We start from the raw sequence: 269,303 nt of genomic DNA on the forward strand, positions 1-269,303 counted from the left end.
CGTTTCTTGATTTAGGTCTTTCGTTCAACATCCCCAAAATTATAATATTTGTCCTAGCTCAAAAGCATTACGAAATTCTCACTTTCGTAGATGGTCCTTTGACGAAACATGGTATTTATTTTTTCCTCGAAGTCGTCTGTTTTTCAGGAAGCAATAAGAACTAAAATCTTTTTACAAGCTGTGTGTTGCCAGTCGTATTATGGTATATGTCGGTCGTTCTCTTGTTCTTGATATTTAAAAATGAAAACTTGCAAGATGCAGGAGAGTAGAATAATGTTTTTGCTTTTACAAAAATGATCCCGCAAAGGATATGCAGGTTAATACGTTGTCCTTTCTGAAAAAAAGAAAGAAAGAAAGAAACGATTGCACCTAAATAGAAAAGCCGTTTTATTAGCTTCTGTTACAGCAGTATACAAAATATTAATCTTCACATACCGTAAGAAATGTAGACATTTTTGAAGCTGATCATATGCTTTGCTAACATTTTGGCGGCTTCGAGGATGTAGCAGAATAACTAAAGCGTGATACCAGTAAGCATCGTTAAAGTCACGCGGGTTCTAATATCCTTTCTGAAAATATCAGCTGGAGCGACATGGCACAATGGCTCCTTGATTAGTGCGCTCCAGTGCTGAACCCAAGGACGCGTGTTCAACTCCACCAGCGATGGCTGCCTTTGAATGAAAGCGAATAGCTAGGCGCCTGTGTAATGTGCAATGACAGTGCACGTTAAAAAAGCCCAGGTGGTCAAAATTTCCAGAGTCTCTCAGCAAGGCATCTCCTATCGCAGGAGTCCATTTGGGGCGGTAAACCCTACAAACAAAATCGAACCAAATAGGACAGGTTTCAAAATTGAGGTGACTACGTGCTACCATATTTTAGGCGAGGTAGTCGTCCATCTCGAGTTGATAACCGTGCTATACCTTATCTGACAAAGAAAGAAAAGGGGATCGACACAACCGCTGACTAATAAATATTCAGCGCTGTGTCTTGTCTTTCCGTCCTTCATCCGCTGTGGCTTTGCTCTGGTTTCTACTCCACATTTGCAACTTTGAGATATTATGAAAACCTGTTATGAGCATTTTGAATGGAATGATGTAAGCTTTTGATGTGTGGCAAACATTTGTTTTAAAGTATTTCCTGTGTTCACAGTTAAAACTGCCATAGAAAAGCATACACTGCATTTTTGATAAGAATTGCGGGGCAACCGCGGAATTTATGTCTATCAACATGTCGATAAAAAATGTCCCAAGCATCCTAAGTATTTCCTGTGCTCAAAACAATAAATAATGGCATTAAATTCAATGTGGGACATTTTTAAGTAATAATTAGAAAACTGAAGTCTTTTTGTGAGGTACTTTTATGAGCGTGTTGATAAAAATAGTCTGGTATGTCAAAAACGTTTAGTCCTCAAATTCGTCCTCGGCTAACAGTGAGAAATTAAAACCGCTGCGGAACAGAAATGTTTTCTGTGGCAGTTTGCGATAGAGAGTGAGAATTAGTAAGTGGCTAGGAGAACGTATACTTAAGGCAGATCTTGACCGCTGGTCCGGATAGCGAAGGTGAAATAATGTTTCTTATGATAGGTAGACGAGACACACATGCTGAACTAGATACGGGTACAGGAGCAGGCGTTCACAAAATCAAGCAGAGAAGTACACAGAGAACCCTCTTCTATCATCCGTGATGAAACTTATATATTGGAAATATTTCGAAATCAACAGTAGAGGGGAGCATCTGGCTGATGCTCCCAGATTATGAATAACTATTAATAATAATAATTGATTCATAGGAAAGAAAATAAGCAATGTCACACTTCTTATGTGGATACCTGTTCGTTCCGTATGGAAAGGGAGGAAGGGAGAGTGAAAGCAGAAAGATCATGAATGGCTGAGTTATATTATCTCTCAAAAGCGAATAATGTACCAGTTATCATGACAGCTATAACTTTCAAATGCAGATATGAGATAAGGCAGATTGCAAGGGTAACATAGCCATAGCAGGCACAACACCAGGTTAAGTGAAGCCACACAGAAGAGGAACTTAGCATGCACTGGATGTAGCCAGGCTGATAATGGCGAGAACAACTACAGTGTTACAAATTATGCCTACACATTTTGAGCTGGTGTGTTTAAAAGGGGTTTTCGAGAAGTCCTTTACTTCTATCGCCATGCACATCTCGAACATTATCGGTTGTTTACAGTTGCTCTTAGGAGATCAGAAAAGGCAACATCGGCTACGCGCGGTCGTTTAGTATTCGTAAGTGCCTCTGAATGGCTAGATTTTAACAGCGTTGGCTAACGCCATCTTTTCGAGGTCACTCCACCCTCTCGTTCGTAATCAATTCGTCTTAAAAAGCGGTTATGTGTATGCCTGAGGGCAGTTGAGGATTAGCGGTGATGGATGTTTGATACATCACACTATGTCGTATTATTTCGCTTGACCAATACGACGCGGTTGTTTCATTTCTGTCATAAGTGAAATGGGTTAGATTTCAGTTCAAGATATCGCCGAGTAATTGACGAGAACTAGCCAGGTGAATGAAGACATAAATGAAACATTTTCTTCCACTCGCGTAGTATTTGCGACTGCGAAGCTCACATACAGTCGCATCAAGTCTTTGCAAAAGCGCAAAAGATTGAAAGAAGAACTGCGTGTCACGGACAAACATGTTTAGGCTAAATTCGTGCCGTATCGAATCTGATATATGATATCATCTAGCTTTGATTTCATTTAATGGCCTTAGAATATGAGGTATGCCTCTTAGTTTGAGATTGTTTCCACTTTTAAATAAGAGCCAGGAAACTGGTTGACTAAAGCTCTAAGATGACTACTAGGACACCGCATGGCGACTTTGTTAGCAGCGGAGTAGAAGTTGCGACGTTTTTTAGTTTCACGCTTACACCCAGATCGCATAAGCCTGTCTTCAGCCCTTCGGTTCTTCGGGGCATTTCATAATAGGAGCGCGAAAGTGGGGATGCGTGAAACAACTAATAAATAACGACCTCTGTCGACTATATGGTAATCAATAAGCCAAATGAGCATTTTCTCGGTGCCTTTCTGTCAAGTTTTTCAAAGGTGAAAGATAGAAAAAAAAGGTATGCACATTAGAATATAGCACCAATAGCGCGAAAATTTAATGTTCACAAAAGCACACTCTTTATGACTGCAAATAAAAAAAAAACAGAGTAACTGGACTTTTTGCATAGTATAGGTCGTCTTCGTTGTTTACTTTTATATGACGAGACCAGTAGTGACAGCCATATTTGCACAAAAGCTGTCTCAGCGACGTCGTCACGTACCATAAGATTACGCTGCGCTATTTCCGACAGAGCCAAGCTCGTTTGTCAGCGCAAACTGGGGGAGGAGAGCTGCAAGCAAAGAATGACATCCGCCACCAGCCGTGCGGGCCCATTACTGGCGCGCCAGCCGGTGGAGGATGCCTCTTGTTTCGCTGCGCCCTGGCTCCCACGCCCGAATCAATAGAAGGCGTCTTCCGTTGCTGACTGCGTAATTTTTTCCCACAGTGATGACGTAGAAAATCAATCAGTGCGATGGCTGCGCGACGGGGTATTCCGGTGCCCCCGTCGCGACCCGACGTCTGGTGTTCAGCTGACTCATATGAAAGCTTTGCTGCCGCCTGTAAAGCTTGCTTTTTTGTTGACAACACTGCTATGCAACAGAGCAAATAAGCAAAATTGAAGGAGCAGGGAGACATTGTTACCTATTGTCAGGAGGCGATACGCTCAGCGCAGATAACGTTTAACAATATGACTGACTGCTCTTGTTGGTTAATATATGCAAAAATGCCAAAAACGTTGCAATAATATAGTGGCGTGCATTGCACCATCAGAAGAAGGCAGGGTGATGGAAGGTGATTTCTCGTCGGATTAGGGAAAGGATACGAAGAACAAAATGGGGCCTAAGATAATGAATGACAGTTCAAAATTTAATCATGGCTGCAAGATAAACCTACTTTTTTGCCCATGGCTGCGCCTTCAGGTGATACCAGTATGGTAAAAATGTAGACATAAGTTGGCGAAAATATTGCTGCCTGGACGGAAAATAACTTGCACCGGATAAGTAATTTGTACGTATAATTAGGCTTAAAGCAACTGTCTAAAAACATAGAAAACTGTGTGCTGACCTAAGTACCCGACAAAGCACACGAGTGCCGTTAAGCTTGTACGGAATTAGCAAGTGGCATGTTCTGGAATGCACAGATGTAATATTCATAATGAAGACTCCAACTGATTTCAGCATTATGCACAGCATATGTCTGTAAGTCGTTCCCCTGCACTGTCATTTCAGCTCATGCTTTCTGCCTGTTCTTCTGTCTAAAGCCAGGCCGCTTTTAGGGGAAGGGGAGGGGGGGGGGGGGGGGGGAGAGAAGCGGATGCGTGACACTTTATCCCTTAAAGTAACACCACGCTTCAGAACTCCGAATATTACAGCTTATTCGTTTGTGCCCATATCCCAAATATGTCCCCAAATCTTCTTCTTGTACCTGTAGACAGAGCTGCTGCTTTCTTCTAAGAGTTTGCATTGCGTAAGCTTCATGCGCATCCTCACATATCCTGATCGAAATACTGGTCAGGCTATCGTTTCTTTCCATCCAGCAAAAATAGCGGAAAAGCTTCGATCTCGCTTAGCCGTGCATCTGGGGGCATCCTGCCGCGATGCACTCTTTGATGCTCTGATTACTTCTCGGGAAAGATTTGGTAGTACGGTAGGAGCCGTGGTGCTGCGATTGCTTAGCCGAAGGATGTTGCCAGCGAACGCAGCCTCGCCACGTGTTCCAGACGACGGGGCTTGACTGCAGAGGCCCGCAGATTGCTTCCGCGAGTGGAACGCTTCGGCTCTGGGTACGGGGCGTATTTCATCAGAGGCAGTTTGCGCTCGCTCGCAGCAGTGACATGTGTGTTGTACGAAAGTGCATGCCATAAGGAGAAAAAAGAAAACAACCATCTGCTATAGCTTAATGGATTTGGCAGTTGAAGTGGAAGGGTATAATAAACGAGAAAAATGCTACTAAATTTGTCACGGCAAGCCACACCCATATAAAGACTAGTGTGTTAAAATACCCAAAAATGATACATCCGGAATTCCGCTTGGCTTGAACAGAGTCAAGTTTTTTTTTTTTTCTATTCGCCATCGTCTTTCCAAGAGAGATGCAGTTAAGGGCATAACCTACGTTCCTAAACTATACTGTGCACATTTATGTATATTTTACTCATGTGCATAAAATTATACTGAAGACTCATTATCAGTCATCCTAAACAGTCTTTGGAAAAAAAGCAAACAAAGAGAACAGGTTTGCTTCTGAGTCGGGTGGCAGAGCCTTTGACGTACTACCTCAAAACGTTAAAGAAGGTTAAAAACACCTAAGACAGATGATTGTCCCACGCATGCAAATGATTTAGAGCATGAAAGTTCCAACAAATGCTACACTTTAAACTATTATGCAAACTGTGGAGCTTGGTTGATTTTGCCAAATATGGCACGATTACAGAAAAGCTTTCGGAGTATGGATAAATTCGAATTGTGTGATGAAATGTGATAATAAAATTTTTGTAACAATTAAATAAATAATTTAACTTGGTGCCAGCAATGATTTAACTTGGTGCCAGCATAGGCAAATGACGAGCACACAGAAGAGGTAGACGGGACAAATAAATGGCTGAATAATCTATTGGGCGGGACATATGAATACAACGATCGATATAGCAGAACAATAAGAAGCTGCCGGAAGGTTATACTGCGAGTAAACTTTGCTGAAGTCAAACAAAAAATTTTAGTCTGGATTGTGGCGGACGATAAGGCTCAAACTGCAAAAAAAAAAAAAAAAAAAAAATAAATAAATAAATAAATAAAAAGAACAGACAAGAAGGAGAGAAAATACAGCACGCCGACAGTCCTAATAAATATCTTGAATATTGCAAATAACTTTAACCCAACGATAGCAGTTACTACGCACAACTTTGGGAATAAATTATTACTTACGTTTTCTCTTCACACTTGAGCTCTCATACACGATCTGAAAGCAAACCCGTTCATTTAACTCCATAAGCGATGAATTGATTGGAGCCAACTGTTGAGAAACAACATTATTTCATCGGTAATTAAATTGGCTGAAAAGGAGGGCGATAAAAGGCGGGACTATGGGTCGCATTTCATTTGCCCTACATGATCACTATTGTATGGAACGTGTAATCACGTCAATCACAAATTAGTGATAACATTGGCTTTATCAGTTGGCATTCTACTGTAAGTTCTGATCAATCCTATCACTCAACTGAACCAAGAAAACGAAAAATCCTGCTCCCTGAAGCCCTACTAGTTGCACACAGTAATTATGCGCGAATGTAAGCATAACTGTTCATTAATTACAGTTCTCAGAAACTTCTTTCAACACGAACTAGATGCGCAAAATGAGCAACTGTTCCTTTATTGATGTACGTCAGAGAAATACAACATTTATCATTGATTTGTTTTTTCTATGTACCATAAGCCTAGCCAGATGATTTGCGTACAAAACCCTCGAAGCTCTGCACACGCTCCTTCTTGTTGCGTGCCCAATCTACCGGCATTCATCAACAGCTAAATCTACGAATCATTTTTTTCTACCGGGTGGAAAAAGCAGCAAAGAGCGCCAAGCACAAAAACTAAATCCGGGACATCCGTCGTCGTTGCCGGTAAACACTGTGTAAACTAAAAACGGTAGAGGCAGCTTTCCGAGCCAGCTTTGGGTTGCCATGGTAGCACCGCTTTGAGCTAGACCATGCGAGCGTCTTTCCGCAGCGCTCCTCTCCACAAAATAGCGCAGTCTGGAAACGCCAAACCACGCGCGAAAACCGCGGACGCAGCAGTGAGAAAGCAGATGGGCGCGTGTACAACGCGAAAATTAAATACAACAAAACGACACGAGAAACTCTCATTATCGAATACACCCGGGGGCCCGCTCTTCGGGAAAAACCCGGCGTCCCCCAATGCGTGCCACTTCATGCAGACGAGAGCGCATTTCCAGCGCCTTTTTCATGCTGTTGGCGCGGAGGCGGCAGCGAGGTTTTGGTTACTTGCGTGCTTCCTTCAGGCTTTTTGCCAGTCAGATGAAGAGCTTAAGCACGCTAGCTTTGAAGCAAATATTTGCTCAACCTCCGTTTCGATTAATACTACGCAGATATAGGCCTGGAGATTAGAATGCATCTTCACAAATTTGCTTCCCAACGCTACTTGCCGCCGCTGTTACTCGAGCTGTTATTGTATTGCAGGCTTAACACACTGTGTTTTTCATTTATTTCAGGTTTCTAATAACGTAATAAAGTGTGTTGAAATTTCAGTCAGAGTTTATCTAATGTTTCAGACAACTGCTGCAATAAACGTTCACCTGCGTGAGAACAAATACTTGGCAGGTGTTTCCCCCTTCCCCTCCCAAGTCTTGCCACACTCTGACATTCATAAAAAAAAAAAAAAACATTATTGTCACTTGATCACCACGAACAGTGCAGGCGCCGCGCCTGTGTAAATAGCTCGGAAGTGTTCGTGCCAAGAACTAGAGGTTTGGTTTGGGCTTGTTGGCCTGACGGCATAGCCAGGGGGAACAATATGTACTACAAGATGAGGATGAAACGCAAAGCAGATAGCATCAGAACCATCTGCATTTGTGTTGCGTCGTCATCTTTCCGCGATGCCTACCATCGCTTTGTCAATATTATGCTCGCATGCGCCGCTCGTTTTATTCATTCATCATACTCCATCTAGTCGAAACTTTTATGATATCATGATATCAGCTCATGACTCCTATGATATCAGCGTTTCCTCCTTAAAAGCAGCATCTGTATTATCATCCTCATCGCTCCACCGTCATGTTGGTAGCCTATCATTATTTAACTTTTTTTTTTTCACAGCCCCATGCGCATCGCTCCTTACAATCTTCCTTCCACGCGCATATCTCATTGCATCAGCCATCAAATAAATGTTACCCGTCCACGCTCGCGGACCGTCACGTTCTCAAGTTCTTTTCTTTAGTCGCACAGCTGCAGACTAGAACGGCCTTGCAGACCACAATGCTTCCATCATTTGCTCAGATCAGTTCATTGAAAATGTATTAACTTTCCAGTTATTGTGAATATGTACTTTTCAATTTCACCACTCATTTTGTAACGCCCCTTTTAGGGGCCTTTAAGGTAATAAAATGAAATGAAATTCGCTAAAACAGATCTTAGCTTTGTCATGTCTCCAAAAATATTTATGGAAGAAAGCTTACAGAGTGGTGAGAAATATGTGACGCCCTGTTAGTACTACCTTGTAAGCTTTTTATTATCGACATTAAGATCCACCATAGCTCGCAGCTATCAGCACTGCAATTGAGCTGCATCTATTCTTTGAAGGTAAGTATCTGGTTACGTTTCATTCATTTATGCTTTCAATAATTAAGTCCGTACTTGAATTTCTAACCCTGTTGAGACTCAGCGCTGTTTGAAGATTATTGCTTCAAACAGCCAAAGGGCGAAGGAATGCCGGGATAATGAAGCATAAGGCATTTGGGGATACAATAGGTATGAGGTTTTGAGGGGTACTTGGAAAGGAATTATGGGAAATGCGGTTTTGTGCCTAAAATCAGAGGTACAGTCGACATTAGAAATAAATCAGAGATCCGTTGGATGATTAGCACTAGGTGCCCACGTCCAAACTACAAATGAGGCGGTACAGGGATATATGGGCTGGGCATCTTTCGAAGTACGGGAAGCTCAGAGTAAAATATTATATGAGGAACGCCTGAGGAAATTGGACAGTAACAGATGGGCAGCTAAAGTATTTAAATACCTATACTTAAAAAGCGTGGACTCACAATGGAGAAAAAGAACTAGGAAGCTAACTAGTAAGTATGCTAGTCACAAGGACGGAGAAATAAAGAGCATTAAGCAACAGGCGAAAAACACAGAAGGTGAAAATTGGATAAATTCGACGGAAAAGAAAGAGATTGTGGAATTATACCGTAAGTGGAAAATGCAGATCAGGAAGGAAGATTTCTTTGATAACTCAAGAGGCAGTGCCCTACTTTTCGAAGCTAGATCAGGGTGCCTTAGAACACGCAGCTACAAAAAGAAATTTAACAATGGAGATGACGCATGTGCTATATGTGGAAACTCCAGTGAAACGATTGACCATATTATACTCGAATGTAATAGTATCTATCCGGAAGTTGATGCAGGCGCAATCACTGTTCCTGAAGCTCTGGGGTTTAGAGATACCAGTGGCCGGGTGAATAAACCGGCGTTGGAAACTAGCAAAAAACGACTGGAAGATTTTTGGCTTAAAAGCAGAGAAGTGACATAATGTTAGTAATGTAGGAACAAAAATTTAATAAATAGAATAATGGTTTAGTTAACCATTCTAAATCAATAATTAAGATATATGGAGAAAAATGAGCATGATAGCTACTGCTACCACCCCGTTTCAAAGGGGACGCTCCTATATTCCATCCATCCATCCATCCATCCATGCTGAATGGCACGCCGTCACAGACAAGTAACGTGCAACTATAGATAAGTAAGCCTCTACATAGATGTAATGGTGCAGTTTGAGTGCGAACAATATCTGTAACCTTGTCAGGCCAATCCCAAAACTGCCTGTCTATTTCGAACTTTAACATTTGTAATAAAAGAAAATTGTACAAGTTCCAAAAAATATAGTTTATTTTATCTGCGGTGAGAAACTTGTACCTTGTTTTCGACTTCAAAGCTGAGCGGCTTTCGAGAAATTCGCAGAACGAACTACAGTAGAGAATATTAAATTTTGTTAATTAATTTGCGTTAACAACGTATGCAAAAGATACTATTTTTCTTACGATATACTATGGGTGCGCTCTACTTCTTGTTTTTCCATTCAGATATGAGTTACTGCTGCGAATCTTGGGGTCAAAAATATAAAACATATTTCTCGCCTTTACATTCTCTTCAAAAGCGGGCATTGAATGCAATAACTGCTAGTAATTTTGATCAATCCAGCAACAACATTTTTGATGCCAACAAAGTACTATCGTACCTAACCTTGCGCAACTGTAAAGTTTGGCTTGTGGTCAACAATATAATCAGCACGAACTAACGTCTTCCAATAAGCCTATTTCTCCAGCCTTCGCGTAATAGTAGGCAAGCATCAAACTGTAATTTTAACCTCCCCAAATGTAGGAATGTGTATGTTGAGCTACTGATGGGGTTCAATGGTGTTAAAATATGGAATGAAAGGCCGATCGAGGTAAAGGCTGCTGGAACTTTTAAATAGACATGTAAACTGTATTACCATTCTAACCAAATTCTGCCTGAATTTCTTGCTTAGTGAAATTCACAATTGTTACCTAGTTTTTGAAACATACTTTACACCGCTATTTATTATATTTATTATTACATGCGCGCAATATTTTCTGAGTATCCTATATTTCGCTTGCACTTTATTGTACTTTGTAACCACTTCTTTCTTGCAGTCTTGGTTTCTTCGTGGTAGTACTATTATGCTTATCGATTTTATTTGGTACTCAAAATTAAGTGGGAAATTAAATCACTTGAACTTTGTTTTGTAATTTTGCAGACGTTTGAAATTATTACAGTAATGTTGTGCTTTATAAAATCATTGTTTGTTTCAACCTTTCATCCTCTGTGGCTGAACCGGAGAGTAATACTTGTATTTGAACGGGCCACTAGCCTTCTGAGCTATCGGTCCAAACAATGTTGATACATAATATTTGGTTCTGTGAATAAAGTTCCTCGATAAAAAAAGAGAATCATTATTCTCGTTGCGACATGAAACATTGCTGTGACCGGACGGAATATTTTATACATAATTTTTTTTTAGTCTTTCCGTAAATGGCATGGTAGTGGATACTTAGAAAGGGCAGTAATCGTACTTCTAAACCAAAACAAATTCGCTGCTGTAGTTTTTGCGGCGTAAGATAAATGTGTAGTACTTAGACCTCTCAAGTATTACTGTGAGGATTTTGTCTTCGATGAACCGAGTCTCCGTGCACACTGACATCGTATATCTCAACCAACACAAGGATGTACCTGAGAATTTAGGTCTGACTTCGCGCCGGAATTTCACGAGTGGTGGAGTTCCGTGCTTCGGCGCGACCCGACAGTCTGCGCACTGGATATGAACTGAGATTGAGAGTCTACGATGTGCGAAAGTAGGGCTTCTAGAGGTAGTTTTTGGTTCGAATATTTAACATTTAGCACTAATTATTTCCAGTGGCAAGAGTAACGCTAACAGCCTTATGTCCGCACCTCCCTGCTCATCCTCGGTACTGACCCTGGAGACTTGATCGAGGCTCCGATATCCCTGCCTGAAAAAGCTGCTCCGATGTTCGCAATTGTGGTTGGCGGCACACAGGCCAAGCTACAGCCTTTTGTCCTCTTCGTAAACGAGAACACAACTTTAAACGCAGAATGCGAAAGTTCGAGGATTCTGTAGAGCTATTCAGTCAAACGCGGAAGCGAACTCTAACAGGCTGCATTAAGCACATTTAGGAAGGCTTGTAGCTCTGCATTTCTAATTCACTTGACGGAACAGGAGATTATGCAGTAATGACCAGTAAGCAGCACAACATTGTCGCGGCAAATATATTTCGATAGAATTTAATAGCTACTGTCGTTTCAATTTGCTTATTTTTCGTTAAGAGTGTATCGGATGAATTTTTTTTTTTCAGTCCCGTAACGTTAGGGTGCCGGCTTAATATCGTAGCCTGCCTATATTCAAGTAAATGCGGCACAACATCTTGTGAAGAGAAAGAGCATCCACCAAAGGGCGTCATTATATCGCCATAAATAACACGTATGCCTTGGGCTTCAACGCCAAGTAGGCGCGGGACGGATCGAACCAGCCGCGGTCTTAACATTAAGAGATCGAGTACTTGCATGCAGATGTGAGAATGATTCCACTATCACATCCGCACCTCGACAGGCCTAATAAACTGTGGAAGCATTGTTTCCTGTGCATTAAACCTAGATAAAGTAGATTAAGAAGTTTTGGCCGAAAACACTTTCAGTTTAATAACATAAAAACAAACAGGTGCAAATAAGCGCTCTGTCATGTACTGTCATCCTGTCTCCCTACCCCTCTACAACTACCCGTTCAACACGCATCGTCTAGCTCAACAAAGCAGCATCCAGAGAATAAATTTCTATTCCCAACTAACTCTAATTAGTTATGATTACAACAGAAAAACGAATCGCTTAGCGGCGACTCTATATCTGGCATTTAGTTCAAGTTACAAGGACTACAGACGATTCTTGTAAACTAGGCTAGAAACCAGATAGTTACTGAAAACTTCTAATCGTTCTCTTCCAGGGAATGTGAAACAAGCGTCAGCTGAGACAGCCCCGTAAAATGTACAGCCACGGACTGAAAGCTCGCTTCACCGCGCGCACCTCTGCGCACTGTGGCCACGTCGGCTGGGTTTCTTCATTTCGGCGTCGCGTTTTCTGAAACGCGTCTCGTTTCTGTCACCATCCTTAACGAACTGTCTGTGGCTCAGTAATCAAATAAAGAGACATGGGGCCGAACGACGCAAAACGTTTATGCGCCGTGATGTTCTCGGAGGGCACTATACACGCCATTTTAAGTTTTCGCATTTCTTTCTCGTCTTCTCTTTTAAAACGGTTGGCCGCGAACAGCGGTTTCGACACTAACGAACGAAACAAATTAGATTCTGCTCCACGTAATTCAGAAATACGTGTCCATTATCAAACTAGAGCGGAAGTTCGCTGTTGCAAACCTAGCGCCTTCATGTACAGCTTGGCCTGGGGGTCTTTAATTGAAATTGGTTTCGATCACTGAACATATAAAAGCAGTGCTGTTGCAGGCAGACGCAACGCAGGATTGCAAATAATTGACGTCACGCGTGGCTGCCAAAGTTATTAGTAAGTTTCTTTGTACCAGTACCCTAATTATAGAAGAATGACGCAAAATTTAAGGACAAAAAAAAAAGAAGAATAACTCGAATTTACTGATGCTAACGAGGCCACGTCATATAACGCTAATATAATAATTTTCAGTTTTACAATTAAGGCTTCTAGCAGCTGCAAATTTAATCAAAGACCAAAATTATCCATATGTACGCACTGTCGTGCTTGGGAGGGCAGCGTGAGAGCATGTCGGTGTGTATACGTCACGAATTGATTGACTAATCTATAGTTTTATGCTCGTTCTGCGTTGTGACCTGTTAGTAATATTGTAGTCGTTCGCAAAATTAGGTTATGCATGACTTTACCGCATTTGAACGCAGTATTTAGCCAATACGTACTTAGCTATTGCGCCAAATAGAGATCGCTCTAAACGTCGGTTCCTATTTTGACTTCGTATTAAGATAGCACACTGGTGCCATACAGCTAACCTAATACGCGTGCATAATTGCAGATGGGGAATACGAACTTTAAAATGTGATTAGCTTATTAAACGAAGCATTTAGAGAAAAGGTATATTGACTGCAGCATATATAGGAAAAGTTCTGTCCTTGATGAACGAAGCACGTATATTGCTCGCGTGGAGTCATCCAAAACCAAAGGCTCCTATCTCAGGACAACCCATATTTAGAGAATATATGCGCCATGTAGAACATTAGTATGCTGCAGGTCAAGAACAATGTGCGATCCTACAAACGAATCACAATGTTTGTAGCACGCAATTTGAATTTTTAAACTACGCATTTACATAGTGCTAATGAGTTTTGGTTCAAATTCGTTTCCCTTGCTTATGTAGACTTGCGAAACTAAGTTTGTCATGACAGTTTTTTAGACACGACAGCGTTTTTAACACCGCTTTTTCATTCCGCGGATTCGTAATTTTTTTAAAATTTCAAGTAGGTTCTTCTGGGAGAAGCAAGACGCTGTATCTCACTCTTTGGTAAAACACTACGCTTAATTTGTAAATGGGTTTACAGCAAACTAACTTCGCGGTGTCTCTCAAAGCTCTTGGTGGACACCTGAACTTCTCAAAGTTCTTGGTGGACACCTCAACTTTCGGCATAAGGAAAGCAACACAGCCTGAACTGCAGGTCTCCATTGTATTGCGAAGACAATTCTTGGCTAATGAATGGCGTGGACAGAGCCTGTCATCAAAGCACGTTCGCTTGAATTGAAACTTAAGAAATCGTGTCACCGCCAGGTAGCGAATCCCCATCTGAACAGATTATGTTTCTTGGCTCAGGCACAAGAGCACTATATATACTATCGTCGCAACCAATCCCACCTCGTGTAAAACTGCAATGCACTCTAGCACTGTTTAGTGAACATAACTGTCTTATGAAGTTCCACCTGCACAGCTCCTTAGTTTAACCTAGGCAAATGATGAAGATGATGATGATGTTGGCTAGTCCCTTTGCACATACGCCAACTGGCCAAGTACTACCAAGGTCCGCCAGCGTAGTGCCGACGAATCGACAAGGCGACGTGACACAACTCTCAATGCTTTTCCTTTATCCTCTTTATGTAATATCTCTTTATTCAGGCCAGGACACATCGCATGTTCGCCCGCTGTAACAGAGATGGCCACCACTAAATCCTGGCCATCATAGTGCTTTCGCATAACTGCACCTAATCAGGCTTAAGTGCATGCCTGAAAATGTTTCTACTACAAGCACTTCCGGAAAAAAAAAAAAAAAAAAGAACACCCGACGTGAAACTAGAGTACGGCGACCGCTTTTCGACCGAAAGACCTGTATACGGTCTCGGGCAAAAAATACCTCAATAAAAATGGTAGGATTTTAGTGAACTTAAACCGGATAGGCCGCGCGCAAGGTTTTGCGCACAGATCGAAATTGAAGATGACGACGGCGTGCAATGCACAAGGAAGAGGGGAGCCATGAGCCACTCCTTCATTTGGGTTTTATTAGTTTTTAGTTAAAGACTGACACACCGCAGTTTCACAGCTTATCCTTAGTAGTTTATCAAGCCTGTAATTCTAGCGGAGCTTCACCGCTAGGCCCAGAGCACCTGCTAAAGGATGAAGCTGGGGCTCCGACGCCGTTTGCACTCGCGAAAAAAACTGTTTCGGGTCATTCATGGACCTTGGCGCACCACTACAGCCTATAGTGATCTGCTGACGGCTGCCGATGAAAAGAGCGTGGGCTTCGAAAGGACGGGAAAATAGGAGCAGGAGGAGTCGGCTGAAGAGGAGGAGGTCTGAAAGCGTCACGGTTCACACCCGTTGTGTGCCAGAACTAATCTGTCGTCCCATTCAGTTCTCTGAATGGGCGCTAGTTACGAAACGCAATTACACCGGGTGAGGACCCCCCGTTGGCATCCGCCGAAACTGCATGCCTCTCCGCCGCCGGACTGAACGGTACGGATTCTCCTAGGGTAAAAGTGAATCAGGAGCGCGTGAGCACTCGAAAATGCGGGCCTCGGACGTGAACGAAAAACTGCGCTATAAATAGAGAGAACATATGACAGGGTGCGTGACAGATGCCATTAGATAACAATGCGCAGTGCTCTGGCGTTCACAAGTGGAGCTGCACGTTGGATAGGCACGCTGGTTTTTAGAGAGGTGACAAAAGTGAGGAGTGTAGGGGCAAGAGTGTATTTAAAATAAAAAGTAATATTAAAACCGACTTATAAGATCAAAATAATTATATCTGAAGGAAAAATGCCGCGCATGGCGGCCACCATCTTGTTTCAAAGGAGACGCTTCTGTCATTCATCCATACATCCCGTCCCAGCCCATCCATCTGCATGATCACGAAGATAGAGACAATGACATTGATTGCTTGGCTCTCTAAACGCGGAAATATTGTATGGTTGACTACAAAAAGAGCTGGTAATGTCTGTGCCCGAAATATGGTCATAAATATCTCGCAGATGTCAAGAAAAGTAATGGCGCTATCAAGTACCCGTATGTAACCCACGCAGGAAGTTGACTATGAAACATTCATCACTGGACGAATTCTGACCCTTCCAAACGCAGCCACCGCAGCTGCACACGGTACTATGCACGTCGGTCGTCTTTCTGTCTCAATATATATATATATATATATATATATATATATATATATATATAGAGAGAGAGAGAGAGAGAGAGAGAGAAAGAGAGAGAGAGAGAGAGAAATATTTTTCTCTTACCGACTCCCAAGTTCCGCCAGTTTTTTCTCAATATCCGAAAAATATATTACACAACCTTTTGTTGCACAGTGCTCCAGGTGGTGTCATATGAACTTGCCTTGTATATAGATAGCATAGCAATGCTAGTCAATTTGGGTGCTAACTGCTGACGAAGCTTCTAACCAACAACAAGGGTTCCTCGACCTGCATGATTTGAAAGAGGGGCTACGGAAAATACGGCTCCCAGAAGCCGTGTAAAACATGACAGTCTACGTGGAATACACATGCGCATGCATCGAATACAATACTAGCAGAAAGAACTTTACCACATGGCGAAAAGTTCACTTGAGGTTTCATCAGCGGTACAATTTTTTTTTTTTTTCACATTCATACACCCAAGTAGTCTTACGGGCCTATACCGAGTTTTTTATTTTTTTTTTCCCTGGAGTAAAAAGGTCTAGTTTTCCTTAGGCCGAAAATACCATATTCTAATTTACTGCGCGGTATTATGAGAATTTCGGCGACAAGGCATGACGTCATGTTGTATGGAGACTTGAGCTGCGGTCTTAGCGAGCGGGATGCACCTTCTCAAGTGTTTTCCTTTGCTGTGAAAACTTAACATCTCTTCGGAAGCTTTATTCGCCAGTACAGTCATTGATGAGATGCAAGCATTACATGAATTGCAGAAAATGCATACTGTATTCAATGACCAGTTATAGATGGTGCTTGCCATACTCGATTGACGTAGCCCCACTTTCAGCTCCTTTTCTCCTCAAAGGTTTTCAAAGCGACAGCCAGCGCGATTGGCAACCTTCACTGTATACATTTGGTGTGCGGCGCTCCCCGATACCAGTGCCTGCCTACGAAGAAGAGCTAGCATCAGTGCACTGTTTTCCAGAAAATATATATTTATCTTAGGGCCACCAGGAGAATTAACGGTGGTAACTTGCAGTTCTTACGAACAGGTTTGAGGTTAGCACGACGAATGCAAAGCAGTGCGCGAGAGGTTACGGCTGTGGCTGAGTAAGGTATGGTGGGGGGAATAGAAGCTGATCCCGTTTTGCGGCCTTTGGTTCTAACGACTTTCGCGGCGCAACCCTTTTTTTCTTTCTTCAGGATGCCATTAGGATAGGAAGTATGGAAATATTTCAGACGCGTTCGCTCTCATTTTCGGCTTGAGGATACCTCAGTGCACGCCGTAATTTACCGACAGTGCTTAAACGTGGTGGCGCCAGGAATTCTAGCCAAGCGTTCGTGCCACATGCGTGGATGCTGGTGTCCATGCTAAAAGTCTTACCGGTGTGCGATGCAGAACAACAACACATTGAGTGCAAAACCACCGGGCACAAAGCTGTCTCCAAGTCCGTAAGGCTAACACTGCCTGTAGATAACCATACAACCTCAATTTTCGGACTAGTACTACTTGCAACCTATGAAAATCATATATTTGAGCACTGTGACGCAGAAAATTGGAATATTTTGTAGAGAAAGCTACACTGCGCTAGGTTTTCAAGCCGTCGGCGTGGCACCGTGCCACGTGACCGTTACCTAGCAACTGGCACGTGGTATAGAGCAAGAGCTGGGCCAGCAGTTGGAGGAGGAAACAAGAATAAGAGAAGAAGAAGTAGAAGAGAAAGACGAAGAACAAAAGGAAAAAGGAAAAAAACGAGGGAGAAGAAGAAGAAGAAGAAAAGAAAGAGCAGAAAAATAGAAGAAGAGGAAGAGAAAGAAGAAGAAAAAGTGACAATAGCGAGTCGCTTGGAGAGAAGGTTTGTTCGAACGCTGTGACGGCGGCACATTAAATCCAGGTATCCGCAGAAAAATTGGCTACAACGCTCACAGCTTTTGCTTATCCCTAGGTTCAAGCCATGCTTAAATCCCCACGCTTTTTTTTTTTTGTTGAAGTATGATTTGATTAATCGATTGATTCATTGCTTGATTAACAGACCGGTCGATCAATCGACCAATTCCCTGACCGATTAACCGATCAATCTGATTAAAAACAGCGCAAATTCCACATTTGCAGCTCGCATCTTCGTAAGAAAACATATTTTTGTGAAAACACCAAGTGCTGAGCAATATATAGTTGAAATTATAGGCAACGGGGCATAGTGTGCTGTTCTTAACAAAATAATAAAAAACGCTGTAGAATGCACTCGCGGGTGAGTGAACATTATAGGTGGTTGCTGTATTTTTAAAGTTATTTAATTTCAAGTTCCTGAATCTTACGCACTAACCACGAAATTGCAGCTCATCAATTCTGCTACGGAAGGGTGCAGGGGGGGGGGGGGGGGAGTTAATGTCCCGAAGCGTCAGAGGACAGACAATTAGGGAAATCGCTGTGGATGCTTTAAGAAATTTCGATCATGGTGTTTCGATGGGATGTTTTAACGTGCACTGTCAAAGCACAGTACACAGGTTTCTTGATCTTTACCACGATTGAAAAGCCCCCGCCGTGGCAGAAATCGAGCCCGCATCGTCGGGTTCAGCAGTCTAGCCCCCTAACCACTAAGCCATAGCGGCGGGTCCTAGTTCTGTCATGCTTGACGAGGATAAAATAGCTTCAGACAAGCTTATCTGCTAGAAGATAAATGCATGAAAACAGCCATATATAGAAAACAACAAGAGGTAAGCGCTGAACTAGAGGTAAAAATGTCTCAGATGACCAAAATCAAACTTTTGGGGTCGCTAAGCACCGATTTTAGAGGTATTGTTTCAGCAGTGTGAATGAAAGTTGCGTGTGACTCATCCTAAGGAACCTTGTTCAAATACAGTGTCCCCTCACCCGCACGCAATTTGTAACCCATTAATTTTAGTGCCTCTCTAATCTCACATAATCATTTGCATACAAATGTAAGCTGTCATATTATGTGAAATACCACCCCGTATAGATATAAAACCATGCTTTAACGAAGCCTTAAAAAAAGTACTTGCTAGGACTAGGTGTCCAGGAGAGTTCTATTCTCATCCCGATGTCAAATGAGCTTGCAGTTAGCAGCTTCTGTCAGCTCGGCCATGTCAAATGCCAATTGTCACCTTCATGCTGCAGAGGCAAGATCGTGATGTTTCCGTGTCAAGCCGCCTCTAACACCGACAATGCGTTTTTTTTTTTTTTATCCAAAGAGGATTTTCACACTCTCTTGATAAAAAATGAAGAGACCCAGCAATGAACATTGCAGAACAAAGTGTCGAGGTACGCAACAAGTTCCGGGCTCGACGAAGACAGCTCACTTCCCAATGCCGTATAAACTTGATGCAATAGTTTGACACCTGAATATATCGAAAGATGAAGACTAAGGCCCATTTGAAAACGTTGAGAGTGTTGAACATCAAACAGGCTGTAATCGATTCCCAATATCGGTCGACGGGATAAGTTTTCTTTCTGTAGGTACATTTTGTGGAGCGGACTACGGTGGCGCCCTCGCCCAGCGTGTAAATGTTCGGCCATCTGCGCATGCGTGCGTATAGTCTCTTGCCAGGCCATCTGTGGTGAGTGCTCGTGACACAGGGACTTTATTTGGGCATTATAATGGCAAGAACAACGAAAAAAAAAAAAAAGCCTCTCTGCAGCCCTGTAGCTAGCATGGCTTCACAATTCATTGACCTAAACTAGAACCGACCTGCGCGTCGAGCATATTGTTCTTTTTTTAATACCTTCTGTCGACATGCTAGAAAACAGGCTGAAATTCCTCTCGGTGTTTGAACCTCAGCCTGCCTTTGATAAATTTTCTACAGTCGTCATGGCAAACACAGTCATACAAGAAAAGAAGCATCAGTTCACACATCCGTGACAGGCCTATGCCTACAAGGACCTTTCATATTACTTTATAGTATCTGAAATTGCTGCATAAAAATCCTGGTTAGATATGGCGTCACAGCGTATTACTGTCTTTTTTGATGCGCCCACAGTGCTTGCATAACAGAACTGTGAAGATATAACGTATTGCACAGTGTGGCTTGACTATGATGGCAATAGAGCTTGCTTCCAAAGGTAACTGAGTTAACCACGCTTAGTGGCTGCCTGTTAGAGACGTCGTACTGGGACGATTACATAAGAAAAAGACCCGAAAAGGCAGTGGCATCAAAAGTCGAGTATATTGGCGTCCTCCATTGTACCTCTACAGCACTGAAACAAGAGAGTGAAGAAAGCAATTCCATCTTCGAAGTGACACAGAAGCACTCCCTATGCGCTGTCGTTTCAAATTCACTAGACGATCTCTCACGACACACGCTCCTTCTGTTTGATGTGGCGAATTTTGTCCGTGCTTTCTTTTATTTGGTAGTAAGGCGAAATCGATTTCGCGTGTTTTCCTCCGCACTAGGGTATTTGCTTCGATCACCTGAACCAGTGTCCAGCACGACTGCGGCTTCTCCTAGAACTTCTGCTCAGATATGTCTCCGCAAATTACCATTGCAGATACTGTCACATTGTTTGCAAAAGCACAGGACCTGATCACCTTATATGTTCGTGTTTCAACTAAATTTATTCATATTCTACTGCTAATCTGTGCACGGTAGCTATGTCATGAAAGAAACAATTAATGCCCCCAGAATCGGCAAGTGAGGTATCCCAGATTTCGAGCTCCATCTTTTGTTAAAATGAGGCAGTAGATCATACTGCTCGTGCGTATTGGCTATCGTTGATACTTGCATGTGTTTCATAAGTTTTTTTTTTATGTTTATTACGCATGTCCTAACTCAAGGCTGCCTACAAAAGCACGTGAATGTGTCCCACCCCTCCTCTCCCTCGAACTGCATTAAAATTGACTTAGAATGAACTGCTGCAGCAAAAATTTCTAAATAATGAGCTAGAAATAGTAAATATTAATTAGGGTCATACTGAACATTTAGAAAATCCATTTCAAACATTCATTGCAACCTGGCCCGAATCTTCCTTCCTTGAAATAATTCTCCGCCACTTAATTTTCTTTTGTGCTTTATAGGGTCACGATGATATCAGTTTCGTCGAACCAGCATGTCGTCTTTTTTATCATCACAGTTTTCCTTTCTCAAGAGTTGCTCACTACTCAACAAAAAGCTTGACATAATCTCATGGTTCCTACATGTGCCTCTTTGCTCCGTATTCAAGCAGCGAAGTGCGTTCGGAAGAACTAAAATCACGAAAACGTTTCCCAATCTCCATCGCTTTCAGGTATTACGGCGTTTGCTTGCCTTATTTCTTTAAACACGTCACATAGGAGTTCAGTGCAGCACGAATGTTTCTTGGCATCAGCTGAGGCTGTTACGCTGCGTCGCAGCAAATTCCAGTGTATGCGTGTTGTGGCTGTAACGCGCAAAACCGATTAGTTGACAGAGTCATGACGTTAAAGCCACATGACCTCACGGTAGAATTTCAAACACCTTAACGGGCTCGTGAAACGTGTCGTCACTCGCGGAATGAAAGTTATTAAACAGGACATCTAATGCGAATTAAATACCGCCGCCTCTCTAAAGTGCTCAACATTATAAAGGAATTGATTTCGCAAAAATAAAAAAAAACTTCAATAATTGTAATTTCAAGCAGGACTCAAGCCCACGAATCTTGGGTTGCGCGCCGGAACGTAATCGAGCGGGTAACGCAAGACACGCTTGTACCTCTGCTTGTTCGCAATGTGTATACACCTTGCGAACAAGCAAAGGTTTTTATGTACATCAGGAGGTCTTTCACGCACAGTACAGTAGTATCATAGTACTGTATGTGAATGAGTATGTATATAAGACAACCACCAGCCGCTGTCGAGTCATACCCATAAGGTGGGACTTAAGTTCCCCTTTATTTCTTTTTAAGTTTGAGAACATGAAGCATGTTCTCCGAAACACCTAAACAGCGTAATTTGTATCGAGATCAACCTAGTAAAATTTTGTTAGGGTGTCTCCCAAGCCACAAAAACATGTCAATGTTCAGCAATGCATTTTTTATTTGCCAGTGGATACGTGCATGTTCTTCTGCGAAAGTATAAAAAAAAACAAGAAAACAATCTACTCAGAAAGTGATTTTCTTTTAAATTTTTCCCCCACGCCAGCCTTGTGGCTACTTTGGCAGGGATAGGTAATTGCTAGATGTTACCCACGAATATTTGTTTATTTCTTGGAAAGAAAAAGATACTAACGTTATAGCGAGGAATTTGATGGGTTTTGATATAAAAGCCTTGAAGTGGGCAGCATAAAGCGCATTTGATTCGATTCGCGGCGACTATACGTTGGTTATTCCAAACGTTGCCTCAGTGAAGCCACATATTTCACACACTTCACTGAAGCGCTCATTATTTTACCAGACGCGTACTCATGAGCGGACAACCTTTCCCCATCTCTTCTTTACTTGCTCCCGAAACTAGACTATAGAACCCTTCCCCTCTCTTTAATTTTCTTGACAGTACTCTTGTCATACAGGCATCGCTTCCTTTCAGCCCTCTTCTCTTCGCACCTAATAAAAGAAAATACTTTGGGTCCCTTCCTCAATTATTAGCTACGTAGATGCATTGTAGCAACACTTTTCCACGCTGCCACTTGCCCAAGCTTAGCAATGTTTAAAGAGGCAACAAAAATATCACGCAGCAGCATGTAAAATCCTTCAGAACTTCGGTCGTCTATACATATGGCCTCTTCTGAAATAAACTGCTTCATAGTTTCTGCTTTAGTATTGAATAAAAGGAGTAGCACCTCCAAACTTGCTCTTGTAATGTTCTATTTTTGTTTTGTTCTATGGAGTGGAATTTAACGTACAGTCAGGGACAAAAGTTTGTGGGACGCGGATTTGTGGAAAAGCATTTATTTCTTCATTGCCTTGCTTGTTTTTCCTCTGATATTTTTTCTCTGATTGCAGCATGTATGACCCCTCATAATTCAGCATATTTTATTTACCACGTTTGCCCTGTCACACAGAAACAAATATTTTTCCACAAACTCCTGTCCCGCAAACTTTTGTCCCTAACTGTACATTCGTAAGCACACTGACAAATTGTAACTCTGACAATATCACGTATATTACACAAGCAAGCAAAGCATTCAAATTCTGTCACACTGTCACTATTAATTTATTAAACAAAAGAAAGTGCAAAACTTGAGTGCCGGCAGTATGCTACAGGTTTAAGGCATTTTTGTTTCGCTGATTTTTTTTACTATGGGAACAGGGATTGTTAAAAGCACTGCACATAAATTGAGACATTGTTGACGTCTGGCAAAACATAGACGAGATCCCCTGCACAAAGACGGCGACCTGCTGTATCAAACCTTAAATGCGAACAGGTAATTTATTCAGAGCTAAAAAGAAAATAATGGGGAGGGGAGCAGTGTCTGGAAGGAATAAAATGCGTGTCTTTTTTCCGCAGTCGCATGGTCTACCGTCGCCCTTGACACGGGAATTTTCGCGACCCTAGCCGCGACGTCGCGAGCCAAACAAAGCCAGAGGGGAGGACTCACCGTCGTCCTTGAGTGCTGTGGGGAAGCCCCGCTTGTGCTGATCACTGCGCTTTCGTAAGCCCCTACGGACGAGCGTTGCCGCGGGGGGGAAGAAAGAGGCTCCACAGGTTTCCGCTCCTTCCACGCCGGCCTTTGCCCAAGGGCGCAGTTGCTCGCACCGTCACTTTCGCACTGTCATCTTCGGTCCGTCTGCGTTGCAATCACTCACGCTCGAAGTGCGCATACGGTCCCCTTATTTGTCGACTCCCACTTTCTCGCCCACACCGGTTTGAAACGACGGTGTCTTTAGCTGTTACGAATAGCCAGTAACAAGGTACCCTCGAGATGTCGGGAAGCTAGGACAGTGAGAAGAAAGTCAGCCGAGATCCTCGTTCAAGAGTGTAGGAAGAGCATTACCCGATGCCGAACGCTCCCATACTGCCTCTGCCACCTGTTGATAACCGCTGCCGCTTGCTGACTTTTGGTACCTGGTTTTACGTCGGTCGCTCCCTTTTGCGCTCAGCGTCTCAAAGTCTGGATGACCGATGGATGGCAATGACTTCTTTCACACAAAACGACACACGACAAGACGTATAGCAGTCCACCGTTGTGAGTGTCGCTCGACTAGTCGACGACGACAAAAAGCCGGTGTCTCGGGACACAGAAGCAGCGGCGACGATGGATAGGCGGGCGCTAAAACTCCCAAACTTTTTGCCTTCCGCACTGGTGAACAAGAAGCCACAAGTGCTTCAGCAGCGCAGAGCCTTCGGGTGCGAAGCACGGAGCGAAAGGGGAAACAAAAAAAATACCAGCGGCGCAATCGACTCCTCGCCCCAGACGGAGGTGCGCGCGCGCGCAGTGCGGGGCGCTCAGGCCGGAGTCTGGAATGGACTGTTTTAATTCCAGCCGCGGCCGCATCCGTGGTGGCAAATGGTGGCGCTTCGGTCCCGCTGTTTGTCCAGGTCGTTGCCAGGAGCAACCATCGCCGCCTTGTGCTGCGCATGCGTCCGACGCACTCGCTCCCGATCCGCAGGTCTCGTCCTCTTTTGTCTTTCGTTCATTTGTTTGTTTGCCTTCGCCTCTTCGTTTCGCTTTGGGACGGTTTTTATTCACTCCGTATCGGGGGAAGGTAGGAAGTACAGAAGAAAAGAGGCCCTGGGAAGTGAAGAGCGCGAGGACAGGTGAAGGGAGCGAGGAATAGGGAAGTCGGGAGGAGGCAGAGAGAAGAAATAGGGAAGTGACGCAGCGTCTGTGCTGCACGCTTGCGTGCTGGGGAGGGGGTCAAGCCAGTGGGCGCGAGGACGATTGGTAGGCGAGTTCTCTCGGCCGACTCTCGTGCCTAGACATTTATTGGCATTAGCGCTTGGACACGGCGGGGCCCGCTCCCCTAGTGCGAACTCACGAGAGCTGTGGCTTCATTTGATTTATACCGAGCTGATACGTGAGCTGTCTGCCTTTGTGTAGGCGCCTGTGGCCGCCTCGCTGCTATCTATTATGTATTTTTTCCTCGTCTTCGCGCTTGGCGTGGAGTGAATACGTCGACAGGGACGTGTTTACTACATGCAAAGCGAGGAAACCCGTTTGGTAAAGGGAATGAAAGGCCGCGTAGCGTAATAAGAAAATCTTGAATGCGAATGCTCAATATTATGCTTCTTTGCCGCCGCCTATTGGCTCCAAAATAAACTGATCAAATATACAGTAAACAGGAGTGTTCTGAAAGCGCGTGTAATACTGTAAGCGTACCAGGCTATTCAAAGCGAGCCCCACTGCCACATCCTTATACTAGGTCACTATTTATGTTTCGTCTAGAAATAACTTGCGCTCAACCCTCCTTCAGCGCGGCACGTTTACCGCCTGCAGAAGAAAGAACCAGACCTGTATTAATTATCTAGTTATGTATTAACGCGATCTAATGCGTTAATTTTCTTTACCAACTCTGAGCTATTTTCCAGATTCCTGTCTTAGCGCAACTTTTCTTTAGGCCACACATTTATTCCAGAAGCCTGCTATGCTGGCGCCTTTGCATATAAAATAGAGGCACTTCAGAGGAGAGCAAGCTAAGCTCTCTCAGCCAAAGCAATGTTTAATTTGTGGCTATCAGTCGACTTCAAATTTCTAATTCTCGTCGTGTTGAAGACCCAACTTGACTAGCATTGCTATGCTATATGCAAGGCAAGTTCGTATGACACCACATGGAACACTGTGCAACGAAAGGTTGTGTAATATGTTTTTCGGATATTAGGAAAAAGCTGGCGCAAGTTAAGAGTCGGTCAGGGGAAACAACAGTCTCTCTCTCCCTCTCTGTCTGTATATATATATATATATATATATATATATATATATATATATATATATATATATATATATATATATATATATATATATATATATATATATATATATATATATATATATATATATATATACTTAAAGGAGCTGACAGTCAACGAGTCTAAGGTAAACGTTGGGGATTCTTTTCTTTTTTTTTTTAGTTTGATTGTTGGTATCTGACAAGAATTTGTGTCAGGTACTGAGGTACGGCCGACGTAGCTCAGTTGGAAGAGCATTGGACGCGACATTCGGTGGTCGTGGGTCGACTCCCACCATCGGCGTGTTGTTTTTCCTTCCGCTTGTCGTTTAATATTCTTTATCCTGATCATCACCATAAGAGAAATTCTTGTCAGATACCAACAATCAAATTAAAAAACAAATCCTCAACGTTTGCTTTAGACTCGTTAACTGTCAGCTCCTTTAGCTCTGTAATAACGAGCACCTAATTTCCCTTACAATTATCTGTGTAATAGCTTTCGAGGGTCTCGGTTCTGGCAGTCTGGAGGTCTAGAAAGGTAGCGTAAGTGGGTTTTCGCACAGCTGCCGCCCTCCCTAATAATCACGTGCTACGTGACGCTCGCGGTATAAGATGTGCCGCATCCGCCGCTTGGGACACAGCTAGGGAAACGCTCACAGGTTTCGGTTAGTCAACATAAATTCCCAAGCAAGCGAACGGTTGCACAGCCGCCGACGTCGCTCAGTTCGAAGAGCACTGGACGTGACATTCGGAGGTCGTGGGTTCGACTCCCACCATCGGCGTGCTGTGTTTCCTTCCGCTTGTCGTTCAATATTCTTTATCCCGATAATCACCATGAGACAAATTCTTGTCTAGTACCAACAACCAATCATACAAAAAAAAATCCCCAGCGTTTGCCTTAGACTTGTTGACTGTCAGCTTATTTACCTCTGTAATAACGAGCCCCTCATTGCCCTTACAAATACCTGCGTATATTTGTATGTATATTTCTAGCACTGTCCGTAAGAATTACAGTTCATACATAATGAGAACAAACACTCAACTTAGTTGGTGACCAACGTTAGATAAACAAACAGATGGCTTAGCCTTCTATCGTGCGTGGTACTCAGTAAGGTGCGCCATGCAGTAAATTCCATGCCTCCCGTTGATCCAGTTTGCCTAGCGCGTTAAATTGTTTCACGGTAGAACTGTTTACCTTGAAAATGAAATTAACTCACCCATGAAAGCATGAAACTCCCTAGCTGGCACATTAAAACTTTCGATGAATAGATTTCTTGGCGTAGTGCTGGGATTAAACTTAGCAGGAAAACCTCAATCTGAAGAAATATTGAGCCATGCGTAAGCTTCACCAAAACTTGCAAGCAGGGCATACAGTCGAAGTACGATTGGGAATTTCCTGCCGCGAGTGGCCCACTGAGGCGTCACCACCGAGATTCTAACAAGGCCTTTGCATCACCTTCTCTCCCATCAGCGAACGTCACGACAAGCGGATGAGCGATAAGGTGTCAGCCACTGAATCTGCGAGTACAGGCTTGGGTAAAGGGGCGAGATGACATCATGTGACTAGACTCAGATTCGCGCTCGCACCTTCATTTGCTGGTACTTTATCGCCATCCGCCTGTCGTGACGTAGGCTGCTGGGGTGCGCAGGCCTTGTCAAGATCTCGGTGGTGTCGACTGAGGCCTAGTTTACAGGCTGCCAAAATAGATTATATTGCCGCGAAACCTTCAACAGTGTATTTGCTGATTTTTTTTTTTTTTTTTTTTTTTACCGCCGCCGGCATACAGGCTTATCACTTTGATTCTGGACCGCGTATCAGTTCCGTAATCTTTGTTTGTTAATGCTCGATGTCGCGAGTCACACCTTTATCAGTTTCGTTGTAGCGCAAGATGCACCGAGATCTGTCTCGAAGGTTCCGGCCACTCGGGTGTCTTTCCACAATGTTCCAGTCCGTGCTGGTAGCTGTTTGCGGCGTTATCTAGATTGTTCTGTGCAGCCTTTAAATTGAGCGTTGCCGAGTGTGACGAGCATTCTTTGTTCGACGATCGACGAGCACGTTTGTTTCTATCGCCGCCGCCGAGTTGCTTAGTTCTTTTGCGGGCGCAAGTCAGCCCAAATAAAGAGTTTCTTTAGTGCACTCATCGACCCTTCATTTGTGTCGTCGACCTCGTCACCACTACGTGACATCTGGTGGAGGTGCTGCCTTTGATCCTTCAAGCGAAGACCCAAGCCGTGTTCTTGTCGCCCTGGAAGACCAGCCTACAGGTCACCGAGCCAGCCGCCGACTTCAAGGCCTACAACCCGAACATGGTCTGCTGCCTGACCCCATTCGATCTCGGAAGGCATCGACGCTGACAATGGCCCAGCCTACAGCACCGGTTGTTTTAGTCCAACCCCCTGCTTCCATGGACGACCGGATGAAGATGCTGGAGACTGCATGGACCTTTTCGACCGTGTGGCAGAATTCAACGGCTGGAACGACGCTGCGAAACTCAGGCAGGTCTACTTTGTTCTTCAAGGATATGCCCGAGTTTGGTTCGAAAATCATGAGTCAGCTATGAAGGATTGGGACATTTTCAAGGAAGCGTTTTTGACTGCCTTTTCAAGCGTCGTCCGAAAGGAAAGAGCCCAGGCCCTCCTTCAGTCAAGACTTCAACTTCCTAACGAGCCTGTCCTGGCGTACGTTGAAGAGATGAAGCGCCTCTTTCGCCGCGCCGACCATAACATGACTGAAGGTGAGAGAGTCAAATTTTTAATGCGAGGCGTCAAAGAATCGCTTTTTACAAGTCTTGTCCGAAATCCGCCAAAAACCGTGGCGGAATTTGAAACGGAGGCGTCTACTATCGAGAAGACGTTGGCCACCCGGATGCGCCACTACGAGCGACCACTTCAGCCGGACTTCTCAACCCACTACCCCAAAGCATCTGCAAGCGGAGAGAACCTTGGGGACCGCATCCGGGAGATCGTGCGAGAAGAGCTCCACCGAATGCTACCATCATCGCAACAACCCCAGGTGGCGATGCTCGCGGACGTCGTCCGTGAAGAAGTTCAGCAGGCGCTCGGCGTTCCTAAAGCGACGACTCCGACGGCTCCAGAGCATGAATCAGCAGCAATGGACTATGCAGCTGCATTATGTCGTCCTGCACCCCGACGCGACCTCCCAAGCCGGCGACCTCCCAAGCCCTCGTCGCTACCATCCTGCTTCCGAAAGCCGCCCCTTGGTCCCCGCCCGCCAAGCCTACCAACGACCCCCAAGCCCCAGAGAGTGCGACGCCTGGAGGACAGCAAACAACCGACCGCTCTGCTTCCATTGTGGGGAGGCAGGACACATCCTCCGTCACTGCCCGTACAGGCGGATCGGCCTCCGTGGTTTTGCTGTGGACGCCCCACGACCCCGTCCTGGCGAGCGACCACAGGAAATAAACGACTTCCTGTGCAGCTGAGAGCACTCGTCGCCAAGGCGTCTGTCACGCTCCCCATCACCGTACAGTGCCCGATTTGCGTCGCAGGGCCGCGATTACGTGCAAGGACGGTCTCCTAGCCCCCGTAGGGGAAACTAAAGGCAGCAGCCTTTGGAGGTGAGGTTGCTCAACGGGGAAAAGACGAATATCCTCCGCCGCCGACGACCACTTACGACGACAGAGTCATTTCACCGCCACTCCACACGACATCGACGACAACCCGACCAGAGTGCAAGTTCGTTCGCGTTAAGCAATGACCTCCTCATGAAGAATTTCGCACCCACCAGGACTGCGCAACTTCTTGTAGTGCCTAAAAACCTCCGGCTGGAAATTCTGCAGGCGTTGCACGATGAGCCCACAGCAGGCCATCTCGGATTTGCGCGCACGTTGCGTCGAATCCACAACGCAAGGTACTAATCACTATACGATCACTATACGATCAGTTCATCCCCCAAGTTGCTAAGCAAGGCAATGTAATCCGCAAATCGCAGATTACTGAGGTATTCTCCATCTAACCTTATCCCTATCTGCTCCCATTCCAAGTCTCTGAATACTTCCTCTAAGCAAGCTATGAATAGTACTGGGGAGATTGTGTCTCCTTGCCTAACACCTTTCTTTATGGGAATTTTGTTACTTTCCTTATGCAGAACTATGGTTGCTGTGCAGCCACTATATATATCTTCCAGCACTTTCACGTACGGCTCGTCTACGCCCTGATTTCGCAACGCCTGCATCACCACCGAGGTTTCAACTGAGTCAAATGCTTTTTCGTAGTCAATGAATGCTATGTATAAAGGCTGGTTATATTCCGAGCATTTTTCTATCACCTGATTGATGGTATGGATATGATCGATAGTAGAGTACCGTTTCCAAAACCCTGCTTGATCCTTTGCTTGATTGCAGTCTAAGGTTGTCCTAATTCTATTAGCGATTACCTTAGCAAATACCTTATACGTAACAGACAGTAAGCTGATTGGTCTGTAATTTTTAGGGTCCTTAGAGTCCCCTTTCTTATGAATGAGGATAATGTTTGCATTCTTCCATGGTTTCGGTACCGTCGATGACACCAGGCACTGCGTATACAGGGTAGCCAGTTTCTAGCACGATTCCCCCCCCCCCCCCCCCCGTCCTTCAGCAAATCTGTAGTTATCTGATCCTCTCCAGCTGATTTCCCCCTTTTCATAGTTTCTAGTGCTTTCTTGACCTCGTCCTTCATCACTGGTGGAACGTCTGACTGTTTTTCTCCACCGCCAATCTCATTACGGTCCTGACTACTTTGGCTACTGTAAAGATCGGTATAGACCTCCTCGGCTACTTTGACTATCTTGTCCATATTCGTGATGACGTTGCCCGCTTTGTCCCTTATCGCATACATCTGGATTTTGCTTATGCCCAATTTATTCTTTACCGCTTTAAGGCTTCCCCCGTTCTTCACAGCATGCTCAATTTTCTCCATGGTATACTTCCTTATATCGGCCACCTTGCGCTTATTGATTTGCTTTGATATCTCGGCCAATTCGATCTGGTCTGTTGGATTGGAAGCTTTCATACTCTGGCGTTTCTTAATCAAATCTTTCGTCTCCTTAGACAGCTTACCGGTATCCTCTCTAACTATCCTACCGCCTACTTCTACCGCGCACTCAGTAATGATATCTCTGAAATTATTGTTCCTTGCTTCTAGGGTAATGTCGCCATCCTCGGTTAGAGCTGAATACCTATTCTGTAGCGAGATCCTGAACTCTTTTGCCCTCCCCCTCACCGCTAATTCGTTGATGAGTTTCTTTCTTACTAATCTGTTGCGTTCCTTCTTCAGATTTAGGCTAATTCGGGACCTCACCATTCTGTGGTCACTGCATCGCACTTTCCCGATTACCTCTACATCTTGCATAATGGCGGGGGTTGAACACATTATGAAGTCGATTTCATTTTTAGTCTCCCCGTTAGGACTTTTCCATGTCCATTTCCGGTTCTTCCGTTTGCTGAAGAAGGTATTCGTGATTCGTAAGTTATTGCGCTCTGCAAACTCAACTAGTAACTCCCCCCTGCTATTCCTAGAACCAATGCCATAGTCACCTACTGCCTTGTCTCCTGCCTGCTTTTTCCCTACCTTGGCATTGAAGTCGCGAATTAGTACAGTATACTGCGTCTTTACCTTTCGCATTGCCGATTCCACATCTTCGTAGAAGCTTTCAACTGCCTGGTCATCATAACTACATGTAGGTGCATAGGCCTGTACAACCTTCAGTTTATACCGCTTATTAAGCCTAATTACGATGCCTGCCACCCTCTCATTAATACTATAGAATTCATCTATATTACCCGCTATATGTATACTTATTGACAAGGAGACCTACTCCTAGTTGTCGCACCTCTGGTAAACCTCGATAACACAGTACATGCCCATCCGTATACAGTATATGCCTCATTCGGCCTCCTAACCTCACTAAGCCCTATGACATCCCACTTCATACCCTCTAGTTCCTCTAACAGCACTGCTAAACTAGCTTCACTAGCTAGGGTTCTAGCATTAAACGTTGCCAGGGTCAGTTTCCAATGGCGGCCTGTCCAGCGGAGCCAGGCATTCTTGGCACCCCCTGCTGCATCACAGGTCTGACCGCCGCCGTGGTCAGTTGTTCTGCAGCCGCTGGTGACTGAAGGCCGGGGTTTTGTGGAGTTTATCATGAGAGGTTGCGGCCAATTATTGCACCAGGGTGGCCAAATCCTGTTCTGGTGAAGGAGTGCGTTGCCGGAGGTGTTCACCGGCATCAGGTCGCACCCCAAACTTGTTTATGCAATTCCATCGACACGCGGATTGTTGTTATTATTTTTTTAATCCGGTGGAGTATTGCGCGGCACCGGGATTTGAACCCCGGTCCTGCACTGCATATATATATATATATATATATATATATATATATATATATATATATATATATATATGAAGGAAAGAAGCCAACAGTCGGCGAGGCCAAGGAAAGCGTTGGGGATGGTATGTTTATGTCATTTTTTTTTTTAATGTTTACTTCGATAACCACAGAAATTAGTAATGTAATCTGTTTAGGGGAAAGATAATTAGACACAAAGTGGTAGAGCACCGGACGCGTTATTCGGAGGTCGTGGGTTCGGATCCCACCATCGGCACGTTGTTTTTTCTTCTACTTTGTGTCTAATTATCTTTCCCCTAAACAGATTACATTACTAATTTCTGTGGTTATCGAAGTAAACATTAAAAAAAAAAAAATGACATAAACATACCATCCCCAACGCTTTCCTTGGCCTCGCCGACTGTTGGCTTCTTTCCTTCATGTATTATAACGAGCACCCTCATTTCCCCTTGATTGATCTGCTTATATATATATATATATATATATATATATATATATATATATATATATATATATATATATATATATATATATATATATATATATATATATATTACTTTAACAATTGGTATGAGCAATCTATGAGGCATTCATCTTCATACTTCAGTCACGCTGATCTCTGCATAGAGCGTTGCTCTGATTTGCTGCTCTATTTGACTTATTGCACCGGAATCGATGTCTAAAATTTCATTTCCCGTCTTGAGCTTACTTCCAACACGAAGGGGCGGCGAGGCTCGCCAAGTAGTGGTATAACACTGCTTTTTATTGCGAAAGCAATACTACTTCCATTTGCAGCCCTTCGCGTAGCCACGGTCGGTAGGCACGTGATGGCTGTGACGTCATATCATCTACGAGAGATGGGCTACCAAGTCGAGTCGTCGGGTGGCGGCGGAAATCGGTGGTCACAGCGCGCCGGGGATGAGATAATGACGTCACTGTGACGTCATACCAGCTGCTAGAGATGGGCTATTAAGTCGAGTCGTCGAGTGGTGGCGGCAGTCGGTAGACAGGGCGCGCTGCAACTGGAGCCGCGCTGCTACCGAGTGGAGGCGCTGCTGTCACCTCTTCTCTCAAAGTTGAGAGGAAGAGGAGGAGAGCGACAGTGTAATGGACGCTTTGAACAGTGAAGACTCTTTGTCGACGTGTTCACGAAGCAGTCAAGAACGTTGGAATGCAACAAGACGGCAACGACGCGTTCAGGAAAAAAGAAGAACGGCAACAGCGGCTTAAAAAGGAGCGTGTTGGTCGGGCTGGCACGACAAGTAAATATAACGAGACCTGGAGGAAACGGCGTGCAGAAAAGACGTCGCAAGAACGAGCTGTACGTTTGAAAAAGAGACGGGAAGCGTCACTTGTGAAGGCTGATTTCACTGTGTCAACGGGGGACTTGTAAGAGCAACGACGTTCAGAGTATGCGAGAAGAGTTAGTAAATTTGACTCGGCTACGCGTGAATTTCATATACGATTCACGAATAACCCCTTCGTAAGTGTGTTCTCGGTGTGTGATCGCCTATGGCATAAAAACTGCTTGACTCCGGTGAGCGAGCTGATGACCATTCATTATAATGTGCGTCCTGTATTAATCGTACGGTCAACATGGTACACCACAATTGGCTACACTATGAGCTGAACTATAGCGTAGCCATGCTACTATTGCTTTCGCAACCTACCGTGCTTACCTAAAGCTAAGCCCCACCTAATTTTTTCTTGCTGTCCTCAGTTTTTTGTATTGCTCCACAAACTGTAATAAGGAAATGAAATGAAATGAAAAGGACAAAATCTAATCCAATCGGTAGGATTAGCTAGCTGGACTAAAGTATAGACTGTAGGTAAACTTGACTCTACTGTATATCCAATAGTGGGTTGCTGAACAGTCTCTGGTTGCCTTAACATTTCGCTTCGCCTCCCTCCTTTGAGTCTGCCATTCTCGCCTTTTAAATCATATTTTAGTGTATAAATGAATTCCACCTGAAAAAATCTTCCACTTAAAGCCTTGCTCATTTTATTCATTACTCACTCAATCAATCAATCTATCGATCAATCAATCAATTAATCACTTTGAAACTTTACTGTAGATAATAACTTTATTACTCAGGTACAAAGAGTTCGCATTCTACGTCTCCTAGTTCTTCATAAATCTTGGGCAAGACTTCATTCCTGGCAGATATCAGTAAATCAGCTCTAACCACGCTCGGTCTTGTTAGCCCCATAGCTATGCGCTCTCGTTCTGTCACAGGTCATGAAACCATGAACTGTGAGGCTAAGAACGTCACAGGTCATATTATTCGTTTTGAATGCATACCTGTGCTTCTGGAATACGCTCAACGTTATTTACTCAGTAAACTTATCGATCAGAATGAGGAAAACATACCACATAAACTCTAACTTCAACTCCATCGCGTTAATACTGTGAACTTATTCGCAATCGCTCCATTGTTCCCCGCCGGTAGCAGCCGCGCATCTACCTCAAGCTTGTATAATGTATCCCGATTCACAGCGCAGATTTACCACGCTATTTCGCTGGATGTTCTGGAAATAGAACATCGCAACATACTGGCACTGTTTCCTTTCCGCACATTCCTACATTCCCCGTAATTCATCCCTGCAAATACGATGTCGGTATCTTTAAACAGCTCACCGTAGTTCGTCATATATTACAAATTACACAACCTATCCATCAGTTCTGCACAAATTCGCCATCTCTTCGTGCATACACTGCGTTTGCGCGATGTTCATGATACCTATAACTTCCTTGTAGATTATATCGCCCACCTCGGCAAATCAGACGGCGCACAACTTTCTGCACCACACTCCGCACCCCTCTCCCCTTTTCTATTCTTGTCCCATATGTCCTGATTAAATCTCTGTGCTAGCGAACACGAATTCTTATTCCTCCGTGTGTGCACACTCTCATCCGCAGTCTTAATGGGGAGGAGGGGGTATCCGGGATCCATTATTCGTCAGGGCGGCTTTGCCTCCTTCTGTATGCCATCGATAGCGTGGCAAACTACTGCGAGCGTCTGAAAAGTGCCTCCGCCTTGGCGCCTCACGGTGGAACCTGTGTTAGGTGGAACACTTGTGGGCCATGCTGCGGCGTCGGTGCGGAAACAATTCCCAGGGGATATGGGCAGGCGGTGGAACCGAGAATGTAGCTAAACAAAGTTGACCATGGATAAATCGCTATACCGGCGACCTTTGCGGCTATCTGAGTAAATCTTAATGCCAAATTTCTTTATTTCTCGCTGTACGCGTGACACACGTTTCTAATACCAATAATTATAAGCAGTACAGAAACTTAACTCAGCTACAGACGAAGTACCTGATTTTGCGTTCCCGCAGTGTGGAAGTTAAATGATAAATGTAAGGCTTGCATTCAAGCTTGCATTCAAAAACTGTAAATATACATCGAGGAGATGCAACTTCTTTTTCATTTTTGCTCGCGAGAAGAGCAGACGAAACTTTGTTTCTATTTAGATCACGAAAACGTGCGAGAATTTTCTTTTAAAATAAAGTTTCTTTCACCTACAATCTAAACCCACGACTATCAAGGCCCACTCCCTTCCAGTGCTCATTAAAAATCTCCTTTTCATGCAGGACAATAATTTCACACGCGCTTATCCATAGTAATTCAGCAGGCTATTCATACTAGTGCCCTGTACTCCAGCCTGTCTGGGTAAAGCCTTGGTTCGAGATTTTTTATTAGTGCGGCTCAAAAAAAAAAAAAAAAAAAAAAAAAAACGGATGAAGACGCACGCAAGCTGTATGAGTTAATTTCAATCTGGCTAAATTGCGTTTTCGACGAGAGGCACCCTACGTTATAAAGTTTAGTCCTGTTAGCTTGTATGTGGGTTTCAAAATAGTCGGTACACACTCCAGTATAAGTCGGTTAAATAAAGCCTCGTACTCGGTGACTGAGGATACCAAGGAGAGATTTAATGACAGGGGGTTAGCCCAGACACAACGGCAAAAGACCATCTGCTGTACAAAGTCAGTGCACGCAAAAATAACCCTAGTTGTTTGAAATTTACCGAGCCCTCCACAAAGGCGTCTCTCATAAATTTAGTCGATTTGGGACGTTAAACCCCACAAACCAAGTCAAACCAGCCAGAACAAACACAGACGCACAAGCGCGAGCGAAACTGCGTCTTCCATCCCTCTTCAGCGATGCGTCACCTGGAAATGCTACCTGGCAATGGAGAAAATGAAGAATGCGGGGAAAACAGTACGAAAAACAAGAGAGCGGTCACAGCGGCGCCCGTACGCTAGCGTTGATAGTACGGCTTAAGCCGCACAATGTGCACACGTCGGAACTGGGCTTTCGAGGACTTTAGATGTTTTTGTTGTGCGGCGCCATCTGGAATCACTAGCCGACGTCACTGACACGACGTAACACTGTACGACCCGAAGCAGCGGGAAAGGAGTTTCTCGGAAAAGCCTTGGCGGCGGACAGGTGTCCACACCAAGACTTAGTCACCAGGTTTATAGTCACGTTGTCGGTGGCGGAGGTTGTTGCCGCGCGCGTCGGAGGTCTGCTGCCGTCCGATGTGCGTGCGGGCAAGCTGGCGCGGCTTCCTCAGCGCGAAGGGCATACTGCTGGCTGGGCATGTGGTGCCGCATTCCGAGTTTGCGTCGTTATTGAAAGTGTCGCTATCTCCCCGACCTCCAGTCATCTTATTAGTGGAAACGCCGGAACCGGAAGCGATAATGACATCCCGTTCCGGCCTTTCCACCAATCATATAACTCGAGGTACGGGAGATAGCGGCCCTTTCAATAACGACGCAAACTCAGAATACGGTTGCTGGGGCAAGCTGGTCATCTTGTCGACATGACAGCATGACATCAAGTATTCTCTGCACTTCGCGTCCGTACAAAAGTGGAAATGGCATTAAGCACGTTTTTTTCTGTAGGAAGGTAAAGTACGCAAAGGTTACCCAATTTGTATCCATCCCAATTTGGTCGAACGGAATACTCGGGGCTCTAATGGGCTGGAGAAATTCAGCAGGCGTAAAGGGCGGTGTCTTACGGCGGTGGCATTCATGTCAGCTTCTTACATAGCGTTTCACAGCGGCAGAGTATCCTGGCCAGTAACACATGTTGGGCACTCGAGCGAGCGTCAGTGAGAAACCCAAATGGCCAGACGTTAGTTCGTCGTTGCATCTGAGGAGACTATCCGCATGGAGCCCGCCATAGAACTACCAGAAGGTAACCTCTTTCTTGGCACTAGGTATTCTCACACAAGATACCTTGCCGCATACAGAGGAAGCAAGGCGTCCAGATAGGCGTCGAGTGAGGGTCGTATCACGCTCTTCCAGATAATCGGTGAATAGGAGGATGGCTTAATCAGCTCTTTGCCGGTCCCTAAGCACAGATGCACTTAAGGCACCCAGGAAGCTGCTTTCGTCCTCGGCTGCAGCATCGCCAGTGGGAACGGGTGCACGTAGCTTTTTCATGTTTGCGGCCGGACTTATAAACAAGTTACGTCAAACTCCTGAAGGCGTATAGGGTTCAGCGTGCAAGTCGTTCAGATGGGTCTCGCAGGTTTGCCAACCAGCACAAACAGCGATGGTCAGTGACGATTTTAAATGGTCGGCCGTAAAGAGAGGGGCAAAACTTCATAGTCGTCCACATGACAGCTAGGCATATCTTTTCCGGAGTGGAGAAATTCGTTTCGACATGAGAAAGAATGCGGATACCATAGGCTATTACTCTTTAAATCCTATCTTGATATTAAACAAGGACCGCGCAAAAACCTACACCACTGGCGTCGATGCGTATTCACTGTTACCTCTTTGTCGATGCGCGCCACAACGGGTAATGTTTGATGGCGCTCGCGAAGTAAAGAGAAATCTGTTTGCTTCTCAAGATTTCATACAAAGGAGGTGTCTTCTCTCGTGAGGCGCCTCAGAGTTTCCACAATCTGAGAATAGTCAGCTATGAACCTCTGATACACACAGAGACCTAGAAAACGCTGGGGTTCGAGCTTGAGGTCAGCCGAACGGAGGGCTTTCAAGATAGCTAGAAGGCGTTGGAGGTGTGGTTTAAATGTATCTGAAAAAACGACGACGTCATCAAGGTGTACAAGACAACACTGCCACTTGAGACCCATGAGGACGGTGTCCATAATCCGTTAGAATGCAGTAAGGGCAGATCACAAGCCAAATGTAAGCACTTAAATTCACGTAGATCATCAGAGTAACAAAGGCGGTTTTTTTCGCGCCTTCAATTTGCCAATAGCAGACCTCCAAATCAATACATGAAAAGTACTTATCACGTCACAGTCTCAGTGAGGGATCGACGTGCAGCAAAGGGTGCACGTCTCTTTTTGTCACATTATTTCATTTCCGATAGTCGACAAAAAATCGGAAGTTGACTCCTTTATCTTGACAAGGACAACTAGTGAAGAGCACGGACTTTAGAAAGGCTGCACAACATCATCATCAAGCATATCCTGAACTTGCGTTTGGATCACTTTCTGTTAATTGTTTGGCGGACAGACGATAAGGCTGCTGTCTTATAGGGCGAGTTTCGTCATCAGTAATGATGCGATGTTGCGCAATTGGCGTTTGATGAACCTGCGACGAAGAAGTAAAACAGTGCTTGAAATTCAGCAGCAGTTGCCCTAAGGCCGGCTGTTTCGCTTTGGATAAGTGGCAGTTAACGTCAAGTTGTCAAGAGATGGTTCTTCAGTTTCGACTACCGCGGGTGCAAAACAGACAGGATCGTGTGCAACATGGTCGGCGAAAGCGATAGCAGTTCCCGAAAACCAGTACCGATGCTCATTATAAAATTGATGACACGAGACGGGCTATTGTGAAGCGACAGCAAACTCTGAGCAGTGCAGATGCCTTGAACTAGCAGGAGTGAATGGTTCGCTCCCGCTACAGCGTCACCGCCACTGATGTCGTCGTACGTAACTTCAACCAGAACGCTGGTTCGTGGCGGCTCTGGAGGGAAACACGAAGGACTGCACTGCGAGGACTTCTTCTGTACTTTTAGGCAGTTTGCTCCATCGAAAACGTAACGAATATATTCCACAGGTCCATACCAGTGCCGTACTCTCGCAGAAAGTCACTGCCGAGGATAAGGTCATGGGAGCAGTCACTCAAGACGACGCAACGTGGATCCGTTAATATTGCTACGAAGACGACGAAGCGGGCAGTGGCGCGGGGCGGAGTGCTCGCGCTAGGCCCGCTGGCCATTAAGGCATACTTCATCGTCATGTGATCACGTCGTTCTGATTCTGTTGTGTCGCCGTGTTTCATCTCTTGTCACGCCACCACGCAACATTTGGTTGGAGGTGCGGGTCATCCCCATTCTCGCAATGGAGCCTCGACGCCATCTGTAAGCCGGGACCGTCGGCCGAAAACCCGTGGAGATCGCCGCACAGCTCCGCCCAAGCCCTTTCTGCTCAGACCAGACCAGCCACTCTTCCTAGCCCGGTCCCCAGCCCTGACCACAGGACACGATGACCAGGAGAGCCCAAAGTCGACACTACCGACTCCACGACGAAGCGACCTCACGACCACTCGAGCGAAGACAGCACCCCTGCCCAAGCCGTCTGGCGTGTCAAGGGGCCTTGGCCTCCGGCAAACGGTGAACATTAGACCTGATTCTCCGAGGCAAGCATTCATCCCATCTCATTGTGGTGGCAAGCATTTCACCCCCGAGTCCTCCGCCTGTGTTCATTTGTCACATCATGAATCGGATTACAAGCAATTGATCGGGACGATCGCTCGGTGGCCCCGGGTCATGCTACGAAGACGACGAAGCGGGCAGTGGCGCTGGGCGGAGTGCTCGCGCTAGGCCCGCTGGCCATTAAGGCATATTTCATCGTCATGTCATCACGTCGTTCTGATTCTGTTGTGTCGCCGTGTTTCATCTCTAGTCATGCCACCACGTAACAATATCAACGCGAGCCGTGCACATCCCTTTAGGAGTAACTAGATGACCTCCGGCTGTTCGAAGGTGCACACCTTGCCAAGCAGTAACAACATTTCTCAAAACAGTGGCTATGCGGGCACCCAAAGTCGCATAGTTCACACCGGTGTCCACTAATGCATGGACGGCAGTACGACCGTCTTAAATAACAGGAATGTACAATAAACATTAATGTGAGAAGCTGAGCTAGTTTGGTAAGTATTCATGATAAACGAGCTCAAAACGACGAACGCAGTAGAGAAGATACCACGACATAGCGCTTCTGTTGTGCTGTCTTCTCTTCTGAGTTCGTCTTTTCGCGCTCGTTTATCATGAATGTTCAAAGAAACACTTTTGGCTTTCCTAGGCGACGGTACCAGCAGCTCTCGGTCGGATCGAAGCGGCGACGACAGACGGTGTTCAACGCAGCGACTACCAGCGTCCTCGCCCCCGAAGCTGGCTGGTTTCAGTTTTCACTACGAGGGTTAGGGGAGAGGCCTCGCTCCTATCACGAGGAACGGTGAGTGCCTTGGTGATGGAGAGCGGTACTGATGCTGCGAATTGGGTAAAGAACGTTACTACGCCAAATATTCTTCAATAACTAGAGGTCGTTGACCAAGGTGAAGGGAAGGCGAGTCGATGCGGAAGCCGTGAAGACCGATGCGTCGATACGAACAAGCACGGTAGAGATGGTCTGGTTCTCCGCGGTGGAAACAGAGCTGACGGCGGTAAGGCGTACGCCAAGTATTGACTTTTCGTCGTGGCAGAGAACGATCGTCGAAATACTGCACTGGTTGTGCCTAGGGCAGCGAAACTGTTGACGGCGCGAAAATAGGTGGCAGTGAAGGGGGAGCCTGACGCTTCAGAGCTTCTGCATATGTGGGATGGGTGGCGGTTCCCGGCAGCGATGGTGGGCGCATATCGACAGTCCTGTCAATACTTGCCCACCTCCTGTCGCACCTCTTTACACACAATAGCAGAAACGGAAGCTGGCGCCGGCTGCAAAGGGTTGCAGAACTTGCTCAGTTCTTCGCGCACGGTCCTCAGTTTTTTGTGTGATCTTCACTTAAACAATACACGCAATCTGAGTAACATGTCATGACAGCTGTTAATTGTTTCTTGCGTTTTTTTTTTTCACCTTTGTTAGCGTTTAGCATAAGCACAATATTTCTGCCAATTGTGTTGTTTCGTCAGCAGCTTTATAGGTGCAAACTAACAGAAGTATTTCAGAATCAGACACTTTAAGAAGCACCACACATCATATATTGTCGGCTCATTGATTAACATCTGTCGTGACACGAAGCGCAAGAAACCATGAGAGACGCCGTAGTGGAGTACTCCGGAAATTTCGACCACCTGGGGTTCTTTAACGTCCGATGTCAGTGCACGTTAAAGAACCCCAGGTGGTCGAAATTTCCGGAGTCCTCCACAAACCAAACCAGACCAAACCCAACCAAACCAATTCTTTCTTTAGTGCATGTAAACAATTCGATTGCGAGGCATAAACCTTTTGTAGCTTTACATGCCTCCGAAAGGTTTCCTCAGTAATATTTTCCTCAGCCACATATAGTCACCATACAAATCACGTACGACTTTCGTATGTTTCCATCGGTTTATTTATCGGCGGCCGGTCTCAAACTAGTAATTTTTCGATCGCATCCTTACATTATAACCAGAGTATTGCTTGTGCGCGCAGCACTGATTTGTGGCTGATTCCAATTTGCCGGATAAATTAGAACTATAGTCTGTGAAATATAAAAACCGTTAATTTTCAACAAATATGAACAATTTACGAGCAACCCTTGCCAATTGCGCAATAGTTTTTTAGACTTTGTTGATTAATATTTAATTTAGGTTATACCGCGTTCTCATTGTTATGATAATTTGATTGTAGGAATGCACAATCTTCGTGCATGTTTACTTTTGATAACATTGCCTACCTTGGTGGCGCGTTATTTATTTTCTTTATTTAATTTCAAATTATCTGCTATCTATATTTTACTGTAAACGTGTATGCATATTCTTGTTGTAATGAATTTTTATATGTTTACATTTCTGCTATGAATTTATGTATTTTTTGTTGTACTCCATAGTTACTTGAACTACCTTGTAAGGCATGCCCTGCCTTGTTGTGTATCGGACTGTGAACCTCGTAAAGCTGACATGACAGCTTTTAGCCCAAATGACCGATATCTTTTTAAAAACAAGGAAATTGGAAATCGCAATGAGATCATTGCTGTTGTTTGTGGCTATAAGAGCGTAATGTCGCAGGCATTGTTGTCATCCGAGAGCTGTCCTACTGGTACATTTCATCTCAATTTTGCCTAAGTATAGACGTCCTTTTCTGTCTGCTTTCTTTGCTGGAGGCTTACTGTCTGAGAGGTGGTTAGTTATAAGTCTTGCTGCTTTTGGGTGATTTACCGAAACGTAAATGTGGCACTATTTGAGCTCGTTGCAGTTGCGCAACACGTTTGGTATTCTACACAGGGTATTTACTTGAGAATTATAAAATGAATAGGACTACTTATTGCACTCCGTCCTGCGAACCCTCTCAACAGTAGACACTTAAACACTTAAACACTTAAATATAATAGAACACGTTTTTGTACGTAGTGTCCAATGGCGATTCTTGTGTTTAGTCTGCAACTTCATAACGCTAAATAAACACCAACATTATTTCGTCCGGTATTTTTTGTATACCACTCAGGTTCTTCGCTAGAGCTTTACTTTGCTCATCCTAAGCTCTCGCATTGTTCCTAGATTATCAGAAACTGCTGAGAGCTTCGAGGTGATATGAGGGCCTTAAAACATTAGGGGTTCGCTCAATCTTCTTCTTGTGGGTAGAAACAATCTTCCCTTTAACACCGCCTTTTCATTCCACAAAGTTTTCACATATTTTTCTTTGTTTAAGTTGCTTTTGGGGGAAATAAAGACGCACTATCTGTCTGACGTCTCGGTGGGCACCTGCACTTAAAATTAACGACATAAAATTAGAGGTGCATATGTCGTCGATTCAAATCCATATCGCAAGCCAACCTCCGACTAGATTAGCATGCTAAATGAGAATCGGAATGGTGCGACATCACTCTGTTAGGAATTGACGTGATTATTTTTTCAGCAAAGTTTTCCAAAGGTTTTTACGCGATGTCTCAACGCTGGAGCACGGCGAAGGCTGTTAGCCCGAACAAGCCCAGTATGCTACCGTGTAAAAGAATATAGTAAACACGGCTAGCAGTGGTCCATGTTAAAACTATAGTGGCTCGGAATGCATCCTTCAGGTCCCTTCGATCTCGAGTTGGAATGCTGCCCCTAGGCGACGTAGGCACTTAAGTACGCCCTGGTTAGAGCTGCGCTCCATCTCTATGTCTGGTGGTCGTTCATATATTGTGACAGCTTACGACTGTAAGTCAGTGAGTGCGCATGGGATAATAGAGGCACAAACTAAAAGAATAACGATTAAGTCTTTAGCGAAGCGTATGTTCGCGAAGCAATGATTGCATGAGGAGCCGTAAAGTAAACAGGATGGAGCTTAAGGTGGAGCATCTTTTTCATTTGGACGACACTGCACTCCTAGACAAATTGTAAAACATCTCATTATAATGCAGAGTAGCGGTATGATATAAAGCCTCGTTTCAACAAGCAGTGCACACGCGACCTAATAGTAGGGCCCCTAACTCTTGATCTAGCAGTCCCGGTGTGAATGTAAAAAAAAAAAGTATTCAGAAAAAAGCTGCTGTACAGGATTCGAACAAATGTTTCAGTGGCATCAGTGCTGATATGAGCAGTGTTAATTCGTTGCGCTACAAAACGACGAGACCAGCGGCGTTTACTACCGCCGTGGCTCATTATCATCATCACCAGCCTGACTATACCCCATGCAGAGCCAAAGCTTCTCGTATTGCCCTGTAAATTTGAGCTACTAAGACGTATGATTCCGCATTTAATTTTTTTACCACAAGCAAGTGCCTGAGTAGGGTTTCCAGTGTACGTGATTATTTCATTAAATACGTGAACGTGAAAAAGTAATCAAGAATATTGTAAAGATGAAGATGTACGCGCAAAGGTGAAGAAGAAGATTCCGTGCATTGTCTAGAGTGACGTCGCTATCGGTGTGTGCGCTGGACGTGCTTGTACGCGGATTGTTCCTGCGGTGCTTCTAGATTGAGTCCCGGAACCTCTAATGAACCGTGATCTTACATTCCTATAATATGTTTTCTTCTTTCACTTCCAGGGTGACTGTTCCTATGCATGTTGAAAAGAACACCATACCATTTTTAATATTTAATTTTGTTTCATCGTGTTTTACCGATACCTCCCTAGGAGACATGCCTGAAGCAGAATAAGAGCGCTAATTAAGTAAGTCTGTCTCATTAGGCGGCAAAGTTACGCATTTCTTTCTCATCAAAGACGCCGCACAGTAATGTGTAAAGTTCGAACGGCTGAGATTCATTACTACTCTGTTGTCAGTATTAAGATGCCAAATACATAATATCTGTGACAGCTTATCCGAATTTATACACTTACAACTGACGGCAAGCAGATTTTGTTACAAGATTTTCTGTTAGTTTCTATGCCGTTCTTAACTTATTATATATATATATATATTTTTAGAAATCACTTGTGCGTATTTACTGTAACCAGCGATCACGTCGCTCCGCGGACGCTTGGCGTCTAAAGAGAGCGTATTGTCGAACCTTTATGAAGTGCGCAGTAAACATAAATATTCTAGAAGGCGCTTTGGACCCCGAAAGTGCGATGAGGCGAAAGCCAGTATAGCGCGGTGGATCGTAGTCTTCCACTACGGCACATCTATCTCCCTTTTTCCTTTCACTTTCACCTTCCTCCTTTCCTTTATGGCGTGGTACATGTGTCCGCGGAGAACTGTGGCAGATACTGCGCCTTTTTTATCCTGTAAATCAATCTGAAATGCCGCTGATACCTACTATATCCCATACAAAAATGGTCTATGTACTTCAATGGAAAAGTTTATGGTCAGCTATGTCTATCTATGGACTTTTATAGTCGGCTATAAAGTGCCATTTAAATATTTATAGGCAGCCATAGAAAACTCTATACCACTTAGTCTATAGCTTCTGGACCATACAAAATCTCTTTAGCTAACTATAGAAAACCATATGTCCATGAAGCTATAATAGAGTTATCTTTAGCTGTCTATAGAAGTAGTCAAGGGTTCGACGAAGGTTCGTCTTGTCAGGCATGGTAGTTGAGTAAAAAGAGTTGCAGTCACTGACGAAGTCAACATGAAAAAAAGAAATTTGAATGGCTCTAAAGCTACAGACTGCAAGCCATAGAATCAGTTTTAGCAATCTATAGAAAAGTTTATGCTCCTGAAGCTATAGAATATTAGTAATGTCTTTAGATGTCTATAGATATTTGAATGCCTCTAAAGCTACAGACTACAAGTCATATAAGCTTCTTTAGCTGGTTATAGAAAAGTGTATGTTCCTGAAGCTATAGACTACTAGTAATACAGTTACCTTTAGCGGTCTATAGAAATGTGAATAATATGCCTTATGGCAAGCTTGCGTACAAAAAAAAAAAGAAATGTGAATGTCTCTAAAGCTACAGACTACAAGCCATATAAGCTGCTTAGCTGGCTATGGAACAGTGTATGCTCCTAAAGCTATATACTATTTGTCGTACAGCTATCTTTAGCTGTCTATAGAAATTTAAATGGCTCTAAGCTACAGACTGATAGCCATATAAGCTGCTTTAGCTGGCTATAGAAAAGTGTATGCTCCTGAAGCTAGACTAGTAGACATACAGTTATCTTTGGCTGTCTATAGAAATGTCACTGCCTTTAAAGCTACAGACTGCGAGTCATAAAAGCTGCTTTAACTGGCTATAGAATAGTGCATGCTCTCGAAGCTATAGACTAATAGCCATACAGTTATCTTTAGCAGTCTATAAAAATGCCAATGCGCCTAAAGCTACAGACTGCAAGTCATATAACCTGTTTAAGCTGGCTATAGAATATTGTATATACCAAAAGCTATAGACCAGTTGGCGTACACCCTTATATGAAAGTACATATATCGTCGGTTCGAATCCCTCGCGCGACTTGTACTCTAGCTTGATTAAACGTTGTGTGCTGTATGCAACGAGAAACCTCATGTCGTCAACTATAACGCTGTACGACAAAAGTATTACGTCACAATCTTGGTATAACTGATGGGAGCACTGTCGCCACATGGAAGTACGCCTGCAGTGAGTACCTCCGACCCATATTGGTTTTAGTCGTGGGGACTGCTGGCCAATTTTCAGTTATTTATTCATCGAATTGAAAGTAAAACCGAAGATATAGAGCATGACACACATGCACATACACACTTGCGCATACACAAACACACGCACGTACATACATACGCGCGCGCGCGAATTTTCTATAGCTGACCATAGAAAATGCTAAAGACTGCAAATACTTAAATTAGGACACCAGAATGAGTCCATAGGTTATAGACTTCTATAGCAGGCTATAGCTTTTTGGAACAAACATCTATAGCCGACGATACACAGGATTTTCTATAGCTGGTCATAAAAGTCTATATGCGAACATAGAAAATGCTAAAGACTGCAGTACATAGAGAGCCATAAGTCTATAGAATAGGTTAGACTTCTATAGAATAGAAAATAGAACAAAACAGATTTTTTATAGAATAGAAAAACCTAAAGACTACCATAGGAACGGCTACAGCTTTTTGGGCCAAATATCTGTAGCCGACCATACAAATAATTTTTTATTGCTGGCCATGAACGTTTATACCTGACCATAAAAAATGCTAAAGACTGCAGTAAATAGGGAGCCATAAGTCCATAGAAAAGGTTAAAGACTTCTATAGAACAGACTATAGAAAAACCTAAAGACAGCCATAGAAGCGGCTATAGATATTTGGGCCAAATTTCTATAGCCGACCATACAAAGGATTATCTATAGCTGACCATAGGAAATTTTTGTATGGGATATACTTATGCCTCTTAGACACCTGGGTCTGCTTCTGTTTACTGTACGGTGCGGTGTTCGAGGAAGCGCTAAAGGAAAGGTGCCGCACGGACGCCTGGATAGAACGCTCGGCGGGGTCAGCTTCGTCTATTCATATAGAGCGCCCCTTGTCGAACACAACCAGCATTCCGTTGAACGCATCAAAGTTCACTTTTACAGGAAATTAAAGGTGCAGTATCTTTCACTCGCGGAATCCCGCTATCCACACGGTAGACAAGGAGAATAATGATGAATGTTTCGCTATCCGGGGCGTGGCGCAGTTGGTAAAGCACTTGGCTGGGGATCCAAGGGATAGAGGCTCAATTCTCGGCGGAGACAAGGTTTATTTATTTATTTTAACTATCCCAAAGTGTGACACCTTCTGCCGACAGCGTCTGCCGACAGCTCCGTCTGATAACGATGAGGCATTAAAGACTTTCGCCTTAATAATTCACTTATGATTTACATTCCCTATCAATCTTTCAGGCATCTACGTCTCATTCATATCTCTGTGTGACAAGACGGGAAACTTCGTGCCTGTGGGGGACATCATGAAAAGAGGCAGTGGCTACAGATACAATAGTGCCGCTATGCAAGGAAGGTTCTTTAGGCTATCTTGACGATCCCGGAAACAAGAAAAAATATTGCCACAAACACTTAATACTCGTTACTTGAAGGAATTCAAAAGCCTTGTAATCCCGCAGGTTTTATGCTTTCGAGCGAGGCTTTCGACAAGTATTTAACCTATTTTTGCTGGTATCTTATCCAGTTTGTGTGCTTGCTGACATCAGCGTAGACTGCCATGCTCCACGCGCCGTCTAGGAGCAGTAATCTCTGAAACATCAATTTGAAGGTATAAAATTAGAGACACGTATGTCGTCGGTCCGAATTCCTCATCGCAAGCTGGCCTTCAACTTACTACCAATTGTACTCTATATGCCACTACAGATGGTACAATCCCAACAGAAACGCAGTGGGAGGAACGATTGCATCACCATTTTGACACAAATATTGGCAAAACTGCGGCCACTTAGAGGCCCACCAGTGCTGTATATATGTGGACAAATAACATGTAATATAGGAAGAAGGGTGGCTGTTCCTAACTCTACGAGGCTGGGACGGTAGGTCAACGCCGCTAGCGGGGGGGCTAGACAGCCACCGAATTTTATCTATTGTAGGCTGGCATTGCATCCGCCACCGCTTAGGTGATGGACGACGGCTGTTGCTGCGGCGCGTTCTTTCGCTCCCTCTTCTCTTTCTTTCTTTTCTACTTTCTCCCTTCTGTCGGCACGAGGCAGCGGAGGTGGCTTAGCTGCAGAGTCTGTAGCAGGTCCGCGAATTTTCTTTTCCTTCTTCCTACAGCCACAACAACAACAAAATGCAATATATGAAGGAACAATGCCGTCGATCGCGGATGGGCCGTGCGTCACGAGTTTATCATGCCTAAGCTTTTGCGTCGCTCGGCTGCTTGACGATGCACTTTCAGGACCACTTCCCAGGCACAAAAAAACAACACCGACGGCTTTCCTCATCATTGGGATATGAAGGGCTATCGTTTTAAAAAGGGGGTTGCGGCAAGAGTAGCGGGCGTGCTCGGTGGTAGTCGGCAGCGCTCAACTCAGATATGGCGAAAAGCTTTCACGCTAGGACGCTGAAAGCATCTTGTACAATCGTCGTAGTTACAGTTTTGTGGCCCCTACAATTCATTCAAGTCAATCTGGTCCCCTCAGGCGCCAGGACAAAACCAAAAGGAAACAAGCGTGTGGTTTTAATCACAATACGAACGAGCATTACAAATTTTCGGGGCGATACGATGCAATGAAAAGTGGCTAAGAAGAGAGTGTTATTTTCTCGTCTATTCAACCTTATTTGATAACTTATGGCTCGTGCACGTTGTACATTGTGCTACGTCTGCACGTGTACATTGTGTGGGCTCCACACCTCTTAAGGAATGAAGCACTTGTCATTCATGCTCTTCCACGCTTTTCTGCTCCTTGGATTCCTTTATAATGCACTAAATACGGACTCAACACAACTATGGATGCATCCAGGTGCCGCTATACCTATAAAGGGGAAGAAACCGCTGTTCTCGGACGAGTGTATGCAGACCAGTTGGCAATTGTGGCCAACATCCACCCACTCTAATTTTAGCGTCTGACGCGGGGCATATATTCTGCAGCTGGAAAAAGCTTTCTAGGCACGACACCACTTTCGGAATGAAGCCCTCACTATTCGTGTTCTTCTAGATCGTTTACCTCTATGACTCGTTACGCGCTAAAAGCACAAATCGTTTTCAGTTTGTGGTGTCTTGCCCCAAACACTGATTGCTTCCTCTCGACTGTTGCGTGGAAACTTTCGCACTATGTATTACCAGCTTGCTTTTAGCACTTTCTGGAGATGTAGAATCAAATCCTAGTCCTAGTACTGGTGAAGACTAGGATTTGATTATCCTTAGTACTTAGTACTGTACTTGCGGCAGTCCCGAGAATAGAATCTGGCCAAGGCGGCGTCAGGAATAGCCTACGCACTCGAAAGCAATGGAAGGCCGCTGTGGACGTCGAGCTGAAATAGCTATCTTACAGAATTCGCACACTAGAGGTTGGTTAGGAACAGATGAAATTTACCACTGCAGCGCCAGCTACTGAAGTGTTTGCCTTAGGTCCTTCAATATGTCTGAACAATTAAAGAAGACTAACTCCCACTGTAAAGATACAGAAAACAGACCTCACCGCTTCAATCCGCTTTTCTTTGGCACTGATGACGACCGATCAGAAGCATGGTCTACTTTATAAAAGAAATTGACAGAGATTTGCTCGAGCCCTTTCGCTTTATGCTTCCAGCAGTATAAATTGAAATGGTTTGGCCACTATGAATCAGAAAAATGTAGATAAATCATTGTAAAATTCGAGAACTTTAAGGGCAAGTAGCAAATAAAAAAAAATACTTTAAATTTACAGACAAGGAGATTGTCGTGCACGAAGACTGTTTTTTCCAAATACGTCTGGCCAGGTAAAAACCACTTTGCAAAGTCTGAGGGCGGATCCTTTAAGCTTCGTGTTCATATACTACGCATTAACGACACTTTATATTTTTACGACGCTGCTTCTGACAAAGGTACAGGATGTACACGGCAGCAAAAAACGTCACGCGGTTACACACAAGACGAGGGGAAAGCATGCCCTAGCCTACCTCCTGCGGCACTGCGCATCCTCGACTTTCCGTGTGACAGAAACGTGGTTGCACCAAGATAATATCACACGATGGGGACGATGCCAAAGAGAGCAAACGGAGATATTTGTTTTGCCCTGACTTGCGCCCGCAAAAGAATATAGCAATGGGCTGCGCCGTTAGCAGGAAACACACTCGTCGATCGTCGAAGTACAAATTCCCGTTACACCAGCTCGAGTTTATTAGCAAGCTACTCCTTAGAATGCATGAAAGTCTCCAAATCGACTGTTTACTACTCGACTTTGCTAAATCATCTGATCACGGTCTATATTTTGTCGTCTAATAGCAAAGCTATCATCTTTGCTCGTCGATTCTCTAACGATTTCTTGGGTACGGCACTTTTTATAATTCCGGAAACAGTTGACTACCGCTGATAATTTTTCATCTTAACTGATGCGACATCTGGCTTATCCTAAGGCAGTGTAACTGGTCCATTATTGTTTTTAATTCACATTGATGATGCACCGCTATTCATTATCTCGACCATCAGACTATTTGCTGAAACTGCATTATATAGTCAAAAATTCGCCCTGTTAGCGACCACACCGCTATTCAGTAAAATCTCGTCCGAATTACTAATTGGTGCTTATAGTGGCAAATCTCCCCCGAACCCTGATAAATGTTGATTATTGTCATTGAGTCAACAACTATCAATTCTCTGTTTTTTAATATTCCCTTAATACTAGTCTCCCTAGCGTGTCGTCATATAAGTACATCTGCGTTCATTTCTTGAGTAGTCTTTCATGGAGAACCCATAGAAAAAGTTACTGCAAAATTTAACTGTATGTTAGGGTTTTTGAATCATAACCTGAGGGGGAGCCTACTTTCATTCGGCAACGCGCTTAGCAAACATTTGTTCGCCCTCAACTAAAGTACCGATCTCCCGTTTGGTCATCTAATCAAGCATACCTAATTATATAAAGCGCGTACAAAATCGGGACGCTCTTTTCATTGTTCGGGACTACAGCCGTAATAGGGACATACCTAGCATTAAGACATCCCTGTCCCTACCGTCCTTAGCATCCCGCAGAACGATTGCACTTTCTTTCCCTCTTCCGTAAAATAGTTTACTGAAATCATCTTTTCATCCTACCTCTCAAACAATCGAGTCGCACATCACTTCGATTACACAACACCTCGGTTTCAGACGCCTTTCGGGAAAAACCGCAGCTTTCAACTTATCAGCACTGCCATGTGCAATCGCGTATCTGAATGGTCTTCCAGACAACATGGTTCATATATCGGACCCTGTTAACCTAATAACAAAATGTGCAGTATTTTGTTCTAGAGTGTTTTCTTCTCATTCATGTTTCTGTTTATACTTATACTAATGTGTAACGCTGTTGTGATAACAATATTTGCTTGCTTCTCTTTTACACGATTTGCAATGTAACCCCGTTACATTGTACTCCATTTGGATCCTGTGAGGTACAGGAATAAGCAAATAAACAATAAAAATAGTAAATAAATGAATGTATAAACAAATAAAGTCACACATGTGCATAGACACATAACTAGCAAAAACACGACACCTTACCCAAAATCCGAAGTGATTCAAGCAAGTAGCGAGAACTTGAGAAAAATTAGCCGTCTATCCTTTTATTGCTTTGCTCCAGGCTTAAGGCTTCGGTCTCGGCGCTTCACTAAGAGCGCACTGTGCGAGCCACAGCTACGAGTAGAACGGGTGTCGCGCTCGCGGACCCTTCAGTAATCAAATTAGCGGAAAGCTGGGCGGTCCTGACTCGCATTACTTATTCCCCGCTTGCACTCCTCGTCTGGCCTGAGTGCTTTGTGTTTTCACAATCTGTTCGCAGCTGTGTCTATTTTGACCGTCCTCTGGCGACCAAGCTCTTCCTTAGATTTACTATAGAAATCAGTGTGCTGACATCCTTATTTCATTTTCACCCGCAACTATTTATTCTTTGTCTGCCGTCCTAAACCTTGATTTCAGTGAATAGTTGTCGTTTGCTTTTCCCTACGTTTTAAGCGAAACATTCTTAAGGACACTCTCACTCAGGGACAAACTAACGCAACACAAGAGGACGGGACCCCAATCACAAAATGCTTCATGGGTATTTCGAACGCGGACAGAACATTTAAAGAAAGCCGTCGAAATACAGCAGTAAACAAAAAGAGATGGTATAGCAGTTTTCTTCCTTTAATCTTTTTATCGCAATAAGCATTCAATTGAGCTAGACGGGAGGACAATTCCCCATGCTCTACACGATTATAGCCTAATTTGATAACATTGTTAAGCCGCGATTTTTGCCCTAGCATATCTATAACACAACTGCTTTATGCACTGCGTGAATCTTTCCCCTATATTACGGGTTTTCATTATATACTCGGAACGAATTGAGAAAACAACTGCTCAAAATACGCTATCAAAACTTCACACACAACCCTATTTTGCAGATTACTATATGCAATTCAGAGGCATGAAGCCAATGAATGTTAGTTCACCTTTCGCCTCTCTTTACAGCAGCTGGTCAAGTTTTTCGTCGGCGCTTCTGGCGTTTTCGTAGTTCTGAGGATGCCCGAAACCTAAGCAAAGCGTTCGAATCCTACTAATTGGAGCAGACAAGCTTGACCACTTCATATGTGCAGCGTTCCTCTTCTGCCAATATCTCGCCAGCGCAGAAAGCTTACCAGTTTGTTTTAAGCTCATATCTAAATTCCAGATACTTCTGTGGCTAAAGGCGTTTAACAATACCAGTAGTTACCTGATACACATCTTCTCACATTACACCTTTAATTTGGCGAAAGCGCCTTCCTTCACGAAAGCAGAATAAGGATCATACCATTATGTCCCCGCCTCAATGGGAAAGCCCAGACAGCTGAGAATCAGGTTTATATAAAGTGAGTTTTGGGACAAAGTACAAAAAGTCGTGATTTCAACAGGAGAAAACCTTGATTCATCTAACAAAATCACTATTTTTCATCCGCCACCTATCGACAGCGCATTGTTGCAATATGATCCAGGAAGCCTAATTATTTTCACAGGTGTGGACGCATCTAGCTGCGATCGACTGGTTCAGCTCTGCACACGACACATAACAGTTAGCATAGTTCGTAGGGCACATAAGCCTTGATGTTTAGTGCCGGATAGGTTTTGATATCAGTGAAAAAAACTTCGAGAATGTTAGAAACTGAGAGTTGAGAGTCTTCTCAACTCGAGCGGACTATGTATCTTTCGGCAACGTACTTAATAAATCTGGCATGTCCCGGTAGAGATCGAAAAACCAATCCTTCTTTAAATCATATCATTTGAAAACTTCTAGAGCCGCCGAATGCAACACTCTGAAAAGCACTGAAAGTTGATGGTGTTTCGTCTAAATCTGGCCACTCATAACTGCCATTTCGGAAGTTGTGGGCCTACGTACAACCTATTGCTTATTAAATTGTGCAGGGATGCATGTATCTGAAACCTGTCATCTGAAAGTCACGAGAACTTAATTTAGAATTCACAAAAATGCACACAAGCGAAGCGCCCATGAAAAGAAAAAGATAAAAAAAAACTAAGTTAAATGATTCAGTTAAGTATCGAGAATTCGTGCGTTAGGAAAAGGGTATCATCACCGCACCAAAATACATTCAGAAATAGCAGATCAGAAACAAAACTAATATATATATATATTTATTCAGTATTGAAATGCCAAGAACTCGGCTGAGTGTAAGCAATCGTACTTTGATCGGGACCGGCTGAAGTCGGAAGGAGATAGGGGCAAACAAGAGGAGAGAAGAGTAAGCAATAAAGGAAAAGGATAACGATCAACGAGCACGAAATGAGAGCGCGTATTTGCTCAAAGCGGGAACATCGACCGGTTAGTGAACAGTCCTTCACACAAGAAACTTGAAGCCCATTTGAGTCATGAAATCTAACTCAACAGTTCTCGTCCAACATAGAAAGAAAGTAAGCAGAAATACGGCATCATATAGCAAGACGTAATTTCGGGAACCAGGTTGCTCTCCCACGCTCCAGAACTGGCCGCAGATTCCATTCATATAGTCATTAATATAACAGCCCCGTCCCAGTTTTCAAGCTCATTATTATAAGGGTTCCCTTACTGGAAATCACCCTGTTTGTTTATTCCATGCTTTCTTTTTATTTGTTGACTTATTTTGTTTAATCATTCATACTATGGAATGTGTGAATTATAAATTACATACCACCCGAAAGTACAATCCTTAAAAGACCAGACTGGCAGATACAATGAGAGCAGCATAAGAACTGTAAGGGCAAAAAAAACAACAAAAAAACAAAGGCAAGAGGACACTGAAACTGCACCAAGAGTAGACGCGATAGCGCCACCAACACCGACTTTTCATTTCGCAATTTCGGAGCTATATTTCTACTTCTGCCATGCTCGATTTCGCCTTCAAAGTTCAAACAGGAAGAGCACACGCGTTATTCACGTGACGAGCCCCGCGCCAGTAGCTTCCCTTGCCGCTGTGAGGCAACATTCTTAGATTAGAAAGTTGGACTGAAGCGAGTGCGTAGGTGCAACTACAGCTGCGCTGCACCGCGTGATATGAGACGACGCACTATGCCTAATCATGTGTTAATGCCGTTTGGCGTGAATATATGGCGTGCGCTGCCTAGCTGCTATTGAAAGCCATGGAGGTGAAGCCAGGTGCCCGGCCGCATCGATGGTGCATCGAAGACGCCGGGCTGCTTCACACGATCCTCGCGATAAAGAGCGGCACGAAGCTGAGTTGGCGAGGATGAGAGTAAGTCAGCTGGTAGGGTTGCTGCAGAAACGGATGTTCTTCATACGTTGCTGGGGTTGCTAGGTAAGCAAAGTCGGGTTATGTTGAGCAATAAAGTGTAATATTTAAGCCATAACAATGACGAGGATCAGCTCTAATTTGGTCGACAGCTAGTAGTTGTATAGTGTGAAGATATAGCCCCATAAAGGGGCCATAGGTTCATGGCCCTTGGCGACTTAGGGCTCTTGTCAAGGCCCGGATCTGTATATTCGAGTCAGATCTGAGAAATGCGGCCTCCCACTGGTCTAGATTTGTGAGCTGTAAACCTGCAGGAGGAGGGTTCTTAAGGAAAGCCCAGTGTAGGTGTGATTGAGTGGCTTGTTTACCACTGTTTACAGGAGGGGAGTGGGCACCAGGATATATGCGAGCATTTGTCACGGGGCTGCGAAAATTGTTTGGAGCTGCCTCCACGCAACCCATTGGTGTTTGAGGATGGACATAGGATGGACATATGTGCGGGGGGATAGATAAGTCTACCTAAGTGGTAGCGCATGGTTATCTCATGAAGTGTAATCATACGATCTCTCGCCGTCTACAGAAGAGGCGACTCTACAGCCCGGTCGACGAATTCTCGAGTATGATTGTGGGCCGCCTCGTTTCTTGGATGGGATGAGCGCCGATGGACCCAGATCAATTGGATCTGACCAATTTGGAGATTAGGGGTGTGGAAGAGGGAAAGGTAGGCAGAGAATACCCGGCTTTTACTGAAATTACGAATTCAATTCATTTCTTTTAAAGAGGATGATACGGGACTAAACGTTGTGAGAACGGCTTAATTGGCGTCCAGGCTAATCACAAGTTAGCTCCTTAAATTGCAGAATAATCAAGCTAAACCGTGTATAACCGTGTCAACCGAGAATATCACTCAATGCACTAGGTCCAGCTAGGTTGAACGACCGCAATATTTTCTGTTTATTTGGTTTCTGAGGGCAAGGAAAACTCAGGATCTGCCTCATGTCTCGATGGAAAACTACACATAGAGTGAACGGCATATAACTGGAAGCACATGCGTAGGCAGTCAGCTCGAATCCCTATCATAAACTAGCCTCAAACCTGACCAGCTTAAAAATGCTAAATGAAAAGCGAAATGATATAAACCGTCCCTAACGCTGCACATAAAATGGTTGCAACATAGTTTTGATATGAAATCACGTGCATAATTTTCCGACGAGATTTCTTTTTTTCTTAATTATGGATTACGGCGACCCCTTTGGGACGAAATTAGCTATATGCGCTATCACATAACAAAAGGGACTGCACGCTTTAATTTATACTAGAGTGTAAAGCGCACTTTTTTATATATACAGGTATCAATATATCTATGCTAGCAGTTCTACTCTATAGATAGCTCTAGGAATATAAAGACTAACAACAACTGCTCTTATGTGTGACGCTACTCGAAGCGTAAGCGTTTGTTCTTGAAACAAGAGCTCCCAGGAACGGCAGGTGGCCGTCGGCCTCTTGCGCGGTGAAGCGCCTACAGTCTGTTCTGACATAATATTCATAGGGCACGGCAAAAATTGTGGACAGCTTCTTCACCTAAACGTGCGCTTTTATGAATTACCGATAGAGCAGCCTCTCACGTGGTGCAGTGCAAGTATAAGAATGATTTTCAAGTAAACCCAGTCACTAATGCTGCAGCGTGGGCAACTGCAGCAGACTGAAGTGCGAGTAACTGAAAATATAGTTCCAATTCTGATGAGTTGGGTCTCGGTAAAAATAAGGGAAAAAGATCCCCCTGCGCTGCAGCCTCGACAATAAGGGCGTAGGTGGCACTGAACCTAGTTGAAGGAGATATGCCTTTACGTTTCCTAACTCAGTTAATGCTCACACACTACCTCACAAGGCGTTTTAATAAAATGTATAAGAGTTGAAGCGGTTAGCGTTCTTCTATTGTCCTGTGCAGTCTATGTATTTCATAAATATCGGCACAGAGGGTACGCTCCTAAATTGCAAATAAACACAGTTTTTCTCCTTGCTTCGGTACGTAAATATAACTTCGCGCCGATTCTTTCACCTCATGTCGTCTAATATTTTTCTAGTTGCTCATGATAAAAAAAAAAAGAAGTTTCATCTAGTTAGCACTGCATAATATACTGTAGTATTTCTCACGTTGTGGCGAAGGAAAACAAAACGCACTTTGTCTGCTATATCTAATTTCTTTTCACATGTAGGCCAAGAGAACGCGTCTGCCTGATGAAGTAGGCCGAATGTGAATTTGACGACAAGTACTAACACGCGTCATACCTACGCAGAAGATGACAATGGCCGTTGTTGATCGTTTTGTCCCTATTTCTCAAAATAGTTGTATAAAAATTTTATTTGTTAAAGCGAAAGCACTAATACTCTGTGTAAAACCTATAGTCTTTTTTGACTCCGAAACAATCGCCTTAAAACTACCATACCAAGGTCAAACCAAGTACACCCCCAAAACTAATAGCGTATTTGAATGCAAACAGGCTTATAGAAAAGAAAAGGTGAGGTAAATGCCAAACCTTTTCAGTGGACACAGAACCACGCTGTAAAAAAAAAAAAAAAAAAAAAAAAAAAAAAAAAAAAAAAAAGAGGAGGAAGCGGGAGTGGAAGATGTAGCATTGTGGAGGACTACGGCTCATTTCTGACCACATGGAGTGTATTTGATTGATAGAAAAACCTTATTTTCCACCAGAAGAAGCCGATCACCCCAGCTCCCGGCACGCAGGCCTGGAAGATGGAGGCCGCCGCGTTAAAGGCGGGCTGGCAGGCATTGGGCCATGGCATCCTTCTCCGCCAGGTGGACGATGTTCCGCTGGAGCTCAGAGTCCGTGCTTTGCAGCAGGGTCTGCCAGTTCTTTCTACTAACTATATATTTTTCCCGCCACGGGAGAGTGCGGGCATTCATCTTTAACGTACTCGCCACATAAAGAGAGCTTACAACAGAAAGAAAAGTAAAACTAGCTGCTGATTTCACTGTGAAATGGGCATTTCCTCTCCTGATACTTACCTGTGCAGAAACAAATTGTTGCGTTTGAAAGGGAACGAACGACCAATGAACAAAACTATTATGTACTGTTCGAAAACTGTCACATCGAAACGGGGTTGCCCCAGCCGGATCCGAGCCCAGGCACTATAGTTGAGTAGTCGAACGTCTTAATCATTGAGCCACCGTGGCAGGAGCTCTCGCTCGTTATAATCTCGCCCACAACTTGCATCATTTTCTTTTTGTTCTTACGGTTGGATTTGATAAACTTACCTATTATGTAAAACCCTCAGCAGCCCAATAAAATTTGGAAAACTAAACGAAATGTAGAGTTTTTCATTATAAAAGCTCTCTCTGATTTATGGCAGCATGACGCGATCGTACAGTAAAAGCGTCCGTTCTAAAATGTCTCGAAATAGAGATTATAACTGTCTCGTGATAACAGCCAATTCATGAAACGACTCACGTTGTCGACTTCGACTTCGCACTGAATGCAGACCCGCCTTCAAGGCTGTAGCCAAAGCAACCTCAAGAAATATAAAACAAAGTGGGCGTCACGTAGCACTGTCTGTTGTCGTCATAAGCCGATGCGCATTTCTTGACGGTTATGATTTCATCGACTGACATTAGGAAGAAAAAGGGGCAGCTCATAGTTTTTCTTTAGCTTTTTTTTTGTGTGTGTTCTGATGAGGCTCTTAATTTTGCGGCGTGACAGCAAGGTTCCCTGTTTCCCGTGATCTGGCTCGTGTCGATTGACGTCAGCGCTTTCATAAGTTGTGAGTCGAGCCTAATGCTTGGGTACAAAAACTCTTACTTTTCATAAAATATTGGCATCAGCGCGTCGCGTACCTCGGCAGAGCATTGCGAAGGCCGTTCTAACCAGCAGCACGAGTTCAAAGGAGAGAAGACTGCCTTCGCACATTCGAACGATGCTTTAGGAAATTGCTTTAGATTACTCCGGCACTCTTGAAAAGGAACGCTTTCGAGCGAAATGAGATTCAAGAAAGGGTTAAGTGCTTTTGGCGTGTGCACACTTGGTGAGCGTTATTTTATTGTTACCTTCATGAACCCGAAATTGGCTTTGGAAGCATTGCTAAAATATGCAAAATATTCCACTGTATGCTCTGAGTAGGGTCAATGCCCCCTTACCGGTTGGACTTGAGTGAAGCGCTTATTATTGTGTTGGATGTCTACAGAACAAAAGCAAAGCAAAGACAAATGAATAGTGTCAGTCTTCATGCGTCGAATGCGTATGTATGATGCTATTCCGCTCTCGTACGAACAGACTGAGACACGAATGCGTTCACATAAATGCATCGGGACATACAAGGAATTGACAGGAAGGCTTAACAAGGTTATTTGCTAGGCTAATTGGTATATCATTATGGTTGTTTTAGCGTTTCTAAAAGTTACGACACAAAGGCATCGACTACCACATAATGCAGCGTATTCAAAACTAAGGGAGAACAAGACATGAACGTGTCCTTATTAATTTTTATCCCTGGCCATGTGCAAAATGCAGAATTACTGGAACGTTCCGGCTCACCAGGCACGACATCCCACATATTTATACCTACGCGCACATATCGCTGAAGTGAAAATACTCATTTTCATAATTTTTGTATTTTTTTTTTACAAAACCCACCAACGAAAAACGCCGAATGCGGAACAATCAAGATAGGCCTGTGAAACGCCCCCGAAAATAAATGACGCCTAAATAAAATCCTTTCTTGGCAACCGATGAGACCATAGTAGGACTCCATTAGACTCTGCTCTTATTTGGAGCAGTAGGTAACAACAACGCACGCAGCAGCCGTCCGTCAGGTTTACAATCCGCCTGTACCCGTTCCTAAGTCCGCCGAGTTGGGGACACAGCCAGCGCGCGCGCACGTAGACTGTAGACCACTGGCAAACAGGCACGCCAGCTGTGCAAACTCGGCCGCCGCTGCCTAAACCACTCGAACAGCCTAGATGCTGAGGCCACTCTCACAAGTGTAGACGGCAACGCAGCGTCGGCGCGCAAAGGGAATAGGCGAGAAAGGGAAAGGCTTATCCTGCCGCGCCCTGTCTCGTCCCGTCTGTGAGCACCGAGTTTGTACAGCCTAATGGAATTCGTTGCGAGGATAGACCGCACGCCTTACCTGCCCGGACCAGAGGCCGAAAACCTAAGCCACTCTCTCCCCATCCCCCTTTCTTTCATCACCTTTCCTATCCTTCCAGCTGTGGTGCAATTTGGTTATACCACGTCGATGTCGCACAACCTCTAGAGGCCGTAAGCAACAGTGGATGTTAGGGAGTAGCAACACCGAACTTACTTGCGTGCCTCGAAGTTGTAACTTCGGAACTAGATTGGCCTGAGACAATACTACTACTGAGTTGGCAAGAAATGGCAGTCCAACTGTGCTGCCGAATAGTAAGATGTCCTCGAACTGGTAGTGACGAAGAATAAGATTTTTCTTTTTATTTTTTTATGAGCAGCGTCGCACCACCTAAAAACGCCGAGTGCTTTTTTTTTTTTTTTTCTTTCGTTTCACCAAAGGCCAACTCGTCAACGTATATAAACTCATCAAGAATATAAATTGTAACTCTCTAAGTGGATTCATTCTCGACGAACATTTCAAATTATACTTTTGCGTTTTTAATAAAGTTTTCAATTCCTAATTGCTAAACATGTGCCTAGTGGTACGCTCGCCAAATAAATTGAGCTTACCAACACAAAACAAGTAAAACTACCTGCTGATTTCACTGTGAAAAGAGCATTTCTTCTCCTGGTACTTACCTGTCCAAAAACAAACTGTTGCGTTGAAAGGGAATGAACGAACAATGAACAAAACTATTATGTAATGTTCGAAACAGGTGTCACACTATTGTTACGTCGTTTGAACGCACCCCACATTCCCAACAGCAAGCCCTCTCTTAAAGGCAACGTCAGCAACAAGACATGAACTGGTTTCGTGTCAATTTTATTAGTTTTTATTTACCAGAATAGATCCAGCTGTCTACACAAAATTTCCATTAGATATCCTATACTGACCTTACTGACCAGCTTTCATTCAACTCGGTCCATTCGAACCTTCTCGGGAACTGGCCGAACCGTGACGTCGATGACCGAAGCGATCGAACGTGCACCAATTCAAAACGGACGCGTCGTAGGGACCCAGCGGACCACGGGGCGCAAAGGTGTAGTAGAAACTGCGCGAAATTAATTAGGCGAGTGCCCCCGCATCTCTCTCCCTTCATCTCCACTCGGCCTCATTCCATGCCATATTCTTTTATTCGCCTTCCCTCAGGGGACAGCGTTCCGGGATCAACGACACTGCCGACTCATTAGAAGGGCGCGGTATTCGATTCCCTTCCCACCTTTCACGTTTTCCTCAGTGTCGTTTCCATCTGGCCTGCGCTGCCCAAGTTCATTTCCCCCCGTCTCCATCCTTCTCCTTTTTGTATTTCTTGATGTCCGTGTCCAGCGTCCCTTCTCCAGTAGGAGTTGCATTCGTTTTAGTGCTCCGGCGCCTTCCACGAAAGATGAAGAAATGTCATATATCTGCATGTAAATGCTTCGTCTTTTTACGGTTCCTGTTCCGGTTATTGCGTAAAAAGCTGCAGCACGTGAAACTTGGGCCTTCCATAGACAAAAGTCGGGAAGAGCTATTAGGCAAGACCAAAATGCGGGGAACGGACCTTTCTTTCTTCTAGCGGCTTTTGTTTCTATGGGCACTAGCGCTTCGTTTCAGCGGTCGTATACGATTTCCCTCTGTGCGCTCGAGCATCTTCTCGTCACTCAGTAAGGGAAGACGAGGCACCGAGCGGTCCCAGGCTGTATTCGCGGAATCCATGCATTGATTGCTTCCTAGATGGCAATTCATGTCGATGCACTTCCTTACACAATGTTTCTGTGTATGTAGAAACAACGGCATGTGCATATCTTTGTTTATACTGCGGTACTTATTTCTCCTTCCTTGAACGTTCAGAGATTTGTCGAAGCTGCACTGCTGATATATTATGACTCTCGATGCTAGCCTGCTGAATAGCAGGAAAAATTGATTCTTTGGAATTCTTATTGCGGCCAGGATAACTATCATTCCTCCTGAACTACGTTCGACGGATTAATAACAGAAAGCTACATGGAAAGTTGGCGTAGCGTTTTCACCTTCGCTATTAGGTTTGCTGGCATCCAACTTCTTGATCGTACAGGTGTAGATAACAGCAAATCGATATTCATCTAAGAAATTATCAGGACTTTTTCCTACTAATGTAGCCAGCATTTCTATAGTAAACTCGCCATCTGAAACAGACATGGGTTAACAACGAGTAATCGTGTTTCTTTGTGTTCTCAAATGGCTTTTGGGAAAACACCGCTCTGCCTTGTATTTTACTCGTATGAGCTTGCTTAGCGTTGGCTTTGAAACACATTCGAAAGGTACTAATAATTTACAGCTGCCCACACTCCTATGTATATTTTTTGTTTGCATTTTGGTGAAATGCAGCACATCATTTATGCAAAAGTTTGGTCCGTGGGTGATACTGTATGATTACCTCGTAATCAATCAGTGGCAAACGTCCCAGCAATATCTAACACTACATAGACTGCCAGCAGACTCGGAAGGGATGGAAAATTTAATTCTTAGGAAAGTTACGCGGGCACTCTACGCATACCTACTCGAAATATAACGTGAATAGACGTCTTTGCTTTTGACTTCATATCCCTCGAAATATAATGACTGTCCTGAAATAACCTAAAGATAAATTGCGCAAATTGCGGATAAACGCTGAATGCCGGGGAACTGCTTTCATGCAATGCAAAAGAAAAAACGATCCCTATGTAAATTCGCTTCATGAGCACAAGCCCCATCCGATCATCTTGCATGTCATTCAGAGAGGAAATGTTTTGAAAGTCTAAGCATATACGGGGGATTAAAGACTTACCACATTTTCTCTTCTCGCACATAAACAGTTGTAATTTACCAGGAGCGCTTTTATGACGGCAATTTCCTGAGAAGGGAGGACTAAGGGTAATATCAGGCGTTATGTTTGGCACTGCTGGCGACGACTTACACACTACGTTCTCTCCCCATAGTCTGAATTCGGACGTTCCAGAGGCTTTTTAAAAAAACAGAGCTGACCTTAAGAGTTCGTTCTTCCATCTCTGCTGAAGTTTCGTCTTGCCTTAATGAGAGCGCACGAGCAGAATATATCTCTTATGTTCAGTACAGATGGCCACGAATACGCTCATTGCACTGCGATTAGCCGTGCAGATTGCAGCTGGCAGTTAGTTTACACTGAGGTACAGAAAGGCCTGCGATACTTGTTTAGCATTTTACCAGATGTAAATGTAGGCCCGAACGTCATGCGCGCTTCAAGGATCTTATGTTGCCGCTAACAAAACAAAAACTATAAAAGTATTGACAGGAGGGCGTATTTCTTGCGTCTCCCACGAAAGTCCACCTGCTCTGCGCGCCTCATCAACATGGGTGTATAATATGTGAGCTCTTCACAGAAATCAACTGCATACAGAAGATGATAAAGATGCAGCCACCTTTCAGTTGTAGATCTTAAACTGAGCATGATAACAGCTCATGATATTTATGCGGCGATTGTGACCCTACTTCCAGCGATTCAGCAAATTCAACGTGAAAAAGAAACAAGACCAGAATAGATTTGAAAATAACTTCACGGCAAAAGTTCAATAACGAAACCTTCAACTGGCGTCCAATGCAAACCTGTACCTGGGCCCTTATTTGATCCCAACACGGCGCAACAGGGGCATGTTCTGTAATCATACATGTTGAATGTGCTTCATTGCCTCTGCCTCGATAGCCTTTCTATACGCGCACCCGTTGCCTGCTTTGTTTGCACAGTATAAAGCATTGTTTGAAATTAGACGGGCAGTATGAACCGCTTCAATAAGAACTATAATACATCCCATACGTTTCAGAGCTTCGGAATACAACACGCCCATTGAAGGGGCTTGGGAAGGTATTCCTTTCAACTTTTCCGATACAATGAGGGTAATTTCAACAGCTCAGTTTCGTTGATTGTATTGAAAACATTTTCAAATGTTAATCTTAGATATTTTTCACAGTTTGGTAATAAAAAGAAATGATTTGAAGTTACGAACATCTACGCAAAGAAACTGAAGTGGCGATACAACACTGGATTGTAACTCGCATAAAATAAATAAATGTAGAAGGATAATTGAAAGAGCCGCCTCGCTTTCGACTATCTTTCTTAACATAGCACATAAGGGTGGAATGCCCTCACAGAACCCCTTTCGATATTAGATTAAAGTAATTGACATGCGATGCAGCGACTTTAGGGATGATTTAAATCAACGAACAAAGTCAGCAGATGATCAAGATGTCTGCAGCTCTGTAAGAGAACTTTAAAGGTAGACAGCATACGCAGAAAAAAAAACAACGAAGGAAGAGGGAAATCGATGGATGGTTTGCGAGATGGTCACATGAACGATGAGGGGATAACTTTGACTGCGCTCCCAGTAGTATCGACGAACGCGTTCCGTCGCTGATCTTGCCTTTCATCAGATCCGCTTTCCTCTTCATCCTCCAACTACAACAGCCTTTGTAGCCTGCGTATCAGATGCCGAGTGCCTCTCGATCGGTAGTTAGCCGGCAAAGCCGATCTCTGGCACCGGAGCGAGGGAGGGCAACGATGGGCGACAACGAACGGCGTTCGTGCGAACGATCTCGACAAGAGGTGATTGTCCGCGCGCGAGTAGGGATGGTGGATAACAAAAGAGGAGACTAATGCTCGTTTCCTTATTTATTCTATGCCGCGCTTCCTTTCTTTTCCTTTCTTCCTTTCCTTGCGTCTTTTCTTCTTTCTTTTCCTTCTCGCAGACACTGGGCGTGGCGGAAGGCTGGCTTTCTTCTCTTCCGCTTCGTCTTCCTCCTTCTGTGTTCCCCTTTTCATCCCATTCTCTCCCGTAAGCTTGCCTCTCAAATGTTCCCGCCGATGCTTAGTTTGTTTTGCACTGAACGCAGAGTGAGCAGTTCCCGTCGCATTTTTTCTTCTCTTCCAAATGCAGTATTTCCGCCCCTCTTTCTTTCCGGAATCCTCAAAGGTCGGAGACATCAGCGGTGTGGTGGTAACCAGCAGTAGAGCGAAGTAGCGGGCTCTCCTTTCGCGCACGAATAGTTTCGTGGCCGTGACAGAGATGGATGACAGTACGCATTTTCTTGCGAAGCTAAGTCAGTAGCCGCTGAACATCCAAGTCAGGCGCGCGCAGCCAGACATTCCGCCGCTAACACCCCTCCCTCTCTTCGTTTTCCTTCACTCTCCCATCTTCGATACCAAATCTGTCTCCTTTATTGCCTTTTTTTTTTTATCTGCTCGTTGCAGAAAATCCTTCCCTACAATGCCGCCAGCTTCGTCGCATCAAGACTGCATGTTTAAAGGAGAACTTTTTCTTTCTCCGCCTCAGACGTAATTCCTGCCATGGCAACTTACATTTCATATACGTTTCGGTACACACTGTCGAGCCTGATAAGCAGGAAGAACCGAAATGTTGGTCGTGATGTAAAAAAAAAAAAAAAAAAAAGAAAGAAAAAAAAAAGGTAAGGGACAATCAACTGGCCTGCACAGTTCAGGGGGAAAGGGCGCCCAGGGTCCACCCGATGGGGTGCATGGTTGAATAGGTTTAGTAAAGCACCACAATTTGTCGTCTCTCAGCCAGCCTTTTTTTTTTCTTTTTTTTTTTTTTGCAGTCGGCCGAAGCCGCTATTTACCAGACACGAGGCGTTGACCGCGTATAAGCAGACCCGCTTTTCAATGGCTTCTGCTGGAGTGCATTCGCAGGAAATGAATTCGTAAATGCACGTTTGCAAGATTTGCAAGCAGCCTCTCAGTTCAGTGCGAGCGCGAAGAAAAGCAACCTTTGCAGTCAGAGGCGCCACTGCAACTCAACACAAGTGTCGTCAGGAAAGAAAAAGAAAAGAAATGCAGTAACATGACACGGTAGTGATAGTTGTCCTCATGAAAGAGTCGGAGCGAGGACAGTAAAAATGTCCGCTGCAGCAGAGTAGACATAGAAGCTACATGAAACAAAGAAAGGAAATATTTGGAGCAGCCATGGAATTCCCAGTTTCCTGAAAAAGGACACGACTGCAACAAAGCAATAGTGTGATTTTTAGCCCTTTTGCTTTGTTAAGTAGTTCAACAGCACAGGCATATATCTTTAATTTTCAATACCTATCTAGCTATTTATATTAACGAAAGCTACAATGCGGTAGGTTATCGAGCCTTCGGTGTGTTACTATGGCACCGTGAAAGACGAAGAAGAAGACGAAGATGTCGTGGGAAGCGTTGGCTGGCAGCTGACATGGCCGAGCACTAACTGAACGTAGGGCTTCTAAAATTAAGTTTGGCAGAAGCTGCCAACTCGGGCCTCTCCTTTCATATGGGAGCTAGGGTAATACCCTTATCAGTCTGCCAAGACCCTTGCATTCACGTTATGCCTAGGCCACACAGGCACGTTCATACGGCTCGGTTAAAGCGAGGCTTTATATGTTGGCTGGTAGCTTACGCTATCGCATCATCGCGAAGGTGGGAGTGAAAACAGATAGAAAAAGGTGCCGTAGTGAAGGGCGTCACCCCCGCGCGATAGAGGCTTTCGCCTCATCGCACTTCAGTGTTCAAAAGTGCCCCCTATGGCATAAATGAAGCTGGAGCCGTAGAATGAACTACTATGCGCAAAAGCCATGTCTCTACTTTCAAGCCGAACCTAAGCGTAGCCATGCAGATTGCTTTCGCGTAACTCAAGGTTTAACCACTAGCTAAACCACAGTTATTGTTTAATTAAATATTTATTAATTTATTTATTTATTTATTTATTTATTTTTTTATTTATTTATTTATTTATTTATTTATTTATTTATTTATTTATTTATTTATTTATTTATTTATTTATTTATTTATTTATTTATTTATTTATTTATTTATTTATTTATTTATTTATTTATTTATTTATTTTCGCTGGTCTCTTCCAAGCTTCGTTTGAAGGCATTGCATATTAGCGACCTTAACCAGGATTAGCACACAGAAAAACGAGTGGCAACAAAGTCTCAACATCAAAACCGCAAGTGTGGGTTGCTCCAAAGTATGATTCTTATAATATGTAGTGTTTAACTTCTTGATGCTGCTCATGTGTTGAGAGACGCTGAAGCTAATGCTTCTGACTAATTTAGATACATTTATGTGCAGCAGAATGTGAAACTTCATACACATATTGCCTTAAATGCAATAACTACAGGACACAATTTTTTAAAGGAATACTACCCGCCATTTTAATTCTTGGTTCAGTATAGGGATGCGAATGTATTTGAATTGGCTAGTCGCAAAATTTATGAAAATTGGCTCCACATATGCAATACTGTATATATCGAATATTTTGCATAAAGGTACTGCACTCACATATGGCTAGAGTGCCGATTCCCTCCTTCACTCGAATTCGGGGTCGTATATTCCTCTTCTTATAGTAGCTCCTCTTTAAATATCAGCCGTGACAATATCAATACGCGAAAGCCTTCAATCACTCTCGAATAGTTTTTAAAACGCGCCGGCCTCGTGCATAAAGAGAGGCAGATGAATGGAACTCTTTGGAGTTAGGGAATTAAGCGTTTTAAGCGTACGTTGCGGCATTTAACCATTGAGTCAATCTTTTACATACGCACTTGCAACCAATTATCACAACTGTTCGCCACTTCGGAAGCTTCTTCTGAAACGCCAAGATGGCGTAATACTGAGATAATTGGTTTCTTGTTCGACGTGCACATTTAAGGGGCCTCATCTTGTGCACTTTTTTAGGCTGCTTTTGTGGCACTCGTGAAGAAATAAAGCGCCGGAAAAAGCACTATGAGCCATTAAATTACATTTCATTAAGTATGTCTCTACCTTCACTAAACGGGTCAAATTGCCTTTGCGTGAAAGGGACTAATTAATTGCTGTCATCCAGGGCTACGAGTTTTCCTTTAATTGTGAATGAGGCAAAGTATGTGCTGTTTTTATTGTTGCGAATGTACTGACAGCAGAAAGTAAAGTGCGGCCAAAACCTAAGACTGGATAGAAAAATAAAAAAGGCTCAGCGAAGAGACAAAGAATACAGTATAGTTTGCGTAATTTTTTTTTTATTCAGCGGCGTGTTGACATTAGCGCCAGTATTTCTTCTGCAGCATTCAGATATTTTGTAATTTTGTGTTGGAATTACAGTAATCTTCTTTTCAGTTATAGCTGTAGTCTCCTTGTATTCTCATTTTTGTCCTTATGTACATTAGAATTAGCGGACCGGTTATCGTCATGCCGTTTCTCGTAGGCTGAAAAAAATTGAAAACAAAAGTACAAGCAGTTTGTTGAAAATTTAATTAAACGCGCATTGAAAAAAGGTATCGAAAAGAGCAAGACAGATAGATTATTCAACAGAAACACTATCAGGAATTCTTACTGAACACAAAGATGGCTGCGTCAATTACTCATGAAATAAAGAATGAATGCACCAAATTCCTTCCACATTCAAAGCATCAGCGAGAAATTAAATGCGATGGTGTCATTTCTATGATGTCCTTGCCACACGACCGATCAGAGAAACAACTTTCAAAAAACGACAAAGCGGTACGGAACAGAAACTAGTTCTCCAATCACGTCAACCCTAAAAAAAGCACCCCAAACAAAAAGCGCCAAAAGTGGCACTGTCGTATTTAAAGTTATGTGCCACGCGTCATTATTTTCGTATTAAATTAGGAATCTCCACTGTGCTTACAAGGCCTGGCGAAACTATTGGTATCCAGGAGATGCTGACTTAACCATGTTTTATTAATTTTTTTTTTCGCCATGCTGCACAGCAGTTGGCGAAACTCCATTTGCCAGTCATGCGTAAAGAAGGTAAGCGAATCACAGACTCAGTTATTTAAATGGTTTCAGTTACCCAAAGTATTTAGACTTCCTTTGTAGTCCATCAGCACCATTTATTTCACCACTTCCCGCTAATTCAAGGAGGCTTCCCAAGTTTCTAAAGATTTTCGTATTTCCCTGAATGATCAAAGTAGTATGGGCGACCGGACTGGGGAAATGGCTCGAGCCCACGGCTTCCTGGCCTAGGAGGCTGCCCACCTGAGGCGAACATTTCACGCCTGTTTTTAATAAACGCTAATCTCTCTTTCTCTCTCGTATTGTCTTACACACAAAATGCTTAGTGCTTCATGTCTTACAACATTTAATCTTGTTACTACAAGAGTTTTTTCCTGTCCTTTGTAACAAATGTTACAAATTTTTTCTCAGATTTCTTGCCACGAGAAGTACGAGCACGAATAATTGAAGGCCACCAAACAAGCGCCCTGCGTCAACAACTTTCATTTCCGAGGCAATTGCTTTGAAAGGGGCCATTACGGACAATAGGAAAAATGTTTTCTAGGCTTATTTCTGTGAGGCTTTAGTGGCCACGTCCATCCCACAGACGAAAATCGAATATCTGATTTACAGAAGTAAGCTGCTACAGAGGTGTTGCAATATGAACGTGCCAGCTGTATTTACAGTGCGAATAATGTTTCTGTATGAAGAAACTCTTGGGAAATACAAGATAAGCTCAGTGACTCCTGCATTTGGGACTCCGCAGATGAAACAACGGATGTGAACGGGGCTATGATGGCCACTTCCTTTCAGAAAATCCTTTGAAGGAGGCCAATAATAAAGCAAACAATAGCCTTCTTCGTTAAGAAACCTTTGAAGTAATCTACTCAAGTGGCACGGAAGACACGGATCTATATTTTAATGAATTTAGCAACCTATATATATTTCGTGGCCACACTTTTGTTGAAGTCGTTCTACCCGCAGTTGGTGCATGTGGCCTGCCTAGTGCATCACCCTCACCGTATCAGTGAAGACAGGAAGTTAGAAGACCTAGTGCTACAATTAGGAATGTATTTCTGAAAAAAGCTTCTAGTCTGTGCTCTTTCAAAGTGCAGTTGTCAGATGTGCTTTTCCCGCGGGAGTCTATGATCACACACTGAGTCCCGCGGGAGTCTATGATCACACACTGAGAAACCAGGAAGGAAGTCGTTTATTATTATCACTGACACCTTTCTCAACTAAATACCGTCAGAAATAGTCTGCCAGGTAGGGAGAGTATTTCGAATAGAACGGTTCAAGCTGCCCTCTCTCAGGAAGACGCCCAAGGAAACCTCGCATAATTGTGCGCCAGTTTCACTTTTCTCACTAGCACTATAAAAAAAGATATCTTGAATGTGGGGATGTAACTCTCACCACCAACATTAAACTATTTTTACAGCAACGAATCACTACTCTCCCATTCAAAGAAGTTGCCAAGAAACGCCCGCCCGCATTTCCAGTTCCCCTAGAAAAAGATGAGAACTTCTCAGTTTTCAAGCAAATTTCAGGAGCTCTTGATGAAAATTCTAGAATACAGAAGAGTGCAAAGCCATGAAGTGTTTCGAAGTACAATCATGCTTTTGTAAAATACTTTCATGTCGAGCAGCTTACAACACTGTTCTGAATGAGAAGAGGCATAACTTGGAGGCCATCAATCAGGCGACGATCCTTGTGTGCTGCTGCTTTCAAAGTTTTCTAAAGTTTTAAGAGTGATTTTTAGATGGACGGCGTTTATTTGTCACGGATCCTCAGAAAATGCCCATAGGACCCAGGCAGCGCTGGTTAAGATTTTACCAGCGTATTCAGCATCAAGTCGCACTGCGGGCTATATTTCTCCACGTCTAGTACTTTAGACGTCCAGGCTCTTCTGACATCAAGCACCTTCAGAAGGTTTCGTGGTTCCAAACAGTTGCAGTGACTAGCTGCAAAACAGTGTTTACATGAATGGAAACCTATGTATGTATGTATGTATGTATGTATGTATGTATGTATGTATGTATGTATGTATGTATGTATGTATGTATGTATGTATGTATGTATGTATGTATGTATTTGTGTGTGTGTGTGTGTGTGTGTGTGTGTGTGTGTGTGTGTGTGTGTGTGTGTGTGTGTGTGTGTGTGTGTGTGTGTGTGTGTGTGTGTGTGTGTGTGTGTGTGTGTGTGTGTGTGTGTGTGTGTGTGTGTGTGTGTGTGTGTGTGTGTGTGTGTGTGTGTGTGTGTGTGTGTGTGTGTGTGTGTGTGTGTGTGTGTGTGTGTGTGTGTGTGTGTGTGTGTGTGTGTGTGTGTGTGTGTGTGTGTGTGTGTGTGTGTGTGTGTGTGTGTGTGTGTGTGTGTGTGTGTGTGTGTGTGTGTGTGTGTGTGTGTGTGTGTGTGTGTGTGTGTGTGTGTGTGTGTGTGTGTGTGTGTGTGTGTGTGTGTGTGTGTGTGTGTGTGTGTGTGTGTGTGTGTGTGTGTGTGTGTGTGTGTGTGTGTGTGTGTGTGTGTGTGTGTGTGTGTGTGTGTGTGTGTGTGTGTGTGTGTGTGTGTGTGTGTGTGTGTGTGTGTGTGTGTGTGTGTGTGTGTGTGTGTGTGTGTGTGTGTGTGTGTGTGTGTGTGTGTGTGTGTGTGTGTGTGTGTGTGTGTGTGTGTGTGTGTGTGTGTGTGTGTGTGTGTGTGTGTGTGTGTGTGTGTGTGTGTGTGTGTGTGTGTGTGTGTGTGTGTGTGTGTGTGTGTGTGTGTGTGTGTGTGTGTGTGTGTGTGTGTGTGTGTGTGTGTGTGTGTGTGTGTGTGTGTGTGTGTGTGTGTGTGTGTGTGTGTGTGTGTGTGTGTGTGTGTGTGTGTGTGTGTGTGTGTGTGTGTGTGTGTGTGTGTGTGTGTGTGTGTGTGTGTGTGTGTGTGTGTGTGTGTGTGTGTGTGTGTGTGTGTGTGTGTGTGTGTGTGTGTGTGTGTGTGTGTGTGTGTGTGTGTGTGTGTGTGTGTGTGTGTGTGTGTGTGTGTGTGTGTGTGTGTGTGTGTGTGTGTGTGTGTGTGTGTGTGTGTGTGTGTGTGTGTGTGTGTGTGTGTGTGTGTGTGTGTGTGTGTGTGTGTGTTTGACGCATCACGTATGTTCGCAAGAAGTAAATTTATTCTTGCATTAGTAAATACTATATGAGGTACTTTAAATTGACGATATTTGCATTCTAGTTAAATACATACCTCCGTCTTAAGGCGTTAATTTGTTACCTACTTTCCCCCCAGTTTGGTGCCATACACAAAGCATCTTACTATTTATTAGTATCTCAAGTGTTTTAAACAGCTATTCTACATTTGATTGTTGTTTTTCGGACGCTTCAAAGGTGTTTTGCATGGGATGGATTTCTAAAAATTTCTCTACAGAAATTGACTGACTCGTCTGCTGTACTGAAGGGTAGCAACGGTATGATATGTAGATGGACAGCCTTAAAAACGTGATTCCATTTTAACGCCTTTGTTAGATCACAAACCCTGTCTCCTGCTCTATATTTAGCAGATATTTTGCGCTGATGTTCAGATTCGATATCATGTGCATTTACGATAAAATTCATAGTGCTAGATTTTACCTGTTCGGTGGCTAAAGTGTACTTTTACAGTCTATACTTGGGGCCTAAAATGTGTGCTTCTAGTGCGTAAAAATCCGGCCTCCATCTATCAGTTTAGTGAATGAAGCACGTATGGGCGAAGGAACTACTCTTGTAGTAAAAATTTCAAATAAAGAAAAATTGACAAATATATCCCCATGTCCGCCACAAGAATTGAAGATGCAGTTTTGCTCTAAATATTGACTGCTCCCTGAGTGCACACATATAAAATTTATTTCAACATTTTTTTACGCGGCAAACTTCATACCGCTATTAATCCTGATACTCACTACGTAATTGGTGAAAAATGCTTTCGTTTTTCTATTTCCTTCTAGCGCGACCCGCTAAGCGCCACCGCCAGCTTGACGGCAGAAAAACGAGACAAAATTAGGTTCTGCAGCGATGCTAAGGTTCGACTCTGGGCTTTACAGTAACAAACGCAGTTTGCCCTCGCGGTGAATTTCATTTTCCAAAAACAAAAAGAAGGTATTAAGCCTAAATACTTAAAGACTAGGAAAGGGAACTCTGCACCAAGCATTATAAGTACAAAAAAGCAGCCTCTTCTTTAGGAGGAGTTAAAGGTGAAGATTTTTAAGTCCTCCAAGTAAGCTGATCCCAGAGGTGCAGCCTCGGCTTTCTTCCCTGTCTTGTAAGCCGCCCCATGGCTCGTGCACTCTGCTACTTTTGCATGGAAACGCGCACCGGAACACGTTTTCAAGAAGCCCAGCGGCTCAGACGCCCAGCACCCGCGAACAGGAAACTCTGTTGGCGAAGCGCATATTCCAGGATCGGGTACGCTCACAGCGCGGCGACATCAAAGTACCCGGCTACGTTGCGGCGGCAGCCGCCTGTTGTGAGCCGCTCTGGTGCGTCCGACCGAACCTCATTTTCGAACTACATTGAATGAACATCCCCAGCTTCGGATTGAGGGTAAAAAAATGATTTTTTTGCCAAAAGGGAAAGGGGGGGAACCCAATATCTCCTGTCGCATACACGTAGAGACTCCTCGGAGCCAGAGACGAGCAAACAGTTTTTCTCTGGATATCGCGCACGAGGCAAGGCGCCTCTTCACGTTTCACAATTCTCTGTTCTGGAAAGGAATTGCGCGCTCATATATTGGAGTAATGCCTCTCTACGAATGCTTTTCACTATTTGCTGTGCAGGTTTCTGTGCCACACTTCCTCTTCTACTTCTTTTTTTTTTTCGTGGAACTTGAAAACTACTACTCGTGAAGCAGACATCCCTTACTGCTCGACTTCATATGCAGGAGTACGAAGTGCACGTGTACTCTAAAATTCATCAAACACGACCGGTCGCATCCGCCTACCAATGCAGCACGAATATCTCGAAGGGCACCGGAAAGCGCTAAAAAAGGAAGTCGAACTGATATCAATTCAGCAGACAACGGAATGATGTGAGCATTATAATATGCGCAGCGAGTTTGATCCATCCGCTTCTTTTCCTATTGCATAATTTTTCCTTTGGTAGATATTACGAAAGTATTCTTGAAGCACATTGAGAATTATTACTTTGTTACATATAATAACAGATGAATTAGAAATGTCGAGTGGAGTGGGACACTTGTCCACTGTGGTATCATTTTGCCTTCGTGTGGAATGTGTGTCTATTCAAGCAGCTTTATTTAAACGGTGCAACGACTCATTTTGTGATGACTTTATCGTTCATGAAAAGAAACAACGCGGCAATAACTGCAGCCACGAAATTCCTAGGCATAGGGCTGAGACTTTCGCTAGTTGCAGTCACTGACCAAAAATAATAAATGCTCGAAATGCGCGATAAAGTACAAGTTAACGCTTTCAGTTCTACCATTCTTCTTTCATCACATTAAAGACGTGCTAGTTCGGACCATTGTACCGGTACGGTGTGTAGGAGCTTCACTGCTCCTTCTACTGACCGATGTAGAATAACGCAAAGCTGAGAGGCCCAGTTTCGCTTGTAAAACACAGCGTCAAAATTCGAGGACGGCACGGCGCCACTGTGCGAAAGAGTTGATTATAAGCATTAGAAAGCCAAAGCAGTAATATTTGAAAACATTTGGATGCTGTCAATTCACTGTCATATTGAAAAGTAAAACGCTTGGCATAGACATTTAAGACAGCTTAGATGGGAAACTGTGAAAACATAATCACGAAGGTAAGGGCCACAGGAGCCTCTTAACAGCGCACCCTACGACAGCGCTGGCACTCACAAGCTGGCATTCGTTCTCAAAACTCGTTAGTCGAGGCGTAACACTTGGGTAACGTACTGAGAGATGCTTCGAACAGGGCTCGATTCCGAGTAAGTCTCGGAATCGACAGGTATTTTATGCACACATGCTTTTCTTCACATCACACATGTCGACACGGCTTCGTGGCAATAGGCCACCACGCGCCGCTGCGCGGAAGAAGCGCCACCGCCTGCAGAGAATGTGGAGAGGAGGCGACACATCGGCGCCGGTCTGCGGGCAGCTAGGATATTCCACTCATTCCACTGCACACAGATACGCACCTTTAGCTCATCGGGCACGCTGGATTTCGAGACTTCATATCTCACTTTTCCGCATGCGCCCGCTCTCTTCGTACTGTTGCCGACGAACAGCTGGGTATAGGTACCGCGAAAGTGGAAAAATTACCGGCGGTTTTTTTTTTTTCGATGACAGGGGCTGGCAAGGCTTTCACTTTAAAAAGATGGTAAGCTTATGCGTAAAGGGTTGTTAGAAGCAGGAAGAGGGCGCAAAGGTTCTTCAACTCCTCCGTTATGATCGCCATGTCTTTCTACGAGTGAACGGCGCTCTGAAGGGAAGTTTGGAAGAAGCAGGCAAATCAATGAAGCGGATGAAGTAGATGTCTTACGGGCTTAAGCAGGTGGCAGACGTATATATACGAAGGTAGCCAATAGCGGCTGATCAATGTAAAAAAATACTGTAATTACTCACATAACTGATAAAAAGTGTGCCAAAAACAACCACCATACCGCCAGTACACAACCTTCAGAGTGCTCCTCAGTGCCACGCTCGTCCATAATTGCGGACGTGGAACGTATGGATTTACCTAAAGTGTGACGTATGACGTGACCTCACAGGGATGGTAGGAGCTGTACGATGAACGTTTTGCCCTATGGTATAAGCTACGTCATCAAATGTACCAAATTAGAGGTATTCGGTAGTCCAATCAGCAAACAAATAGAAGAAAGCTACGGTGCTCATTATAAGATGCATAATATGTGAACCAACAAAACGCAACTGACACTGAAGAAAACATGTGAATGTTTTTCTGTGCATTAACGTGAAATAATGGCGGAATCATTGACATAATTGATTACAAAGCTGAAGAATAAACAGGCGTATGCTGCCAGTGAAACACAAGCCCGTGACACCCAAGTTTTCATTTATCAACACGGCAAACACTCCCTATGCTTTTCCTGATAGCAGCTGCTGTTGATTTCTTTCTTATGCATCTCATAACCTAGTAGATTCGTTTCCCACAGGCGGCATGTGTTTATTTTTTCTACTTTCTAATATACTATCTGCACAATTGCACTATTTTTCACATTGATAAAACTGTTTCGTATGCTTAATTTTTTTGTGTGTGTCAGTGACTGTTGGCTTCCTTCGCATTGATCTCATAAAGACTCTGGACGTCATACCTAACGTTTTATTATAAGAGAAACTAATGCCATTTAGCATACAAAAAGTCAAGTTGCTTGGACCTTTATTCAGCCAAATGGCATGTCGACTAACTGGTGTGGCAAATGGGGCTTGATTAATGTCTGCCTATGTGTACCTTCAAATTAAAATTAAAATGTATTTATTAGGCGCCATACATGGTGGTTGCACCCTAATGAAAAAGCCAGCCGCAAAATAAAGGTATGAAAAGTCCCACGCCCTGTTTACAATGGCGGTAGCGGCGGCGTAGTAAGGAATGAATACATGCACAAGATAATCTTCTTTAAAACAAAAGAAAAATAAAAAGAATAGCACTGTCTGCATTAAGGCGTTCTAATACTACAATACAGCCAACTTAATGAAGGAAATAATATAATAGTATTGTAATGGGGTTTCTAGCAGAGAAGAGGACCCGAGAGACCTCGTAAACCGACCGTCCTAGCTTTTCGTGTAAGCAACTCGATCTCTCGCCGGGCGCTCGCGATGAGACCGCTGTCGGAGCTCGTCTTCCTCTTTAGAGTATAAAGATTAGCCTGCGCCAATGTGCAAAAAGCAACATATTCATAACGTTGAAGATTAAAGCGGTACAAGAGAGGGCACAGCTAAAAGCTCAGCGAATTGTGCGCTCCGAAGACCATTGTATTTTATCACATCAATGCAGCAGTGCATGAAATGGAAGTTTTACAGAGAAAAAAAAAAAAAAAAAAAGGCTATGCCATTGTGGTGTTTATAGCATCTGTACAGTTAATTATGTCTGTCACCGAATACTAATTTCTCGGTGCGCGTTTAGCCAGGGAACTGTATAGACACGGGATTGTTATTTGCATAACGGCAAAAGCAGGGCGGTCTTTGTTTTTCCTACGCACAAATGCCATGTATTTTACTTAAAATATTAAGTAACTGCGTTTTCTTGTTATTTAAGGTGTACACTTGAATACCAGTGTGCGGTATGAGGTCATAAATCCAAAGTTAATATAATAAATTAGGCAGGGCCAGAATTTAAGTGCTCCCTTTTGTTTTGAATACTAACCTTGCACAGGCGTTTACCGTGTCATCCACGATGAAATCGTTAAGAAGGAAATATTTAAGAAACGCAGACAACTCACTTAATCTGAATTGCTCCCATATTTTTATCCCGCTTTCAAAGCTGATATAACTGTAACGGCCGATAGTTCTTTCATCAGGCTACAGATCGCTAAGACCTAATCACTTTAGCAGAAAGGCAATAAAATGCAGAGCAGATCGGTCTGAAAGGTATTTTTTTCCGAAGAGAAAAGTGAAAAGAATAACTTACCCAAGAATTCGCGTTTCAGACTAATAATGAATGTGTTAACTGAGTCATAAAATGTTTATGCTTTTATTTGTTGGCCTCAGTTACGCTGAATTTTATTTTCTGTGATTTGCTTTTTCTCTTTATACCCGTAAGTATGTTCTACTGTTTATGCTGCAAATCACTCTTCCCACCTCCCAGTATGGCCGAACGAAGATGGCGCTTAGGTTAAAATGATAAGTAAGTGAGAAATACACGTTTCGGCTGGTATTTTTGTAAGCCCAACTTCCGAGCTCATTGTATTTGTAAGAGTTTTAACTCTTACAAATACAGGCGACATTGCAGGTACGAATTCAGGATAATCGCCGTCAGGATGGTACGATACTGAGTTGATATTTGTCTTCAAGATGCCCTACTAGAAATGTCCAATTGCATAGAAATAGCACTTAAAAGAAGATTCTACGAGGTAACTATAGAATAACGTAGAAAGTAGCGCGCATAGTGCGCAGACCACAATGCCAGTGTCCTAAAACAGTCCACTAGTTGTCACACTAAACCTGAGCAAGTGCAGTGCATTTGCATATGTCTTAAACACGCGTGCTTCCACAAGTGAACACCGGTAATTTCAAGAAGAAAACTTATTTGAACTTTTCTGACCCTACCAATAAAATCAGTGGATTGCAAGCCTGGACCATAGAGTGGAACTCAGTACAAAAACAAAAGGGAGGCATTTTAACCGTTAGAACCCTGTATATTCTATACAGGCAGAGTAGATGCTTGCAGGCAATCGTTATTTCTCTCTTTCATCTCCGGCTTCTTCCAGAATCACTGATATAATACCCATAAACAATAATATTCATAGTGTATGCTTGTAAAAACATCGGTAATTTTGTCCGCATTTCATGCAGGAGTTTTTTCTCCTTCTAAACTGCGTAGATTGAAAACCGGCTTCCATGTGCTAAAATGCATTTCTGCGTGAAAATGATCCTAAAGGTGGTTCTGAATAAAATAGCGGTAGTGTCCACAAAAGTGCCCAGCATAACGGCGCTTTTATGCTAATTGAGACGCGTTCTCTAAGCATGCCCTTGCACACTCGTGCCCAGTGCCCGCTCCGTGCACACCGCCTCGTTTCTCCGGTGTCAACGAACCTTCGGCCGCCGCTTTCTTTTTCGCTGCACCGATGCCCCACATTCCGGGCTTTGTGCCGTCGCCGTCTTTGCGCTATCCGGTGAGTGACACCGCGTCTCTTCATCTAGCACGCACGATCGCCCTTTTAGCGGGCTTCCCTCCGCAAAAGTCCCGCCGCGATCGCAGTCTGCTTTTCCTTCGCCTTCCTGCTTTCTCCTTCCTTGATTTTTACCTACCGTCTTTTTTCCTCGGCGTGGTATTCGAGCTTTACCTGCGAAGCTTTTCCACGCGAGCAAGGAAGAGAAAGGCTGGCCTCTCGTTTACAGCTCTCCTTTCCTCCTTCCCCTCTCGTGTCCGCACCAAAAGGCCGCCCGATAGAGGAGCGCGGCGCGTGACTTGGTTTGCGAGGGCGTGGCCAGTGACACGACAAAATGGGGAAAAAGAAGGATAGATTGCAGAGGTGCGCGAAAGAGGGGCGAGGAACATGGGGAAGAAGGATTCGATCCTGCAGATAGCTGTTGGAAGGCGAGGGTAGGATCAGACTGTACCGTGCGTGTGGCCGCGCGAACTACCAGAAAGAAATAAATTGCGGAAAGAAATGGGCAGGAACCGGAGAATGCTAAAAGATGAAAGCCCTACTGCGGAGCCGATCATACTGCACATTGTGACAACGGTGAAAGAAATCGGGAGAGTAAAGGAAAGTGAAAGGTGAGAGCGGCTGGTGCGAGAAGGCGAAAAAAAAAAAAGCAATGAGCAGAAACGTTGGCTTTAGCACAGGCGGGTCAACAACCTTTTCGCGTATGCCCTGTTCAGGAGCGAGTGTCTTGCTGCTTCGTTTTGACTATCTTTTCTACTACCTTCGCAGATTTCCCCTCCCAAGCGTCCCGCTTTCGCGGTAACCACTGCGCTCATATTCTGTGTCCTGCTCTGCTTTAACTTCGTTCATATTATATCGGGATTTCCTTTCCACTTTTGTGGTTTTTTTTTTATTCTTCTTCCTGAATGCGGTCACTCTTCTGCTCCTCGTCGGTCCTGTCACTTTGCACCTGCCGTGGTACAACCTTCCCTTTTCCCCTCGCATCGCTCCGGTCTCCCTTTTTTTCCCTACGCGTCCTCGGCCGCGGATGACCGCACGGCCCTCGTGTTGGTGTTCTTGATTGACGAACACTCGTTCCGTGTCGTCGAGCGTCGGAATTGGTGCGTTGAAGACGTAGAGGTACTGACACAACAGCGATACTTTTAAAACCAGACCTATCACTTAGCAGCTGCGCCTTTCGTTATGCTCGCTGCTTGCTTCTTCCTCTCCACTGTTCGTTTCACATTGGCCTGTCGTTTTTATTCTGGGATTCACAGCGAGCTGTAGAAAACACATAATCCGATCTCAAGAGCTCGCAGTTATCAAGTTCATTTCTCTTAAAGTTTGTTGTAGCGCGAATTGGGTTCCGAAGGAAAATAAGGGTGCCTTGATAATCGCAGTATATTTATTAAACTTACTACTGATTCTACTTGTAGATTTCGCTGCTGTTTTTTAGAATATGCGGCTACTGGGGGGGGGGGGGGGGGAGACATTAAAAATTACTTTTCTACTAGAATTAGTAGAATGCTATCTTACGTGTCAAAATCTTTTGAAAAGCAGGCTTCAGTCTTATACGGCTGTTCAAAAGGAGATAAAAGCCTACCGTCATTTCAATACCGTCAATATTTTATCGATTCCTTGGGACCTCCTGTATTCCTCCGGTGAGTCTTTTCGGCAATCTTCATAGATTTATAGACCGTTTTATCATGGGCGCTGCCGGTTGAATGGATGGATGGAATATAGGAGCGTCCCCTTTGAAACGGGGTGGTAGCAGTAGCTATCATGCTCATTTTTCTCCATATATCTTAATTATTGATTTAGAATGGTTAACTAAACCATCATTCTATTTATTAAATTTTGCTCCTACATTACTAACATTATGTCACTTCTCTGCTTTTAAGCCACCAATCTTCCAGCTGTTTCTTGCTGGTTTCCACCGCCGGTTTATTCACCCGGCCATTGTTATCTCTAAACCCCAGAGCTTCAGGAACATTGATTGCGCCTGCATCAACTTCCGGATGGATACCATTGCATTCGAGTATAATATGGTCAATTGTTTCACTGGAGTTTCCACATACAGCACATGCGTCATCTCCATTGTTAAACTTCTTTCTGTAGCTGCGTGTTCTAAGGCACCCTGATCTAGCTTCAAAAAGTAGGGCACTGCCTCTTGAGTTTTGTGTGCGTGGCGCCGTCTAGCGGCCGAGTTGTGAACAACCGCCATGCTGGTATGTGGGGTCCCATCCGCGGAACAGGCGACAAGCAGCGCAAATCGGCATTTTGGAACTTTCGCATGCAATGTTTTGCTTTCTGAAAGTACCTAGCTTAAAGAAGACACAAATTTCAGTAGCAACGAAGCTATTCGGTCAGAAATGACCAAAAATTATGCTCCTGATCAGGCCGGCTTAAGGCTACAAGCCTGATTACAATGATTGTGTAACTTTTATGTGGCACAGAGAAGCGGCGGCGCACCTCTAGCCGTGAGGGCAGCTTTCGATCTACTTTTTATTCTTAAATGATTTCTAGAGACGGCTTAGCGTAACAAGCGAATGTAGCCGTTTCATATCACGTTTAGGAGCAATGCTAATCGCGCTACATTTGTTGGGTCAACCGATCATTCATATACTCTTTACTGCTTGAGCGGCTACTGCGGAAGTTTCCATACCTTCACTGGGGTTCTATTCTTAAGTATCCATTATCCATTTCGGATCCATTTAATCTACCCTGGCTACTTTTGTTGGGTGACAATCAGGCAGGGTGAAGCGTCCACTACCAGGTAATCGGATTTCAGCATTGCCTACATGACTCAACCACCTGTTTGCCGGTATGTGCGGGGAGTGGCGATGACTTGTCAATATCGGGAGCTGCTATCCTGCAATTTCTCTGACTGGGCGTTAGTTGCGTTTGTCTGACGACGCCGTCATGCTGACATCCAAATACAGGATAAAATGGACAATTGATACCTATTTAATAGTGACCTTAAATTATGTCCCATAATGACCTCATCAATAGTTGCTTTTGTCAACAATTATATAGTCCATTTTTCGTCGCAAGGTTTTCTTACTGCAAGCAATCACTGCTATTCCTATGATCATATTCCCCTTTATTATCAGACCCCGCCGGGGTGGCGCAGTGGTTACGGCGCTCGACTGCTGTTCTCAAGGACGCGGGATCGAGTCCCGGCCTCGGCGGCCGCTTTTCAATGGAGGCGAAAAGCAAGGCGCCCGTGTGCTGTGCGATGTCAGTGCACGTTAAAGAACACCAGGTGGTCGAAATTTCGGGAGTCCTCCACTACGGTGTCTCTCATAGCCTGAATCGCTTTGGGACGTTAAACCCCACAAACCAAACCAAACCTTTATTATCGGCAGCAAAATCTTACGAGATGCGTGTTTTCAAACAAAAAAAAAAATATTATAGCGCTGTTTCACTAAATAAATTGACAACCAATTTATTAGTATATCGTTGTCTTCACGTGGGACAGGTTCTTTCATACTTGCATTAATCTCAGGGGACTGAATCAAAATAGTTCTTCTTTACCTGGCAGCAGCTCGTAAATATTTGCCGAAGGAATATCATCCGCTTGTTGCCCAAATACTGCCGTTGTTGCACGAGTATTCAGTTTTTCCGGTCCCTACTCGACAAACGCAGTGTTCGGAACTCGCACGAAAGGCTGCCAAAGCTAAACATTCCCGGTTGGGGCTTGAAATTCAGAAGCTGCTCGTCTTAGCCCAATTGAGTGAGTTGCAAGTGGAACAGTGTAGAGCGACACACGCTCATACCACCGCTGTTAATCATTTATTTTCTGTTAAACATCTCCTTTTGGTTGCTATCTTTTTTTTGTTAATGCAAACAACTGAGTAAAAAAAAAAAGATTGTGCTAACCGCGGCAGCTCTTAGGAGTTAAACTGCGGCCGACGGGAAATGAAACGATCAGGGAAATGAAGGAAAGAAAGGGACGAAAGAAGAAAGAACCAGGGAAAGAAAGCACATCGCTCACATCAGCTAATCGGCTTAGATACTTTGCGGCTATTCAAGACACTCTGTGTGCAAAAGACTGCAACGTGTGCCCTTTCTCCGTAGAATGCCTTGCCGCCCCCGCTGCTATCCGCGCGTCCCCACATACCAGACAGGAGGAGCCGCGCAGCGCGTTCCGGTTCGAGGCTATTTTCTTTCTCGCCGCGAAAACGGTCTATACGCTGAAAAGGAACATGTTGTCAAACATGAGTTACCCTAGCTGTTAACTTATAGATATGCATTCCTAAAGGAAAGGGAGAATCTTTGATAAATACAATGGAAAATCTTAGACATGCAGCCTTTGTAAACTAGACTTTAATTAGATTGAGAGAATGATGCTAAAGTATATTACTTAAGTTTTGGTAATACGAGAATATTACCTTCCTCCTCCAGTGATTTAGTAATCTACTGAAATATGTTAGGCCAATTTTCGCAAAAATATTCGTTGGTTACTTTCTAAATCACTTTTCTCAAAAATTCATCAACATTTTTTTTTTGTTGCCAGAGATAGCTTTATAATCTCTACGTATCCACGGTTAAAACGACGCGTGGTAATCTTGTGGCACCTAAAGGATCAACTAGTATTAACAACACCTGGTGCCCGTTGTTATGCAGCCACCGCCAACATAGATGCGAGAAAAGGATCCCCCAAGCCCGGATATTTAATACAGTCCTTGCTGCACCGAAGGGGCAAACGGTACATGTCGGAGATAAAAACTGACCAAGAGCTGATGCAGAGCCCTTCGCTTGGTTACTTCACCTAAGATCACTGAGATGTTCGGTATGGGCTCCTCGCTACGGGGCGCGAGAAAGCAGGCGGTAATGTTTACAAGGAGAAACTCCTTCCCAGGCTACAAACGGTTGACATAGTTTCGAGAAGCAAACGTTCAGGTTCGCCACTCGCTTCTGTCTTAAGCATATAATGTTAGTAACGATTGCTTAGTCATGCTTCTGTTCTCATTGGTTTGATAATGTTGTCTTATCTCTGTAATAACCCGAACGTAAGAAAAGAGACAAGATTAAACAAGCATTATCGTGGAAGAATACATAACTCGCGCCTTCAAATAAATTGCTGTTTTCTTTTTTCCATTCTCTTTGCCTCAGTTTATAGTTTTTAATAAGGATAAAATTCATTTAGAGTTGCATTACTTGAAGGAATAACTTGTACGTAGAGCCGTTGCTTTTTTTTAGTAGTCATTGGTAGGGCTTTTTATTTACTTTTTTGGCGTGTTCAGACAGTCTGCAATTATCGTCATTGAATCTCATATCCAAAATTATTACGCCGTGTACGGGCCTTCCGTCATTGCATTTAAGTACCGTTATCATCATCATCTTGATCAGCCTAGTTGCTACTATTGCAGAAACAAGCTCTTCCCACTCGTATCCAATGAACCCCGTCACATGTGACCGTATCCCTGACAATCCCATAACCTCAAAATGCAGCCTATCTGGCTCCCACCCTATGCTAGGCTTTCGTTGTCTTGGATACATGCCCGGGCTTCGTTGAGGGAGGACGGCTCACACTCTCCTCGGGCGATGGTGTCTCGATGGTGCTGGTTGTAGCCTTTAGAGTGGCGCGTGAGGCAACCCCGATGAATGAGCGCTGGGCCATTCTTTGTGGTTAGGCGTCGCCACAGCGTTGCCGAAACGCACAGCACCCTCGTGCTTCTTTTGGTTCTGTGCCCGTGTTCAGATATGATAACCATGATGCCGCTAGAGACGGGGCCTTAAATCGAGAACCACGTCTTGCAAACCATGGTTGTATACGTTTCTAACGACACAAACCTCAATGGCATATTTTTTGACACAACCATAATTCAGACAAGAAAAATTATTTATTTTTACCAGCTTTACTTATTGACCCTCATATGGGTTTTATATTAGTGTAGTAAAAGGACTGCAGAAAATTGCGAATCTGAATAGTAACTCCGGTGAGATCTGTGTAGTGTTTCTTCGGCCTTGAAAAGAGATATTACGGTATATTTATTCAGTCGCAATTTGTTAAGACAACCAGGAAAGGAAAAGGGGAAAAAAGTGGCCGCACTTAAAACCAGAAAACGAAAACGGTTCCTAATCCTCTTCAAGGAACTGGAAGAATATATACAAAAAAAAAAAAAAAAGAAACGTCATTGGAGGATTAGTCCACGCGCCATGAGGGAGAAATATACTAACCTGCGAAGCTCTAAATAAAATACCGCAAGAATCTTGCGCCAGTATTTCAAATCCCGAAAATTCCCATTTCCGGTTCTTTCTGGAGGTTTTCTTGACTGTACCTCCGGAGCCATGTTTCCAGGCCCACGGCCATAAGCTGTAAACATGTTTTGTCAAAATCTAGCGACTAATGTTTCGTTTTTTGTTTTGTTTTTTTTCTTTTTTAGCAATGTGACCGAGGCAAAAACATGAACCACGTCTGGTTATTTATGAACTACGTGGAACAGTTAAGTTGGCCGGTGTGAATTCCCAGGTGCATTCGTACAGTAGCGACGCATGCTCAAAAAGACTATCAGTTACCAAATGAAACAAAAAAAAAAGTTTTGCCAGGATTACCTTCCAGCTGGAATAAAAAAAAAGAACATCATTTATAGTAAAACAAAAAAAAAGCCAAAATAAAATAATACATATCAGTTTGTGCCGCACGATTGACGTCTGGCCTAAACTTGAAGTGTAATATCGGCGTAATGAACATAATGGTAAGACTTTTGTTTTTTGTGGATTATAGCCTTTAGAAGCTGTACCGCAAAACAGCTTTGCAGGCTCTTTTCAAGGCTTACTTCAATGTCCCATCTTTCTATCTTCGGAGGCAATAAAATGCATGAAACATAAAAATATTCAGACAATTATGATTGAGCATTTCTTCGTGTGTTGTTTCGCTGCAGGAAATGTGAATAACAGTCAAGCCGCGCATCACCTAAGTATTCTTCGTTCGTCTTGCGTGACTCCCTCTAACGTCTGCTGACCCGTATTCATTGCTTGCGCAAAAGGAATAACAACACAGATGCAAAGTAAAATACTCCAATATTCGCACAAAATCGCACCATTGGTGCCCACCGACGTCAGCAAAGAAAGGTACGTAATTGTCTAAACCGATGTAGCCTAATCCGAAGCACAAACGCTGCCTGACTGCTATAAAATCATCTCCAATATATTCCCAGTATCAATAAAGAAAAGCATAGTTGAGAAGCTAGAATGCAAATTGGGCGAGGGAGTCAAAGAAGTGCTTTGGCCAAACTCCTCTTTGACGAAGCTGTCCACATGGTACTTCTTTCTAAAAACCAAGCCAGTGTCTCTTTTTTTCTCTCTCTCTTCCGCAGGAGAAATGTAAGTGCGGTACAAAAATGAAAAGAACTCGCTCCTTACCGACACTCATCTTTCTCAATTCTCGCCTCGGTACACAAAACGGCGGGGATTCGAGGCCCAAACTCCAGCTTCAGCCCTCTCAAGACTCGCTCGATATAGCCGCGAGAATGCCGGCCCGTCTCTTACGTGATTAATTGCGAATGTCTCAGAGGCCGAATGCGAAGGAAAAGAAAGCTGGAGGAGATGGGGGGAAGGGGGGGGGGGGGGTGACTTGCCGTGGCGACAGCTTTGCCGATCGCCAGGTAAGCTTTTTCCCAAAGGGCACCGCGCCATATTTAGTCCCCGCTAAAAGATCGCGAAGCCTGCTGACGATTGTATCTTCCTAACCCCTCTCCTTCATTCGCTCTTTTTTTTTTTTTTTCAAACCGCCTCCGCTCTTGAAACGCGTACATATAACTTCCCGACTCTACGGGTTTCGACAAAGTGCGACTGCTCAATATATGTGTCCGCAGGCTTTCTCGGTGAATTTCGTGATTTTTATCGCTGACTTCACTCGGAGGGCGGAGGTGGCGGCAGGGATGCAAGAAAAGATATAAAAAGGCAGAAAAGCGGCAAAGCGGTGTTCCTTGGAATGCGGTTGTATGCGTAGACGGATCTTTACGTCATTTTATATGCATATAAAGAAAAATATTGAAATTTCAACAGAGCAGCCTTTCGCTCCGCCTCACGGGAGCCCTCTATTCTTCCTTTAGAGGCGCGTATGCAGCACTCGAGAAGAAACTGCTCCCGGCGGGAGCTAGAACGGGCCTCCTTGCCATCAGCTCCTTGTCGATGGGGGGTAACGGGGAGGCTCCTTGCTTCATAAAAGTGGCATTACGCGGTCCAGGCTTTTCTCGGTAAGGAGTCCTGGTGCACTGAAATCCGAAGGAAGCAAATCAAAATTGTGCGAGCGCATGCGGGAAGAGGCAATATTTGTCCGCCAACCTTCTTGGCCACAGCTTTCGGTATTTGCTCGGATGACTGGTCGGCACGGTCTGCGGGAAGGTCTGTCTGCCGCTGTGCCGACAAAACCACGATTAAGCGAAGCGCAGACAGCTAGTGTCTTTATTGTTGCTTCTTACAAGTTTCGCAGCTTTTTCTTGTCCCCCAACCAACCTCCTCACCCCTACGTTTCTTCCTTTTCCACGTTTCGCAACAACCGGACTGTACGGCTCCTCATATACCGCCGTTATTACCGCGAACGCCGTAATGCGCCTCAGTATCTTCTCTGAGCACGAATGTTTGCAATCGATTTGTTCTTCGTCGGCGACCTTTGTGCCTGCTTTGTTGCGCCCCGTGTAGCGACGAGCGTTCGCCGCCGCAGCTACTCCGTGAAAGCAGCTTTTGTCCTGTGCGGGCGCTCAGCAGATTAGGCGCGAACTGATTGCTCAAAGCAATCACGCAGCTCGCGCAAAGAGCGAAGGATTGCTTCCGCTCTTCCAACAACCTGTTTGAGCGAGCGCCGTTTGGTGCTACCTTTCCATCCCGTACCGCCATCCGGGGTTTTACCTCCCGTGAGGATGCACGCTGCCTAGTACTTTGTCTTTTTGCCCTTTCTTACCTAGATTTTCTTTTATCTCCGAAGCGGCACTTTTTTTCTAGAGGTTTTTGGCCTTACTGTTGTAGAGAAGTAGGGCTTCAGGTCCCAAATAAGGTTCCTGGCTTGATACAATAACAAGAAAATATACAATGTACAAATGGTACGGTATCTGCTGCGTAGGAGCAGCAAACATCGGGCCGTTAAGCCAGAGTTGAATTAAAAAGCATGTTTTAGCTCAGTACCGAGAAATATGCCCACATAAAACGAACATGAGTTTTTTATATTTTGGTTTACTAGAATCGTGGATGCGCACGTGCGTAAAGGTTACACGTGAAACAGCACGTACCATTCCTCTGTCCTCTGTCAGCAGTGTATTCGTTTTCTTGTACGACGTCTGAAGGAAGAACAAGTTGTCGGGCTGCCTGTCTATAGACTGTGGCACTTCAGTTTCCCTGTTGGCTGCTTGCATTGTTGTGAAGTTCACAACTAAATGTAGTGAAGGCGTTGACTCAAAGCCAACTGCTTAAATCCAGTTGCTGCATGTGTTGGTACTACATCAGATATTCATACACACAGCGCTAAGAAGAAACAAGGTCAAAGGGAGAACACAGCGCTTTATGGTGTCTGTTCTCCCTTTACCTTTGTTCTGTCGTCGCGCTATGTGATAAATGTAAAAGCAACAACCTCACGTCCAAAACGAGTATGGGTGGCATGCCAGCCCTATAGCCACTTTCTACCAGATAAAAATGGAGAGGTGGCCATACGATGTAATTCGACAGATAAAAGCTAGCAGTATTGGTTCTGCCTTCCTCTGCTTGCATTGAAAGCTTTCTCATTATGCCTTAACTAGATTTCGTCGCTGCGTGCTCTTCCGCCCCATTGCTACATGGGCTGCTGATGGATATAAGCTTATGAATGGTGCAAGTGAGTGCAGGGTGACTGGGTAGGTGTGATCGCCGGTAAGAATCTTTTCCCACTCTACAGGCCGGTTTCCGTAGCGCACCATGTTTCAGAGTTAGCGCTAAGTTAGCAGTAGCAATGAGTTACCACATCGATGGCTTAACAGTAATAAGAAAAGTAAACAAGAGCTGAAAGTTGGGCGAGTTTGTTGACATGCATACTGAAAAGTTTGCGCGTAGACAAAGGGACAAGTGAGGAAAACACGGACGAGCGCTCCTCCTTGTTTGCCTCACTTGTCCTTATGTCTACGCGCAAACTTTTCAGTAAGAAAAGTAAACGAGTTTCAATATATCAGTACTGAGCAGGCATTCCGCTTTAAACGAGGGCAGGAAAGCAGCGTTTGATCGAATACTGATACTAAAAGAAATGTCATTAGATGTGCTTTACAAGTAAAAGCCAGGGTAGTTATATATATTATTGCAAGCTCTGTTAAAAGAAGGAAGATCTTACTAAGAAACGGCAAAAGACTAGAGTAACGGCAGAATATATAGCCTCAGAGATACCGAACAGTATAGGCATACATTGTATAAGGTATACTTCGTGTTCTTTTTTATTGCCGTGAACTATCCTTCCCCTCTGTAATGTGCTGTGTGTCCTGAGGAAAAAATAAATAAATAAATAGAATTGAACTGGAAGATCCGTGAATGATAATAAGCGTAAGATAGCTGACATAAGGAATTATAATTTGCACACTTTCTAACATAGTTTAAAGAAACGTCTTTACCTAAAATCAGTCGAGTAGAAGCTGCACATAGAAAAGTAAGCGGTGTAAGCTAGAAAGTAAGCGGGTCATGTGATTAACAAAACGGAGAATGTAGTTAAGGTAACCTAGGAGTTTTACGGTCCGTTGACGACATCGCCTCTCTAAGTAACTAACTGGATGAATTGAGAATTACATTCGGTGAACCAGACAGGCAAAGTCGAAGGGTGCACCAAATATCGATAATCAGAAACGTAAAATAATGCACAGCTGTCTCAGAAGTGAAGAGCAATTTACAATGGAAAGAGACGCGTTGTCGGTATTATTAGAATATGTAACTGCATGGTCTCCACAAGGGGCCGGATAGCGCATCGAACGACTGAAAGTAAAGCCACCGGAAATAAGCTGCCTTGTCCCGGAAGTCAGCCTTTGCGAAGAACGAAATGGAACATCTCAGTGGATTTTCATTTGCAGTGTCTGTTTTCTACTTCGCATTTCATCTTTTCGTCGCTCGTCATTTTACGAGATAATGCCAGCCTGTTGCACCGTCAACAGCCTGAGAATGTCAGAAAGGTCTTCGGGAAAGGCGTTTCTGGAAGAGAGGTCCTTTTGGAGGGCAATGAGACGAAACAGGCAGACGACAGAACTTTGCCGCGCACGAAACGTACGTAGACTTTTCTGCTTTACTCTGTGCCGTCACGTTGCGCTAGCGTCTACAGTTCTGGGCTTTGTTGTAATGCACGTTCCCGCGCTCAAAGCCGAAGCTATACTATCGACGAGTAGTAAATTTATGATGAATAGGGGTAAAACTTCTCTTGACAATCGATTTTCCAGCGACTGATTGCTAAGTTAGTTGGATAGATCCGGAGTGAGGACACCCAAACTGCATGATGGGGTGCCGATGGTGCTTTAGTTCACGTGACCGTCTGGAACAGATACGGCACCGATCTTTGACGGGAGCTATTCGAGAACTGTTTCGTATAGTTCTAAACAAAGCACTCTTCGTAAATGGGCTTTTATTCCCAAAATTATCATCAGGCACAACCTCCATCGTTCTCGCCAGGCGTTTCTCTCGCACCGTGCCGCTGATCATAATGGCCAGGCCGAATATCTTTTTTTTTTTTCAGTGGTTCTTGCCGATGCTGCTTTTCAGACGTGACATTGCCATGTAGTTAGGTCAAAAGCATGTCCAGTAGATAATTGGCGCTACGCAGCAATAAACATCTTTTCTCAGAATCGGGACAATGAGACGTCGTCTGCCTGAAACAACCCCTTTATACTCAAGTAGCCGTTCAAATGACGGGCGTCCGAATTTTTGCCATCGTTGGCCTTTTTTTTGCCAAGAGAAAATTTAGTTGACAGATGGCATCTGCCTCATCTTCATTTATCTACTACTATTTTACACTCGGCAGACAATAAGGAAACAAAAGACAGGACATAGGGAACTATATACGTGCCCCTCTAAATCTGCAGAGTGAAACTTGCGTGCTTGCTTTTCTCGGTTTCGGTGGAATTAAAGGGTTCTGCAAATTTTACTCGCGCCTCTCGAGTCAAGCGTGCTTATCCGATTGATAAAAAAAAGCTGATATTGTACCAAAAGCTCGAAAACAATTGCGCTAAAGGACGAAAGACACTGCATTCCCCACTAAAACACACAGCAGGCAGCCGCCTACCGGGACAAGCCTTCTAGATTGCGATGGCTTCACTCGTCTTCGTCTATGAAAGTGGGAATGCGGCATCCATTCGCCTAATAGAAGTCAACGAAATATATCTCCGAAGGGCAGGTAGTGACTGCAGGTCCGAACAACGTGAATGAAACAACTAAGTGAATATGATTTGTGGTAGAACGCATTTGGCTTATATTCTCAAGTTATGAATTCGCCTTCACGGCATTCCTCAAAAACCAAGCACGTAACATCTGCATCACACCTGCACTCACTTATGGGGGCAAAAACGTGAAAGGATTGAAGTTGAACGGCAGAAAACGCGTCAAAATATAGAAATCGAAAGGATAAGTGTAAGACTGAGAGACATGAAGAGAGCAGAGAGTCAGGGTACAAAGGCGATTTAGTAACGTCTCAGTCAAAACCAACAAGAAGAAATGTGCATATAAAGCGCATTTAATGCAAGGACGAACTAATCGTTGGCCGTTAAAGGGTACGCACTAGGTTCGAAACAAAGGCAAGAGTAATGAGGGAGGTAGTATGTTTCGTGGGCGGAAGTGGCTCGGAAGTCTGCAGGGATAACACAGCCAGTGCTGACGCGTTATAGGGATAATCTTCGGGAGTGTGGGAAGTCCTTTTGTCTTGCAGTGAGTTTAGTCAGGCAGATGGTTTTGATGTCAGATGTTTTTATAACGAAGGAGCTTTTTAGCATCCGGGCTATATTAAGGTATAGTTATTTAACCGTCTGCCTCTAGCTGTGTTGCGACGTATAGCTTTTACCTCCTTGAGATAGTGGCTCCTTGGGCTATTTGAAGGGTCATTAAAGTCAGCGATAAATGGAAAACAGTGTAGTTTTGAGACGGACAGAACAAAAAATTGGGAGGGGGGTTAAGCACTTAAACCTAGTGATACGACGAAAGCATTGAGAATAGCCACAGTAATCCCTGTAACATCGTCTTTTCAATCTCCGGTTTTTTTATTTAATGAGCAATAAAGGAGAGGTTGGTGACGCATAGCGGCTCCGGCTACGCCTTGTAATCAAATTTTTACTAACCACGTGGTCCGACAATATACAGATCAGCGTAACATATACACTACTAAATAACATTACACAAACACATGCAACATATAAAAGAAAGTACAAACCTCAGTAGAAGTAACACTAATGAGCGATATAATCTCTAAAAGTGTGTAGGTGTGTATAAATGTGTAACTCTGTATAGAATAGTGCATACTGCATATACATGACAGATATAAATAAAGTAAATAACAAAGGTATTGAAGCAGTAACTGTAAAACAAAAAGTAATAATAATCTTGCAGGTAAGCAAACACAGATGAAGCAAATAACAATAATATTAATGCAATTATTCACATAAAAAGAGGTGCTCTAACACTGACCACGTACTAAATTAATAGTTCCCATGGATGCCACTGTCTTCCAGCAATGTTACAGATGCCACAAGTGCTCCCTTCTGCAGTGAACACGTCTGCCACAGGCCCAATAGCTTTTGTAGACTTAAAGGTGTTTTCTCAAGAGCACTCAAGTCTCTCTTTAATCGCAACCTGAAGTAGTCATACACCCGGCAGTAAAATAGTAGATGAGCCACATGCTCACTTTCATGGCAACACACACACACGGTGATCTGTCTGCGCGGCCAATTCTACGAAGGAAGTGCTTCGTGTAAGCCACTCCCAAACGCAAGCGGTCAAGGCACGTTTCTAAAGTTGTGCTGATAGAAATCGGAATATTAAATCGCAACGAAAGATCGATGAAATGTAGATCTCAAGTTTTATGGTTTGGCTCAAAAAGCATATTTTCGTTCATTTCATTATGCATGTACCGTGGTATGGAACTAGCGCTGTCAAGAGATTTCAGTGCAGACTGAGAGCCGCTGAAGATGACCCCCATACGCGAGTCGTGCATCGATGAGATGAACTGGAAGCCAAATAAATAGCGTAAATTTCAGCAGCCGTTGATTCTGTCGCCTGATATAGTTTATATGACCGTCGCTCATTCAGATGCGGAATCACAAATGCATACGTTGATAAATTTTGTATATTGGAACCGTTGGTATACACATAAATACAACCGGGATACCGCATGTCTATCTGGTAAAGTGGTACTCTAAGCAGCAAATATTATCAAGCCACGCTTTCGAATTATCCCTTCGACACACAACTGTACTGTAGGGTTAACTAAAAGCCATGGGGGATATTCTGTGACCTCTTTCAAAAATTCAAAAGCTGGAAGAAGCTGGCGGTGGTGTTGAAACATTCGATGTATACGGCTTTCATCTCATTCTTGAAGCGCGGAAGCTAATCGGTACCTTTCGTGTAGGATTATCAGATGGAAGATATGCATGTGGGTCTAGCTGCTGTCCGTAATACTTCACACGGAGGCTGCCTTGCCTCAGCAATTACCAGAGCGCTGAAAGTTGCCTGAGGAGCTTTCAAACACTCACGGAGACCCCTAGCTAACAATCATTGCAGGCGCTCCTATGAGGTTCGTGACCGACCGTGTATAATCAGGGAGGAATATGCATATTTTAAAGATGAGTGCATTGTGAGCTGTGATTAGATACGACGGAGAACCGCCCCAAGATGTACCTGCAAGCCTATGAAGCACGTTCACAACAGTGGTATTTGATAGATTTTATGCGAGGAGCTCAAGAACTACACGCAGAAAACGGTTACACTTAACAGACCTAAAGGTTGATCGTTAAGGCAGAGACGGAAATCCTGGAGATTCTTTCGTGTGAAAATCATAACGACTGCTGTTGCGCGACAAAGCATCATCTCTATTTTTTTTTAAAAGCGCTCCATGGCATCTAGATCTGCTTGCAAGATAGGTTGAATGAAGTCTGCCGTTTTGCCAGAAACCCAAATTCAGATATCATCGGGATATAGTGAACAGTGTAAACCAGAAGGGAGCGTTCGCGTAAATCCTGCCGTCGTACAATTGAAAAGAAAGTTGAAATGAAAAGGGCTTAGCAAGCTGCCCTGCGGCACTCACTGCATGACGCTATGTACCGTGCTTATTCCTTGACTCGTCTTCATGAAATTTTCCTGCCATCCAAAAGGTTGGTAATCCAACGTAGCTATCTTCAACTAACACAAAGGTCTACTAAATTTGAGAGGACATGAATGTGACTTACAGTACAAACCGCACTCTTGCAGTCAAGAAATACTGCGATGGTAATACTGCCTTTACCACGTTCACGCTCATCACATATTACTAGGTTCATAACTGCGTCCATCTTGCACCTACGTCGAAGAAATTAAGTCATAAACTTGGAAAAAAAAAAAAACTCCCGTTTCTTCACACAACCACTATGCCTGGCGCCAATCATCTCCATCACTTTGCATAGGCAGCTCGTTAGGCTCACGGGTCGAAGGAGTCAAGAAGCAAAGGGGATTTACAGGACTTTAAAAAGGAATGACACGCAGAATTATTTATGACTGGGGAACGAACTCATTAATCCACACATTATTAAATATCCCCTAAAGTACTGCAATGCCCTTGGGCCCAAGATGTTGAAGCGTTCCATAAGAAATCGCATCAAGCCCAGCAGCAGTCTTTGAACGGCACGACGCAAGAGCACTGTAAGTTCACCAACTGTGAATACATACTCGAAATAGCCGTGTTTAGCACTGAAGCATGCACTAAATTTTCTGCGGAGTTTTTAAATTCCTCGAAGTCTAATGAAAGGCCAGGAAGAGAAATAAGCTGACAAAACTGATCAGCCAAGAATATTTTTACAGTTTTTCGTGCCATTGAGCTCTGATGGGGCTATTCTGAGTAACAGAAGTGACCCATATTCCACATCCTAAATATTGTATGTGGTGTCAATTTATTGCAAAAGTCACGCTATTTTTTCCTTCCTAATTGCCGCAGACGTATAACGCATTAACGAATTCATTTTTATAGCCTCACAATACGCGTCTAAAGACACAGACCGACGGTAAGCTCTTCCCATTTTTATTCGAAGTGCACTGAGTCGCTCATACTCTCCATCAATGCTTGTGAACTCATCAGGTATGGGGACTTCACATAAGTTACATTTTTCTGCGGCGCACTCAACGACTCTTCCATGGGTGTCGCAGTGGTCACTACTCTAAGTAGCATTATGAGCCTTAAAATCTCCGCAAATCAGTATATGAGATCCCGCTATTTTAAAGGTATTTAATATAGCATCAATGGAGACGAGACAAGATGCTTTCAAGTAAATAATTATACCAGTAACACTCACTGTATCAAAGGACACTTTTCAAGCCACGAACTCCGGAACGTCAAAATCGCTGGGCTGGATGAGCGAAGGAGGGCGCCATAGAGTTTTATGATAATTGTCTAGGGAGGAGTGAAGTTGGGGTAGAGCTGTCTCTGTCCGGCGGATCTGAGTCAGCACATTTAACGTGGACATGCGCTCGCGGGAGAACTACAACGCCGGAGCCGCCTCTGCCCGTGTGTCATACCTCGGCCTAAGCTGTTGGCGGTCCCGTTGCCGGGGTTTCCTGGATGTGCAGGCACCCAGAGGACCCCCACGTGGCGGAGCGGTTTAGCAGTGGGCAAGGTCAGTATGCGAAAGCTGGGGCATGAACTCGCCCGCTTGCGAAATTTGATAGGGCAGTTTTGGAATCCGTGATCATACTTCCATGTGGGCAATCGTAAGGGTAATAATGGCTACCTCCTCGGTGAATCTTGAGGTGAACGAGGTCAGGGGGAGAGTTACAAGAGCTGAAGTTATTGCTCACCATGACTATCGTGGACACCGACACTTAACAAGGTCAAGGTCACACCACTGTTTTGAAAGTCTACGCCTAGTCCGGTAAAGTTCACGTTTTCATATTAAAGCGAAAGCCTTTGTAAGCTCATCAGTATGCGTCCATCAACAGAAAGTGTCACACTCAATCTATCCATCATATAAAGGCAAGGCATTGTCTGTTTAACCTTTAGGAGAAAAATATCACCTCCACCGAGAATGGAACTTGTACCCCTGATCACTAGCCGAGAGCATTAATTGACTGTGCCACGCCAGGTACTTGAGAAACATATCTTAGTTCTTTCCTGCTGTCTCCATGCCTACTCGGGCGGGGAGTAGAGACCTCCTTGTCAGATGGAGCAATAAACTTATCAATCAAAGCAACAACGTGACGTCATGGGAGAGGGCGGCGGCGCGATGACGTCGTTGCGAGACAGTGGTGGCGCAATCATCATCATCATCAGCTCGACAATACCCACTTCAGGGCGAAGGCCTTTCCCATATTTCTCCACTTAACCCGGTTCTGTGCTAGCTGCATCCACTTGACCCCTGCGAACTTCTTAATCTCATCCGCCCACCTAACTTTCTGCCGCCCCCTGCTACGCTTTCCTTCCCTTGGAATCCAGTTTGTTACCCTAAGCGACCATCGGTTATCCTCTCTTCGCATTACATGTCCTGCCCATGCCCATTTCTTCTTCTTAATTTCCACTAGAATGTCGGTAACTTGAGCTATTTATCTGACCCACTCTGCACGCTTCCTATCTCTTAATGTTACCCCTACCATTTTTCGTTCCATAGCCCTATGGGTTGTCCTCAACTTAAGTAGAACTCTCTTGGTTAGCCTCCACGTTTCAGCCCCATAGGTGAGTACAGGTAAGATGCAACTGCTGTATACTTTCCTATTGAGCGATACCGGTAAGCTGCTAGTCATAATCTGCGAGTGCTTTCCAAATGCGCTCCATCCCAATCTTATTCTTCTTGTTATTTCTTTTTCATGGTCCGGATCTGCGGTTTCTACCTGTCCTTAGTAGACATATTCGCCTACTACTTCCAGTACTTCGCTACCTAATGTAAACTGCTGTTCCTTCCCGAGGCTGTTGAACATTACCTAAGTCTTCTGCATATTGATATTCAAGCCTACCTTTCTACTTTTCCTGTCTAGGTTATCAATCATTATTTGCAGTTCATCCCCGAGTTGCTTAGCAAGGCAATGTCATCAGCAAATCGCAGATTACTGAGGTATTCTCCATCTACCCTTATCCCTAACTGCTCCCATTCCAAGTCTCTGAATACTTCCTCTAAGCAAGCTGTGAATTGTATTGGGGAGATTGTGTCTCCTTGCCTAACACCTTTCTTTATGGGAATTTTGTTACTTTCTTTATGCAGAACTATGGTTGCTGTATAGCCACTATATATATCTTCCAGCACTTTCACGCACGGCTCGTCTACCCCTTGATTTCGCAATGCCTGCATCACGGCCGAGGTTTCAACTGAGTCAAATGCTTTTTTGTAATCAATGAATGCTATTAATAAGGGCTGATTATATTCCCAGTATTTTTCTATCACCTGATTGATGGTATGGATATGATCGATAGTAGAGTCCGAAACCCTGCTTGATCATTTGCTTGATTGCAGTCTAAGGTTGTCCTGATTCTATTAGCGATTACCTTACTAAATACCTTATACGTACAGACAGTAAGCTTATTGGTCTGTAATTTTTAAGTTTCTTAGAGTCCCCTTTCTTATGAATGAGGATAATGTTTGCATTCTTCCATGGTTCCGGTACCATCGATGACACCAATAGTGGCGCAATAGTAAAAACTTAATCGGTTTAAAGGAGAGGGTGGGCGCAGTATTTCTGACAATTTTTCGTGCTTTGGTTTGGTTTGGTTTATGGGGTTTAACGTCCCAAAACCACTAAGGCTATGAGAGACGCCGTAGTGGAGAGTACCGGATATTTCGCACACCTGGGCTTCTTTAACTTGTACTGAGAATGTATCTTAAACTACTAGCACTGACATCGCACAGTACACGGGCTCCATGCTTGTCACCTCTAGCGAAAAGCTGCCGCCGAGGTCGGGATTTGATCCTGCGGATACTTAATTGGGTCTTAAGGGAAAGAGGGAGGGGGAGGGAAAGCGGTAATAATAATATTGGTTCACAGGAGAGAATGGCGCAGTATCAGTCACACTTGTTGATGCGGACGCCTGTACCGCGCCGTAAGGGAAAAAGAAAGGTTGGAATGAATGTAGAAAGAGAGGAAGACGAGCCGTAGTGGAGGGCTTCGGAGTAATTTTGACTACCTGTGGATCTTTAAAGGGCGTTTACGTCGAACTGCACGCGGACACCTCTCCGTTTCACCTCGATCGAAATGTAGCCGCCGGAGGTCAGGATCAAACCCTGTTCATCAGCGTTTTATACTTGGCTTACAGGATAGGCGCAGTATCTGTCCCTGACCACAATAATTACCACATCACAAAGCTCACTCAGCAAAAGAAAACACTAATTCACAAACTCTCCCTCGCACAGGGAATGGAAGTTTAATTCCCCTACACCCTTCCTAGCTTCACTCCAATCGTAGAGACCTGCAGTTCTACGTTCAATCCCGTCCGGCCAATGAAAGAGCAACGGTAATCGCACTGCAGGAAACAAACTCCCTTGTAAAACTTCTTGCTAAAACTTGCTAAAGGCTTTTGACAGTGTCCATCACACCTCCATATCGGATGCATTATTTAATCAAGATGTGGGGAACCGAACACACGCTCACATTTCAGCGCTTCTCTAAGATCGCAGAGCAGAATATCCGTCCAGCCCCTAAAATTTCTCACCTTTACCCTTGGCAACAGCTGCATCTCGCAGGGATTACTCCTTTCCTTTCTTTAACATCACACTGATTTCCATTACTAAAAACTGTCACAGTTTCCAAACTTCTCCCATTCTCTTCGTGCAGATGATAACACCCAGTGGACCACCACTGGGAATATTGGTTGGGATGGAAGTACTTTCCGAGAGGAGGCGGAGATGGTGCCGAGATGTGCAGCCTCAGTACGCCTTCCCCCACCAAATCCGAGCTCCGGATACTCCACCCATCCCCAGCAGCATCCGTGCTTTCGCATTACTCCAAAGCAGATTCTGCAGTGCTCTTTAATTTTTCCTAGTAGCTCCTTGAAAATTCATTGCTAGCCTTGCTAGCCCACGCTGACAATGTATATTGGTTTATAGGAAAGAAAGGCGCATTATCTGTCACGGTTTCTCCGTGGTCACATGAGTCGCATAGCAACCACCGCCGCTTTTAAAGATCAAATATGGCACGTCGATGGCCTTGGCTTCTGCTAGGCCAGTAAATCTTTCGCTTTAAGACGGATACCGATGCGCCGGTTTTCGCACCTCTTCTTGTTGTCTGAAAATTTCCATTGTTTTCGCTTTTGAAGAACGTTAGCTTTTACTAACATTTGTACAATTCGTGTCCGTTCTAGATACAAGATGGCGGCCAAGTATGGGAATGATTGCCGTAGCGTTGCAGTCTATTATTACGTCATTGCAGCAACGTGGACACCCTCATATAAGCTAAGGTGGTGACCAAGGTGTGTCCACCATGGCGTTAAGGTGGCGCGTCACCACAGGTACATCACTTACAAGTTACCACCAGGTCAACAGGATGCAGTGACGTCATCATCACCTCATGGAAGTATGATATGACGTCACATCTGTTCGCACATTTCTTCACAGCTTCCATTAGCAGGATTCTGCATGGCGCTCATGAGGCGAGAAAGGGTTTCGCTTTAAAAATGAAATTAATTCACTGAAAAAACCCGCTCACTTAAGCCGTAAATTGAGCATGCAAGAAGCATGAAAATGCGAGGAAGGCCGAACTTCTTTTAGTATATTTTAACACATTTCGCGTTGTCTCCACGAAGCAAATAATTATAATACGCTATAAAGGGAAGCACACTCAATACTCATGTGAAGTACAAAACTTGCGCTAGCATATTAACACAAGACATTGTATGGGTTTACAATCTTCAACTGTCTAACCACTTTCTCCTGTATTATAAACGTCAGTCGTACCAAACAAAATGGCGAATAAAGCCCTTTCTTGCCTTGCCGTCCTGCACTTGCCCGCTCACAAGCCTTTCTGTAAATCCCTGATTAGGATGCTTTATCGTGGTGCTGTGGAAGTATATCGGAAGCTCCGCAACCTCAGTGGTAAAACACGAGGTTATAAAACTCCCGTGATTTCGAAACTACCGACACTGTGAAATTTCGCTTCCGAAGATCATCGCACGTTAACATACCGCGTCTCTTAACTAGCGCTTTCTTGAACTGGTATTAGCACTCGAGCTGTCGCCTGGGAGAAGCCCGCGTCTTAGCGTTGGCACCGTTCTCTTCACGCCGCGGCATACTTTTTCGCGCTGCCAGTGCCATCGGCTGCCTTACGCTTTACTATTTCCACTGGCCTCTCTGTGCTGTTTTCATATCCGTTTTTCTGCCCTACGAGTTTGCGCCATGATGAATATCTCGGCAGTCGGCAGTGCTATATCTATCGTGTCTCCTCTCAATCGGAAAAATATTGGCGATACTTTGCACCTCGCCAGGGCTGCGCCCAGCCCGTATCTCTAGCCATTCCTTCCTCTACAGAGAGGTTTCTCCCCTCCATACGCCGATCTTCCTCTACTACAGCGGATGCAGTTTTCATCCCAGACCACTAATTCCGCTCCTGCTCCTGCTCTCAGCTCTCTACTTCGGGCTAAACTTTTACTGTCATGCATCGCAACGACAATGGCACCCACTCACTGCTGTGATAGCATCCCTATCGTGTGTATACATCGCACCACCAAGCTTTTGAGGAGCCAGTCGACCAACTGCTTGGAATTACAGAAAATACTCAAACAGCCCTTCGACTTCATCTCAGGTGCTTGTAAAAACGAAAGATGGCTCAATCATCTCCTGTATGTATGGATTACCACCGCCTAAATAAAATCAGGTGAAAAGACGTCTACTCCCTACAACGCACATATACAACACTGAATTGTTTTCAACGGGCCGAAATCTTTCCTTCCCTACATTTATGTCCGGGCTACTGAAAGGTGTCCTTGGAAGTCACCGATCGCCCCAAAACAGTATTTGTGACCTTTGATGACCTGTATAGTTTACCGGATGCTTTTTGTCCTTGCGACTTGTGATAGGATGATGCATACCATTTTTTGAGGCCTCAAATAGAAGACATGCTCTTGCTTATGTGGTGACATCGTCGTCCTTTTCGCTGACTTATCAACCACCTCTCCCGCCGGAAGCATGACTTGACCTGTTTCTCTAACGCTGACCTGCAGCTCAGCTCAGATTTTAAAGGATGACGTTTAGGCACACGTCAAGTGGCTATTTTAGACCATGTCCTAAGGAAGACGTCCGCCTGTCCCGACGCAGCCAAACTTTCTGCAATCCTCTCAAAAACTCACCTACACCAAAGGCCTGCGAAGCTTTCTATGTCTAGGCTCTTACTGAGGTAAACTTACTCGCAACTTTATTTCCACTGTTGCGTCTTTGATTCAACTTCTGTCCGTTAGTTCTAATTTTCCGCTGCGGTCACCAGCGTCTGACGGTGCCCTGCAGTAGTCTTGCACCGCCCATACTGCTCTATTTAGACCCAACCACCCCTACCTTGGTAATGGTCTCTGGGCCGTATTAGTCCAGCGTAAATCTGACTCCGCTGTATAAGCCGTCGCCTATGCGAGCTGCACATTCACAATGGTTGAATCCCAATAAAGTGAAGCATCGATACATTTTTATTCCAGGCGAAAACGTCTTTGAATCGTGAATGCCGTGAAGTCGAGTTCCTATGTCTAAGCTGTTCATATAAATTCAGCGCTTCTTAGAAAGCTCCCGGTTCATAATGCCGTTTGAAAATGCTGCTCAATCTCATTGGTACGATCGGGATGAAACGAAATTTCTCGATTAGAAAAATTTTCAAAATGATTCAGGCAGAGTGCATTTACACAACACGACATGGTTTTTAAAGGACGTAACAGCGCCACGTAACAGCGCAACGAATAACCAGGAAAAGAAAAGACACTTTCAAGCGCTAAAAATGTCACCCGTTATGCTATGTTGCTACGTCACAGTTCGCGGTAATGCGAACATTTCTCAAACCGTAGCGTATGATAGAACACGCGAACCGTCAGGCGCATACTAGACGGCTCCACGCGATGTTGTTGCCGCTAGAAGGACGGCATATTGACTGGAAAACGTCCACAAAAAAGTTACAGATCTTTTCGGCCGGAAATACCCAAGCCAGAAAAAAAGTAAGTGGTAGTTTCGCTTGGCTAAGCCCAGATATTCTATAGAATGATTATTTAACGCTAACGCTAGATTATACCCAAGACAGAAAAACAGTAAGTAGTGGTTTCGCCCCGCTAAGCCCGGATATGCATATAGAATGATTATTTAATACTAGTTTAGTTAAGTTTTGCTTCGTTTACCTTTACTTCGCAACGTTTTTTCTTGTGTATTAGGGCATTTAATGAGTGCTTTAGGTTTTTACTTGAATGAAGTATGCCTGATTGAAGTTTATTTCAATTTTTTCATCAGAAATGAAGGGCGTGCAAACCACGACATGCAAATTACAGCGGGAAGAACTGCCAGCTTAGCACAGGAAAAAAGAAAGCTTTTACCAACCTGGCGCTGTCAGTGCCACAAGAACTCCCAGTCCCCGCAGTCCTCTAAAAGACCCTCAAGAAGGCTTTTCCGCTTAACCTTCGGAGTATAACTTGTCTCCCGATTGATTAAGAAAGTAATATTTCATACTATCTTGGACTTTATTTGCATATAGAGAGGCAGGGTAGCGGTGTGTCACGCAGATGTTGCCCCGCAGCCAATACTTTAGGAAGCTACTGAAGCTGTTTTGAAGTAATTAAAAATCCAGCATTTGATTGCATTTCGAACATTACAACCGTAAAAGCAGCAAAAGAGTTACGGCCATTTATACAACAATCTAACACTTATAGTGCTTCTTGTGTAAATATTGTATATTTTGAGTGCGACAGATAAAAATTAGAGATGCAGCTTTAGAGGCAGTGGGCATCGATGCCTATCTATTTTTCCTCCGCCTGGGACTGGAACCCACTTACGGCTTTCTTCTTTTTTTTTTTCTTTTTTTTTTTCAGTCGGTTTCTCTAAGCGGGCTTCAAAGGCTGCCAGTCGAAATTCGAAAACGTGGGTATCTATAGGAACGCGCTGCATTAAAAGCCGGATATTTCGAGCCCTCAGCGCCAAGCTGTTCGCGCCGATGGCAGACAGCAGGCTTCACCGTTAATGGTAAAGCGTTTCCATTTAGGGCTTTGTAAGTGCACGACAGATAGGTAAAGGGTACGAATTGCTCTTGTTATGCATAACAGATTGAGGCAGACCAGCAACGGTTGTGCATAAAACAACGAATGCATATCGTGGTCTGTGGCGGCCAATGATTTCATTTTAAGGTGAAGCACTTACATTGCTCATCAATACAAAACAATGGCGTTATCACGTAAAATATTCTGCGAAAACCTGAGATTAGTCAAGCAGAAGTGTGAAATCATCAGAGAGAAGACTAACCAGCAACGCATCTGAAATTCAAATAGACCTCTTGATACACGGGACGTTAAAGGAAAGAGCCTTGTCAAAAATATTCGGATTTACTTCATATTGCTCAGTAAGCTTCATGAAACTAAAGGAAAGTTACTGATTTGAAAACAAAATCAGGTTAATTTTACTACGGTCAGAACCGGACGAAGTCCTCCGGACTGCGAAACGGGTAGGCTACCCACAGGCCAAGAAGGGTCGTTGATTCATGTTGAATAAAGGGGACCTGGTGAATGGGCGATGAATTCAGTAGTTATGACAGTACGTAATAGTAAAATAAAAATTAAAAACGACAAAAACAAACAAAAATCAAGATGAAATATTCCTGCTTTCGCCTACACAGCACTTAAGCAGTCTTAGGTTTCCTACATATATTTCTCACCAGCTTGTTAACGAGGCTCCTAGAACTTGCAGCGATGCGCGAGGACTTCGTTATGTCGAAAATAGAGGGTGAAGTCACTTCGTCAAAATTTTCTTTTCTTTTTTTTTTTTTTTTGAGGTTCGTAACATCGAGGCTCGACTGTACTCTGCACGAGAAAAGAATATTTCGCCTAATTAGGAGAAGATCTCATTTGCATCAGTCAGTTCAAAGCAAAGTGATCGTAGAGACAGTTAAGGCTTCGTACGCGTAATAATGCGATGTGTGGCCACAATTTCGCTGCAAATGTTCTTACTTTCAATAAATGTGTTTCTTGTAATGTGTTTGGGTGTTTGTTGCACGCAAGACTAGCCATATTCTGACCTTGTTCCTGCGAAGCGACGAGTTTCCGAGTTTGCGCGGCCTCGAAGCGATACTTAGTCGAAGTGCATTCGAGGTTTCATGTGCGTATATTTCACGCAATGTCTTGCGTGCTCCGAGACCTGACATCATCAATCACTGCGTAGGCGTAGCGACCACGCTCCCCGGTTCCATTTGACGAATACTACTACTGTAACGTCTATGCGTATCCCAACACATGTAAGTAAGTTATACGTGTCACGACGCGTTCTCTGCGTGCTCCTCTAACACTCTTGAACCAATAACTCATCGTAGCCTATGCAAAAAAAAAAAAGTGGAAAAAAGGCTTAATTTGACGTTACATTGCATGCGATATCACACTGAACTGCCATTTCATGACGATGCCGTGGACATGTTCTTTTTAGCTGCCCTACACAGTCTCTGCAAACAAACATGATGGTCCGATATTTCGAGTTTGTTGTATATGCAAAAGGCCACTTCAGTAGGATGATTATTCATCTTCGAGACATGTATGTTCAGTCTGAGGTCGAACCTCAATGGCACTATCTCTTAGTGCTGTACTCTGCGCTGCTTTTTTTTTCATTATTTGACATTTTTGTCTACATTCGTGTATATGGAATATAACTCCATCAGAATAAACAGCATGTTGCAAAAGAATTCTTCTTGAACTATGCATTACGTTTTTTTTTTTTTTTTTTTTTTGGGGGGGGGGGGATTTTTGCAGGAGCTTTGTTGCAGAATTGTTTTAACGCGAGAGAGTTAAACGCCCCATCAGTGAAAATCAGACGTCGCGCCGGCATCGACAATGTGGGTGAACAATTACGAGCATGGCGCTGGCAGGAAGGTAGCTGGCAGCTTACATAGACGCGTACTTACCGGACAGGGTTGCCTGGCTTTACGTTTGGCAGGAACTGCCAACTGGGGCCTCTCCTTGCAGATAGGAGGGTTATATTGGAATCGACGTGGCAGAACCTTTACGCCTAGGCTGCACGTTTTTTGCGCCTTGGTTACAGCGGGACTTTATATGTCGGGTGGACGCTTCATGCACTTTAAAGCGGAGTTTAAGTGTCCACCATAATTTTATGCGAAGCATATTAACGTAGGTTTCTGGCCTTCGCGCGACGCCCGGCGGTGGCCACCATTGACCCTGAAGTGGGGTCACGTGACATGACGTCACGTGATGACGTCACACCGGCTGCAGATGGGGCCTCATATCGCGCCGTCGGTCGCCTCCCGGCGGTGGCCTCCACGCTTCGGTTCGCGCCGTCGAGCACGACGCGGCGGCGGCGCCACCATCGCTGCATCACGTGATATGTGACGTCACGCCAGGGATAAAGCGCGCGCGCCCGCCGTCGCGTCAGTCTCTGTGCCCGCAACCGCGCCAGCGTCTTTGCGCCGGGCGTGTATGCGGTCAAGATGCCTCCAAACGCTAAAGACGTTAATAACAGGAATGCAAAACGAAGGCTGCAGCGTGGTGTTGTGTAGAAATGCTCAAAGACAACACAGAATAAGTGACGTGCAAACCAAGAGTCATGCATTTACGGACCATAAGAGTGTGTTTGTCGGGCTGCAAAGAATAAAGTACGACTATTAACCTAAAACCACGTCTCCCTTACTTAGTCCCATCCACACTGAGGCAGCTGCTTAACATGCTTCGCATCCACTGGGCTTAACCTTGATAAGCCTCCATTTTTTTTTATCATGGACTGTGGTCTGGATGCATACTGGTCCCTCTTAATTTTTCGAAAAGCTTGCAACGAGATGCGTTACTTACGTACCTTGGTTAAAGGCCCACTGTCCACCCTCCGGTCGAAAATATTTTCTTCCCCGGTGACTGTGAGACTTCGCCCCCAGAATGCAAGGCCGCAAAATGTTTTTGAAAAGAGTAACTAATAACGCAGTTACAGCCACCGCAATCACCCGATTCTGTCATGCCTCTCTCCTTCCGTTCCTTCGCAAAGGTTTTTCACTCTCCTGCCCGAGGTCGTCTAGCCTCCGCAAAACAAATTCCCCTTCCTCCTCCGCGTTTGGCGGGGGGTGGGGCGTGGCTCTCCGCGAGCGCGGGAAAAAAAAAAGACGGCCGAGGGAGAGCGCGCTGCTGGATTCAGTCTGGCCGTGGCGAGAGAAAAGCGCGCAGTGAGCGGTAGACACCCATCCTTCTCCCGTCAGTCAGCGAGACGGACCAATGGACGTCGTTCGCGGTACGTACGTCATTATTGTGGCCCGTCGGGCCAGCACAGGAAACGGGGAAGCTGGCTTCCCGTAGGAGAGCATGAGAGAGCTTTGAATTGTATTTTCGATGCTTTGCGGCGCGCGTGTCACTGTAGCATTTTCCACAGACTATCTCCGGTACCTGATCGAAACACTGGGCTCCTTTGCTTAAAAGGGCCTTCCCTGGACAGTGGCCCTTTAAGCCATTGTTCTGGTGAGACACGCTCTGGTTCTCATTTAGTCGTTCATCTTTATGGAGGTGAATCTTCATCGCTGAACAGTTCGAAGTTTCTGAGCATGTTAGCTGATTGAAAGATGGCGAGGCTGAGGTCCACCGGAGTATTATGATCAAATTTTATTCCGTGCTTCAGATATATTTATGGTGATAATAAAAGCAGTGCCTTGCCCCAAGTTTCAGTTTCCATTCTTTTTTCATATTCCTTTGTTCTCACTTAGCGATTTCTTTATGCATCAGTAGCCCGTGCCACAAAGTATGAACGCAAGCAATGCTTCCGTTTTATCAACAGCTTTCGCAATCATTTGTCAAGTGCACCATCTCAAAGAAACCTGAAATATTTCATGCTAGTCATAAATATTGTAATGCTTTAAAGAACGAATACAGCGATCTTGAACTTCCCACTTTGTTCCAAATATCACAAACATTAAAAAAAATTACGTTGTTCAACAACATGGCAGGAATTTTTCAGTCACGGCTCACAAATTTATGCAACTGCCGCTTATAAGCAGCATCTTCGTTCGTAATGTTTAAATTATTTTCGATATTAAAAAGTATTCTAGACTTCAATGTTTTCCCTTTTCAAGGTGGCGCCACATATACTGATCGTTTGCAAAGCATCAAAGTTTTAGAAATATATTATTATAATAAATGCATTACACGCGCGCTAAAATCGTTCGCATTTTCTGTTTTCTTATTTAAGCACGCTTCAAAGTCTAAAACGCACTTTTCGGTTCTCTATTTTTATCTAGTTTTCGCCGGGTAAGCATTTTCAGTTCTTCTCTAGTCAATGCAAACTTTAGTTTCCAAAATTGTGCTCCTTTTCATAAATACATTTTACTGCAGCGCTTTCTTTTCGTGATCCAAAGCTCCGCGTAGTTTCGGGAATTCTGTTCGATGCTCTCGTTTAGAGACGTAGTCTGCTGCTGCTTCGCACGTTGCTCGTGAATGGCCCTCGAGCGAGGTCATCGCGATGACCGCGTTGGAAAATGCACCCTAAGAGAGCCTGGGAATCACCGATCGCTCTGCCTTCTTCCATTCTCAGGGGCGCCGTGCCGACGACCGTAACTCAAGCCTTGCGAAGTCGGCGCGTAGTGTTCCCTGCCCACACTTGTACTCTGCAGCGATCTCCGCTCTTCGATCAGAGGGGTCACTGCGCTCCAATAATTCTTTCCACTTTAGTGAAAAATTCGAAACACTTCCATTCAGCGACGAAGTTTTTTTGAAGATTGCGCGGGGCTGCAAATTTTCGCGCGCAGTAAGTTTTGAAACTCTCTTGAGTGCTGCTCAAAGCGATATATGCTTCAGTGTAGCAGTTGTCCATGGTACGTGTGACCAGAGTGCCATTCGTTGCACGGTGAAATCGTACCAAACGTTTTGCACAAGTTGCGTCAGAGTCTCTCGCGTTTCCTATTTTCTTCTTTGCAGATCAAAAAATGCATTCTTTATTGTCACACATTGTTTAGTTGTGCGAAACATCACGCACACAATAGAGCGTGCAAGGCGAGCGCAAATTGACATCTCATTAATTGAAAGATCGGCTGCACTTATTTGAAATACAAATATTATGCATTAAAAATGCCCACCCAGACAATGTCAGCCTTCCCAGATAACAAAGGCACATTTTTACAGCATCTTATCAGGAAACGCAACCTCATTCCAGTACAGCACAACTGACCAGTCACAGGTATTGTGAGAACTGGTACCGAAATACACTTATCTGCATTCAAAAATGTCTACAAATTATAACTTATCTATCTTTCCCACCTCAAAATACCACAAAGCAAAACTAAAATTGGGCAGCCCACAGATCGTATATAATGCGATGAACTGCGTAAGCAGAATGCGATTTTCGTATGATGTTTTTTTTTTTTTATTTGCTGTTTTTAGTATTGAGGCGTTTCTCTCTCGCTGCACCTTATAGCCTGCGAGTTGCGCCAATTATTTCACTTTTCTTTTTCTAGCTTTCGGGCTCACTAAAACTTTTTTGCGCAACTTATATGCCTTTGAATATTTTGCTTTGCTTGTGCAATGCTTACTACTGAGTTTCGTTTATGGCCCTTCCATGATATTTTATTCATATTAGATGATTGCGATACGCCAATTTCGCCAAACCTTGCGCATCATGCTGCATCAGACGATTACGTGGACTTCCTGATTCATCAGCTGACATGGCCTCACTTTCGGTGTCGCTTTTATTACCGCCGCACTCTCTATGCGCAAGGTGCTGTCGCTGGATCCCTCGCTTTGCCTTCGCCATTTCTTTATTTCTTTTTCTCTTCCTATAGGAGAGCGGTACTTGCGACCGGCTAGGTCCAGTGTCACTCCCCCCGGGAGCAGATTCATGTCGTAGTCGAGTGTCGTCCGTAGGAAATGATATCAATATCTCTGGCACATGCTTCAAAAACTTCCGGAGATGAGGGCTGCATGCGCCGAGGCTTCACTCGATGATCATGCAGAGACACACGCACGCATATCCACTAATGCTGCTCATATTTCTTGCGTAATTAAATATCAGCAACAACATACAACCAGAATGACATTATTCTTATCTGTGGCAATTGTATGAGATTGCACGCATGATAAGTACAGGTGCTTGAAATTTTCTCGTTGATTGTCAGAATTTATCCTTTGCTGGCAGTGATGTTCCGGTGTTTTACGCCATTCTTTGAGTTGCCGCCTCATATGTTGCCTCCGGACACTTCGCTGGAAGTACGTCTGAATAGACATATACCGGGTAATAGGTGTTTCGAGGAGCAAGTCCAATATACTTCTTAAAATAGACAGTTCTATATATCGAAAAGTTATTTTCAGTAAAATATTCTCAGTCGCGGTGGGCGTTATTTACTGCAAAATTCCTTTCGCGAATTCCAAATAACTTAAGATCACTAATTAACCTTTTCAATAACACAGCGGTCAGCTTTGTGTGAGTGGGGAGCTAGATGCTAGGGATAAGAGAGTGATATATATGTTTTCGAAACAAAAAGCAGTCTCATTTTTACAAACCCTGCAATGCGGAAAAAATCCCAAAACAGAAACCGAACTCATTTGGCGCGCAGGAAGCTTGCTTACGTGTGGACACGACTAAGAATCATTCGAACAGCTTGCTCTGCTGTGCCAAGCCCGCATGCGCCACACACTTCCCAAGCGACATTTGTCTATCATCTATGTATATAATCTACGCGTTTTCTTATCACTCGTTTCATTCTAACGTAATCGTGAAGATAAAATTTTGGTGACACGACTTTGAAAACATACCCACTTAATGATTATGCATTTATAATGTACGTGACTTAGGACAGTAGCATAGAGTTTCAGATTTGGCGCCATACTCTCTACCACATGTCATCATTGGAAGTTGAGTTCCCACCAAGATTCCTGCTCGCTTAATGCTCAGGGTTTTGCACCGAGCGGGAAAAAGTTGCAGGGGTTTAGAAAACGACTTTTCCTTCGTTTAAAGACCTCTTATTTCCCATTGGCACTAGCCATACGAGGTTGAAGACGAAAGCTCATTATTTAATTTTAATAAATTAACTGCGTAGTTAGGAGAGCTATCATAGTAAGCTTCGTTTCCTAAAATATTTTTTCTTCATTTCGAAATGTCTGTTTCGTGGAAACGGCAGTATCCTCTGAAACACCTGCCGCATATCAAAAATTTCCGGTTTTCATCATAGCGCTTACAATTTAAAATCGAGGATGAATAAAACTGTACGCAACGCCGCCGCGACAATACGTCCCTTGGCGGGAACTTTCATGGCTACCGGGCAAACCATAAATCACCTTTTGTTGACGTTTGTTGCGATGGTTAATTATGCTTAGAAAGAGCATGGCCGCTTCCGTAGAGCTTTTTTGTGTGTGTGTGTGGTTACTAAGAGCTGCAGTGTTTACAATAAAATGTAAGTACGCGCCTGACTTGAGGAGAAAAATAATGTGTTCGCTGCCTATATCCCCCATGCAATGGTTTTAACTTTTCATCATAAGTTCTAAAATTGTTTGTTTCCCTGCCAGGCTCTATAAAACCAGACATCAATCTCTGTCGTTTCTTTTTCTGCACCGTTTACGCAGTTATCGCAGTTATTTGCTTTTCTTTTTACCAAAAGCTATTTAATGCGGCTATGCTTGTCCTTGGCAGATCGAGTCGCCTAATTAACTTTCCAAATTGCCTACCTGCTTTTTATTTGTCGCAGGTAATGTGAATAAGTGTGTTAAAACTTTGCACATTTTATGTAAAAACAGGTGAAATACTGCGAAAAACAAACAATTGAGCCATTCTTTTCATTGATAATTTGCATTTCTCTACAACAATTCAGCATGCACTACAAGAATGTTATACTGTTAATTCCGTTGCGATGACTAATTTTCTAGTCTAAGCGTTTTGTGTTCATTTTATGTTATGCGTAAATTTTTCATATTCTACAAATACAATGCGTCTTGTTTCTTTGTGCTATTACACAACAGTTACATTTGTCATATGTTGATCTAAATTAAGCTAATTTCATGTAATCCGTGGTGTGTTGCTTTTTGCTATTGTTCGTGCGAAAAGTTTTTGTAATTGTAGAAGAGCGTTGCGTTATATACCTAGTCTTGTTAAGGAAAATATTATTTTGAATATATGATGCAGCATCACGAACTGCATCGTGGCACAGGCCTCGTCAGGCACCAATTGCCTTTAGCTTCTGTTCTTGCATCAGGCACTGTATATTGCAATCGAAATAAATAAATTAATAAATAAGGAACCTTTGAGAAGTGCTTACTTATCTCGACCCACTTCGTTCGATATTAGATAGGTCTTGTCCAAAATTAGGCCTAGCAAATACGTGCTCGTAAGAGTGATATCGATAAAGGATTTTATGTCTTCCTTGAAAAAAAAAAAAAAAAAAACATCGAGCTTTCGAAATCATAAATGATTACTGGGTGTCAACATCTCTACGCGGACTTGTCATAGATTTCAAAGAGCGCCAACCTTTTCACTTCGTCTGGATGAAACTGAAAATGCAAGCACCGGACTAAGACGTCAGTATAAATTAACTAGGCCATTACGTTCGAACCAAGTTCTTCGCTGCAACATTTGCCCAGGCCACTGTGCTGAAGGAGTCGCGTCTCGGTGGGGTTGTTCATGTCTTTCATTGCCAACAGAAGCTCCACAGCCCGCGAGCTTTGCTGTCATTCATTGGCATCATGGCTCGCGGTTGTTCACGTGAGTTTGTATCTGAGACGTATCTGCCAAAACGCTTTTGCCTTAGCTGCCCATTTACACTGGCTGGAATTTTAAAGGCTCCCCGGGCAAAACACTTTCAGCTCTTTAAATAAGGGGTTGTGTCATGCTGCTTCTATGAACGGCGCTTACGTTTCAATACCTCATCATTAGCAATTGGCTTAAATTACAGATAAGTGTTTTGTGCAATGCGTGTCTATCACTGTTCACTTTTTTTTTTTTTGCTTCACCATGCGGTTAACGTCATGGACTTCCCGTTAAAAAGGGACAGCCAGTATCACCATCACCCTCATCAGCATCAGTGAACGTAGCAAGCCATGAACCGCCGGCGAACTTGTTCACTAATTACGACATCCAAGAAAATGACAGCTCCAAGCAAGTGTGTTCCATCCGCTACGAAAGCAGCCTGCCTTAGCAATAACCTTGACAGTAAGGTTGCAGTTATTGCCTAACATCATCATGCTTCTTGCTGTTCTAATCCGGGAATGACTACTTAAGGTTCCGATGTACAATTATGTAACACTAAGAAAAAAATCTGTATATGGCCGACAGTTAGTACTAGCTATGCTAAAGTGCGAGGAACCTTTAAGTCATTGCGGTCTTTATAACAACAGCAACGACATATACAGGAATACAAAAGAGAGGAACAATATGAAAAACGTACCAGCTAGTATTGCTTACCAAACACCTAAGAATGACATCTGGATCTTTGTTTCCACGTGCAATATGTTTATTTTTTTATCACATTTTCCTTCCCATCTTGTGGTGCTGGTATTTTACTGGTGGCTTTGTTAAGTTTGTGACTTATTCCATTTGCTTCATGTTTTAAGCCGAAAACCTTTCTAGGCTCATGGAACGAAACCACACGCGCAAGAGTTGTGCCCGTATTTGCGCGGGATTTGTGCTTCGAATTTGTGCGTCGGATCTGTGCACTGATGTGTCACTTGTTAGTCATTCTGATGACGTCATCAGAAAAATAAAAATCCTGTCTCCACCAGGAGTTGAACATCCATATCCCTCGAATCCCCTGCCGAACCATTTTCTTTTATTATTATTGCCTGGCTTTAACACATTGTAATTCACCAAACCTAAATCAACAAAAAGTGCACAAAACGCTGTTTACATACAACACCGTCGTAATCAGCCAGCATGGGACTGGCGTCGTGACATTAAAATTTACGCAAACACAACAAAGGCTCTAGTCTAAACAGCCACTCAGGAGGTTCCGCAATAGCTTTCTGAATGGCCAGAAACCTGTCTACGCTTTCCCGAAAATAAATTCTCGCAGGCAGTGCATCTTTATCACAGTGGTAATCAGCTATTCTTGACCGCCATATACAGTGGAGGCCCATGAGCATAATTAAATCAAATGGTACCTTATCCTCCTTTTCTACGCATAAGTGCCTGATACCATACTTGTCTAGCGGTAAATCTTTCATTAGGGTTCTTTGTAATACAACCCAAAAATAAGCCCCTTCCCAACAGTGTAAAAAACCATGGTTTCTTGTTTCTTTTTTCCTGCATGTTAAACAGTGCGATTCCCATGGCATACATAATCCCTTTCTCTAAAAAAAAAATGTTTTTACCGCCAAGGATCCGATGTGCAACTTAAAAAAGAAGGTTTTTATTCCTGACGGGGCCTGCATTCTTTTTACCCGGTTTAAAACATATCGGCCTGGGCCTCCACTGTGCAAGGCCCTGCACAAGGACACTGAGAAAACAATGTCGCACAACGCACAGTACAATTTCGTTTGTTTTACTGTTGACAGATAATCGCTTGAAAACCACGCTGACAGAAACCTCACGCATGCTGCAACTTCTCTGTGAAAACCACTAATCCCTTCGGCAAACTCTTTGGTTGAAACAACGTGCTCCGGTAGTAGCCGCCTTAGCCTAACTTGGCATACGGTGCTCAAGAAAGAGTCTCTTGTGTTTCTAAAAAAAAAAAAAAAAAAAAAAAAACGACTGACCAGCTGTCGCAAAAAACGGTAGCCCAGTTCTAGCACACCGTATTTTACTCGTCGGAACAAATTGGTCGGGCTGCTGCACTCCCATTTAGACGCCCAGACAAACACGGCGAAAGTTCTGTGCAGCTTCGGAATGTTTTACCACGAACAGCGCAGCAGCTGCATAACGTACCAGAGCTTGCTGATAAGGATCAAGTTACAAACGGTGGCCCTGGCAAAAATATATGGATTGGTACCTTTCGACTTTTCATCTTTGTCCTTTATACCTTTAGCCTGCTTTCTACAATACTGTTCACTGTCACGATAAGCCATAAGCGGAACGTACACCTATCTGGTGTCTAGGGCACACTGGAAAACCGTTCAGGCGTAGATGGCCATCTTCCATGACAAAGCCCGGTGCATTTCGACCAATTAACTCCACTACCGGTGACGTAGCTGACTTTGCGCGCACACTTCACAGCTTGGCCTAAGTCCACCTCTTCATCCGTAAAAAGAGCGGTATCATCTGCATACGCTAACAGCTTTACTTCAGCTGCTTGTACCTTGACTCCCTGAATACTATTATTTTTCAGTATTTTGAAACAAAGGTCTCAATATACATACAAAATAAAAGAGGGCTGAGGGGGAAGCTCTGGCGTACGGAAAGCTGTACACTAATGGGGGCCCCTAAACATTGGTTAACGATCAATCTCGTCGTGCAGCTCTGGTACGATAAGGACACGCCCTCGCGGATAACAGAACCGACAATCACTTGGCAAACAATAGTTCATGATCAACGCAGTCAAATGCCTTTTCTAAGTTAATCCGGAGAAAGGCTACCCGACCATTACTGTCATCACATCAATCTAGAACACTGCGCGCTTTATGGATGTAGGAGAAAATGGGGTGCTCTTTGATCCCACAAGTCTGATGAGGACCAACTATGTCATTAATCACTGTCTGCACACTTCGCAACACGGCGGCAGAGTACCGAACCAAGGGACCTCCGGTGAAGGCTCCTAGAGCACGGCGTTCCATTCTGCGTTCGCGCCAATACTCGCGCTAGATGACACCACCGACGAAGGCAACATGCTTAACGCGAAATGAGTACTGATGCGAAAGTATAGTACTGATCGTGCTTTCGGTCTCTTCTTCCTATGTAAAAATGGCTTCTGCGTCTCCGTTTAAAGTGGTCACCCTAAATGTTAGAGGGTTTGCAGGTAAAAGAAAAAAAAAGCCAGCTTTACAGGCTTTTAAAACAGAGTACGGCATAGATGTACTGGCTGTGCAAGGAACGAAAGTTGACGGTAAAGGAGAGACCGAGAGTATGGCTGTGACGTTTCACGTCTCAGTTCTTTGCTGTTGTCAGCCACGCCGTTGGCACATTGGCTGGCTGTGTTCGTTTTGTCGAGAAGCTGACCGGGCTAGAGGTACCAGCGCAACATTCGTGTATTACGGGACGATGCGTTTATCTCACTTTTTCGCTGAACGGCATTGAGTAGCGAATCGTTTGCGTGTACGCACCCGACGTGGTTAATGACCGTGTCGTGTTCTTTGAAAATGTTGAAAAGCGCCTTTGCACGGAGAGGCAGCTTTTAGTCGTGGGCGACTACAACTGTGTCCTGAACGCGCGTGACAAGACAAGCACCCGCGCTTTCCGTGACAGGAGTACTGATGTAATAAGCATAACTGGTACGTGTAACGTGGAGGACGTGGCAGAGTGTCTGGAAGGAGAGCTTCCCGTAAATTACATACAATTCCAGGGCTCAAGCCATGCACGGTTAGACCGCATCTATGCTTCCGTCGATATCGTTCCACAATGCAATAGGTATGAAGCAGTGCCGGTGTCGTTTTCAGATCGTTGTTTGGTTCAATGCTGCATAGGGCTTGTTAAACGTGGGAATGGGTTTTCGTGGTAAATGTGAACGTTAAATAACCAACTACTGGCGGACAAATTGTACAGTCGAGCAGTAAGAGAAGAAATAGCAAAACAGACCCAAGTAAAAACGTGCAGGTTTGGCAGCACTGGGAGTTCTGTAAAGGAGCTTTAAAATTAAAAGCAATTGAAAGAGAAGCTATTATAAGTGACGAAGAGCAACAAATTGAAGCGAGGTTAAGGGCACTGCCTTATAAGACACTAAACCAGGAATGCCGAGCACCTGGTAAATGGATAGAGGACATTAGAAAAAGCTAGAACTAATCTAGGAACAGCGTTACCGGGCAGCGCTGGTGAAGGAAGACACACCTGCAGGGAAAGCACCAACTAAACGAGCGCTTGGTTAAGAAGAAGCCCGTGCCGAAATAAATCACATTTAAGAAATAGAAAGGGCAGGGGTATCATCAACAGACATCAACTATATCAAAACAGCCTTTTTCGAGCATTACCAGGCACTCTTTGCATTGCACTCGGTGGACGTTATCGCATTTAAGGATGCGTTTCTGGCTGAGCTACCGCGTCTCGACGATGAAGCAACAGACAGGTTGTAACTGCATATAACTGATCGGAGGTGGAGCACGCAATTGATAATTTAAACCCAAGTAAATACCCTGGATCGGACGGGTTAAGCGCGGCTTTTAGTAAGGAACTTAAGCACGAAATAGTAACTGGTTGGTTTGGTTTTTAGTGTTTAACGTCCCAAAACGACTCAGGCTATAAGAGCGCCGTAGTGGAGGGCTCTGCAAAATTACGACCACCTGAGGTTATTTAACGTGCACTGGCATCGTACAGCACCGGACGCCACTCCATTTCGCCTGCATCGAAACGAAGCCGCCAGCAGTCGGGATCGAAACCGGGTACTCCGACACAGTGGTCGATCATCTCAACCACTGCACCTCCGCGGCGAGGTGATATCCCCTGTCTTTAATGAAACCTTCAAAGAAAATACACTGCCTCTGTCCCATCGGTCGTCCCACACTGTGATCATTTCGAAAACAAAGGAAATGCGCAAGTTGAGACTGGTTACAGCATACCGGCCTATAGCACTCACAAATGTAGAGTACAAAATTTTGATGAAGGTATTGACGAACTGCGTCAGTCTCGGGATCGTGAAACGCACATCATAATTCTCCTTGTCAGCCGTGCGGATGACAATGATGACAGTAGCAATAGTAATGACTGCAGCTAGTTGATAATGATGAGGAGAGCAAATGTGATGCACCATGTGCAGTAGCAACGCTCAGGCTTTTGCATTTCTGCAGTCTAGATTCCACCGTGTTCTCGGAGGTTTTCTCTTTGGAAGTAAGAGATCTTGCAATCTGGATATTGTTTTTCTAGAAACTCACGTTTTTAGTTGAAGGTACAGCCATCAGCCGCCTAGTAAGCACAGAAGCTCTATGTGTCCAGACTCACTATCGTGGAAAGGTAGGGAATAAACTTTGTTGTGCAGTGGTATGTTGTATCCTTCAGAGCCGTGCACTTTGTGCTGCGTTTCCTGTCGTGTTTGGTTTCTGTTGCGTAATGTTAATGCCATGTCGTGTTTTGTCGGGTGCGTCTTATCTTACAGCATGGTATATAATTGTAATAGTTCAGGTTTACGGTTGTGTTTGAATAATGTTGCTTGATCTCGCTCATACCGTGTCGTGTTATGTCGGGTGTGTCGTATCTTATTGTATGCTATATCTTTGTAATAGTTTACGGTAAGCTCGTGCCTATCACGACAGAAAACCCAGTCGGAGAAAACTACAGGAAATGTTCTGTTGTTACGACAGAATTTCCGTGCGGTTTTTGACGGGAAACCTGTTGTGACAACAGAAGGTTCTGTAGTAGCATCATAAATTTCTGTAGTTACAACAAAAAAGTGCTACAGAACTACAGACAACAGAAATATGCTACAGAAAAACTACCAAACTGCAGAAAAATCGGACGGTTATGACAGAACTGTTAAATATTTGGTCGTATTTTTGACACGGTTCTGTTTTTCGACTGGGAAATTACAAATACAATTCATAAACTAATATTGTGCTACGGAATGTTTTCCCACTCGCCCTGTAACCAAATGCGAAATAAAATACACGTAATAAATAAGCCATAAAATGTGCATTAGCCTCTTTTTTTCCATATCTAGAGGATATAGAGAAAGGCGCAAAAACGGAAATGGAGTAACAGGTAGATGCTTTACCAGCTGTGAAAAGACTCTGCATTGTAGCAGAAAATAAGAAAGCAATTCTTAGAAAGAGACTGCTTTGCAAGACACCGATACGAGCCCCGAAGAAGTAATAAAATAAGGACAAAAATTTATGTCCTGCCTAAGCGATAAAACTTCTGGCTGCCGCTATGTGAAACTAGGTCGTGGGCGACAGCAACCAGGTTGAGTTATGAGGCGGAGGAGATAAAAAACGATACTCTGTTGGTTTCCTTTGTATCTCTGAGTTGCTCTAGCTATCACTCGTTCCAACACTGAGCGCATTCAGTGCGTGTCAGTGGCTCGACTTTCCGCCACTGAGTTCCATCCAACAGAAAATGTACCTCATTTTTTGAGTGCTTGACATGGAACAAAGTGATGCACCGAACTATTTTCTTCCTGAAAAGGAAAATATATGTCGATCACACGGAAACGTTGTGCCTGACCGAGCAATGGGGCGTTGAGATGGAAAAACAAAGCGCGTATGAAAGCAATAACAGGAACGTTTCCGACGCCAGTACGTGGATGCTCACTACGTTCAACAAACAAAGCGAGCAAAACAAAACAAAAAGAAAAAGAACCAACTTTACACGAGTTTGCCCTCGAGGAGAATTCGTTTGACACAGACGCATTGATACTGTGAACTAGGGCATCTGGAGGCCCCGAAAGGAAAGATCCGATCTTTATATCCACTACCTTTTACGGCCAATATACGCCGCTGTGTGGCACACCTAGAAAGTAATGTAACTTCAGAAAAATCACAATTTTTCTCCTGCAAAACTACGACACATATGGATGCAGAGGAATGCTATGCGACCTCTTCAAACTTACGTTGTTTGACAAAGAAGGACTAAACTTTTTCTTCTTTGGTTCTTTCTGTGTCCGATATGCTTGTATCGCCTGTTTTCATTCCTTGCAAAGCGTTATTCGCCCACTACAGCGGCATGGACGCAATCTCGATTCCTCTTTTCCATTTTCATATCTCGACAACAGTTTTCGGAAAACTATTCCTTAATATTACCTGGGAATGTTTGTTGTGTTAGTCTCATCCACTTTACTGTATCTGGTGTTAAATTCCTACACCGGAAACTATCCATGATACTGATTCAAATCTCATTTCACATAATCTCATAGTGATTAGCATCTCACAGTTTCAGTTCTACAGATCACAATTGAACACCAATCTCACCTCGCGTATACTGGCATATCCGAAATACTCAGAGCTATCTTATGTGCTCGATGATAGCCAAGTGCGAAAGTCCCCTTCTATTGAGTAGTCGGGGATCGTTGGAGAATTCGTCTTTAAAAAATAATTCTGATCACCCCTAAAGTTTCACATTATCCAAGTCGTCGTATTTGCACGCAAGACTATAATTTGTCACCTTTGTATGCAAGAAATCGAAAACAGAAAAAAAAAAAAAAAAACATTTCGCCATCCGCAAGGAGGTTCATTTAATTTCGGTTAGGTGCCTTATGAAGGAGTCGTTTACAGTGATTCGATTTGCGAACGCTCCGCATAAGGAGATGGTCACGGTATCAAGTTGCAGTGTAGTTTCGTGCAGCGTGCCGTAGAGGAAAAGCAGCTTTGCGACGACGACAGAAAACTAGTTCCGGACGACATTGATCACACTGTCCCATTCTTGCTGTCAATGAACTATCCTCATACATTAAGCACACCCACGAATGGTTAAAGTAAGCTACTTGAAATGTGGATTTAATGGTTGGTTGGAACGTCTAGCGCTGGCAGTACTTTGGGCACAGCAGGATCGAATTACCAGCCGCAGGGCACAGCTTCAGCGCGAGCGAGATGGGCGCCGGAGACAAGCGATGGTGATGGCGATGCCGCAGCGTTTTCTGTTCTTTGTCTTCTTTACATTTCCCCCGCGTGGAGAAGTCGCCATCCTGGCGACTTCTTCACTTCACTTGGTGGAGGTCAATCTGAGGTTCCCTGTACCCATCTCGCCCTGGAACTTCGCAGCAGAACATTGACTACCCCAATGACGGAGCCGACTTCATTGCACCTGCCTCCGCCCGTCACCTGCACAGGTGCGCTTTGTCAACGGGACCCAGCTACCTTCAGTGGAAGCAGCGATGACGACGTCGACGGTTGGCTGACCACTTACGAACGGGTCAGCCGTCACAATAACTGGGACGACAACCGTAATCTCAACAATGTCATATTTTACTTGAGCGACGTCGCTAATCTGTGGTTTCGAAACCAAGAGTCGGACTTTGCCACCTGGGCGAATTTCAAGACGAAATTTTCTGATGTCTTTGGCCGCCCCGCCGTCCGAAAACTCCGCGCGGAACAGCGTCTTCGATCGCGACTACAGCTGCCCGGTGAAACGTTCACCAGTTATATTGAGGACATTGTTGATTTGTGTCGCCGCGTTGACCCGACCATGACCGAGGCCGTTAAGACACGTCATGTCCTCACAAGAATTGATGCCGGCGCTTTCAACATGCTTATCGCCAAAGGCCCCAATACGGTCAAGGAAATCTACGACCTCTGTCAAAGCTACGACGAACTCCGCAAGGAGCGTGCTTTGATTCGCCAGCCTCATGCATCACTCGCTGGATTAGCCGCGGAGAGGGAGTCTCTCTGAAGACATCAAGGCTTTTGTACGTCAGGAGGTCGCGCGACAACTGTCCCTACAGCCATATGTTAAGGAGTCGTCAACAACTGACCTTGTTCCGGAGCTTCGCCATGCAATCCAGCAGCATGTATCTGAAGTCCTCCCTAATCCTGTTCCTCAATCAGCTCCGGTCGCAACCTCAATGCCGTTACTCACGCCCACAGTTTCATCGTCCGGCGTTGCGCCACTGAGCTACGCTCCAGCATTCGCGCCGGCTCCTCCTCAAGTATTGCGTCGCACGTATGCAGAAGTCACTTCAAGTCCACCGCCTGAGCCAGCATATGCGTATGATTCGCCCCCATGCGGTCCACACCAACAGCTTTTGCTCCTCCCTTGCGTCAGACACCATCTCCATGGCGCACTGCAGACAACAGGCCTATTTGCTACCACTGCGGCATCCCTGGACACACTACACGCTACTGCCGGCGCCGAATAAATATGGCCTTTGCTGCACGGCCTGCGCCACCTATTTGGCCCCCCAGTTCCCAGTCCCATCGGGTCCTCCAACAGCACCCCCTGATCCTCCAGACTTCCTCCCTCGTCGTTCGCCATCACCACGTCGCCGCTCCATTTCGCCAATGCGCCGACGACCCGTTACCCAGCCGGAAAACTAAACGCCGCAGTCCGCGAGGCACTAACTGCGTAATCGACAGAAATTCAAAGTCCTCGTCTTAATCCCGCGAATGTTATTCCTGTCATCGTTGAAGGTGTTCGTACTCTTGCGCTCGTCGACACCGGTGCCGCTGTATCAGTTATCAGCCAAAAACTCTGCCGCTCCATCCGAAAGGTGACTACGCCTCTCGAGGGACTATCGCTTCGTACCGCATCCGCTCACAGTATACAGCCGACAGCTATCTGCACTGCTCGCGTCGTCATTGCTGCAGCCTTGTACATCATCGAATTCGTCGTTCTCCCCACATGTTCTCTTGACGTCATTCTCGGCTGGGATTTCCTGTCCCAGCACCATGCTATCATTGACTGCGCCAGTCTTCAAGCAGAGCTCATTGAATCGAGTGTGATGCACCGTCTGATGCCCTGCTCCAGGAGCCGTGTCTTCGTTTTGCGACCAAACTCCTCGTAGCTCACGACACAACCATCCCACCCGTTAGCGCTGTTCTGGTTCCCCTCACTGCCTCTTTTACCACCGCCGCGACAGTCCTCTTTGTGCCCTCTAACGTTGTCTGCCGCCGCCGCCACTTACCGCTGCCGTTTGCCGTCCTTGACATGAACAACGGCGCTAGCACACTTCTGGTAGCCAATCCTCTTGCGTCTCCCGCTATGTTGATCGAAGGGGAGTGCCTCGGCCGCATCGAGCCCGTGGACCTTCTGTTCGCCTTTGATGATTTGTCATTCCCTGTTTGCCAAGTTGACGCCTTGACTCCAACTCATGTGGCTTCAGATCCGCTACAGCGGGATGTTTTTGACCATTCTGTGGACAGCGCTCTAGAGCCGCGCCACCGAGAACAACTTCTTGACCTTCTACGCCAATTCCGCTCCTCCTTCGACATCCCGCAATCTTCTTTGGGCCGCACGACGACCGTTACTCACCTCATTGACACTGGCGCTCACCCACCTCTCCATCAGCGGCCGTATCGGGTGTCCCCGACTGAGCGCCGTGTTATTGCCCAACAAGTCGATGACATGCTGCAACGCGGAGTAATTACAGAATCCTGTAGCCCATGGTCGTCTCCTGTGGTCCTAGTTAAAAAGAAGGATGGCTCCATACGATTTTGTGTTGATTATCGCCGCCTCAACAAAATCACTCGTCGTGATGTGTACCCCGCACCTCCACCAAGTGAAATGTGGATTTAATGGTTGGTTGGAACGTCTAGCGCTGGCAGTACTTTGGGCATAGCAGGATCAAATTACCAGCCGCAGGGCACAGCTTCAGCGCGAGCGAGATGGGCGCCGGAGACAAGCGATGGTGATGGCGATGCCGCAGCGTTTTCTATTCTTTGTCTTCTTTACATACTATATTTCTATTGAGCCCTACCCCTGCAGTAGTCGCTACTTTTGACTGAGCAGCTACTTGAGTGCCAACTTGTCCTCTACGGTGTGTAGTGACCTAGAACCCATATCTGCACAGATTTTCCCTTGATATGCTCTTCACTGAATCTGCCATCTCCTTAATCGCAACCAGTGACATAGGGAAGACCGTCGCTTAGCAGAAAGTAGAGGACGTAGATACGTAAAGAGAAGATGAAAAGGGCAGTGAACAGCACAGACAGCAGATATAAGCAGCTAACGTTGACATAAAGGTGCGACTTTTTATCGGCGTCATCATCAATAACATCCTTTCATTTCATTTATTCATTTATTGATTCCTTAAGGCCCAGAAAGAATTACATAAGGGGGGGGGGGGGGGGGCATATATAGTTTTGAAAATGTCAGAAATCAAGGAAATAAAGCACACAGTGAAAATTAAAAAAAAAGAAACTACAAAGTAAAGCAAACGCGAGAACTATGGTATTCATGTAAGAGTTTAGCAGAGTATTATACAGCGCTATAATATAAGACTAAAATAAGAAAAAAATAGTACAAAACCAGTCGATATCTAAGTGAAATCCGTTTCTTTTAATTTTTCTCGGAATATTTTACGATCAGTGCATGAAGTGATGTCCTTAGGCAGCGAATTCCAGAGTACTATTGCGTTAGGGAAGAATGAGCTGTTATAAGCAGACGTGTGGCCGCTTATATGTGCTATCGGTTTATCGTGGCTGAGGCGAGAGGACGTTCTTACTGGGGCAGCTCTCAAGTAGTGGCGTGATTTTGTATTATGATAAAATGTGTGGACTAAACATAGCCTGGAAATGACACGGCGTGATTCGATTGTTGAGAGACGAAGGGACTGCTTCTTAAAGAAGGTGACACTTGATTTTCGTGAGTACCATGAAGTGATAAACCGAGCTGCATGATTTTGGATTGATTCCAATTCAATGGTGAGATAGGATTGTCATGGAGCCAGATAGATGACGAATACTCTAACTTTCGGAGTGCAAACGTTTCGTACGCTATCTGTTTTATTTCAGAAGATGCAGATTTAAGGTTACGTCGCAGGCAGCCAAGTGAGCATGAAGCTCGGAGCAAATTGATTCAATGTAAGTGACTCATGAAAGTGACGATGTCAGATGTGCACCAAGATATTTGTAGGATTGTGCTACGTTGATAGGGACTGATGAAATGCTTTATGTGTGGTGTATCAGTGTGTGTTTTGGGGTGAAAGACAATGATTTGCCCGTAGTAAGGATTAAAGGCATCTGCCATTTTATGCGCCATGATAAAATACTGTTCAGGTCGTGTTGTAAGTCTGCATTATCAGCCGGACATTATTATTATTAGAAAAGTTGCCTTCTCTGTTATAGATCCAACAATCTCAAGCTGGGTTCTAATAAAGGATTACGGCTCATTCCTTATAGATACTTCGGGCAAATATTTTAAACATGTGGCCCATTCATTTGAACCTAATCTGTTATCTCAGAGGACCCGTCTCCACTGTGCTGGCATCTCCTTATTTCCTTTCCGTAAGGGCGTCCGCTTAGAGAGTACCAACTGAGCTGCCGCTCATCCCGTACGCCTGTTGTGCGAGGCAAGCCCCGCGGCTTTGTTCCTGTGTATGATGTGCGATAATTTCCGACTTCCGTGCATAGAAATTATAAGTATGGCCTATGTGAGTTTACCAAGAGGCTTAAGTTTACAGAGCTAATTCTATGTGGGATTAGCGACAATCAAGTTTACCGCCGGGTTCTCTGGGATAATATTTTGCATCATTGTGCAACGCTAGTCCATAACGCGTTTGTAGGCACTACGAAGTCAAATATATCGGAGTTGGATATTGCGTTGGTCCGTTACGGACGCCTGGGACAAAACTCGAAGTTGGCCATCTGATCAGAAGAATGCGAACGAGATAAAGAAACGATATAACGGAAGTGATTGCCTTAGGTACTTCGTAATCTAAGCATTAGGATTTACTGCTAAATCCTCAGACATCAATTTAGGCAGTAATATATAAGTTAGAACCAGCGGGGTGCGGTGATCTTTGCCGTAATAATCTCATGTTTGGCTATATATTATAGCCGGGAAGTAAGACTTTGTGAAGTTTATTTGTCTGTGTTGACCGTGTGCACGAGTCTAAATATGCTACTGTAGTGCGAAATTTAGAGCTGCGAGTTTTAAATGCATCATTCTATTTTATCGTCGTGAAATAGAGTATTTCTATTCTATATGCAGATTTGTAAGGAAGACAGCATTGACTGAGGAAGGAAATATGAAAATATGATAATGCTCTAATATTAGTTTTCACGAATATCCTTGTCGAGCATTGTTTTGTTTAACACAAATATTCAGAACACCGCACAAGATAAAGTGTGAAGAGATCAGTAACTAAATATACTGTTATACTTTTCTTTAAGCTGCCTTTTTATAATGAGTGCATATTTAAAAGCTCTTAATTGATGAACAATTCCTGCACGAAATGTCACTTCTATTTGTAATTTCGGCAGTTCAAATAATAAAGCATGCATTTTTCATCTGTGTTTGCCTTCGTTCTAGGCAGACTTAAACATTATGTCAATACGTCTTAACATTGGTTAATTTCAGCAGTCTTTATTTAGTTTGAAATTAAAGTGAGAGCAATGGTGGGACCACTGTTGTCTTGCAGAATTTAGTATGCTTTGCACGAGATTTTACAGACTGGTCATTATAATCCTCGCTCGGCTTTCACATGCTCACAAATGCCAGCACAAGGCGAACATTATATATATATATATATATATATATATATATATATATATATATATATATATATATATATATATATATATATATTTACCTTAACGATGGCTACAAACACATGCCGTCGTTAGCAGAAAAATTATATAAACATTTATTTATTTATTTATTTATTTATTTATTTATTTATTTATTTATTTATTTATTTATTTATTTATTTATTTATTTATTTATTGCGTTCGCAAGTGCTCCATTAAATCGGATTCGCGTATTTAGGTTAGTTAACTCTTAGGGGTCAGAAATTCTGTTTTCAGTACAGTTTTACCCAACATTTTTCCTCCGGTGTACAAATATCGACATAGCGATCCCGTATGCCTTCCATCTGGTGCATCACCTAATCCAGTTCTCTTTGACGAGAAGTTGATAACTGCGAGTCTAAAGCCTCTAAGACCATCTTTATCCCCTCAATCTGATGGGATTTCAGCCGCCATAATAAAAGCCTTCTACCAGTATTAACTGAAATATTTAAAAAGTGATTAAAACATTCTGCCTTACCTCGCGTGTGGAAAATTGGACTTGTGTTTTCTGTCTTCAAGTCAGGAAACAATTCTGATGGTTCAAATTATCATCTGATTTCTCTTTTATGTACAACCTCTAAGCTTTTTAAATAAGCTTTTCACAACGCACTTTCTTTCCATCTCAAACATGTCATCATACCCAATAACCAACATGGTTTTATTCAAGTCGCTTTACTTCAATTAACCTAGTCCTATTTATGACATATTCCTCTGCAGCAGTCCTTGAGAGGGATCAGGTTGATAATGTGTACTGTGGTTTGGGCAAAGCTTTCGACATTGTTACGCACTCATTACTTTTCGAAATGCTTCTTCTCTCAAGAGCCGAAAACTCAATCGTAGGCCTGCTACGCAGCTATCTCCTTGATCTCTTCTGATTTGCCAGTGTGAATGTACTGATATCATTTATTTACACTGGAACCAGTGGAGCTTTTCTTGGTCCTTTATTATTTTTAATATGCATTAATGACTTACCTCAAAAAAAAAAAAACACAACGCATACGCCTTTATGCGGACGACTGTGTTTTATATCGGGTGATTAACACTCCAGAAGATCACCTTGAGCTAAATTCCTCATTTTTCAGCTTGTGTACCTGATGTAACAGTTGGAAAATGAAACTACATTTTACTAAAACTGTGATAATGTCATTTTTAATAGCCCGTCTCCTTAATTTTTCAATTAGACGTTCAATGACTTATCCTTGCACACGACTATGGAATATAATTATCTTAGCGCCATACTCACCACTAACAAGTCCTGGTCGAAGCATATTACCTTCATTTGCACTAAATCCATCAGTAAACTCGGGTATTTGAATCACAGTTTCAGCAGTTCTCCAAAGGAGACTAAGTTACTAATGTATAAATATTTAATTGGTCCAATCTTAGAATATATTTATCGTGTCTGGAACCCTGATAGGCATTGCTACATTAACAACATTGAGAGAATACAACTAAAATCTATTAGGTTCATATATCGTCGCTATGATGATCATTTTTCTCCATCTTGTGTCTTGTTTTCGCTGAACCCAACCCCTTTATCTGAACGCCGTCACATTGAGTCATTGAAGTTTCTGCCTGGCATCGTCAATTTTTTGTAATCATGTCTCACATTCCAATCCTTCAGATATTACCTGGTCAAGAAGGAGTCACCATTGCCTTAATATTAGTCCTTACTTTACTAGATCTGATAATTTTAAATACAGTTGTTTTCCGCGCACTATTGAATTCTGGAACTTAATTCCTGAACAATTAGGTCACTGCCATTAAATTATTTTCTATCAAAAGTTTATTCTACCTGTTTTTTATATATTTTGTTGTTTTTACCGTGTGGTTGTGTTATCTTGTGTTAGTACTGTTATTATGAGTTAAAGTTTTGTCTCCAACCTTATTTCGCTTGAATTTTGAATTTTATTGTTTACTTATTTTGTATGCTTTTAATAGATTTGCATAACCCACTCCAGCAATAGCCCCATAAATGGGGCCGCAGCATGTACAAATAAATATATAAATAACTTTACTCATAAAATACACAGCTCTCTCTACCCTTACTCTGTGAATTCTATGCTGCTGGATAGGGTGACGAAATCAATGACACTGGTGTACTTTTCGACCGTAACTTCAGCTGCTCCTTGCATACTAAACGCATTGCTCAGCGGGCTATTTCACACACGGTTTCATCTGCAGGCTTTCGAGAGAATTTCATGCCCCACTTACTTTCCTAAAGCTGTACCTGTCGACATGCCTGCCGCGTTTGGAGTGCGCGTCTGTTTGAAATGCCATTTGGAATTGAACTGTGACACGGTCGACAGAGTAGAGAAAAAGTTAAGGATATTTCAATATCGCTTGCTTTGCGCAACTTCCTGCTCTCGCTCCACACGGAGTACATCACCGCATTTCCTTCTCTTAACTGCCGTCAGGTCTGGGAAGATATAACTTTCTTGTACAAACTCCTTCATGGGCAAATTTTGTGCTCTCAGCTTAGAGAGGACATCCTGCTGCGAGTTCTGCGAAAGAGCATGAGAGAATTCAGACCGTTTCAAGATTATCTGCTTCTGTCTTCCCACTCCACTCTGAATAGAATGCAGAGGTTGTTTAATTCTTTTTCTCCTCACCCTTGACATCTTCCGAAACTCATTCTTTCCGTTTATATTGGATGTCCGTAACGTTTTATTCTAAACAGTATTTTATCACATATATCTTCCGCTTTCTACCCTATAGGTAATTGTATTTACTTCAATTGTGTTTTTTTCTCCTGTTTAATGCCGCCTGTATCCTTAACTGTGTTTACCCGTCTCTTATTAATAATTTAACATTAAAACTGTATACTTGAATCTGATTGTACCGCGTTAAATTGTATTTCTATTTGTATTTCAGGTAATCTCTATTTCTTGCCCCTGGAATGGTTATTTATTTTCCGTATATTTCTGCATTACTATAGTTGTCGACTGTTATTTGTTCTTTTTCTCTGTTTGTCGTTTTTGTGATGTCATCTGCAAGATATGTTACTCCTTAATTTCATTCTCTACATGACTCATTTTATCTACACTTCATTTCATGTGTTATCATGTGTTACTTGTTTTTTCTTTCGAGATTGCGTGTGCCCTTTTTATTCCTATATGTGCTCTACCACAATGACCATATGGTTGTTCTTGCGCACCTTAAGATATTGATTGATTGATTGATTGATTGATTGATTGATTGATTGATTGATTGATTGATTGATTGATTGATTGATTGATTGATTGATTGATTGATTGATTGATTTGTCTTTTGTTATTCGCAGGTGACATCATCCTTTTTGCAGATAATACCGTTCGTACATTCACTACAAAGCATATATCAAGTAAAGAAATAATTTGTCTAGTGTAGGTGCACTTCACCCTGGGCTGACTCGCAGGCGTTAATGGCTCTCGGCTACCCGCTCCCGTTGCATTTCCTCGTTCGCATGTATGCTATATTAAACTCGCGAATGCATCAATAAAGTTGTTTTCTACCTACTTAGTAACTCGCTCGATCAGAAACTTTTAATGTTTCCTCTATTATTTCACACATATTGTTGCTTCTCTTATCTCACACGTAACCATTATTCGCGAAAGTATACAAGAGCTAGACAGAGGATAAACGAAATAATGAGAAGCGTAATTGCTAAGTACTTTTTTTGTTCTGCACCAACAGTGATAGTTTCCAAAGAGGCATAGAAAGGTTAAACGGCAAGTTTTTCAGCTTCTGCAGTAAACGTGGCAAGTACTGATAAATGAGCGAAATAATTACCTGGGCTAATTAAGCGTTATAACTACATGGCTGTTCAAAGTACCGCTAAAGGATATCTAGAACTGCTCATTCCTTCACAGAAAGACTCCCTTGCGACATAAAATTGCACTTCGATTTTGGCAGGTTCAAAATGCTGTTGCTTGAAAAATCAGCGCGGCCAGACAAGAAAGACGGCGTGCCCTCGAGGCGCAGACTCCTGTCGATTCCAAATACCTACCACCTGTGCTTTCCGACGGTACCAGAGTTATCATACATAGTGCTCGCGCGAGCTACGCACTCACTGCAGAGGGTATTGCCAAATAGTGGTCACCACAACTAAAATAATAAAGCGGGTTCAATGTCCTGTCACCACATTTAGTTTTCGGGCTACACCGAGCGACATTGGTGGTCGGGCCCTGCCTACACTGCTATTCTTCTAAAGGTTTACAGGTAAGGCAAGCAGTGACCTCCAAATGTGATCGCCCTGTCCTTTTAAGGCGTGAGAGTGTGAGTTTCGCCGCATTTTTTTTTTATTTATCACTTGCGGGCCGCCTAAGGATTTGTCTCACAGGCACGGAGCACTTCGCGATGGTCGCGCAAGCATGTATAGTCAAGTGTCACTGCCCTAACTGGGGAAACTGAGGTTCATCTTATAAAAGGGTGCGTCTTTTATACCACCTTTTTTGTTGTTGAAGGGTGCCTCTTACAAAGAGTAAACGGTCAATTTCAAAAATGCGCATCATTTGTTTACAGCGAAAGCCTTACTCACTTTTCTGATATGAGGACAAACATCAAAAGCAGGAGCTTAGATGACTTCGGTCAATATGTTCACAAAAGTGTGTTACAATTTTGCACAGTTGCCTGAATTGTATAAAAATTAAACCCATTGGTTTTCTATAGAGTGTCTTAAATACTCGTCGTGGCGCAGGACAATCTCCAGAAGCAAACTTTATCTACGTTTCGGAAGCTTAGATCGTTCCTATCAAGATGTTCATATGAAGCGTCTCACAATACTCCACAGCTGCGTCATGATTATTATCAAAAACGCAGCCCATTCGTTTTTAATAGCATTTTAACTCCTCGCTGCGCGCGCAGAAAAAAACTTTAAAAGCAAATTTTTTCCACGCATAGCAAGTTTTGACCATTTCCTTTGACATGTGCACAATAGTGTCCTGCAATGTAGCAAAGATGCTTCAAAGTTAAACCCTGTACCTGATTTCACATCTTTTCAATCTATCGGTTCTACAGCACTGGCGTTGTTAGTGTGATAATAGTTGTGCAAATTGGTCTGCGTGTGGGTGATTGCATATTTTTAGGAATATAAAGTGACCGAATGGCGGACTGCACCTTCTTTACTACCCCCCCCAATGTAGGCAAACTAGATTATTCCCGTCCTTTTATGCTTGATTAGAAGGAATCAGAAATAATTCAATGGGCTTAATGCCAAGCCTTATAGTGTATGGAGAAGGTTTATGACCGCTATCTCACTTAGAAAAAAAAAAAAAGCAAATGGTTCGGAATTTATTAAGATGCTCCGTAATGCTCAAGGTCAAAAAGTAAACACGTCAATCGTAGGGTCAAGCATGCAATCTTTCGAGCTATGATAACCGCGTGAAAGAAAGCATAAAGGCTGGTTTAGCGAGCAGGCACAAATTAAAGGCAGCAACAACTCACAGGCAGCTAAACAGCCAAACTACCGAGAGCTAAGGACCACAAAGGCAAACAGCAAAGGTTGTTGAGAGCATCTGGTTCCAGCACACGCCCTGCGGCAGGCTTTTGAAAGCGGCCGGCCAACTGGCCGTGGGATGCTGGGGTTCTCAGACTTCGCCTCTTCTCCTTCGGCTTATGGAAGCTGTTCGTCTAGAGAATAAACAGCTAATATAGGCCGGCATGTATACAATATCAGTATATGGATATCTGCTCCATAGGTATTATATATACAGACAGACACATACTGCGTCCCAGTCGTCACTTTAACAGATGGATGGTATCAATCGTACATATAAGTGATGCATTCTCGGATGCCGCCAGTGAGTGCAACTGGTGCTTAATCCAAATTTTGTGCCAAATGGTCCTTTCGGATGTATCCGCGACAATTAACTCGTATGGCCTCCTTTTTTTTTAAACCCAAACAGTTTGCTTGCAGTTCTGTCGTCCTCGTGCAGGGTTTCTGCTGATATACACGTTGAGGAAAAGTAGGATACTTATTTTATCCCAAAGCAAGCCGGTGCGAAGACATTTATAGAATAGATTAGAGAAAATAAACATAAGCAATATAACTAATTATAGAATAGGTTAAAAAGTGAGCAAGCCTAACTATCATAAATGAACTATTAATTTGGTATACCCCTCCCTCCAAAACAAATTGTGGTCGTCAAATGACTGCAAGCACTCTATCGGGGATACTAAATTCCTAACTCGAGACTGGGATCGATTCTCAGCCTTGACCCCAATGTAGCTCATCTCTCTTGTGAAAAATACCATTTAAATAGTCATTGTAAAGCGCAAACATGCCTTTTTCTTTTTGTTTCAAACTGTATTATGTAGCCGGTCTACCAACATGTAAATGGAGTCACGGTAAAAGCTGCAGAAGAGCAGCGTTTACCGTGGTCGCCTTGATTTGCTTACAAACAGGTCAAATGTGTACAATGAAACAAAGATACTGTAGATACTACGCATGCGTCCACTACAGACGCTCAGTCATGCATATCCCCAGAAGAATGTAATATAGAAGTGGTTACAACAAACATGGTTGCAAGAAAATGCAAATATTCAATTGAACCTCCCTAGCAATGAGAGCGTTCGAGTAGCAATTTCTTGTATAATTTCTGAAAACCAACCAAGCAAATCGTAGTAACCAAAGCATGTCTCTTCTTACCCCGTTATACAAGTCGAAAGTATTCCTGCGAGTCCCAAGAGGGTTTTTATCGGTAACTTTAATCAAGTTACCAACCCAAAAGTACCTTAAACTTCGTCCATTTAACAATCATACATGTTTAAAAATCAGTTTTTAATTTCTCGCCAAAAAATCCAGGTCAACCTAGCGTAGACTGTGAAGGCTACTGCTCTGCCTCGTGTCACTAAATGGGCTGACCTACAATTAGCTCTTACGTCAGCAATCACCTACAGGAGCATGATCCTCGTAAGCATTTGAAATCAATAAGTCCAAAAATACGGCGTGACGAGAAACATAGTTTCTTTCTTAGACTGGTTCCTTGCAGAAGAGATCTATTTCAGCAGAGACAGCTGCAGTGTAAATAGAAAAGGAACATGCATGCAGCGATGGTCATGAGTTAGATCAGGAAGGTAAAATCGAACAAGCTCCTTGAACATCTATTTTTTGACACTGTTTTTATTTTCACGTCCTGGTAGTCACTCGTGTCGAGTTCTTGTTTGCAGTCTTGGAGAATCAATATTTTATGAAGTCGTTTTTTTTTTTTGTTTTTCTTAGTGTCTAACTTTGCCATTCGGATTGTGATTTTATGTTCGCGCGGACGAATTTCTGCTCTAGAAGCTGCACGATTTATGCACAGGCAAAACGCAAACCCGGGAGCATGAGGCACGATCTCATTTCTCATTTACATACGCGTCGTGTATAAACCTTCAGAGCATTCCACTAAGGAGCCACTCGTAGCTCAGGGCAGCTTTGCGATATAAAACATCATATATATGCCTGCTTGAGGTATATTTTGTTCTTAATAAATATGCATCGAGAACACTGTTTTCTTATTTCGATGCTAGGTGCGAAAAATTTTTACTGCTTAAAAAGCCTACTTCTCTATCACCGATGTATTTTCCTATGTAATGCTCTAAATATTCTTAGGAGTTGTCATCGACAGGAATCTCTCGTGGAGCCCACATCTGAATGACATGAAAAAGAGACTAGTTGCCATTGTCCATGTTCTCTCCTTCCTCGGGGGAAAATCATGGGGTGCATCAGTGCACTCGATGCTACAACTTCATCGATCATTATTTATGGAGTACACGCGGCACAGCCTTCCGATATTCAACAAGATTACGAAGGCGAACATTCGGACTCTCTAAAGTGTGCAAGCACAAGCTCTCAGCATCTGCCTTGGTCTACCTAAATGCACCTCAATGGCAACAACTGTTCTTCTAGCCGGGGAACATACTGTCACTACCCTGAGAACTCACAATATACACCTCGCACGAGCTCCCAATCACCACCTGGCAAATCTGCCAGCAACTAGACCATGTACTGTTTTTCCAAAACCATTAAAGCTCACCGCACTTATCTTCCCTAGCAGTTCACCCCTGCTTCAAGACCGTGCGCACCCATAAGGAGCCTACATGAACCTCAGATTCACTTATCAATGCCTGGCATAAAGAAGAAAGCTGGGGTACCAATGCTTGCCTTGCAACAAATCACGCTGGATCACCTTCACTCTAAGCACAATCGCCGAATGCATGTGTACACGGATGGCTCAGTTACGCCAGCCAGCTCCGCGGGGTCTGTCGTAGTACCGGCAAGGTCCGTCTTAATAAAGCTAAATACTACACATCTCATTCCTTCGACTGGCGCGGAACTAGCTGCCCTACGGGCTGCAGTCGAATGCATCAGCCAGGAACTCCCCCAAGAATGGTCTGTTTTCACTGACTCCAAAGCAGCGCTTCAAGCAAGCGGCACTACGCCACGGCTCAAATGAACAACTAATTGCAGAGATCCGCATGCTGCATCACTTCGCAATATCCAAAGATCAGGACATCATCTACCAGTGGTTTCCAGGACACTGTGGCATTGCAGGAAATAACCAGGTGGACGACGCTGCCCGTTCTGCCCACAACGACGGACTTTCAGTCCAAATTCCGTTAACGAGAGCCGACGCAGCGAGCGGGCTTCGCTGTTTGGCTATGGAGCCGATACATTTAGCGTGGAACACCGGAGATTTCTCCAACCGCCGCCTCAAGGCATTGGACCCCGGACTATGCCTGAGTATTCCCTACCACACAACACGTCGTGAAACAACGTTACTGTGCTGCCTATGGCTTGGCGTTGCATTCGCAAACAAATACGCCTTCCTGAACGGGATGGCTGACAGCCCTGCTTGTGAATGATGTGGCGTTGATGAAACAATTGAGCTCCTTCTTTGTGATTGTCCTGTTTTTGCAACTGAACGACATACGCTGCGCACTGCTTTGGATCATCTGGACGCTCACCCCTTAACGGAAGGGAAGATCTTGGGACCGTGGCCACAAAAGTCATCTGCGCTCAAACCCTACAAGGCACTTCTTCGCTTTTTAAGAGAGACTGGCCTGATTGACAGACTGTGACTTTCTCACCTCCTATCCTCTTCTAACCTCCCCCTTTAATCCCCCATTCCCCTTCCCCAGTGCAGGGTGGCCAACCGGAATTAATTCTTTCTGGTTAATATACCGGCCTTCCGCTCTCCTTTTTTCTTCCTCCTCCTCCCCTCCTATAAATATTCTTAGTGCTAAGATAGCCTGATGTTTTCTTATCTGAAAGCCATGCCTTTGCCAGAAACAGCGCATGAGAGAGCACACCAAAATATCTTTATTGCATATAGATTGGTGTTCGCATTCTTGGATTTGCATTTTTGGAACTGCGGTGAGGCTGTTTTGGAGCAATCAATTTTTTTTTTACCATTTAATAACTGACACGTTGCGTTCAGTCACACAAAAAACATAAAAACAACCCTTTTGTGATGAAGGACCTTCAAATGGCCCTGAAGGAAATGAGAAGCCTCCGCGATGGGTTCGTGGATTCAGTTTACGAAGGTGAAAAGAACAAATTTTTAGGTTTTTCTAGGGTTCGTGAATATATCAAGGGGAGTTGTCTTCGTGTCTGTAGCTTAGGGTTAGGACAAAGCCACATTTTTTATTTTGTTGTAAATGTCTGAAGTTTCTGTACTTGAGGTAAAATAAAAACATAAAGACAAAAAAGCAGCACTTCCCACCTTATAGAGAGGACATAGATCCGAGTTTACTTTTTTTATGGGCACATGGACGGGCACTATGCACACAAGCAGCTCCTTCATTCTGTTTCTTTAACTGTAGTTCTGGACTATAACGATGGTATGAAGATTTCATGGGATAGTGTTTTCCTGGGAACTAATAATCGTTTAAGGATGAAAAGCAGCCATAGTGCAGAAATTTTTCAGCGTCGTAAGGTTATGTGCAGTTTACGGGTGAAGAAGAACCAGTAAATATTTCAGGCGAAAGCCTTATATTTCTCATCGCCAGGAAAATGTGGAGGTGGATGGTGGCCTCCAGAAGATGCGCAAACGAAAAATACAGATTAGTCAACCATGGCTTTGATGTCATCACTCCGAGGACAAGTCAGGTACAAGCGGCAATTTCGGAAGGAGCCCTTTACCCACCCAGATATGTGTCTATCCTACTATACAAGTAGGAGTTTTAACCCTAAAAATGGGGCTCCTAGCTCTCCCGAAGTATCGGGTTGACCCAGGATCATCGCGAAACTGAGAGGTGCATACGGAAAATTTCGAAGTCGAAATCGAACTTCGTCCAATATTTTGATGCGAACCAGAAATTTCGCTGTGGCGGAAAAAAAATAAATAAAATTGCAAGTCAATCTTGGCCCAGTTACGAAATTGAGGATTGCACCGATACATTCATCTTATGCTTTCGCATTCACAGCACAAAAACATTCTGATGTGCCATCTGCAAAGCACGACCGTCATCGACGCATCTCGCTTTATACATTAAAATACTTCCTATCACGTATACTATAGTTATCTTGCAACGAATGATTGCAGAGCTATCAAATTTCTTTTCCAAGCGTGTGCAAAATAACTTTTTGCCACGAAATGTAAAAAGCAATCCCTAATGTTTTTTTACCGGAGCAACTTGTAACACTTTTTTTACTCTGGAAATTAATTCAAACTCTGATACCTTGAAATTATGTGCATATCTTTAGAGATGTGCCAAACCGCCCAGTCGAAACAACCGGTGCGATAGGACTCGTCGTTGGAATGATTTGGTCACAAAAGAACCATAAAACTGCAGCCAAGTGTGAGCGTTGCCGATAAAACAATAATGAACGAAGAAGAGGCGTACACGGGCCAGTGATGTTCTAGCTAGCGAGAAAAGAAACGTTCAGAGGAAAAGAGCAATGTTCAAGTACTTTGTTTTCATTCTTCCTCCCCAGTGCACTCGATTCGCGTTCCATTAGTTAAAGGAGCAATGAACCGCGTTTTATTTTCCCCATGTCCTATCTCATCTCGGTAAACAGAGTCCTGAAAGTGAGGCTGGTGTGCGGGCGGCGTCAAAACAATCTCTTCGAACCAGGCGAATGGTTTTCTCTCCCGCCATGCGGGTTTGACGGCGGTACTTTGCTTCACCCAATTCAGGGTTGCTCTACAGATAAAACACGCTTTACAGGGGAGGACCACCTACGTTTTAAAGACAGCTCATTTCTACCCTAACTTCCAAGCCCTAGCTCTTCTTTTCCGAAATGTTTTTACTGTTACTAGTCTAAGTCGAGGATGGGTAAACGTCGTCCCAATGTAACATACAGACTATACACGTGTGTTTGGACAAAAAGCCGTCGCAGGAACGTGCGGCGAAATGACCTTAAGGAATCAAGTTCCGTTCCATAAGCAAGATTCTTTACGAGAGATTGAACCATTTTCTTTAAGACTGTCTGACTAGAAATTTTTCGCAAAACAAAAAGAACGAAAAAATCTTGTCAAGACTAGATACGTTTGCACCTTTCTTTTACGCTGAATTAAGCGTGGAACTTTTGTGAGAAAGGCTACGACGTGGAATTGCTTCTGTTGACTGTACATCAGACTCAACGTAAGCATTCAGCCAGGGGTTGCTGTAAGAGAAGTAGTGAAGCGATGCGTGGAACATTACTTTCAATGTCATACAAATGTAAAATCTCAGCTAAGAGTTGCCACAATAGCGACAGCATCCATTTAGACGATCATATTGCTGCACTTCTGCGGAACACTCGCAAAGCAAACATGCGCATTGATTACTTTTCTATGGCACTGTTCTCATTTAAGCCTCAGCTTCCACGGTGTGTTGAGAAATGTAGTTTGTAGGGCCACTGATCAGTAGGCTCGTTTTGAAACACAAGCTTTAAAAAGCATCATCTTTTTTATCCAGGCAAGACCTTCGGAAAACGGCAAGCCCACTTTTCTTCAGACATCCTTGCCAGAATGTTTCTTTTTTGATGTGTGACGTTTTTTAGCTTAGATCCAAAATAAGCTCTGACATTTTACTGCATAAAAAAAAAACACAGTTGGTTTTTGTTTGTCACCGAACGCACACTCAGATAGGTGTTTTTAAACCGATATTTAGGACTAACCACTTAGCTATCGTTTAAATAACTTTTAAGGAACAGCGTTCTAACATTGCACGCATGCACCTCAAGGCGGTGTTGAAGCCGTGCTAATTTAGGCGGATGGCACCAGACAAGCGTATCGTAAGCGATACAAGGAGAGGCCCGCCTTCTTTGTCCCCGCGAAACCTTTGTCTACACCGAATTACCAGGGCGACAGCGGCCACTACGTCCGTGCCTGTTTTTCTCGCTTCTGATTCCTTGTTGCCGCGAGCACTGCATTACGAAATACGTGGAAGCCATTGTTTCGCGTAGGCCCTCCTCCCGTGCTTTAGCCACTAATTAGACCTACCCTTCGCAACCACATGGCATCCCCTTTTGTACTGACACTAGTATTCATTTAGACTGTACCTTTTCTCAAGTTGTTTGAGAAGTCTGAAAGAAAATTTTCACACTTCTTAATATCGAGTTTCAGCACCGCTTTTTTTTTTTTTTTTTTTTATGGAAGCTTGTTTCAGTACGTATAACTCGACCAGCATTTATTTTTTTCTTTTCCGTTATGAAGCACACGGTACAATAAGGTAAATCTAGCTTGTAAATCTGCCTTAACTTTATGCCTTTCCTGTATTTTTGTTTTCGGCTTTTTCGCGGTCCTGTCCATCTCTCTCAGTTCATCTTAGAAAAGGTAGCTTGGAGATGGTCATTGATAGCTAATGCCAAGCAGAGCCCAGCGTGCGTACTCCTTCCCTCTTCCCCCACAAAAGAAAAAAAAAATCTACAGTGGATAGAGTGCTTTGTTTGCTTCAGTTTGAGTGCTCACACAGAATTGACACTTCTCTTTTTTTTTTTTAGTCTCTTTAGTCGCATTCATGTTGTGTGAAGAATTAAGTGAAGAATTAAGTGTGAAGAATTAAGTGTACTCATCTGTTAAACAGTCTCGTTTTTTCTGCGACGGCGAAATGGTAGTTCTAAACTTGTTTTTGCCTCGTAAAAATATCGAGGCTCATTAATGAGGACTGGTGGGTGCATACTCTGTTGGAAAAAAATTATCTTTTTTTTTTTCGTGCACTAGCATTAGGGCGCTCGGTCTGACTACAAGCCGTTGTTCTTGGTTTGGTAATCGGAACCTCGGGTCCCTTGCAGACAAGCTACTTTTTTGTATCACGAAGGTATGTTCGTATACGGCTTAGTTAAATTTGTGGAGGTTTGTGTCTATGTGTGTTCCTTCATATACTGTGATAGTTAATAACTGTATGCTAATAAGTGTGGGCAATCCATAACCGAAGTGAAAGCAGAAGTGCGGCTTTACTTAATTCGCATTTGGACTGACCGTACTGAACCAGCCGTCATGTATTCTTTGCTGAAAAATGCATTTTCATTCTTCCTACCCAGAGTAGTGTTGAGTTAGAAGTGAAGAAAATAATACTATTACGGAAGTTCAGAGATACTGCAATCGTTTTATTACACAGAAACCAAACTCTACACAGCTGCAGACGGTGGCAAATTTTTTGCTTGATGGGTTTTTTTAGCAATGCTCACCCTTTTTTTTTTTCTTCACTCACTGCGTTGATCCTCCCACATACTTGAACTATTTTATGCTCAGTACTTCATAAAAAAACATGAACCGGATACCTGAACTAAAACTCTTATTAAATTAGGCATGTTTTTCCTCAGGAAATGCATTTACTTGCATTAACTTCCTGACTTACATTAGCAAACTCCCATACGCAACTTTACGCCTTGGAAGAACTATTGGTCTTGTGTCCTGCACGAAATATTAATTGAACGCATCAAGAACTATTATAAATCCAGGAAAGTTCGAATCAGGTGGTTGGTTTGGGTAGTGCATGATAAAGGGCTGCCTGTATCACGTCTGGTCAGGAATAGTGGTCCGGTATCTAGATCATCAAATTTCTTTGTGAACTTACCCTCACATTCTGAATCAAGAATTGAAAGTTCTGAAAATTTCCAATAGGTTTATTTCTCTAAAATAAGTACTGGAGATTTAGTTTAACTTGATATTTACAAATCTGTTCTAGATGGAATAATGAAGCAAAATAGGATTTTAGAGGCAGAAAGTGAAATATCTTAGGTAACTAGGGAGGGGGAAAGCAACTTAGCGTACAGAATAATTTTATAACCATCGCTTCAAGATTATTTACTACACATTCCTACAATACCACGTGCGTTGATATTTTTTTACTGGAATGCGGCATATTCATCAACTGCCATTAGCTTCCTGTGCCTTATAATCCAAACTGACTAGCTTGAAAAGTATTGTTGATTTCCGCCATAAAATACAACACCCCAACGTAATAAAAGTGGTCTCAAAAATACATCTAGCATCTCGGTCAAGTATACAAACCTAGACTAATGTAGCACGTCAAATCTACAATTCATGACAGCTTCCTATACGCGGATGTTTCCCAGGGTACTGTGGGCTCGTATAACGTTCCAAACTTTTTAGCTCGCGTAGCTGGGGCCGTAATTTCTGACGTTTTGTTTTCAATTTGACATCTCGAATGTATTTTGTAATCTGGCATTAATGGGGCAAGCATAACGACATTATCAGACGAGAGCAGTGAGCGGCCGGTGTCAGAAATCACAAGATAGTGGGTCCCGCCGTCAGAGACAGTAACCGGGTAACCACTCGCCGAGTCAGCCAGTCAGTGCCGATGTGTGTCTCTAATGCGCCAATGGTGCGGTTGTTTCCCACGGAGGCTTAAAAGCCGCGACTTCGTCTCCTAACAAATGTCAGAGGACCAAATGAATTCGAAATAGAAGATGGAATGTTATAGAATGCGGTCCCCCTCTGAGTTGACCTTTCGATTGTTGCCCTTTCCCAACGTGCATCATCTTCTCTATCTTTCAATGTGCTTGCTCATTTGCTTGAATCCCGGAAAAATAATACTCCCCCAGTCACAACAAATGCTAACTATACAATACATCAACTGACGCAGAAAACGTTCATCAATGAGAAAAAAAAATGAAGTATTGCTTGGACGATTGGTTATTAATTAATCATAATTGGTCATTGATTGGCATATATGACCATATAAGGCACGCATTCGCGCATACTGTGGTGGTGCTCTGTGATTGGTAGAGACCTCTATGACGTCATCCCGCCTCGGCCAATCAGAACGCCGAAAAAGCGGGACACATTTTGTCCACCACAGCATGAGCCATTAAAAGCTTTTGCCTTAAAGCGCGCATCAAAAAGCCAAGTTCTAAATTTTTGTCATCCTGTACAAAAGGACACAACCGTATGACTACCAGCTGGGTCAGCACGCATAACACCAGTGCTTTTCACACATAAATATACCACTCGAGACCTCATGGTGTTCCGCTACGATCCTTAGTCAGCACGCACGAGAGGGCGGCACCGACTGCGCAGACCACCGGATCTTTGGCGAAATTGAAAGCGTGACGCCGGTCACCGCGACCGCCTTGAGAAGTGATTCGTTCCATTCCGCGTCTCTGGCGCGGCGCAGTCGTGTTTGGCCGGAGGCGGTGCGCACTTCGATTTGTGGCGTGCGTCCACTCGAATGCGTGACGCGCGGGCGGAAAGGGAAGCAAAGGCAGCGCTGTCGATAAGACGCGCACGTGTCGGCCGCGTCGGCGATTTTCGCCGCAGATGAGCCGCGTTTAGAAGTACGCCCCACAAAAATGCGCGCAGCCAATTCTTTCCCCCCTCAGCGCCAGATGAAAGGAGGCCCTTTGGATTATAAGAAAAGATGAATGCAGCAAGGATGACCTAGCCGGTTAGTGGAAGCCGCGCTGAACTCATTTTCTGCGACTGCAAAATTACCAGAAAAGAAAATCTTCGTGAATGCTTTAAACGCGTGAATCACTGATCGCGTGAGCATGCAAATATCGCAGTTTATCTAAAACAAACGTAGCCAGATTGCAATATAGTAATTCAGGTTGGGGTTACATGAGAAAGTTGATGAGTCATTGGTAGCTTCACTGAGCGGCAGCTCGTGATCGGGGAAAGCATTCAAAATTATAAGCAAAACTATAAGTAAAATTATAGCGACATACCAATTAAATGAAGAGCAAATATTTGAACTGGTCTTGGGACCTATGAAAGGAAATTTGTAAGTTATCATTAGAAGGAAAGGGTGGATAATGAGCATAATTCCGCGGTTGATTTCTGGATTCCTGACACCATAATACACTTCAGCCTGGGTCAGAAAAGGCGGGTTGTATACGTTAGGGGCTGTCATGGTCATTTATAGTGCCTCGGCCTAACTTATATTTAAAAGTATATAATTACATCTTAGGAAGTGCGAAATACTCCTACAAGCGACGGTTGTGTTAAAAAACGTGGTCGTGGGCGCTGGAAACTGGGCTGTGCTCGTAGCCTAGGGAAAGCTGAGAATTATCTCCCCAAAACACTTTTCACAGGCTAGTAAACCCGGCTTCGCTGAATCTCGTGAAAAGGTCTACATTGAATCCAGGCGGGTGAATCAATAACAGCGCACTGTATGCTGAAGCGACTTAATGAGTTCATTCACGAAAACATTCGTGCGTAAGCTTTTCCGAATAAACACGACCGTCAATCACTGATCGTATAAGACAGGTTCCAACTTCGTGTTTTACGATTTACTCTGCAAGTCTGTGCGCGCAGCGCGAAGGCATGGTGAGAGCCGTCGATCCCTCATATTGTGTTCGTGTAAATTTAACGTACTTTTCTACTCGTTTGCAGAAATCTATAGGTCAAACATTAGTTATGCAGTTGGTAGTGTGGCGCCCGTGGTGGTTAAAGCGGTCACGATGGCTGATGTGCCCTTTAAGAGACTTGCATCAAGGTGGCTGCAATTTTCCCTCAGGGTAATAGTAGAGGATCTTCCATGAGCTGACACAACTGAGGGCTAAAACTCAAGCTAAGCGTCCACAGAACAACCTAGAAGAAAAGTTTTAAAAACACTTTTTTTATATTTCACATTGCGCCTGCAATCTTAACCGTGATTTAGAGCACCCATGAGTATTCTAGAACAGATTGTTAACATATGAAAGGTCATTTATTATAAGGGTATATCTTTAAAGAACGCGAAATATATACGGGGAGCGTGGGACTGTGGAGCAGAGCCTTCTTCCTCACCCCCCTCCCCAAATAAAAGAAAAGAAAAAACCATGCAAGGAAATCTTACCGAAATATTTTACTTGTTTCAAACGGCCCCACAGGAGGTGACCAATCGTTAAACTTTGGCCAGCGCGTTTGTTAATATTGTGACAAAGTATGCTACGTTATTTCGAAGGCAATTTATTATTGTACGCATCAATTAAGGCCTGTTATGAAGGTGGACGTCCTTTGTCAAAGGTGCGTCTACTTTCATTCGCGAATTACTTTTGCGAATCGCGCAAGCTTCTCGTGTAGTCCGACATACTGCAGCGCATGCTACAGTCCCTCGTAAATATTGCAGTTAAAATGGTACATAGATTCAGACTGAAAACAATCCTAACACAGCTCGATAAACTATAAACGAACGGCGCACAGTAGGAGATGACGAATCTATGTTTACGCACAAAGCTAGTGGTCCTGAACACTGGAGAAGGAGGCGGCCATGAGTATCGGCTGCGCCTCAGTCTGCCATAGTACAACGTTCTCTTTTGATCCCTTGCCTTGCCATCTGAGAACATGCTTTTGAATGTAATTCTCTATACGCTGTATCGTTTGAGCGCAAGTATTAGTAAGCAAATTTAGCTCGTGCGTTGTAGCATGTTAAACTGTACTAGAAGCTTGCGGAATTCTGATGAACACTCAGAAATATGAGCCGTTAAGGGGTATGTGCGTGTTCACAGAGCGCATTTATCGGGAATATTTCAAAATATATTGCCTTCTAAATGACGTAGCATACTTGATCACACAATGCTTCAAAGCGCTCGCCAGCTTTTCTCGACCGACCACCACGACTGATGATCTCTGAAACGAAACAATTATTTCCCTACTCATACCCGCATTTATTCTGCGATAATTTGAACACACTCCTTTGTTTGGAAATACTATGGTGGTCAATAACTTGAAAAGTGGAATGAATGAATGAATGAATGAATGAATGAATGAATGAATGAATGAATGAATGAATGAATGAATGAATGAATGAATGAATGAATGAATGAATGAATGAATATAGAAACTAATATCGGTTCATGAATCATTTGAGCCTGAGCCCGAACATGTAATGAGATTTTCACACCTTCGAGCACCTAGTAGATATCGAGAAATATTTTGGTTTGTTTACCAAAGGACTGAGGCATTATAATCGAAAATCTCGCTCAAAACAGGACATAACGTGTGCGGTTTTTTTTTTTCTATTCTCTGTGCGGTTTTCAGTTATGCTGAACCAAAACCAACTAGCCCGATGTCCTACCTCGGCTCAGAGGGACGCCGTAGTGGTGGACTGCAGAAATTTCGACCAACTGCTGTTCCTTGCCGTGCGTTGAAGTCATATAGTACAACGGGTGCCTTGTTCCTCGCCTCCATCTAAAAGCGGCTGCCGCGGCCCTGATCAAATCCGTACCCTCGGGATCAGCAGTCGAGCGCCATAACTAGTGAGCCCCAAAGCGAGAAAGAGATGTAGTAACAATTACTAATTATATTTCACCCCAGCGCAGCCGTATGGTTAAAATGAAGAGGTAGGCACCTTCCACATAAATTTCTCAGTTCAATCAAACTTCGACCTGATCACAGTTTGGAACCATGGGCAGCCACTCTACTATTAAAGCTAACCGATATTGCTGAAATATAGTAGGGTAAGTGCGAATCGATGAGCAACTGTTCAGTCGATCATACGACTAGATTAAGGGATCATCAAGGCGCTATATGACATAATCATATGACATGGTACATGATAAGGTGCATGCGACATCATTAACGGAGATAAATGAGTAAATTAGGTACCGTTTGAGTTGAATGTGGAAGCCGTGGGAATATGTCTTATAACAGCGCTAGAACATTATCACGAGCATATGGTAGAGAGCTACAAGAAATCTACAAAGTGAGCAAATAAATGTCCGGCACTTCAGTTCTATAATAAAGCGCTTATTTGCAGGTGATGTACACCTTTTAAGTGTGAAATGCGGTTTCGCGAGAGCTGAAAGACGAGGCAACTTGCCCAGATTTCATCGTTAATGTGCACGCTCCTGTTACAGCTTTCAAGTAGTACAAAAGCTTTTATGCATCGATCCAGGCATCAGGGCCGAGGAAACTTGTGCAGGATGAATGTATCTACGCTATTATTGGTTGCTGATGCTTCATATATGATGTGACGTAGCTGTTGTTTCCACTATATAAACTCGACCACGAGCATACTCAGCAGAAAGAATCGCAGTGCCATACGGGCAGTGAAATTACAATAGAGTGTGTTTTGTTCTGTGGTGCTGTCCGATGCAGAGACAAAAAGAGTACCTTGCGGCAATATAGGTCATCCATTCAGGCTTGAGGAAACAAACCATAATGTGCGTAAATGACGACATCACAGATATAAAAATTTAAAAACGGCACCGACATTCGGAAGAGAGCCAGGGGAAGAATTATTCCTGTTCTAGAACCTAGTTTTTATAAGGAAGCGATTTAATACAGTAGATGCTGTTGCATAGAAATCGCATAGCTCTTTCTTCTTGCATTTTACCCACTACAGAAGAAAAGCGCTCGCTAATGAACTCTAATTCTGAAGAAGCGTAATCTATTTTCGCTATTTCAGCGGGCCGAACAAAACGCTAAGTAACAGAAACAATGAAATATTTGGAACTTCTTTGCTCTCATTGCAGTGAACATAGACCGGGCAGCAAGTAGAGTGCGACCTCTAATAGAGGTCTCTCCGCCCCAATGAACAGTCTGAAAAGCTTATACGTGTACGTCCTAGACCATCTACTGCGAACGACACAATAGTTCCTTATTTTGTTATTATTCTTAGCTTTTTGGTGGGCCTAAGTCATTTGGTTATGCCAACAATTAAACTAGTATATGGTATGACTTTGTCCTTTTCCAAGGTTCTTCCTTTGTCCCCATTATCATCGCACATAACCGGCCTGATCTTTATTGTGAATGCACAAGCATGCAGACTTTGCAAACTTCTACCCGAAAGCAGTAACAAAATGTTACTGAGCAACTGAAAGGCTGAAAAGCGGCAGCGAAAACGCGGGAACGAGCCAACTGTGGCTACCCTAATTATTCGGGTCGGCAGCCCGTGCTCGTGGAAATAAAGATTGCGGCTTAAGACAGCTCCCGGCACCGCTTATCTATGAAGGGCTGTGGCTTATGTCTCGCGTAAGTAATTACGCTATGCCCTCAGCGTTCTTTCTTTTCTTAGGCAAGGCTCAAACTTAGTTGCAGTTCAAGCACATCCGCTCTTACATTTTGGCCTCAAGAAAGCAGCGACAACCTATCAGCAGCATCACCCCTTGTGCGTACAAAAAAGAAAACATTTTTATTGTTTGCACAGCAGTAATTCTTATTAGCTATCTCTTAAAGGCGCTTTTTTCTTGTATTCACTTGTAATCGGCTTCAAGCAGAAGAGGAAGGAAGGAAGGAAGGAAGGAAGGAAGGAAGGAAGGAAGGAAGGAAGGAAGGAAGGAAGGAAGGAAGGAAGGAAGGAAGGAAGGAAGGAAGGAAGGAAGGAAGGAAGGAAGGAATGAATGAATGAATGAATGAAGGAAGGAAGGAAGGAAGGAAGGAAGGAAGGAAGGAAGGAAGGAAGGAAGGAAGGAAGGAAGGAAGGAAGGAAGGAAGGAAGGAAGGAAGGAAGGAAGGAAGGAAGGAAGGAAGGAAGGAAGGAAGGAAGGAAGGAAGGAAGGAAGGAAGGAAGGAAGGAAGGAAGGAAGGAAGGAAGGAAGGAAGGAAGGAAGGAAGGAAGGAAGGAAGGAAGGAAGTAGGTGACTATGGCATTGGCTCTAGGAATAGCAGGGGGGAGCTACTAGTTGAGTTTGCAGAGCGCAATAACTTACGAATCATGAATACCTTCTTCAGCAAACGGAAGAACCGGAAATGGACATGGAAAAGTCCTAACGGAGAGACTAAAAATGAAATCGACTTCATAATGTGTTCAACCCCCGCCATTGTGCAGGATGTAGAGGTAATCGGGAAAGTGCGATGCAGTGACCACAGGATGGTGAGGTCCCGAATTAGCCTAAATCTGAAGAAGGAACGCAACAGATTAGTAAGAAAGAAACCCATCAACGAATTAGCGGTGAGGGGAAGGGCAGAAGAGTTCAGGATCTCGCTACAGAATAGGTATTCAGCTCTAACTGAGGATAGCGATATTACCCTAGAGGCAAGGAACAATAATTTCAGAGATATCATTACTGAGTGCGCTGTAGAAGTAGGCGGTAGGATAGTTAGAGAGGATACCGGTAAGCTGTCTAAGGAGACGAAAGATTTGATTAAGAAACGCCAGAGTATGAAAGCTTCCAATCCAACAGACCAGATCGAATTGGCCGAGATATCAAAGCTAATCAATAAGCGCAAAGTGGCCGATATAAGGAAGTATAACATGGAGAAAATTGAGCATGCTGTAAAGAACGGGGGAAGCCTTAAAGCGGTAAAGAAGAAATTGTGCATAGGCAAAAACCAGATGTATGCGATAAGGGAGAAGGCGGGCAACGTCATCACTAATATGGACAAGATAGTCAAAGTAGCCGAGGAGTTCTATACAGATCTCTACAGTAGCCAAAGTAGTCAGGACCGTAATGAGATTGGCGGTAGGGAAAACAGTCAGACGTTCCACCCGTGACGAAGGACGAGGTCAAGAAAGCACTAGAAACTATGAAAAGGGGGAAATCAGCTGGAGAGGATCAGATAACTACAGATTTGCTGAAGGACGGGGGGGATATCGTGCTAGAAAAACTGGCCACCCTGTATACGCAGTGCCTGGTGTCATCGACGGTACCGGAACCATGGAAGAATGCAAAAATTATCCTCATTCACAAGAAAAGGGACTCTAAGGACCTTAAAAATTACAGACCAATCAGCTTACTGTCTGTTACGTATAAGGTATTTACTAAGGTAATCGCTAATAGAATCAGTACAACCTTAGACTGCAATCAAGCAAAGGATCAAGCAGGGTTTCGGAAACGGTACTTTACTATTGATCATATCCATACCATCAATCAGGTGATAGAAAAATGCTCGGAATATAACCAGCCCTTATACATAGCATTCATTGATTACGAAAAAGCATTTGACTCAGTTGAAACCTCGGCGGTGATGCAGGCATTGCGAAATCAGGGGGTAGACGAGCCGTACGTGAAAGTGCTTGAAGATATATATAGTGGCTGCACAGCAACCATAGTTCTGCATAAAGAAAGTAACAAAATTCCCATAAAGAAAGGTGTTAGGCAAGGAGACACAATCTCCCCAGTACTATTCACAGCTTGTTTAGAGGAAGTATTCAGAGACTGAATGGGAGCAGTTAGGGATAAGGATATATGGAGAATACCTCAGTAATCTGCGATTTGCTGATGACATTGCTTTGCTAAGCAACTCGGGGGATGAACTGCAAATAATGATTGATGACCTAGACAAAAAAAGTAGAAAGGTAGGCTTGAAAATCAATATGCAGAAGACTAAGGTAATGTTCAACAGCCTCGGGAAGGAACAGCAGTTTACATTAGGTAGCGAAATACTGGAAGTAGTAGGCGAATATGTCTACTTAGGACAGGTAGTAACCGCAGATCCAGACCATGAAAAGGAAATAACAAGAAGAATAAGATTGGGATGGAGCGCATTTGGCAAGCACTCGCAAATTATGACTAGCAGATTACCGGTATCGCTCAAGAGGAAAGTATACAACAGTTGCGTCTTGCCTGTACTCACCTATGGGGCTGAAACGTGGAGGCTAACCAAGAGAGCTCTACTTAAGTTGAGGACAACCCATAGGGCTATGGAACGAAAAATGGTAGGGGTAACATTAAGAGATAGAAAGCGTGCAGAGTGGGTCAGAGAAATAACTCAAGTTACCGACATTCTAGTAGAAATTAAGAAGAAGAAATTGACATGGGCAGGACATGTAGTGCGAAGAGAGGATAACCGATGGTCGCTGAGGGTAACAAACTGGATTCCAAGGGAAGGAAAGCGTAGCAGGGGGCGGCAGAAAGTTAGGTGGGCGGATGAGATTAAGAAGTTCGCAGGGGTCAAGTGGATGCAGCTAGCACAGAACCGGGTTAAGTGGAGAAATATGGGAGAGGCCTTCGCCCTGCAGTGGGTATAATCAGGCTGATGATGATGATGATGATGATGATGATGATGATGATGATGATGATGATGAAGGAAGGAAGGAAGGAAGGAAGGAAGGAAGGAAGGAAGGAAGGAAGGAAGGAAGGAAGGAAGGAAGGAAGGAAGGAAGGAAGGAGGGCAAGGGAGTGGTGCTTTTAGCGAGTGTTTTGCGGTGATATGCCTGTTGATATTTCTCTGCTTGTTTGAACATCAGGCTTCAAATGAAGGGGTGCGAATTCAAATCAAATTCTAGTCGTCAATGCTATCTCCATTGCTGAACTGAAAGTTATTGAATTTAATGTCCCGAATCGATTCACAGTGACAATAAAGAACGCCGCAGTGGAGGAACATGGCATGATTTAGACTACTAGTGCTTCTTAGCTTTCGCTGGCACCGCTCAATACAAGGGCCTCTTTCGTAGTTTGCCTGCACAGAAATATTTTATCCGTCTCCTGAATTGAGTCCGCGACCGGGGTATTGGTAGCTAAGAGCCAATGTCACTGTATCGCCTAAATGAGTTGTCCCACTATTGAAAGGAGCTGCCACGACGTGGAAAAAAGCAGACTATTGCAGCATCGAACGATACGGGGCGCCCTATTAAAAATATGGTATACCGTTCCTTCCAAGTTGTTTATATGCGGTGTCGAAATAGCGTTTAATTGCGAACTCAGCTTTTGTAAATAGTGCAAGGGTATGCTGCGCACTGGTGCCCGTGGTTAGGCTGAGGTACGTACTGCTTTGTGGCTCCGTATGACTGAGCCTCTAACCCTGTACCGAAGGGCTGTTTCTCTTTTTGGGATAATCGAGCAGAGGAAGAGGAGAGAAGACCGCGAGTTTAGGGTTGAGGGCGACGACTGGGCTGGCGGCAGCAGATGAATAATTGTCCAGGAAATGGCCCGCGACACTGGAAACAAGACCGCGAGTTGCGGACACGGGGTCAACGGAGTGAGTAATGTTGGTCGGGCAAAGTGTTCTGCACAGGGCATGTGGGTCTGCGAGTTTGCAGGGCAGCATCAGCATGGGGTCACATCCTGTGACCCGGAAGGGCTAGAAATGGCTCGGTGCATCCGAAACTGCATAATCTTCCTCAAAACTTCAAAGCGAACGCGGAGAAAGAGAATTGATAAGACCCTTATTATTTTCTGCTTTCCGCGCATCATTGCACGCAAACGGAATGCTAGGGGACTCGGTACAAACCAGCAGCTCCGGTAAACAAATCCGCTTTACTCAAAGCAGCTTGGAATAGTGAAGGAAACTAGCTCGTTTTTAATCCGTTTTTCTTTACGACGGAAGTAAACATTTATGGCATCTTCGCAGTTGGAACATATGTTTAGAGCCAACGCAGAAGGAGATGGAAACCCAGCTTCAATGTCGGCTGAAGACATAACAAAGTATTCTAATGTAATACGGGACCAATTACTCTGGCATCCACCCAAGCGCAGCCATACGGCTACAAAGGAAAGCTATACAACTTTCCTTTGTAGCCGTATGGCTGCGCTTGGGTGGATGCCAATGAGTCATTACTCCCTTATTACAAATTTACTCCACTCCCTTATTACAAATTTACTCCACCTTCGGGGTTTTCCCTAATATATTCGATCAGTATTCTAATGCGATTCCATAAATAAGAACGCAATTAAATGACCAAGCATGAGGTCCGGCAGGCAAGAATGTAATCTTTCTCTATAAAGGCCAAAGATGGTTTGAAAGTTCTGAAATCATTCCTAAAAGCGTAGATAGTTCGTTGCAGTCAGTAATGCTATAGATTTATTTTTCTTTTGCTTCTTCAAATTTCACGTTAATCTTTACGTCGGGAAGCATTTCACCTGAGCTTCATGCCACGACGACAAGCACTCAAAAGTGGGTTTTCAAACATGATTTGCAGTATAATAGAAATAAAACTGTTACGAGCGCGTTTTATTACTCTGCTTTTAAATCCTTTTGGCACCCCTTGCAGCCTTCACTGAAAGTCTGCTGCCCTTCCCTTGAACTTTGGTGCGACAGAACACGTGGACCCTGTTGTGTACAAGCAGGCTAGATGTGTGTCTATAGTATACTACAGCATTAGCCACTCAAATCAAATGAAATCCACCTCCAATTTTCATATTTCGGCGGAAGACCAGGCAGAGAACGGCATCATTGCCGATGGAAGCGCAGACTGTCATCGTCAGCCAATAGGAATGCGAGAAAGAACTCTCGACCTTCTTACAACAGTTTTAGTAGAGATCGCAGATGATCAGAAACTAACAAAAAATGTGAGTGAAGCAGCATATTAGCGGCATCGGTTCTAATTCTTTCACGTAGAATGCCCCCATTTCATTGTAATGAGGGCCAAAAGGAGGTGCCTATTTAGAATTAATAATAATAATATTAAATATTATATTATTATCACTAGTAGTAGTAGTAGTAGTAGTAGTAGTAGTAGTAGTAAGAAGAAGAAGAATAAAATTGGTTTATAAGGAAGGGAAGGCGCAGTACCTGTCACACTTTCTCAGTGGGCACTTGATCCGCGCCGTAAGAGGGGAAGGTGGGAGTAAACATGTGGTACGTTTTTCCAACGATCTATAATCTGCTAATACCTACCCAGTTGCTGTGAATTTCTTCGAACTGACTTATTCCTTCCCTGCATGTTTTCCTGTGCTGACTTTTTTCTAACATAGTGGTCTTCCCGTACAAAAGAAAATATCTTGATGTTGATGAGCATTTAGTAAACTTCGCGTCGCGAAAATAATAAGAACCGAACGTCGAGCGATATATCAGCTGATAGAAGACACAATGCAGGTTTCAATGTTTATTTTATTCATTTATTTTCCGCTGTAACGGTTACGATTTTTTTAGCTCTAGCTCGGTCTCAGACGTTGCCTCGTGCGTAGAAATGGCAATTGAGAGCTGAGATAAAGAAAGAAAGGAAAGAGAAACACTGCCGTCGCAACAGCCATCGTGGTCCACCAAAGCGGCGGCGAGTGCAGTCACGGCAAGTATGTACATCAGATACACATACAGCGGTGGAGAGAAGCCTCTAGTAGTCACGTGAACGTCTACAGTAGCAAGCTGCGCGCTGACCTGGCACAAATGCGGCGGCTTCAGGTACAGAAACTTGGAAAGTATTAGATTGTAGATTGGACAGTGTCAACGTTCAGAAACGACTCAGCTACGGGGGATGCCAATGGGGCTGGCTAGGAATAATTTAGATCACTTGCTGTTCATAACACAAGTTGAAGCAGCAAAAGCCACCATGGTGACTTGCATGAGGCCCGTTAGCTCTGCTCGGTGCCGCTAATTTATCCCTTGCGTTTGGGAGAGTGAAAGTAATAAATTGCACATACGACTGTCAAACAACGAGCAGTTCAGTTCCATATGAGTGAAATGTTAAAACAAGAAAAAGTTTTATAAATGTCAACGCGGAGAAAGAAAAATGCTTCAAAGATCCTTTAACGCTTCCATTACTATGTCTCACTCAGCCACGTTTGCACGTATCTGTGTGATATTTGCAAGCATTTAGAATACGGACGCAAGTTTCATTGCCTTCGGTCATCATAAAAAAGAAGCAGGAAGTAAAAGCGTTATAACAAACCTGAAATTTTTAGGCGCGTTCGATTTCGTTTCTTTCATTTTAATCATTATGTCTGAGTGATAGAAGGCATTGCATTTCACATAAAATGGGTATACATTATTAGTATGTTATTCTCGTCCACGTTCACAATTTGAGGAACTGGTAGGCTAACACCGTTTCAGGTGTATAAGGAAAAAAAAGCTCTGCGCACACGGAGGATCGCCATAATGCATTGCTGAAGACAGCTTAATAAAAATTAATGTGTTAAACAATCAGCACTCATTTACTGTATCTCCCCAAATTGAAAGCACACATGAACGATATCAGGTACGGGGAACACAACAATGGATACCTTTCGGTCACTTAATCAGTCTTGTGGTATTGGGTTTATAGAGTCAATCATACTATCCTAGAGCGATATGGCGGTGTGCCTCGGAACAAGTGAAGCGAAATCTTAGCTAGTTTGCTTTAGGTAAAGTACGTGTGTCCGTCCGGTTATGATGCATGCATGCCTGCGCTGCAGCGCTGCTATTACTTGATTCACACTACCGTTATATTCACACCGCACTGCACAGCTCCAGTGCTCTAGACAAGTGGGGTCGACTGCGTACGTTACAGCCATCGCGTTCAGGGTTGGTCTCCAGAACTCGAGCTATGGAGCAACGTGCTGCCTACTGGGCCACCGTAGAATGTGACAGTTGGCTAAATACCTGTTTAAATGAATGAATGAATGAATGAGTGAATGAATGAATGAATGAATGAATGAATGAATGAATGAATGAATGAATGAATGAAAAACTTTATTTAGCGAAAGGTAATTCTCTCGGCGTGGGTGGGACCCTCATTCGAGGGCCTCAGTGTCCTTTGCCGTCTTGCGCGCTCTGTCGATCAGTTTTAGCTGGTCATAAGGCGTCGAGCAGGACAGCGCAGCCTCCCACTGCGTGGTGTTTATTGGCGCTACTTGTGTTTTTTGACACGCCCATGTAACATGGTAGAGTGTAGGGGGTTCCCCGTATAGACCTCCTTCACTCCGGCTACGTCACGAAAATGCGGTGGCGCTGGCGTCGTTAGTGACTTTCGCGTGGTAGGCAAAACAACGCATCAGTCGCCTTGCCTCCCGTGATTGTGCGATGGCTTGCTGCTGCCGGGAAATTCAGAGCACCATGCCGACTAATCGCTTCACTATGACATGTGCTGAAAGGCACACAAGAGGAAATTGAGTAAGCTTGCAAAGGCTTCTTGCCGACAATGGTCGCCGTAAACAGTTGTGGGCTGCCGCGGTGAAGCGCCAAGGCTGAATACCGACGCCTGCTCATCGAATATGCGGCAAACACTTCGTCACGGCTAAGCTGGAGCTTATTCACCTTTACGCCAGAGCGGTCTACCGGATCAAAGGTCGCGAATCGCTCGAGTTTGGCCTTTTTACGACGCGTGATGGTATCTTGGATGTGCGGGCGCGGGTGCGCTGGTAACATACATAGACGAGGCAGTCATATATATGTTGTATTGCGTAGGCCTGTTTCTTTGTTGGAGCATGCATAGATGTTTACCTATAGTAGCACAAAGTGGGCTATGACGTGGGGGCCCGCGTTGGGCCCGTGAGGGCAGCCCATACGGGCCCCATGCGGGATTTGCAACACGTACCCAGAGGGGCCCCGCGTGGGCTGCCCAGTTCTCCCGCTATCGGTCCCAATCTGTATCCGTGTGGGCAGCCCAAATAGGGCTGCCCGCATTCAGCCCAGGTAGACGAATGTGGGCAGCACATCAGAATCATTAATGGGTCCCACATTTGTGCAGGCAATGCCATCCCATTGATCAAGGTTTTAATTTTTAAGTCGATTAATCCCTCCAATACCTGAATTATACAGGCACGGGATTTGCGAAAGCCAGTCCGTTACGGGCTGACCCACGTGCTGCCCTGATGGGTTGAATTTGGCATTTTCGGGGCTGCCCAGATTCCAATAATCATCAATTGCGAAACATTAAGCGCTATTTTTTTGCTTGTAAATTACGAGCGCTGCGACGGAGAACAACAACGAGAGAGTAATGACAAGGACAGGCGCTACTATCAACTCTCTCGTTGTTGTTCTCCGTCGCAGCGCTCGTAATTTGCAATCATGTACCAACTAGCTCAACTTTCCGTATTACTGCAATTTTTTGCTTGTATGCGACACTCAGTAACATGAGAGAAATTTATTCCCAACACTACAATAATGTGGGCTGGCCCACATCAACCCCAACATGTTGGTCAGAATATTTATTTCGGTGGTGTGTAGAATAGTAATGCCGCAGGAAACATTTGGAGGTCGTTCAGTGCATACTCGTAAAGCGGAACAGTTACTGTTGCATATTTTCTGTCGACACTGCATAATTAACATAGTTGTTAGAGTAAAAATAAATAGTCTTTATTCATAGCAGCGATATGCTTAGGACAGTTATGTGAAACCTCCAGAAGAGGCAATTAGTAGCCGGTATAACATGATTTATATAAATAAAATGGTGCCTTAAAGATATGGTGGAGACGTTTCAGAGCGGTAAGCCCGCCTACGGCCAATTTGGGGCCCACTGCGCGATTTCATGGGCCGCCCCAATTGGGCTGATCTTGATTTTACCGCATGGACTACGAATATATGTTGCATTTTCCCGCAAGTGCCCCAAGAAATACCCGTGTGGGCAGCGTGGCGGTGTGGTCGCTTTTCATCCCGGCCGCAAACCATGCGGGACCTATTCGGTTTTTGCATGGGCAGCCCCAATCGGACTAGCCCGTCTTCTATTTGCTTTAGGCCCACATTTGCATTGCATCTGCCCTAAATTGCCCCGCAAGAGACCGGTGCGGGCAGAAGTGGGAATGGAGCAATTGCCTACCCCGATACAGGCAATGCGGAAATTATCTAGGTTTTTTGCGGGCAGCCGAATTTGAGGCAGCCCAGGAATTTTCTGCATGAATTCCAGATTTTCGTCTGACCTTCCCTCAAGTACCCCTCAAGGGTCCCATGTAGGCAATGTGCGGGCATACCCGTATTTAGCCCCACCGCGCCCCATGCGGGACCTATTCGGCTTTTGAGTGGGCAGCCCCAATTAGATCAGCCCATGCGTTTCCTACACAAATCCCAAATTTCATTTGCATCGGCCCTAAAATTTCCCAAGCGGGACCCTTGAGGGCCAGATGTGGGAATATGTACTCAGTTAGCCCTTTCCACGCCTATATAATGCCCAAATGGAAAAAGCAGGGGCGAGCCCAATTTGGGCTTGCCCGCTTGATCCCTAAAGCGGACCCTCGTGGGTGTTATTGTGGTTGCCCAAGCCCAACTTGCCCATACGGGCCCCCGGTGGGCCATGTAATGTGTGCTACTTGGGATATATATATGTGAACTGTTCCTCAAGCCCGTTTTTTTCACTTTGGTAATTGTATGTATGCGCAGTGAGCTGCTACTCGAAAGATCTGTGTTGCACTCCTCGATCTGTGATATATATGTTGCATGGATAACCTTCGCCACGTTCACGTCAAATTATTTTAATTACTTCCAGATGAAGACTCCCACTTCACGTTAACAGCTAGTGATTTGGATCGGAGCTGCATTTTTTTATTTATGCCGAGCGCTTTTATTTATATTCACAGCGGCTGATAGTGAATGCGAGTTGTGGTGTTAATCCTACATCACCGCAGCCACAGTGGCGAGACCGAACTGGGCCACCCTAACTACGGAACCACGGGTGAAGGTAAAAACGGCCCCTGAAAAGAGGTCCCCAGAAGATACAGCCACGAAACAAAGGCCCCTGGACTATATGGCCCTGGAAAAAACGTCCAGAAAGGTCCCCTCAGGAAGCGGCCCCTAGGAAAAAATGTCACCGAAGAAATTGACTGAAATCTGCCCGGAACTCACTTCGCGAAAACTTATTATGCCTTTTTTTTATTTTTTTAGAATAGATGTAACCATTGTTTGGGTACTGGGTCCTCTGGGTGCTTTACGCGTTTACAGGAACTGGAGAAGACTTAGCATGAAAGCACATCGAAAAAAAAAAAAAAGCCCCACCACTATATAATATCCAGCGAGTATTATGCGGTGCATAGTTTCCAGTTTCCAAGCTGGGAAATATCGCTCTTTAATATAGGTCTAATCACCCGGCTAATATTACACATTCGAGAGAAGTGCTTGTCCTCCACCGCACAAATTTCGGTGCCATAATGGTTTTCTTTTTTTTTTGTTGTTGTTGCGAACGCACGGCACCAGTACCATGTTTTGCAAATTTCAAGCGGACGGGTAGAAAGAAGCACTGTAGCCTACATTACTGCGGCTAGACTCGAGGAAACTCATTATAGGCCTTTAGTAAAAAAACTACAGGACGTGAAAAAAAAAAACGGCGGGGGGTTAAAAATATAAATACTGTTCAAGCTAAAACCATAAACACAGATGGCATAAAAACACTAAAAGTTGATAACAATGAGCGAAATTTATCGCTGAAACATCAAGCATCGGGCAAGGCGAAAGCTCGACTTTGTACTACGTTTAATTGCATCTATTTGGGGTCATTTTATCCGGGGCCATTTTTTCCGGGACCACTTTTTCCTGGGACGTTTTTACCGGAACCCACGTAACCACATTGGCCGCTGCAGCTCGCAATTGTAATGCAAGCTAACAGCTTAACGACCCGTGATAAAATTGCTACCATTAACGACGACAGCCGCCCACGAACAGAGCAGATATAACAGACGCGCAGCGTTGTGATTTCAATGAATAACGAAATGATACGCAAGTCCGTGCAGTGTTAAGGCTACTGTTGCCATGCTGACCTAAATCATCTTACCCAAACAGCCGCTCGACGCTAGCGAGGTGCTTCGTGCTTACCAAGAACACTCATTTGCCGCTAGGTGTGAAGAATCATCCGATAACGCAATTATGCTTTGAGCGGACTACATCGTACGCGGTTTGCGGCGCTATATATGAGCGAAAAAAATCACCGTCAGCTTGCTCGACTCAAAGTAGTTGTAAGCATCCGAAGCTCTATGCGTTCCGCGCTTAATTTTCTCGGAGAAAACAGCAAATATATGTCAACGTGGCTCATTTTTCCTGGCGGCAGCAACGCTTCTCTTGTGCGCCTTGAACCGAATCTCCGTCGGCACGGCGTGCGGGTTCGTACGCTGCACGCCGTGTAGGTAGAGTTTTTCAATGTATCGCTTTTGTCCTCACCGCTGAGGCTCACGAATAATAGCACATGGTCATTTCGTCTGCCAAGAAGGCGCCTACAAATCACAATAACACGGCCTTAACAAGCTTGGCCACAGTGCCGCGGCCGCGGTCGTGCTTTTTGCCTACCGTGGGATCGCTGACGATAGCAGCGCCACCTCGATCATCTTGTTTGTTTGCAAACATGAAGGAGGTCTATAGTGGACATTTATTCTCGTATGTTGTGGGATGGATTTTACTGAGTATACTCAGGTTGGGGTATGCATTAGTCTGTAGCTGTCTCCAGGCAACCGACTGCTCTCTATTAAGCTCTTCGTGGGGAGGTGGGTAGATCCTCCTTAAGGCTATTTTATGTTCAAGGATGACTGCATAGCGTCTAGTGACTGCGTCCAATTCCCAGTCGTTGTGCGCCTCCCGGTTGGCGTATTCTCGGGCATTGGCGTCGGCACGTTGGTTACCTTTGACATTCTCATCGCCTGGTGTTCACGTTATGAAGCATCTCGAAAAGGTGATTTTTCTTGCCTTGAGTATGCGGATGGCAACAGTGGATATGCGTCCGCTGCTACACCTTCTGCATGCTTCTTGCGAGTCCGCAATTATTTGCGTAGTAGCATTCTCACCGTGGTGGGTGATAACGAGATTGGTTGCTGCTTCCTCAGCCTCAAGAATGATGTTGCTCTTGATCGAGGCGCAGTTTATTTCCCTAAGCTGGTGATCAACCACGCTGGCTACCGCTCCGTATTGCTCTTTGTATGTGGCCGCATCGACGTACAATATGCCTTTTTTTTTCCTGCGAAGCTTCTTTCGTGTGCCTCCAATCTTGCCTCTCTTCTGGCCTTGTGTGTTTTCAGATGCATGTTTTTCGGAATCGGGTTGACCTTAATGATCTCTCTTATCTCCTTCGGTATGCTCCCCGTGCTATTTATTTCTGTGCGAGCATGTCTCATGCCCAGTTTAAAGAATTTTTCCGTCGAGGTGTTGACCGGTAGTCCAAGAGCGCATTTGTAGGCTTTCCTCAGGATTGCCTCCTGTTGATCAATTTCCTGTTCGAGCGCAATTTGGTAGGGGCACCATATACAATGCAACTTACAATGAGGGCCTGTACCAGCCTGCATGTCTCTCCTCGGACATTCCTCATTTTCTGTTTTAGAGTCTTGCGATCATTCGCGTGGTCTGCGCTGCGGTATTTGGTAGCTGCCTGATTCTTTGATATATACGGCAGTTGCTTTGTATCCGCATGCCTAGGATTTTGATTTGCGACACTTCCGGGATTTTCTTCGCCCCTATCTAGGCGTCTATGGAGTTGCGCAGATCGTACCCTCTTCTGTGGACCCTGACCACCTCAGATTTCTCCGGGGAACATTCAAGTCCGCAATATCGGGCGTATGCGTTGACAGTATCTGATGCTCTCTGCAGACAGTCTTGTTTTTCTCCTAAGGATCCCCTGGTTACCCAGATCGTGATGTCATCAGCGTAGATAGCATGCCTGGCTCCTTCAATTTATTCGAGTTTCTTAGCTAGGCCTATCATAACAATGTTAAAGAGCATAGGGGATATCACTGAGCCTTGCGGTGTTCTCTTTTTGGGGATGTGGAAGGTGTCTGTCCTGATGCCTCCTATTCCAATGGTGGCTGTTCTGTTACTCAGGAACACTTTCACGTAGCTGTGTATTCTCTGCCCACAATCTAAGTTGCAGAGCCCCTCTAGCACTGCTCTGTGACTGACATTGTCGAATGCCGCTTTAAGGTCGAGCGCGAGCAAAATGTTTTCTCCGTATTTCGGGACAGTTTCAAGAACCTCCTCCTTGATCTGCAGGAGGGCATCCTGTGCTGAGAGGTGTTTTCGGAATCCGAGTATAGTGTGCGGCATGAGGTGTTTGTTCTCTAGGTGGGTCTGCAACCTCTGAAGCACAATTCTTTCGTATGCATTTACCAAACATGACGTTAATGAAATGGGTGTTAGATTTTCCAGGCTGGGAGTTTTTCCGGATTTAGGAATCATTACTATTTTCGCATGAGACCAGTCTCTCGGGATGGTCCCCTGCTCCCAGTGTGTGTTGTAGAATTCAGGAAATCTATTGATTGAATTCTCGTCCAAGTTCGTTATCATTGCGTTGTTACTGCCATCCTTGCCCGGGGTGCTGATTTTTCGTGGCAGACCGCACAGCATGTCTGACTTCTTCTATGTTAATGGGTTCGTCGAGAGCAGGGTTTTCTTCGCCTGTGTATGGCGAGCTATAGTCGGCGTCCGTTTCGTCGCCGATGTATCGCTGCTTGATGTTCTCTAGCAGTTCCCGGTCTCTACATTGGAAGTGGTGGGCGATCCTTCGGATCGTCTTATGGTTTTCACATTTGGTCTTAGCTGGGTATATGAGAGCCCTTGGCAAGGCCTACGTCTTGGCCAAGCCTAGTGTGCCCTGTAGCTCGTTGCATTTCTGGTCCCAGTCCCATTTTGAGAGCTCTATCGCATATTCTTCGGCTTGTTTTGTGACCTCGGCGATCTTACGGGTGAGCTTTCTATTGTGCTTCTGCCTTTTCCATCTCTTTAGCAACCCCCGTCTAGCATCCCAGAGGTGTAAGAGATGTTTATCCACGTTAGGCGTGTTGGTGGTGAGAGCGACGTTCCTAGTCACTTTTTCCCAGTCCGATTTGATACCCGCGGCCCAGTCCTTAATTTCAGTTATCTCTGTATCTTCGGACTCCGCCCTGGTATTTCTATAGGCTTCCCAGTGTGTGTGTCTAGCCTGGCCATATTTTTTCCTTATCGGGAGGGTTTCTATGTGGATTCGCAATATGCAATCGTCACTGCCTAGCGTCTCCCCATCATTTTCCTATCTCGCCTGCCTTTTTCCTTTGACGAACGCTAAGTCTGGGCAAGAATCGCGGTTGATGCTATTTCCCAGTCGCGTTGGCTGGGTATGATCGGTGATTAGGTTGAGCCTTCTGCGATCATCTGTAACTGATGCTCGAGCATCAAAACACGCGCCGATAGATTGTTCAGAGAAAAAAAAATGACTCCTGATTCGCCTGGCTAATCTAAATCGCCTTAACTGTTCTGCGCCCCGCCGGGGTGGCGCAGTGGTCACTGGTAAGACGCCCGACTACTGTGCCGGAGTTCCCGGGTTCGAACCCGACCACGGCGGCTGCGTTTCGATGGAGGCGAAACGAAGTGGCGTCCGTGTGCTGTGCGATGTCAGCGCACGGTAAAGATCCCCAGGTGGTCGAAATTACTCCGTAGCCCTCCACTACGGCTCCCCTTTCCCTCTTTCCACTTTCAGTCCCACCTTCCTCCCTTCCCTTACGGCGCGGTTCAGGTGTCCACAGAGCAAGTGTGACAGATACTGCGCCTTTCCCTTCCTGTGAACCAACCAACCAACCTTAACTGTTCTGCAAAATTTGCCCGTCCGTAGTGTTGTTTATGTTGGTTTAGCTTGGAGCATGGCCACTATTCGCTCCGGCGTGGTCGTTTAAAACTGCTATCTAAAACTCTTGGGTACGAGCGCCGCTTAGCGAGGCGCGACTGGTTCGCCGCGGTGATGAAATTTTCCGTAATCAAGTGTACTGACATTGCAAGACCCCATATTCAAGCACCTCGCTTCTACCTACGTGGTGATATGCGCTTCACATTCTTGTCTTGCGGTGCGCATGTCTCATGGCGGAGAAGTTCTTTATTCATTCATTCATAGCTCCAAGCGCCTAGTATTGTCGCTCGATGCGAAGTGACGCTTGTAACCTGGCCACCCACCCATCCACTCGGGCTGTTTAATGTTCAGTAGAAGAGACTGTCCGAAAGCGCTGTAAAGCGTGTTCAGTTCACTTTCTACGCACGGCGGAACCGCAAGGGCAGCATGCGCCCTGGAAGGACTTTTTTCTAAGGTGGCGCTTGTCACGAGCGCCTAATTTGGATGCATTCTGCTACTGGTAATGGTGAGGGGCGGATCACTCGCTTCTAGGCTCGCTGGCTATTAAAGCATATCTCATCGTCATATCACCATGTCGTTCTAGTCTGCTGAGTCGCCATGTTTAATTGCTTGCCGTGCCACTACGTAACGGTATATCACATTCGAATGTTTCTAACGACTCTTTTAGGCTAGAGACGCGTCTGTTTAGAGGCCTGGTTTTTGAATTCCGGCTTCAGTTGCACTGTAGAACAATGTCATCTCCTTGCAGAGCGCGTAGCCGCGACTGCAGCAAAGGATTAAACCATTCTTCCCAGTGAGAACCTAATCATGATCATCCTGCCACAGCCGGATACACAAAAACATTCAAGCCATGGGTAAAATCAATCTGAAGCTGAAGTTGAACAGAATACACGCGTCAGGCATACACGTTAATATGACCCTGTCAGCTGAGTTGCCGATTACGCCACCAGGAATTGTTCTCGGCTGCGGTCCTTTGTCAAGCGAGGCAACCGCCTACTAGACTCTCCTGCGGTGCAATCTGCATCGCTGTTCGATCAGACGACGAGTATCTCAGAGTTAACAAAAAATGAGTAATTTGAACAGTAAGACGTGGCTAGCTAGAAACCTTGTACTTGCTTAGAATTAAGTGTTCAACTAAGTAAAACAGGCATATTTGAAAGCTGCAGCGTTTTGATAACATTTTGGCGACTAAAGTGATGAAAGGCGAACGCCTGAGTGCTGCATTCTGCTATGCGACTGTTGCGCATGTAGCGATGCATGCTGCTACGAGTAAAGCGAGCGGCTACTCTTTCACATTCTGCGAGTGCATTTACTCAGTGAATTCTGCTTGGCAACGACGAGATCGCACTCCTTGTATCTTCGCAATTGTTCTACGTTCACTCTGGTGGGGTTGATTTTACCGGCTGCGCGGCATTAGCGGTTAATTAAAATTGTACAACCGGAACTAATTACTAATTATAATGAAGTCGGTATTATAACTGACCATTAATTAATTAGTACTCAGTAATTAGCAATTACTTGATTAATCAGCCATTACTCAGTAATTGCCCATTGATGCCATATGGTCATATAAGGCACGCATTCGCGCATACTGTGATGGTGCTCTGTGATTGGTCGAGATATTCATGACGTCATCCCGTCTAGACCAATCAGAGCCGCCGCAAAAGCGTGACACTTTTGCTGACGACAACGATGAGGCAATAAAGGCTTTCGCCTTAAAAGAGCACCGAGGAGCAGAATTTCTTTTTCTGTCCCGTGACTCACGAGAAAGAAAGAAAGCATTAAAGAGAGAAAGAAAGAAAGAGAAAGAGAGAAAGAAAGGAAGAGAAAGAAAGAAAGAAAGAAAGAAAGAAAGAAAGAAAGAAAGAAAGAAAGAAAGAAAGAAAGAAAGAAAGAAAGAAAGAAAGAAAGAAAGAAAGAAAGAAAGAAAAACTTTATTTCGTCCAACAGAGAGACCATATTATTCCAGAGTGGAGCTCTGGGCGTGTCTGGTCGGCTTAGGTGCAGGCTGAGAGTTCATGAGTCTCGGCGGCAGCCTTGGCCAGTCGAACTTCTTTATTTATTGCACTTTGTAGCAAAAATACAATTTTTGCCGTGGGACCGAGGCTAAAGGTGACGTACAAGTCACCTGACGGGGCCTTCGGCACCACAAATGACATGTGCAACACAACGCAGCAGGCACAGAGCAGCACAAAATGGTCAGTCATATGTGAGAATGTAATACAAACACAAACCAGGGGCAAAATACATAAAATTCAATCTGTAACATACATCAAGGTAACAGTGTCAACAGTAATTGGTATTACACAACGGAAATAGGAAACAAATGATCACGTATGTTCCAAAAAGTACATCTTAATTTTTTTTTTTTTGAATGTTAACAAGGAGGATGATTCTTCAAGTAGATAAAATATGTCAGGATAGCAGTTCAAGAGGTTAGGGATTTGCCAGTGAATTAACTGCATACCATACCCGGTCCTTATGCGAGGTTTTATAAAGTTCACATTTCTAAGGACGTAATGTGGATCAGTGTTGATAAACGTAGTTAAAAACGCATTACTGTCAGTTTTGTATTGTCGGTATATAAATTCGGATAGTCGTTGTTTATAGAGGGCTGTAATACTTAATATATTACTTAGTTTAAAGTATGCAGACGCAGAATCATATCTAGACAGGTTGTGAATAAACCGAAGGCCTTTCTTTTGCAAAATATAAATCTTTTCCATGTTGGTTTTTGTACCCACTCCCCATACTTCTTGTAGTTGGTTTCCTTTACTTTCGCTTTGTAGAAGCGCGCCGTTCAGAGGGATTTGGTGATTTCTTCTCTTCTTCCCAGGCTGTTTTGACATTCACATGTTATACGACCTAACGGTCCTTTAAATCCGCAATGTCGCAAGCAAGCTTCGCGACACAGCTGCCAGGTTTCACCCGGACATAGCGTCCTCTGCAGAAGTGGCACATTTAGTGTTACTGTAATAGTATGCTTTTTCCGGGTGGAAGAGAAAGAGGGAAGAAAATAAACTAGTGCATTTAAGAGTAGTCGTACAAAAAAAAAACGTATAGCTAATTTTAGCGGCCCATTATTGAGCTAAAGCTGGTTGTATATTAGCGGATTGTCATTTGGGACTTAAGTTCGGAGCGGTATCCTTGTTCTGGTATTCCGCAGGCGACTGCCAAATGCAAATGGTGCATCTCACATATGCGTCTTAGCGCCTCTACGCTCGCGTTCAACCTAAGCCTTGTTTTACGGTCATCAGTTTCTAAGTGTATTATATTCAGCTCCGCTGACATGTTGAATTTTCGAGAATCGTATGGTGCTCTCTTCTTCTCTGCGCAACGGCGTTTATATTCCTTGTCACAGCGAGTGGCGTCTCTGTGGTGCTTCGAGGCCTTGTAACACTATCTTGCGAACGCATTATTTTTCCCAAAGTAGCAGTCAAACTACGACTCGTGGTTCACCGACCCCTGGTCGGGGCAGTTTTCAGAGGCAACCGCATTCATAACGAAACCACACAAGAATAACGGCGCTAAATATGCTATATCATGCGTCATATAGTATTGCAGGGTGAGCTGCATCGTTTTAAGGTTTAAAGGTAATGAGGCACTGTTGCAATGAAGCCCTGAGGCACTGAAGCCACTCTGTCGGTGTCACAGTGCGAAATCGCCCACTGGTGGGCATTGAGAGCAAGGATTGCGTAAGAAACGAAAAAAAAAAACAGATAAATAGCTAAATAGCACAAGGATTCAAACCCGCGGAAAAATAAAAGGATCAGCTTCCCAGGCCGCTGCATTGAGTGAAAAAAAAAAAAAAAAAAAAGCAGTAACTATGCCATCCCCACAGTCCGGCATTACCCATCATAAAAAAAAAAAAAAAAAAAAGCTCTGTCTCGGGTTGTACATTGTCGGCTCCATCAATTTCCATCTATACGCAAAGTATTCCAAAGCATTGTCCGACGGAAAGACCACATAAGCACTTCCATGTGCAAGCCAAAATTTCAACGCTTGGCTACTGGCCACAAATGGTGAAGAGTGACTCCATTCAAATGCTCTTGGTAATGCTATTTCGCAATCATGCAGCGCATCACGAAACCACGATAGATTTCAACCAATAGCTTAAATCATCTTTGATGTACACTAACTTTGTTACAATGTCTAATAATACTACAGTGTCATCGTGTAATAGAAGTTACGCGAACGTCATTTTCTTTTTTGTCATAGGGCCCTGTAAAACAAAGTTTAAAACAAACCCGTCGTTTACTTATGCACTCAGAGTCGCTTGGCGTCTGCAAGGAAAGCTGTCTGTTGCTTCTGATGCGCCACGATATTATAACAAAAACCCACGTAACATAATTCCAACAAATTTCCGCAGCCTTTAGTACATTGCGACATGTTACAAATTGAAGAAAAAGCTATCCGAATGGTCAGAAAACCAAAGTGTGGATTAATTATGCTCCATGTCAACCTGCTACGGCCTGCTACTCTTGCTACTCAAACGTAACTAGACACCAACGTTCACATCACAATTCATTTTGTATACATTAAAAACTCACTGCTTGTCGTAACTGAGTGTAGATTATGCATGAAATGAATATTGGCGTAGTACCGTAGTGGCATCCTTGAGGATGACTGGGGATCTATTGCTTCTTGCAGCGCCCCTCTCACCCTGGAACACCCCTCTTACCCTGCAACAGCCCTTAATTAAAAAAAAAAAAAAAAGACCTGGAAGCCAACCGTTTATAAGGAAGCGATGTATCTGCCTTTTCCAAAGCCTCATTAGAAATTACAAATTACAATTCAGGTATTTTCAATGCACACATTGAGTGGTATCTCAACGACCTGTGAGACGAAATTAAAAAAAAAATTTAATTGGTTTGGGCAACACTTAACGTTTGTATATCGGTCCTGTACGATAGCAGTAAACTCGTCTCATTGAATCTCGTTCGGTGCTCGGATGACGGCACTCGGTTTTGGCTCAACATCAGCTCAAGATCGGTGACTACGGGAACTAAACTCTGTCCATTCTTAATAAAGATCGGGCGCAGCGAATCGCTTTTGGGTAGTTGATTTATTCATGCCTTCGAGCCCGGTCTTCCAGAAGAAAATTTTATTTCGTCACGATGCCGAGTTTCGTGTCATAAACCTGAATGTGTCTTTACCGTTTGTATTGATTTTATTGTCTTGCCAGTAAGTGTTTTATACGTGTCGTGCGCCAATTCGTTTTGGAAGCCTATCGACTAGACTACCCAAGTCTTTTGACTCATATTTCAAGGAAATGAACAGCCGATCTCAAGAGACGGCTGTTATAAAGCAGTCACTTGATGCAACCTGTAAACGTCCACTTAATATGATTTTTGCTTAATAATACATGAACAGAAAATTTCAATGGTCCTGATAGCAAAATACCCATTGACAAGCTAGGTATTATTCGGAAAAGTATACAAAATGATAAGGTTGACATTAATTATATGCTGGTGATGGACAACTACATGGCTAATAAAGCGAGTTACATTATTTGTTGGCATGAACACGGTTTATACCGCCATTTTCACCGAAGATCGATTTATTTTGTGCAAAATATTGCTTGGCTGAACGTTCTCTAGCGACTTTATTTTATGTAAACTTTTGACGCTCAAGCACTTCTGAATTATCAAAAGTTTGTTTGCGAAAACGTGATTCTGTCTTAGCCTGCGGCACTAGTAGACAGATATACTAACATTAAGCCGTGATATACACTTTATATATCACAATTTTTCGCAAGTGGCCGATGTGTCAGCAAGCAGCAACCTGTGTGACTCACCGAGGTCACCAGTGCAACCTGAATATGCGAAAATGCTCGGAAATCGATATTGTGCATAGGAGGACACGACAGTATAGCAAGCATTTTTAATGAGCTATTATGTTAAAACAGCGCTATAAACATGGACAGATAGAAATACAAACATACATTTTGTCCGTGTTTCTGGCGATGTTTTAACATAATGTCCAACCATCCCGCCCAATAAGCCACTTAATCTAATAAACTAGCTGCGTTATTTAGTCAGCTAAATAATCAGTCAGCTACGTTGCGACTTTATCAGCTAACTAGCTGTGATCAGCCATGGTTATTTTCTTTTGGAGCCCTGGCAACGGCCGCAAAGATTAACGGGCTTCTGAGCAAATTGTCTCTTGTCAACTCTTACTGCCTCCCTCATGTCGCCGAAGGCACAATCAAAGAGAACTTCGTAGAAAACGTTTCTTCTCCATAAGATATTATTTCCATAAAGACAGTCCCACGCTGCCTCGAAGCGTCTTATTTGTTACTTTATTATACCTTGCATTGGATAAATTTAACAATCATTTCGCTTTTTATTCACAGCGCTTTAACTGTCTTCTCTCTCTCTCTCTCTCTCTCTCTCTCTCTCTCTCTCTCTCTCTCTCTCTTCTTTGTTTCTGATTTTTATGCTGCGTAAATGTTTTAGAAGTTGGAACGATTGATCTCCTTTACTCAGTTCATTATTGAAAGATTCATGCCGAACTATTGCTGCGAATAAGGTTTTATTTATGCCTTGACCGTTTCTTTAACCCTTGGTTATATGTAGTATATATCTATACATAACGAAATCATGTTGGTCTGTGAGAGCAACTCTGCTCTGCCATGTGTAAAAATAAAGATAAAAATAAAGGTTGGTTCGTTCGAATACAGACAACTGTTCGCAGTTATACCTAATAGCAGTAAATGCGATGACAATATAGGTATTGCATTCCACTGATATGAATATATATATATATATATATATATATATATATATATATATATATATATATATATATATATATATTGCTTCATGATCACAACAAAAATGGTTCCGCTAAAAGTACATGTGCGATGTGTCTCTTTCAAACTTTTATTACGGGCACAGAAGTTAGAAGAGCTCAAAATACGATTCACAACACCGCTCCCGCTCTCTACCGCCCCTCTACTGCATCTCTACGGTCAACCACTACGGCCACCTCACATATCTGCTTGCAAAGGACTGTGTCGACATCTAGTGCCAGTGTCGCCCACCCTGTGGTGCATTTAAATTCCTTTCCAGTTCGCCCGCAAGGAGCGCGCTTCTCAACGCGAGGTTCGCTTTTCGTTCCTTCACAGAGATGGCGCATCGTGTACGCCGCAGAAGAGAGTCGGATACAAAGGCTGGCGGAATATAAATATCTCGTGGAACGAAGGACAGGTATACGATCGTTCGTCTCTCATCGCAATAACCACCGCAGTAGAATTAAATTTACTTTGTCAGTCTTTGCAATTTCAAATCGACGTACTCGAAATCGCAGTGTCGGAAGAAAATGCTAAACTTTATGGATAAGCAACAATACCCACGTCAGTCGTCATCCAAGAGATTGTAAGCAAGGAATATTTGTAGGAATGCCGACACGTATAAGACGAACTTTAGCAATGATAACGATTACTTGAACTAAACATTCATTGAATGCAACACTAATTCAAAAAAACTATCCCGGTAACTCCCCTAATATGGCATTCGAGAAAGCAACGACTTTAAATCGCAACGACATGCTAACAAAACGACCAAAAGACAACATTGAACGCTAGCCTTTTTTTTGTAAAGAAGTACTCTAATGCCTTTCCATCCTTCTTCACAATATTTTGCGGAAGTGCCATTCCTTGTTAAAGTGTAATGAATGCCTGAAGAAAATATTATTGGAGGCACCAAGGGTAACATATCAACTTAACACAAACACTATAGGTATTCTAGTGCATTCTAAACTCGACAACAAGCATCCAAGAGAACCAAATGCCTGCTCTCGAACCAGATGTAAGACGTGCAATCATTTACAAAGAGACACGTATATAGTTTAAAGTATGGCGAGCGATTTCACTTTTTCACATAAAATAAGGCTTTAATTGCAGAATGTCAAACGTTATCTTCCAGAATTCTCCTTCTGTCATAAACAGTACATCGGAGAGACAGGACAATCAATGAACATATGGCTAAATGGCCATCAGGCAGGCACAGGCAGACACAGGCAGACACAGGCTCCTGAAAGCAGCTTCCCAGCATTTCAATCAGAAAGACCATAGATTCAAATAAATGAAATTATTTATTCTCCAATCAAGCTTTAAGTTTTCAAGAGACAGAAATATAGAGAGGCATATCTAGTTCATAAATTTAGACCATTGGAACTAGCAGGAAAACATATCTCGAAATGAATGTTAAAACCCCTTAAATATATTTCTTCTGTGTCATAACTAGCCAGGAAAACAACCCCATATTGAGTTAAGGGGCCGCCGTAACGTTCGCCATATCACTAATTCCAGCCAGCCTCTAGGCTTTTTACACCTTCCCGATGCCATAAAGCCCAATCATAACGGCGAAATCGTAGCGCCCAATATTTTATTCTGCTTCAATAATGAGTGTTTTGGCACCGATGTGAGCGACACACGACGGCGAAGTTCGTTAACAGATGTGAGGTTTTCTTCTCGCTTGGGCGCTGCTTCGCTGATTGGTTGAGAATGCACTTTAGATTTTACTATCGAATGTGCCTGAAGTTACTATGTAGAAAGCAAATAAAATGTGTTTCAATTCCGCATGTGTTCTTGAAGTGCTTCCACAGATGGAAACTGTAAACTCAGGTAAATGCGTTGTTGTCAACAAGCCTTCAAATCGCAGGGCAGCTGACAACGTTAGGATCTTTGAGGTCGGCAAAATCGGTGGACAGTCTAAAATCACGTGGCTGATCATTTCTGCCAACGCTCCACAGATGGCACAAGTTGTGTCGAGATCGCTTGTGAAGCGCGCTCACCACATCCGAGTCCGCAGCACTCCGCAGCGGGTTTCCGCCAGCAGGTCACTGATCCAAGGGAGTTGTCATATAGTCGTTCCCGGCAGATGACCTTCTTGAGGGCACTGTACAGGTACAGGGTAGGATTCGCATTAGCTCCTGTACGCCATTCCTCCATCTCCACATTTCGCACTTGTTCTCGAACTTCCGCACAAGTAGCGCTCGAGTGATCGGCGGCAACGGCAGCGGCAGCGGCAGCGGATGGATGGATGGATGGATGGATGGATGGATGGATGGATGGATGGATGGATGGATGGATGGATGGATGGATGGATGGATGGATGGATGGATGGATGGATGGATGGATGGATGGATGGATGGATGGATGGACGGACGGACGGACGGACGGACGGACAGACGGACGGACGGACAGACGGACAGACGGATGGATGGACGGACGGATGGATGGATGGATGGATGGATGGATGGATGGATGGATGGATGGATGGATGGATGGATGGATGGACGGACGGACGGACGGACGGACGGACGGACAGACGGACGGACGGACAGACGGACAGACGGATGGATGGACGGACGGATGGATGGATGGATGGATGGATGGATGGATGGATGGATGGATGGATGAATGAATGAATGGATGAATGAATGAATGAACGAATGAATGAATGAATGAATGAACGAATGAATGAATGAATGAATGAATGAATGAATGAATGAATGAATGAATGAATGAATGAATGGACGGACGGACGGACGGTCGACGGACGGTCGACGGACGGATGGATGGATGGATGGATGGATGGATGGATGGATGGATGGATGGATGGATGGATGGATGGATGGATGGATGGATGGATGGATGGATGGATGGATGGACGGACGGACGGACGGACGGACAGACGGACAGACGGATGGATGGATGGATGGATGGATGGATGGATGGATGGATGGATGGATGGATGGATGGATGGATGGATGGATGGATGGATGGTGTCGTTACGCTGGGACTAAGTCGACCCGGCCTTCACTTGGTAGCGTGCAGAGACTCGGGGTTGATGAAGGATTGAATCTTCGAAGTTGGTAAAATATATACAAGCAGGTTTAATGGCACTTTGAGAAAACTTATTTACAAGATTATTTACAAGAAAAAGAAGGGTACATCAGCAAAATGGCAAGCGTTAAGAGTTCATAGCGAGAAGCGACTGGATGAGCCGTTTACCCAGGGCTCAGAGCCTTTTTTTCGTGCTCTGCAGTGTCCTTAAAACCCCCTATGTCCAGCCCCCCTCTGAAGATGCTGACCAACCAGTTCCAGGGCACGCCCCTCAGATATCGGCATCCAATCGAACACATCACTGCACTGATGGTCTGAGGCACTGACTGGTCCGGCATTAATTCGTTGGGCGTGATCACTTGTTGGCGGGAAAAGCTTGGGAACGGCGAGGAGAGGAGGTACATTTTCTATTCTTCAGCAAAGAAACGATAGGCTGGTTCCGGCAAGTGGATTTCCTTCTCAGAAACCCAAGCACGTGCGCGCCACATACTGCTCCCAGCATTGTCCCTTTTCGACAATTGCAAATCTTTCCTGCATTCCCGGGAAATCATTTAATGGTCGTATGCGTCATGCTCCTTTCTTGTCCTGCACGTCAGCGGACGTGTCACTCTGTCGTCTCCTTTGGACAGTAGGCATTCCTCATTGGACGATAGGGCTTCTCGACGTGAAGGGTGAACAATTGAACCAAAGCACTTCCGGCTATTTCCCGCAGGGGGTCATTTCTTTGTGTTTTTCTAGACGTTCTCTTGACAGGGTCAATTTGGCATTTGCAGGGTGTCCACAAAGCAAAACAGGCTTACACAAAAGGATTCCTGGAAACAGGCTCACTTAGCGCCCTTGTACCAACAGCACATATCCACAGCACTTATCCATGCCCACAGGCGAACAATAGAGCGCGCAAGTGCGGATGATGCACGGTCGTAACAATGGATGGATGGATGGATGAATGGATGGATGGATGGATGGATGGATGGATGGATGGATGGATGGATGGATGGATGGATGGATGGATGGATGGATGGATGGATGGATTCAACTTTATGGACGTCGGTGGAACACCAAAACGGCGATGCAGATTTACTGACCTTCGGATTCACCTCGTCTATACTCCCGCAAAAGATGGTGGAAAGCAGCGTCTGATGAGCTAGGCTAGCTTTGGGCGCATATGGAGAACCCGGTCCTCATAACACAGCTTCGTAGCGTCGTTACCATCGTAACGACGTTGCCTAAAAAGTGCGGCTGAAGGTTGAGTTGGACAGGCAACCACGTTGGATAGCTTACGATACGTCAGCATAAATCTGCGTTTCTTATAGGCGCCACCCAATTCGAGCAGTGGGCGAACGAAGTAGGAGAGGGGCTCCCTCTCACACTGACTCAGACGCGCTGTTCTTTTTTTTTTGTTTTGTTTTTAGAATTTTATATGCCGAATAACTCACGTTTCCGCGCGCCGGTTTTTGTAATTCTTTTTGAACTATCATCGTCACGGTGCAAATAACCGAGAGGTTGACTGGAATTAGCGGCCTGACGAACGTCATTGTGCCCCTTTAATTGTACAGTTTGCCCACAAAACGTGTAACTCTATCGCCCCCCGCAATAGCATGAGCTGCAAGTGGTTTCTCAAGCATGTTTTCTTCTTATCCCTTCCTACTTTAGTTGGCCCTTGAACGCTTTTCTTCAGGACCTGCATGGCAGGCGTGGTTCACTTTATTTGTTATTATTCTGTTCCTTTGTCCTTCTCCCCTCCTTGTGGAGAGCTTTTGAGAACTGTTCTCCAGCAGCTATATTATTCTTTATCAGGACCGTTTGGAATGCCTGTCCCCTTTCAAGAAAATCGTGTCAGCATTGCACCTGCTTTGGGTGCTGACTCACCCATCCCACATTATAGTTTTTGCTGCTGCTGCTGCGGTTGCCGCTTTGATTTTATTTTTCAGGCCGTGGAATTCACCGGTTCCAGGCTGAGAAATTGATACCGAAGGAATATTTTTGCACTCCTTGATCTACATTTTTCCGCCCTACTCCCCTTCCTCCCCTCTCCCGAGCTTTTCTTCGGAAGCGGACGCGTATTACCCCGCCAGTGATGATAGCGATCCCCAGTCGAAGACAACTTCACTTGCCGAAACGCTGGCTCAGCTTGCGAACTGAAGCTCCCCCTCTACCATTGGCAATGATCTTTCATACTGTGTAGCCATCTTCTTTCCTCGCTAACCGGGTATGCATGGAAAGATATGAACAGATAACAAGAGCGAAACGATGAAGGGATATGCCTTGATAATGAAGCATCGAGCATTATGGGGATACAACAGATATGAAGTGCGTGCTTTTGCGCTTACCTTCGGGAGCCCGGAGTTGGCGCTTAGGAACCGAAGTGCAGTCGGGGTTGGAAATAAATTAGAATTCTGCAATATGATTCTCCTGGCGCCTAGGGGCAAAACTACGAACGAAGCAATACAGATATACATGGGCTGGGCGTTATTCGCAGCACAAGAAGCTCAAATCAAACTATTTATATGAAGCATGCCTGAAGGAAATGTCTAAAAAGATGTGGGAAGCTAAACTATTTCAATGCCTAAAAGAAAGTGCGTTGAATCACAGTGGCGGAGAAGAAAGCACAAGAAGCTCAAATCAAACTATTTATATGAAGCATGCCTGAAGAAAATGCCTGAAAAGAGGTGGGGAAGCTAAGCTATTTAAATGCCTAAACCGAAAGTGCGTTGAATCCGAGTGGCGGAAAATGACCAGACAGCTAACCAGTAGGTATTGAGGAGGACAGTAAAGAGAAACAAAGAACTATAAACGACAGGTAAAGACGTATATATATAAAAATGAAAAACACAGTTTAAAAAAGACGTTCTATGACAACTCAAGAGGAAGCGCCCTTCTCTTTGAATCTAGATCAGAAGGCCTTAGAACGTGAAACTACCATGAGAAGGTTAATCACGAAGATGCAACTTGTGCAATATAGGGTGGATGCGCAGAAACAATTGGACATCTTATACTGGCATATGGCAGTATCCATCTAGATGTCGATGCAGGCACAATTACTCTAGCCGAGGTCATGGAGTTTGAAGGAAACAAAGGAAGTATTAATGTATCTGCGGTAAAGGTTAGTAAGAGGCATGGACGACTAATGGCTAAATAGCAGGGCGGGACACAATCACAATAAAAACTGTATTTAAAAACACACCCGGTCTATAATTACGATATTTAATGTTGAAGAGTTGTCTAAATTGAGAAGCATAAAAGGAAAGGTTGAGCATAGTGACGACTATAACCACCCCGATTCATAAAGGAAGCTCTTAACTTCCATCCATTCATCCATTCCCCCCCCCCCCATCCATCCATCTATACATTTATTCATCCATCCCCCCCATCCATCCATCTATACATTTATTCATCCATCTATCCCGCCATCCATCCGTCCGTCCGTCCGTCCGTCCGTCCGTCCGTCCATCCATCCATCCATCCATCCATCCATCCATCCATCCATCCATCCATCCATCCATCCATCCATCCATCCATCCATCCATCCATCCATCCATCCATCCATCCATCCATCCATCCATCCATCCATCCATCCATCCATCCATCCATCCATCCATCCATCCATCCATCCATCCATGCATACAGGAAGCTGACCCCGCCGGGCTCCGATCAAGGCATCCGTGCGACGCGTTTCATTTGCCGCTTCCTCGAACGCCGCACGTTGTTGTTGTTGTTTTGGCTGTAGGAAGAAAGAAAAGAAAATGCATGGTCCTGCTACTGGCTCTGTGGCTGAGGCGGGGGTTGCAGTTCCTGGCCCTATGGTGCTGGGGCGGTAGGTCGGTGCCGCTTGGAGCGGTGGCTGGCCAGTCACCGAATTGTTATCTGTTGTAGGCCGTCATTGCACTCGCCACCGCTTAGGTGGTGGACGACGGCTGTTGTTTCGGCGCACGTCTTCCTCTCCCTCTTCTTTTTCTTTGTTCTCAATCTCTCTTCCGTCCGCACGAGGCAGGGGATGTGGCTCAGCTACAGAGCCAGTAGCAGGCCCGCGCAATTTCTTTTCCTTCTTCCTACAGCCACAACAACAACAATAGCTGAGCCACCTCCGCTGCCTCGTGCGGACAGAAGAGAAAATAGAAAAGTAAGAAAAAGAAGACAGAGAGAAAGACGCCCGCCGCAACCGCCGTCGTCCACCACCGAAGCGGTGTTGTTGTGGCTGTAGGAAGAAGGAAAAGAAAATGCACGGGCCTGCTACTGGCTCTGTAGCTGAGGCACCTCCGCTGCCACATGCGCTGATTGATCGATTTATAGGAAGGGAAAGGCGCGGTAAAACACTTGTTTTCTGTGAACACCTCAACCCCGCCGTAAGGAAAGGGAGGAAGGTGAGAATGAAATTAGAAAGAGAGAAAGAGGAGCCGTAGTGGAGGGCTACGGAGTAATTTCGACCACCTGGGGATCGTTAACGGGCTCGACATCGCACAGCACACGGACACCTCTTCGTTTCGCCTCCATCGAAACGCAGCCGCTGAAGTCGGGTTCGAACCCGAGTACTCCGGCACAGTAGTTGGGCGTCTTACCACTGCACCACCCCGGCGGGGCAACCGAAGAGAAAATAGAGAAGAAAGGAAAAATAAGAGGGAGAGAAACACGCGCGCCGCAACAATAGCCATCGTCCACCATTTAACTAAGTGGTGGCGGGAGCAATGACGGCCTGCAACAGATAAAATTCGGTGGCTTGCTAGCCCCGCCGCAAGTGGCGTTGACCCACCGTCCCAGCCCCGTAGGGCCAGGAACTGTCGCCCTTCACCACCTCCACCCACCGACGCGGTGGCGGCTGCAATGACGGCCTACAACAAATAAAAATTCAGTGGCAGGCTAGCCCCCGGCGCAAGCGGTAGTAATCACATGTCCCAGCCCCATCAGGGCCTGGATCAGCCACCCTTCCCCGTGTGCGAATGAGACGGGAGCTGTACTAACACCTCCTAGACATCTTGATCTGCTTCTGTTTGCTGCGTGGTGCGGCGGTTCGAGGAAGCGGCAAATGAAAGACGCTGTACGGACGCCTGGATGGGACGCCCGGCGGGGTCAGCTTCGTATATGCATGAATCGACTGGTGATCTCATGACCTGTGGTAACGGTACATCGCGCACCCCTTGTCGAACACAATCACCGCAAGCGGCGGTGACCTACCAGTCCCAGCCCCGTGGAGCCAGGAGCAGCCACCCCTAGCCTGTCACCAGATTTCCATCTATTCTAGGCCGTCAATGCACCTTCTATTGTCTCGGTGGGGGATGGCGGCCGTTGCGACGCCCGTCTTTCGCTCCCTCTTCTTTTTCTTCTCTATTTTCTTTTCTGTCCGCACAAGGCAGCGAAGGTGGCTCAGCTACAGAGCCAGTAGTAGGCTCGTGCATTTTCTTTTCCTTCTTCCTTCAATCGCGACAACAACAACGAACACAACCAGCATTTCATTGAAAACATCAAAGTTCACCGTCGTGCTATATTCCGTCCACAGGTAAGGAAAGGCGCAGTATCTGCCACTCGCGGAATCACGCTATCCTCAAGGTAGACAATGGTTGTTATGAAGAGTGCTTCATGATCCAGGGCGTGACGTAGCTGGTAAAGCGCTGGGCTCCAAGTTGGCTGGGGATCCAAGGGATGGAGGCTCGATTCCCGGGGGACACAAGGTATATTAATTTATTTTAAACTTTCGCTCTCGAAAGCGTGACACCTCTGCTGACAATCTTCTGCTGACAACGATGAGGCATTAAAGGATTTCGCCTTAAAACGAATTGTCGTCCGCGTTAGCTGTTGTCATTCGTTCGCAGAGCTGTAATTTATTACAGCGGCCATTGCGTCACTAGCAATACCCAAATATAATGAACGCTTGCTCGCAAAGGTTGCTACGACCAGCAGAATGCAGCCAAATTGTCATAACTATATATCGAGTCCGAGAGTCCGATAATTGCTTCACAGAAAAGGCGCAGTATCTGTGACACCTGAACCGCGCCATAGATGAAGGGAGGAAATAGGGAGTGAAAGTGTAAAGAGAATGAGGAGCCGTAGTGTAGGGCTACAGAGTAGTCTCGACCACCTGGGGATCTTTAACGTGCCCTGATGTCGCACAGCACAAGGACACTTTTTCTATTAGGGACCGATGCAGGCAGCCGTTGCGGGGCTGCCCGCATTTTTCCCGTATTGCCAAAGGGGCACATCCCACAAACTTTCCCCAATGGTCCTACTTTGGACAGATGCGGGCAGCCGCTCTGGATGAACATTTTTTTTTATTCCTGTTAGCCCCTCAGATAATGAGGACCGATGCAGGTTCTATAACGCAAGCCGCACTTGGGCTTGCCCATATTATTCTCATAGGGGTCCGATGCAGGAAATTGATGGGAAGCCCTAGTCCAAGTTTTCCCACTGAATATTTATGCACATAATTAAGTGCTTATTTTATATATGTCTGCACTTTCTAAACAGCCACAATAATAAATTTTACAAAAATTCATAACATTAATCTAGCCTAAATGACTTCATGTACAGTACATCTTGTTCAGGCTATGGAGATGTGTGTTCTGAACAGTAATATTGTTGTTATTGTTGTGGCTGCAGAAGAAAGAGAAGAAAATGCACGGGCCTGCTACTGGCTCTGTAGCTGAGCTACCTCCGCTGCCTGGTGCAGTCAGAGGAAAAATAGACAAGAAAATAAAGAAGAGGGAGAGAAAGACGCGCGCAGCAACAACAGCCGTCGTCCACCACCACCGAAGTGGTGGCGGGTGGAATAACGGCCTACAAGAGATAAAAATCAGTGTCTGTCTAGCCTCCGCCGCAAGTGCCGTTGACCTACCATCCCGGCCCCGTAGGGCCAGGAACTGCCACCCTTCACCCACAGTAATATGGTGCTGAGAGTTGCAGGCTGTCCACAGCATTCGCATAAGGAGCAACTGTTAGCAATCAGTATGTTTTAGTATTTTTAGCGCAATTTGCATGAGGGCGAGAACTAAAGCCATGTAATATTTATAACCGACTAAACATGGCAATAAATGTTATACAAATCATCTATAATAATAATTTAGGGCAACATTTAATACAAATAAAGGTTGGAAAGAATGATTACAGAATTGCACGCACGCCTAGCCCCATTACGGCCGATGTGGGACCTACAGCGGTTTTGTGTGGGCAGCCCCGATTGGGCTGGGTGTTGTTTTTGAACATAAAGCCCACTTGCTGTTGCACTTTCCTTCAAATTCCCCACAAGGGACCGATGTTGGTATTATACGGGCCCTCCCGCCTTCCAAGCCCCATTACGTCCCATGTGGGATATAAAGCAGTTTTGTGTGGGCAGCCCCAATTGGGCTGGGTGTTGTTTTTGAACCTAAAGCCCACCTGCTGTTGTACGTGCCTTTAAAGTCCCCACTAGGGACCGATATTGGTACCATGTGGGCACGCCTGCCTTCCAGCACCATTACAGCCTAAGTGGGACCTAAAGCGGTTTAACTAAGGCTGCCTCATTTGGGCTTCACGAGGGCTTGCCCAAATTGAGCTCTTATTCATATTTCGCCTGCCCTCAAGTAACCTACAAGGGGCCGATTGGGGCAGCATGTGGGTATGGCCGTTTTTTTGCCCCACTACGGTCGATGTTGGTCCCACAAAGATTTAATGGGAGCGGCTTCATTTTGGATCTATGAGGGCTTTTCCGTAAAGAGCCCACATTTATGTTGGATTGCCCTCAAATATCCGACAAGGAACCCTTGTGGTCTGGATGCAGGAATGTGCTCTGCATTAGCCCGAGCAACGCCGCTATGGGACCCATGCAAGAGGAACAGGGGCAAGCCCAAATGGGGCTTGCCCACTTTTGCCCCATCGAGGACCGATGCAGGTTTTGTGATGGTTGCCCCAGCCCCACTTGCCTACATCGGACCTACTGAGGCCCCGCATTTTGTGCTACCTGGGTTAACGCGTGAGTAGCTGTATGGCGAGACACCTGATCGCTGACGTCAATCTCGATTATATATCGGAGGTGCGCCGCGCGCCTCTACCGGAGCAATCGCTTCACAGTAGATTTAACCGTAGCTAAACCACAGCCAATTTTTAGTGCTTTTTGTCAACGTGGTAATAGAAAACGCTCCTTCTAGTGAGTAAAACATTTCTTTGCACCTGTCTTAAGTCCTGTGAAGACAAAAGGACTGTTTTACGAATGCAGTTTGATGGCTGCGAATCTGGAGGCCTGCACCCATTATGCACAGACGGCTTCTGACCGGGAGAATCTGGTTTTCACTCCATCGTCGCACTCGACACCGCTACGGTGGCAGACGATGGCTACTGCCACGTACGTCTCCTCTCTCTTTCATTCTTTCTCGCATCTATTCAAGACCCAGAGAATAAACATAAATTGGTTCACAGAATTGCGCAGATGAATTTTTTTTTTCCAGTTTCCTAATGGCTTGATCTGCCACTCGAGTCGCCTTGGTGAGCAGAGCGCTGCACTAAGAGACTCGTGCGGGCTAGCTCTTTTTAGCACTGTGACTCTTTTCTGTCCGTAAATAGCAGCGGTTGTAGCGCCGCAATATCGAGCTGACAGGCACTTAAATTCCCTTCTTTCAGTCTCAATAACAGCAAGCATTGACTACATTCTATTCCTCTCACTACTCCACTGTAATTCACCCTTATTCAACTTGCATCCGCAGTAACTGAATCTAATCCGCCATTATCCAACCGCACTCTAACGCGGTACAACTTAATTGGCCTCATTCTACCACTATACACCCTACTGCTTACTTTAGTCTTAAATCGCTGCAGTCAGCCAGAATCTACCCTTTTTATTTGACGAGTATGCCTGTATTTCAAGAGGCACCCTTTCGAATTTGGCGCCGGCTGCTGATTGCTAACCGTGGTGATGACGCCACTGTTCAGCTTGACCAATCTGAAGTTTTTGTATCTGTTATGCTCTTTATTTCACTGTAAATATGTAGTTTCGCTTTTCATGTCGTTACACTATATGATTTTTGAATCGTTCCCTTCACGCCTCGCAATCGCCAACGAAGAATCCATTGAATACGTAACACCTTACAGAATCTCCTCCCTCTGTGTTTGTGCCGCATTTTTAGAGGCCAAAGATAAGAAGGACAACAACCTGGAGGTCTTTGACGTCCACACATTTCCTAACTCACCTGCATCTTGAGCGTTGTGCCTCAATCGAAAACCAGAATTTGTTAACAAAGAAGCATAACCGAATATCCCAAATGCGCATTGCTTTTCGGACACTGCACACTGCGTGAGCCTTATGCGTTTTGCTTCAGTCGAAGTTCCGAAGAGATAAAGACAGAGCAAAAACGAATGTCACAAGAGTTCGGTGCGAGATCTAAAGAATGTGCATTGGTTTAAATTTCTGGCATTCTTCATGATTACATAATTGAAACTAGTAGGTTGAATTTCTAAAGTTACTACAATTTTTCGAGGGCATTTTGACGAAAATGTTGCTTGTTATTTTGTTTTCAATGCTCCTCTGTAGTATATATTAACAATATTTATTGCACCAGGGCATCAGAAGGGTATGTGATCAAGGAAAAGAAATGATTAAGTTAATAGAAAATATTCGCTCAATTTATCTGGCGTTTTTCATCGCTGCATTTTTCAAAATTACCGCTTCATGCTTATATTTGTATTGTAACCACCTGCGGAAATTTTCTTGTATATACCACTACACTTTGGCCAGTTTCAAAAGGTAAAGAGAAAGAAGAAGAGCGGACACTGCCTTTCGGACACTGGTTCTTCACGCTGTTCAAGCTGCTTTACTTCAACGTTAGCTCACCTTGCTGCGTTTCGTCGAACCTCAAAGAACGACTGTGACCACGCCGCAATCCTACCAGCGCAAACCTAGCTTGCCATCATGCGCAGCCTCCTGGCTCTCCATCGAGAATGCAAGTTGCGGATACCAGAATTGCCTCGTGAGCCTGCATTCGTTACTTTTTCTGCGATGGTAATTATTCAAAGAAACCTTTCTAAGGAGGAAAGCCCATTACGGGGCAATCATTAACACAGTAAAACATATTTCATCACATTCTCCCAACCCGACATGTGTATCTGCTGCGCGTTAGCTTCATCGTCATAACGCATCTAATAACTCTGATTAGTATATTTGTTCTTCTAATTAGCCCAGTCTTGTGTCAGTTCCATACATAAAATGTCAGGCAAACTTCCTATCCTCATCCACTGAACTAATTCTGCCGTATCTACAGCCCTATATTTTCTTAGAATCCAGTCTGTTATCCTTAGCGACCATTAGTCGCAAAACAAAAGCGGTAAATGGAATGGAGGTGAGCTGGACGACCTGATGTTTCTGTACGGCTCAACGTCACAAAGTCATATTCTCCCGTGAAGACATTAATGTCACTGTCACTTATGCATGCAATGTAACCCTGTCACGAAAATGTTGAAAACTTGCTATTGAGAAAACGAAGGACGTAAAACATTGGCTAGTGGTTTAGTATAATGGCATTGAACGGCGGCCGTGATTCTGGTTTAGTATAATTAACCACAGATAGCTTGCAATAGCACTACGGAACATCATGCATGGGCTCGTGCGTTTATTGTGTGTTATAGTCACTGGCGTTCTTCGTCGGTTTCACTGTAACGCTTCGCAAGTGCTTGTGCGCTCTTTATGGCCCGTGATCGTCGATCTTGACCCGACAAAGCAGGTGCAACCGACTCTGACACGTGTAGGCTGCAGCGTGCCGCGTGTGCTTTCAAGAGAGCCCATGTGCTGTGCGATGTCGCTGCATCCCCAGGTAGTCCCAATTATTCCACAGCAATTCACTACGGCAGTAAAATATTTTGGCAAAGGAGAATGCCGAGCAACTTTTCAGGTGGACATCTCAACTGCCCAGTGAAGTATGTCAGGCTGAAAGAACTGCCTACATGTGTAATATTGTCTTTCATTCCTTCTTCTGTACGCCGTTTTAGCTATAAGCTGATTCTGAAGCAAGACATGGTGAATGAAGATCTTTTGATAACCATATCCAGTAACCAAACTTTACGTCTATTGCGTGATTTCTTGGCCATCTAACCGAATAACTAAGGAGCCTCGATGTCTTCGCTGCCGGGCGCAGTCCATTGAGGCATCCTACGACTAGCATTCCTCGCACAACGTAAATGGGGCTAAATTACGTCTTGATCACATCAAGAAATCTATCACAAACCTGCCACTAAGCCACATTCCTGTTGGTAGACGTGTATAAGGGTCAGAATCGACTAACAGGAACGTTGCTATGTGCCCTGCCACGGTGGCTCAGTGGTTTAGGTGCCCGGCTACTGTACCGGAGTATTTGAGTCCGAATCCGATCGCCGGTGGCTGCGTTTCGATGGAGGCGAAATGGAGAGGCGTGTGTGTGCTGTGCGATGTCAGTGCACGTTGAGGTGGTCGAAATTACTTCGTAGCCCCCCACTACGACACATCTTTTCCCTCTCAATCCCACCTTCTTTCCTTCCATTACAGTGTGGTTTAGTGTAACCCACACTTCGTCTTTCCTTTACCATAAACTAATTTACATTTTAATGGAGCTATTTTATCGGCCCCGCCGGGGTGGTGCAGTTGTAAGACGCCCGACTACTGTGCCGGAGTATCCTGGTTCGAACCCGACCTCGGCGGCTGCGTTTCGATGAAGGCGAAACGAAGAGGCGTCCGTGTGCTGTGCGATGTCAGTGCAGGTTAAGGATCCCCAGGTGGTCGAAATTTCTCCGTAGCCCTTCACTACGGCTCCTCTTTCTCTTTTTTCACTTTCACTCCCACCTTATTTCCTTCCCTTGCGGTCGGTTGAGGTGTCCACAGAAAACAAGTTAGAGTTGCCGCGCCTTTCTTTTACTATAAATCAATCATTTCTGCTATTTGATCGGGTTGAGGCAAGGAAGTGACACGTTTGTTTGGTTTGGTTCGTAGGGTTTAGCGTCCCAAAACAATTCAGGCTATAGGACACGTCGTAGTGGGGGATTCCGCAGTAATTTCGACCACCTGGGGATCTTTAACTGCACTGAAATCGCACAGCACACGGACACCTCTTCGTTTAGACTCCATTGAAACGCAGCCACCGGCAGTCGGGATAGAACCCAGGTACTCCGACACAGCTGGCGGACATCTTACCCAATGCACCAGCGCTGCGGGGCAAAGCCACAACCACTTTGGGTGCCTATATATCCCACCAAAGGTCAAGGTCAAGAGGCAAATGACGTGGGAAGTAGCTTAACGAGTGAGAAGCTTGGTGGCGAGACATGTGATCGCTGACGTCAATCTCGAGTCGCGCCACTCGCCTCGGCCGGAGCCACGTCATAGACTTCGAAGTAGAGCAACTGAGCAGCCGGGCTCGTTACAATCTGCATCTTGCGGCATCTGCATCTGACTATAGGAGGGCATTGCGTTTCGAGCTGAAAGTTTGCGGAGGGGAAAAGAACGCCCTAAAGGGAAAAGGGCGGCGGAAACGCGGGGAAAATGTGAGCAGCGTCTTGTGAAAAGCCACCACGATAATGCTGCAAGGCGTTAGCGACCAGCACAGATGTCCTCCACTTCTGCGCCCCCATGCTTCAGCTATCGCTTCACGCTAGGTTTAACCGGTGCTAAATCAATGCCAATATTTCTTTGGGCACTTGTGCCGCATAGCAAGTCTCATGCTGACGTTGCGTGTTGGTTTATAGAAGAAGGGTAGTGTATATGGTTCCAATACACTATAGCGCAGCAAAAGACGAGGACACAAGAGACGAGAGACGAACACCACGAGCGCTAACTTCCAACTCTGTTCGTTCGTCTCTCGTCTCTTGTGTCCTCGTCTTTTGCTGCGCTATAGTGTATTGGAATCATCTACCAACAAGCCCAAAACTAGTGTATATGGCACATTTTTTTGTGGGGTGCACCTGAACCGCATAGCAGCCGCTTGTCCTCCTACTCCTTGAAGGTCAAAGTGATATTTGGTTGATCTTTTCAAGTTGATTTGTAGCGTTTAACGTCCCAAAGCGACTCGGGCTATGAGAGACGCCATAGTGGAGGACTCCGAAAATTTCGATTACCTGGGGTTCTTTAACGTGCACTGACATTGCACAGCACACAGAAGTCTCTCAATTTCGCCTGCATTGAAACGCAGCCGCCAGCGGTCGGTTTCGATCACGGAAGGTCATATTGAAGCCGACACGAAGACCGGCTCTACCTAGCGTATAGTGAAGCAGTCGCTTCAAAATGACAAATATCTGATTTTGTTACTAACGCTCCCGCCTGACCTGCCTATTCGTGCTTTACGCATGCATCCTCCTCTTTATGCGCTTCCAGACTCATGCTCCACATCAGGCAAGCCCGCCAAAGGGACGAGTGTGTTGCCCATTTCGCTGCCCTCGAAGCGAAACACGTTACTCGGGCTCACGATATTCGCCGTCCTGGTGACATTGGCTTTGTGGCCGGACCAGCACTTCTACGTCAGGGAGGCCACCGACAAAGACCAACGCTTCGTCATCACCTCCGAGTGAGCAGCGAAGTTAAGCGGATGCCTGAGAATTACGTTATACGTACTCCAATCATTCATTGTGCACCCCAGTAACACGTTCTCATAACTATATGAAAACCTGTGACAGTGAAATTGAGAGAGGCAGAACTGAAGGTGCTGTGAGCATACCTCGGCAGTCGGCACCATAAAAGTGGTTCACTCACACCCACAGCTGTGGTTGGGCCAACTTGTGGTTACAAGTGAACCTTCAGAATATTCGGGAAACTAAAATGCTGTCTACTAGCGAAAACTGCGCCTGAATGCTTTGTTAGATTGCTCGTTGTTTGGGTTGTGATAGTTTCGTGTTACGGTCCTATTGTGCGGCTCGAGACATGCTATACACCCCGCATACGTTTGAATCTTGTTTCTTCTAGCGTTGTTTGTTTTATAATCACATAAGTACTCTGCTACTCGCTGAAGCATTCCCCCCCCCCCCCAAAACACGGACTGTTTTTGTCATTGTAAGGGATCGGTGGATATGCGCGGCGCCATTAGGACCGTCAGCTCTCTTTGGGCCACTTGTTCAGCGCCCAGCTGCTGCTGTCCCCCACTTGCCCTCGGTCAGGACTCAAGACGCGCACAGAAAGGCAGCTACAGCAGGGTCCGGGTTAACAGATACGTACGCAGAGAAGGAAAGCAGTCCCTTCTTGCGAGGACTTTACGGGGGACAAGCAGTTTGTTCTCGCTGCGTCGCGCAGGGGATTCTTTCTTTTTTTTTTTTAGGAGCGTTACGAACTGTATACATCGACGACCCCGTACTACGCCGACTGCTCCCATCGACCGGAGGCAGCGCAGCTCTAAAACAAGCACCTCTTTTGGATGAGCGGCATATCGTTCAAAGAAGAAACACTGCCAGGCTGAAGGGTGTAAGGCCCTCGTTCTTGACGGGGAGCCCATAAAAGTGACAATTAGTCGGCGCAGGCGCGCTGAGTGGGTCTCGGTGACCATCCCAACCCTGAATGCCAACAATGGTAGGAGACGGCGTCGTTGAACGGATGTCTGGGCACGTGTGTAACAGTGACTGGTAAGATGCCGAGCGGGAGGACGCGGTTCGGCTCTCCTGATGTGGTCAGCAATGGTGCCGGCTCGGACGCCGGAGAGCGAACAGAATTCTTTTTGTTAGCTGAGTATATGGAAAGTAAAAACTTGAAATCTAGCTCCACGATTCGAGTCTTTGTGTGGAGTAAGTGCCGCCAATAGTGACTTCTACCCCGCCGAGGTGACACTCGACGACCGATTCCTAAGATGCGAGGTCGATCCGGGCCTGAGTGTCTGCTTTTCAATGGAGGCGAAGAGCATGGTGTCCGTGCGCTGAACCTCGGGCGGTCGAAATTTCCTTAGCCCTTCACTACGGCGTCCCTCATAACCTGAGTCACTTTGGAACGCAAAACCGCTAAACCAAACCAAATGATGACTTCCGCTGCTTACTTTCATTCACTCAGACAGTGGTAGCCTACTCTATACATGCCTGCATGGAGCCTTGAATCTCTATTTGTGCCAGTGCCGTCAGAAAGTACCGTTTTTGTTGTTGATTTTTTTTTTTTTTGCAGTAACTGCAGGGTGCCTGACTATGGTCCTTTCCACGAATCTATAATGCCCTACGTGTCGACGACGCCACCCGTCAACTGTTCCGAATACCCAAGATACAGCCACACAGATGTGAGCTCCCCTGTTTCCCTACATTTGCAAGACGTCTTTTACTTTTAATATAATCAGAAGTAATGTCTTGCCTTGTGAACCATCTGCTTATATCACCTAGCTTTCCTGTCATTCACGGTTCACTCTCATTAGGTATTTATTCGGTGGATGGTGAACCTGTTGATACCAAAATACCCTTCAGGAGAGGTTTAGAGGCAGTAGGTTAATTTGGATGCTGTTTCTAGCTCCCATGTAAGTTTATGATGACAGAAAATTGCTGAATGGCAGACGAACTGTCAGGGGTAGCTAACAAAGATGTATGTACGGTATATTTAGGTTTACGTTCAATTCTTAGGTGGTGTTTCTTTACGCAGAAGACCACGATTTTCTTCAACACGTCAGCCATGACCATGACAGCGGAGAATAGGAAGGCGAAGCCGCCGATCAGTTGCTGCTACCGGAGAATCTACCGCCCTGCCAAGTTCTCGAACGACAACATCATCATGTGAGTCTGGCTCTACTCTCACTTCATCTCTCAAGTGCGCGCTAAGCTAAAGCAAGATACACGTCAAATTTTCTAGTCTTATCCTAAGGACTCTAATGACGCATTCGGTTGGGGGGACGAGAGCAGAGGCGCCGAGTATTGCAGAGCAGTACAGGAGCACGCTGAGTGAGGGTGTAACTATCCTCCCACGGGAACGCTCTCTGCGAGTCGAGATGTCGAGAGCAGCGCACCACGACCACGTGACCGCACTTCTCTCCCCAGCATTCTCCGCCTGCCAGAGGAGAGGCCACCAGTTGCAACCAGAGGAGAGGCCAACGCTCCATGAAGAACCGCTTGTTTTGTATGCCTTGTTCTCACAGCGCGGTGATTTGCCTCCTTTGGCCCTTTCGATGCCAGCAGTGATTCTCAAACATGGATGTAGCACCTGAGCAATGCTTCCCGCTCCTGACAAAAATTCGCTTAATTCCGAAGAGCTTTCCGAGCGCCGACGCTTTGCAGCCGCCATTTTGGGCGTCGCCGACTCCAGAGAAGAAAAAAAAAGAAAACATATGGTGCGGATATGACGCTTTATACCGTGTGACTTCCTCTGCACTCGCTTTAGACGACAGAGCAGCCGGGAATGCACTCGGGTGCTCTCAGCGCAGGAAAAGTTCTCCTCATCTACCATTGAAAGCCAGTGATTCTACTTCTGCTCTCCCAGTGGAGTGCGCCCGCTTGTCCGAGAGCACTTTCGAAGTGCTCTCGAGTGCACCTGCTCTCCCACTCGAATTCGCCATAAGATGGGAGCAAACGAAGACAGCTGATTGACCTTTCACTTACAAGCGTGTCCATAGACCCGAAACGAAGAAATACATTTAAGCAGCTTGACAGTCTCGAACGCCCAATAACACAAATGATGCGCTTAAGGAAAAAAGACAGGTGGTGCAGACATAGCGTGAACCCACTCATAACAGAACATATATATACAACGCTTCATGAGGTAGCCTCACTCCAATCAGCTTACAATAAATACTAGAATGACACGCTAAATTACGAATACAATATTATTCAGAAGGATGAAGGTAAAAGCAAGGAAAGACTGCTCACTGCAGCTCTGCTTAGGAAAAAAAGAATAAATATAATTTCTTTTTTTCTGCGTATCACAGCCACATAACATATTTAGCATCTTCAACCATCTAGCGTCACAAGCATCTACGTTCAAGATTATACCTTCATCGTGTGCCCCCCGGCGGCAATTTTATTCTAGCGCAAGTTAAAGAGCAGCATGCTTCTTATATATGTGCCAGGTTCCCTCCACTACGGCATCCTTAGCAGCGCAAATGTTGCCTCAGGACGTTAAACCTCGCAATACAAAATTTTTACGTTTTCACTGCTTTCACATTTTAAGGCCTGTAATTGACATAACCTTGCTCATTAGACTATACTTTTTTTTCCTTAGATTCAGTTGGTGGTCTCTGCAACATAAATGACTTTAGTATCTCTATCCTGGATAATTACTACAAAGGTACGAGTATAGGTGACTAAAAGTGTACGTTACGAGTGCGTGAGAAGTTTTTTTTTTTCTATTTTTAAAGGAATTAATATTAGGTGGTGGATAAATGTCATATGGCCTCCAATTATTCTGCCTAGAAAAATTTCTCTGCTAAAAACATTTACTAAATAGAGAGAAATTTGGGGGCATTTAGAAGCTTCGCCTTTAAATGTCCAACACGATATGTTTAATTGGCTACGGCCTGCTGCTATCCTTGCGAACCCTTGTTCACGTGCATGCACTGTGATTCTTACTTCCTCATTGATCCTCTAAAGTGATTTGGTTTGGTTTGGTTTGTGGGATTTAACGTCCCAAAGCGACTCAGGCTATGAGAGACACTTTAGTGGAGGACTCCGGAAATTTCGACCACCTAGGGTTCTTTAATCTGCACTGACATCGCACAGCACACGGGCGCCTTGCTTTTCGCCTCCATCAAAACGCAGCCGCCGAGGCCGGGATTCAATCCTGCGTCCTTCCTCCCGATAATAATAATAATAATAATAATAATAATAATAATAATAATAATAATAATAATAATAATAATAATAATAATAATAATAATAATAATAATAATAATAATAATAATAATAATAATAATAACAATAATAATAATAATAATAATAATAATAACAATAATAATAATAATAATAATAATAATAATTGGTTCACAGGAAGGGAAAGGCGCAGTAACTGTCACACTTGCTCTGTGGACACCCGAACCTCGCCGTAAGGGAAGGGAGGGGGGTGGAAATGAAAGTGGAAAGAGAGAAAGAGGAGCCGTAGTGGAGGGCTACGCGGTAATTTTGACCACCTGGGGATCTTTAACGTGCGCTGACATCGCACAGCACACGGACGCCACTTCGTTTTGCCTCCATCGAAACGCAGCCGCCGCGGTCGGGTTCGAACCCGGTAACTCCGGCACAGTAGTCGGGCGTCTTACCACTGCACCACCCCGGCGGGGCTCCTCCCGGTCCCAATCCTCTAAATTATGCGTGCATTATCTCGCATTCTCATTAGCACATAAACGACAGCTACCGCAATATATAAAAGGCCTTCGGAATACATATAAAGTTCTTTCACCAAGATAGATAGATGGATTGGTTGAAAGGGGGAGAGAGGTTGGCCGGAATGGTTTAACTCTGGCCTGCTACTCTGCACTGTGGAAGGCGAAGTGGAGAAGAAAGAGGATGATGATAGGTGAGGATGTGAGAGAAGGCATATGAAAATATGTAGAGGCACGGCAGTTGGTTTTACAAGCTCAAATCCGCTTTCACCAATACGTAATATATTGTCCCTGCGGGGCCTGAGGGTAGCATGTCTCACTCGGGATCCGAAGGTCCCGGGTTTTATTCTCATCTCATCTTCCGAAACAGGGCCGTGTCATTTGGCTCCGTGGCATCACACACACCGCAGTCCAATATGAGCCCGGTCATGTCGTCTGCCAGGTACCACCTGCACCTGCCAGAGACATGCTTGTAATTTGTCGCGATGTCGACAGCGCGCTCAAGGTCGTAGCCTTCATGCGAAATTTTTGCTGAAGATTTGCTGCCAGACTTCATGTGGCACATATCCCATGACGTCGAACACTCGCTAGAATTTGTGAATTCTATTTAGGCATATCTTATAATCTTATAATGTTTTCTGCAGCGCTCTACTCCTATGCAACATGCTCAAACGTTATTTTATGCATTCTACCGTACGCACGTGCAGGGAGTCAGGCCGCTGTCGACCCGTGAGTAACGGCACGGCCATCGGCGACGAGTTCATCCGGCTGCTATGCTCCGACGCCGATGGCGCACTCGTCTACGCTAACTACCACGCGTTTGTGTTCCGCAAACCCGACGTCGAGAAGCGCTGCAATCGGCTGCACCGCCTTCGGTCAGGAATTAAGAGCGCGGGCGCGAAAGCAGCTCAGGACGATCTTCGATACAGCGTGCTCTTGTTGGGCGCAGATTCGCTGTCCCGCAACAACATGAAGCGTTCGCTGCCCAAGACGGTCAGGTGGGTGCAATGGGTGATGCATACCTCCTTCTGGTCTCTTCTACACGAGTGGTCTGTTTAAAAAAATAAATACGAATGTCGTGGCAGGAAACGTAAACGTTAATGTGCTTTTTCAGCGGAGTGATGTAAACTAAGTTTGACGTTTTACCATAAATAGAATTTTGGTGTTTTTTTCTTTTCCTAAAATAAGAACTCTGCCTTCGCTCAAGCTGCAGAAAAGCGGTTTCTACTCGAGTTAAGTCAGCACCAGCTTCTAACCACCACATATTGGGGAAGCAGATCAAACTTGTTTTTACACAGAGCCTCGGCAGATACAGGGCACGTCGTCAGCAGAGGGGAAACCAAGTCCCACAACTTCACTGATCATTGCAGCGTCATTATTGGCATAAATAAAAGCCTAGTCTTTACCTGAACAGTTTGTCTTGTATATACAATAGATCAAAACCAAACGCTTAACCACGAGTTACAACCACAAGCATAGCCTTGCAACCGTTACTTTCGCAATTCAACTAGGGTTAGCCTGAGCTCAACAACAGCCTTTTTTTTTTTTTTTTTGTACGAAAGCACTACTTCATGAACAAAGCTGCAAAATTAGAGTCAAGTGTGAGGGACGACCTTGGAGCTAACTTGTCAGCCCAGCATAGGGAGAGCCTACCAAGAGTAAACAAAAAAAAATTACTGCATCTCCCGTGATCGAGAATAAATGTAAGCGTGGAATAGTTACGGGCACCAATTGGTTGTATATGGTGCCAGCCACATTTTTGAAGTATGTCTAATGCACAGAACATCGCACTAATTAAAGATCGTTCAAGGTATGCAGCATAGAGAAAACTACATTCAAAATTAAAGAATCTCTTGACGTCTCCTAAGAGGTGAATGGCGAAAACCTGCCCTTCCTCTCCTGTCATTTACTCTTCGTCGTTTGCCTCTTATCGGCGTTCGTTGCAGTGCTACATATAATTATAATTTATTTACAGGAAAGGAAAGGCGCAGTATCAGCCATACTTTCTCCGGCAACTATGTTTGGACGGTACACCATCGCTCCTGTCGCGTGACCTTCCTTGGCGCGTGTTCAAGTGTGGCATTGCAGATGGCAGAAACGTTAGGCAAGACCTAATTATAACCTAATCTCGGAGAATGTCGCGGAATATGCATGACAGATTTCGCGCGCAAATATTGTGCACAACTCTCGCGCACGGGATTTCGTTCCACGAGCATAGAAATGCTTTCGCCTTAAAGCCGACAGCGGTAGCATACGACACTGCCTCAATAATAGTCTACAAGCGTTCGGAGTTCGCTCTCAGATTGGTGCAGATGACTCGGCATATTCATGGCGTTGTCAGCAGGGGCGAGCAGTCTTCTGCTGTGGCGTGTAACTCGCTAAGCGCTTGCTTTCGGCAGCACACTTCTTGCCTCTCCTTTAATCGGGCTCCATCGCTCGGCTTAAGCAGCTGTGACGGGGATGGAATTAAAATGCAGAAGGATTCAGATGCGTACGCGGCCACGACGCGATGCAGGCCTGAAAAGAATGTAGGAGAAAAGGCGCCTTCGAGGGCTCCCCGATTGTTTATACGTCCGCCTGCTAAAGGGAAACGCTATGAGGTGACGCCGCAGCATAGTAACAGATTTGATCCCAAATGCCCGAGCGTTCTTCGTACTGCTGCCGCGTCGACCGCCAGTACGTGAGTGTGTGGCACCATGGCGCCATCTTTGAGGAAAGCGCTGAAGGTTTACACGCGACAGACTTCGTCCACTGAATCTTTCTCGGTGCCCTGATGTCCAAGTTACGGCTCCCGGATGAAGGAAAATCAGTGCCACAATGACGGAAAATCGGTGCCTGGATGGCGAGGTCTCTAAGATGCTGTGCTCAGAATTCTGGATCGACATCCCCTCAAGGTACGACAGCCGGAGCTAAAAGCATTTTACGCTTAGAACGCCGTGGAAGCAGATTTGAACCCAGGCATTTCTTGTGGGAAGCGATTACGAAACTTTGCAGCTATCGGTTTTAATGCAACTCTTCCGGCTGAGCACTGCATTTGTTGTGTTCGTGAACTTCTATCCGTTCGCAACGAATACAAACACACCATTATTGCTTGACTTCTTATGTTTCGAAATAGATGAGAGACGATTTGACTTATTAGGCGACCTTAAAGTGACCTCGAAGCGTAAAGTCTGGATGTTGGTGTAGCCCTTATAAAAACAGGGGCATATTGGAAATCAAACTAGGGCACTTCAAAACAAAGACACAGGAAGAGAACGACAACACAGCGCATATATATTGCCCTATACGTACATACAGCTCGCATTGCTAAAGAATTCGAAAGCCTGGATTTTCATGTCCTACATTGTCCAAGTCAGCAGGGTTGGTACCGTAGGGGGATGCAAGACAATCTGCAGTGACACTGTCTGAATTTGCAGTTGACGGCTAGGCTGATGCAGTTAGAGAGTTGACAATACAGCAAACCTTGGAGCTTTCAGCATGTAGCAGTGAAAAACGGGGCATGTGGATCACTACTATGGGATATAGAAGGAAGATGAAGTACCTAGGTAAAAAATGCTAGGGGGTACTTTACACCACTAACTGTGATGAGGCGAAAGCCTCTATCGCGCGGTGGTCCGAAGCCCTCAACTACGGCACCTCTTTCTCTCTCTTTCACTCCCACCTTCCTCCTTTTTCTCACTGCACGATTAAGGTGTCCGCGGAGTATTGTGGCAGATACTGCGCCATTTGTTTCCTGTAAGTCAATTTGAAACGCCGCTGATTCGTGCTGTACTGCATCTGCTTCTGTTTGCTGTGTGGTGCGGCGTTCGAGGAAGCGCCAAATTAAAGGCGCCGCACAAATGCCTGGATCGGTATGACGCGATAGCGTAAGCTACCAGCCAACATATGAAGCCGCGCTTTAACCGATCCGTATGAACGTGCCTGCGTGGACTAGGGATAGCGTGAATGCAAGTGTCTTGGCAGGCATATTCTGATATCACCCTCCCATATGAAAGGCGAGGCTCGAGTTGGCAGCTTCTGCCAAACGTAACGTTAGGCAACCCTATACGGCCAGTTAGTGCTCGGCCATGTCAGCTGCCAACTACCGCCTCCCACGTAACGAAAGCGTTATGGACGGACGGACGGACACGATCATGGCCGCGAGAATGAGCCATTAAAGGCTTAAGCCTTGGAATGACTGAGCATGCGCAGGAATACTGCCATTATTATTATATCATCATGTTGCACAATTATGCACATGCAGAGTTAAGCACGATGACACAAGGCGCAGGTAAATATGAGAAAATTCCCGTAGCGCAATCATTTCTGAGCGCTGGTTGTTACTGTCGATTTTTTAGAATGTCGAAGCAGTGCCGAAATGGCTCTCAAGCTGTATAAGGCAACTCAAGCGAAGCACGACGCTAAATTCGGTGCATTTTTGTGTCTGCAGCGCATAAAAGTGTCGTGTTGTTTGCCATATTCCTGCCTTCTTTGTTTTCTTGATGTTGTCTTGTTCTTGAAATGTCTTGAGACGTAGAGGATGACATATAACAAGGAAATCCAAATATGTGCATACCAAGTCCATCGCGAAAATAGTATGTTTATCTTGTGCTGCTTGCTAATGACTTCTTATGAAAAAGAGAGGTAACGGAAGATATTTATACACTGTCACTTTGCAGAACAGTAATCGGGAACGTATTTAGGTATAATCGCGTTAGTTTAGTAATCGAATCAGCTTACAGTTAAATCAGTGTTATAAAACAATTCAGGTACGTGCGGACTCCCTGTTAGACGGCTTTCTTTCCCGCAATGTGTTAAGATTTAGTACCATTATCAACATCACTCCAGGCAAGGTTCTTGCATCCATAGTCATTGTCGCGTTTTCTATTCCTGTCATCTAGTCATTAAACAACCAATAACAAGTTAGGGGCATGGATTAAACAACCAATAACAAGTTAGGGGCATGAAGCAAATCATTATATAGTTACCTAATCTGTTCATTCACTGGGTGATTTATACGTGTCCTCAGGTACCTCCTGAATAAGATGAACGCCATCATGATGAACGGCGTAAATGCGCTCGGCGAGAACACTCTGGAGAACATTATTCCGCTGCTGACTGGACAGCACATAGAAGAAGCGAAGTCAGGATGCTGGGCCGGAGGCGAGCAGGTCTGGGATAACTGCACCTTCCTCTGGACGGTTCGTACCAGCTTTATAAAGCATGTATCGCTTGCATTGCATGAATATAAAAGCGCTTAGCAATAGCGCGTGTGAAGGCAAAGTCATATATAAACAGCGGTATGGAAGGATTTCCTTTCCACAAACACGTGTAATCCAGGTTGTTCCGTGATTTGGCAGCTAAAAGGGGAGAAGCTGAGACATTTTGAGTCAGCAGTAATACATGCATAGGAGAAGTAGTTGAAAGCATAGCTTTAAGCCGTATACGGGCGGAACAAGAAATGCTATGAACCAACGATGAATCAACGGCTACCACTGAGCACAAAAATCGTGTGCCATTAGCAGTCGAGTGGTTCAAATTATTCAATGCAAATATTTCAGCAAATACCGAGTATACACCCTGTGCGCTCTGCGGATCGATATTGTACGCCAAATCAGGGAATTATCGGCGTGGTAATGTTTAGTGAGAGCACAATTATTTAGGCAAATTTTAATTACCGTTCTAACTTTCAGTTTTTAAGGAACAGTGTCATACCACGAAATTAAATACCTTCAACATTCAGGGTCAGTCAAGATTTTAACATTTCCGTGTACGCTTCGTGATATAATATATCGATCTTGAAAAATGCCCTTTTGAAAGTTCATTATGTTGACACATTGAGAAAACATAGTCTTTTATTACGCAGATGGTTTTTACGCAATTTCCGTCAAACAGCACTCGGAAGGATGCTTAGCGCGCTACGAAAAGCGTGTTTTAAGGAGATAGCGTTACAGGCCCAGTTGTTCAAAAACTTCGCCGACGGCGTTGTGAGCGAAAAATATCGCGTGATGGTTGATACGGGACAGTTGGCCGGTTACATATGGCTGAGCTGTGTGACGTCACGAAACCACGTGACACGACACAGCCGGCAAGCGCTGTCAACTCGATCTTCGTGACATAAAGGATAACATACATCGGAATGCAGCCTTTCAAGATCTTAAGATCCAGAGTATAGACACTCTACTCCTAGGCCACGCAGGCACACTCGTACGGCTTGGTCTAGTCGGGGCTTTATAGCTACGTCGGGTGCTCTCTCGTATGGCATGGTAGCTTACAATTGTATGTTGATCGGTATGGGCGGTTTAATGGAGGCACGAGTCCAAAAACTGATAATATACGAATAACAAAGCGCATGTGCGTGACGAGGATCTGCAAAGAAAGGCAGCAAATGGACGACGTCACTTCTTGTCATTAAAGTCGTAGCTTAAGCACCCCCCCCACCCCCCTTTCACCTGCCCTCCCCCCCCCCCCCCCCCTTGTACGGGCATGGCTCTTACAGGTGGTAGAGCGCAGTTGGAATCTCCGGAAACTAATTATTGAATGGTTTGTGTGGCTTAACGAGACCACATAGAGGAGCTTAAGTTTCCCCGATATTTTTCACTATAATATATATTGAACCACGGTGCCGATTCCCACCATTTCATGAAATCGACACAACTTCAATGTTGAAAGCTTTCAATTTCATAATATACATAAATCTTGAACTTCACAATATTCATTGCAACCAAAAATTAAAAAATTATGTAAATTTACTTATTATTCGCTTTTTATTGGATATTACCACGGCCCACGGGAACAATGTCCGCCTTACTGTACGACCGATCTGCTTAGAACGTGCCAGCATATATTTAGCGACTTCTGAGGAAATAAAAGCTTTACTGAAAACATTCGCACTTTGGACCACTAAAGTGCGATAAGGCGAAAACCTTTGTTTGAAACTTCGCTAATTCCTAGTTTTATGCGTCTACTTCTGTATGCTGTGTGGTGAGGCGTTCGAGAAAGCACCAAATGAAGGGCGCCGCACGGACACCTGGATCAGTATGACGCGATAGTTAAGCTACCAACCAACGTATAAAACTCCGCTGCAAACGAGCCGTATCAACGTGCCTGCGTAGCTTAGAGATAGCGCATATGCAAGTGTCTTGGCAGGCTGATTCTGATATCACCCTCCCATATTAAAGGAGAGACCCGCGAGTCGGCAGGCGCCTGACAAACGTAGCCCTACGTCCAGTTAGTGCTCGGCCATGTGAGCTGCCAGCTACCACCTCCCACGTAACGAAAACGTATACGTATTAAGGCACACGCCTTAATACGAATACGTCCCCATTTCGGGAGGAGGAGGAAATACTTTTATTCTATAATTCCTTATCTTCCTGAGTGGAGCCCTCAGTCCAGGGCCCCATGTGCCGCCTCAATCCTGCAGGCCCGCCAGAACATCTGTCGCTGGTCATACGGGTTGGTGCTAATGAGATGGTCTCAGAAAGGAATAGACGCATGTCAGTCCATAAGTCCATTGGCCATTGCAATCCACTCGGCCCGCTCGATTAGCCGGCGTTGTCCGGTCAGCTACGTGCAGGACAAGGCATCTTCCCAAGAGGAGAGGGTAGGGTGAGTTATAGGAAGAATGCCGCCGGGTGGTTTTGGGCAGGCCCAAACAGAATGATATAGTGTAGGTCGGTGTTGTTGGCAGGTGGGGCATTTTTCTGGGCAGCGGGTGAGGAAGAACAAATGTTTGTTGTACAGATTTGTACACATGTGAGTCTCCAGTTGTCGCCATGCCACAGCTTCGGCCCTGGTGAGTGTTGGGTGCGGCGGTGGCAGTGTTCTTCTTTGTGTACAGTAATATAGTGTAATGTGGGTGTAAGAATGTAGAACTGTGCTGGCGTCATCTATGTCTACTTCCCCCTCCACTTCCGTTGACAGCGCCCGGAAGGTTGCTGCTCGGGCGAGCGCATGCGCACTCTCGTTGACAGGGAGAAGTGACCAGGAGTCCAAACGATTTTAATCATCGGAAAGGTATCATAATGTATAGGTGACAGCCTGCGTGAAGCCTAAAAAGATGTATTCTTCGCGAAATCGGCGACACGCAGCTTGCGAGTCTGTGATTATTGTATATTTCGGACTGGTGTTATGTTTGTCACGTGTGTCCATGTGGTGTATGAAGGCTAGTGCTACCGCTATGGCGGTCTCCTCAGCCGTCTCCACGCCCCCTGTCGGGACATGGGCCCAGGGTGGCCCACCCTGACTTATGATGGCCATCATCTTGGATGTAATCACGTGACCTCTGATAGCCCCAAAGCGTCACACCTTCTGCGAACGACAGTATGAGCCATTAAAGGTTTTCACCTTAATAATTAATTGAAACAACCTATACGCCGACTGTAGGTTACTGTGAACTTAAGTAGCAAGACAAGCAGCACATGTTCAGTGGTGCATCTCACTAAATAGTACATTTCACTACCCATCATCATCAACATCATCATCATCAGCCTGATTATACCCACTGCAGGACGAAGGCCTCTCCCATATTTCTCCACTTAACCCGGTTCTATGCTAGCTGCATCCACTTCACCCCTGCGAACTTCTTAATCTCATCCGCCCACCTAACTTTCTGCCGCCCCCTGCTACGCTTTCCTTCCCTTGGAATCCAGTTTGTTACCCTCAGCGACCATCGGTTATCCTCTCTTCGCACTACATGTCCTGCCCATGTCCATTTCTTCTTCTTAATTTCTACTAGAATGTCGGTAACTTGAGTTATTTCTCTGACCCACTCTGCACGCTTTCTATCTCTTAATGTTACCCCTACCATTTTTCGTTCCATAGCCCTATGGGTTGTCCTCAACTTAACTAGAACTCTCTTGGTTAGCCTCCGCGTTTCAGCCCCATAGGTGAGTACAGGCAAGATGCAACTGTTGTATATTTTCCTCTTGAGCGATACCGGTAAGCTGCTAGTCGTAATCTAAAAGTGCTTGCCAAATGCGCTCCATCCCAATCTTATTCTTCTTGTTATTTTCTTTTCATGGTCCGGATCTGCGGTTACTACCTGTCCTCAGTAGACATATTCGCCTACTACTTCCAGTATTTCGCTACCTAATGTAAACTGTTGTTCCTTCCCGAGACTGTTGAACATTACCTTAGTCTTCTGCATATTGATTTTCAAGCCTACCTTTCTACTTTCCCTGTCTAGGTCATCAATCATTGTTTGCAGTTCATCCCCCGAGTTGCTTAGCAAGGCAATGTCATCAGCAAATCGCAGATTACTGAGGTATTCTCCATCTACTCTTATCCCTAACTGCTCCCATTCCAAGTCTCTGAATACTTCCTCTAAACAAGCTGTGAATAGTACTGGGGAGATTGTGTCTCCTTGCCTAACACCTTTCTTTATGAAAATTTTGTTACTTTCTTTATGCAGAACTATGGTTGCTGTGCAGCCACTATATATTTATTTTTATTTATTTACAATATACTGCAGGCCCTTTGGTGGGCCCAAGCAGGAGTGGCAACAATAATATTATTACATCATATATAAAGAAAAAATTATACACAGCAAGAACACAATAATCATGGCAGCCAGGGGTAGAAAAATCGAACATTTGGTACAATAATCAAATGAAAAACATCAGTGAAATCGGCAGTACAAGGGAAAACATTTTTTTTTTGTTATTTGAAACACACACAAATATTTAAAGCAGCAACACAACAACAGGTTAGTTAAGGTAGTCAAGACTCAATTAGGTCAATCGAGTCGATGCTATTTGTTAGGTGAGGTGGCAGTCGGTTCTAGTCTTCTATAGTACGAGGAAAAAAGGAATATTTAAAAGCGTTTACTCTAGAATTGTGTGGAGTTAATTGATGTTCGTGACGATTTCTTGTCAGACGGGTGTTTAACCGTTTCAGGTAAGGCCAGGAGTTCATTAACAATTTATTGTGTTTCAGCAAGAACAGAAGTTTAAGTCTTTGAATCTTTCTTCGTAATTCGAGTGTTGGGATGTTATGTTGCTTCATTAGTTCTGTTGGTGAATCCATTGCACGATACTTGGAAAAAATAAAACGAACAGCTTTGCGTTGGATCATTTCGAGTGCGTGAATGTTGCGTTTTGTGTACGGGTCCCAAACAGTGGAGGCATATTCAAGCTTGGGTCATATGATTGACGAGTATGCTAACAGCTTTACATTAGGCGGAGCTTGCTTTAGTTTGTGTCGTAAAAGGAATAGCTTTTTGCGCATATATTAGAAACATATATCTTCCAGCACTTTCACGTACGGCTCGTCTACCCCCTGATTTCGCAATGCCTGCATCACCGCCGAAGTTTTAACTGGGTCAAATGCTTTTTCGTAATCAATGAATGCTATGTATAAGGGCTGGTTATATTCCGAGCATTTTTCTATCACCTGATTGACGGTATGGATATGATCGATAGTAGAGTACCGTTTCCGAAACCCTGCTTGATCCTTTGCTTGATTGCAGTCTAAGGCTGTCCTGATTCTATTAGCGATTACCTTAGCGAATACCTTATACGTAACAGACAGTAAGCTGATTGGTCTGTAATTTTTAAGGTCCTTAGAGTCCCCTTTCTAGTGAATGAGGATAATGTTTGCATTCTTCCATGGTTCCGGTACCGTGGATGACACCAGGCACTGAGTATACAGGGTGGCCAGTTTTTCTAGCACGATATCTCCCCCGTCCTTCAGCAAATCTGTAGTTATCTGATCCTCTCCAGCTGATTTCCCCCTTTTCATAGTTTCTAGTGTTTTCTTAACATCGTCCTTCGTCACTGGTGGAACGTCTGACTGTTTTCCCTACCGCCAATCTCACTACCCAATTCACTACCCATCAACTACCCAAATTCCTTGTTACTTCCATACTCGCGAATAATTAATCCGTTGCGTTCCACAATGATGTTCCTCGTAACCAATGTTGCACTATGATGTTAAACTCCGCATATCGCACCATACTATACCTTCCCATGCCATACCGCCGAATGATATAACATAAACCTTCACGTATAGGTAGCATATTATCGAGTATTGCACCACCGGGGAGGTGCAGGGTTCAGGGCGTTTGACTACTGCGTCCAAGGCGGCGGGATCGAATCCCGGCCTCGGCGGCCGCTTTTCCATGCAGGCGAAAAACTATAGACGCCTGTCTGCTGTGCGTAACAGTGAACGTTGAAGAACCCCAGGTGGACGACATTTTCGGAGCCCAACACTACGACGTTTCTCATTGCCTGAGGCGCTTCGGGCGGTTAAACCCCATAAACAAAACCAAACTATCGAGCATATAAATTATTATAAACTTGCGATGTTAAGGAAAGCGGAATGATGAAATTAATATTTACATATCTTGCTCGTAGCTTTGTTACGGCCTAAAATACGAAGTTATCGTCGCAGAAATATCCATTCAGTGTTGTGTACAACTGATGAATTATTAGTCTAAGAACAACCGAGACAGGGGATGGCATCACAAACACGCTAAATATGTACTTCAGTGAGGTATGTTTTCGCGGTACTAGCAAAAACTATAAGGCCTCACCCCCCTTCCCCCCCCCCCCCCCCCACACACACACAGTTCAGTCATATGGCGCCTTCTTTCTGTAGTTAGTGATGCAGAAAAAGTAGCTTCCCAACATGCATCACGTTACTTGAAGCATATTATACCCTTAGTGACATACCGTAACAAGGCCCGTCGCTCTATGGAAATTTATGAGGAACAAGGGGTTAACTTAGCATGACCGCGTCCGCCTACTTTTGTGAAAAGAATAACATGTAAGCAAGAGTTCAAGTTAATGCAAATTAAGAATGCAATGCAAATCAAGAAAAGGCGACCGGTCATCCCGTCTTCTTGTTTGTTCGCTGTTTTTTTTTTTTTCATTCTACTAACATCACATACCAACTAACCCAACTTCCCGTTTTTCTGTAAAGGCGCGAGGTGTAACAATTTAGTTCAATGCAAGCTGCATCACTGAAACAGATCGCGCACTTATGTAAAAAATAATGAAGTAAACACAAATAAACACGAAATAAGACGGCAGTAATCATTGAAGAATTACCAGTGATTGTCACTTCAGACATTTTAAAGCTTTGACTGGCAATAAGATTCACTGCCCTCACAAGCTATGACGATGTTCCCAATGACGATAAAAGAGGCTATAGAAATTCGAAGTGTTAGAACCGAAAAAGGGCAACGATTCCAGTCAGAGGAACTAGGATCAGTTTACTGCATTTTCACCGGCAATGCGAATGGGGAAGATACACACGCTCAGTAATCAGGAAGTAACAACACAAGAGCGAGGAGTTCATTTGTTCCCAAGACCGTTACGTTCAGCTAGTGTTTCGGGCGACTTGAGCGTCAAACGAAGGATGTGTGGAAACTCTCGAACTCTGTCCAGTCCCTGTTTTTGTAGTGAGGGACATTACTATCATGCATTATTCGTATGAGCAATTTGGCATATTACATATTTAAAAAAAAAAGATAAAAATACCATGAAGGGCGTTTTATAACAAGCAAATGCCGGCTGTTGTGCAGTTGTTCGCCGACGCCGGCTACCGCACCTTGTACGCCGAGGACAGCCCTAACATATCAACGTTCAACTATCTTAAATCTGGCTTTAATAAACAGCCCACGGACTACTACAGCAGGCCGTTCATCCTGCCCTTCGAGGCGGAGCTGGGTCACAAGAAGGTGAGCACCAGATGATTGGCTCAACATGCGGCACAATACAAGAGAGTTAGATGTTCTCCAAAGTCAAACTTTCTGGTACAAGCCCCCGCCAGGCGACGAATGTAGGTTGGGAGAATTTCGTTGCGTTCCTTGTGGCACTGTAGCAAAACGCAGTGAATTCTGGTTGTGATGAGTATGTACTTCGTCTCCAGAATTATTAACGGTGAAGTGTAAGCTATAAGGAGAACAAATCAGCGGCTCCAACACGTGGGTTGTTGGCGCGTTCCTAAGGCAGCATCACAAGTGAGGAAGCAGCCGCTTTTCGGTCGTACCTTCTATTCGCCTGCGCAGAGTTTGTGAGTTTGTGAGCATAACAGTTTACCTATTTTGGGAAAACTGCTGAGACCTTTAGCATAAATTGGGCCCACTAGCCAATTTTCACTTACCAGGTCAGTGCTGTGGAAATCAGAATCGTGCAGTCTTAATTTTAGATTCATGGTGCACTTAACGAGCCCCAAATTAAAGCATTTATATCGAGCAAAATTGAAGTGCAAAGCAGACTAAGACTGCAGTCCTTCCTAAGTATAATAAAGAAAGCTTCTTGTCAGATAGAGTGTACGTGCAGCATTGGAAGCCACACACTGATTTTATATTAAAACGGTGCAAGAAACTGATTTCTAACTAGAGTCAAGCATGTCCTCTCTCTCTCTGCGCATAGCCCCTGAACTGCGACTACTGCGTTGGACCATCGCTGGAGGCAGAGGTGCTACTTAACTACACACGTGATTTCGCCATCACCTTCAGGGAGGAGCCGTACTTCGCCTTTACCTGGATCAACTCGCTCACGCATGACTACGCCTCCACCCGCTGGGCCGGAGACGAAGTCTTTCTGGAGTTCTTCAAGGTGAGTTACCAGCATTTTCAATATGCTTGTTAAGTAAATCTGTGTGGCTTACGCAATGCGCTGTTCGTTTTCGTCGGCTGGCTTTGATTTCGCCGGTGCCGTGGAGACGCATTATATTACTTACTCCGCACAATGCAGTCGGCGGTACCAAGGCGTACTAACATGGATGTTTTCAGGACAGTCGACAAACCTAGTGGTTTAGGTTAAGATAATTACTTTTTTCTAATCGTGCCCCAGAGTTGACTGAGCGTAAATGCATTCTTGCTTTTAGACATCGATACATAGCACCTACATGGTTCTTCGAATGGTTCGAATTGTATAGGTGCTTGGAACCGTGTCGATTGATCCCGTATTGCTAAATTTTTCTTTAGGTGAACAGTGGAAGCTGTTTTGAAGTCGTATCTTCGTATATGTCATGAGAGATTTCGGGACGAACATCCGCGGCTTGTATGCTAACAGCCTTTTGAGCGGCAGATATAAGCTCCTATAACGGTGCAGGAATATTCAAAAATTTTTAATAACTGAAAGAAAAAATCCGTATTCAATTTGAACGAATCGTATAGTGCTTGTTGAATATAATTCGAAACGAGTCAAATATGTTCCCAAGTTCTGGAGTACTTTGCGATTGACTGACTCTTGGGGCGATTAAGGCCCACCATATGCTTTTTTTTCGAGAGCTGTTACAACGTCAGAGCCCACAGGCCCACATCGTATGCCATCCTGTCACAATCATCATCCTGTCTCAATCATGGTTGGTTCAGAGCCGCGAAGCGAGATTTATTTGTGTGGCGACATTCATAATGCTCACAAATGGCTTTTAAGACTCGACAGAATGACAGAGCTCAGGCAATATCTGTAAATCCTGCCTAGGGGCTCGATCTCGTGCCGCTGTGTCTCAGACGCAGCCACAGCCAGCCTTTTGATGTGTCCTGAGATATGGCTCAAATATATTCCTCTTCGGCAATTAGCAGCTATTCTTCCAACTTCATAGGTTCTGAACACCGTAGGCTGCGCCGACACTGATACTGAAATACTTATGGTAGTTCATTATATAGAGACATCTGCACATGTAGCGAATATCAGTAGAAGTGTTCGTCCTCGATTCAGTTCTTTCACTTGTATTCGATTTTATATTTTCTGTTTTTGGCTACTCTGTTTGTATTTAATTCGGTAGCGAGGCTACACAATTTGTGTTCGACTTGGTTCGGAGAAAGTACTGTTAGCATTCATCTAATCACAAGAAACCGAGGATACGTGAGCGTTGTGACTGCATCGTAAATATTAGACGTGCACGCTTTATTTGATCCGCGTCACTTGGGAAGGGGAAGGCAGGAGACCCGGTAGTGAGGAACAATGGCATAGCTTCTAAAACCTACCGAGGGAACCTATTAACAATGTTTGCAGGGAAAATACACATTAGTGATACATTTTGCTCCAAGGAGAACCGGAAATGCACGCGCAAGAATCTGAATGGGAAGACAAAAAAATTAAATAGATTTCGTTTTCGTGCACGCCCAGTCATCTTGCAAAACGTGAATGGGGCTTGGGAGGTTGTGGAGGTTATTGTCACTGCTGTTGCACACGCTACAGTATGGACCATAAAGTGACTTATCGTAATGACCTAGATTTCGAAGACGGAAAGAGCTGGAAAGGAAGAAGCCGATCAACAAGTTAACGATAAGGGAAAGTAGAGAAATTCAGTATTTCGCTGCATATATATATTTTGCTTTAACGGAAGGTAGGGACCTTAGTGTTCAGGAGTTGAAGGATAATATCTCAAATTGTTTACGCCATGTGCGATAAAAGTACGTGGTAGGGTAGCTATGCACGATGCCGCCAAGCTTTATCAGGAGAGGAAAGAAGGGATTAAAAAATGCTAAAGTAAGGAAGTGTTTAGTTTATAGGTACAATATACCCAGTGGCATGGCGTAGCAGGTGCAGCGGTGGCGTAGCGGTAGAACATTCGCCTCGCATGCAAGAGGACCGGGGTTCAAATCCCGGTGCCGCGCAATTCTCCACCGGATGACAAAAAAAAAAAAAAATCCGCGTGTCGATGGAATTGCATATACAGGTTTGGGGTGCGACCTGATGCCTCCGGCAACGCACTCCCTCACCAGAACAGGAGTTGGCCACCCTGGTGCAGTAATTGGCCACAACCTCCTATGATAAGCTCCACAAAACCCCGGCCCTCAGTCACCAGCGGCTGCGGAACAACTGACCACGGCGGCGGTCAGACCTGTGACGCAGCAGGGGGTGCTAAGAAAGCCTGGCTCCGCTGGACAGGGCGCCATTGGAAACTGACCCTGGCAACGTTTAATGCTAGAACCCTAGCTAGTGAAGCTAGTTTAGCAGTGCTGTTAGAGGAACTAGAGGGCATGAAATGGGATGTCATAGGGCTTAGTGAGGTTAGGAGGCCGAATGAGGCATATACTGTACTGAAGGATGGGCATGTACTGTGTTATCGAGGTTTACCAGAGAGGCGACAACTAGGGGTAGGCTTCCTTGTCAATAAGTATATAGGGGGTAATATAGATGAATTCTATAGTATTAATGAGAGGGTTGCAGGCATCGTAATTAGGCTTAATAAGCGGTATAAACTGAAGGCTGTACAGGCCTATGCACCTACATGTAGTTATGATGACCAGGCAGTTGAAAGCTTCTATGAAGATGTAGAATCGGCGATGCGAAAAGTAAAGACGCAGTATACTGTACTAATGGGCGACTTCAATGCCAAGGTAGGGAAAAAACAGGCAGGAGACAAGGCAGTAGGTGACTATGGCATTGGTTCTAGGAATAGCAGGGGGGAGTTACTAGTTGAGTTTGCAGAGCACAATACCTTCCGAATCATGAATACCTTCTTCAGCAAACGGAAAAACCGGAAATGGACATGGAAAAGTCCTAACGGAGAGACTAAAAATGAAATCGACTTCATAATGTGTTCAACCCCCGCCATTGTGCAGGATGTAGAGGTAATCGGGAAAGTTCGATGTAGTGACCACAGGATGGTGAGGTCCCGAATTAGCCTAAATCTGAAGAAGGAACGCAATAGATTAGTAAGAAAGAAACCCATCAACGAATTAGCGGTGAGGGGGAGGGCAGAAGAGTTCAGGATCTCGCCAAAGAATAGGTACTCAGCTCTAACTGAGGATGGCGACATTACCCTAGAGGCAATGAACAATAATTTCAGAGATATCATTACTGAGTGCGCGGTAGAAGTAGGCAGTAGGATAGTTAGAGAGGATACCGGTAAGCTGTCTAAGGAGACGAAAGATTTGATTAAGAAACGGCAGAGTATGAAAGCTTCCAATCCAACAGACCAGATGGAATTGGCCGAGATATCAAAGCTAATCAATAAGCGCAAGTTGGCCGATATAAGGAAGTATAACATGGAGAAAATTGAGCATGCTGTAAAGAACGGGGGAAGCCTTAAAGCGGTAAAGAAGAAATTGGGCATAGGCAAAAACCAGATGTATGCGATAAGGGACAAGGCGGGCAACGTCATCACTAATATGGACAAGATAGTCAAAGTAGCCGAGGAGTTCTATACAGATCTCTACAGTAGCCAAAGTAGTCAGGACCGTAATGAGATTGGCGGTAGGGAAAAACAGTCAGACGTTCCACCAGTGACGAAGGACGAGGTCAAGAAAGCACTAGAAACTATGAAAAGGGGGAAATCAGCTGGAGAGGATCAGATAACTACAGATTTGCTGAAGGACGGGGGGGATATCGTGCTAGAAAAACTGGCCACCCTGTATACGCAGTGCCTGGTGTCATCGACGGTACCGGAAGCATGGAAGAATGCAAACATTATCCTCATTCACAAGAAAGGGGACTCTAAGGACCTTAAAAATTACAGACCAATCAGCTTACTGTCTGTTACCTATAAGATATTTACTAAGGTAATCGCTAATAGAATCAGGACAACCTTAGACTGCAATCAAGCAAAGGATCAAGCAGGGTTTCGGAAACGGTACTCTACTATCGATCATATCCATACCATCAATCAGGCGATAGAAAAATGCTCGGAATATAACCAGCCCTTATACATAGCATTCATTGATTACGAAAAAGCATTTGACTCAGTTGAAACCTCGGCGGTGATGCAGGCATTGCGAAATCAGGGGGTAGACGAGCCGTACGTGAAAGTGCTGGAAGATATATATAGTGGCTGCACAGCAACCATAGTTCTACATAAAGAAAGCAACAAAATTCCCATAAAGAAAGGTGTTAGGCAAGGAGACACAATCTCCCCAGTACTATTCACAGCTTGTTTAGAGGAAGTATTCAGAGACTTGGAATGGGAGCAGTTAGGGATAAGGGTAGATGGAGAATACCTCAGTAATCTGCGATTTGCTGATGACATTGCCTTGCTAAGCAACTCGGGGGATGAACTGCAAATAATGATTGATGACCTAGACAGAAAAAGTAGAAAGGTAGGCTTGAAAATCAATATGCAGAAGACTAAGGTAATGTTCAACAGCCTTGGGAAGGAACAGCAGTTTACATTAGGTAGCGAAATACTGGAAATAGTAGGCGAATATGTCTACTTAGGACAGATAGTAACCGCAGATCCGGACCATGAAAAGGAAATATCAAGAAGAATAAGATTGGGATGGAGCGCATTTGGCAAGCACTCGCAGATTATGACTAGCAGCTTACCGGTATCGCTCAAGAGGAAAGTATACAACAGTTGCATCTTGCCTGTACTCACCTATGGGGCTGAAACGTGGAGGCTAACCAAGAGAGTTCTACTTAAGTTGAGGACAACCCAGAGGGCTATGGAACGAAAAATGGTAGGGGTAACATTAAGAGATAGAAAGCGTGCAGAGTGGGTCAGAGAAATAACTCAAGTTACCGACATTCTGGTGGAAATTAAGAAGAAGAAATGGACATGGGCAGGACATGTAGTGAGAAGAGAGGATAACCGATGGTCGCTTAGGGTAACAAACTGGATTCCAAGGGAAGGAAAGCGTTGCAGGGGGAGGCAGAAAGTTAGGTGGGCGGATGAGATTATGAAGTTCGCAGGGGTCAAGTGGATGCAGCTAGCACAGAACCGGGTTAAGTGGAGAAATATGGGAGAGGCCTTCGCCCTGCAGTGGGTATAATCAGGCTGATGATGATGATGATGATACCCACCAGAGTTCTTAATGTAAATCAAAAGGTGTAAGTTAACCGAGATTCAATGGTGCTATATAGGATTATTGATCGGGCTCGATATACCGAGGGCAGCCAGTTAGTGCCGTTGTTGGTTGCTGATAATTTCAACTTTCCAACTAGGACACGCTTTCAGAGCAGGCATCATCAATCATCATCATCATTCAGACGTCTAATTCATCCATTGCATTCCGAACTCCTCTCTCCTATCCCCCTCTCTTAGTGATCCGGTGCTGTCACAACTGCCGCCATATTTTAAATTTAAAATATTAAAAGTGTTATAAAATTTGCAGAAGCATGTGCAGAACACTGTTTGCAAGTTCTGCTTGCATACTCAGCGAAGCTGTGTGGAATATTCAGTGCACGTCTTGTAAAACTAGGGGGCTCCTCGTAGTTATCTAGGTGATATGATACGGGTATACTATCCCACAGGTGAGCTCTGCATTGCCGTTAAGTAAATGTTCCCGAAGAATGCCGATGCGCAAGCGTAAACTCAAAATGCGGACGTAAACTTTGGTTGCTGAAATTGTACTCTGCAGAACGTACATTGTATTCATGCCTTAAAACACACTGAAGCTGAAAAAGAAACGTATTACGTGATGTGGAAGGAGAAGTGTTCACAAACATAACGTTTTACTTGTGTACTTACGGCTATTTTTAATCAATCTGTGCTTTTGTGCTACTGCTGCCCTTCCTGTGACAGTGCCTGAGAGGGTCGAATAATTGAGTTGTCACGCGCAGTCGCTGTACGAGGGTGGCCACCTGAACCGCACCATCGTGGTGTTCCTGAGCGACCACGGCATGCGCTGGGGCAGCATCCGACGCACTTTCGCTGGACTCCTCGAGGGCCGCCTGCCGGGATACCTGTGGTACCTCCCGCGCAGCCTGTCGCTGCGACACCCGAATCTCGTCCGCGTGTTCAAGGCCAACTCGTTCCGGCTGACTACACCTTTGGACGTGTACGCTACGCTCAGAAGCGTGCTCGACGACTTCGCGCTCCTCAACGACTCCAGCTCCGAGGCTTTCGAGGTACGAAGCAAGCGATGTTTTGATCGAATATATGAATAAGGTGCACGCGATGTGCTCCTGAAAGTGGCAGGCCGATATGTTCGTGCACTACTTGGAGGTGCCTTTCTGGCCTTTTATTTCCCACCTGGGGATGTTCTAAAAAAATATTCGACATTTTCAGCTCACTTTAGCTCACTGCATGGAGTAGTCTTCCCATGGCCTCCGACGAAGACATCCTACACGTCTGACCATTTTACCCCAGATGTCTCTAATCTTATCTGCGTCAGTAATGTTCCTCGCCCTAAGCGAACATTACCTCACGTGGACTCATATTTCTATATTTTATGCCGTTCTTTTTCCCACTGGCTTAAAATCGACTTAAAATACAAATAGAGGGGATAGGACACCAAGGCTAAAGTTCTACTAGCCCCATTACGCGAAGATCCTTCTATAGGCGTGAACACTCGATGGCACCTGAAAAAGGTCTCGGCACGCTGAAGTGGGAAAATCGTGGGGTGGGGGGAAGGTGTTTTTTGAGGAGGTGACGCACCTCACAACATGTTGTTGCTGATGTTCAAACCTTTATCTCAAAGCGTCATAATAAGATTAATAATGCGGAAGCTTTCTGGCCTTATTATAAAGTCTGCGGCGTGTACCAAAATGGTACAAAAATCCCCAGCCTACGTCTTCGAGTTGGTGTCTGGCCTGGGACATCGATCGCTGTCTAGGAAATGGCATGTGAGTGTATCAGCATATGCGGTCATCCTCACGAGCAGGGTCTGGTTGGCAAATGGCATGGCAGAGCACTGATCGGTCGCCAGTTTGACCGCAAGAGACCGCATGTCACGGCCTCATTTGCAGGAATTCCCAACGTTTCTGCCGACATTCGGCACCATACATAGTGGTTCCGCTAATAAGCATGTGTATGGAAAGTCACAAGGTCGGAAATTAAATTGATGGACCGGCGGCAGCGCCGTCAATGACACGAAACTCGGAGGCCATCACCACACCAGTGCATAGTGCTACAACATATGCAAAATGATATGAATAGTGATGAACGCTTAAATTTTTGGTTTGGTTTGTAGGGTATAACGTCCCAAAGCGACTCAGGCTATGAGAGAAGCCGTAGTGGAGGGCTCCGGAAATTTCGACCCCCTGGGGTTCTTTAACGTGCACTGACATCGCCAGCACACGGGCACCTTGCTTATTGCCTCCATCGAAAAGCTACCACCGAGGCCGTGATTCGATCCCTCATCCTTGGGAACAGTAGTCGAGCGCCATAACCACTGCGCCACCCCGGCGGTGTTTGCGAAATTGGTCCCACGAATACTACTTGCAGCAAGCGGAGTTATCTGACCATACCCAGACAAGCAGCGATTGCTTTACCTACAGGCGCTTGCTATAAGGGGTCTAGGAGAACGCGCATTATACATCCATGTAAACAAAATTTCTCTCATTCGTACGCAGAGGGAAACAAATCTCAAGTACGACGGCCGCCGGATGGCGTCGCTCTTTACGCCGGTTCCCCAGGACCGTACCTGCAATGATACTGGCATGCAGATACAGTGGTGCTCCTGCCTTCGCCGGACGCCCACCTCCACGTCGAAATGGCCTGTGCCTCAGGTGCGTGCTTCTGTTGGGCAGTTTGACGTAAAGCGCGATCACAGTGAGGCTGCTTGTGGCAAACGCAAGCACTCTGTTACCATTCGCGTTGTTGGAATTGTGGTTATTAATGCCATAGCTTTATTGCCTCAGGATTTGTGTAACCTGAAAATAAGAACAGAAAAACGTCCTTCTGACCTGTCATCACCTAGGTATCAGGTATCGATAGTAATCAAATCCATGACTCGTAATTAACCATTATAATACTATGTGTCTAATTATAGTAAGAGCTGGTCATAGTCATAGATTAAATATGGTTAGAACTATGATGCTATGTTATGATTAACCACGACTATGATTATTATAGATCATGACTGACCAGGACTAACTAGACTGTGATTAACTGTCAGTGTGACAAACTACTATGACTATAATTACGAATAACCATCATTATTTATGACTATGATTAATTATGACTGTGACAAGCATTAACTATGAGTAACCATGACTATGACTATGAAGGACTGTGGCTAACCAGGACTATGAATATTATTAGGACAAAACCACGATTATGACTGTGACTATGGTTGGTTACAGTCGTGATTAGTCATATTCATGTTTCTAGCCATGTTTCTAACCCACACTGGTTAAGCATTTTCGTACCCATGGTTAGTGACAGTCATAATTACAGTGTCTGGCGTTATAACAACTCAATGTAGATGGCACCTCTGCATGCCCATACACATTTGAACATGCCAGGCATTGTCATAGTAACAAAGATGGAGCTCCTGCATGCCAGGAGAGAAATGCATTCCCGCACGTAAGGAGACTTAAGTGCCCCCGAGATTTTTCAGCATTCAGGTTATTACCGTTAGGACACATTGTTTCATTCAGGTTTCCATGGCCATGGCCATAGCCGAGAAATACCTTAGCTTGTTAACACACTAACAGTTTGCTTCATGTTCATGTGTGTGAAACGCTGTGCAAATACAGCACGATGGAACCGTGGACAATGGACAACCACTACACCGCCAACCTCTGCGAATAACTAAGTGCAACTGGACTTCACTCTTCCTTTTAACTTTCTATCTCCTGCATCCCATTCCCCCTTCCTCAACTTCTGCCTTGTGGCAAACTTTTCGAATTAAAAAAAATACAGCGCGGCAGAACCGTGTATTGTCTTGATTCGCGAAGCATCGCGCTGTGATCTGAAAAAAAAAGAAAAACCTGGGATCAATCCGGACCTGTGAAGCGTCATCCTTTACTCTTTCTGCTGGTGTACAGTGAGATTCACTCTTGTCTTGATCAGAAAGATCTGATCAGTGATCAGAAAGAGCGAAGGGGTTTAGGACTGGTAGATTCAAATCGGGGGTTAATAAGGAATTCTAGCCTTACGTTTTGGGAATGACCGATGCTCACGACAGCGACTACTGATTCATGGACTCCCGGAAACGCAGGGGTAATTATGAGACAAAATTTACGCCACGCCTTCTTTGGCCTATTGCGGGGAGAGGAACTGCGCCTGTCCTGATATCTGCGCCTGTCCTTTCAACGCACACCTTGAGCCTTAACTCATGGCTAAGCCACACTGTATACCTTTGCATGGTTCCGCTACGAACACGGCGGATTTTTGGTTGTTTTGCTTCTCTATTACAGGTGGCTGAGGCTGTGGTGCGCGAGATCAACCGCATCCTGGAACCGTACGGGGATCGATGTGCCATCCTTAGACTGCTGCGCGTCGACGCTGCCTACGCACACATCCTCGATGACCCCAATGAGCGTCACAATGTGAGTGCGATAGCCCCAACTAATACCTAGCCAGTGTGAGTAATCCTTGTCACGCCTGGACATGGCTCGCGGTAATGGTACAGTTCCCGCATGGAGGTGAAGACAGGGTATTAACGGTATTTGAGTGGGAGGAATACATATTTAGCAGCGAAATGTTTCTGAGGAATATTTATTAAGCCATCTGAAATCCCTTTTGTCGTTGTGGACGACAGCTTAATGAAAAAAAAAAGTATTGAAGGTATATGCGGAGATGCGTTAACCCTGCGAGCCCTGCGAGCCCTGCGATCCCTGCAATCCCCACAGGCAAGCCCCACAGACAAGCCCCACAGGCAAGCCCTCTACAGGCGATCCCCACGACAAGGATCGCTATGATCGCGACCAAATTTAGTCGTTAATGAAGAGCTCCTGTGAGGGCATGACTTCCGCGTGACAATGACCACCTTTGGCATGGATTTCATCGGCCTCTGTGGAGTTAATGCGCACAGTTTGAACTGGGGCATCTAGCATAAAGCGAAATCGGTAATAGCACCAAGTGGTAACTTGCTGAAAGTATCTTGCGTGGAATGCGTTCTTTTCGAGTCCAGTGTCAGTAATGTTATAATGCAGCTCGTACTTTTTAACTGCATAACACGGCAGAAGTACGTGCAACGTAAACTCCCGCGAAACAAAAAGACACAGGGTGTGTCCGGAAAGTAATCCAATTTTATTGGTAGAAAAGAAGTTATTTAAGAAGCAACTGTGACACGCACCGTTTAACTCCTTTTCGCAATGAAGTCTAAGCTATACCTGCCACCACTGTACCAGAAAGGAGCCTAATTCTTCGAACACCTGTTACGAGAATGTCAGTGATTAGTCATGACCTGACACTTCGACCGTCATGATATCCCAGACAACAACAGCAGATGAGTCGGCATATCATGAGGGGTCCAGAGTGGAAAAACATTTCTTCATTATGTTGTTGATTTACTGATGGCAGTTGTGGAGCTTGAAACAAGTTGTCAGCAGATTCTGAGAGTTGTATCTAACTCTCCTCAGCGGCTGGCAAGCAAAGTATTGCTTCGTCCCAACCTATTTCATAAATAAGAGTCCTCCGAGCTAAAACTTCATGAGAACGTCACTTTTCATACCGAACATGCGCGGTTAGACATCAACGGTGTCTAATGGTGAGACATCACAGTGGCCGCAGACATATGCCGCATTATTGGATGCCTAGTAGCAAGTGCGCAGTTAGGTGGGTACTCGCCTACCATTCATACCTCAGCGCGTACGTAACAGAATATCCGTCTATGGCAACACGTCTTAATGTTTTTTAGGCGAGCCTGAAAGTCTTGCAAACTCGAAACTTGGGCCAGTTGGTACATGCTTAATAAGGAAATTTCGTTGTTGGCTCCTTATCCACTTTGACCAATTGTAAAACTATAGAGCGGGTACGTACTACATGTAAACAGGCGCAGATAGGCGCAGATAGATGTAGATATTAGATAGGTCGGCAGGCGCAGTGGCTTCACTTGAAGGAGGCATCCGTATGACCTATATTACACGTATGCGTAGTGCTAAAACTCTCTATTCTTGAAATAGGAAGGATTTCTGCCCCAGTTGGTTCATTTCAAAAGCAATAAAGATGTCTATAAACACTGGTCATGAAGGGAATTGTTCTGTTTTCTACTGTTACTGTATGTTTTGTACATCTTACGCCATGGCACGAAATATGCTCTGCAGCAAATCTGTGTTTGTTCCTCCATTCTTATACAGTCTTTCACACCCTTCTTCTCGCTTTAATCTTCATTTATCTTCCACTTCCTTTCGCACGGCTCGCAGTTTATGGGCTTTTCGATTTGGAGGCTCTTCAGTGGCAGCCAGGACCTGCGGGAGTTGACCGTAAGCCTTACCACGGTGCCCGGCGAGGCCTCATTTGAGGCGACGGCGCGCGTCTTCGACACTGAAGTCACCATTGTCGGAGACGTTCTACGCATCTCCCTGTATGGAAATCGCTCTCACTGCGTGCCCACCATGCCGTACCGCAAGTTCTGCCACTGCTTGGACCCTCCCCTGCCAGGAGAGTGAAGCGTGGAAGCCCCCTTGGGTGCTGCACCTCGTGGCGTGCGAAGCTGCCAGCAGAGACAACCATGCACGAGCATGCTGCGAAACATCCTGCCTTGGCCATATAATGTATAATTTTTTTCCGCTGCACTTCTGATATACAATGTAAAATTATGCCCACTCTAAAGTCGCCGGGCAAGTGACTTCAAGTACTTTGTAAATGTGAGGGTAGTAGAGAGCGTGGAGGTGGTAATCTTTTAGGAAGCTATGTATGGTAGGTAATGTCACATTTATTTGATAAAAGCATAATTGATTTTAAAACACTTACAAGCGTATTTGTGTTTTAACGCAGCTCCACTAATCAACCAGGGAAGAGCATCGTCGCGTGTAGGTTTGACGAAATGCACCTTACGCACACACTTCTCTGGCTGCGTTGATCAGCGCAATTTCAAACGTTGGTAGACAGTCGGAATTGGGAAGGCGTCTATGCACACACACCAATATGTCGAATTTTCATCTTTCCGAACCCCACCGTGACGCTCCTTTCACTTTATTTCGTTCCTAACTGGCTCCACCAAAGGAAGCGCTACGAGACGTGCGGTATAAGTCGGGAGAGAACCAGAATCAGCAAATATGTTCATCCCCTACTTACCAAAACAACCCCAAAACCGCTCAAACGTGAGCGTAGCTAAACATTACTGATTATTTCTAGGGGATCGAATCAATAACCTCATTGTTCCTAGCGCACAATCAGGAGAGCAAGCAATATGGGACTCTTTTTTTTTTTTTTTTCTGTACACGCTGCCTTGTCTGACCACTGAGGTCTCCACTGAAAAGCTTCTCTGAACAGTCTCAGGACTTCTAACATTTCGTTGCTTGAACTAGACAGCGTGTAATTTGACTTCACCAAGTTATTAGCCAAAGCAGAGAAGAACAAACTTGTGCGTTCGATCTCACGTCAGCGTACGAATTCAGCTGGATTTTCATCCAACTGGAGGCTGGATAAAAATCACACCTTCAGAAGCATGCCTACGGCAGCATATAATGTAATGATCTATAGTTTCTAGGTTATGGCATAACGTACAAATGTTCGACGACGTGAAGTCAGAACGATAAAAACAAAGATTGAAGCATGTAATTCTGCCGCGCAACAGTGTATTTTTTGTGCCTGAGAGTGCGGACTTCGGTAGCTTCGAGACAGGGTTTCCAGTCTGAACGCAAAACAAAGTTGGACGAAACCTTTGTTTTCCTTCAAGAAGAAAACGTCGATTATATTTCACAACCTTCTTCTAAAGCCTTTAGTTCCAGAAAATCTATTGCACATTGATACTTCCAATGGAAAATAATTCATCATTTTTCTTTGTGTATGTGTGTGTTTCAAAAACGGCTGGAAGAACATTTTGTAGCTTTCAGAAACTATGTACACCTGCGTAACAATGAATTTAAAAGTGTTTTTTCACCCTTTTTTGCTGCCGCGTCGAGCGGAAAGGTGGGAGCCTTCAGAGGCTTTGTCTGCATTTTTTTTAACAGCATTTTTGTTAGGTTTAACATATTGACAATAGTAACATAATGCAAAAGGGACGACACAAGACGACAAGCACGAACTTTAAATTAAATTTCACTTTCATCTCCAACAACTTTAAACTAAACTTCCTTTTCATCTTCAACTTCAATGAGGAAGAGAAAAAAAAATGACGACCAATCAGGCCAGTGTAAAGGTTTGGTGACGTTTAGGTACCTTTATGGCAGGAATTATAATGTGTAAAAAGAAATTACAAATTTTACTCCACCATAAGGGAATCCTCCAAACTTTAGAATGTCACTGTTTCCAACTTCGAGGTACTGTTCAATTCGCTCTCTCCCTACCACTTGATCAGCTGACCGTGATGGTTAGTTCAGTTGGTACAGCGACGGTCCTGAAAAGGCGGTTGTCCCAGGTTCAAACCCTTAACCATAACGAATTTTTACTTCACTACGAAGTTTTGCAGAAAGCTGTATAGCTTACCTTTGTAGCCGTATGGCTGCGCTTAAGTGGACGCCACTGAGTAATCGCTCCCTTATTACAAATTCTACTCAATTCTGAGTTATTCCCCAAAACTTTCGACTAACAAGTTTGAAGAAAACATCTCGAGCTAGTTGGTTCATCACAGAGCAAAACAGCGCAAACTTCACAATGGACAGAGAAGAGTAGACGAGACACAGGCGCTGTGTCTCGCGCCTGTGTCTCGTCTGCCCTTCTCTGTCCATTGTGAAGTTTGCGCTGTTTTGCTCTGTGACTAACAAGTTATTTTCCGCAGATGTGAATCTTAAGGGGCATTTTATTAGCCCGAAGATCAAAAAATGTATATTCTTTTTAACAATTAACAAACAGTGTTCCCGGATTCTGCATTCAATAAATATTGAAGAAAAGGTGCATAAGTTAAGAAAAAATGAAAGTATAAACAGCATCAGAAAACTGTTGAGACAATTTTACCTATATTAGAATCTGCATGTATTCAAAAGATTTCTTAGAAATTTCACAGCCATAACTTTTATCGCGACTATTCCACAGCCAATTTTCTAAAACGAGTTTGTCTCATTCCACCACAAGTTAAATGCATTACGCAGCGTTAGCCGCTACACAGTGAAGCGGTCGCTGGCACCACGTAAAGTGGAACCCCTCATGTGCATTTTATATCTAGAAAACCTGCGATTACTCGAGGGAACCCCTCGCGATGCGCGCGAGGAGGATAACATGCGATATTATGTCGCGTATTCCATCCGGCGGGGGTGCTCAACTGCATAACTTGCTAGTGCGACAGGAGAGTCACCTTGCCACTTCACTGCGCGCAACTCGTCTAAACAGGGCCGCGCTAGCATGCGAGTGCCGAAGTTCGCGGAGGAAACGTGATTACGCGGGAACTTTTTTACTGGCCCTATTAACTGGCCTTTATTAGCGGGCGACCACGTCGTGACACGCACTCTATTCGGAGGGCCCAGCACGTGCTCGCCTTTGGGCCCCGGTCCTAGACCACTGCTTTTATTATCAATTAGACGGCAGGTACTGCCCCACTCACCCGCGTGCCTCTATTCGTTGTCTATTTTTGTTTATTCATTCGTGAATTGTGCGGTGGCGCCATCAGCCGGAGAGGCAGCGTGCATCACTTTGCTAATTGCGGTTCCAGGCCACGTGATTTCATTTACGTGCTTGTAAAAGGACACAAGCGCCGCAGGCCGAGACGACAGAGGAACTCATTTCGCGCAGTGTGTGTCCCCTGCCGGCCTTTATTAATGGCGGACGCGGAACCGTATTAGCAAATCGAGAGAATGCGCCGCGCTTCGGCCGAACTGACAGCTATCGCCGCGCGCCGGGCGGTGGCGCCACGCGCGAAAGAACGCCGCGAGAGTGCGTCCACGTTTGCTGCTTGTTTGTTATGTAGCGGAGTATAAGGCTCTGCGCGCTCGTTTCGCACATTTCGTCGACGCACGAGCTCATCTGCCAAGCGATTGTAATTACATTTTTTTTTCTTTACAGCGAAGCGATAAAGGGCTAAAAAGATCGACATATGCAAAGAACAAGAAACAAAAAGGGGGGGGGGGGGGGGGGGGGCAATTTTTAAAAATATATTGAGAATTTTAAGTGAGAGTTTTTGGCCGTAGCATCTTAATTGCAGCTTATAGCAATTAATCAAAAGACAACGAACCAAAACCAGCCTGCCGTGCGCGAGATAGCTAGTAGCTTTTCAGCTGTAAGCGGCTATTCCAAACACTGCGCACTTGACGCTTAGTAATGCGTTAAATAAAGTTGTTTCCTCCTCCTCCTCTTTTTAGGCTGAATTTAAACATGAAATAATAGTTGGCCATACTGCGCGCCGCTCCATCTATTAATATTCTCGTTTCAATGAAAGTCAGCTCAGCAGACGTCGACAGCAATAAAAGAATTTTTTTCTTTCTGATGGCGCTGGTGGCGGTGCATAATTGTAGCGCTTTCCTTTATAAACCCTTATATTTGGCGTTCAGAAGGTCCCTGACTCACAGATGACCAGAATAACGCACAACTCAAGTGTGGGCATTTTTTGTTTATTGTGGTGTAGTACCTTTACGGTTATGTGATTACTGTTTCCATAAAATATTAAATAGCCTAGTCATAAATTTATTTCCGTCATGTAATAAGCTTTCTTCGAAATGTATCCGGAAGTACAATAAAACAAAATTACGCGAGCTAACCAAATTTATTCAGCTACAAAGAAGCTGCGGCTGGTTGGCGAAATAAAGGCGTCATGATGACGCTGTGAATAACAAGTTTGGCGATTGTATGTTCATTTTTACTCGTTGATGGCTAAAATGCGTTCTAATCCTCTTGGTTCCGCGTTTGCCAACAGTTCCTGGTTCCTTTCATTGAATAATGAATGTACATATATTCTTTGCAGTCTTATACTAATGCGGGCTTAGGGGTGTATTCGAGTTATGTTCGAGTTATGTTCACCGCCTGATAAACTCCACATGACCACATGTGTCGCTTGATAAACATGACTGCATTAGATTAGTTTCAAAAGCAAAGTCTTTGATGCGACGTCAAGACAAATTACCTGTGCTTCACGACGGTGACGTTGAAGCCTGCGGAGAAGGTTATTGGCTCAAGTAATGATGATTATGAATAAATGTCATTCCCCAGTAATAAATTTACTCTTTCCAGTAAGAACCCTCGATACAGGGCTCCTACAGCCGCTGGTAAGCATGGCCCTCTCTACCAGCTTGCGCTGGTGATACTCTGGACAGCACCGCTTCCGATTGGTTGAGATTGCACGACTGTCAGGTGGTGTGGTATATTCCTTCAAATGCGGGCATAACAAGTTAGGCTAGAGCGTGAGGGGTAATTTGTGCAGGATGCTTAAATAAGTGCATGAATTAGTGGGTGTAACTACCTCCAGATGACGCCTGCTCTCTCTTGAGCTGTTTGTGGAGTAGCGGATATCTTTTCCTGTCTAGGCACGGATGCTAGAGCAGAGTTTAACAGCGGTTCAATACTGCATCAGGTGATGTCTTTAGGAATTTTTAGGAATTTCAAGGTGCTGCAAGACGTTTGGTGGTTTCTTGTTTTGGCTGCGCCCCTCCTCATATTGACTAATGTACAACGAGGTGCCGAAATGGCCAGAACAATCTGGAAAGTCGCGTAATCGTAGGCTCGCGTGTTGACGTTAGCGCGACGCACTATGTCGATGCGACGACAGCAACAGCTGAATGAGTCGGAGAACAAGAATACGACAGCTGACACTGCAGGAGGCCACAAAAGCCCATCTGTTACGTAACTCTGAACTGAGGAAATTGCACGGAACGAACAAAAGAAAAAAAAATCGCAGAAAACCTGTGCGGTAGCTTATGTGCAGTATACGAAGAACACAGAGCACGTCGTAACCTCCCTTTGCGCGAGGAATGCAGAGATCGTGCGCAAGGTGCAGATCTGGTTAAAGAACCACAGCTGGCGGGGACATTTTAGGCCTCTTCGCAAACGAATCAAGGACTTTAATTAGGGCGCAGAATAGCCTGACAACAATGTTAATTGGAGACCATCAATTGGTTTATTGGCAGCGCCACAACGATTATCAGGGTTTCGTTCGTTGTTGGCGATCCAACTTCAGTAGGAACACCGCGAAATATTCCAGGGATATCTTGTGGGGGAGAGATTCGTTTTCATTTTTATCTCTAACGTTACTCTATATAAGTGGTAAGGTAGGCTAACTTTTCTTTCTTTTTCTTAATAGTTTTGGTCATAGCCTCAGTGCATAAAAGTGAGACGGTTATGTGAAAACAACAGGCTTATTTGCAGAACTGATGAAAGCCAGGAGGGACAAAGGGCTCTGTACCTGATTACAGGCGGGGTGGGATTAGGCACTCTCAGGTAGGAGACCCACAGCGGCTTGCCGCCTAATTCTGCAGGTGACCACAGTTCAATGTGACCGCCAGAGTGGCGGAAACCCCGACCTGCCTCCTCCGAAGCGCAACCCCCTCTTCACGAGTAAGATCAAGATCAGAAGTATACCAAGTACGGATGAACTCTAGCTCTATCTCAGTAAAAGCTATGGGACTGCCTGCACAAATCTTGTCGGTAAGCACTCAACATATGTCATTCCAGAGATATCCCTTCTACCCGACCTGTCCTGTCGGTCCTGTCGTGACTGAGAATTCAAGGATTAATTCCCCCAATTATGACATTTATTTGTCTCGTTAAAAATGTTCTACACGCGGTGCCTTAAAGCAACGGGCGGTAAATTGTATATAATGAAGTAAAGCTAGCTTCAACATGAAGTCGATTTGTCAGCATTCATCTCATGATTACTTCATAAGGACAGTGAGAAAAATAATTCCCTTGTTGAGAAAAGACGACATAATCGTCCAAATAAAAAAAAAAAAAACGATCTTATGTTTTTTTTTCCTTTTACATAAATGTATCTATTTTTTTACAGCTTTGCCGTATTTTTTTGTAAGTCTAGTTTTTCTCTAGTACGCTTCGCCTAAAGGTTTCCAGGGAACCGGTTGGGTTTCGCACTAGGAGTATGGCACAACCTTCGCCTGTGGCACTCCAGAACTGCGAAAGAAAGCGTGCAGAGATTTTTGGCTAAAATTTTAATATCGTGCAAAGATGGTGTTGTTGCACAGGTCATCTAGCTTTGTCTAATTGGATAGCCAAAATGTGGTTGTCATCGTCGTCTTCGCTGCGCCGTGGCGATGGAGTGAGTGAGTGAGGGAAAAAACTTTATTGAGGTCTTTTGGTTAGTCTCGGAGAGTCTTTCTGCAGCCGCTTCTTCGCCACCGTTGGAGACTCCTTAGCACGGGTGGTTCCTTCATTCCAGGGCTCCACTGGTCCTGCGATTCTGCAGCGCTTAAGCCAGACGTTCTTGCCTGGAATCTATGCTGGAAGCGAAAGAGGAATCACAATTGACCTTGGGACTCACCTATCGCGTCCATCTCTTATACGCTCTCTGATCACGTCGCCAAAGCTGCGCGATGGTAGCGCCATACTTTGGTGCTTGCCGTTGCCTCGACACTCTTACAGTGTTGTTATGCTGCTGTTTCACAAGTAAGATAAGATTTTGTAGAGCTATACCTCAGGATTAGCGTTTTCGCACTGATAAATACGAATCTCATTCTCGCCTTTGAAAAAGCTGGAAAGCCGAGGAATCCGAGAAGTGAGGCGTGCTGCAGCCCTTAAAGCAAACAGTTAGTGCATATTTTGTGTAAGAGGCAGGGCTGTTTAAGAGAGCTATAGGACGCCTTCGCTGTGTCGGTTTTAAAGCCCACTCTGCGGGTTCTCGTAACGATGCCTTCATTCACGGAATTATTAGCGCTCATACGCACTCCCGGTGTATAGGCACGATAAAGCTAGCGCAGCCATTTTTAGAAAAACATTTTGTGGCTTGCAGAAAGCAATATATCGCTCTTCAGGGATAGAAACGTATGCCGCATTAGTGACGGTTCTCAGTGGCATCGGTTGCCTGATGGCTGCTCTGCGGCTTTGTCATTCAAAGATGAAAGACTGTTTCAAAGACCGACAGGGAAATGAGTAAATAGCGATGGTTAAAAAATGGCCTAATAGTGCATCCAGTGACCTTTAGAAGTTCTTGCCTCCGTGAAGTATAAAATTGAGCAAAAATGAGACACTGTTCCAAACGTTATCCTCTGCTGTAAAGAAGACGACGACGACGACGAAGTGACAAGGGAGCGTCCGGTCTGGCGGCGGCCGCTATAATTAGAGCAACAAAATTTAAGGTGCGTGATTTTGGGCCCCTATTTTTTTACACCACCTGTAAAGAGTGAATGCTGACGATTATGCAGTGGGTCAGACAGTTACTGCTTAATCGGAAGAGGAACGCATCAGGTATCCTCCTAAAGATCGCTTAAGATTGGTCATTCTTCGTGATCTGCATTTTACACCATTAGTCATGTCATCGGCGACGTAGGTATGCTTCGATTCAGTCTGTTGAGTGGAGTCAAGACCAGAGAGATTTTTAAGCACATGTGTTAGTTGGATTATGACACATGACATTAGTAGCTTGTACTAATTCCCAAAATGAGCAACGCCGCGGCGGCTCTGTTATTAGGGCACTCGATTGTTGTACCCAAGGACGCTGAATCAAATCATGGACGCGGCAGCCGCTTTTCATTGGAGATGAAAAGCAAGGCGCCCGTGTGCTGTGCGATATCAAAGTGCATTTTGAAGAACCCCAGGTGGCCGAAATTTCTGGGGCCCTTCACTGCGATGTGTGCGATCGCCTGAGCTGCTTTGGGACGTTAAAACCCATAAACCAAGCCAAACTCAGAAACAAACCAAACCATACCAATAATTCCCTGAGAGAATATCCAAGACGGAGCAGGCACGTTAAAAGCGTAAGGCTACATCCGCTTGCAGCATTTCGGTATTTACACCAAGCATAAGGAAGTTAGGATACAAATATCTTTTTTTCTCTCTCTCAGGGCCGAAGCAGTGCGGAGAGGAAAGTGTAAAAATAAATTATAGTAACAACAAATTAGTACACCAACGCCGTAGTATATGTTCGGTAACAGCATTTTCAAACAGGTCCACCCACGTAATGAAAAAGAGATAAAGTGATGAGGTGGCTCTTTTTCATGGATCTCTCAGGAATTACTGAACGGAAATGTAATTTGCTGCGACTGCTTTGCACATCAGCCTTGAAGGGTGGTCACTGAGGAATGAGATGTACGATTGTTGTACAACCAGCAAATCTCTAGCAAATAATTCTGTATGCAATTAGCATTACTTGTTATTTGGTCAACGTGATTAGTGAGTGCAATGGTCGTGCTTAGTAACTACCTCACAGTTTTTACTCCCCTCATTGTGTCTTCTAGTCACGGTGGTGGGTATATGATTACGGCCTTCACTGCGTGAGCCCGGGCACTGCCTATGCCAGGCATTATACGGTCGTTTCACTCCTGTCAGTAAAAACGAAGCTATTGCGGTATTGAGACGCTTCAAACGCTATGTCGATTTGTACCTCGTTCGTTTCCTTCTTTTTTGTTGGTGAGCATTGTCCAATAACATATGAGCTTTGTACCTGTCACTGAATGCTTTCCACGCATTGTAGCCTTCTCGTGAATATTAAATGGTTGTTGTGGAGCCAGTCATGTGTTATAGCTCCAATTACAATATTTGCGAGGAGCTGTTTGTGCTTTGTGTATTTCCCGCAATAGTCACCCGTGGCAAGCATATATGCATTGTGCCAGTGCATCCGGTTATTTATCTTTCTGTGCTTTCATATTGGCTATAACCTTTTAAAATGAATCATATTCACGACTGTATGGAAATGTTTATAAGGCTGTTATAATTACATTTTCCTGTAATTATAATGTAATTTTCCTGATTTGCGAGTTGTAGTAAAGTGCGCTTGTTATAGTTACGAGAGGCAAGAATCTCGCCACCTTTCAACTTAACATTGATTCTTTTTTCTTTTCTATTTTTTTTTTTCAGAACTGATAGGCAAACTTCGTCACAAGCTACATGGATGACAGTCTGCTTCATTTCTCTCTGAAACTGTACAAACAACTCAGGATTCAAAACAAGCAAAATGAGAATATCTCGTGCTCCCCCATAATGATCGGCTACGCGATTTCTATGCTTCTTGCTGGTGCATACAACAACACCGCCAAGGAAATATTTGCTTTGTTAGGCGTTAAAGGCAGCGTATGTAGAATATACGAGTATTATTCGAAATTCCTTGCGAATTTAAAGAGTTGCGATCCCACACTTCAGGTGGTAATTGGGCTGTACATCGACCAAACCTTTCCAGTGCAAACCAGTTACCAGTGTCTTCTGGAGAGACATTTTGGAACGACCATGAAGTCTGTCGACTTCAGAAATAAGCATGAGTCTGCACGAGAGGAAGCTAACTCTTGGGTCTGGCAGCATACCTCGTCCAAAATTCGAGACTTGATTCCACCCGCAAGCGTAAGCAATGAAACTGATTTCATTATATTGAGTGCCGTGTACATTAAGGGTCACTGGCAACACCCTTTCCAGTGGAGGTACACCAGAACTCAAGAGTTTCATCTGGACTCCGAGCAGAGCGTTCAAGTAGACATGCTTTTCCAGGACCGCAGCTACAGGATAGGGCGCTCGGAGGCGTTAAGGGCTAGGGCCCTGGAGATACCATACCGAGGAAATCGGGCATCCGTGGTCATTCTTCTTCCGTATGACATCGAAGGGCTGTCTTACCTGCATGACGCTCTCACCACTGCGACTCTATGCGCTATTTTGTCCAGTCTGCAGATGGCCATGAACGTAGAACTTAGCCTCCCCAAGTTCAAGATTGACGGAAGCCTTCTTTTGAAGGACACCCTTGAAGCTCTTGGTGTCATGGACCTGTTCACTCCCGCTTACACGGATCTCTCGGGAATCTTCGAGACTGACGGACCGGCGGTCTCAGACGTGGTCCACAAGGTGTTCTTAAAAATTGACGAAGGAGGAACAGATGCATCGTCGGCGACAGCATTGACGTCATTGGCCTGCAGTGCTACGATGCCCCTCCACGTCACTCGCTTTGTCGTCGACCATCCGTTCATGTTTATTATTAAGAGCAACGACCCAGATATGATACTCCTCATAGGCTCAGTGCAGAGACCCTGAGCCTGTTATAGTCACAGGCTGTCGCGAAATTTGGTAAACGTTGTTAGCGCCTTATTTCAGTCTATTTCGACGCCAGGTTCCAACGCATAAAAATGTTCACTGCCAAATAAATTCTTGTTTGATCTAGAAGGGATGAAAGCAAAAAAAAAAAAAAAAAGGTATGGGTACAAGGGTTCACGTATATCGTGCTTGCTACGCTTATTTAGTTTTGAAATTTGGAAAGATTAACTTTAGGCGGCGTTCTGAGAGCTCTAATCAAGTTCTGCAAATCTACGTATTCTAGAGCAGCTGTTTTGATAAAAAAACATGACAAGCTGATTGCGAAGTTAACTATTATAGAGGTTTTCATTACTGAGAAGAGAATATTCTTTCTTTATTTATACGATAGCCCAGGGGCTATCTTAGGAATGGATGTATAAAAAACCCCTAGGTGCAATCATAACAAAAATATATACCAGCAAAAATGTAAGCCCCAAAGTTGGAAACATATAAACAAAATAAAAATTAGGTGCTTGGGAGCAGTAAATAAAAAGACTATTAATCAGTCATGGCATGCATAAATCTACCTATTTAGAGGGAAAATATTGTTGTATTTTAATTTGTTTGGGGGAATTTACATATCGATATTTTTATAAGTACCGAACAATAGTCTGTGCTCAGCTGTTGCTATCCAAAAAACGCTTCGTTTTGTAGTCGTCAATATTTTGCTATCTAAGGCCGGCATTGTCATCCACACTGATACCCTTCGCCTGTGAAGCAACGCGCCTACTCTTACGCGTCAGTTGAAGCCCAGAAATGTGCCAAGACATCTGTCACCTGACCGCTCTCATCCCACAACCTATTCGAATTGAGTGAGTCCCACATTACCTGCTGAGTTCCCAAATATCTGCAGATTCCGCCATAAATCTCGAGACTTTACCTTCATCAATGCCTCAGTTCCTCAGCATGGATAATGCTACCCTCCTTTCAGGAAGAAAGGAAAACCTCCAAAGCCGCACACGTGCTCTCATCCCTCCACGTGCAGTAACATACAGCCGATCATCATATATTTTCTGGGCGCATGGACCTCATCAAAGCACCTTCCTTGACTTCATTCTATCGGCTAAGCTTTTCTCATTCACTTAACAACCTCCGTATTTTGTTTCAATAAACAATAAACAACAATATTTTAGTCAATAAACAACGGTAATAAAAAAGAACGGCTGTTTACTGTAAGCTTTATGAATAGGAGCACACTGCATGCTGCTTATTCTCTCCTAACCTTTTTTTTTTTTTTCTGTCTCTTTTTAACTCACCGGCAAGAACACCTTTGTTGCTGCTATGAAGCGTGTCCTCCGCGTATGTGATGGCAGTTGTTTATAATATGGCAGTCGGCTATGTTAACTGAATTGGTGCTCCCCGAAATCAGCTTTAAAACAAAACTTTAAGCTTATTTTCTATTTGTCTATATAACAGCTATCTCAATACGATAGCACACCTATATGTATTTAGGTTTAGCGTGTTTATCTTTTTGCTTCCCATTTGTTTTTATTTCTCTTGTTGACGAGTGGATGTCTGAGTGCGTTCTCTTCTACCACCAACGGAACAGCCGCCTCGAGACGACAAGTTAGGAAAGTTTATAAGCACTAGTTTTTCAAATATACAAAGGCTTCGGTCTCATCTACATTTCAATTCTTTCGCATGCTTCCCCAAAGATTAGAAAAGAAAGCCTCCAATACCGACTACGCCCGTTAGCCGGAGAAATATCATTCCTAAAGAAAATTTAATCTGGCACCCTGTAGTGCAAATTTGTCTAAGCACTCGTGCCACTTCGGACAAATCACTTTTAAGAAGCAGTAACGCCCCAGCAGACTTTGTTTCATTGTTTTCTTTCAACTTTGCATAATTGGCATTCTGAAGCGCACGATCCCCAGCTAGCTAGGTGCGTCTAGGCGAGCAGACACCTTACTCAAGTTTCTGCAGTATAGGTGCTTTTGGTGGCCGGGAAGTTACCTTGCTGTACATTTTGTTGTAAATATTTGTTGTATATAAACACTTTCAACTGATTCCTTTTTGTGCATTTCAGCACGTTTTAAGACCATGGTGAGAATAACCAATCTGTGCAGTGTGGTCGTTCCAATTCAAATATATATGACCTGCAGCCTGTTCACAAGCGTGTGTCACTCCTTGACTGTCAATTGCTCTGACTTAGAGTCGGGTTGATTGGGAAACGTTTATTGTCAGCATTAAGCCCTAGATTGGTACTATATCGAAAGCTTCGAGCCCTGGCTCCCGGTGACCTTGTGAGCACACTCAGTGGCTCGACTTGAGTGAACGGGTGTGAGCTAGCTAGAATGGCCTCCCACCGCTCTAGAAAAGGGAGAGATAGTAGGTCCGTAGAAATGTGATCATATCCGGCTATCTCGCCGCATTCTTTGCAAGTCTGGTTGTATTGCGTTGGGAACATGTATGCTAGCTTCAACAGGCTAAGCAAGGCTCTAGTCTGATTCGACGTCATATAACCCCCTGGTTTATGTTGACCTTCTTGTATGGTGGCAGATATATCCTTCTTTTCGTTTTGAACGGATTGATGTAGTCGTGAAAGGATATCCATGCATATCTCGTGAAATTTGGGGACTCAGACGGGACTCGACCTGGATAACGGCTCGGCTGGTATAACGTCGAGTCAGCTCATTTCCCCTGTTCCCCTCGTGTGTCGGCATCCATATTAGTTCCACCTCTACTGTGTTCCCTTCTTGATATTTCAGTATTCATTCTGTGTCCTTGAAGATCATTCCCCTCGCGAAATCGTTTATAGTCACTTTGAAGTCGCAAATACTGTTTTGGTGCTTAACATTGCCCTGACGATAGCCACCTGCTCTCTGCGGTCCCTGAGTCCTTTGTTTTTATTGAACCAGCCATTAATGTTTCACCAGACTCTTTCGAGCCCACGACTACAAAACTGTTGCCTTCTTCGTATTCCGCCACGCCTACATAACAATTCATTCAGAGCCTTCTAACTTGGCTTCAAGGGTATTTGCTCTTGCTCGCCTTGTGACTTCATGAAAAACACGCAGTGCATGTTTCTTGGTGGGGGCCTTGAGTCTCGCGCATACTATATATAATTCAAAATCACTGGGACTGCCCGGATACGAAGTTCTTAGTTAAACTCTCAAAGACTCAGACTCGTGCAGAGTATACCTATTATAACAAGTGACTTGAAACACTCTAGAAACTACGCTAACTTGAGCCAGTCATTTGACTCGCATAAATGTCATCCTTCGCGCCTTTCCGCGACTGGTGGCTCCATCAGTGAGAAAGAAAAGGAATTACTGCTCAGCTGTTGCACGTAGGAGGCACTAGCCGACCGGAATATTGCGCCGTGCTTACAAATGGCACCACATCACATCGCAGAAGACCTCCGCAGTACTCCATTCTTGGAAACTTTTCCTGCTAATTTAACCAATTAATGGAACGCTCAATATAGTTTCCAGGTACAAACGCACAGCTATCTTTTAACTCGCTGCAATAAGGGATCTAAAACCATTCATCGCTGCGCAAGCAATAAAGGGGCTATTTGCTTTGCTCTTGCAGCCTTGACTGGATGGAAGAGCTGTAGGTTCTAAAGTGCTGCAAACAACTTGCGAGATGGAGTACAGAACTTTCCTATTCCTTGCCTTACTTGGCGCCGCGTTCAGTGAGACCTAGCAACACGGAAAGCGACTTACGTGCTTCAGATTTAATGCATGACGAGCCCCAGCGATTGAAGTCATGAGCAAACCCACCGCCTTGTGCTTATCAAAATGTTGCCTTCGTCAATGTCTTGTTCAAAAAGAATACAATTTCACTACTTAGAGAATGCAGCATATTCGTGCTTTTCTCTTCTTTTAATTGTTTCAAAATCAAATTCATTTCTTTCTGCCTTGTAAAGTTAGAGGGTGAAGCCGCAGAAAAACCTGTCAGATACAGCTTCACAAAACCTCAGCTCCCTTTCGCTTGGCAGCGACTTGCGGCAAGACTTCTAAAGCGAGGATAATCACACACAGTAATAAACATCTACAATAGTGAACAGGCGAAAAAGAAAACGAAACACTACATAAAATCACAATGGGCAAATGCAGGTATCGGCAGCAAAAGGACAAACGTAGACAAAACCATTCTACATATTAACGTGCATAGCATGCTATACTTGTTTGACGAACTGAACAAGTCAGGATTGTTATATTCGCACTCATTCAACAAGGAAGGAAAAGTGAATTTCAGGAGGTCTCTGCCTGAGTTTAGTTCGTGGCTTGGCAATGACTAAGTCTGTATATGATTTGCCGTGTAGCTTTTTTTCTCCAGTATGCATTTCTTCCAGGTTACGCATATAATATTTCTGCGTGTTTCTATAGTTTAAAGCTGGCACTCAAGCAATAGTCATACACCACTCTGCAGAAAGAGATCCGCGCTTGGTGAGCACGAGGGGACAGTGTAAAGGTGACGAGATAACTTTCTTATGAGCGATATAGATACGCTAAAGACAGCTAACGGTGACTGTGCCCCACACCAAGTGGAAATAATTTAAATACGATTAAAATAGGGAATTGTAAAGAGGCATCTCTATTGGTCTTGCACTAGCGTATCTTAGACGACTCATGACCACAGTTATTTGAGCCAGCTTTGTTGTAATATGGTCCACGTGGTGTTCCTATCTTCTTGTGTGAAATTCCAGGAAAGGCCAACATGAAGTCGTAAAATTTAACACCTGTCCCAGCCGCGTACCTAAAAACATAGATGCGGTACCTTGAACACAGCTCCTCAAAACTACAGCTTTGTTTCATGTAGTCATAGTAATATTTATACGAAGTCCTCGTATACTGACGCCGGAGCCGTGCAGCGATGCTGAATACTGTGTGCTCTACTCCTTATTTGCCCGCCAGATCGTGACGTTACAGTCCCCGTGTCCTGGTACGAGTAATTTAAACAAAGCTTTGGCGCGGTGGCATCAGTTTACCAGGGTAAATTCCGGATAATTTTACAGCGAAAGCACTGCATCACATGGTCAAACCCAACTAAGAATGTTGTAGCTTGCAATGCCGAGCTCGGGCAAAAACAATTCGTCGGTGCGGTGCGGCCTCGAAGCCAGGAATTTTTCGTGGGAGAGAGCACGAAACCATAGCTATCGCTTTATTTTTTAACCAGGTACTTGTTAGAATGAAGCAACCTTGTATATCCATAAACTATGAACCAACTATTACGACACTATTGCCGCGGCCGATCACTCCACGTGTAAACTATAACAAATACTCACGTTTTGCACTGCACGCGGTTGTTTCCACCAACTTCAATTCGTGCTGAGAAACTTCCGCACGTCCTGCTCAGTTTAACAACGTTAAAATAATGTTGCGTTTGCATGTAGCTCAGAAGATTACGATGTTTGTTCTTATCGTCATTATTTCAATCAATTTCTTGAAACTCTACTTTCGTTTGCCGCCTGTATCTGTCTTTTTAAAACTTCCGATAAATGGTTTAAAATAATGCTTTCAAACCGCAATATTGTTACTCGAGCCATTCCGCCGCGCCGGCCTTCAACTCAACTCAAAGAAATGCAGTTTCGGCCATCGGGAAATCAAAGTGCTTGGTCACTTGGTTAATGCTTCCGGTGTTCAGCCTGACCCTGACAAGATACGTGCCGTCAGAGATTTTCCCACTCCGCGTTCATCCAGCGATGTCCGAAGCTTTATTGGCCTATGTTCTTATTTCCGACGATTCGTCCCGAACTTCGCAGTCCTTGCTCGTCCGCTCACCCAACTCCTTAAGAAAGACGTTTCATTCTCTTGGGGGCCTGAACAAGTTGCAGCTTTCTCAGAGCTTATTGCTGCTCTAACTACTCCACCAGTCTTGGCCCACTTCAACCCTTCCGCCAATACTGAACTCCGTACCGACGCAAGTGGCCATGGAATATGAGCTATACTCGCTCGGCGACAACACGACCGTACAAGGGTGATTGCGACTGCCAGCCGCCTCCTCTCAACACCCGAACAAAATTATTCTATTACAGAGTAAGAGTGCCTGGTGCTTGTCTGGGCTATTACGAAATTCCGCCCTTATTTGTTTGGCCGCCATTTTACTCTGATAACAGACCACCATGCCTTGTGCTGGCTTTCCTCTCTCAAAGATCCTACTGGCCGTTTGGGGCGTTGGGCGCTACGATTACAAGAATACACCTTTTCCGTCGTCTACAAGTCCGGCCGGCTTCACCAAGATGCAGACTGTTTGTCACGTCATCCCGTCGACTCCCCTAGTGCTACAGACTCTGACGATGATGCATATGTCTTGTCTGTCTCCGCCTTTGCCAACATTGCCAAGGAACAGCACTTAGATCCTTCTCTGCATTCCATTATCCTCCGTCTTACCTCCGACCGCCCTGACCCATCTCTCGCCTTATTTGTGCTCCACGAGAACACCCTATACCGACGTAATATGCGACCAGATGGCATAGACCTTTTGCTCGTCGTTCCCCAACACCTGCGTTCCACCATCCTTGAACAGTTCCATGATGCTCCCACGGCTGGCCACTTGGGTGTCTCTCGCACATACGACAGCCTGCGCCGACGTTTCTACTGGCCGGGGCTCTACCGCTCTGTCCAGCAGTACATTGCCGCATGTGAACTGTGTCAGCGTCGGAAGAAGCCCACAATTTCGCCTTCAGGTCATATGCAGCCGATACCCATACCAACTGACCCGTTTTCCCGTATAGGCGTTGACCTCCTTGGCCCTTTTCCAGTTTCCACCTCGGGGAACAAATGAATCGCCGTCGCCACCGATTACGCTACTCGGTACGCTATTACCCGAGCCATCCCGACCAGCTGCGCCACAGACGTCGCTGACCTCCTTCTAGAAAACGTAATTCTTCATCATGGTGCTCCTCGTGAACTACCAACAGACCGTGGCCGCTGTTTCCTGTCGCGAGTGGTTGACGAAATTCTCCGTTCGTGCTCCGTCCGCCACAAATTCACCACCGCATATCACCCCCAAACCAACGGCCTCACAGAACGTCTAAACCGTACCCTCACAGACATGCTGGCCATGTATGTGTCTGACGACCATCGAGATTGGGACGTTCATCTCCCCTTTGTCACATTCGCCTACAATTCATCTGTCCATTCTACCGCTGGATACTCCCCATTTTATTTATTATTTGGCCGACACCCGTTACTACCCGTCGACATCTCTCTACCCGCGGCAGACGCCACCAGTATACTTACACCAGTGATGCCGTCACCCACGCTCATGATGCCCGCCGGATAGCTCATGCCAGGCTCTCTGCATCCCAAGACTCCCAAAAGATCCGGTATGACAGCCGCTACCGTGATGTCCACTACACTCCTGAATCTCTCGTTTTGCTGTGGCTCCCGTGCCGTCGAATGGGCTTGTGTGAAAAACTCTTGCCCCGTTACACTGGTCCTTACCGTGTTTTGAGCCCCGTGACCGACGTCACCTACGAAGTTGAATCTGTGGTTCCGAAGTCCCCGTCCACAGCTCCAAACTCCGAAATAGTGCATGTGTCCCGTCTAATGCCCTATCATCAACGTTCTATTTCGCTAACATAGACCGCACCGGGACGCGTATTAGCAAACCATATCCCGTAGGAGCACTCGAGCAGACGACGCTCTGGCACGTGATTCCTCTGAGCAGCGTCACCTAGCGACAAGTAATGGAAATATTCTCTAAACGAATAAGAATACATTTAAAAGCCGTAGCTTTCGTCGCTTTCGTGGCGCAATGGATTAACACGACGTATCTCCGCACTAATGCCACTAAAACATATGTTCGACTCCTGTGTTATAACGTTTTTCGATATTTTCTTTCTGCAATTACTTTCACCGTAATCATTTCCTGCCTTCAGTGAGTGTATGTTAACTTTAGGTTACGTTCAGAGACATCTTTCAGCAAAAACTCGCCGTTTACAGTGAGTGTATGTTACCTTTATGTTGCGTTCAGAGAGATCTTTCAGCAACAATCGCCGTTTAACTCACAGAGAGCGTCCTTTAGGTTACGTTCAGATACATCTAGCAAAAAATCGCCGATTGCATTGAGTGTATGCTACCTTTAGGTTTCGCTCAGAGACACCTTTCAGCAACAATCACTATTCAACTCACAGAGAGCGTCATCTGCATGCAGTGCGCCTACGGGATATGGTTTGGCAATACGCCACCGGATCTGTGCTTTTCCTGTGGGGGGGAGGGGGGGGGGGGTAGTGTTACTTAGCTGTATTCGCTGTTCGTGATGAGGATGAAGAAGTGCAACAGACTCGGAGAAGACGACGACGCTGAGTGTTGTGAAATCGGTGCCCTCATCAACGTTAGTTGTGCGGACAACTTTGGGACTGTAAATCTTCCACGTAACAATATTATTCCACCGTTCATCAAAATTACGGTTTTTTTAATGACATTTTCAATGCACATCAATAGAATTGAGTGAAATTATTTTTTTGCTATTACTGATGTTAACCCAAACAATTCAGTACAATATAGTATTGTTAAATTCAGATTACCAAAATTGACACTTTTTTGGCACCGTCATTGTTCTTTCGCCGTATAGTGCATTAAAATTGTGGTCGTGCTTATCGATCCTTTCATTTCAAATCGGACTATATGAGTTATCTGTGAAATGGCATTAGGGCTCTGACTCCTCGTCAGATCTTCCAGCCTTGACTGTGTCTATCTGCAAAAAAAAAAAAAAAAAAAGTAAAATATTGAGTTCAGTAAAGTCAGTTTTGTTACATCGTGGTTCTTCCTCCTGAGGTTTCTTCTTACGGATGGGGCAAGAACTATTATTCTTGCTTCTATTGCTTAATACAGCGCAATATGCGCAATCAATATGCGCAAATATCATCGTTAAAATATTACCATTTCTGTTCTTCCACAGTTCATAAAAATTATTGTTTTTTGCCTTCGTCGGTGTTGTGGCGTCATTCAGAATTTTTTTTAATTTTTCATTTTGTTTGCATTTGTCCTTTTCTGACCCGCATCAGTAAATTTACAGTTGTTCTATAATTGTTGTTTTGTTTTATTGTTGTTGTTTTCGGTGTCCTTGTTCCATAGAGTTCGGAAATGTGTTTGCTTCTTGTCGTCGCCATTGTTTTGTTGTTTCACAAAATTGAGTAGTATTGCTTCCTTCTGGAATCATTGTTATTGTCTATGCTCGCATATGTTTGTACGTTTATCACGGGCGACTTTAAGGGCACGTTGCTCGTAAAAGCAATTTTAGTCTGTTTACGCTTGAACGCTGACGCGATTGTAGTTCAAGCGGGAACTCACCTGGGTGAGCGCTATGCGACGCGAAAGCGAAGGAAAAAGAAGGCAGAGAAATGCGAGATAATACAAATTTCGGCCATTAAACGACTACAAAAGCAATAACGTGAGCGCAGGCACACCCAAGCAGGAAGTCGGTCTCCTATCTCATTAACCTGAACAGGTTCCTTGCGTGCGTGTTTCAAGCTAACCGGCGCCCACCCTCTTGTTGGCCCTGTGATTTTTGTTGTCCAGTGAACGGGAGAGGGGCAGCAAATTGGATCACGTAGAAAGTCGCACGCCACGCATTCAGCTCAACGCAGCACAAGCGCACATGGCAGGAAGCGCAGTGTAAACAAGCAAGTTCTCGCGCGCTTATAAAACACACGCAGGCTTAGCTTTAGCTCTGACCATATCATGCTGCACGCGCAAAAGAACGGCACCATATATTGTTCATCAGTAGGTGAAGATAATAGAGACGCGAACGTGGGGTACACGAAATAGCTACCATATGCAGTGGACTGCGCCGTATTCGTACGGAAGACATAAGAAATGTGGTGTTACGAAGAATAACTCTGCGGTATGTTACCTGCGTCCTTCGGCGACATGATAATCGCTCTTTGTTAGTATGTTCATTCAATAATAAGGTTGAAGTACCTAACGGTTTTACCTAGAAAACACTTTGTTTTGTGCAATCAATTCATTTGGGGCAGATAGTGAACAGAACGAAAAGGGTACCTAGTGCATACAGAAACAAGGGACCTGTGACAGCTTACAGCTGGTTCAACCGCAGCTGTGCTATTATCCGGTGTCTCGAGACCCCACTTGCGCACGTGAAGTCGAGGTGATTAGCCCTCACGTATGGTAAAATGAGGTGATCGTATATGCAGATGAATCAACTGCTTACATTAGTCGCCTTTCAGATGCCCTGGAGACATTTATTCCCACACTGCACCCCAACCACATCAGACACGTACAGCAGGAAAATACAAAGATAATATTAATTTGTTCACACCGCCTTGTGCTACAAAACTGCGCATCGCACATCTATACAACACCGCCTATAATGCACTGGGGCAAAATTAAAGCAACAACTCGCAAATGCTCAGACAGCTATGACTTCGAATCTCTCGAAAAAACACGCACCGACCAGATAACAAGTAATTACACACAGTAAACGCTTTTCTACTCTATATTCTACTACTTAATGCACTCTGTTTCTCTTCTTTTACTTTTAACGGGAAATTCGAAATCCAATATATGAGCCGTACTTACGAAGCTAGCTCAGATGCACCGCTTCGGCGCGCCTCTGAGAAGGCGGACGAATGATTGCAGCTTTCATTATACAGAAAGGGCTCGCGACCTGAGCGCGACATCATCGGCGCATTAACGAGAGTATTAACGAGAGCGGGGCGTCCGGGAGTAAACGGAGGAATTGGGGTGGAGAGATGAGCTGGTCGGATGGGCATGGGGAGGCGCAGTGAGTGGAATGAAGGATGTAAAGAGGTGGCAGGGAAGAAGGGTGAAACGACTGCGGGCCTAAGCCCTATGCGGCGACGGAAAGAAGAGACATGGACGAACGGCGAAACCCTTACTGGAAGCGCGGAACTGAGCGAAGCTTCCAATTAAGAAAGGATTAAGTGAACGTGGATTGCGCGAGCCGAATAGAGTGCATAGGGCGGGGGGAAACACGGACGAGAAGAATCAGATAGAGGGCGTGTAGCAGGAGGAGCGCTGTCTTGCTTATGGCCGCGACCATAGTGTCCGTGCTTTCAAGCAGCTGGTACGCCTGTCGAACGAAGTAAATCGAGTACGTACGCGTTACGTGTTAGGCGTGACGACTAATTGTGGTGCCATCTCTTGACAGCGACCGTTTGACCAAAAAAAGATCTTTTGTGTGTCAATCTCCTGCTTTGTAATTCGCCTTAGGCAGTTTAGTTTTCACGGTCACGGCTTTGAAGAGTGTTCACAATCGGTCTTAGTTGCCAAGCCGACAGTTTCGGCAACAAAACACCTTTCCGAGCGAACCTGAACTTTCTAGCGGCTGACATTCTGTATATGTTGCAGCCGTGTGAACAAAACGAAGCAGCTGCACCAATAGTCAGAACTGAGTAGCAAAAGGTAAATAAATCTCGCTGGAGATAGAATTTCTGCGGTAAAGTTGCTAACTTGTGCAGAATTCTGTCATATTGATGCAGTGAATATGAGATGCGAACAAGTCACTTTCGGTTTCTGAAGGCTGATACGCACGCTACCGCCCGAATATTCTCTTGAACTATTTTAGAGCGCCCGAGTAGGCTATAGTGCTGAAGAGACCTGATTTTCGGCTTCACAAAGCAATTGTTAAATGCTTAAACTGTCGAAGGTGATTTCACCTAGCTCTTTGAGCGTCGAAATCTACTTAGTAAGCAGCTTGATTAGTTGCAGCTCCATGAACATTGTCTTGATCCCTGAAAGGCTGCATACTTGATTATCAGCATACTTGACCGCGACTCTCGTATCCTTTCGTCCTTCTGATGGAAATCGCAGCATACCCTGCAGAACTCAGAGGAGTACGTTTGCGATTGAGGCAATAATTAAACACTGTAACAGACGATTGATTAAAGTGCCGCTGTTACACGATCACGATGTACAACGCAAGAGCTCGCTAACAAACACAAAAAATAAACATAATAACTCGACCTGTAGCTTTTCAAACGCAAGAATTATTTCTAGCACCTTCTGCTCCCGCAGCAAAAGCAGATACGTGATCTCCATATTCGCGCAGCTTCGACGTTAGTGTTATGAGCGTGGATGGCCGGGCTGTAGTCGGTGACTACGGTTGAAGGCCACCATACCCATGTAGGACGACATAACGCGCCGAGTCGAGAACGAAAAACGAAAAAAACAAAACAAAAAAAAAAAGAAAACGAACTGCTAGTTTGTTTCCACGCGAGCCACTGCTTGGCAGCCAGGCGTGGCCAGCACAACACAAAACTATCAGCGTCGCATGGAGGTGCTGCGCACAAGTCAACATTATGACAGTCAGCGTGATTGGTTTCAGCGGTCAAACTCGCACCGAAATGCTCACGGCTCAGCGATCAGCACTTTATTCGTAGTTTTGTCTGCGTATGCACATAACTGAGCGCTAATTCCTTAGCCAAATGTACGAGTTGACTCCGCTGTCTCTTGATAACAAATTTGGGGGACACTTGAAGTCCAACGCCGGGGTTCACAAGTTTTCGAATATTTTGAATTCATAACCAAAGCATATTCCTTAGAGTTTTTTCCCGTCCGTAAAAAAAGACAGTTTTTCGATGTACTGAGAAAAAGTATTAGAAAAAAGCTAAATTTGCAAAGTGAAGTTGAAGAGAAGCGGCGTACCGTTAAATGACGTCAGGTGTATACCAGTAAGGAAATCTGGCAACTGTTATTGCCAGTCTGGGTCATTATTTGTCTGGAATGACCGCAAGCAAGCTTCAAATTTTGTCCTGCAACAAACGCAGAAAGAAAAAGAAACTGCTGTGCGTCCAGTGACGTCAAACACGCAAGGTTGCCAGTAGAAATCTCCGCGAATGAAGCCAAAAAGCGGGAAGTTTGCAACAAAACAGCGTACCGCTGTAAACTAGCTGAAGCAAATAACCGAAAAACTAAAGATAGCTATGGTTAATGTTAATGTGGTCTGAGGATATAAAAAACCCGTGAGAGTTTACCTTTAAGCTCCGCTTTTAGGGCACGAGGCGACAACGTTAATGGCTCCCGTCTGTGACTCCTATAGTTCCTATAGATCCTATAGTTCTCACGCATGCACTTCGCTTTTAATCAATATCGCTTTCAATTGTTTTGCTCTTAGTTCTTTAATTCTGGGTTTAATCATTAGGCCCTTAATTGTTATGCCTATTATTTTATACGCAATCAGTAGTAACATACAGTCGTATGCCACCACCGGAAGGCTACCCGACATATAAAGTCCTCCTTTAACCAAACCTAACAACGCTTGCCAGAGTGGCTTAAGGGCAGCGTGTTTGACACCGGATCCAAAGTCTCAGGGTGTTCGATTCCCATCTCACAACACCGACGCTGGATATTTTGGAGGGCAGCGCATTTAACTCCATCGCCTTGATGCTATGATATGGAGAGTGAAATCTCATCGTGAAAGTGTGTTCGTGTATTTTGAGGCATTCATACAGGTGAACAGCCTATAAGTGAGCCGTATTGATTTAATTTTATAAAGAATAACGAAAGCGTAAATAGGAAGTGGGGGATTATGGCTCAACGGAGGGTTTCATATCAGTTAGTCCTATTAGGCGATGCTCCTCACTGCCGATTTCTTGATTCTGAAAAAGGCTGTCCGTACCCATTTTTATGGTCACGTGAAATCCACAGCATAATTTCTACAAACAGTAGTAATGATTTTTTTTCTAATCAAACTAAGAAAAAAAAAATGAAGAAGCGCTACTATGATTTTAACTCACATGGAAATAACACAATGGTGCGCAAAGAGATTATGTTTATTAATCGATCGCAATTTATATTATTCAAGAAGGAACGGCGTGTAAAATACGGTGTTGTGTTTCAATGCGGATAGCGCTCTTTTTTACGCGAATTCCGCGCACAATATACGACCTTAATAGAGTCCGCAAGCTCGCGGATTCAAAGCTGCAGTTACCCGATTGAACGGCCCAAATACTAGCGCCAACCCGCAGAAATCAAAACGTAACACGCGCACGCGCGGGCTTTCGTTTTATCCCCTCTCATCTTATCACTCAACGAGGCAGGCCAGGAAATACAATGAGGAATTCTGACTAGGACTCCGACGAACGCATATGCGCTTTCGCGAACCCTCTTTGCAAGACGCTTTCTGATGTACCCGATGTTACACTTGCCTGGACAACATAATAGACAGCGAAGGTGCGTGGTGCCTATCGTGCAAAAGTGGCCGTAGGGCTCTCTGAACAGCAGTACTTCATGCGCTTTTTTCCAGGTGGAAGAGGTGGCCATTGCCGTAGCGTAAACCCGTCCCTCACTAAGAAGGAGAGAAGCTCGCCGGAGCCACGCGTGCGCCATAGAAATCGGGGCGCCGGGCCGATCCCCTAATCGCATTGGGCCGCCCTATTGCTGCTCCCCAGGCGACGTGACTCTGCAACCCCCGCCCCCCCCCCCCCCCCCACCCCTGCTCATGCCCTGAAGACCAGCCTGGGATTCCGCAAAAGCCGCTTGTGTAGCGGGAAAATCGGATTCAACTACGCGACGGTGCACGTACACGAGCAAAGCCGACGGCTGCGCAGCGAGGGCGAGGCAGAGAGAATTTGATTCCCCAACGAATACTAATAAGGTTACCCCGCCCATGCGAAGACCAATAGAGGGCCAGCTCGAGCCCGGCCCCGGGGTCCGCAGCGACGGCCGGACCCGCAAGGATTCTGCGCGCAGGCAGCAAATGCGTGCGGTGCCATCGTGTAAGCCGCGTTGCTGGCCTGTCGCTCCTATATAGCCTTCCTGGCTAATGAGAGCGGCGTTCTGCGCGCGGACGCCGCGAGATGGAGTGAAGGTGCGTGTTTCATGCGCATCGAGCACGACGACATATGCGCGGACTTGAACAGTAGGGACTGTTGATTATACTTGGCTGTCAGTGTGCTTAAAATGGATGTACGCTCCGCATCTTTGTTGGTATTTTAACCGTTAAAGCAGTACTTCACCTTTGTGGGCATAGCTCCACTCAGAGGTCTTGCCAGTCCCTTAGCACCTACAACACACTTGACGGAATTAGATTATTCGTCGTCAAATTCTAAAACGCCAGTGGGATGAGGTGGGAGAGAGAGACAGGTTGTAGCTGTCTGTCTGTTGCTGTCTTCATGAGACCAAGAGCCCTTTGTAATACTCCAATTAGAAAACTGTACATGTGTCTGTGTTCGATTTTGGAGGGGGTGGTCAGGCGGATATTACTGAGTAATCAATACTAGGTAGTAACGCTTGTAGCCTCTATAGAGTGAAGCCTCCACCCTCCACATTTCCTCACCCTAGCTGGAAGGCTGCCATCTAATGACGTTCTATCCTCCTCTCCACCACATCCTCCTTCAGACTTAAAAGGGGCCATCTAAAACTTATCCACCTGACAATACCCTCAAGCAGCGCCACTCACCACCAGCCCCCTTGCATCCACCCTCCATAAGGCTTCCACTCGCTAAAAGCCGACGCTGCAGTGGAACGCAAAAATTAACGGACTATTTAGCGCGGTTGGACCAATGGGAATTAGGTACGCTAGCACTTCGGTGTTCACTTCGTTGCGCTTTCGGTTCAAGGCTTGGTTTTGAAAGTAAAGCAGGCTTCAGGGAAAAATTTGTTAAATAGATGACTGGTGGCCTTTGATAGCGCGCCGAAAAACATTTAGTGCAGCCCGATTTTGAAAGCTGATCGTGGCCATAAAGTTATTTCAGCTTTGTTTTAACTTCATCTATCCCACCCGCCGGCCAAGGACCGGAGAAAAGTAGGCGAAATCGCCGAATGCGGGTTGTGGTGCTAACGGAATAGTAAATTAGAAATTTGTTGGTTTTATTGGTCTACGGACTTTGACGTCCAAAAGCGACTCGAACTATGAGAGACGCCATTGTGGAAGGCTGCAGATATTTTGGGATTATTTACCGTTCACTGATATCGCACAGCGCACGGGCGCCTTTTCGCCCCCCTTTAAAACTGTCAGCCCCTGATGGGATTCGATCCCGCATCCTTGGACACAGTAGTCGGGCGCACTAACCACTTCACCACCACCGCGGGTGGAGTAAAACAAAAGTATAGACGATCAATGTGGTTGATGCGGCAGCACATGCGTTATAGTGCTTCTCCCGGACGGAGTAACCCTGCAAGCAGGTCGTTGATGCGGTTCGCCAATCATCGCGTGATAATCAGTCCCCCGCTCCACCTTCCCGATATAATTCCAAAATCAGCTTTGTACTCCGTGCCCACTGTGCTTGATGGTGGAAAAGAGGACTCCCCTTTGATTACTAAGCCAATTGACAACCAACATTTCACACAGACGAACGAACGGAGGGAGGAACAAATTTTTTCAACATGGAAGTTTAATGCCAATGCATTAAACTTTAATGCCAATGCAGATTGAATTAGAAGACCCGGAAGGATGACCAATCGGGAACGCCACCTACTAGCCACCTCCTTACCTCAGCCCCCAAGTAAGGAGGCTGCCTCCTCACCGACCACCACCCTGGACTATACCGCTACCCACCCAGCTTCGTACGACCCTATCGTTCCGAAAAATTTATCGTTTCTGTGAAGCCGTGGCTTCGAGTGAAAGCATTCATAACATTAAATGTAACACTTTATTCATTGAAGACAAATAGAACTATATATGCCGAATTATTGTGTCAGAGGCCTCACCATACCGCAAGACCTTTTTTTTTTTATTATTTGGAAACGCACTGAAACCCCCGTTTGTCAAGTCTCCTCTCAGATCCTCTTCCGCGCATATGCACTTTGCTACTTACCTAAGATGGAGATACCTCTCTAAAACATATCATCTGGGAGTGCAGCCACTCCCCGGGCTACAATTTATTCAAGGACTCAGAAGCATGAGAGACAGCGCTTCATAGCGAATACCCGGTGGCACAGGCCAACATTGTCCGTCTAGCAACCGAAGAGGCAAACTGCTTAGTCTACTAACCCCTGCCCTTTGGGTGACATCGGGCTCCCTGGACGCCTGCGAGTGGTACCGGAACTCCGGTGTCACCTCTTCTGGACAAAGTTTTACCCCACCACCACCACCATGAAGCATCCCATAATTAGTCCCTCTAATATCTCATGCGTACCCTTTACCGTACAGTCGTATGTGGAGGCCATTCAACATAGATATTGTTACCGGGAAACGCTTTTTCCCGCTTTTTCAAGACGTACGAACGTACTTGCGCGGGAGGAGGTGGTGAAAGGTGGCAGTTTCTGGCCCTACAGGGCTGGGATGGTAGGTCAACGCCGCTTGCGGCGGGGGCTAGCCAGCCACCGAATTTTATCTGTTGTAGGCCGTCATTGCACCCGCCACTAATTCGGTGGTGGACGACGGTTGTTGCTGTTGTTGTGGCTGTAGGAAGAAGGAAAAGAAAATACACGGGCCTGCTACTCTGTAGCTGAGCCACCTCCTCTGCCACCATTGATTTATTTATAGGAAGAGAAAGGCGCGGTAACTGTCTCACTTGTTTTCTGTGGACACCGCAACCGCACCATAAGAGAAGAGAGTAAGATGGGAGTGAAAGTGGAAAGAAAGAAAGAGGAACCGTAGTGGAGGGCTACGGAGTAATTTCGAAAACCTGGGGATCTTTAACGCGCACTGACATAATAATTGGTTCACTGGAAGGGAAAGGCGCGGTAACTGTCTCACTCGTTTTCTGTGGACACCTGAACCGCGCCGCGAGGGAAGGGAGCAAGGTGGGAGTTAAAGTGGAAAGAGAGACAGAGGAGCCACAGTGGAGGGCTTCGGAGTAATTTCGACCACCTGGGGATCTTTAACGTGCGTTGACATCGCACAGCACACGGACGCCTCTTCGTTTCGCCTCCATCGAAACGCAGCCGCCGAGGTCGGGTTCGAAACATGCACTGAAAAAAAACTGATTTATTTATAGGAAGGGAAAGGCGCGGTAACTGTCTCACTTGTTTTTCTGTGGACACCGCAACCGCGCTGTAAGGGAAGGGAGGAAGATGGGAGCGAAAGTGGAAAGAGAGAAAGAGGAGCCGTAGTGGAGGTCTAAGGAGTAATTTCGACCACCTGGGGATCTTTAACGTGCGCTGACATCGCACAGCACACGACGCCTCTTCGTTTCGCCTCCATCGAAACGCAGCCGCCGAGGTCGGGTTCGGACCCGGGTACTACGGCACAGTAGTCGCCCGTCTTACCACTGCACCACCCCGGCGGGGCAAAAACGTAAAAAACGTGCACTGACATGCAGACAGAAAAGAAACTAGAGAAGAAAGAGAAAGAAGAGGGAGAGAAAGACGTGCGCTGGCAACAACCGTCATCCACCACCGAAGCGGTGGCGGGTGCAATGACGGCCTACAACTGATAAAAATTCGGTGGCAGGCTAGCCCCCCCCCGCAAGCGGCAGTGACCTACCTGACCAAGCCCCATCAGGGCCAGGATCAGCCACCCTTCCGCTGTTGTTGCGGCGCGCGTCTTTCTCTCCCTCTTCCTCTTCTTTCTTCTCTATTTTCTCTTCTGTCTGCACGAGGCAGCGGAGGTGGCTCGGCTACAGAGCCAGTAGCAGGCCTGTGCATTTTCTTTTCCTTCTTCCTACAGCCACAACCATAACAACGGGAAGGAAGGTGGGAGTGAAACAAGAGAGGGAGATAGAGGTGCCGTAGTGGAGGGCTACGATCCACTGGGATGGGTGGTGGTGGTGGTGAAAACGTTTAATAAAATATGGAGTTACATGAAGGTTGCTCTGGGGTCAGGCTTAGTGCCCTTCCCCTCACAAATACTAGGTGGAGTCCCTAGTACGGGACCCCAGTGGCTTCCGCTGCCGCCATTGCTCTTTTGACCAAGGCCTTTTGGGCTTTCAGGTCGGAGCAGGCGAGTAGGGTCGCCTCCCAGTCCGCCCGGGTGGTGTTTTGGTTAGGTGCAAAGGCAGGGTTGGAGGGGCACGCCCACACCGTGTGGAAAAGTTCCGATGACATTTCCCCGCAGTGTGGGCACTCCCCGGAGAAGGCACTGTCAAAATGTTTAAGTGACGCCGGGCGCATCATAGTATTCGTAAGGAGGCGAAGAAACACGCGTTCCTTCGCTCTTGTTAACCCTTTACACGAGTGGGGGTAAATATTGTGCCTGTCTTGGTACAGCTGCGTAATTTCTCTGAAAGTGTAGGCTGGTGTAAATTCTTCTGAGGAGGAAGGAGACGACGTTGCCCGGTTAGAAAGCGCGCGGGCGGCGGCATCTGCTGCCTCGTTTCCTTCTAGCCCAGAATGGGCCGGAGCCCACACTATGAAGCGGCGGGATGGACTTTCCACGTACGAGCTGTTTTGCAGTAGTCGGTAGGTCAGGTCCGAGCTGTTTTTTAGTAGCCGGTAGGCGAGGTACGGGACCCAGCCCTGTTGAAAGTTCCTACACGCCCCTCGCGAGTCCGTTATGATTGTTTTGGAATCAGAATGTGTTGCTGCTAACGCGATGGCGACTTCCTCTGCCTGTGTTACGCTTCGGTCTTTAAATGTGAGCCCGTTTACCGTTTTGGACTCGTGGATCACTGCCGCCGTGTACCACCCGCCTTGGTGCGGGCCGGACGCGTCCACATAGTACACTCCGGGTTTCCCTTCGTAGTGATGAGCTATGGCCTCTGCCCTGGCCATGCGCCTACCCTCGTGGTCGTCCTTGGACATATTAGTGGGGAGTGGTTTTACTTGCAGGGCGTATCGCCACTCCTGGGGAAGCCTTACTCTTTCCTCGGTTACAGTCGTGTGGTGTATGTGTAGACGGGTTAATAGGCGACGCCCCGACGGTGTCTGTGATAGTCGCGTGTATTGACTCGTGATGTGGGCTTCTCTCAGCTCCTCGAACGAGTTCGTCATACCCAGACCTTGAAGTCTCAGGGTCGACGTGGTTATAGGGAGGTCTAGGGCCTTCTTCGCTATTTTGCGCGTGATCACCTCGAGGATGTTCTCGTCGTGTTTCTTGAGGTGGAGATAGGGGGTCGAGTACAGGATTCTGCTTGTTACAAAGGCATTGGCCAGCCGTAGAGCATCTTTGCTTCTCAGTCCCCCTTTTTTGTTTGAGACTCTGCGGACCATTCGGCCCACCTGGTCTCCCACCTTTCTTAGCTTGTCGAGCGTGGTCGTCGCTAGCTTACGCTGGTGAATGAAAAGGCCCAGTACTCTAATTTCCTCTCTCTCTGGTATTGGGTCTGATCCAAGTCGCAATTCTATCTTGTCTGTGCATTTTTTGGAGGTACGAATATGGACGAATTCGGATTTTTTTGGTGAGCACTGAAGGCATTTTTTCGCGTACTCATTTACAGCGGTGACTGCCTCCTGCAAGCTGGCCTCCATTTCTCCGAGGGAGCCCTGCGTGGCCCATATGGAGATGTCGTCCGCGTACAGCGCGTACTGCACACCCGAGACTTTCTCCAGGTGGACCGGGAGAGTTTTCATTGCCATGTTGAAAAGAAGCGGGGATAGCACCGCTCCCTGTGGTGTACCTCTCGTGCCTAATAGAAAGGGACCGTGGTCTGCGTTCTGGATCCTCACGTAGGCCTGTCTGTCTGAGAGGAAGCGTTTTATGTACTCGAACGCGTTCTTTCCACACCCCGTCTCCGAAAGGTGTGTCAGGATGGCCTCGTGCGTCACATTATCGAAGGCTCCCTTCAGATCTAGGGCCAGCAAGCACTATCTTATCCCCGTTCGGATGTTCTATTGGAATCAATATTTCTCTGCTAAGCTGTAGCAGGACGTCCTGAGCCGATTTGTTTGGCCTGAAGCCATACATCGAGTCGGCGAAGACTCGCTTATTTTCAAGATACTCGGAAAGTATGTCTCTGACCATAGTTTCCATCAATTTGCCTACGCACGACGTGAGAGAAATGGGCCTGAGGTTGTCCGTATCTATGGCTTTGCCTGCCTTTGGGATGAAAGTTATGAGTGCCGTCTTCCATTCGGTGGAAAGAGGAACTTCGCCCGTCCAGATCGAATTGAAATGTTCTAGCAGGGATTGTTGGTACGCGTGGTCTGGTAGGTTTGCTAGGAGTTTTACCGTGATCCCATCCCTTCCTGGCGCGGTCCCGCGTTTCATTCTCGCTAGGGCTGCCTTGAGCTCGTATAGTTTGAAAGGTTCATCTAGCTCAACATTTTCGTCTCCACTGTACCTGTAAGCTTCTCCCCTTGGGTCTTGGGTCGTGCTCAAGTACTGGTCTCGGAGCTTCAGCGCTAACTGGGCGGTATTTCCTTGAAACGCGTGTATTGCTCTCTGCAGGTGTTTCTGCGACTCGGTGCGCTTCTGGTTTGGACCTATGAAAGCTCGGAAGAGACGCCATGTGTTTTTGCCAGACATCGGCCTAGCTGCCCCGTTGCACCTCTCTACCCAGTTAGCGTCCGCGAGTTGCGCCGCGTATTCTGCCACCTCTTTTTGTTATCGCCGCGATCCGGGTTTTTAGCTTGCGGTTATGTTTCTGCCTGCGCCATCTTTTAACCATGCTGCGTCTGGCTTCCCAGAGGTGGAGGAGGTGGGTGTCCACATCCGTCACCGCCTCAGAGAGCTTTACCCGCGTTTCCGTCCAACGGAGACTGGTCAGAAGCTGTTTGGTCCAGGCTTGGTATCCCTGCTCCTGGATAGAACTAACATTATATTCTTTTCTAAATTTTGCCCAGTCCGGCATCCTAGTCTGCCCCTGTCGGTCTGGTAAGGGGTTTAGTGCGGATCGTTATGTTAATCAGACAGTGGTCACTACCGAATGTTTCCTCCGTATTCGTCCACTCCACTCGCCTAGCGTTTTTTTGAAAAAGTTAAGTCCGGACAAGTGTCCCTCTGCGCCGAGTTCCCAATTCGCGTGGGGTACGCCGGGTCGGTGTGTAGGGTTAGGCCTAATGTGGACGCTGCCTCCGCTAGCTTCCGTCCTCGTACGTCCTCTCGGTTGTAGCCCCATGAGAGGCTCTGCGCATTGAAATCTCCTAACACTAGTAACGGATCTCGTCCCGCTTCCCTGACAGCCCTACTCAGGAGTGTGGAGAAGGTTACATTTTTTGCTTTAGGTGGGCAGTACACATTCAGGATGTGGAGCGGCGGATCATCCTTTTTTATGGGCAGGAGAGTCACCATCACGTATGAAAAGCTGGCTTGTAATTCCAGATCTATCAGATTTGCTGTGAAATTTTTGTGCACGAAGATGCATGTTAGGGGGTCGAGTTGGAACGTTTTGTAGTTGTGAGGCTCGCGTTCCCGCCTGGCTCCTGTACGGCCACCACTGCCGGAGTATGCTCGTGCGTGGAAAGGTATATCCTAAGGTCCGCTCTCTTAGTCTTTGATTTAAAGCCTCGACTATTCCACTGTGTTAAAATTATAGGACTCTCCTCAGCTCGTCCCGCCATGCTGTGCCTGAAAATTGTTATTCTGGAGGGAGAGCTGCTGCAGCTTCTCACCCTCACTGATCACCCTACGCATCTTGTGAGTTACGGGATTCGTGGGTCTCCTTGTGTTAGCATACTTGCGAATTGTCATCGCTTTCGCTATCTGTCGTGATACTATGGAGGGTATGGATTCCTGTATCTTCCTCATCATAGCTTCTAGTTTGTTTTCCATGCTAGGCTCTGCGTCGCTTTCCATCGCCTCCTCTTGCTGAGGCGGCTGAGATTTAGCTAGTGCAGTTTCTAGTTTGCTGGTTAGTAGCTCTATTTGAGCTTTTAGGGCTGCTATCTGTTTTCTTAATTCAATTTCTACCAAATTTGGTGTAGGTGGAGAGGTAGTGTTGGGAGAAGGAGGGGCGACCCCACTCACCGGCTGCTTCCCGTTCTTGACCATGCTGGCCCAGTTCCTCTCTTGATTGTTTTGTTTAGAATTTGGCTCCATGTTAATCGAAGGGGGCGAGAGATTCTCGCTCCTTCTTGTCTTTTTCTTGTTTTTCTTCTTTTTTTTTGTTCTTGTTACTGGTTTGTTCCTGCTCGTTCCTTCGGAATTTCGCAGTGCAGTCTTTAGAGTTCGTGGCGCGTTCGCCGCCACATACCGCACATTTTGGATTGCACTCGTGAGGGGCCCGCACCCCTCCACAAACGGAGCTTGCGGTCCGCAGAGTCCGCAGTTTTCTTGCCTCGGTGTCGGGCAGGCGTCTGCCCTATGTCCCACCGTGCCACACAGGTTACACGCTGGTATGGTGCGACGGTAAGTGGCTACCGGTATAACTTCCGCGTTATACAGCACAGCTCTGGGCTTGTACTTCCCTTCGAAGGTGACCCTTGCTTTGTTCGAAGTGCCGAACTTTCGGATCTCCAGGATTTTGCTCTCTCCGCGAAAGCTTCTCACCTTCTCTCGCAGGGATTCGGCGGTCTCCAGATTGGCCACAGTGATGACTCCGTGTACCACGTTGTCCTCACTTTGCTTTACGTGTCCACGCAGATAGAGGTCTTGCCCTTGCGTTCGGATTGCAAAGTCGCCGACCAGTCTGTCTGCCGCATGGATGCTTGACGTGCCCACAATGATCAGGTTTTGGTCTGGGGACACTGTGAAGAAAAAATTCTCTGCTTCGGACTCCCCGACTCGCTGTCGTAGAGCTAGGCCCATCTCGCCGTGTTGCAAGTTTGTGGCCGTTAGTGGTTTGATGATTAGCACCACGTCGTCTGGTCTGAATCTGCACAGAAACTTGGGCTTCCATGCAGCTCTGACTTGCGTTGGGCCTCCGGTTGCGCGCTCACCGTGTTCTGAGTCGGGTTGCGCGTGGCGGCCTCCGTGTGCTGACATGGCCTTCCTTTGCGCGCTGGCTTGGAGTTTCTGGGCTCGCTTTTCAAAAGCCCGGATCACATTTTCACTGCAGGCTTGCTCTCGGCTGGTCTGTGGCAAGGTTGTCCATGTCATGCCTTCCGGGTCGTAGCCGCGTTGCTGGTTGGCGTTTGCCATGTTCGCCAGGAGCAGCCTTCCCGCCGTGGGACGCCGGTGTTCAGCCGATAGGCTGAGCCACGGCTCCACAACGGATGGGAGCAAAAGTGCTCCAAAAAGTCGAAAACTCCGTCCACCGCGTTGAGAGTGGTCTCCCTGCGTTCCGGATGACTTGATGGCTCTGCAAGGTCCAATAGTTTTGGGATTCGACGCGTTGTTCCACCGCTACGGTCGAAAATCGCCGGAGCCGATGTTCCATGCGTCCGCTCGCTACGCGAGCTAGAGAGATCTCTCACGATCCACTGTGCTATAATGGCTTTCGCCTCATCGTACGTTAGTGGTCGAAAGTGCCCTCTAGAATTTCGTTAGCTCATAAAACTACATCATCCGATGATCCCAGCTTTTAGCCTTAAGAGCCATGCAACAAAGAAAAACATTGTTTTCACAAAACGGTGAAATAAACGATGCAAAACATCAGCACACCTTTTTTTTCTTTTTTTTTTTTTGATGCAAACATCCGAAAGCTCTCTGCCTGCATGCTAACAAGAACGAAGTAATTTAGTATTCCTGTTTGAAGCCTTTCAATAATTAATTAGCGCCTGAAAGGAGACGTTTTTATGAAGTGAAAGTCGCACAGAAGCTTATCTCTGAGACCATTGATCCCCTTCTCTCGTTTCACAGTCTGTCTGAGGAAGAATATTGCCAACGCAGCATATAAGCCTGCTATCTCAGCTAAAATCCCGTCAGCAAACCTCGTGTTATTGATCTTGCGACGCCATTAACCCGGCTGAGACGGCCAGTAGTCTAATTGCCTCCCTAGTCCATTTGTTTAATTGCGTTAACGAATTTTGCGAGCCGCTCCTAAACCTGCTCGAGTCGGAATCGCCAATATCATTTGTCCCGACGTGCGGCACCGCGCGCCGCACCGCTAATTAGGGCGACACTAAAGCTTACGTTCGCTCGCTTGCCATCTCTTCTACTTCTTCCCCCGTGGGAATATGAACCTCCCCTCCCCCTCCTTTGATCAAAAGAAAAAAAAAAGCCTGAGTTCTTCCGACGTATTTTTCAAATCATCATTTTGTCCATCGCATATTTTCCAACATTTATTCTTGAATTTATTCGTCTTTCAAGGCAGGATATAAGGTACACAGACTCAGCCACTGTTCCGCAGTCGAAATTCAGAAGGACATTAATAAATTCCACTTCTCGTTTCCCAGCCGTATTCGTTCCAATGCAAATCGTAATTCCGCAATCAAACTCCGCGCGCTCGCGCTCGCGTCCGCTCAGTGCCTGCGCCGCCCGCGTATAGACGCGTAATCTCATCTAATAAGCTCTTTAGCTGCTGTCGTCGTAATCCCTTGTAATCCCTAATTTATTATAATAAGGCTTAGACATCTCAATTCTGGACTGTCGCCGGCGCATGGCTTCCCGAATGGGTGCATATACGGGGCTCTAAGCAGAACGTCGTTTGTCGATGCTCGCAGAGCGATGTAGTTCTTACACTTTGATTTGAGCACTGATTCCACCTCACAAAAGGGACGAAGGAATCCGGCAGATATGAAAATAAGTTGGCCTGGAAGCACGGCTATGTGATCCCTGAATTTTCAAGAAATTCCTAACTGTTGAAGTATTTTCGGACTGCTAAAAAGAGTGTTGAACATGATACAAGGTAAGGTGACGATTTATTTCTTTATCGAACACGTCTTCATTACATTACAGTAAGAAACAAAGCGTCAACATTTGAAAATACGAAAGAAAAAAAATAACCAGAACAGCTAAAGTATGGGCGCACAAATTGCTAAATCAAGCAGCAAAGTGCTGGTCAAAATGGATTGCTTGATGTAAATGAAAACCTTTATGCGGCCAAGCATCCCTCTAGCGAACTGATCTAACAAACAGCAATATACGATGTGTATTCTTTAGGCAAACTTCTTAATGTGGAAATTTTGGTTCTTTGTTTTGTATATGTATGCCAGTGGTTTCAATAACTTATTTGGATCTGTACTGGTTTGCTAATACTTTGCTGAACTTTAGAAAGTGGAGTTTCGGCGGTAACATAGGCCACCCAAGTACACGTTTTTGGCCTCACAAAATATGTATGTCTTAATAACCAGAACCTAATAACTGAAGGTGGCGAGAAATTTCAAAACCAACTCGGTCCCCTCTTCAGCCCCCTCCTCCATCTCTCTATCTCTCCTCTTTCTCATTTTCTGTTTTATTTTCGCAGACCAGTGTCGAAAAAACAGCATGCACGTAGTACGTGCACGTAGCATAAGCGTGCACAGCATGCTTATAACCTCCTCCATGTATACTCATCAACGTTCTTCTCAGGCAATGTGTAACGCACTTCTTCATTAGTAAAACAATTGCCCTGCGGGCAGCACCTCTACATAGAACTTTCTCTCTCTCCCTAAAACAGTGGTGGATTTAAATGGGTTGGGTGGATAGAAATGGCAATTGCATAGCCCTACAACAAATAATTACATAAATAAATTACGCTGAACGCTATTATGTAAGTGGAACAACCACGCGAAATAGGTGGTTCACATTCGTCCACCAGTGTCTCAGAAATTCGCTCCTAGTTTCAAGACCACCGCTTGCACGATAAAGGTTTATTGCAAAGCATATGAACCTTCATCCACTGTTACACGATGTTAAAGAGAATATTTGGAGCACACAGGTCCCTGCTGATAAGGCGAGAAGAAAGAGAGAGAGAAAGGAAGAGGTGGGAAAAATCACTTTAACAGCAACTATCATCGTTTACAGATTTCTTGTTTACCTTTTTTTGCGGCGGATACAAGTTAGTCATCGGAGTTGTACATGTAGATAAGGCTAAGTTATGCTAAGCTTGAGTGGCTTTAATTATAATATTTGCGTTTGGCTAAGTTTTAGGTTACACTCGACACAGATAAGCCATTGGGGCGATTTAAATTAGAAATAATTAGAGGGCGCGCGGAGTTTAAAAGAAAGCTAAAATGTATTTTTTTATTCAGCGTGTACAGGCATTAGAATGTATACGTGAAACTTATAGGTTAGGAATACTACCTTATTTTGCTCTAACATTTTACGAGCTTAACTGCTTTCACCTAAACCCTTCTAGACATTGTCCGATTCCTGCAAACAACGCTCCGAGGGTTTTACCATCGATGTCGTCGGTCTTTTTTGGGGCACGGAGTTGAGTACCAGACTTCAAGCGTACGCCATCTACCCCCTTTTACTACAGATCTCTGGGGCGCTATTTCTTTCCTTTTTCTTCCTTTGTTCCCCTTCCCACGTCAAAGGTCAATGTCAGAGGTTTAGCAGCAGCGAGAGCAGTGCCAGTGACAACTATAAAGAGCGGCCCTCCAACTACAGAGTGTAAACGCCATTGGTCTCACTGCAGCAGAATATAGCCCTGCCAGATATTCCGCCGATTCTGCATGCTCTGGAATATTATATGATCATTAAATTATTAACCTTAATATTACGAACACAATTACACCGATATACCAGCCGGTACACCATGATTTTAATATGACGGGCGCGTGCTAATGGTTATGCTGCCGGTGGGTAATCTCGTAAGTCGTATATGCTTGCTACGTCTGCCGCAACACCCCGCCTGTCCGTGTACACTTTTGCTCTCACAGTGCGCTTCTGTTCGACAGCGTACATCGTGTGAACTATTAATTAGTCGCGAATTTACATTCGCTATCTTCAGAGAAATAAAGGAAGTAACTTCTGCGTAATTGGCGGCTTCCTAAGGGGAATGAAAGCACCATATACAAAGAACGTGAGCACTACATTTCTACTTCAATTTTGTTTTCAACTACTTGAGAGACAAGACGTTGTAGGGGGAACACGTCCGTCACAAGCCTGTGCACTTCCTTTCACTTTATCTTTCATTCACTCACGCACCACTCACAGCCCTCATAGCTTTCAGGTATTGAAAAATGTAACATGAACAACAGAACTGAAAAGGGAAGAACAAAGGGACAATCTTTTAGTGGCGAGTTACTGGCGCACTTCCTTTTCGGTTCGATGGAACGAGGATCGTTGGGCGGAAGTGTTAAATCTGTGTTAAATCCATGGATCCCGCATATACTTCATCCCTACAAGCTAATATTTTTTGGTCCCCTGTTCACGTTGCAGTTGTCTTTTTTGACGTTTATTTTTACGCTGACAGCACAAAGGGGTGTGCACACCGTGCACTGATGCAACATGAATTCATTGAATAATGCGAGAACAGTCCCCCACAATAACAGCAATAGGTTTCATCGTTCATTAATTTAATTCCAGGGGTTTTTACTCTGGTGAATAGTTTATTGGATGGTGGAGAAATAAAGCCCTCCGAATACTATCAACATTATTTTCCTTTCCCGTGAATAACTGCCAGATATTTACTCAAAGTGGACTGTCTGAAGAGAACAATTGGACAGTTGTAGCAAAAGCGGAAGACCGGGCTTTCAGGAATCGCTTTCTTCCAGCACTGCGCTAACTCGGCTTTTAATGCGACAGCATTTCTTGCCTCGGGAGTGACTTCATCACAGCATGTAAACAGAGAGCGTCCCCATACAAAATAAAAAAAAATAACGCGCCCTTCCATTCGAACCACCATCCTTCCGTGGCCCAGCTGAGCGCGCTAACCACAACTTTTTTTTTTTTTTTTTCAGTATTTCGTTGAAAACATCATCTACACATAGGAAGTGTTCGGGCAGCAAGATCCTCAACCTGAGTGGCTGCCAGTCCTCGACAAGTTAAGTAATTTAATCCATTCTGCCATCGTGCAGTAGCCAAAAGGCGATTTTTGCTTTTATGTAAATGTATTTTGTGTTTGTGCTGCCAAGACGGTAATAAAAAAAAAAAACACTACTCCATGGCGATTTTTTTTTTTATGTATGCACCAAATATACAATATTTACGCAAGAACTGACGGACGTATTTCACTGGCGTAACATTATATTGTTACTTGGCGGCAGGCCGATGAAAACAGGAGAACAGGGAAAGGAGAGAAGATGTTCGATGACCATGAGATGACGTTTAATGAAATGTTAGCGGGCCTAGCACGAGCGCTCCTGGCCGCGTCACTGCCCGCTTCTTCTAACTTGCTCGTCCGTAACATGACCCGGGGCCACCGAGCGATCGTCCCGATCGTGGACGAGGAAGTTTACCGATGTTGATGATTTCATGACATGATGATGGGCGTGTCTGGATGCTGGAAGAAGAGGAAGAAGGAAGAATAGGACAGCTTGCCGGAACGATGATTCTCGATGAACCTTGACCCAGGACACACTCGGGCCACACGTTACCACGAGTTGATGGCGGAGGCCAAGGCACGCACCGCATAGCATAGGCAAGGCAGGATGTCTTCAAGTGTAGCGGTGTCTTGGTTCGTGGGATCTTTGGTCGGCACATCTGGTCAGTGGGGCCACGTATGGCCGTTCGGGTCTCTCCTTGTGTCTTGTCGTCATGTGGGGCCGTCTCGGGTCAGTCTCTCCTTCGTCGTGTCTTGTGGTCGGGGCGGAGGAACAGCAAGGTCTTGTTGAGTCCGGCAGGCTGGGGGAACAGCCATGCGATTCCTCCTAGCCTTCAGCCGACGACGCAAGAAGTCGCAGGGCGCCGAAGCTCCAGACCAGAATGAGGGGGTGATGATGAAGTACCTCGCACTTCCAATCAAATGTTACGTGGCGGCAGGCCGATGAAAAAAGAACAGGAAACAGAGAGAAGATGTGCGATGACAATGAGATGACGTTTAATGAAGTGTTAGCGGGCCTAGCGCGAGCACTCCTGCCCGCGCCACTGCCCGCTTCTTCTTCCTTGCTCGTCCGTAACAATATTAACGATTTGAAGCTGTCAATGTGTGGGAGCCAGTCAAGTGCATGGATATACAAGTTTGATAACTTTAAATACCTTACAGCAGCTTCCTCTCACTGGCTGTGTGTCAAAAACTGCGTGAGACGCCGCAATCTTTGTTCTCCATATACTATAGAAGCCTAAGGTTATTACAAGGTCATATGGAATACCCTCGTCGATTTCAATGGGAGGATACCCGATGACTCAAGGGTTAAGCAGGAAATTCTCATTAAGAGTCATTTAAAGAACTTCCCAAAGGAAACCCCGTCACAGCAGTCCAAGGAAACATGCTCCATGGATTCATCTTTTTTTTAATAGAAGACAGAGGACTCCACAAGGCGCAAAAGTTCATTTCCCTTGCAACTATGCTTTAGTCATCAACGTTCCGCTATGTAGCGATGCTCAACTTAAAGATAATTTCTAAGATTGGACCCAAAGTGTCCAGAGCTCCTGCAACAATTTGAAACATCGCATAAACAGTTAACATTTCAGAAGAACCTGGTGCACTCTCGCGAGACAAGGCTACGAGCCCGCGTGTAGACGGAGATAAATAAGATCATCATCAGAGAATAAAAATAACAAACAACGCTTCGTGGCAGCATTCTGGTGAGTTGTAAGCTACGTAGAATACGAAGCGACTGCGCTGGTGTTATCGTTCCCTTTCAACGCATTGCTGCGCAGATACGTACCAGTGGATGCAAGTGAGTGCACAATCTTCAACAATCCTCCCTAATAAAAGTTTTAATCACTACACCTAATTTCATGCGTGAGTGTACGTTATTGAAACTGTAGTCTTATAATAGAGAAGTTTACTCATGTCTCGCACGTACATTTCGTAAAAACTTTTCATCGCGCTACGCCTTGATTGGTTACAAACAGGGCGAGTTATCTCTGTAAGTTGATTATTTGTGCTCTCTTTGAGACTTGTGACTTAAGCTCGATAAGCCCTAATTCCAGTAGATAGCAAAAAGAGCTGGGCTCATTACAACTGTTCTGGACTGTTCATTACACGAAAACGGGGTCCAATCAATGACGTCTTCAGGGCATGCGATGCTCAATCCTTTCGGACGTATAAGGGATCTCTGCCGTCGACTAACGACTATTCCTTCCTGCGCCATCTCTTGCGACCTCGACGCGTTTCGCTTCCAGCGACAGCCTGCGTACGCAGCTCGAAGCTCAGTAGCAGCAGCAGCATGCGTAATCTCGTCGGACTGCACTCTTGTTACTGAGCCTGTTTAATCCTTTGATCCTGATTTAGATAGAGAGAGATGTCATTAGCGCCGTCTGAATCCGTACTTTTTGGCACGGACGGTGCATACCTGCGATGGCGTACTGCGCGGTGAAAGGATTGTCGCTGTATCTAGGAATCTCATGGAAGAAGTTTCGTCCCCGGCGAATCTCGACATAACGAGAGCAGATTGCGACGGAGTAACGAAATACGGCTCTTTCGTTTTTTGGCAAGTTCCTAATATTTATATGCATTTTTGCTTGTTTTCTCGCTTGCAGGCAAGATCCAAAACTTTCTTGCCTTCAGCGAAGTTTCACGACGAGCTCCAGGGTTGTACAATTACAAGCCATATAACAAGCCTGAGAAGTAGCCTGGACTGATAGGCGCATGATCGCTTTTTGTTTTACTTCGCTAATCCGACACGCTCGGCATGGTATGGAACGAAGAGAATCAGCGCCTAATGATTTAGTCTGACTCTTTTGATTGTAAATCAGCGGCGAAGGGCGCTTAAATCGAAGGACGATTTAACTAAGGACGGTGTCCACAGTATATTAAGAGATATTTAAGCAAAGTGAAAGTCCATATACCTTATCCGCAATTAAGCATTCATTACATAACTGTTAGTCATGGTAATTATACAGTGGTCCCAAGACAGTTTTCGCTTTCTGTTCAAACGAAACCAATAAAAAGTGAAACTATTAAGAGAAGAAACCATTAAGAAACCATTTCCATGCAAGGAGCACCAAAATCTAAACTTATCTGTCTTGACGCGTGCCCTGCTTTGTGCACTGCAGTCTTCCTGTTTTCACCACAGCTCTGAAGGTGTATATAAAACGACGTTTCGAAGTTCGCGACAAACCACAACTCCATCTCATCGCTTCAACTTTGTTAGAAGTTCAACTGTTTTATTAGATAGTTGAAGCGGAACACAGTTCGGCATTTTTTCAACACGTATAGTCACGCACATGCTCCGCCGACCTGTAAGGTATCCACCGTACATCGACTCAACTCTCCTTGTGCTCGAAATACGCCCTTGTTGATGGCCTTTAACCGAATTAAATTCAAAAGAATGACGTTTCATTAGTTAAAAGCTCGTCCGCCCGTTGACTGTCTCCTTGTGGGAGGCTCTGTTTTACACTGCACCCCATTCTCGATAAAGCGAATCAACCAGCCCCTCAGGAATGACAGCTCGGATCGTGCAGCCTCCAAACTTCCAGTTATTCAGCCCTTCCCCAGTATTTGTGATGTCCGTGAAATTGCTGGGCTTCGAATCAATCCGTTGAAAACAGCCGTCAGCTAGGCTTTCTTTCTTTGAATCCTGATACGTGCCGGATGTACGCAACCGGCCCAACTAGTGCCTGCCCGCGGTCGCCCTGAAAAGGGACTCTAAATCACGGCACGCTTAGAGACGCGTGCCACACACACACGCACATACGCCGCTCCTCTACGAGCGTAATTAACGGCACCCGAAACGGCACTCTTCTTTTTTTTCTCGAACCCAGGTGGGACTCACAGAGAGCGGCTCAAAACATGCGACACACTGGACATGAGAGAAAGCAACAGAAGACAATTAAATCAATTAAAAGTGGGAGGACTCCGACCGAGTGTGATGGATCTCTCCGCTGATTGGACAAGCGCACGTAGGCTCACCGGCGTCATGCACGAGCGAGTTGGCAGCGACGTGTCTGGCAGACGACAGACGGCGTGCTGTTGCGGCTGCTTCTGCTGTTCATGCAGACAACTCCCGGCGCGTCTTGCCGCATAGCTCAACTGGAGAGCGACACGAGCTGAGCAGAGGCGAACGGACAGCGCGATGCTACTACGCATCGTCGTCGCTGAAACTGGACGAATGCTGAGTTTCGGCGTTTGACATGTTTTCAAAAGCGAGCATGTCGTGAAACGAGCCTTTATTCACTACACTGCCTGGCATTACTCTGCTTTCTTTAGAAGATTTGAAGCAGGTATTCAACTTTAAGAATGTTTGGCCATGCGGTCATGATGAAAAAAAGCTTGATTCCGCGACCATATTGCATTCATGGCTGACGTGTTGCCTAGATGAACGCGTTATGCTACCTTTTCGGATTCCGGAAAGTTGTACTGACTGAGATTTTTAAGTCGACCACACTTACCACTCCTTCTGCTACTACTACTACTACTACTACTACTACTACTACTACTACTACTACTACTACTACTACTACTACTACTACTACTACTACTACTACAACTACTACTACTACTACTACTACTACTACTCCTACTACTACTACTACTACTACTACTACTACTACTACTACTACTACTACTACTACTACTACTACTACTACTACTACTACTACTACTACTACTACTACTACTACATTTTATTCTCCGCTGCTACTCTTACAATACTTACTACTCGTCCGGTACTATTCTCGCTGCTGTAGCTACGACTAAGGCAAATCCGAACCGGGTCACTCCTTGGCCCGGCAGTGCTACATGTCCTCCACCCAGACATCCACACGGGTGATATGTGCAGTGTATGTCAAGTGGGTCCGGCGGACCAATGGCAAATCATGTGGGACTGTGCCAGGTTCCCGACCGAAGTTGCATCCAAGACAAACACGCCGGAACCTCAAAGTGCTGTGCAAAGTATAAGACAAGGACATTCAACTATAGGCCGTCCAGCAGACTCATAGGTGCGCTCGAAAAGCATAAGCCTCACATTCCACCACAAACGGGCCAAAATGATTTAATGCAGAGTAGGGCATAACCCCGGGTCGACGATTGGCCAGCGTTACGACGCTTTAAACTGTCGTGTGCCGGCATCTTAATAATATTATTCATACATACATAATGCACGGGTGTAAGGGAGGAGAAAGTACAGGTAGAGAGAGAATGGCCCCACGAAAGGGAATGTATTCGACAGAAAAATCGTGCAGAACCTCATTTTATAATTGAGCAAAGAGTTCTAAGAAATATACATGGTGACCCATAAATCCTTCCCTGGCAAGAGATGACTGTAGTTCAGTACTGCGAAGAAACAAAACAACAAGAAAGGTGTAGCATTCTTTATAGCTGTTTGGCATAGCATGGCACCGCCGCCTCTACCGCATGCTGTGAGCACGCATTCAGTGACTAGCACGAACACGGTGGGTGCGCTGGCAGCTAGCGAGCAAGTATGGCACCCTCAATGCCATCTTGGCGTGTGCACTAACAGCGCGCAATATCGGCTAGCGGTATCGGTGAGAGTACGCGCTATGATAAGCGCTTCTTTTCTTGGCCCACTTGGGCACAAAACTTGCATGGAGCTAACCCAGCCTGCGCATACGCAGCAATGGCGTAAATGCGGGAACAACTGATAGGTTCGGCTGAGCTTTCATGTGTTTTTGTCACCGCTTTAGAACAGGTGCCTTGGGGTCAGCCAGTAGTTCTTGCATGCCGGGGACCTTTCTTTTTTTTTACTTTTTTTAACAAGACCACTTTGTTGAAAAAGAACCCGTCTCTACGCTGCCTAATGCATACGTGACTTGAGGCGTACTGCGATGTGCATAATTATTAGCACAACAACGAAAAAGGTTTCCTTCGGCAGGAAATGTGGTATGGCGTATCAATAAAATTTAGATTGGCTGAACTGGACATTACGTATTGTGAGTGATTAAAACATTCAATAAATATCAGTTCAGAGGTCGAATTACATAATAAACGTCATTATAACTTATACGCATTCAAAGTGAACTATGAAGAACATTGGCAATGAAAAGCCGGAACTAACCAACACCCCCCCCCCCCCCCCCCCTAAACACTAATTCATCAGATGCGCATCCTTTTGACACCAGGGCACGTTCGTTAAACTTGGTTGAAGGGAGGCCTTGTGTGAGAGTGAGTCACAACACATGTCCGGCTATGCCTAGTGACTAGATAAATACAAGCGGTAATTACAATGTCTGCTAATTTGGGACGCGAAGTCGTTTGATGTCTGTCAAAGACCCGCCAAGGGTGCTTCAACCAGCCGCGGGAACTAGGGAATTATAAGGCTGAACATGAAGCAGGTGAACTGTCCAGCTTGAATTTCAATAAAGACGCAGGTCTCTTTCCGCCCTCCTTGAAAGTTCGTCTTATATTTCTGCATTCGAGATAGCGTGGACAAAACCGTGTCCGCTCAGCTTCCGGCAAATTTTCGTCCTGTCTTCAAAGCGTTTCAAAGCGATCGAGTCCATACGCTTACAATCAGCATTTCACGCAACGAATGCCAGCATTCGAGGCTGAAATTACCCTATAGTTTTCACTGCAGCAGCGCTGAAAGCCAAAAAGAAGAAACATAGAAGCAATGGTGGCATTAACGGTAGCATATTGTAGGAGAGCAGCTCTACAACTACCGTGGGCGGCTCGGATTCAATAAACGCACCGCACGCCTCTGCTCGGCACAGGTGTGCGCAACAGCCGCACTAGGAAGCCGGAGATGATAACTGGTGCAGACTCGACGCGTATGCAGAGTGATAAACCCTTGTTGGTTAGGCTGGAGGTGGCGTATGAGCGTGAGCGCAATAGTGGGCTCAATTAGCTCTAATGGAGCCGCGATACTGCGGGTGAAGGCAGCGGGCGTCGCGCGTGCTGAGATAGGCGCGGACGTCCGCTTGACCACCTGGTGGCGTAAGTGCGCTCTGCTGCACGCGCGTGCGGCCGCGCTTATGAGGTGTGCGTCAGATGGAATGGACGCACTCCGAGCTGCACATATCTGGGTGGTTTGAAAAAAAAAAACGGGATAAGGGAGCGCCCCAAGCGTCTCTGCTTATTATAAAGCTGAGGCATATTTGAACCAGGAGACCCTGGGCTACATTCATGTGGGACTGCTAATTTCTTGAAACTATACACACACACACACACACACACACACACACACACACACACACACACACACACACACACACACACACACACACACACACACACACACACACACACACGCACACACACACACACACACACACACACACACACACACACACACACACACGCACACACACACACACACACACACACACACACACACACACACACACACACACACACACACACACACACACACACACACACACACACACACACACACACACACACACACACACACACACACACACACACACACACACATATATATATATATATACCGCATTTACTTGAATATGGCCGCTGTTACCAATAACAGAAATACACCGTCATCATTCGCGTCATATTTGATCATAGGTCATAGCAAAATTCGATATCGTATTCATGTTCCGTTCCGGCAAAAGTTAACCTCTCATTACAGCCATGTTTGGTGGATTTATGTGAAAATAAATGTTGTATTTCAATGGTGCACTTCTGGAGTTTTACGATACAAACAATGCCGCTGTCAGTTTATTTTTGTATTTCGATGGTTACAAATCCAATTTTATGAATGAAGTTTTTCGTTAAGGTCGTTATTTTTTTTTTTTCGGGTGCGGAGGCCCGCATTTTCTACAAATACATAAATAGCCCGAAACATTCTGCTTTTTCACACTGCAAGAAAGACAAACTGGAAGGAAGAATAGGCCCTATTCTTCATATGTTCCAACGCGTGCAGCATTTTTCGAATATTAGTTTTCACCAGGTGCTCCAGCTCTGTGCCTCGCTATATAATAAAGCTTTCTCACCCATGACAATAAATGGGCTTCAAACTCTCAAAGGTCCTTGGTATCTTTAGTAACTGCAATTACTTCTAAAACTTTTACTCGCTAGAACGGACAATCTGATACAGGCTCCATAGATAGCATGCCGTCTCAGTTCTCTTTCGTGTGTAGAATCGTTATGCGCTGAAGTTTTTCCTACATATTGGTTGTCTATGCCTAATGAAACACGGGCATCGAATGTCTGTTTTTGATTTTGTTCAAAAGCTCAAATGAAAGATGCTTCGTCGTTATTGTGGCTTTCGAAGTAATGATACAGAAATAGAACTATTTATAACCTGGCTGTCTGACTCTATATGACTCCGACATTACGACGCTACGAACTGTGAGAAAATGATTTCCTGCAGTATCAGGAGTCACCGAGCACTGCAGCTCAGACAACTCCCTAATCTCCCAAGGAAGCCACAAATCACTGCCAGTTAAAGGGTAAATATTCAAAACGCCCGAAGGACTCCGAGAGGTCTCCCATTTCTCGACCAATTCCGAAATAGTGTGAATCGGTGCATTTATGAAATTATGAACACTCAGGAAAGACGCGGTTGAGCTTACGCCCTCGGATACGCCCCGAAACAGAAACGTCAATACGTGCCACTTGTCGATCACATCATCAGGAAGGCTTCTGCACACACACCAGGGTTCGCACATCCATCGGTCAGTGGTCAGTGCTTTCCTGCCAAATTTGCAGGCAGCCGGCTTTCTCTGGAGGTCACGAACGGGGACAAGGAGGGGAGGGGCAGAAGCAGCGCACGTGTTGGTCGAGCACGAGCCAGCGGGGCATGGGCTGCATCGAGTGAAGTTCTGTAGCTGGACGCTAATAACATCAGAGCCGCCGCGGGACGCGGGATAACGCGAACACGCCAGGGAGCCAGCCGCCTTGATTAGGCAGGTGAACCCAGCAGCTATGGGACCACGTGCACGCGTACGTTGCACGTATACCTGAGGCAGACGCGATGCATTGTCTGCAGCGTGCGTGCTGTGAGCGGAGAGGGGAAAACGAGGTTAGCAGAAGTTTGGGAGCGGAGTTGCTTGCGTGTAGGAAAGGAGAAATTACCGCCAGTAAACTCGCGCAGAGATTAAGCGACGGACATGCGCTGACCAACGCGTTATAAGCCCGCGTAGCTCCAGCGCTGGCATGGAGCTACGCCGGAGTTTTACGGCTGTCGCCGCGGATGGCTGGGTGCAATTTGCTAATTAGAACGGTAGCCCACGCTTTGTTTGAACTGGTCAGAAAGCAGTGCTCCTCAGTGAAGGGTGCACATGTCGACGGAGACGTGGGGACACACTTTTGAACCGCTTTCTCTCCCCCCCCCCCCCTCTCTCTCTCTTCGCGAGAAGGGTTATGACGCTTGATGTCTGCGGTGAAGCGCGCACGAATTGGTTAACCGTTTCCTTGGACTACGTTTTTGTTTTGAGTTGGCTTTAGGATCGGTATGTTGTGCCCCTGCTTCTTGAATGTCATCCATTCTGAGTGACTGGACAGTAAAGCTGACGGAACGAAAAGAAGCCACATCTGAAGGCCAAGATATATAACTGTTTCTTTTTTTAACTGAAACTAGCATTCCTAAAGTATGGGAAGGTAACGCCCCTGGGCCACACTTAACCACAGCCTGCATGCGCGCGTGTGTGTGTGTGTGTGTGTGTGTGTGTGTGTGTGTGTGTGTGTGTGTGTGTGTGTGTGTGTGTGTGTGTGTGTGTGTGTGTGTGTGTGTGTGTGTGTGTGTGTGTGTGTGTGTGTGTGTGTGTGTGTGTGTGTGTGTGTGTGTGTGTGTGTGTGTGTGTGTGTGTGTGTGTGTGTGTGTGTGTGTGTGTGTGTGTGTGTGTGTGTGTGTGTGTGTGTGTGTGTGTGTGTGTGTGTGTGTGTGTGTGTGTGTGTGTGCGCGTGCGCGTGCGCGCGCGCGTGCGGGTGGGGGGGGCACTCCATTTTGAAGAGCTGAAGAGGCGGGCTGGTGTTAGGTGGTGCTTCTGGAGGGAACTTGTTCCCCCACTGCATATTTGGCCTCGATTTCGCTGCTGTATTTTTTCTTTCCTGCTTCTAGCACATCGAAGAAACGTACTGTCCCCGCTTTGCTGTTGTCTTCGTCTACGTGAAATCTCAAGACGACATGTAATCCCAGCATTCCGTGAAATTCTAGAGGGCATTTTATGCCACTAAAGTACGATGCAGCGAGAGCCATTATAGCGCGGTGGATCGCAGCCCTCCACTACGGCAGCTCTATATCCCTCTCTTTTTATTGCGAAAGAAATACTACGCTCATGAACCGCCTTTCGCGTAGCGGACGTTGGGTTAGCGCCCATAGGAATACATGGAACCGAAAGATTTCAAAGAAGCTATCTCATTTCACGGGGCACATATATGATGCCGTTATTCGTTATAGAGTAACCGTAAGCACCCTAGAACAGATCTTGAAAATATGAAATCTCATTACCGAGAGGAAGTATTTTCAAAACACCGCGAAACATACGGGGGTGCGAGTTAGGAGAGCGACCCATAGAAACACATGTAAACACAACTTACCGCAACATTTTTCTCGTTTCGTAAAGCATCAGAAGTGGTGGCCGGTCGCTAAACGTTGACTAGAGCTTTGAAGAAGTGTGTGACAAAGTAAGCGCGTCATTGTGGAGGCAGTCTACTTTTGAAACGTCCCGAATAATCAATGATGTGAATCCGGACACCCCCAAAAGGCTCATGTAGCGAATCGCGCAGTTTCGTTCACAGTCTGATATCTATAGCTGCCGCATTTGGTAAATTACCTTGATAATACTGTCGCTCAAGTGATACATCCTAGCCAGAATTACATTCATAAACCAGTTGTCGAACGTCATACGACAATTGGACAGAACGAAGGTCGCGCATTGCAGGAGATGACAGCCGACAGCACAGCTGGCGATACCCACCGCGGCCGCCTCGAGCTCCGGAACGTCTGATAGCAACGGCGCCGGTGGTGTATGGTCGTCTGCAACTGTGCGCGGTCAGTTTATCCTGATGTGGGCAGATTCAGCAAATTTTCAGGTTCGCAGTACTTGCAAGGGAAGGTAGTGGGTGCTGCAGCAATGTCAGTATACGTGAAAAACTTGCCGGAATCGGATAAACAGCGTTACAAGGAAAAGGTGTACGATGACGGCGTTGTGCACCCGGACCCATTTGCTATGCCTGAAACGCACTGGGAAGTCCTCAAGACTGACGCGGGCGCTCTGCCACCATTGCGCATTGCAAACCTTGTAGATTGACTTTTTTCTCCGAGTCGCTTCCCTGCAGAGACCCTCCAGGCATACAATTCCCTGGAGGCAAACAATTATTTTGAATCAGGTAGGTGTGCGCGAGGCCAACAATGGGCATATATGCTAGTTAACCATATTTTTTTTGTTATTTTCTTTTCCCCGTGGTATGGTTTGAGTGAACAAAATCAAGTGCAGCATGGCTCTACGGCGGCAACCATTGCAATTGAGCTCGACGCGTTCGCTGCAACCATCACCAAACTATCAACCTAGCGAAGAAGCTGGGGCGTTCAGTCACGGCGGCAACTAATTTCGTTCACTCAAACCACGATTGGCACAATCACAATCGCAGCGCACGTATGCGCTAGTCACGTGATAGTTTTTGTATTTCATGGTTTCTTTGAAGCTCGGAAAAAAGATACACACGAGGATTTCTTCACTCCAAATAAATGGAATGGGGATTTCTGAAAGTGCTCTAAAACTTTGCAAATGTCATTTAATTTCTAAAGTTAATATTAAGTAATTTAGAAAAGAGAAGAGAGAGGAGCGCGTCGTCCGAACGTGTCGGCAGTGTTTAGAGTCTGTGAACAGCGCCTGTAATTACAGCGTGTCCGCAGAAACTGTCGATAATTTATTGCATGGATAATGGAATCTTCTGGCGGAAGCTGTGCACCTTACCAAACCCTTCCAATTCAAGAAATAAATCAAATCTATCACACTGTAACTGTCATGCCCATCCCTCATGCAGTGCCTCATATCCGGGGCCTTTGAGGTAAAATGAAGGAATTAGTTTATTAATGTAATATTATCCAATTTGGTATCCTGTCTAATTATAGCATCGCCAACTCGATTGTGTCCTCCAAATTTTTGATGGCTGCCACTCAAAATTTGGCCCCTACAACTCCAAAACTTGTCGTTGTCAGAATTTATATCTAACTAAATTAGAGTAGGACCAGTTCAGTGGTGACCTACCAATTAAGATGGGTCATCTCCAAAGTTCGTGCCCCTAGACCCCCAAAACATGACCTCTTCTGAGCTTGACAGAAAACCATGTCTAAGTAATTCGACTACGGCAAATTTAGCAATGACGTCCAAACTTAGGTAGCCACACATTGGACCTATCTGGACCCCCGACGTTTGACTGAGTCCTAATTTGACAAAACTTATTGTCTAGCCTAATATGAGTGCGGCCAACTCAGTGGCGACTTGCAAATTTAAGTGGGCCACGCTTAATTCTCCCCCCCCCCCCCCCCCCCCCCCAAGGATCGCAGAAACTAGCTTAATTCACTCCATCCGATGGACCACAATTGGTGTCTAACCTAATTTGAGCATGGCCAACTCAATGCTGACTTCAAAATTTTGCAGGGCTTCTACCAACGTTTGGTTCCTTGACACCCAAAATTTGGCTTTGTCAGAATTTGCACGCAAGACCCCTGCAATTTTGACAGCTTCGTCTTGCGGCAGCTTGCTTGCGGCACTAAGAATTCTGAAAAGTAAACGCGACTTTCCTGAAAGGAAAGTTGAGTTGATATGGACACCGGCTCACTGTGGGCTGGAGGGCAACGAGCTTGCCCACCACTTCGCCCGAGAGATGGAACACCGGGCAGAGGAAGGTGAGCCACAGTCCATTACTAGTTATAAGGAAATACGAACTACTACAAGACGGAGAGGCGACGTTACCCCGACCCTCACAAATCGCTTACCAGAGAACAGCAAGCGATCTACAGGCAGATACAGGCAGGATCCTTCCCGCACCCTTACCTTCAACACAAGATGTACCCGGAAAAGTACCAGAAAGAATGTGATTTCTGCAAGACTGAGATAGGCACGCTCCAACATGTCATTGGAGTATGCAACTTCATCAAGGAAATCCCCCCACCTCTTACCTGCCCCACTACCCCACCACCCCATCCCTCATCCTCCCTTACCGAGCGATGAGAGACCTTGCTAACCAGCCCCGCCGTAGAAGACCAGCTCGTCCTGATCTCCAGGGGCCAGGCGGCCAGGGATGCATATGCGTCCCGCGAAGAGGGAACCACTCCCATCGACGGCGTCTAAGCAGACGTCTTATTTAGCTCGAGCAAATAAAGTAGTCTCTCTCTCTCTCTCTCTCTCTCTCTCTCTCTCTCTCTCTCTCTCTCTCTCGTCTTAAAAACGGATAGTGCGGATATGGCCCTCGTAGCTCCGATACCAATAAGTGCGATGCCGGTAAGGTAAAAAATAACGTTGCTCAGCTCTGCCTCGTCATGCCAATTGTTGCAGAGGCTCGCCCTTTTTTAAGATGTGCGCCAATATTTTCCCGTCATACTCATCGGCAGCGCTAAAGATAACCGGGCCCCACGTGGCGAAGGACGCCTGCACAAATAACAGCCGGGCCCGCTTGCACGGCTTCCAACGTCCTCAGATATCGCAAGTGTCGGATGAGTGACGCTACAGAGCTGTAGGACCGATGTTGTGACCAAGCACCTCCATCGTGTATAAGATGGGGCTTTATTCGAAGGTATTGCATAGGATTAAGAGGGGTGCAGAAGCGAAAACAGTCTGTGGACATCCGTGGTCAAGCATATACGCAGCGACAGCGATGCCACTGACGAGAATAATCCGAATGTTCTTCTTCGCCTTTTCAATGTCAGAAAACAATCCCATCTTTTTAAAATTATGAAACGACAAAACAGGTGGGGAGAAAGAGCGACTACGAAGCTCCAGGGCCAATGTCGTTACCCGGTGACTGCTCCAAATGTATACTTTAGCTGCCAAGCACTTGTTCATTTTCCTGAGGCGTTCCTCATTTAGTATTTTACTCTGAGCTAGCCGTGTCGCAGACGAAGCCCAGTCCATATCCCCCTGCTAGTCATCCTTTATGGCTTTCTCGTATAGACACCACTGCTTATCTTCCAACAGCTCTCTGAGTTACTTTTAATATCTATACTACACTTCTGCGAACAAGACCGTATTGCCGAAAGTAAACCCTGACCCCATTATTCCTTTCTAAATACCCTCGCAGTGCCTCAAATTAGTGCCACCCCCCCCCCCCCTACAGTTTTCAATACTGTTATCCCGGCATCTCTTCGCCCTTTTGTCCTAATATCGACTATTTATTTTTCATATACGCCTGTCCTTCGTTTACCCCTGCCCTGAAGTATTTGTATTCTGCCGCTCTGAGTATTTCGAGGACTTGTATTTTAAGCACGAGATGAGCTCAGCTAAATAATCAGACCTTATTTAATTGTGATAAAAGTAAAGCCTAGAGCATTTCTTTCGTTTCCAAAAGGATTGACAATAGTTTCCAAAGCTTCCTGGCTATCTGCTAACAGTACAATATCGTCTGTACACGTAAGACCCAGTAGCCACTGCTCTAGGACCCTTCCACCTATTCTGTACGACAGATTATAACCCAAACTACCTTCCTGTAGCCTTCTTTTTATGTTTATCACACAAAGCATAAGCAGAAGCTGTACAAAGAGGATAACCTCGTCTTAATTCGCATACCTCGACAGTTGTAATACTTCTTATTCTTTCCCGTGTATAGCAACTTTATATGCTTAGAATATTTCTTCTAGGAAACCAATTATGTCATGTCCTATCCCTTCATCTATTAGCACAGTACTACGGGGATTTCCTGTTCATTAATAATTAATACAGCGGTCTGTCTCCTGCCCTAGCAATTTCTATGCATTGAGTAAACACGAACAATTTGTCATATCTAAGCGCCCACCACTCCTAAACTCGCCCTGAACTTGTCTATCTGCCTTATAACTTTCTACCCATTAATTAGTCTTTAATTTAATCGCCTGCATTGCCGTTCAATGTATGCCTTAGACATCTACGCCATCTCAGTAGCTGCATGGTTTCTTCACGTACTTTAAAGAAAGGCTGTCAGCCTTTCCTGATGCGCTTCGAATATCGTCGCCACCACCGTCTTGATCTCTTCTGAAAAAATGCACTAAACACCTTAATTAGGCATCCTTCCTAAATCTCTCGTCAAATACTTATAGTTTCTATAAGTAAACATTGCATCAGGTATAGTAAAGCTAAATGGAGCAAAACTTAGCGAAATGAGTGCTAAACATTGCTTCTGGATCTATATCCCTGATTAACCAAATTAAGCCGCCACTTAACGTTTCTGTTGAAGTATAGACTGAATCAATATATTTAAAAATGGCCTGAATCAACGCTCCCGGGTTAAGCATTGAAAATAATTTCAAGAGTGAATTCGACAAGTTGTGTCACAGGGGACGAATCTGCATGCACGGGAACTATATTACACTGTGCTTTAAACATGTACGACTTTAGGCCCGGTTAAATACCGCTGAATGAATTTATAAGTAACACATGTACTCTGAAGGCTTACATTTTGTGGATATTTACTAAATGTGACAGAAAATGGCTGAATCAACCCTCCCGGGTTAAGCATTTGGGCCCAGTTAAATATTGCTGAATGAATTCATAAGTAATACATGTACTCTGAAGGCTTACATTTTGTGGATAATTAGTAAATATGACAGAAAATACTGATCGCAATTGTTATCAAGCGCTGTGGTAATTCTAGTTTTTTTTTTTTTTAAGCGATCGGACGGCTTCAGACTCTAACCATTTCTTAAACGTTACTGTTCAGAAATCGATTCCACGTACTGTTTTTGGAATATGTCTGGCACTTATCAGGCCCAGCCCCGTACCATATGAGCCGCCCAAACATGCCCCACTTCTTTCTGCAGTACATTTCTATACATCTGCTGTAGCATGGCTACGAGACAGAATGTGAGTTATATTAGCCGCCCATCGCCGTATAACTGAATACATTTTGGGCGAGTTGGTTACATACATTCATTGTTACTGCGCAATGACGGACAGAACAAGAGGAGGACACAACAGCGCTGCGCTGTTGTGTCCTCCTCACAACACAGTGTTGTTGTGTCCTCCTTTTGTTTCGTCCGTCTTTGCGCTGTAATAATGAATGTAGAACTGAAGCATAACTGGCAGTACCATCTGCTACACTCAATAAATTATAAAAGCCGTGAACTCCAAGCAACGGCTCTCACAGACACACTCCTCTCACGCGCTCTTTGAAGGGCGCTGCATATAGTAATGCCCAACAAACTGACGTCTCGTGCTCGGATAAATATATATTCAGCTTCAGTGCTACAGACAGCTGTCCCCGAGTAATAGTATAGGTCTCCATTGAGATAGAGAATAGGTTATGGGTTACATGCGCGTTCCCTCAGCACTAAGCGTC

At 44.9% G+C, this 269,303-nt stretch overlaps 1 protein-coding gene and 2 pseudogenes across 1 annotated transcript in view; 2 read left to right on the forward strand and 1 right to left on the reverse strand.

The window, feature by feature from the left end:
* Elk (Eag-like K[+] channel) overlaps positions 1 to 24,357 on the reverse strand; it is a 365,673-nt gene extending 341,316 nt beyond the window's left edge. The window contains exon 1 of the mRNA XM_084594747.1: positions 23,505 to 24,357. The gene's annotated coding sequence lies outside the window, so the exon portion shown is untranslated. The remainder of the gene's footprint in view (positions 1 to 23,504) is intronic.
* Positions 24,358 to 55,672: 31,315 nt separating this feature from the next.
* On the forward strand, positions 55,673 to 213,720 carry LOC146199285 (uncharacterized; annotated as a pseudogene).
* Positions 213,721 to 223,189: 9,469 nt separating this feature from the next.
* Positions 223,190 to 224,314, forward strand: LOC146199286 (iris pseudogene; annotated as a pseudogene).
* The last annotated feature ends 44,989 nt before the right edge of the window (positions 224,315 to 269,303 follow it).

This window comes from Amblyomma maculatum, chromosome 2 (assembly GCF_055883805.1).
Source record: "Amblyomma maculatum isolate TAMU_Amacu chromosome 2, ASM5588380v1, whole genome shotgun sequence".
NCBI classification, from domain to species: Eukaryota; Metazoa; Arthropoda; class Arachnida; order Ixodida; family Ixodidae; genus Amblyomma; species Amblyomma maculatum.